Genomic DNA, 252,999 nt, shown 5'->3' with positions numbered 1-252,999 from the left:
CTACTCACACACCACTCCTCACACATCACTCCTCACACATAACTCCTTACATATCTCTACTTACACACCACTCCTCACACATCACTCCTTACACATCACTCCTCACATATCTCTACTCACACACCACTCCTCACACATCACTTCTCACACATAACTCCTCACATATCTCTACTTACACACCACTCCTCACACATCACTCCTCACACATCACTCCTCACATATCTCTACTCACACACCACTCCTCACACATCACTTCTCACACATAACTCCTCACACATCACTTCTCACACATAACTCCTCACATATCTCTACTCACACACCACTCCTCACACATCACTCTTCACACATAACTCTATACACACCCCTACTTGCACATCACTCTTTATATATCACTCCTTACACAACCCTACTCATACATTACTCCTCGCCCATCACTACTCACACATTACTTTTCATACATCACTTTACATATGTCAGTCCTCATAGATGATTACTCAGACATCACTCCTCACACATCTCTACTAACACATCACTCCTCATACATCACTCCTCACATATCTCTACTCACACACCACTCCTCACACATCACTCTATACACACCCCTACTCACACATCACTCTTTATATAACCCTACTCATATATTACTCCTCGCCCATCACTCCTCACACATCACTTTTCATACATCACTTTACACAATTTATACATCACTTCAAATGTCAATCCTCATAAATGACTTCTCACACACACCACTCATTAAACATCACTCCCCACACATCCCTACTAAAACATCACTCCCTGCACATCACTCCTCATGTGTCACTCCTCACACATCACTGCTTGTATTTATTGTATTTATTATTATACAGTATGTATTTATTGTCTTTCACATAAGAAATGTAATCAGTTATACACTGAAGATATCAGGAGACTGGTTAGACACCTTCACACTATCAGTAGTAAGAATTTCTCTCTTTCCAGTGCTAAGACACTTCAGACCGATGGACATAGTATTAATAGCGTATTTTCATTGCTATTTGTTATTGGAGGAATATAGTGGCCTACCTTAAGTAATTATACCCCCATAAACCAAAAACTGAGAAAAAAGGGGGTTTATGTGTTTCATTAATCAGTCTGAGCTCATGTTTTTTGGCACACACACACACACACACACGCACACACGCGCACACACACTCACACACACACACACACACACACGCACACACACACACACACACACACACACACACACACACAAATACACACCTCATATCCACAATTACTAACCCAAAGATTATTGGCCACCCAGATGACTCCTCCCCATCATGTGACCTTGGCGACCTAGGCACCATGGCAACCCTGTGACCCATCCTCTAGTTGCCTGGGAGACGACCTTGGAGCACATCTGACCATAGACCCCCCCCCCCCCCTTTCCCCCTCTGCCAAGAGAAGGCAAGCGATCGATATTCTATCACACAGAACAGTGGAGCGAGAGGGAGAGAGAGAAATGGGGTGCAGAGAGATTACAAGCGGGGGAGGACAGCTGACAAAGGGAGTGGTGTGTGTGTGTGTGTGTGTGTGTGTGTGTGTGTGTTGTGTTGCAAATGTCTATGTGTATGTGTTTGTATACTTCATAATGAGGGAGCACATTTCTGCTGTGAAGCAGTGGCTTAAAGGCATGTTGGTAATTTTGCTTAATAGCTCTGTATAGTGTGTGCGTATGTGTGTTAGTGTTTGTGTGCTTGTGTGTGTGTGTGTGTGTGTGTGTGTGTGTGTGTGTGTGTGTGTGTCTTCATGTGTGAAGCTGATTGCTGCTCAGAAAAAAATGCTGCATTTCTTAAAGCCTAGTGTTCACACTAACCTAACTGACGTATATAAATATGTATATGAATATGTATATAAATATATATATATATATATATATATATATATATATATATATATATATATATATATATATATATATATATATATCAAGCGATACTATCAGGAGGCATGTGATTGGCCCTAAATTTATTCTGCAGCAGGACATTTACCCCAAACATACATTCAATTCAATAAATTTTTATTTGTATAGTACTTTTAACAATGAACATTGTCTCAAAGCAGCTTTACACAGATAATGTGGTGATTAAAAGTAAATATGTTCTTTGTAAGTAAGTTTTTCCCTGATGAGCAACTGTGGCAAGAAAAAACTCCCCGAGATGGCATAAGGAAGAAACCTTGAGAGGAACCAGACTCAAGAGGGAACCCATCCTCATCTGGGTTGCACCGAATGTCCATTTGAAGCAGATATACAATGTTGCGGGGTACAGTGATGGTAATCAGAAGCGAACTGTATTCCTGAGTCAGTGTAGGAGACTGTTGACATTAACTACAGTCCAATCCATCCTCAAAGCGCCCGTTCTTACTCCGGAATTTCATGGAACCACCCAAGGCGTTGATGAGAAACCGTCCCAAGCTGCACAGAGTGACCTCCAGTCGAAGAGAACACTATCCAGAGGCAGGCCTGGACGATGTGGGAAGATACACAGAGGGGAGAGGGGCAGGAACAGTGGTCACTGGAGCCTCAGGAGCATGTTTAACTCGACCGAGAGAAAGAGAGACAAAGAGAGAGAGAGAGAGAGAGAGAGAGAGAGAGAGAGAGAGAGAGAGAGAGAAGAGAGAGAGAGAGAGAGAGAGAGAGAGAGAGAGAGAGAGAGAGAGAGGGGAAGAGAAGGATATGGATTATTAAGTGTCCTTATTGTTGGATGAAAGTTAATGTCACTGTGCAGTTTGAACTCTGGCAAGACTCGCTATGGCAGCATAACTAAAAGGGAGAACCAGAAGGTAAAACAGACATGAGGGATCTCTGGGATAAGAGACGACCCACCACACCACCGTCAACAAACCTGAGTGAACATGTGAATGTTAGGGGATGACAGCATACAAATATCCCAGTTCACTAAACACTCTATATCCATGTTCCCTACAGATCTGATCCTTTTCCTAAGAAAAAAAATCTACTGATCAAGGGCTTGACTAAATAAATAGGTTTTCAACCTCGACTTGAACACTGAGACTGTGTCTGAGTCCCGAACACTGGTTGGAAGGCTGTTCCATAACTGTGGGGCTTTATAAGAGAAAGATCTGCCCCCTGTTGTAGTCTTCATTATTTGAGGAACCAACAGATAGCCTGCACCTTTTGATTTAAGTAGGCGTGGAGGATCATACTGGTACAGAAGTTCACTCAGATACTGCGGTGCGAGACCGTTAAGTGCTTTATACGTCAGTAGTAGTATTTTATAATCAATGCGAGATTTGATTGGGAGCCAGTGTAGACTGATTAATACAGGGGTGATGTGATCATAGTTCCTAGATCTAGTAAGGACTCTTGCTGCTGCATTCTGAACTAACTGAAGCTTATTTATGCACTTAATCGCACACCCAGACAGTAAAGCGTTACTGTAATCTAATCTAAAAGTAACAAAAGCATGAATTAATTTTTCGGCATCCTGTAACGACATCATATTTCTAATTTTAGCAATATTTCTAAGGTGAAAGAAGGAGATCCTGGTTATATCATTAATGTGAGCCTCAAAGGAAAGACTAGGGTCAATAATCACACCAAGGTCTTTGACAGCCGTACACGTTGAAACAGAAACACCATCCAGAGATGCTACGTAATCGGAAAGTTTACTTCTAGCTGCATGTGGTCCTAGTAAAAATACTTCCGTCTTATCTGAGTTGAGCAGAAGAAAGTTATCAAGCATCCACTGTCTAATGTCCTTTACACACTTCTCAACATTGTTAAGCTGATCTTTCTCATCTGGCTTTGCTGAAATATACAACTGTGTATCATCAGCATAGCAATGGAAGTGAATCCCAGGTTTATGAATAATTTCACCAAGAGGCAGCAGATATAAAGAGAAAAGCAGAGGGCCTAAGACAGATCCTTGAGGAAACTTTACCTCATAGAGTGTGGAGAACTCACCATTTACATCAACAAACTGATAGCGATCAGTCAAATAAGACCTGAGCCAAGAGAGAGCTGTTTCCTTTATTCCAACAACGTTTTCAAGTCTAGCAAGTAGTATAGTGTGGTCAATGGTGTCAAAAGCTGCACTAAGGTTGAGCAAAACAAGTAAAGTGACAAAACCCTGATCAGAGGCGAATAACCGGTGATGGGGCAGAAATCCTGACTGATACATTTTAAAAATGTTATTCATAAGTAGGTGTGAGCATAACTTCTGTGCTACAACCTTTTCTAAAATTTTGGATATAAAGGCGAGATTTGATATTGGTCTGTAGTTGGACAGCTGACATGGGTCAAGGTCAGGTTTCTTAATAAGGGGTGGATATCTGCCAGTTTGAAGGATTTTGGTACATAACCAGTGCTAATGGAAGAGTTTATTATTTTTAAAACAGGTTCAATTACCTCTGGAGTTATCTGTTTGAGGAAACTTGTAGGTAAGGGATCAAGAATGCAGTTTGATGATTTTGATGTGGAAATTAATGAAATTAAGTCATTCTCATGAATAGGAGTGAAGCTTTGTAGTTGATTGTCTGCTATAATTATGCTGCTGTCTACAGGGTTACTTGTAAAATAATTTGGATTTATATTAACCGTCTGGATTTCTTGCCTGATGTTTTAAATTTTATTATTAAAAAAGTTCATGAAATCATTACTACCTATTGATGGTGTGGATGTGAGTGCAGTGCTTTTATTCCCTGTTAATTTTGCTACCGTATAAATAAATGAATAAAAAAATCTAGGATTATGCTTGTTATTTTCTATGAGGGTGGAGAAATATGCTGATCTAGCAGCACTAAGATATTTTCTATAATCTAGGAGGCTCTCCTTTCATGCTATTTGAAATACTGTTAATTTAGTTTGACGCCATTTACGTTCCAATTTTCGAGTGGTCTGTTTTAAGGTGCGTGTATGATCATTATACCACTGTGCTAATTTTTTCTCCCTGATCATTTTGGTCTTAAGGGGAGCTACATCATCTAGAGTATAACGTAACGTTGATTCTAAGTATTTAGTGGCCCAGTCGAGCTCTGCGGGGTCTGACGGAGATCTATCTAATATCGTAATTTCTGGAAGATTATTGATAAAACGCGCTGCTGTAGCTGACGTGAAAGTACGCTTAACACGGTAACGTGGTGAGATTAGATAATGGTCTGAAATAGCTTCAGACTGTGGAATTATGACTAAGTTTTTTATTTTTAATCCAAATGTTAACAACAAATCGAGAGTGTGTCCACCACTATGAGTGGGTCCTATAACATTCTAATTAATTCCAAATGACTCTAGAATGGACACAACTGCTGCTCTTAAGGAGTCTTCCTGATTATCAAAATGAATATTAAAGTCACCAATAATTAATGCTTTGTCTAAAAAAGTAGCTAAATTTGTGATGAAATCTGCAAATCAGAGTAGGGCCCTGGGGGTCTATAAATAATAATTAGTGGAATTGACTGACTGGACCTGCTTTTGGACACTGAATATTATATGTTGGTGTAAACAACGTTAAATGTTTTACATTTGTATTTAGTCTTTTGTGTGACGTTTAGATTATTATTATAAATAGCTGCGACTCCGCCTCCTCTGCCATTTAGACGGGGTCGCCTCATTTAATGCTGTTTAATCCACGTTTCTGTCAAACACATAATATTAAACCCCTGGTCGCTAATAATTTCGTTTATAGTAAGCGCTTTTGACGTGAAAGATCTAATATTCAACAATCCTATTTTTAGATCAGAGGTGCTGGCTGTGCGTTCATTCCTATTTAATTTATACATACATCCAATTACACACACACACACACACACACACACACACACACACACACACACACACACACACACACACACAGGTGCATTTCAATGAAATAGAATATCATTAAAAAGTTGATTTATTATCACAGACAGACGATGATGATTTTGGCTTACAGCTAATAAAAACCCAAAATTCAGAATATCAGAAAATTAGAATATTGTGAAAAAGTTCAATATTGGACACTCGTGGTGTCTCACTCTAATCAACTCATTACCTCAAAACAACTGCAAAGGTTTCCTGAGCCTTAAAATGGTGTCTAAGTCTGGTGCAGGCTACACAATCATGGGGGAAGACTGCTGCCTTGACAGTTGTACAGAAGACAATCACTGACACTCTGCACATGGAGGGTAAGACACAAAAGGTCACCGCTAAAGAAACTGTTGTTCACAGAGTGCTGTATCCAAGTACATTAATGGAAAGTTGAATGTAAGGAAATAATGTGGTAAAAAAAAAAGGATAAACGAAGCCCATTCAATAATTTGGTGGAGATTCACAAAGCTGACTGCAGCTGGAGTCAGTGCTTCAAGAGCCTCCACACACAGACGTATCCATGGGCTACAACTGATGCATTCCTTGTGTCAAGCCACTCCTGAACCAGAGACAATGTAAGAGGCCAAAGTTGTCTTTTCAGATAAAAGAAAATTTTGCATTTCATTTAGAATTCGAGGTCCCAGAGTCTGGAGGAAGAGAGGCAGCGAATCCAAGTTGCTTGAGGTCCAGTGTAAAGTTTGCACAGTCAGTGGTGGTTTGGGAGACATGAGTCATGTCATCTGCTGGTGTTGGTCCACTGTGTTTTATCAGGTCCAAGGTCAGCACAACTGTCTACCAGGAAGTTTTAGCGCGCTTCATCCTTCCCTCTGCTGACCAGCTTTATGGAGATGCTGATTTTAATTTCGAACAGGACTTGGCACCTGCCCACACTGACAAAAGTACTAATATTTGTGGTTAGCTCTTCTTAGATTTTGGAACAATCTACATGCTGAGTTCCAATTTACTGCTGTCTTTGCAAATGGTGGTCACACCAAATATTGATTTGATTTGGATTTCAAATCCTAAACCTACACATAACACACATCACATATCATAATCTTGTGCTCCATTACATCTGATCAAATGCATATTATCAACTTGTGCTTGTTACTATTATGAACAACAGCTATGCTAATTCCCCTCCACTGCTTCTCTTTCTCTACCCATCCCGAGCCATCCTGAGGTTGTTCTAGCCCCAGTCACGTCCCACCTCATGAAGATTGTGGACCTTTAAAGAAGTAGATGCCAACCCCGCAAACATCCCGAACCATCTAGAGACGTACCAGTGCCAATTGGATCCCACTTAATGTGGAGTTTGGACACTGGACCTCCTCGGGTATTTAAAAGCTCTGGCATGGAGAAGCTGGTGTTGGATCTATGATGATCGCAAATGTTGAGCTATTATATGAGTTGCTCAGTAGCTCCTAGTTTTATAACCTTAAATGACTGTATAAGACTGTAGAAAGAACATTACTCATAATCTTACATTCCAGGGCTCATGTTAGTTCTCACTCTCCAGTGATCTGTACTGTATCTGTAAGATTTATAATCACACTTTTGATGTCACCCAAATGATGATGGGTTCCTCTTTTAAATCTGGTTCCTCTTAAGGTTTCTTCCTCATGTCATCTAAGAAGGTTTTTTCTTGCCACAGTCACCCTGGCTGCTCATCAGGGATAAATACACACTGTTCACCTTAACTGTTAAATTCTGTTAAGCTGCTTTGAGACAATGTCGCGATAGAAATAAACTTGACTTGACTTAAAATTGACTTGGACTTCTTTTCTGTTCATTCTCGTGATTAATCGCAACTAATACTCTAATCAACATTGGCATGAACAAATATTAATTTTGCTTTATGCAAATGTATGTTTATTATTAGTAAAACCAAACACAACATAGAGCATGAACACAAAACTATTCTTGTGTTCAAAATCTATTCTCTCATCAACACCCAAGGTGTTGATGAGAGACCGTCCCAAGCTGCACAGAAGTGTGAAGTTCCACGGAGGGGAGAGGGGCAGGAACAGTGGTCACTGGAGCCTCAGGAGCATGTTTACCTCGACCGAGAGAGAGAGAGAGAGAGAGAGAGAGAGAGAGAGAGAAGAGGGTGACGGGAAGATAAGGATATGGATTATTAGGTGTCCCTATTGGTGTATGAAAGTTAATGTCACTGTGCAGTTTGGACTCCGGCAAGACTCGCTATGGCAGCATAACTAAAAGGGAGAACCAGAAGGTAACACAGACATGAGGGATCTCTGGGATAAGAGACGACCCACCACACCACCATCAACAAACCTGAGTGAACATGTGAATGTGAGGGGACGACAGCATACAAATATACCGGTTCACCAAACACTCTATACATTCATTAGGTAACAACATTTAAAATTGTTTTGTATTAATATTTTAATTAAGGCCGTCAAAATTCAAACGCAAATTCATTTTAATGTCGCAAAATTTTATTAACGTGCCATCAATGCAGCACGCAGTTTTGTTTGACCATTTTTATAAAAAATATAAATACATAAATAAATTACTAAATATAAAAGAGGCGAAATTTATTTAGTCCTTTTTTTACTCGGATATAAAATAAATAAATAAACTCCAACGAAAAATATTTGTAATCAGTAAACATTCGTTTTACTGATGCGGCGAATCTCAAATCAGCACCAAAATGCGCCATGGGTTACGCGCGGGGGCGTTTTGTGTTTTTGTCCCTCATAACGCCGTAACTTAATGTCATAACTTACTGTCTTTTTTGATCGTACAGATCAGTGCAACACATCATTCGAATCTGTAAAGGGTCTACTTTTATTTGTGCACACTCATAATAACAACAAAACGTTGTGCTTTTGTAAAATAAAGAAAACAGACAGGGGGCGCTCTCTGCCGTCTTTGTCTCCTCTCTTCACAGGCACACACATAAAAAAATTATCTCAGTAAATACTTGCCTCACAGACATAATAAATATATGTATAAAAAGCTCAAAAATGTCTTTTAAATAAACCATCATATGAAAACAAACATTCTCTGATTATGTAATTGGTATGAAAGTTACAAGTGGTACAGTTTCTCCAGTATCACCTCATTAACTGTCTGTGTGGAAACAATTAATTTAAAACATTTACAATAATTTTTTGTCTACATGCTCTATGTTGAGTTTGGTTTCACTAATAATAAACATATATTTGCATAAAGCATCCATATTTCTCCATGTCCATATTGCTTAGAGTATTAAAAACATAAAGTATTCATATATGGTACATTTAGAACAGATAGAAATGATACAGTTTATTTTAATTGATTGACAACCCTAATATTAATATGATGTGCGGTCCAGTTACCAGCGTGACACTACAACGGGTAGTAGTAAATACATACTTACATACGTTAGAGCCCAAACTTCTTAACTTTAACTTGAGTAAAAAAAGTATAGTCAGGACTTCAACTTTTACTAGTATTTTAAAACATGAATATATGTACTTCTATTTAAGTGAAGGATGTTTACTTTTGCCACCTCTCAAAGTTTACACGGAAAATACATTTCAAAACAATCAATTTGATAGTTCTGTATTGAAAAACCATGAACAGTGCCCCCCAGTGGTCAATCTATATTAGTTGCATTATTTGTTAAAAGCTTGCTATTATGCTTGTTAAAAGCTGATTGGCTGAAATTGCTTATCTTTGAAATTAACTATGTTCAATAAAAAATATGCTTTGATGTTTTAGAACCTACAGTGCTTAGATTCAGTATAGCTTTCACAATGGAGATAAAACGTTTATTAAAGGTCTCTCGTGTACAGTAAAAAGATGCAGAAAGCCCGTATATGTCAAATATACATTACAGGCACTGAAATTCTACTTCTTACATATTTCTCTTTGTCAGAGCACAGGGTAATACAGACCTGTAATTACGTGATACAGAAGAAAAGGTCAAGAGCATTGCTCAGCTGCAGTAATGCTAGATCCTGAACCTCTGCTCAACAACCCCAAACCTTAGTCACTAAAATACTAAGTGCAAATTAGACTATTTTCTGTAGTGACTGTTGTTAGTGACAATTTTAGCTACTTGAGTATACCCCCCCCCCCAAAAAAAAATATCCAGTACATTGCGACCAAACAGCACTGTCCATACATAAAAAAATGAGTTTATTTGCAGATAATATGTAAATGATAGTTAAACACTGATGTCTAACAAGTCACCATATGACCATGAACATGAAACAAGTGCAGTCTTATTTCCTTGTAAGACATGGGAAAATTTTTGTGTTTTATTATTATTTGATATCGTTACATAATTTTATTATATGCCCAAAGTTAAAATTTTTAATTTAAAACTTAATTTTTAATTTGAGTTAATACATTTTTGTGACTACAGCTTCAACTAATTCTCACATACACAATCTTTCCCAATTCTTAATTTAGTCCCCTTTCGCTGTTATAAAAACTAACCTTCTTTACTGTCATAAGCATAAGCATACCATGTATATACACACTTTTTTCTCATATATTTTTATATATTTTATATAGTTTATACTTTATCTGCCTTCTTTTTCTTGGTTTATTTTTCTCCCCATCCCTGTCGTACCCTGAATGTATGTGTATGTGACAAATACAATTTTATTTGATTTCTTCCCTTTCAAGATTTTCCACTAGAATTTTTGACTGTGGACATTCATTCAGCCTGTCAGCCAATTATTTAAATCAGGTACTGATGGAGATACAGAGTTCAGGTCAGAGCTCTAAGAAGAAAACCTTGACCCATGTGAACCATATATTCATAGCGCTTGCTTTGTGCACAGAAGCATTTTAACTGTTAAACAAAGTTGGAGGCACACAATTGTATAGGCTGTTTCAGGATATGAAAAAATTACATTTTCCCATCACTTGAACTTGAGTCTACAAGTTCAAGTGATGGGAAAATGTAATTTTTTCATATCCTGAAACAGCCTATACAATTGTGTGCCTCCAACTTTGTTTAACAGTTTTTAGGAAGAACCAAATAAAGCTGGCAAGGTTACTTGTCCATACAGTAATTCCACATATTTATTAATAAGAAAAATGTATTAACTGGGCCAACTCACCTACATTTGCAATCATTTTCTGAACTCAGGGTCATTTAAGTCTTTCGTTCACTATTATGAATAAATTGAAGACATTTTTTAAGCCCAAAAGTGATCTCAAGGTTAAGGTTGATTTAAAATCCGAGCAATTCTTAATGTTTCCATTAAAATTAATAAAATCTTAAGATATTGTGTCTGGTAGCCTCTAGTAGCCTTTTACTACTCCCTTTAAAGAGCAGCTCATCTATACAGTAATATTGTTTTTCCTCAAAAGCAACCAAGAGGCCAACGCTCTACATCATACTACTACCATCACATTTCACTGTGGAAATATAACATCACCCACAGTGAAATGTGGAAATATAACATCACCCACATTTCACTGTGGGTGATGTTATATTTCCACAAAATATTTTTGTGCCAAAGATTGAGATTTTACACATTGGTCCATTTTGTGGTGTGCCAGCTCGTTCAAAAACACACGCCTGTGCTAAGAGGTGCTTCTGTGACTCGTGCTGTACAGACCTGCTCAATAAGTTTAGGTGGATATCCTTAGACATAACCCAGAATAATAATTCCATTTTTAAATAAGTGATATAATGGCAGAACTCAAAAACATACTATGTATACGCCTTTTAAAGAACAAACATGGCAGGTGAACGTCAGACTTTTTAAATATATTTTTTATTTTAATTAAATGTTCTAGCAAATATCTCAACCTTCTGCTGTCATTCTTTTCGGTTGTAAAGGAAAACATTATATGCATTAGAAAGTACACACCTTTACATAAAGAACACCGTAATATTGACACTATCATACCATAATTATCATTATTATTATAATCATGTTGTTCCAGTCCTAATTTACACGTCAACAATAAAAACCGAACGCACCGCATGAACTACACAGACCACCAATTGCTCCTACCTATAACTTCATAGCAATCCATTAAGATCACACACAAAAACAAATCGACACCAAAATGAAAAAAGAGAGTTTCTTCTTTTTTATTTAATTTTTCTTGCTGCTATTTTGCAGGTAAGGTACATAGCCTTATTGATGTTTTTTTTCATCTATTTTCCCCACTTATTTAAAGAATGAAACTGGATTCCTAAAACACACAAAGACTGAATTTTCTTCATTTCTTCAAAGGTAAGAAGGAGAGAAGGAGAGGTGGGAAAAGTACAGCAGTATTCACAAACAGACAGACAGACGGAGGGAGGGAGGGAGAGAGGGACGTTAGGCCAGAGCAGGACAGGAGGGTTAGTTGTTTGAATGGTCTGGAGAGGATGGCAGTGGCAGTATAAGAGTAATAAAACAACAACACAGTGGCAGAAAGAAAAGCCACAGATATATATATATATAGAGAGAGAGAGAGAGAGAGAGAGAGAGAGAGAGAGAGAGAGAGAGAGAGAGAAAGAAATAGAAAGAACAGGTTGGAGGAGACGTATGGGGTATTAGAAAAGAGAAATGGCCCAGAGACAAAGCTGCTGAAGGAGGACAAACCAGGTCTTAGAAGAAAAATAAATGGCAGTGTGTGCGCACAGGACATTTGTGTCCTAAATTGGTCACGACTTAACTTACAACAGGAATCATCAGTGTCACTAGTATTCAGTACAACATTGATAGTGTGGAAAGATATCAATCGACAATGTGGAGAAGAGATCTGATCACAGTATTAAACAAAAAAGTGAATGGAGAGAAAGAAGAACAACCTCATTCTCTTTATCACTGTTGGTTCTCACATCTTATTGGAATGTGTCATTTCTTTTTTTATTTCTTTAAAGAAGGTAAAAAGACAGGATGTTATTATGGTCTGGTTTTGTTCATTCTCTTTTAGTTGGTATGTAGAGAGAGAAAGAAAGAGAGTGACAGCGAGAAACAGAGGGAGGGTAGCTGTGCAGGCAAACAGGGACAGAATGAAAAGTACATGAAAAAAAAAAGTGATAATTTAATAGTAGGTCTCCCTTTCAATCCAACCTGTAAAACACAGACAGAGAGGAAATAAAATGTTTATTATATTTATTATATCAGTGCACATCAATGTGTGTATGTGTGTGTGTGTATGTGTGTGAGTGAGTGTGTCTGTATGTATGAGAATGTGTGTTTGTGTATAGGTGCTTATGTTTTATACCTCCTGGGTTTCTGCGCAAGATGAGTTTTCGAATCTCATCATAAACAAAGATGAGGAAGCTGTAAGGAAATGCACAGAACCACCAACTTGGCCTGAGAAAGACAGAAAAATAGAGGTAAACAAAAAAGACAGAGAGTGAGATAATACAAGAGAAAGATCATACATTTGCAGGATAATTAATTAAATATACATCTTCAGGTCTGTCTTTATTTCACAATACCAGTACTAACAGTAATTCACAATCCCAGTGTAATGTTAGTTTGATTTATTCTGGTGACTCGAATCTTTTTAATTTTCTTCAGCAAAAAAATCATATCATATCATGTTGCAGAAACAAACAATTAGGGAACATTTAGTGAACAAAGCTATGCCATCAGATGAGGTTTTGCTCATAAACGTTTTATAAAAGAAAATACAAATACGATTAATGTGTGTGTGCGTGTGTGTGTGTGTGCCACTAACTTCAGTGGGTACATTCTCAGGGCCACATCCATTCCTGGGCAATAGGAAAGTAATGCAGCCAAAGCTGTCTCCTCAAAAAGGCCAAATATTAGAATCTTATTTCTGTAGAACAAGAATTGAAAATAACATTAAATTGCTTGTTACAGACAAAATACATTAGACTTTAGATGCTTATAGAATTACACATTAGATGCTGATAATTTATTTTTTGGACAGACTGGAGAAAAGATAATAACAGTAATAGGGAGGGAAGAAGAAGATGAAGCACTGACCTCATGCCTTGCTGGAACACAGAGTTGCGACGTGTCTTGCAGATTATGACATCAGCCCACTGCACCACCACAATGCTCACAAAGAAAGCTGTATGACAGGTGAACTCCACGATCTTCCTCTGCTCATAGGTCTGAGACAAAGAGAAAGAAAGAGACCAGGAAAGAAAATAAGCAAGTAGGCAAACTCTAAATACTAAAATGCTACCATCAACTGACCAACTAGCTGAAGAAAAGAGAATCTGATTCTTATAATTTGTATCTTTGAAATGTACTAGTTATTAATCACCAAACCCAATAAATAAACTTCCAAAGAGCGATGTTAATCTATGCGCTTGACTTCTTTAAGGAAAGCATTAGAGTCATTTCCTACTTTAAAAAATAAAAGCTAATGGCTTCTTTTTCTTTATCGGTTAATACGATATAAAAAAAAAAGCCCAGGAAATATCCTGTTCAGTACAGGGCAGGGCTGTATTATAAAGAACAGGTGGTAACAATAAGCACGGCCATCCTGTATAGAAAGTAGTCTACAGCCATGCAATTCATTGTTGTTGCCAGCTAGTTAAATTGTTTTCGCTATGAAAAAGGATGAATGAATGAAAGTTTAATAAAAAAAGTTATTTGGCTTTTTATCTTTCCTATGTTACAGCAAACTTTTATCATCGAAAAACTGATAAGCCCTAATATTAAAACCATCTGGCAAATTTTGTATAAATCCCTATTGTACTGCCATACCAGCTCTAAGCCATTGAGGCTTGGACTCCACAAGGCCTCTGAAGGTATGCAGTGGAACCCCAATCGATTGGACTTGTTTGTTTAGCAAACCTCACAGATGCTTGATCAGATTGAGTTCTGGTGGCAAGTGCAGAGGAGGGACATGGGTTATATCGGTAGGAGAAGGCTGAAAATGGAGCCGCCAGGAAGGAGGAAAAGAGGAAGGCCAAGGAGGAGGTTTATGGATGTGGTGAGGGAAGACATGCAGGTAGGTGGTTTGAAAGAGGCAGATGTAGAGGACAGGGGGGGTATGGAGACGGATGATCCGCTGTGGCGACCTCTAATGGGGGCAGCCGAAACAAGAAGAAGAAGAAGATATTCTATTTCTTTTTTCATGTTTTAATGTTGGATAATGCATTTCACTGCATGTTGTACTCTGTATGTATGTGTATGTGACAAATAAAAATGTTATTTGATATATGGCCCATAGCTAAAGGGGGTTTCCAAAAAGTGACAAAATTCGAAATACTTTCTTAATCCATGGTATGCTATTGTTGACAAAAATGTTACTGCATTAAACAGAATTCCATAACTAATCATTAAAAAAGATTTTCAGACCTTATAATGCAATTTTTGTCCTGTGAATGAATTACTAGACTACTCGTCTCAAATATTCAACCTCATTAACTTTTTACACGAGTTTAGTGTCTTCAGTGTTATATTGATTACAAACCCATTGTTGACCGTAGCTGTCCTCCAGGTCATTGTTGGACCGATCGTCCCAGTTGAGCCGAATTCCCACCAGCACGGATGGCAAGAACCCATTCTCAGCCATGATCACGAAGTATGCAAAGAATCCTCCAAGAGCTTGAATCATCCCTATGCAGTGCAAGTGAGAGAGAATATTGAATCAGCATAAAGTTTCAATACTCTAGAATGGACATCTAAAGCTACATCAATCCTGAAATGGATACATTTGCAAATATGTTTTGTTCTTCCTGTCACACAGAGATAGCATTCCTGTGCAGTGAAAACTTTTCTAAAAAGCTCTTAGTGATCATCTTGCATTTCCTCAACATTGCTGCATGAAATGGCTGAATGAAATAGTATGTACGCACAGTATAAGGAAGTGAGCTTTTCGAGCGTTACTTTTTGTAAAATGTTTAAAATTTTCAATGTAGATGGAGAGGTCTGTAAAAAAAAAACTAAATTTTCAGATCGATCTGGATTAATGTGGGCATAGATATTTATTTATATAAAAGCAGAACAACACCTCTTTTATGTTTTGCATCATTATTTTTAGCAGCTTGATATTTTTAAAAGCAATTGCCATTTCAGTGGCAGAGCCAGGATTACAGCAAGAGTTGATTTAATTATAGGCTGTAATATTGGCTTAGTGAGTGTAGTGTACTGCAGTATAGCCTAGTCGTGTGTGGGGGAGTCTAGCATGATTTAGTGTAGGTAACTATAGTAAAGCTGTGTGTGATGTAGTTGTGTGTGGTGTAGTGTAGTGTAGTGTAGTGTGGCTGTGTGCTAACCAATCTGTCCATAGGCAATGCTGATGAGACGCTCATTAACCAGCTTGTCTCTCAGAGGGTTACGGGGCTGGCGCTTCATGATGTCGCTCTCTGCTGCTTCATAAGCCAGGGAGATGGCAGGAACCTGTAAGAGCACACAGACTGTGATGGTGTGTTGTGTGCAAAGTAAACAAAACTGAACTGGGACTGGGGTGTGCCTGGTGTATTTATTACTATGTGTGTGTGTTTGTGTGTGCACAATAGCATGTGTGTGTAATCACTGTGGATGTATGTGTGTTTCTTACCATGTCAGTACCGAGGTCAATGCAAAGAATGGTGATGGTCCCAAGAGGAAGAGGAATGTTAACCAAAATGAAGAACAGAAAAGGAGTGATTTCCGGAATGTTGCTTGTTAAGGTGTAAGCAATTGATTTCTTTAGGTTGTCAAAGATCAGACGCCCTGCACACATGAAAAACAAATAAAAACACAAACAATTTTATTATTCATATTTTTTAGACTTTCAGGATCAAAGTAAATTTGTATTAAAATTGTATTATCCCCTCTCTCTCCCTTCTTTTTCTTACCCTCTTCCACGCCAGTGACTATAGAGGCAAAGTTGTCATCTAGCAAGATCATGTCAGCTGCCTGTTTGGAAACATCTGAGCCTGAGATCCCCATGGCCACGCCAATGTCTGCCTTCTTCAGAGCAGGAGAGTCATTTACACCATCACCAGTCACAGCCACAATTGCACCCTGAGATATACAGAAATGTGTTGATACACACAGGGAAATCAATGGGCCAGGAAAAATGGAATGCATTTTTTACTGACACTAAAGTGGACTGAAAGTATTAGTTTATTTTATATTAAATTAAGCTTCTTGTTCATATTTATAACTAAAAGCACGTATGAGAATTGTAAAGAATCATGTAAAAACATATGAATATGTAGACTATAATTGAAAATTAGTCTATACTGGAAAGTAATAGGTAGTTTTCTTAATTGACCTGTCTCTGGCAGCCCTCCACAATAATAAGCTTCTGTTGTGGTGAAGTCCTGGCAAACACAATCTCTGTGTGGTTCTTCAGAATATCATCCATCTGCTCTTGGCTCAGATCTTTCAGATCGGTGCCATGGATCACACATGCTTTTGCATCCCTGATAAATAGCAAGGCACAAATCAGAGTCAGTGTATTAGATTGTTGTTTCATGTTTTTTTTTTTATCCAACCTACAAGATTACATAACTTTGCTATCCTCCTAATTCTACTTGCTTATTGACACTGTGAGGAGGATTCTGTTCTATTTGTAGAGACAATGTAAACACATTGGTGTAAGTATATAATGACCTGGGTGTGTTTCAATCAGCTCCATAGTTCAGAAATCATTCAGTAGATTTAAATCGGAAAAACATTTACTCCTTACTGGAAATAATGAGATTTCTGGAGAGTATAAACATCCTAAAGTCTTAAAAGTACTGTTTTTGCTGATCTCAAGTTATCCTGCAATGACTGCAATTTTAATATTTAAGGGTCTATACACAAATTATGAATTTTATTTCTTTAACTACTGTTTTTATTTTTCATGGATTTGTTTCTGCACATATGCCTAAGATTTTTCTGGATCATCCTAACTAAAACTAAATGCTATGAGTAGCTGTTTAGGAACAGACTGATTCCTCGTATGTGTAAAAACACAGAAAACATCTACAGCTATAATGTGAGTCTCTGAGTCTCATTTCTTAGTAAATTTGGTGTACTTTTGTGCATATGCTATACAAACTATGTGAAGTGTACATTACCTGGGGTTAACCTGGCTAACGGGAATATTAAGACGAGCAGCGATATCCTCCACTGTCTCGGTGCCTTCAGAGATGATACCTACTCCCTTGGCAATGGCCTTGGCTGTGATTGGGTGGTCTCCTGTCACCATGATGACCTTGATGCCAGCTGATCTGCATTTGCCCACAGCATCAGGCACTGCAGCACGTGGAGGGTCGATCATAGACATTAGACCCACAAAGCAAAGATTATCTGTCTTGAAGTTCACATCATCTGTGTCAAAAGCGAACCCTTTAGGGTACTCATCCTCAGGCAAAAACAAATGGCAGAAACCTGTACAGGAAACAACAAAAATAAAGACAGAATCTTTTCAGTACGAGGCTATCCCAATGAATCTCTTATCAGGCATGCACTGTTCTAAAGGAACTCAACTGAAGTTAATACATATGTTGAAACCATGGAAAGATTTACACAACAATCAATCAAGACATCATCTAGTACATTTTCAGAGCCCAAATACTTTCAATGTTTAAAATACAATGCTGTATTAGAAAAGGAGATAATATCCATGTGGTGGCAGAGGGTGAGCATCAGAGAGAGATTAAACCAGCAGGCACCAAGCGATTGCTTACATCTGTGTGTTATTACCTGCAACCTATTTACTGTATAGAATTGCTTTTCCTTGTAGTAACAAAACTGAGCTAACACAACACACACACACACACACACACACACACACACACACACACACACACACACACACATACAAAATGTAACTTGAAGTTGTGTTGAATCTGAATGCCAGAAAAGTACCAAATTGCTCTGCCTATTGGTTTTGTCTATTTTTGTTTATGAGGTCTTTCAATAAATAGAAGAAACCGGAATTAAAGTAAAAGTCTAATTTACACGCACGCACACACACACACACACACACACACACACACACACACACACACACACACACACACACACACAAAAAATACAACAAAATAAAATGATACGACTAGCATAAAAACTGGTCTTTTTATAAATATAATAATAAACGTTAATCCACTGTGTTGGTTTTTGGTAATTTTGCTAGCTTGGGGATTTCAATTTAGCGATAATGTATTATGTGTTACCGGCCGGAGCAGCCCCTTTAAGAAGGTAGCGGATGTAGGTTAAGACATGTGACCGAGGCAAACATCTGAACATGAATCAAGAGTGAGTCATAGGCAGATGTGGCGGAGAAAATCCAGTAATTTTCCAAACTAAAACATCGTCCAGAATCAGATAATAAATAAAACGGAAATAATGTAAGTTATGTATTCTTTCTGTGTGGCCTGGTACTAATTGAGCCACGGAACGGTGCTGGTCCGCCGCCTGGGGGTTGGGGACCACTGATTTAGATGCCCCTCAATGTCTCTGTCAGTTAAACTAAAACAATAATTAGTGATCTATTACTGTTTTCTATCACTAAAGAGTAAAACTTTCTCAATTCTCTTTGATTTAGACAAATCATGTCATTCTGAATTGTGGGCTTTTGTATCACTATATAAGTGTTCCTAATACGAATTTTCTTGATGTTCTGATAAATTCTTACTTACCCAGGACTCTCTCTCCTAATCCTCCCAACTCCAAATAGGCATTTTGGAACGACTCCTTCATCTCCTCATCCATGGGCTGCTCTTTACCCTGTACCATGATGGTGGAACAACGTTCCAGAATACGCTCTGGTGCTCCCTTCATCACCAACAGGTAGGGTTTATCATCTGAGTCTTCTGTCTCATGCACTGAAAGCTGGAAAAGGAATAAACATGCATTATAGATATGATTCCCATATATATTGACACCCTCCACACAATTCTCCATATGTTTCTGGGTTTATGGGGTAAAAATATGACAATAGTGGGATTGTCTATCTTTCAGCATCATATATAATGTAAACTTGTGACTGTCCCCTTGAGACTGGGGACAAAATCTATGATAGACTATACATGAACTGGAGAATCCAAATAAAGTCCATCCATCCATCTTCTCCCGCTTATCCGATGTCGGGTCGCGGGGGCAGCAGTCTAAGCAAAGATGCCCAGACTTCCCTCTCCCTAGACACTTCTTCCAGCTCTTCCGGGGGGACACCAAGGCGTTCCCAGGCCAGCCGGGAGACATAGTCTCTCCAGCGTGTCCTAGGTCTTCCCCGGGGTCTCCTCCCAGTGGGACGCGCCCGGAACACCTTCCCAGGAAGGCGTCCAGGAGGCATCCGGAACAGATGCCCGAGCCACCTCAGCTGACCCCTCTCGATGTGGAGGAGCAGCGGATCTACTCCGAGCTCCTCCCGAGTGACTAAGCTTCTCACCCTATCTCTAAGGGATCGCCCAGCCACCCTGCGGAGGAAGCACATTTCGGCCGCCTGTATCCGGGATCTTGTCCTTTCGGTCATGACCCAGAGCTCATGACCATAGGTGAGAGTAGGAACGTAGATTGACCGGTAAATCGAAAGTTTCGCCTTGCGGCTCAGCTCCTTCTTCACCACGACAGACCGGTACATCGACCGCATTACTGCAGAAGCTGCACCGATCCGTCTGTCAATCTCCCGTTCCACCCTTCCCTCACTCGTGAACAAAACCCCAAGATACTTAAACTCCTCCACTTGCGGCAGGAACTCCCCACCAACCTGAAGTGGGCAAGCCACCCTTTTCCGACTGAGGACCATGGCCTCGGATTTGGAGGTGCTGATTCTCATCCCAGCCGCTTCACACTCGGCTGCAAACCGTCCCAGTGCATGCTGAAGGTCCTGGTCTGATGAAGCCAACACGACAACATCATCTGCAAAGAGCAAAGACGAAATCGTGTCGTCACCAAACCGGACACCCTCCGACCCCTGGCTGCGCCTAGAAATTCTGTCCATAAAAATTATGAACAGAACCGGTGACAAAGGGCAGCCCTGCCGGAGTCCAACATGCACCGGGAACAAGTCTGACTTACTGCCGGCAATGCGAACCAAGCTCCTGCTTCGGTCATACAGGGACCGGACAGCCCTTAGTAAAGGGCCCCCGACCCCATACTCCCGGAGCACCCTCCACAGGCCGCCGCGAGGGACACAGTCGAATGCCTTTTCCAAATCCACAAAGCACATGTGGACTGGTTGGGCAAACTCCCATGAACCCTCCAGCACCCTGTAGAGGGTATAGAGCTGGTCCAGTGTTCCACGGCCTGGACGAAAACCACATTGTTCCTCCTGAATCCGAGGTTCTACTATCGGCCGTATTCTCCTCTCCAGTACCCTGGCATAGACTTTCCCAGGTAGGCTGAGAAGTGTGATCCCCCTATAGTTGGAACACACCCTCCGGTCCCCCTTCTTAAAAAGAGGGACCACCACCCCGGTCTGCCATTCCAGAGGCACTGTCCCCGACCGCCACGCGATGCTGCAGAGGCGTGTCAGCCAAGACAGCCCCACAACATCCAGAGACTTGAGGTACTCAGGGCGGATCTCATCCACCCCCGGTGCCCTGCCACCGAGGAGTTTCTTTACTACGCGGTGGCCTGTGGAGGGTGCTCCGGGAGCTTGGGTGATGGACGAGTCCGCCTCTGAGTCCTCAGCCTCTGCTTCCTCAATGGAAGACGTGACGGCGGGATTGAGGAGATCCTCGAAGTATTCCTTCCACCGTCCAACGACATCCCCAGTTGAGGTCAACAGCTCCCCACCTCTACTGTAAACAGCATTGGTGGGGCACTGCTTTCCCCTCCTGAGGCGCCGGACGGTTTGCCAGAATCTCTTCGAGGCCAGCCGATAGTCCTTCTCCATGGCCTCACCGAGCTCCTCCCAGGCCCGAGTTTTTGCCTCGATAACCACCCGGGCTGCAGTTCGCTTGGCCTGCCGGTACCCGTCAGCTGCCTCAGGAGTCCCACAAGCCAACCAGGCCAGGTAGGACTCCTTCTTCAGCTTGACGGCATCCCTTACTTCCGGTTTCCACCACCGGGTTCGGGGATTGCCGCCTCGACAGGCACCGGAGACCTTACTGCCACAGCTCCGAGCGGCCGCTTCGACAATGGAGGTGGAGAACATGGTCCACTCGGACTCAATATCTCCGGCCTCCCTCGGGATCTGGTCAAAGCTCTGCCGGAGGTGGGAGTTGAAGATCTCTCTGACAGGAGGCTCGGCCAAACGTTCCCAGCAGACCCTCACAGTACGCTTGGGTCTGCCGAGTCTGTCCAGCTTCCTCCCCCGCCATCGGATCCAACTCACCACCAGGTGGTGATCAGTTGACAGCTCCGCCCCTCTCTTTACCCGAGTGTCCAAGACATACGGCCGCAGGTCAGATGAAACGACCACAAAGTCGATCATCGACCTGCGGCCTAGGGTGTCCTGGTGCCACGTGTACTGATGGACACCCTTATGCTTGAACATGGTGTTCGTTATGGACAAACTGTAACTAGCACAGAAGTCCAATAACTGAACACCGCTCGGGTTCAGATCAGGGGGGCCGTTCCTCCCAATCACGCCCCTCCAGGTGTCACTGTCGCTGCCCACGTGTGCATTGAAGTCTCCTAGTAGAACGACGGAGTCCCCAGTCGGAGCACTGTCCAGCACCCCTCCCAGAGACCCCAAGAAGGCCGGGTACTCTATACTGCCGTTTGGCCCGTTTGACAGTGAGAGACCTATCCCCGACCCGTAGGCGCAGGGAAACGACCCTCTCGTTCACCGGGGTAAACTCCAACACATGGCGGCTGAGCTGGGGGGCTATAAGCAAACCCACACCAGCCCGACGCCTTTCACCATGGGCAGCTCCAGAGTTGTAAAGAGTCCATCCTCTCTCGAGGAGTGTGGTTCCAGAGCCCAGGCCGTGCGTAGAGGTGATCCCGACTATCTCTAGTCGGAACCTCTCAACCTCACGCACAATCTCAGGCTCCTTCCCCGCCAGCGAGGTGACATTCCACGTCCCTAGAGCTAGCTTCCGTGTCCAGGGATCGGGTTGTCGAGGCCTCCACCTTCGACTGCTGCCCGATCCTCTTAGCACCGGCCCCTTACGGTCCCTCCTGCAGGTGGTGAGCCCACTGGAAGGCGGCCCCACGTCGCTCCTTCGGGCTGAGCCCGGCCGGACCCTGTGGGGGAAGGCCCGGCCACCAGGCGCTCGCATACGAGCCCCAACCCCGGGCCTGGCTCCAGGGTGGGGCCCCGGCTGCGCCATACCGGGCGACGTCACGGTCCCTGATGTAGTATCTCTCATAAGGGGTTTTGAACCGCTCTTAGTCTGACCCGTCGCCCAGGACCTGTTTGCCTTGGGAGACCCTACCAGGGGCATATAGCCCCGGACAACATAGCTCCTAGGGTCATTCGAGTACTCAAACCCCTCCACCACGTTAAGGTGGCAGTTCAAGGAGAGGTCCAAATAAAGTAAAATTTGAAAAAGCTGATTAAAAAAATATTAATAAAAAAAAAAAAAACATTTTGTAAATTTCCCATTTTGTACCTTATATGTGACAAATAAAGACTTCTTTTAAACTTCTAATAGTTTGGCATTGGCATTGCTTCTGCCACCTTCTTGCTCATAACCAGTATGACATTAATGCTTTTAATCTTTTATCAAGATAAAACTAGTGAATAGGGAAAAAATTTCAATATCATACATGTGTCACACTTACTGTAAATTATTCAAAAATGTTAAATTGCTCTATCATCTAATATTTTATATATAGTGTGATGTGATTTAAGTGGAGGGTTTTATATTCTTCAACAAAATGTAATTTATTCTTACAAAGCTATTCATTTAAAGAAATTAAACAATGAGGAATGAGGACAATATACACACAAATATACATTTACGTTCACTGCCTTCAATTAGTAAACTTTTATTGGGGATTGGGGATGAGTTTATGGAATGGCCTCAATCCCCCAAAAATTGGAATGACAGTTAATTTGCATCAAAATGTAATTGACCCTACTTACCTGGTACTTGTTGGTGGAGTTAAAAGGAATCTCAGCCACCTTCTTGTTCTTGTCCCTCATGGCTTTGACTGAGCCGCAGGAAAGCTCGATACACTTTAACAGAGCCGATTCAGAGGCATCACCAGCGACATCCCGCTTAAGAATAGGTAGAGATTCCTGACCTGCCTTAAACACTGCCCTGTTACAGAGCACTGCCACCCGAGCCAGTGACACCCACGTCACAGAGGTCTTATCAAAGGATGTTCCTAAAAAATAATGGTATTCAGATACAAGCCGATATAATAAACTTAATGTGTTGATGTAAAAAAGCAATGTAATCTTCAATGTAATCTCCTATGTATCATGACTACAGTCCTCTGAACAACCTCAGATAAACAACACATAACATATTACGTTGTGTCATTACTTGTTTTTACAAAGATCTAACTGAAATGGACAAACCATTAGTTGAAAAAAGTACAATTTATTAATATCAATTTAAAAGATTTATGATTTAATAGCTTTTAGAACCATTTTTATAAGCTATAACTTTAAGTAATCAATGTGTGCATGACATTATCTGTCTTTTACACAATTGAGGAGGAATTTTAGCTGACTCTACATACAATGTAGACATCTTTACAATGTTGCTTCAGTTCATTGAGGTTTGTGGGCATTTGTTTATGCACAGCTCCCATCACAGCAATTCAAACGGGTAGAGGTCAGGACTTTCACTGAGAAATCACAACACCTTGATTCTTTTCTTTTTCAGCCATTCTGTTGTAGATTTGCTGGTGTGCTTGGGATCATTGTCCTGCTTCATGACTACATTTTGGCCAACCTTTAGCTGTCAGACAGATTTGAATCTGGAATACTTTGATAGACAAAGAAGTTCAAGGTCAGCTCAATGACTGTAAGGTCTCAGCTGCAGCACAAGCCAAATGTATTATAATAGTCATTATAAATTATTTAATCTTCACCACTATATGCTTTGCAGTTGGTATGATGTGTTTCGGCTGATATGCTGTGTTTAGTGTTTGACAAAATTGGCACTATGCATTACTGTCAAACATATCCACTTCGGTGTCTTCTATCCAAAGGAAAAGTCTTGTGGAAAAGTCTTGTGGTTTGTTTAGACACAACCGTGCAACCCAGGCCATGCTGTTGTTTTTAGAGAGAAGAGTCTCTCTTCTGGAAAACCCTTTCAAACCAAGAATACTTGTTCAGGGTTTCTAATTGTACTGTCATAAACTTTAACATTTAAAATGATAACTGAGGCCTGTAGAGTTTGAATTTTTTTTTTCTTTGAGCTTGGCATGGTCTGGCATTGAGAGAAATTTGCTTGGATGTTCACTGTTGGAAAGCTAGGTAATTTTTCCAACAATTCTCACTTTAGATTGATTCATTTAAAATTGCCTTATAAATTCTTCCCAGACTGATGAGCAGCAACTATTGTTGTTCCTGCTGATGTATGTTCTCCCTGAAGTAGTGTTAACATACCTTAATTCACCAAAAAAGCAAACTGCTAAAATTTGGGCTTTTATAGAGGTGATAACACTTGCTGATAATAAATTAATCAAATGCATTTCATTAGTAGCACCATAATATGTCATGTGCTGTTGTTCTTCTGAGGGAGTTATTTACTTGTAAGGATGGTCAAATCACTTCATTATCCCAGACCCTGAGAACTGACATGCAACAAAACAATACAATTTCTAATCTGAGGAGAGGATCTCTTTAATCTCAGGAGAGAAAGCCATCTGTTTAGCTGCCTGCTCACCCATCCTTGAGCCTCCACTTCCTATCCTGGGGAGATGGCCGGGTCATGGAAAGGTGACTTAGAAGTTCCCAGAATTTAAGCTACTATACTTGCATAATGTACTAATTACATTTTAGGAATGTATGCATTTTACCTACACATGTTTGATATCATTTTATAGGTCTAAGTGAGATTGGAAATATGATCTCAGTCCCATATTAGTAGAACAGACCTCAGGTTTGGGGAAATTCTGTCCCAATGACATAAGGATTGCCCCTGAGAATCCTTAACAGGTGTTGGTTTTACACTAGGTGACATTTGTTTTTTTAGGTCACCTCCTGTTCCAAAAAAGGGTTTGCAACGCATTCCCATACAGTCTCGGTGTGTCTCTATTGCCAGGTACAGTGACTCTACAGTTACAATTCTTGTGTAAACTGCAAATCATTTATATCTAGTTGATTATGCAGTCTGGTGTTACCGCAAACCTATGACCAGGATAGTATATACTGAAAACTCATGAACGGATTGAGCATAGAGCACAATGTCTGGGACCATCTGATTTCTGACTATCACTGACTTAGCAAGTTATAACTAAGTGGCTAAATACATTATTCTTTATGCATGAGCAAGCATTGAGCGGCCTACTTAAAGAATATTAGTTTACCGGTATATCCTCTGACTTAGATTTGGACTGGCCAATGTGCCTCTGTGAGCAGTTATTGTTAGCCTAGCACAAGACTCTAAGCGACTCCTATCTATTAAAATTAAGGAGCAAATACAACCAATAAGGTGATCAGCTTGAATTATATATATTAAAGTTAAATCTTTATTGTAAATTGGAGTCAGATTAGAGGTTAAGAATTGGATTCATGCAACAAATTGATATGCATTTTAGTAATCTTTTACAGCAGCGCGGGAAAGACTAACACGCAGCATACCTTCACCCACACCAGTGGATTCCGTCAATGGGCCATTGGTGGGGGCACCCTACATAATTAATTGTAAGACCTGCTCAGGATAAAATTATCTTTTACAATATAAACTAAAACAATAGAATCAAAAGTACACACACACACACACACACACACACACACACACACACACACACACACACACACACACACACACACACACACACACACACACACACACACACATATATATACACTACAGACCAAAAGTTTGGACACACCTTCTCATTCAAAGAGTTTTCTTTATTTTCATGACTATGAAAATTGTAGAGTCACACTGAAGGCATCAAGGGCTATTTGACCAAGAAGGAGAGTGATGGGGTGCTGCGCCAGATGACCTGGCCTCCACAGTCACCGGACCTGAACCCAATCGAGATGGTTTAGGGGTGAGCTGGACCGCAGAGTGAAGGCAAAAGGGCCAACAAGTGCCAAGCATCTCTCAGGGAACTTCTTCAAGACTGTTGGAAGACCATTTCAGGTGACTACCTCTTGAAGCTCATCAAGAGAATGCCAAGAGTGTGCAAAGCAGTAATCAAAGCAAAAGGTGGCTACTTTGAAGAACTTAGAATATGACATTTTTCAGTTGTTTCACACTTTTTTGTTATGTATATAATTCCATATATAATTCCACATGTGTTAATTCATAGTTTTGATGCCTTCAGTGTGAATCTACAATTTTCATAGTCATGAAAATAAAGAAAACTCTTTGAATGAGAAGGTGTGTCCAAACCTTTGGTCTGTACTGTATATATATTTATTAGGGCTGTCAAAATTAACGTGTCAATAACACGTTAACACAAATTCATTTTAACGGCACGGATTTTATTAACGCACTAATGAAATTAAAACCTGCAATGCAACACACATTTATTCACAAGGTAATTTCTTTACTCAGATATATAAAAAAATCAACTCCACCGAAAAATAATTTGGAAATTTTTTTTTTACTAATGCACAAAGTCTCAAATCAAGCACAAAATTGCACCATCAAGCACACATATGGTAAGTAAAACTGCTGGTAAAAGTTTATTTTGCTCGACCTCAGTACAGCTTTTGACATCATTGATCATACTTTTCTGCTTGCTAGACTAGGGAACGTTGTTGGAATAAAGAGAACAGCTCTAACCTGTCTTACAGTGAGGAAAGTAAGTATTTGAACACCCTGCTATTTTGCAAGTTCTCCCACTTAGAAATCATGGAGGGGTCTGAAATTGTCATCGTAGGTGCATGTCCACTGTGAGAGACATAATCTAAAAAAAAAATCCAGAAATCACAATATATGATTTTTAAACTATTTATTTGTATGATACAGCTGCAAATAAGTATTTAAACACCTGTCTATCAGCTATAGTTCTGACCCTCAAAGACCTGTTAGTCTGCCTTTAAAATGTCCACCTCCACTACATTTTTTATCCTAAATTAGATGCACCTGTTTGAGGTCGTTAGCTGCATAAAGACACCTGTCCACCCCATACAATCAGAAAGAATCCAACTACTAACATGGCCAAGACCAAAGAGCTGTCCAAAGACACTAGAGACAAAATTGTACACCTCCACAAGGCTGGAAAGGGCTACGGGGAAATTGCCAAGCAGCTTGGTGAAAAAAGGTCCACTGTTGGAGCAATCATTAGAAAATGGAAGAAGCTAAACATGACTGTCAATCTCCCTCGGACTGGGGCTCCATGCAAGATCTCACCTCTTGGGGTCTCAATGATCCTAAGGAAGGTGAGAAATCAGCCCAGAACTACACGGGAGGAGCTGGTCAATGACCTGAAAAGACCTGGGACCACCGTTTCCAAGGTTACTGTTGGTAATACACTAAGACGTCATGGTTTGAAATCATGCATGGCACGGAAGGTTCCCCTGCTTAAACCAGCACATGTCCAGGCATGTCTTAAGTTTGCCAATGACCATTTGGATGATCCAGAGGAGTCATGGGAGAAAGTCATGTGGTCAGATGAGACCAAAATAGAACCTTTGGGTCATAATTCCACTAAACGTGTTTGGAGGAAGAAGAATGATGAGTACCATCCCAAGAACACCATCCCTTCTGTGAAGCATAGGGGTGGTAGCATCATGCTTTGGGGTGCTTTTCTGCACATGGGACAGGGCGACTGCACTGTATTAAGGAGAGGATGTCCGGGGCCATGTATTGCGAGATTTTGGGGAACAACCTCCTTCCCTCAGTTAGAGCATTGAAGATGGGTCGAGGCTGGGTCTTCCAACATGACAATGACCCGAAGCACACAGCCAGGATAACCAAGGAGTGGCGCTGTAAGAAGCATATCAAGGTTCTGGCATGGCCTAGCCAGTCTCCAGACCTAAACTCAATAGAGAATCTTTGGAGGGAGCTCAAACTCCGTGTTTCTCAGCGACAGGCCAGAAACCTGACTGATCTGGAGAAGATCTGTGTGGAGGAGTGGGCCAAAATCCCTCCTGCAGTGTGTGCAAACCTGGTGAAAAACTACAGGAAAGCTTTGACCTCTGTAATTGCAAACAAAGGCGACTGTACCAAATATTAACATTGACTTTCTCAGGTGTTCAAATACTTATTTGCAGCTGTATCATACAAATAAATAGTTAAAAAATTAAACACTCCGATTTCTGGATTTTTTTTTTTTTAGATTATGTCTCTCACAGTGGACATGCACATACGATGACAATTTCAGACCCCTCCATGATTTCTAAGTGGGAGAACTTGCAAAATAGCACGGTGTTCAAATACTTATTTTCCTCACTGTAGATCTTATTTGACTGATCGCTATCAGTTTGTTGATTTAAATGGTGAGTTCTTCACACTCTCTGAGGTAAAATTTGGTGTTCCACAAACATCTGCGTTAGGCTTTTCTCTTTATATATGCTGCCTCTGGGTGAAATTATAGATAAACATGGTATTCGCTTCCATTGCTTTGCTGATGATACAAATTTTACGATTATGTAGCATCTCTGGATGGTGTTTCTGTCTCATGAAAAAGGGACAACCTGAGCGGGTCCAGTGGACAGAGAGAGCAGAACAGGTGTTCCAGTCCCTGGAGAAGGTGCTGACCAGCACTCAAGTACTACGAAACCCTGACTTCAGCTTGTTGTTCTTGGTCCACACAGAAGTGTCGGAAACGGGACTGGGAGCCTGTCTCCCACAGGACTTTAACGGAAAAGAATACCCGGTTGCTGTCTGCCTCACATCCCGCACGCAGCAACAGGCAAGCGCTCCAAACATAACTGGCAGACAGGTGCTAAATGGACAGCGCGACAACTCTTTACCCTCCTGGAGTCCAGTGAAGAGTATAAAAGGAGCCACGAAGGATGGCGAAGTTGGAGAATGTCTGGCTCCCGACTAGACAGTTTCTCTCTATTTTTCCTTATAGAAAGCAGTGATGGCAGCTGCAGCGGAGAGTGGTACAGCAGCGGCCACAAGCTCCTTATTTGACGAGGTTCCCGAGCACCCACCTGTACAGACAGGACTGGGTCTCAGCCTTCCTCGGCCCAGTCGTGGCACCGATCAACTCAGACCAGGTGTGGCTGGAGCTCCAGCCAGCCCCGATCAGCGGACCAAAAAGAATCCCCTTCCACGGCTTCACTTCTCCCTTTCCTCAATCACTCCTGTACACTATAAATAAATACCATCTAAACTATTTCAATCCGCTCTCCTGGTGCATGTGTTTCACACGTCGTGCGAACAAATCACTACAAACTTTTTTTAAATGAGATATATATACGTGTGTGTGTGTGTGTGTGTGTGTGTATTTTATATATATATATATAAGCATATACCACTCTGTACACTATAATTACAAAGTGAATACAGACTTCTACAAATGTCTGTAAATATAAAACAAATGATAAAAAGAAAAAAAGAAACATCACATGCACATAATTATTTAGACCCTTTCCAAAAACACTTAAAATTTTGCTCAGGTGCCTTCAAAGTATTATGATACACCTTAATTTCAGTATAAATATGAAAAAGCTTATTGATTTGGAAAAGCACACAGATCTCTGCTGAAGGTTTAACAGCTGACAATGCATATCAGAGTAAAAACCAAGAGGTCAAAGGAACTGCTTAAGAGGCAGAATTGTTGCAAGGCACAAATCTAGGAAAGGGTACAAAAAAATTCAGCTGCACTGAAGATTTCTAAGCTCACAGTGGCCTTAATAATTCTGAAATGGAACAAATGTGGCACAACCAGGACTCCTTCAAGAGCTGTTCGCCCGGCCATACTAAGCAATAAGGAAAGAACTGCCTTAGTCAAAGAGGTCACCAGGAACCCGATGTTCATTCTGACTGAGCTCTGTAAATCCTGTGTGAAGATGGGACTAAGTTCCAGAAAGACAATCTGACGAATCCAAGACTTAACTTTTAGGCCTCTAAAGGTAATGTCTGAAAGAAACCAGGCACTTATTACCTACCCATCTCATAAGTAAAGACTTACTCCTGCGGAAGTGTTTTTCCTGCAGCAGGCACTTGGCAACTCTTCTTCTTTCGGCTGCTCCCATTAGGGGTCGCCACAGCAGATCATCCGTCTCCATACCCCCCTGCCTGGGCCTTCAGTGGGGACTTACCCGACTTAATCCATCTCTTGATACCACCACTGTCACACCGCAATTATAGAAACCATCAATACTATACAAAAACGCAATATAACAACGTGTAGCATTAAAGATAGATAGAGGCATTTCACATGTAGAGGGTGAATACAATTTTACTAAAGCAAGAAACCCAGTTAAGACTCCAAACCTCTACACTACAACCACAACTGTGCTACCTACAACATTTGAAGCAGTTCAGAATAAATTTTTTTTAATAACATGACAAAAACATAAAATATTTTAATAAAATACAACCTACTCACCGGAGGTGCATACTCATAATTTGCACCGCTCCTCAGCCAGTGGTACCGCGCATATTCACTGGTCTGGAAGTGGTGAACAAACCCTTTCCCGGGCTGAGACACGCTAGCTAGCTTCGGGGTTAGCCAAACTCTCCTTACGATGTCTAGCTTTCTTGAAAATGTATTTTTAAGATTGTCCGAGACCAAATAAATTTCTCTTCCTTCATAGGCATACAAAAGTCTAACTCAGACGTATTAATATTAATCTACAGATGTGTTTTGCCAGTCAAACTTGGCTGTAACAGTTTCCCTCTGACCAATCAATCAGAGGATGGAAAAATACTGACGAATTTTAAAACTGATTGGTTAAAGAAACAGACCCGTTGATAATATTCTCTATGGTAAAAGAGCCAGCAGTACTGACTTTGAAGGCCCTGTGCAGATTAGTTCGACATGGCAGCACATAGAGGCTGAAATCTGATTAGACAAAAATATCTAACATCCACATACACGTACTGGAAGAAGTGCAACCAAGAGAAACACTATGAAATGAAGAGAATAAACTGTTGGGAATAAATTAATAAAATTTTTTGGAACAAATATTAGAATTTAGGTTGTAACTGTAAGTTAGTGCTTCTTATAGTGTTAAGGCCAGCAGAGAAGGCTTTGCTGGCCCTGACCGCCCGCCACTGCCTCTACATCTGCCTCTTTCAAACCAACTATCTGCATGTCTTCCCTCACCACATCCATAAAGCTCCTCCTTGGCCCCTACTGAAATATTACTGTGTCCTTCAGTTATTTGATAGATCAAAATTAAATTGCTGATCCAAACACCCAAATATTTATAAATGAAAATCATGGACGTTGTCAGGGGTTCCTAAGCTTTTGCATACAACTGTATATATATATATATATATATATATATATATATATATATATATATATATATATATATATATATATATATATATATATACAGTATATATATAATATATATATATTATAGGGCTGGCAGTCGGTTGAAATGAAATGTCATGATTGTCAGCTTTTGATTAATCGCAACTTAATCGCACATTTTTATTTGTTCTAAATCAACATGGGCATGGACAAATATGGATGCTTTATGCAAATGTGTGTTTATTATTACTGAAACCATACTCAACATAGAGCATGAACACAAAATACTCTTGTAAATGTTTTAAAGTAATTATGGTGTTTTAAATTGTGTAAATCATCAGAAAATCAAATGGAACTGCTTGAACATGTACCAATGTAATTCTCGGATATGTGCATCATGCCGGATTTTGGTGCTTGATTTGAGACTTGGCGCATCAGTAAAACAAATGTTTAGTGATTTAAAAAAAATTTTTCAGTGTATTTTATATATATATATATCTTAGTGAAGAAAGGATGTTGTGAATGAATGTTTTTTTTTTTATTTCACCTCTTTTATATTTATTTATATTTGAAATAAAAATGGTCAAACAGAAATGTGCGCCGCATTAACCACGTTAATAAAATCAGTGGCGTTAAAAAGTATAGCTTTCGAAAATAGAAAGTATTTCTCACCGGACTGGTCCTCAGTAGTGTCGGCCTCATGGATCTGATTATCAAACCACATATGAGCAACAGTCATGCGGTTCTGTGTTAGGGTTCCAGTCTTATCTGAGCAGATGGTGGAAGTGGAACCCAAAGTCTCAACAGCTTCGAGGTTCTTTACCAGGCAGTTCTTACGGGCCATGCGTTTAGCTGTGAGGGTCAGACATACCTACACATTGAGAAAGAGAGTGGTACAGGTATAGGATGAAAGAGCAGAGAGTGGTAAAGACAGAAAGTAAAGATTAAAGTAGAAGGACAGACAGTAAAAGGTTTATGGTGTTAAATTGAATGTAGAAAATGAGAGAAAAATGGAGAAAAACACAGAGAATAATAGTTAGTAAAATTCTGTCAGATATTTTGCTGATACAGTGCATTCCAGTTCGCTTGCAGATCATTCAAGATCGAAGCCCCTGAGAAGCAGAGCACTGGTGCAGCACACGTGCAGCTCAAGCACCATGTATATCTGTAGCACAGTCAGCAAGCACAGGCAAATCCGGCACAGCCAAGCCATGCAACAACTCGAGCACGCAACTGCAAAAGTATCAACTCTTTCATAAATCATTGCCATCAGCCTGTTCAAGCAAACTACATTTCCCAAAGTGGAATACTTTTTCAGCTTTTCACACTGGCTGAGGCCTTCAACACTGAGTGTCTGAAAGATGAGGACAAGAGAAAAAGAGAAAACACAAAAAGACAGCGAGAAAGTCACAGTCATCAAAAGTTACAGAAAGAGAGTGATGAAAAGGCTGTAAAGAGCCACAAGAGACAACAAAGAGTTACAGAGCTGTCACAGACACACACTATCACAGACACACTCTGACACAGACACATGCAGGCATAGAAACACACTGTCACAGGATGAAAGACAACTAAAACAGAAACAGAGCATTCACCAACAACAAAAAAAATTAAAAAGCACCAACTGTATGAAAACATTTTAAAAAAGTTGTTAGACACAATTCAAAAGGACCAAAGACGTTAAAAACTCACTCATTAAAATAGAGGGTAGAAAACATGCTTGATACGCGCACGCGCGGACACATGATTACGTAAAGTAAGAATGTTTTCAAAAGTAGGTGTTAATAGTTTATTTTTTATCAATAAACAAAATGAAAAGTAAATGAACAAAAGAGAAATCCAGATCAAATCAATATTTGGTGTGTTCACCCTTTGCCTGCAAATTAGCATGAATTCTTCTATGTGCATATGCACACAATTTGTAATGGAACGTAGCAGGTAGGATGCTGCAAACATCTTGGAGAACTAACCACAGATCTTTTAAGGATGTTGGCTGCCTCAAACCCTTCTATCCCTTCATGTAATCCCTTTCACGTAATTTACGTAAAACTCCTTGTTCATCTCAAAAATTGTAGGTCTTACTAATACTGGCTGTATGTTTAGGGTTGTTATCCTGCTGCAAAATAAATTTGAAGCCAATCAGGCACCGCCCAGCTGGTACTGATGGATAAGTAGTTGCCTGAATTGCTCAGCATTGAGGACATGATTAATCCTGACCAAATATCCAACTCCATTTGCAGAATTGTAGCCCCAAACTGGCAAGGAACCGCCACCATGTTTCACTGTTGCCTGCAGATACGTATTATTGCACTGCTCTAAAGCCCTTTAGTGAACAAACTGCCTCATGCTACAGCCAAATACAGTATTTAAAATCTTTACTCATCAGTCCAGAGCACCTGCTGCGATTTTTCTGCACCCTAGATTCGCATAGACTTGTTTCCATGTCGGAGGTATAGCTTTTGGGCTGCATTTTTCCATGACAATAGATGTGTGTTTGGGTCCCATTTAACTGCCAGTTCACAAATTTGTCTAAATAAAAGATTTTGCTCTGAAAAGGTAGGAAAGCTTAGTTTAGGTATAAAAAGTGTACAAATCCTATGCTAAATGCTAAACTGTAAATGTTGAAACCACTGGACAAAGACCTAAAGACACATACAGACACAGACATAACACACTCGCACTCACATGAACACACAATTATATGGACATAGAGATGTCTGAGGTATCCTGATAAATAAAAAACATTAAGAAAGTCTTACAGTGACAGTGGCAAGGAGCCCTTCAGGCACATTTGCCACAATGATGCCAATAAGAAAGATGACGGCCTCCAGCCAAGAGTAGCCCAAGATGATGGACAGAATGAAGAAGGTGACTCCCAGGAAAACAGCCACGCCTGTGATGATTTGGATAAAGTGCTCAATCTCTTTGGCGATGGGGGTTTTGCCTGTCTCCAGGCCAGAGGTCAGTGTAGCAATGCGACCCATCACAGTTCGATCACCAGTGCACACCACAATGCCACGTGCTGTACCTGTATATAAGACAGAAACATAAAATTCTCCAACTTGTTTCAAGTGTTTTAATGTAACCAAAATTTACAATTGTCAATAACCAGAAATCATCACACAACAATCAATAATCTAAATAATTATTAACGGTAAAGGAAACCACTGAAGCATCAAACTCTTTGAAGATATTTAGACATTTACCCATTTGGGTTTAATTCCAAAATCTAATCGGTTTATCTGCTAGTTAAGGCTATCATTTAATTTACATAATGAATATGCTAAATCTTAATGAAAATATTATTTTAAAACCCCAATATATAAAATAATATATAAATATACATTTTAAATAAATGCAAATAAATAAATCACTAGATAAATCACTTTGTCAGTGAAAAAAAATATTTTTTTGATCAGTCCATATAAACTAGATTGTTCCCTTTAGGCTATTTCTGCTGGTATACATTATGTTTTTTTAATTTGTAGCAATTTGGTTTAATTTAGACAAAGACCGAACACAACACTGTGTCAGCAGCTGTGACACTACTACATGAAGAGGAAATGAGAGAGCTTGTTGCCATGACAACATTTTTCTCATCATCTATTTCACAGCAGAATGAAAACAAAACCGCAGCATGATGCAGAGTTGCTGAAAAGATTAAAGAAAAACATCCAGATGATCAAAGAACAAGGCAGATGCTAGGAAAACTCTACCTTCCACACAGTTGGTTGAGAAGAAGGCAATGTTGCGGGTCTCCAGGGGGTTGTCATGGGTGCAGTCAGGTGACCTGGTTTGAGGCTCTGATTCTCCTGTCAGTGAGGAGTTGTCAACCTAAAATAATATAATATAGAAAATATTAAATATAATGGAACTGACAAAGAACAGCACATGAACAAATGGAAGACAAGAGAATAAAAATGTATCATCAAATTGACATTATAATGAAAATAAAATTATAGTCTAAGTAATAAAATATAGGACATAACTCCATATAGACCATTTTAAATGAATCAACCTGTGTGTATGTGTATGTACCTTGCAGCCATGAGCGGAAATTATTCTTAGGTCAGCAGGGATCCTGTCTCCTCCTTTCACCTCCACCAAATCTCCACCTACCACCTCCTCAGCATTAATCTGCAGCTTCTCACCCTCACGAATCACCAACGCTTGCTAAAGAAATTTACGATAGAACATTTTGTCTGCATTTATCTATACAATAAATCTGTGAATTACTGCAAATCACAGAGAATAAAATTAAAATTTTATTGAAAACAAAATATGATTAATTTAATATGATAATTTATCAATGATCAGTACCTGGGGGACCATGTTCTTGAAGGACTCCATAATCTTTGAGCTCTTAGCCTCCTGGAAGTAGGAGAAGCAGCCGGTAATGATAACCACAGCGGATAGAACGATCCCCAGGTACAACTATTAGAGAGATAAGCAAATATAAATAATTTTTTAGAAATTATTGAATGCATAAGACTATAAATTGAATATTTTGAGGGATTTCTTGTTTTTCTATACATCTTTGCATGAATCTGAGCATGCAGTGGAAACAAGAGAAAGTGGATCCCTAACGCTAACATATTATTTTTGCCCTCATCTATAAATTCACTTAATCTAGTTTAAACTATAGCCTTCCTTAAATGCATCCATGTTCTCTCCTGCCACTAATCTGGGTGCATCCTCACATTGTCTCCAGCTGGTTCGTCTTCTGTGGCTGCCTGGATGGCATAGGCCAGGAAGCAGAGGATAGCTCCAATCCAAAGCAGGATAGAGAAGCCCCCAAAGAGCTGGCGAAAAAATTTAACCCACTCTGGGGTAGTAGGTGGAGGAGTGAGAGCGTTTGGTCCATCCCGAGCCAGATACTCAGCTGCTTTAGCATTGGTTAGACCCTGACAGAAAAAAAAAAAGTGTAAGATGATCATTACCGTGTATCATTCACTAAATTGAAAACAATAAATATCATTCTTTCTCCATAGTTATATTTAAATTAATATTTGACATCTTTCATAACATACTCTTGAATATAGCAATTTTTTACGTTCAAAAGACAAACAGACTCAAATACAAAGGTTTTATTGATTCCAATAGACAGAACCTATTAGATAAAATGTTGTTATTTATGTGTCTGGTTTCTAATTTACATCCTGTCCCCCAAAACATTCCTATTTCCCATTCACACCAAGCGCTCAGCAAGCATAACAATTTTTATTTTTTTCATTCCTGTCATGCCTCCAGGCATTTGTCTTTTCATTGGTTTTCTTCCTTGTATTTCCTGATCACACACACAAGCATTCAGTTTGTCCCTTGAATAGTTAGTATAATTAAAGCCTTGTGTTTCTGTGTTTTGTCTGTAGTGTTTAGTATTTACTAATCGGACATTACTAAGCCTATTGATCCATGTTTAGATTTCATGACTCACCACCTTTTATCCTCTTTAGTGTTCTTAGATCACAACCTTTTTTGCGCCACGGATGTCAGAAAATATTTTCAAGGACCGGCCTTTAAGGTGTGGTGGACAAATACAACAAAATAAAATGATACGGCCGGCATAAACTGGTATTTTCTAAATAGAATAATAAACGTAAATACACTGTGTTGGTTTTTGTTTATTTTGCTCGCTTGGGGGTTTTAATTTAGCAGTAATGTATTATGGGTTAGGTCCACGGCCCGGGGGATGGGGACCACTGTCTTAGATTACCTAATTATTGTTGTTTGTATATTGCTCTGAAGGGAGATGGCCTTCAAAGTCCTGCTGCTTCCTGAGGCCAAGGAGGCCATTCTCTTACTTTAGACAGATGTCACAACATCTCATGTCTCATGTCCTGTTCCTTCTTCAGGTTGACGGCTTTAGTGTTCTTAGATTTCATAACTATTATTGCTTTCATATAACCTGCCCTTTACATGTTTTCTGTTTTTCAATTTGTCTGTCTATTCCTCTATAAAACAGTAAGATATATTTGCATCAGTTACAGGCTCTCAAACATGACTAAGTCACAATGACATGTTTTCAGAGCATGCTACCATATAAGTGGTATGTGTAATGTGTAATGCTATGACACAATCTGTGTGTATCTGTGTATCATTGGAAAATAAATAGATAAAAGAGCATTATTTATATTTAATTATATTTTTGTTTAAACAAAATAGGAAATTAGGTTAGGACCATGTTTTTGTTACTTTTACCAATTTCCTCATATGTTACACAGACTGATTCGATTATAAAATACTATTGTTTCGCTTAAGGGATGTGTGACATCAGACTGAACATGAATTGTGTAACTGCACATGGTGTTTTTGCTGCTGAATAAAATGTTTGGTTTTGCTCCCATATATTACCTGCACAATGTCAGTGTTGTATTTCCGGCAAACTTCCTCAATTGACATCCTATGCTCTGTCTAAAATATAGATAGAGAAAGAAATAATTATTACAGACACAGGTTTGAATGAGAAAGAGAAAAGGGATGTTTAGGAAGGTACTAATTACACCGAGGAACAAACACTATATATCAAAAAGTCTGTGCACAGCAGACCATCACATCTCAATCCAGATTAATTCAACCTGTCTTGATATAATAGGTTCCAATCTTTTCTGGTAAGGTTTGAAGGCTTGGCTATGGGGATAAGTGTTCATTCAGCTACAAGTAAATTAGTGAGATTAAGCACTGATGTTGGATGTTGAAAAGTCTCAAGTTCCAGTTGATCCCAATGGTGTGCAGTGGGGTTGATCTCAGGGCTTATCTCAGTGGTGTTCTGGGGGTTGTAGGTGTCAGCCAAACAACCATATCTAAACCCCAATGTCTACCTGCAACCAATCACTTGTGCATTTTCTACAGTTGCTTATTGCTTTGACCTTTGACTGCCTACAGGAATTTATCACTGTGTCAGTATTTTGGCAATTGTACTGTGAGCATGATTCTCAGTTTTATATTAATACATTCTATTTCAGTTCTACACATAAATATCCTGCCATGTACTAATAAATCTTTGTTACATTAAATAATGATTACTAGTACTAAATTGGAGTTGCCACCAACAGTTTGACAGCAGCCATTGTATATAAATATACTGTGAAGTGCCACTGAGAACCAAGTTTTACCTAATATGTAATAATGTGGAAATGTGTGTGCATGCGTGTGGTTGTCATTTTTAAACAACAAAAACATGTTCTTATTCACATGCAATTCAACACAGATTACACAATGTACTTGAGACCACATGTAATTCTGTTGGTTAATGAAGCTAAGGTTAGAGGTTGATTGTGAATAATTAATTGTGTATGTTTTGGTCTTACCAGTGGCACCTCCTTCTTCAGGTCATCAAGATCTTTCGCTCCCTTCTTTTTGGGCGACTGCTTCTCATCATTATCCTGTGTGGTTGCCACACGGTAGCTGTCTGACCGTCCATACTGAGGGAGAAATAAAGAAAAAGTTCAGTAAGTCCAGTTCATTCAGCAAAATATTATCCAGGACTACCGACCCAACATAGTATAAATTAGAATAGCCTTTATTTGTCACATACACATTACAGCACAGTGAAATCTGCTCTTCACATATCCCAGCTTTCTCAGGAGTTGGGGTCAGAGCTCAGCCATAATACAGCACCCCTGGAGAATAGAGGGTTAAGGGCCTTGCACAAGGGCCTAAGAATGGCAGCTTGGCGATACCGGGGCTTGAACCCCTGACCTGCCGAGTACTATCCCAGCACCTTAACCACTGAGCTACCACTCCCTGCTCAAGCTAACCACCATTCTCAATATGTTTCTGAAAATTAACAGTGTATATAAAATATAATAATAATAAGCTAGTCCTGCACTACATCCTGCTAATCACACAAACCCAAACCTGAGAAAGAAGTGCAATTGTTTTGTGTCTGTGAGCTGTGTAATTACATCAATCAGGAAATATATTTTATTTTTATTTATTGAGACACGGTAATCCAACCTCTTTCCTTGAACCCTGTATACATTTCATTTCCTTTTACACATATACACACGCACACACAAATGGTCGATGATCTCATCTATGGTAATGAATAGAGTAGGCAGGCTTCTGATATATGGGCCCAGCTTTACCATGTGCTGATGATTCATTCTTTCTCACCATAGGAGTTTTTTATTTAAAGTGAGTGGTGTGCTAATTTAATGCAAGAGCTGAGCTAAAATCTGTGAAATGCTTTGGAAACATGTAAAGACAATGTCATTGTGTTAAAGTAAAGAAGAAAATTTGCACTCAATCTGCACATTCCTAATGTGTATAGTCTGTTGAAAGCTGTAAAAGTGGGAGGATCTTTGTTTCTTATGTAAGTTTGCCAAGCAGGTTCTACCTGAAAATATCTGTTCTGTCACATGTGCTGGGAAGTTCAATCCTGTGTCACTTAATGTCTTAATATCAGTCTGAATAAACCTGTTCACCTTTATAGCCCTAATATAAATGTATAAAACTGTATAAAATACTTTTCATGAATTGCTTCAGACAATCTATTCTTGATGTAATATATACTATATCTATACTGTTTCTTAGTTGTTGCTGTTTTATACTAAAGAAACATCTTTAAATACAGGCATAAAACCTTATCTATTAAGCCATGTTTATGGTGGGTGTGTTTGTGTGTGTGTGTGTGTGTGTGTGTGTGTGTGTGTGTGTGTGTGTGTGTGTGTGTGTGTCTGAAACTGTGAAAGAATACAGTTAATCAAATATGCATATTCAATATGTCTTTGTAGCTTCTATTAAAAATTTATTTCTGATGTGTGCATACAGGAATGTACAATTTGGGGTATCTATGCATGAAATAATATAGTTTGTTGTGTGTGTGTGTTTGTGCACATAGACATTGGGGAGTCACCATTGTATGTATAAGAGGGGGGGCCCAAATGAGACACAAATGTTGGGTGAACAATGGATGGATGGAGACTTGGAATGTATAGATAGGATGCATTTGTGGTCCAGGTATAAATAAAGTTGGATTGCGTCTGGAGAGTCATTCGCTTTGTAGACCAGCTTTTGTTGACTGATAATAAAGGCCGATATCTTCTGGAAGCAAAACCCTGTGATTCCGAGTCATTTTCTACAATAAAATCTGACCATCTGTCAAGACTTCCCAGGTATGATTCTAGCTGTAACAGTGGAGTAGCCCTCCAGGGTAAAAACTATTTCAACCCAAATTTGTCTGAAAACTATTGTTGCATTTACCATGAGCATCCAATTTAGTGTTTAGAACACTATATATTTTGAATATTGAATATTTTGCATGTGTTTTTTTTTGCCTCACAATAACGTTTTGGCGATCAAAAAACAGACTGCGACTTTAATACATAATATGCATTTATAATCTGACTAGTGAGAACAATTCAAAATCTCTAAAATTACATTCTGCTCTAATCATTATAAATATAAAATGATGGCAATGTCCAAATAATATTTCATAATGCACTGCACTTGCCTTGAGAATTACATGTATTTGAAGGCACAGGCTATTAAATATGCATACACATGCAGAAAAGTCCATTAAAATGCTTGAGAATGATTAAGACCGCCCTGCCATTAACACTATAACTATACTGTTACATAGTTATTTATAGCTGGTTGGATCGATAGATAGATTGAAAGATTTTAAATTGATATTTGAAAAACATTAATCATAATTAGTGTGCAGATATTTTCAATTTATATTCAAATAGTCAGTAATTAAAAGCAGAAATCTTGAAATGGAGCATTTTACACAATTCAACTTCAGTCATGACATCATTATTATTAGTCAAAATCTCTATTTGTATAGGACATGAGGTAAAATCAATCTGCCATAATTTATTACTATCATGACCACGAACGTGCGAATTTTCCCTGGAGCTGCGTGTCACTGTGCTTCTTAAATATCATCTGTGGCTACGCCCATTGTTTCTGGGAGCTTTCTGATTGGCTACGTCCCCTGCTGTGTCAGAGCCGGAATCTCCTTCCTCACGCTGTCCCTGCACGCTCTATCCTCTGATACCCACAGGGTGAACCTGCCTGAAGGTCACAGCATCTCCATCTTCCCCCCTCCCTTTGCCGCCTCCTTTCTCCTTCGCTTACATTCCCAAAAAAAAAAAGAAAAGAAGATGTGACGCATCTGCTACCCGACCTTCAGCAGTACCAGACACATGCTGTTGTCGGGGTTGAATTAATAAATGAACACTATTTTATGACATACACATACATTCTGGCAGTTAAAAGTCTGGTCCACCCAGTCGATGAAAAAAATAATAAGGCATAAATATTACTGAAGGCCTAATCTGTGTAATAAACCTCCTGAATCATTGGTCCGGATGAATCTGCTGCAGCATCCATCTTGAAGCACCTCCTGCTCATTTATTCGTGCATCGCAAAATCCAGTGCGCATCATCATGTATGAATTAGGACATTCCTCAGAAGAAGGCGCTGTGCTGTGAAACCAAACCTCAGATGTTTCTCTGCAGTTTTTACTGCTCTGTATATCTCTCACAGTACTGCGCCATTTTCCAGAAGAGTCTAGAAGACACATACTGTTGGTCATCTTCATCATGCAAATACACCGTAAACATTCCTCTACACTTATCAAATTTCATGGACCACCCTGTGCCTTTTCTTTACACATACACACCTAGTGAGAAATAAAAGCAAAAAAATAAACATTTTAAATCATGTTTTGTTTTATGCCTAGTTCTAAATAATGCTGGGCTGATATGCGGCTGATGTTTTTGCCTGAGGAAAATGGATAAACTGAAAAAATTGAGGCAAACCGGTGGGCTTCTAGATTTTTTTTTCCCCCTCTTTAACCGCATCACCGCGACGCATCAGAGCAAAGCCGCACATTTGCACGCACAGGATTGACGCAATCAGGCGGAGACCCTCCAGAAATATATCCATTCTTGCTTTTCTTTGTTCTTTGCATGTCACCACAATACAAAAGGGTTTAATTATATTAAATATCGATGTGACCCCCCCAGTGCTGATGTTAAATTGTCTTTGAGATTTTCTGGATTTATTTAAAGAGGTTGCACTTTTCTTTTTTTCCCCCCCGTGCGGTAAGAAAAGGGCGTGGAAGAGCCGACGCATCAGAATAAGATACAGAATAAGATACAGAATAACCTGTAATTCTAGAGAAATAAATACACAAACAAACAAATAATTACGTGCGCGTTTAAACAACGAAAATAGAAAAATAAGACCGAACTAAATCTTACCCCCATTTCAGGCGGTGATCAGGCGTGGGTTTCAGTCGAACAGAAATCAATTTGCTGAGAAAAGGATGTCGTGTCCTGAAGGAGGAGATAAAAAGCCTTCAGAGAGAAGCAGATGTTGAAAAAAAAATCTATCACTTAAATAAATAACCCATTCCTTATATCGAACAGATGAAGCTCATGGAGGGAATGGCGTTACACAAGAGCAGACCGGCTTGTTTGTGTTGTATTAGTGTAAGTGAGAAGAAGAGAAGGTGAAATAAAGAAAGGAAGGGAGAGAAGAGCAGAGAAGAGAAGAGAGCGCTCTGAAACAGGAGCGAGTCCTGCTGAAAATAAAGAGCTTTTGCCGTTTTTGGATCCCTCCGCCTCAGTGCGCCGCGTCACGGCCGCTCACTGCCGTTCCCTCCGCGTCCACAAAGCAGGTCCACCAAACAGCCAGCAACAGCACGAACTTGATATGCACCATATTGCAAAAATTATTCACTCGTCTGCTTTCCCATGCAAATAAACTTGAGTAACATCTGATTCTTAATCCATAGGGTTTAATATGATTTTGGCCCCCCCCTTTGCAGTTATAACAGTTTCAACTCTTCTGGGAAGGCTTTCCACAAGGTTAAGGAGTGTGTTCATGGAAATTTTGGACCATTCTTCCAGAAGTGCATTTGTGAGTTTAGACACTGATGTTAGAGGAAGTTCGGAGGTCTGTAGCTATTGACTCTGCAGAGAGTTGGCAATCTCTGTGCACTATGCTTCTTCGCATCCCCTGACCTGCTCTGTGATTTTGAGTTGCTGTCATTCCCAATCGCTTCCACTTTGTTATAATACCACTTACAATTGACTGTGGAATATTTATTAGCAAGGAAATTTCACGACTGGAATTGCACAGGTGGCATCCTATCACGGTACTACGCTGGAATTCACTGAGCTCTTGAGAGGAACCTATTCTTTCACAAATATTTGTAGAAGCCGTCTGCATGCCCAGGTGCTTAATTTAATACACCTGTAACAATGTAAGTGATTGGAACACCTGAATTAAATTATTTGGATGGGTGAGTGAATACATTTGCCAATATAGTGTATATATCCTAGCTAGGAATCCAATTTAAAAGTGGTTGGCCATGCATTGCACATCTAGACCTTCAGTGGTGTCCTACCTGTGTCAACCCACCTCTTAAAAATGTCATTATGACACCATGGCTATAGAAACCATCAATACAGAAATGCGGTATAAGAGCACTGCATCAAAGACAGGTATGTTATGCACTGAGAATGAATGCCAGTAATAAAGCACGAAACACAATTCAACGTGTCTCCTTTTACTGCAGCCACAGCCGTGCCACATACATACATCATCTCAGCATCAATATCATAAGCATCTATATTAACCTTATAGATATGAACCTTATAACTTACACAACTCTGACCCCAGATGACAGCCCACTTTCACTCTAAACAACAGATGTCTATTTAGCATTTAGCAGAGTGGATGCGCACAAGGCTGATATTTTCAACCTGTCACTAGCCCAAGCCACGGTTCCTACTGAAGACTACAACCATCATACCATTGCCTAAGCATTCAGCTGCAGAATGTCTGAATGATTTTCACCCAGTTGCGCTCACCCCTATTGTTATGAATTGCTTTGAGAACTGGTTCTGGATTACCGCACTGCGAGCCTACCACCTACATTGGACCCACACCAGTTTGCCATAACAGGTTGACATAGGATGTAGTTTCCACAGCTCTTCATATAGCCCTCGCCCACCCAGATGAAAACAATACCGTCATCAGAATGCTGTTCATTGACTTTAGTTCTGCATTCAATACAGTCCTCCTAACTGTACTGATCACTAAGCTCAGTGACCTGGGTATCTGTATCTCTACTTGCAAATGGATTCTGGACTTTCTTACCTCAGTCTGTTAGGTTAGGCAAACATGTTTCCTCAACCCTCATTCTGAACACAGGCATCACACAGGGCTGTGTTCTAAGCTCACTACACTACTCCCTGTTCACCCATGACTGTGCTCCTCTGCAAGTATGCAGATGACACCATCGTGGTCAGCCAGATCAGCAACGACAACGAATCGGCCTACAGGGAAGAGATCCGAAGCCTTACAGCGTGGTGTGCCACCAACAACCTCAACGCCATGAAGACTAAAGAGCTCATTGTGGATTTTCATAAATCTAAAAGAAGAAGACAATTCCCAATCTACATCAATGGAATTGAGGTAGAGAGGGTCTCCAGCTATAAGTTTTTGGGAGTTTACATCTCTGAGGATCTGTCCTGGCACCAGAACACTTCAGCTCTGGTTAGGAAGGCACAACAACGCCTGTACTTCTTGAGGAGTCTTAAGAAAGCTCATCTGTCCCCAGAGAATTCGTTTTTTACCACTGCATCATTGGGAGCATCCTGACCAACTCCATCACTGTATGGTATGGAGTCTCCATTGTGTGTGAACGCAAAGCCCTGCAAAGGGTGGTCAAAATCATCCAACGCATCACTGGCACCTAACTACCTGCCACTGAGCACCTTCACCACAGCAGATGTCTGCGCAGAGCTCACAACATCATCAATGACTCTTTACATTCCACTCACAAACTGTTTAACCTCCTCCCATCAAGAAGGAGATACAGAAACATACGCACCAGAACCAGGAAGTTTAGGGCCAGTTTTTTTCCATCCACCATCACACTACTGAACTCTACACTACACTACACTACACTACACTACACCATATTAGAACACTGTATAAACATTGTATATAACTTCTGTACAGTGGTATATACAATGTAGATATTGCATATTGTAATTTTTATACCCCTCATTCTCTACACAAATTGTGCCTTACAATCTGCACTAGTATTTTATTTATGTCTATCTATATATACCTTACTAAACATCCTGCCTAATATTTCACATTTATGTATACATATTTGTTTATTTAGCTTTTGCACATTCTATCTATCTATCTATTCACTCCGGGTTCCCATGCATTTCTGTGCATTTTTTTTCATGCATTACTGGTATTTAATATTTTTTAATAGTCTTTTTTTTTTGTTGCAAATTTTACAGGAAAGAAATGCAAATAGTGTTAAAAATGTATAAATGGTTTATGAAAAAGATTAACAATTTATTCAAACTGTTTTGGCTGACCTTTTCTCACAATGTCCAGCTTTCTTGGAAAGTCTGTCTTGGAAATGTCCTTGTAAGTGTATTCGCAACCAAATTCATTTCTTCTTTGTCAACCATTTTGGAATGAAATGCTATTAAAGCCACATGAATATATTTGAGCTTGTGCAGTTTGCTACAGATGTGGGTGGCCAGTCTGACTAGTCCACCTTCTGACCATCTAATCAAAGGACATGTTTTAAAGGCCTTAAGCGCCGCTTTAGAGCCCATTCTGCTGGCCTTATGGCAATATGTGATGTCATGGCTGAAATCTGATTGGATAGAAACTCTAATCAATACTTACACTCAACTTACAAACAAAAGTATATTACAGTTTTTCTCAGTTGCTTTGGAGCGTTTTTCAGATCAGAAATTAACCTCAACGTCATTTAGTCGCTTGCGCATATCACAAAAACAATTCTCATTGCTTTGATCAAAATGTAAATGCTTTAGTACATTAATTTAATCAATTATGTATCATTATCTGCTGTTTCCTATATTATCAGTTGTTTATGTCATGTTGGTCAAAATATATTATACGAGTTTCACCTCAATGGTTTTAACCCCAAAAACATCTCAGCATCAGTTCATTGCATAAGTCATTGAATGCAGAATGGTTAAACCAGTTTTATGTCATGCTTAAATTTCTATTATCCTTTTTTTTTTGGTAAATGTTTCTTGAATTGAGAAATTGTACAGATGAATCTTGAATTTCACTAATGAAGGATGAGTGGATGGCATCAGATCAACCAATGTTTAACTAATTCTCTAATACAGGTCAAAGATAAATCTTATGAACCTTCATTTGGCAACAGACAAAATTACAATTTCTGAAAAAGGATGAACAACCAAGAAACAAACAGACACTAATACAGTACAGTAAAAGTGTGAATCCTGTCAGGTCTCTTGCAATCAATATAAATTAAATATGCAATCAAATAAATGAATTTGTGCTGCTGAAATTCATAGATGCCATACAGAAGGAATGCAAATTTTGGGCATTTCTAATTTCTAATGATTGTAATCCAAACTGTGGTTTATATCAAGAAATACTGAAATTGTGCAGGGTCATACTGACAACATGACTAAACATTATGATGATCTTGTTTGTGAACAATGACAGCGGGAGTTTTCATTCTGATGGGAATGAGATGTTCACAACAACTCCTTACTTTTGAGAGATGAACTAAGAATTTTAAGAAAAGTACAGGCTTTTGCAAGAAATCCAATGTGTACACATTGTTTTGAGAATGCACTTACTGGTTTGCAAATATTAAAGATGATTCGAGAAATTCTCCAAAGCAGCTAAGAAAAACGGTAAAACGCAAGTCAGTTATTCTGATACCGTTTAGGCCAGCAGAGAAGGCCTTGCTGGCCCTGACAGGTGCCACAACTATTTACAACTTATGGACAAACATACAGTATCTCACAGAAGTGAGTACACCTCTTATATTTCATGAATCATTTTAGTATATCTTTTTAAGGGACAATACTATATAAATGAAACTCACATATGTTTTAGAGTAGTCAATTTGCAGCTTGTATTATAAAATTTGTAATCTAGCGTACCAGTGTAGATCTTCATCATGTTTAAGTTTTTGCCTGCTTGACAGGACTATTCTAATTTGTATTCATCATGTTCCAGTTTTTGCCTGCTTGACAGGACTATACAAATTTGTGGCTTTGCATGGTTACACATGGTTGTACAGCCTGTTAGCATTTAGGGTGTACTCACTTTTGTTGCCAACTATTTTAACAAAAATGGCTGAATGTTGTCATGGGGTGCTATGATGAACATCCAGTGGTCGTTCAACATAGCACCCCATGGCAAAGAACTCTCTGGGGATTTAACAATGGTGCAAATCCGCACTGCTATACAAGCTTCACATCGACTACTCTAAAATATATCCATGTTTCATTATATAGTATTGTCCCTTAAAAAGATATACTAAAATTTTAGCAGAAATGTGAGGGGTGTACTCACTTTTGTGAGATACTGTATGTGCACCCCTGATCATCACACTCACGTGCATGTTGAACAATTAAATCCAGATTTTTTGCCCATTTGCTGTTAGAGGGACCAGGCATTAATGTTGGGTGAGTAAGGAAGTTCTAGTTCTAGTTCATCCCAAAGGTGTTTAGTGTGGTTGAGGTTAGGGCTCTTTGCAGGACACTCAAGGTCTACCACTTCACACAACAATAAATGTCTTCTTGGTACTCACTTTGTGCCCAGGTTTGTTCCTTTTAATTCTGGTAAATGGAAATTCTGAATACACATACATACTGTGTGTGCTTCAGACTTTGTGGTAACAGTTTAGAGAAGTAACAAATATAGGTGTGGTGGTCAGGTGTTGTGCATACTTTTGGTAATAGAGTGTAATAAAGGCACTTGTTTCAAGCTAACATTAACTAGCCTACAGGTTCTTGTGTATTTAATGTAATACCTATTTTCCTATCTGATACATAATATACAATACAAAGCGCATGCATCGAGGAGCAGGTAAATACCCATGTATTTTGTCAGGATTTGTTTTATTTGTTACAATACTGAAAATCACAATCCGACATTATAATTATTAGTCTATTATTGACATATTTTAATAACATTTATAAAATAAGTGTGAGTGTCTGTGAAAAGAAAATCTGTATATGTAAGAAATGCTGCTTTAGCTTAAATGTAATAATTGGAACACACAAACTAGTGCATAACCCAAACAACTACAGCAATGACTATTCAGGCATAAAAACAACAAATCACAATAAATTGTGTAATAACAATTTAAATATTGGTTGTTCAAAGTCAAAGTTTTATACATCATAAAATTCACATTCAAATAACCCTTAAACCTAACCTACAGTAGCATAAGATTGAATATAAATTCTATCTACATAGGCTTGATAATATGTCAAGAAAAATGGTATACTAAGATACAAAGCAGTTAGCTTTGTTGCCAGGGTCCTAGGCTCAATCTACCATAACTCTGACAAGGAAAAACAGTTACTTAGTATGATTTAGTAAATGAGTGAATAAGTAAGTGAATGAATAAACATACTAAGTAAGCATTTCATCAATCAGAGATAAAAGCATTTGGGTCTGTGCTTTACAACATAGGTTACAGTATTGTAAAGGTCACAATTGTAAAGATCACATTTATGAAGCCTTACCATTTATTTTAAAAAGAACAATGCTCCAAGATCAGACCAGGCCAGGCAATGTGTAAATAACACACTGTTTTCTGGGAAAATTTAATCAGATTGAATATTTAAAGAAACAAATATTGACATATATTTGAATTAGCCAACAGCAAAGCTTTGGTCGTTCACATTGGTTTTGAAAAAGATGAAGCAGAAACTAATTGCAGTTGTCAGCCTGCAGTTCAAAGCCCTGTGCTCTAGTGCTAAAAATCTATAAGTGTAGCTGACGGCATGGATCTGTGCAGTGTGTGTAGAAATTCATATCCACCCAATCTTCTCCTCCTACAAACATGGCTACTATGTAGACTACCAACAATTTTTTCTAAATTGTTTGTGAACATAGTGTAATGCTGCAACAAACTAGCCAGTACCTTGTAGCCACAACATATACTAATGACCAAAGTGTCACTGTAGCAGCATAACTAAACAGGAAACATCTGTTTTGCATAGGTTTTGTAAAGGGCTTGCTTATATTGATTAACCTCAGGGATATTTCAGTGTGAGTTTAATGCAAAAACAACCACCATTGATGAACAGATATAAGGGAAGAGATAATACAATTCATCATAAAGACTCAAATATAATGTTCAAAAAGGCTGTATAATCTAAGATTAGGACCCATTACTGGAGCCAGCCTTATACCTTTACTATACCTTATATACCCTGTATATGGTTTGGGTCCTGTGATTAGCATACCTCTTCAAAGTTGCATAGAGGTTTGATGGTAATGCCTTTGGAGTGTAACACTAGGACAAGGGTCCTCTATTTGTTTTTTGAATGTGTTTAATCTATATATATATATATATATTATAAAGCTCAAATACCACTGACTGACTCACTCATCACGAAATCTCAAAAACCACTGAACGGATTGCAGTGAAATTTGGAACATACCTTCCTCTTGGGTCTTAGGTGCTCACTAAGAAAGGGTTTTGAAAAATTCGCCCTGGATCGCGGCTAACTCGCAAAAAAAGCGATTTCTCACGCATTGTAAATTCTTCGCAATAACATTACGGATCCTAATGAAACTTAGTACATTGTTTCTTATTAGATGTTAGATGCACGATAAAAATTATTTTCAAAGTAGTTTGCCCTGTATCGGTACTACAAAGGGGTAGTACGTTATTTGTTGACGTTACGTTCTGATCTCTGATCATCCAGTCCTGCTCAGTGCTTACTGCTTATTGCCATATTGCTTAGCATTCTGCCTTCCGTAGCGAAGCACGGGTACTTTCAGCTAGTTATTTATAAATTACACACCTTACCCCCAGAGAAAATGTTATGCCAAGGATTTGAAGAAGAGGCTGCATCTCATAGTTAAACCAGGATTCATGATGAACAATGCACTTTTAGTCTATATGTATTTTGTGGATTTTATATTGTCTGCATGAGGTAATCTTCAAGATTCAGTCTCTGCATAAATGATGAGTGCTGCCTGCACATTCTTGGCATTGACTCAAAACTGTTTAAGGTGTCATTAAGAGGTTATCAAGAAACAGACAATGATAGTCCAGTATAGGGATTAGAGGTAACATTTTTATTTATTTGCTTGTTTGTTTGTTTGTTTGTTTGTTTTTACATCTCATGTTATTACAATGCTGAATATGTTTATCATAGATGAGTATCCGTTTGTGGTCCCAACCCCCTGTCCATGTAACAGTATTGAGTTTTACACAATTTGCATATCTCAGTTATGACACTTCATACAGGATCATATTTCCTAATATTCTATATAAGCAATTTGTTGTTGTATCTACTATTACAAGATTTTGCCTTGCTCTAAGTATATGTTATAATAAAGAGGGAGAGTAGAGGTCATGCTTTTGAAAGATGCTTGAAAGGCCATAAATATAGAACACTAGGTACAGAAGATAATGTACAATGAGCAACACACCGAACACTGAATGTTTTCAGCATTAAATATTATTTAGGATGATGGAGCTCCAGTGATCACATGATCACTGAAACTAAACCACGACATGAAATAACTGTTTTAAAGTATCTGTTTTAAAGTGTCATGATTTCTGACACAGAATGCAGATGGAAAGAATAGATATCCCCTATGGAAAGCTAATATATGTCCATATATGAACACACACACACACACACACACACACACACACACACACACACACACACACACACACACACACACACATATATATATATATATACACTTCCTGCAATACTGATTTGTCCAGATTTGGATGAAAAGATGTGGAGATTTTACAAGGTAAGATATTTTCTATAATTGTAAATAATTTAAACTTGGACATCAACTGTTTTTATGATTTATTCGGTCTTGATTTAACAAATATCTTAGTTTGCCATGATTGCAGTTATAGGCAATTAACTATTTGCCACCTTCTATATAAAATAAAAAAAAATAAAATAAAAAAATTTGTTAATTACAAGATGTCCTGTCGCCTCACTATGCATGTAGTGAGGCGTAAGTACACCTTATAATGTACAAAATGTTTTACAGATGTTTTACAGATTACAAAGTTTATGTTTTTTTTTAAACAGCTTTACCATCTCGATGTACATTTTACTTTGCTATTCTGCTAACTCTCAAACAAACATACGAATGTTCTTTAAATGTAAATATTTATAGGATTTCTTATCTGTTCATTGAAATATATATAGTCGCCTTTATGCATCAAATTTAAACAAATATGTGTCTATAATTTGTTATCTTACTTACTTTATTTTACTTTAATAAATATTAATTGCAAATATGACAATAGGTTGCACAAACACGCTTAGTCAACTGAAAGTTCTTCACATTTAAAGGTTTGATTTTAAATTAAAACAAATTGGGTACATTAAGTGAAACATTTTTAATTACAAAAATATCTACCTATTACCTAGTTTACTACTTCGGAGACCTCATTAGTGTTACATTATTCCACATTTTTGCATTTTTGATTCCAGTTTGGGACAGCTTTTTTTTTAATTGAACAACTTTACTTGTGTAAATTTCTCTGTTAAATGGTTGATGTCTATTGTTTTCTCTCTCTCTTTTTACTTTTAGATATGTGAATTTTGGAAGTGACTTAATATTTTTAACTCCAGTTTGGGACAATCACTCAAATGCAGTGTTTCAAGTTCAAGGAGATAATTAGGAGATGCAAATTGATTATTATACCATGCAATGATATAACAATTTAACTTTGAAAATGTGAAAAGTAATGTTTTCTTACATTAGGTTAAATGTTAGATTTGGTTCTTTGTTAATCCCTGTTACTTGTTGGCAAACAAGTTTTTAACAATTGCTTTAAATTAAGTACTGTGTTATGTCCTGCTGCTTTATTTTATTTATTTATTTATTTTTACTTCTCCGTAAGCAATTGTAAACCAACAATAAATGTTTGAAAATGAAACAATTGGAAATGTTTTTTGACCATTCATTTAATAGAATTAAAGAAATGTAAGGTGGTTATATAAAGTAAGTAATAATAATAATACGTTTTTGGAAAAGTGTCTGGTATATATATATATATATATATATATATATATATATATATATATATATATATATATATATATATATATATATATATATATATACAGTGAGAAAAATAAGTATTTAAACACCCTGCTATTTTGCAAGTTCTCCCACTTAGAAATCATGGAGGGGTCTGAGATTGTCATCGTAGGTGCATGTCCACTGTGAGAGACATAATCTAAAAAAAAAAATCCAGAAATCACAATATATGATTTTTTAAAACTATTTATTTGTATGATACAGCTGCAAATAAGTATTTGAACACCTGTCTATCAGCTAGAATTCTGACCCTGTTAGTCTGCCTTTAAAATGTCCACCTCCACTACATTTATTATCCTAAATTAGATGCACCTGTTTGAGGTCATTAGCTGCATAAAGACACCTGTCCACCCCATACAATCAGTAAGAATCCAACTACTAACATGGCCAAGACCAAAGAGCTGTCCAAAGACACTAGAAACAAAAAAGAAAATGAGAAATCAGCCCAGAACTACACGGGAGGAGCTGGTCAATGACCTGAAAAGAGCTGGGACCACCGTTTCCAAGGTTACTGTTGGTAATACACTAAGAAGTCATGGTTTGAAATCATGCATGGCATGGAAGGTTCCCCTGCTTAAACCAGCACATGTCCAGGCACGTCTTAAGTTTGCCAATGACCATTTGGATGATCCAGAGGAGTCATGGGAGAAAGTCATGTGGTCAGATGAGACCAAAATAGAACTTTTGGGTCATAATTCCATTAAATGTGTTTGGAGGAAGAAGAATGATGAGTACCATCCCTAGAACACCATCCCTACTGTGAAGCATGGGGGTGGTAGCATCATGCTTTGGGGGTGTTTTTCTGCACATGGGACAGGGCGACTGCACTGTATTAAGGAGAGGATGTCCGGGGCCATGTATTGCGAGATTTTGGGGAACAACCTCCTTCCCATAGTTAGAGCATTGAAGATGGGTCGAGGCTCGGTCTTCCAAGATGAAAATGACCTGAAGCACACAGCCAGGATAACCAAGGAGTGGCTCTGTAAAAAGCATATCAAGGTTCTGGCGTGGCCTAGCCAGTCTCCAGACCTAAACCCAATAGAGAATCTATGGAGGGAGCTCAAACTCCATGTTTCTCTGAGCGACAGGCCAGAAACCTAACTGATCTAGAGAAGATCTGTGTGGAGGAGTGGGCCAAAATTCCTCCTGCAGTGTGTGCAAACCTGGTGAAAAACTACAGGAAACGTTTGACCTCTGTAATTGTAAACAAAGGCTACTGTACCAAATATTAACCTTGACTTTCTCAGGTGTTTAAATACTTATTTGCAGCTGTATCATACAAATAAATAGTTTTTAAAATCATACAAAAATCATACATATTGTGATTTCTGGATTTTTTTTTTAGATTATGTCTCTCACAGTGGACATGCACCTACGATGACAATTTCAGACCCCTCCATGATTTCTAAATAGGAGAACTTGCAAAATAGCAGGGTGTTAAAATACTTATTTTCCTCACTGTATATATATATATATATATGTATATATATAAAATGTGTCCGGTATATATAACATATATATATGTGTTTGTGTGTGTGTGTGTGTGTGTATACAAGGTACAAGTATTTGACATATATTACTTTAATTATGAAATCCAAACATGATCTGTGTATGGGATTGACAAAGACGTCAATAATTTTTTAGAACCTATCACTCAATGACGTGTACATGATTTGAATACTTGCTTATAGTAATGCAGTATTTTATATATTTATGTTCACCCAGCCTATTCTATTCTCAGCCTATACTATAACTAATCAGTTAAGGGAACAAAATGGCTGACAACATCCAAGGTTCTACCATTGTAGCATTATTAACTCTCTCTGTTTCTCTCTCTTGCACATACTCTCTCTCTCTCTCTCTCTCTCTCTCTCTCTCTCTCTCTCTCTCTCTCTCTCTCTCTCTCTCTCTCTCTCTCTCTTTCTTTCTCTCTGTGTCCCTTAGGTCACCATGGTAACAGGATCTAAGTAACCTTTCTCTGTAATCATGAAGCAGGCAGTAATATATTGAGAAACTGAGAGAGAGATTTATAAAGAACAAACCTTTGTAAAGTAGGGAGGTAAAAGGGAAGTAGGAAACTTTATATAACTAATGGAAATATCAGGCACTAATGTTTTTAATAGATTGTGATCATGACCTCACATGTGTAGTACACAAAGTCCCTCAGGCCACCTCAGGTCCTGACCAAAGTGACTATTTGCAAAGACAAACACAACATGAATTCCATTTGTATATGAAATTAAAAAGCCAACAACTTGGAGGAGATATTGAATTTACAACCACTATCGATAAAACCCCACTCAAACTAACAAACTGCATCCACAGTCTTCACTGCAACTGACTAGACAAAGAATTTCTGTTAGGTACCTATATATTACCATGAGAGTATCAAATGGCTTTTATTAAATCACATTATGAGTTTAGAGATAAAAAAATTTAGTACAAAGCATTCAGTTAAATAGTATGTAAGTATTATGAACTGCCAGTAAATGTTTTTCCTTTCCAAAACTGTAATACCTAACATATAAATCCAAATGAAGAGTGACATTATCAAGGATTTAACAATTATTTTTTTGTAAATTAAAAAAGACTTATATTCAGTGATTACAGAACTCTAGTCATGCTTGGAAGGTTTGTCAGGGATGTATATCTGTATATCTGTCATATAAATGTATATCTGCCATAACTGCACTTGTTGTAGCCTCGTGTTCCTATGCTTGGCTGATATAAGTGAAACCCAGTCCTTGCTTAACAGGTAATTCTTTATTAATTACATAAAGTAATAATTAGCATCTTCTGAAAACTTTATTGCATGTATTTGCATCAGCAGTTAATTTAATAGATTATAAAAAAGGCAAACATTTTAAATATACAAATTAAACAAACTATTTACAAAAAAAATATTACTGTCTATTTAAAATGTTTTTATCAACAATTGACAATTAAAAAAATAGTAAATGTGGTGTAACCATGATTTTCCCTCAAAATAACATGCACATTTTTTTAAGATGCTAAGTCTAAAGGTATTTCAGGTAAATTACTTTCGTTGTTTATGGATTTCTTTAAGCATTAAAATTATATTTAAGTTCTTATGGTCTCTCTGTTTGTGCACTTTACATTCCTGACTTTGGAAGACAAGATGTCATGAACTTCATTTGCAAGAAAACCGTTTTGATACACCCTTGAGCTAAGGTGTAGTGCAAAACAGGTAAGCACAGTATCTTATGAAGACTTGTGTAAACATGCTGTCAAATACAACAGAAGCAGGTTTGTTATTGTTCAGGTGAGTGAAAGCAGTGTATTGTCATCACTAGACTAGAGGTTGGTGTGGATCAGTGGTGGAGCATACATTTGCAATAGGCATTTATTTATGAGTTTGATTCCTGGAGAAATAAATATAATCAATCTGTGAGGTACCAATAGTTCTAATTCTGTCCTACTCAGTCCTGAGTGTTAGACAAGTGTTGGAATTTAATGAGAGGAAGGTGTTTGGGATGCCAGGTGATTTAACAGTTGACCTTCAAAGCAACAAACACATTGTATTGTACATCAACATACATTTTCAGTTTGAGGCAATCAGAAAGGCACATTTGGTAAAAGTAGGGTTTTTGTATGCAGTTACTATTGGTCCCATTCTGAAGAATCTCCAGGGTTAAACACAGAGTTGAGATGGTGGCTATATCCTTTCTCTTTAGATCACTTAACTATTTAGCAGGGGTTTGGAAAAATGTTGGAAAATATGATTGTGGGTAGGTTCTGAAAATATGTAATTCAGGTAGGATGTGTGCATCACAGCTGTGGAGGCAGTGCCAGAAATGTCATTGAGGGGATTTCCCCTTTCAACAGATTTTTAAGTCTTATTTTCACAACTATTATTAAGTCTACAAACAGATAGCCTGGTTGAGTGTTTAAATCAAACAATAAAAAACATCATGTCTACATTTGCCCAGACCACTGGGCTTCTTCAATCACCGTCAGACTTCTCAACTACTCCCACATCAAATGAAGCCTTGAATTCATCCTTAGCTACATTACTCTGGTAGGATAAAAACAGGGTTGGCTCGGGATGTCTTAATATGTTGTTCTATGATGTTTTTTTTTATGAATGGTAGAGCTAAAAGCATTTAGCTCTTTTGAGATACACCATTGTAGCATGGCAACCTGGGCTCTGTGGAACAGGGAAAGATGGTCTCCACAAAGCACAGGATAGAATGAGGCAATGTGTTTTTAAGCGCACCTCATGTCTCTGCATCTCTTACTCTTTTTGGAACCATTGTTGCCAGTGAAAATAAATGCTAGCCCAAAACTCTTTTGAGATACACCCTGATGGCACCTAACTGCACAGTTCTACAGTATTTATATTAATATACTTTGTGTTCTTGCTACAACTGGTATTTTACTATTTTATGCTATTATTACCACCTATTTAGCAAATGGAGAGAGAAAAAAACTCATTCTAGTTAATGAAAAATTTTAATGTTACACTTGGAGTTTTTGGCAAAGCTCATGTGGAGCAAGAAGTTGTTGAACAGCAACTAGTTAATGTTCTCACATAGTGTCCAGTTATTTATGTTAAAATGGTCAGCAAGTGTTCAATATTATCAGTGGAACTAATAAGAAACGAATGCAGGCAGGAGGGTTTCAAGGATTAAGTTAGTTCAAATGAATAAAGAGTTCTGTATTTGTGGATCTGTGTATTTCACAAAGATGAATGTTATGCTCTATTCTTCAGTACTGCCCCCTGTAGCCATTTACTGAATCTGAGGCTCCACCATTAGGATCCAATAACACAAGCATGCATTTATCTGCCAGAGTTATTGATCTTGTGTGACCACAGTGCTATCCACTATCAGATCTCTGACCTAAACTCCAATCTATTTATTCTTTCCTGAGGCCTTTTTGTTGTTTATTTATTTCCTTCTTGGCAGAGGGGTTAAAGATAGATTTGTGTCTCCCTTTTTCTATCCTAACCTGTTTTTACATCTGTCTTTCTGCTCTTTCTTCTTTTTCTCCATTTTCCTTTTTCTCCCTCTCTCTTTTCCACACTGTTGTATGTGTAGTCCTTTGTTGCTGGATGATCATGTCAAATATTTGTAGCTTCCATTTTGAATAAATAAACCAGTCCCAATATTTACCCCAAATAATCATGCCCTGTTACTTGTTAAAAGGTCAAGAGAAGCCAAGAGAAGCAAACATGGCAGAAAGCTTACTGTCTCTTTAAGACTCAGCTGATTGTGGCAGCCAATCAGCAAAAAAGATGGTTTGCTATGATGACATTGGTAATGACCTTGTTAGAGTGGAAAATGAGAGGATGCATAGAAGAAGGTAGGATGCAAAGCAGATAGATTAAAAGGCATAAAAAAAGTTTTAAATTAAGATGTGTAGGTCTAAAATGCTGTTGCTATATGCAGAACTGAATGATAGGAGGAGAAGAACAGATGAACTGAATGATGTGTATGAGGGTATCCACATCCTTTATCCTTCTATTTATCTCTTTTTCTCCTCATTTTATTATTCACACTAATATTACCAAACACACACACACACACACACACACACACACACACACACACACACACACACACACACACACACACACACTTGCTAACATAGATAACCTAGTTTAGGAGAGAGAGAGAGAGAGAGAGAGAGAGAGAGAGAGAGAGAGAGAGAGAGAGATAATATATATATATTCCTATCTCAATTCTTTTTCTAAATTGAATTGCAGTATTTTTTTTCAATATGTCAGAAGGAATAAGGTTTTACTATATACCAAATGGATAAAAGATGAAAGATGTAAAGAGTAGTTAAATTTTGTCATTTAAAAGGGTTAACTCATATCCACCAACAGGTTTGGTGTAACTTCAGCTCCAACTTATGAGTATGAGACTCAACAATGTCACACTAAATAAGAATTTGAGGAGATTCCATTACTAACTGATGTTTTTTGCTTAAAATAATATTCTATATTTAGTGCTTTATTAAATAATATTAACCAGAGCTACATTCTAAAATTTGCATTACAATGCATTGTAACTTGTATGTCTAGAAGTTCTTTCATCACTGCTTGCTCATCAGTTTTACCATAAATGAACCTCACAATAGCAGAGCGTAAGTTTGTGGTAGACACTTACACAGAAAGAGAGGCAATGGTTTAATTTTAGAAAACATACCATCCAATCAGATGCCCATCAGACCTAAAAATAACTTCATTACACCGGATCACTCTGTCACACCTACATACACCCGGTGATGGAAAGAACCAGCTGTAGAAAGGATGGAGGGGGAAGTAAAGTGAGGTTCACATGGAGGGGGCGGTTGCTAGGATACTACAGCCTGTGAAGCTAATCATGTGACTGCAGATAACTGACAAAGAATGCAGTAGCACTCTTAACAAAAAAAGGTTGTACAAAATTACAAAAGAAGGTATACATGTACTAAACACTAATCATCACTTATCAATAATAAGATTTACTCCACTCAGAATAAAGTGTTACAGGTAGACATACTTACAGCCAGATTTGCGCTGATATTACAGTTTGGCACAGTGTCATTAATAAAGCATGCACAGTTACACAACATCTGCAACAATGAAGCTGAACAAACATAACCCAATGGAATCATTTACACAACATAATGTTCTTTTATTTAAAAGTCATGTTTAACAGTGATTTTTTAATAATGAAAACATTTTTTTTAACTAAACTCCAAGTTAGATCAGTTAGATTCTTATTACTAATAAATATTTTGAGGTGAAACTGGTATTGACTTGAAGGAATAATGGTATAGTCCTTGTGGCATGAACTGAGTGCTTCTGAGTTAAAAGCTTTTGCTGATATAACAGCAGCTGTGAGCAGTTCTACTGGGAATAGTGTATTGTTTCCTAGATGCCAGTTAGAGTGTTAGCCTGACATTTTCCAGTCTCTCTCAGGGATGAAGCACACAGTGACACAGTGACACATGTTCAACTTTAGAGCATTACAGCTAGATCTTTATTTAATCAGAAAAACACTGGTGGCAATTTTTATCTAGTAATTGTTGTGCGGAATCTTTTTATAAAAATGCTGACATTTTCTAACATGGCTTCTCTTCTATAATGGCTGGATTTGTGAAGAACTGATAATGTTGATGAGTTTGCCACAAGTTCCCCTATTTCAACCAAGCCTAGAGCTTCAGAGTTGTAGCTGGCCTCTTAGACACGTTTCTGACAACTACATTTCTTGCCCCCAACACTGGCCCAATCTTAGTAGTGCTTTGGTTTTTCAATTTCTTTTTCCTTTTTATAAATGTGGACTGCTTCTAAGAAGGTTAAGACCTTTGCTCTATGTAATTAAACATTTTTTTTTATCTAACAATCATATCATAGCTTCACAGACAGTTCCTTGGACTTATTTACAGCAGGACTGATAAGAATTATTTGATGAACATCTTATTAAATACTTAATTAGATTAATGAAATACTTAAAAAAAATACTTAAATGTATCTAGACAACTGAGATCTATGAGGGTGAATCGATTAGGAGTGTAGACTTTTTAGTTGATTAAATCTTAACAACATCTAATCATACATTTTATTGAAAAGTCCTCACACCTTAATGAAATTGAAAAATAGATTTTTGAAATATAAATACAGAACTTACAACAACACAGTTTCTTTGTTAACTCTTTGTGTGATCTTTATCTGGTTTTAATCAGAATCACATTAATTGATGGCAGGTTTATTCCAATTACATACAGGCTTTCTTTTGAATGTGACTCTGAGGACAGTTAGAGCCCCCAAATATGAAATGGTGTGCAGACTTATGCAATCAGGATGTTGTAGGATTTTTTACTGGATTTTTGTTTGTTGAAATATATGTAAAAAGTCTGGGTGTGTAGACTTTCATTTTGTTTGTGTGTGTAGTAAATAAATAATCATTTGACAAGTTATAAATCTACCAAAGAAACTAAAGGACAGTAAGAAGTACCCAAACACCCTCATTGCTGCAAACTTTTGTTATGCTGTTTCTCTGGAAATTGTTTTTTGATGATGAAGATTATAATGATGAAGACGATAATGATGATTACCATGTATGCATGTTCTCTAGAGTTTACTTAGGTAATTTTCTTGTTGGTTCTGTATGAATGATCCTTTTTGGTTCCCAAATTCCTTATATATGCATTTTATATATACATATATTAGAATTTTTCTATTTACACACTTCTTATACACCGACCAGGCATAACTTTATGACCACCTGCCTAATATTGTGTCGGCCCCCTTTTTGCTGCCAAAACAGTTCTAACCTATCAAGCATTAACAGCATTAACTTCTTCAGCAAGTCTGAAGCTTGTTTGTTGGATCGAACCACACAGGCCAGCCTTTGCTCCCCACGTGCACCAGTAAGCCTTGGCTGCCCTTGACCCGGTCACCAGTTCACCACTGTTCCTTCCTTGGACCACTCTTGATAGATTTTGACCACTGCAGAATGGGAACACCTCACAAGAGCTGCAGTTTTGGAGATTCTCTGACCCAGTCATCTAGCCATCACAATTTGGCCCTAGCCAAACTCGCTCATATCCTTACGCTTGCATATTTTTCCTTCTTTTAACACATTATCTTTGAGGACAAAATGTTCGCTTGCTGCCTAAAAAATCCCACCCATGAACAGGTGCTATGATGAAGAGATCTTAAGTGTTATTCACTCACTGGACATAATGTTATAAGGTCATAATGTTTTGCCTGGTCGGTGTATTTAAATACACACATTGGAAAGTATGAATATTAAACTTTTCAGTAGTCTTAACAACACATCGTTAATCAGAAAAATAGCAAGAATTAAACTAATCTGTAGAACATGATTAATCTCTGACATCAATTAGTTTATGCTCTTGAGTTGCATCAAAAGATATTTTGGGAAAATGTTGTACACTTAGACATTTGAATTTAACATCAATCTTATTACCTTTGTAAACAAAAATCCAACTAAAGTCGGTTTCGTTGTTTGTAGCTTTTCCTAAATTGGTTCACTGCAGCATAGGTGAAAGTAAATTTAGGCAAAAATGGTGCATTTGTTTAACCAGAATAATGATTCATAGTTGAAACAATTACAAGCTAAATATTGTAGCAATTTGATCTTTACCTATATTTGCAGCTAATCTGTTAAACTAAAAGGTGATGAGGAAAATGATGCATATGAAAAAAGACAAAAATTATTGCAGAGATCACAAACACAACTGGTATGTGACCAGATCCTAAATAATATCCAAATCAAATTAACAAATCAAATTGTTCAGGACTAGGGGTGAAGAAAGTATTGATACACAGGAGTATTGATTCTCAAAAATGCAATATCGATATGTTAAATAAAAATAGTACAAGATTCATGGCAGTTGTTTCTTTTTAAATTTATATCACGATTGCTAGATAGATAACATTCTTTTAATCTTTGAACTTGAGCAGTGACCGGAAGTACTAGCATAATGGTACGCCACAAAAAAAAAAAAAAAACATTATGTAGATTTGTAAATAATTACCATGTTTGATGCATTGATACTTATTGTGTTCATGTATTGCAAAACATTTTATGCCATAGAGGTGTGATACATGTAAGGCTGGCACAGGTTTCATGGTATGGGTAGGTTTAAGGGGTTATGGTTAGTAGTGTAATTTCAGATGTAATGAATGTAAATGTAGATAAAACTGAGTTCTGGTTAAATATATTTCTTTTCGCTAAGGTCTGCATATTGTGCTGTGTTCTTAATGACAGCTTTCCTAAAATTATATTCTATTCCTAAAAAAAAGAAATATCCCAATATATAACCTTGCTTACAGTATCGCAATGTATCGCAACATATCCTATCATAACCCCTGACAGCCCTATTCAGAACTCACATTCTGCAGGCAACACTAAAGCTTCATACCAGTGTTCACATTAGTATATGGGGTAAATGAAAAAGAGGATTCCCTCTGGTGGCCTGGAAAGGAAATGTCCAGGCTATAGGTTGAAGATAATACAGTCATGTTAATAAATAGATGGTTCATTATATTGTATAAATGTGGTTAATCTTTATAAACATATGGATTAAGAAAATTTTTTTTTGGCCTTGATGGAACCTAAATTTGAAGAATTTAAAAAGCACTTTAAATGAGCAAGGTTTGTAATGCCAGGAAACAATGCTGCACTCAGCAATACTTGTCACTGATTTGAATGTGCTATTTATAGTGGGTACTTAATCAGGTGTAGAAGGCGTGTGAATGTGTGTAGAGTCTAAATATTATGCATTTACAATAGTTTCTTTGAACTGATGGTCAGTGTTGGGCAACGTTACTTTTAAAAGTAATGCATTATAATATTGAGTTACTCCCCAAAAAAGTAACTAATTACGTTACTTAGTTACTTTTTATGGAAAGTAATGCGTTATATTACTTTTGCGTTACTTGTATCTCTTTCACGCCTTACAGGTGTAACAGGTGTAATATAGATAATTGCCATTAAGAAATGTTATATTAGAGCAAAATACCTTTCTTAAACATTTAAAATGCTTAATAACTTTTTAGAGAACAATAAGATGATCGACTAAATTTTGACCACAAGGCTGAACACTTTCCAGTCGCTCTTCTGTACACTGCTTTGCAATCTGCCCTCGCCGTCAGGAATGTAACTATCGTTCCCCTTCAGGAACTCGAGCTGCATCAAAACGCTATGGGAACGCCCCTGCGTGACCACGCTCTGAACCACGTGTGAAATCTAGCCAATAGGCAAGCCGTGACGTCATAGACAGGTGACGTCGCGTAAACCAGGAAGCTACAAGATGGCTGTGCGGTGGTAGCGACATTACCGCACGCAGCCGATGTGTTGTTTGCTTAGCTTAGGAGCGTGCTTAGTCGGCTCTCGAGGGTATCGGTTGTTAGCATTTTAGCCGTGCGGCTATGCGCTCCCGGCTGCGAGGCGAGCTCCTGTTCCCCGGGGATTGCGCTCGTTTTGCGGTTCCTTCTCCGGTGCGTGTGACGCTGTGCTCCGTATTCTTCCTCCGAGGTGGGGGAGTTTTGGGGAGCGATCTCCGAGGTGAGCGCTCTTCCTCGCGGCTTCGGCTCCTGATGGTATCGGCTGTTAGCATTTTAGCCGTGTGGCTATGCGCTCCCGGCTACTAGCCGAGCTCCCGTCCCCCGGGGATTGCGCTCGTTTGGAAACGGTTCTTTTCCCGGTGCGTGTAACGCGGTGCTCTGTATTCTTCCTCCGAGGTGGGAGAATTTCGGAGAGCGCTCTCCGAGGTGGGCGCTCTCCCTCGAGGCTTCGGCCCTCGATGGTATCGGCTGTTGGCATTAGCCGTGTGACTATGCGCTCTCGGCTGCTAGCCGAGCTCCCGTTCCCCGTTCCTCCGAGGTGGATGAAATTTCGGGGAATTAGGGGAAGCATGCCTGGCGGCTGCTTCTTCTCCCGGTGCGGGCGGCGCAGCATTGCATGTCTCTCTCTCCAAGGAGGATGAGATGATGGATGCTAGCGAGCCTGCAGACTCCTCACAGCCTGTGCTGTATTTGGGGCTCCTTGAGGTCGTGGCGCGGGCCGGATTTAGCTTGGATTTAGCTTGGCCGGTCGTGCGGCAGATGCAGCGCGCACCCAGTGAGCTGGTTGTGCATTTCCTGCGCCCTGTGTCACAGCCTCAGCGCCTTCCCTGATCTGCGCACCGAGGTGTCTGGGTCCTGGGAGGCCCGTGTGCGCACGTGCTTTTCCGATGTTCTTTCGCTGTGCGCAAATGTTGTTGGAGCGAAGTGGCGTGGGTACGGAACGATGCCGCTTGTGGTAGAGACGCTAGCTAGCTATCTCTCCCCGAGTGTTGCGTCTGTGACGGCTATCAGTTTGCCTACGTAGAGCCGCTTGGCTCTGGTGGGTAGGGCTACGCGGCAGGTCAGGCTACGGGTTGCTTCCACACGATGGGTGTGTTGCAGGCATACCGGGCTGGCCTGCTATGGGGGATGATGCGAGCTTACTTCTGAGCGCCATGGTGTCCCCTCCTGGCCTGACCTGGTAACGCTGTAGGTGAGGGCGATTGCTGGCGGGTTCAGGAGACCGCGGTGGCGTTTCAGTGGTAGTTCCTCGCTGCTCCGATGGGGCTGCTCGGCAGCAGCCTTGCCCTGGTACGTCCATGCACAGCGAAATAGCCCGGTGAGAGTGTTGCCACCCGATTCCCGCGGGGAGGTCCTGGGGGCCCATGGCGACACTCTGAGCCTGAGGAGGGGCTGGACGGCCTGAGGGTCGTCCCCGCCTCTAGTGAACGGGCTGTGGTGCGTAGGCCTGATAGCTTGTATCTTGGAGGGCGGTGCGCACCTCAAGCTACGCGCTCGTCCCTCCCTGGCACCACCGGGAGGCCGGTCTGTCGGCCCTGCCACAGGGTGTTCAGGATGCTGCCTCCCTTTTGCGGTTAACTCCCTTATTTCCGCCCGGAGGTTCGTTGCGGATGGGGGTCATCCGCTGCCTCTCAGGGGGCTTCAACGGCGCAGTGCGCTGCTCCTGCCGTTCGGGTTCAGGAGGACTGTCTGCTAGCCCTGCCACGGGTCGTGTTCAGGGCTCAGCATTCTCCAGCGGTTTGCTCCCCGTATTCCACCCGTATGGTCGCTGCGGATGGGGGGGGGGATCCGCCGCCTCTCAGGAGGTGTAGTCGGCTGCAGTGCACCGCTCCAGCCGCTCTGAGTGGGTCAGGGGCCAGCCCCGAGGGGTTGGTTCTCCCTGTGGAGACTTTCTGTCAGTCTGGAGGGCTGCCTGGAGTCTCTCGGGGGTCCTGCGTACTGTGGAGAAGTGCTGTGCGATTTGGTTCGCGTCTTCTCCTCCCCGGTTCAACGGGGTGTGTCCCACCCTGGTGGGACCCGTGCAGGCTCTGGTCCTGGGACAGGTGGTGCGTGCTCTCCTGAGGAAACGGGCCGTCGAGGTGGTTCCCTCCTCCTTGTTCAGAGAGTCAGGCTGCTACAGCCCATGCTTCGTTGTTCCGAAGAAGGACGGTGGGTTGCATCCCATTCTGGATCTCCACTCCTTGAACGACTTACTTTTGAGGCTCGGGTTCAGGTTTCTCGTTTAGAGAGGTCGTGTCTCAGGTCGAGTCCGAGGACTGATTTGTCATACGTTAGATCTGGAGGTTGCATGCTCCCATGCAGCCGTCCTTCACCGCACACGGGAGGTTCCTGAGGTTGCTTTCGGGGCAAAGATTACCAATATTGGTCCTTCCGTTCGGCCTAGCGCTCTCACCCCGTGCCTTCACAGAGTGCGTTAACGCGGCACTGACCCCGCTGCGGCTTCAGGGCATCCGCATTTTGTATTATATCGACGATTGGTTGATGTTGGCTCGTTAGAGCGCCAGGCGGTTCGGCATTGAGATGCTGTTCTCGCCTGCATGAAGGTACTGGAGTTCAGACTGAAACGCCGGGTAAAGTGTACTTTTCCCCAGCGCGGAGAACCACTTTCTCAGCGTAGTGTGGGACTCCGCCGGGTTACGGGCCGGTCTCCCGCCCGGTTTGTAGTCATCCTCACTGCAGTCAGGAGGGTAGGAGCAGGCCAGCCATTCACTGTAAGACAGTTCCAGAGGCTGCTGGGTCTCATGTCGGCAGCGTCCAGTGTTTTTCCACTCTGCCTTCTCCGCATGTGGCCCCTCCAGTGGTGGCTCCGGGGCAGGAGTGTTCTCCCCCTGAGGGAGTCTGTATCGTACCATCAAGGTCTCACGGTGTGCCCTTTGAGCCTTGGTTGCATGGTAGGACCCTACGTTCTGTCCCGAGGCCCCGTTTTAGGGACTCCTTGTCGTCGCGTAATGCTAACGACGGACGCTTCCCTCACGGGGTGGGGGGGGGGGCGGTCATGAGTGACCGACCGCCCCCCCCCCCACCCCGTGAGGGGGGGGGGGGGGGGGCGGTCATGAGTGACCACTCCGCCCGGGGTCTGTGGAGCGGCCCACGTCTCTTGTGGCACATAGGTTGCCGGGAGATGCTGGCAGTGTTGTTGGGGTTACAACACTTCCTCCCAGTCCTTAGAGATCGCTATGTGTTGGTCCGCGCGGACAATACTGCGGTGGTTTCGTACATCTACCACCAGGGGGGCCTCCGGTCTCGCCCTTGCAAACAGCTGGCGCAGGGGGTCCTCTTGTGGTCCCAGGACGAACTCCTCTCATTTAGAGCCGTTTACGTCCTGGGACGGTTGGATGTCTGAGCAGACGCCCTGTCGAGACAGTGGCTGCCATGGGACGGTCTTGGCCGAGGCTACGCCTGTACGCCTTTCCCCCCAGTCGCGCTGCTCTCGGGAGTTCTGGTATGAGTTCGCTGGGAGGAAGTCTTCTCCTCCTGGTGGCACCTCGATGGCGGGCGGAACCCTGGTTCACCCCCGCCTGGGGTTGTGGAGGCTGTGGCCCCTAAGGGGGCACAGTTCATAGCGGCTGTTCTCTCTACCGTGGTAGTAGAGGCCCTTCTCCACTCCAGAGCTCCCTCCACGAGGAGGTCGTACGCCGCACGATGGCGACTGTTCGCGTCACGGTGTGAGCACCATGACTTGGACCCAGTTAACTGCCCGGTCGGTTCAGTTCTGGTGTTTTTGCTGGTACAGTTTGCCGCAGGATTAACCCCTTTGACCCTGAGGGTTTCCGTGTTCACTGGGTAGGTCCCATTGGTGACACGTTTCCTCCGCAGCACCCGGAGGCTGTGGCCCGGGACGTGACTCAGGGTGCCTGTCTGGGTCTTGGCAGTTGCCTCGTCCCGCCTGGAGTTTCCTTACACGCTGGGTGCTCCCACACGATGTGTCGTGTTACAGGCATTCTGTTCTCCTCTGTTTATAGCCCCCGACCAGGGGTTACGAGACCCGGCTGTGTCCAGTGCGAGCACTGGGTGCTTATCTCCACAGGATGAGTCCTTGGAGGTGGTGGGTGCAGTTGTTTGGCTGCGAGTCCTGGTCCCCGCTCCGATCGCGGTCAGGGCTCGCTCCGCCAGAGTGTGGCGGCCTCTGCGGCCGGATCCACTGGAGTGTCACTCCGGGACGTCTGTGACGCTGCGGGTTGGTCCACCCCGCTGACCTTTGTCTGGTTTTATGGCTTTGACCTCAGAGCCACCCCGGGCTCCTCTGTTCTGCGTGCTGGTGCCGAGGCCCTCACTCTTTCGGCAGGGTCTGGTCAGTGTGGCGTGATTGGACACTCGTTCCCATAGCGTTTTGACGCAGCTCGAGTTCCTGAAGGGGAACGTCTCTAGGTTACGAACGTAACCCTAGTTCCCCGAGGGAACGAGACGCTGCGTCTCTGTGCCACACTGCCTGCATCCCTGCGGCGCTTACCTTCTCTCTTTGCAGAAGCTAATGTCGCTACCACCGCACAGCCATCTTGTAGCTTCCTGGTTTACGCGACGTCGCCTGTCTATGACGTCACGGCTTGCCTATCGGCTAGATTTCACACGTGATTCAGAGCGTGGTCACACAGGGGCGTTCCCATAGCGTTTCGACGCAGCGTCTCGTTCCCTCGGGGAACTAGGGTTACGTTCGTAACCTAGAGACATTCGTGTATATAAGGTTAAGGGTGTGGGCTGCACACCCGTGATGTGGAGGGAGAACATACCTTTTGCTGTCATCTTGTAAAACATTGTGCAATTCCGTAAATATGACCTCGTCCTCATCATTCTCTGCTTCATCATCAGCTTGAAACATTCTGAATGCTTTTTACAAAGTTCAAGCTATTATCAGTGACCGTGGCAGTTTATCTTCCCACAAAGAGCAAATGAGCTGTGAATTTGCTCTCTATCTCCGCTGCGATGGCATCGTACATGTGTCTCCCACATACGATGTTTGAAGTGGTATTTTTTGCAGTTGACAAGAGCTTTTCACCAACACATAATCTACACTTAACCATTATTCCTTTCTCCTTTTCCTCGACTATTTCAAAATAATAAGAATACTTCCATCACAGTAATGTAATTCTCTGGTCTGCCATCTCCGCTTCTGACCAGCTTCTGTTCCCGCGGCTCGCACGTATGAGTGCGCGATTCTACGTGACTACATTCATTTTAATTCAGTATTGATTTTTTTATGCAAAATAATTTACCTGAAAAGTAACTCGCATTACTTTTTAAAAAAAGTAACTCAGATAGTAATGTGTAAATTTATAAAGTAACGCGTTACTTTACTCGTTACTCCAGAAAAGTAATATTATTACGTAAAGCACGTTACTTTTAACGCGTTACCCCCAACACTGCTGATAGTTACAATAAACATTTTTCCTTTTTCTTTGTATGTTCTCTTAAAAAAATATACTTATGGACAGTAGATTCAACACCAGTAGGCAGCAAAGAACACTACTGCCTCTTGCTTCAGCAAGGCTACTCGTGATCCAGTTCCGATTTTCAATGAATGCATTTTTGAGCCACTTGAGATGGCTTCTGGTTTTGTAAATACAGTCTGAGACTGTAGTGCATAGTCTAAATAAAATAAAATAAAATAAAGTATTTAAAAGAAGACTTTTCTTTTCTTAGTTCTGGTTATTTTTCTAATTCCAACTTTTTTCCTAATTCCAACTTTAGGCTAATATCAAACTATTACCAAGAAGATTGCAGAACAGCAGGTATGCTTATATCTACAAAGGAATAAAATAAAATATGAAATATATAAGTCATGGCACCATCAAAGCAATATACAGTACATAACATGCTGGTTAAAGTAGAAAATGGTCTACTACTAACTTAATCAGGGTTATGTCTATTTTCTTGTGTTGCTTGAACTACATATTTTGTCACCACTGATCATACCATTGTTGATAGACTGGAAAATCTTGTAATTAAAACTCAGGTTGGCTCAGGTCTTATTTGACAGCTCATTATCAGTGAGTAAATGTGAGCTAAGAAAGAAAGAAAGAAAGAAAGAAAGAAAGAAAGAAAGAAAGAAAGAAAGAAAGAAAGAAAGAAAGAAAGAAAGAAAGAAAGAAAGAAAGAAAGAAAGAAAGAAAGAAAGAAAGAAAGAAAGAAAGAAAGAAAGAAAGAAAGAAAGAAAGAAAGAAAGAAAGATGCTTTATACTTGTCACATGTCCATTTTTTTGTACAGTGAAATTCGTTCCTCGTTTATATACCAGTGATGCTAGGAGCTGGGGTTAAAACGCAGGGTCTTCTTCCTTGAGAAGACTTATTCAACTGGTTGCTGAAATGTGAGGGGTGTACTCACTTTTGTGAGATACTGTACAAATACATGTTATATTTTTTATCAAATCCATTAACAGTGTTTGAGGACATGAGGCGTGTAGTCCCTATTTTGGTAAATTTCTCTTGCCAAAACCTTGTCTGCCATTCTTCTTATTTTAAATACAATAAAAATTACGTAAAAAATTACGTCCAATATGTTCTACTAACCATGTTTTTGTTGTTGTGGTTTTAAACTTCTTTTTTTGCAGCGTTTTTGTCTCTGTGTTATTATTCACATCACACTAATTAAAACCAGTGGCTGTCACAGAGAGAATATATGGACGAGGACTATGTTGGAAAATGTTTATAGGCCGTTTCCTGACATCAGCTGGGACCTCAATATCATTGGCGTCAAAATAATCCTTTTTACAAAGACTTCAAAAAAGCATGGACAGCCAGAGCAAAATAGAATTTATTGTAGTTACGTAGAGTAAACCAGGAAGCTACAAAATGGGTGAGTGATGGTAGCGACATTAGCTTCTAATGTCCATGAGCTTTAAATGCAAGCAGAATTTTGACTGCGTGTTTCTTTTTGCCCCGCTTCATTCAGGGGTGGATACACGCAACCAATGTGTTGTTTGCTTAGCTTAGGAGCATGCTTAGTCGGCTCTCGAGGGAGTTAACTGTTAGGATTTTCAGCCGTGTGCCTCAGAGGAGAGCGCTCTTCCTTGTGGCTCAGGTCCTGCTCTCGCCGAGGCGAGCAGCGCCGTAGGTCACGGGCCTCACAGGTCGACCTAGCAGAAGGCATGGAGACGGATTAGTCCCCTCCAGCCGCTCCTGCTGGCCGAGCTCCCATTTCTCGGGGAAAGCACTCGCTTCGGCGGTTCCATCTTCCGGCGCGTGTAACGAGGAGCACCGTATTTCTTCCTCTGAGGAGGGAAATAGTTTGGATGCTAGTGAGCCCACGGACTCCTCAAAGCCTGTGCTGTTCGAGGAGCTCCTGGAGGTAGTGAAGCAGACCACCGCTAAGCTAGAGATAGCTTGGCCCGATGAGAAGCGGAAGCAACGCGTTTCCAGCAATCTGGATGAGCATTTTCTGCATCCCGCGAAAACAAAAGCCACTTCGGCTCTAGTAGGTAGGGCTTACACGGCGTCAGGTCAGGCCAGGGGTTGCCACACCATGATGAGTGTGTTGCAGGCATACCAGGCTGACCTGTTATGAGAGATGCACGAGGGATTTAGCTCTGGGGCTGACGATTTAAAATCAAATTAAACAAAAATTTTTTGTCACATACACATACACACAGAGTATGACATGCAGTGAAATGCTTTTTACGATGGTCCGGCATGAGGAAATAGAATTAAGAGAAAAATAAACCAGGAAAAAAAAGGAAGGTAGATAAATAAAAAATTTACACTCTTTTCTTTACTTCTCTAACACACTCTCCATTACTTTGCACTGTTGACCTCAGGTACTGAACTCCTCCACCTTCTCCACCTCTTCTCCCTGCAACCACACCACTCCACTGCCCTCCCTCTCATTCACACACATGTACTCTGTCTTACTCCTACTGACTTTCATTCCCCTTCTCTCCAGCGCATATCTCCACCTCTCCAGGCTCTTAACCTGCTCACTACTCTCACCACAAATCACAATATCATCCGCAAACATCATAGTCCAGGGAGACTCCTGTCTGACCTCGTCCGTCAACCTGTCCATCACCACTGCAAACAGGAAAGGGCTCAGGGCCAATCATTGATGTAGTCCAACCCTCACACTGAACCAGTCCGTCGTTCCTACTGCACACTTCACTGCTGTCACACTGTCTTCATACATGTCCTGCACCACCCTCACATACTTCTCTAACACACCTGACTTCCTCATACAGTACCACAACTCCTCTCCTGGCACCCTATCGTATGCTTTCTCTAAATCCACAAATACACAATGCAATTCCTTCTGTCCTTCCTTATACTTCTCCATCAACATCCTTAAAGCAAATAAGGCATCTGTGGTGCTCTTCCTTGGCATGAAACCATACTGTTGCTCACAGATGGTCACCTCTTCTCTCAGCCTGGCTTCCACTACTCTTTCCCATAACTTCATGGTGTGACTGATCAACTTAATTCCCCTGTAGTTACTGCACATCTCCCTTATGCTTAAAGATCGTTACCAGCACACTCCTTCTCCAGTCCTCAGGCATCCTTTCACCTTCCAGAATCTTGTTAAACAATCTGGTTAAAAACTTCACTGCCATCTCTCCTAAAAATCTCCATGCTTCTACAGGTATGTCATCTGGTCCAACCGACTTTCCACTCTTCATCCTCTTAATCGCTGTTCTCACTTCCTCCCTACTAATCCTATCTACATCCTGCGTTACCGACTCCACATCATCCAACCTTCTCTCTCTCTGATTTTCCTCATTCATCAGCTGCTTAAAATACTCCCTTCACCTTCTCAACACACTCTCCTCACTAGTCAACACATTTCCCTTTCCATCCTTTATTGCTCTAACTTGCAGCACATCCTTCCCAGCTTGGTCCCTCTGCCTGGCCATTCGGTATAAATCCTTTTCTGCTTCCTTAGTGTCCAACCTCTCATACACCTTCTGTCTTCTACCCATTGCCACTGTCTCTAATCCATACAACATCGCAGGTCTCACCACAGTCCTATAAACTTTCCCTTTCATTCTTGCAGATACCCCACTATCACAAATCACTCCTGTCACTCTTCTCCACCCACTCCACCCTGCCTGCAATCTTTTCTTTACTTCTCTAACACACTCTCCATTACTTTGCACTGTTGACCCCAGGTACCTGAACTCCTCCACCTTCTCCACCTTTTCTCCCTGCAACCGCACCACTCCACTGCCCTCCCTCTCATTCACACACATGTACTCTGTCTTACTCCTACTCCATCCTTTATTGTTCTAACAGCAAATCCTTCCCAGCTCGGTCCCTCTGCCTGGCCATTCGGTTTAAATCCTTTTCTGCTTCCTTAGTGTCCAACCTCTCATACAGCTCCTCATATGCCTTTTCCTTGGCTTTCGCCACATCCCTCTTTACCTGCTGCCGCATCTCCTCGTACTCCTGCCTACTTTTCTCATCACTCTGTCTATCCCACTTCTGTTTTGCCAACCTCTTTCTCCTTATGCTCTTCTGCACTTCCTCATTCCACCACCACGTCTCCTTGTCTTCCTTTTTATTTCCAGATGTCATACCAAGTACTTTTTTAGCTGCCTCCCTCATCACTCCTGCAGTAGTTTTCCAATCACCCAACACCTCTTCACCACCACCGAGCCCCTGTCTGACCTCTTCCCTGAACCTCACACTACACTCTTCCTCCTTCAGTTTCCACCATCTTATTCTTCTTTCAGTCCTCACTCTCCTTCTCTTCTTCTTCGCCTCCAAAACCATCTTAAGATAAGATAAACCTTTATTCGTCCCACAGTGGGAAAATTTCCAACAGACCATTATCCGATGCTGTCTAGCTACACTGTCCCCTGCCAACACCTTACAGTCTCCAATCTCCTTCAGGTTGGATCTCCTGCATCAAACATAGTCCACCTGTGTGCACCTTCCTCCACTCTTATACGTCACCCTATGATCCTCCTTCTTCTTAAAATAAGTGTTCACCACTGCCATTTCCATCCTTCTAGCAAAATCTACCACCATCTGCCCTTCCACATTTCTCTCCTTAAGGCCATACCTACCCATCACCTCCTTATCACCTCTGTTCCCTTCACCAACCGCCCATTAAAGTCTGCCCCAATCACCAATCATTCTTTCCTAGGTACACCATCAACCACTTCATCTAATTCACTCCAGAATCTTTCCTTCTCCATCTCACAGCCAACTTGTGGAGCATAGGCACTGATGACATTTATCATCATCCCTTTAACTTCCAGCTTCACATTCATCACCCTATCAGAAACTCTCTTCACCTCCACTACACTCTTACTGTACTCTTCCCTCAGAATCACCCCTACACAATTTCTCTTTCCAACCACACCATGATAGAACAGTTTAAACCCACCTCCAATGTTCCTGGCCTTACTCCCTTCCCACTTGGTCTCCTGAACACACAACATATCTACCTTTCTCCTCTCCAACATATCAGCTATCTCTCTCCCTTTACCCGTCATAGTACCAACATTTAAAGTACCAACCCGAACCTCCACTCTCCTACACTGCTCCTTTTTCTGCCGTCTTTGTAGACGTCTTCCTCCTCTCCTTCTCCTCCTTCGGCGTATGACAGTAAACAGTAAAATTTAAGGTGATTGACGTGATTGTCCTTAAAGTGACCATGTGCGGCATGGTGTGGTATAAAGTGCACTGTGTTGTGCAAGTCCAGAGTTAAAGTGACAGTCCAGAGATTAAAGTGATTAAAGTGTCATAGTGCAAAAAAGTAAAAAAAAATAATAAAAAAAAATAAAAAAATTGTGCAGACATATTGTGAACTTTGAGAGAGTGGACCAGTTCTTAATCCAGGGTGTTTGCTGGTTTAAACTCTGAATGGCCTGCAGGAAGAAGCTCCTCCTTATTCTCTCTGTGTTTGCTTTCAAGGAGTGGAAGCGCGTCCCTGAACACAACAAAAAAAATAATCTATTGTTCTTCATAAACTTGGTTAAGGTCCTTCACAATCTTCCTGGCACTGGTCCGGCACTGCGTGCTGTAGATGTCCTGCTTGGTGTGGAATGTACGTTCAGCTGAATGCACCACCCTCTGGAGGGCTTGCCTGTTCTGCATCGTGTTGTTCCCGAACCAGGAAGTGATGCTACCTGTCAGATCGCTTTCAATAGTGCAGGTGTAGAAAGTCCTGAGAGGAAAGTTTAAAGTCGCTTAAGCGTCTCAGATGGTAAAGACGCTGCTGGGCCTAGCCTCGAGAGGCTTGTTCCCCTGAGATATTTCCTGGCAGCTTGGGAAGGCCTGCCATACATATCTCGGTGGGTCCTGCACACAGTAGAGAGGGGCTACTTGATTAAGTTCGGGTCCTCTCCTTCCCGGTTCAATGGGTTGTGTCCTACCATGGTGGGACTCAAGCAGGCCCTGGTCATGGAACAGAAAGTGCACACCCTCCTAAGCAAAGGGGCCATCTAGATAGATTCAGGCTACTACAGCCAGTACTTCGTTGTTCCAAAGAAGGATGTCGGAATGCGGCCGATCCTAGATCTGCGCTCCTTGAACCGTTTACTCGTGAGGCTCAGGTTCAGGATGCTAACTCTCAGGGAGATCGTGTTTCAGATCAAGTCCGAGGACTGGTTTGTCACGATAGATCTAAGGGATGCCTATTTTCACATAGCCATCCTTCCTACTCACAGGAGGTTTCTAAAGTTTGCTTTTGGGGGCGAAGCTTTCCAATATTGGGTCATTCCATTCGGCCTAGCAATCTCACCCCGCACCTTCACCAAGTGCATGAATGTGGCTCTAGCCCCGCTACGGCTTCAGGGCATCTGCATTTTACGATGATTCTACGGTTGGTATTAGCTCGATCAGAGCTTCTGGTGATCCGGCATTGAGATGTTGTTCTCGCCCACATGAAGGAATGCAGAGAAGAGTGTGCTTTCTCCAGTACAGAGAACCACCTTCTTGGGCATAGTGTGGAACTCAACTGTGTTGCAGGCACAATTGTCTCCTGCCCAGATCAAAGTCATCCTCACTGCAGTCAAGAGAGTAAAAGCAGGCCAGTCCCTTACTGTGAAGTAGTTCCAGAGGCTGCTCGGTCTTCTGGCAGCAGTGTCCAGTGTGATCCCACTTGGCCTTCTCCATTTGAGACCCCTCTAGTGGCGGTTTAGAGACATAGGCTTCTGCCGAAAGGGCAATCTGTTCCGTACTATCAAGGTCTCGCGGCAAGCCCTTCGAGCCTTAGAAGTTTGAAAAGAACCTAACGATGGATGCATGGGAGCTGACATCATGGGACAGGGCACCTCTCTCATGGCACATAAACTGCCTGGAGATGATGGCCGTGTCCTTGGCACTGGAACACTTCCTCTGATACATAAGAGGTCGCCACGTGTTGGTCCGTATGGACAACATGTCGGTGGTCTTGTACACCAGGGAGGTCTCCGGTCTCACCCCCTGTACAGGCTGGTGCAGCAGATCCTCCTATGGTCCCAGGGAAAACTCCTCTCTTTAAGAGCAGTTTAATTCCCGGGCCAGTTAAATTGGAGAGCAGATGCCTTTTTGAGGCAAGGGCCGAGGCCTGGGAAAGGGAGGCTCCACCCTGAGGTGGTGGAGCAGATATGGCGGAGATATTACAGAGCCAAGGTGAATCTGTTTGAGACTCAGGAGACTTCGCACTGTCCCCAATGGGGCTGGACGGCATGGTGCAAATGTGGCTGAGGCTACGTCTGTACACCTTTCCCCCTATCATGCTGCTCCCCAGAGGGAGAGAATCCGCCAGGAAGGAGCTTGTCTCTTCCTGGTGGCACCTCATTTCCCGGGCAGACCGTGGGTTACGGACCTGCTGTCCCTCCTCGAGGGACCTCCTTGGGAATTCCTCCCAGGAGGGATCTTCTCTCACAAGCAGGGGAACCCTGTTTCACCCTCAGCCAGAGTTATAGAAGCTGTGGCTGTGGCCCCTGAGGGGGTGCAGTTAATAGCAGCTGGTCTCTCTACTTAGGTAGTAGAAACCATCCTTCATTCCAGAGCTCCCTCCACAAGGAGGTTGTATGTCGCTTAATGGCATCTGTTCACCACGTGGTGTGAGCACCACCAGTTGGACACAGTCAACTGCCTGGTTGGTTCAGTTCTGGAGTTCTTGCAGGAACAGTTTGCCACAGGATTGGCTCCGTCAACCCTGAAGGTTTACGTGTCCGCTATCGCGGCTTATTGTACCTCCCGCTAGGGGGGCAGTCGCTGGGGAATAACCCCCTCGTGACTCTTTGGAAGAGTCGAGGACCTACAGGCTCTTTCCATGGCCCTGTCTCTCCTGGAGTTTGCACCTGGCATGGCCAGTGTTTTTCTCTACCCTAAATCGGGGTATGTGCCTAAGGGGCCTGCGGTCGTTTAGCAGGCATTCTGCCCTCCTCCTTTCCTAGCCCCCAACCAGGAAAAGCAAACAACTGCTCGAGTCCATGGAGGGTTCTCCACTCCCTTCGGAGTCAAGGCTCATTCCACCCGGGGTATGGCGGCCTCTACCGCCTGGTCAGTTGGAGTTTCTCTTCAGGACATTGTAACGCTGCGTGCTGGTCCACCCCGCTGACCTTTGTCGGGTTCTATGACCTCGACATCAGAGCTACTCTTGGCTCTTTTGTCCTGCATACCGGTTGCGCTCAGACACACTACATTTACATTTACATTTGTGGCATTTGGCAGACGCCCTTATCCAGAGCGATGTACAAAAGTGCTTTGAGTCTCTAGTAATGAATAAATCTACACACTAGGCAGGGACTGGTCAGTATGGCATGATTGGACACTCGTTCCACGCAGCTCGGGTTCCTGAAAGGGAACATCACTATGTTATGTATGTAACCCTAGTTCCCTGAGGGAACGAGAGCTGTGTCAATGGGCTACTTTTACTTATGTACGTGGGCGCTGATTTTTCACTGTTTTTAGAATCGTTGATGTCTTCTACACCTGCTCCTAACCCACGAATGTGGCCATCACATCATCTTGTATGTGTTCCCCAAGTTTCTGATGCTTCTACCGAAACAGACATTTGTCACTCTTATCCTACCTCTCCACTGGAGTGTGATACGATCAGTGTGGGTGATAGTGACATCGTTGTTTCCTGTGTTAGTGTGGGTGGTCATGATTATGCGCCTACTTTACCTGTCTGTGAGCAGGGCAGTGATAACTCAGTTGGGGATTCAAACCCTGTTATATCAGCCTAGGTGTTATTCTGTGTTGTGATATAAAATAAACTTTTCAGAACCTTGTGTCGTGTGATGTGTATAATTTGTTTACTTGAACTATTCATTCATTCATTTTCTCCCGCTTATCCGTAATTCGGGTCGCGGGGGCAGCAGTCTAAGCAGGTCCCCGCCTTCGACTGCTGCCCAATCCTCACAGCACCGTCCCTTACGGTCCCTCCTGCAGGTGGTGAGCCCACGGGAAGGCGGCCCCACGTCACTCCGACGTCACGGACCTTGATATTTCCCTCGTAAGGGTACTTGAACTATTCATTTCCTAAATATAAATATTTTTAATTTAGCCAGTACTAGATTAATTTCATTCTACATTCCCCCTTTATGGCTCTAAAGCCATACCAGCAAACAAAGCAAGTTTACTAACTGAACACAAAATTAGAACAAAATAGCCTACATTCCCTTCTTAAACTCTTAATTAAAAATCATAGGAGTGTACAAAAACAGCGTGACAGACCAGGAAGTAGGGGTTGAGGTCATCAACGTGGTTATCCAGACAAACTTTGCAGGCCTGGGAATTTGACGATATGACGTGACGAACACAAAAAGGGACAAACAGTATAGTGCCTGCTGCACCCTTCAGGAAAAATTCACATCCAAGTTTCTGTTTTCACAAAGAGCAGAAGAAGGGTAGATGCGGGGAAGCGAGGACAACCATCTCCATGTCCGAGTGTCCATGGAAGTCTATAGCAGGAGCTCTTTAACCCAAACACAGCCGTCCGAGCAGGAAAAGGATTGCAGTACATTGTCTGTGACAAGAAACGCGTGTTGTGAGCATAGATTGTAGGGCTTAGCAAGAGTCAGAGAGCGGAAACAGTCATTCATGAAGGCTATGAAGCAAAGCTTGGGTACGGTGTCCATGCATTCGATTTTTAGGTAAATGGAGTGCAACCAGGTGTCCCAGAATAGAGGTGTGGTGCAGCAGGATGTGCGTAGGGTAGACGGTGTCACATTGGATGGCCCAGAAGAACAGCGCTTGACGTGCAGTGTCAGCCGGGGTGACAGCTGATCAGAAGTGCATCATCCATGCAGGTGAATATCATCAACACCACAAAGCATACGGGGCACAGGGAATTGTTGAACTTAAACGTGTCAGTCGGACCATAATAATTGACACAGGCACAGACTGACAGGGAGCATCCTTTACGCCAGCGTTGGAGGGGGCATGGTTCCAAATCTGCACATAAAGCTTGAGAGCGACAGGAAACACAAGCATGCTGGCAGGAACAATTATAAACAGGACACGAGTCATAACAACATCATGGAATTGGCTGTTTAGAAGGTCTAGTAAGGAACCCATTAATTAGGGTTACACAAGCCAGTGCACTCTAAGTGCCGTTCCCAAGACTGGAAAAATAAGGAGGGTTGCGTTAGGAAGGGCATCCAGCGAAATCACACCTCAGACTGTATCACGCTGTCTGAGATCCTCCAGCACTGCTCGACTTGTACCACAAAATCAAGTAGTATGATTTATTTTAAGTTTGTAATCCAGTGTACCATTGTAGATTTATTTATTGCTACAGACTCAAAGCAAAACAAAATAACTTTTGTACGTTGGACAAGAGCGTCTGCTAAATTCCACAAATGTAAATGTAATTGTAAATGTTAAACATGTGCCAAATCAAATATTTGGACCACAAACTAGAATTTCATACCGGATCGGTCCAGGGCAGATGGTGGTAGATTTTGCTAGAAGGATTGAAATGGCAGTGGTGAATAGATATTTTGACAAGAAGGAGAAGCATAGGGTCTTATATGTTATAAGAGTGGAGGAAGGTGCACACAGGTGGACTACAGTATGTTCTATGTAGGAGATGCAACCTGAAGGAGATTGGTGACTGTAAGGTGTTGGCTGGGGATAGTGTAGCTATACAGCATCGGATGGTGGTCTGTAGGATGGCTTTGGAGGTAAAGAAGAAGAGGACGAGAGTAAGGACTAAAAGAAGAATAGAATGGTGGAAACTGAAGGCGGAAGACTGTAGTGTAAGTTAAGGGAAGAGGTCAGACAGGGCAACTACTGCAGAAGTGATAAGGGAGATAGCTAGAAAGGTACTTGGTGTGACATCTGGAAATAAAAAAGAGGACAAAGAGACATGTTGGTGGAATAAGGAAGTACAGGAAACCATAAGGAGAAAGAAGTTGGTGAAACAGGATTGGGATTGGCAGAGAGATGAGAAAATCTGGCAGCAGGTGAAGAGGGATGTAGCAAAATCCAAGGAAAAGGCATACGAGGAGCTGTATGAGAAGATGTAGAGCAAGGAGGGAGAAAATTATTTGTACCAATTGGATGGCAGAGGGACCTAGCTGGGAAGGATGTGCAAAAAAGAGCAATAAAGGATGCAAGCGAGGAGAGTTTGTTAAGAAGGTGGAGGGAATATTTTGAGCAGCTGGTGAATGAGGAAAATGAGACAGAGAGAAGATTGGATGTTGTGGAGATGATGAAGCAGGACATAGATAGGATTAATTAAGGATAAAGTTGCAAGAAGTACAGGTAGTTGTATTGCATAGGAAGAAGAATGCTAAGAGGAGCTAAGTATAGCTACAAGTCATGCAATGTATGCAGGGCATTGTTACGGGAGGACATTTTTCCATGTAGCAATGCCGTAAATGACCAGTTGGCCAGCGTGGTCATGGCAGTAGCATGAGCATTAGCAGTGTCTAATGTAAGTACGACGGTGGAGTGGTCAGAGTATGTCGCATAGTACTGGGAACGCCATGAGCATGTATGCTTAGGCAGGTGGAGGGTGCTAGCTAGTGCAAGGGCACAGGTTATGTGGATAGTTCTCTGGCACATAAAGTACATTACCAGTAGAGGTCAGTCTTGTTTTATTCTCACTTATAGTGTTTACTGAAACCAATAATATGCAGGTGCATATTGATAGCAAGCAACAGAGCTCATAAGCGCATGAGGACAACAGTTTTAAGCATATTGTGTACAGCACAAATAGAGATAAATTATGAATGATTTAGTTATTGATGGTTTTTACATGCTTGCCATCGGTGTTTAAATATTACTGTAAATGTAATATAACTGTATATTACTACTGAATATTACTGTAAATATTACTTTTCCTCACACAACAACTTCAACCCGTCAGCTCCCCCTCCACAGCAGGGACTGAGGCCTCTACACAACCGAACAACTTAACACCCCATTTGCTCTCCCCACCCAACACAACAATGACTCTCTTCATCTACAGAGAGTACTGTGCTGATCAGCTTTCTCCAGTGTATACACATATCTTCAACACCTCACTGGAGATATGCCATGTGCGAGCCTGTTTAAAAACCTTCATTATCATTCCTTTTCCCAAAAAAACAAGAATTAGAGAAACAAGAATGGCTTCAGACACATCACTGACCTGTAATAATTAAGTTTTTTAACAACTTGTGAAACTGTAATGTCTTCATCTTTATTTATAATATATTTTTATTATTATTATTTTTTTTATAGTTTTCATATTTGTATAGCACCAGCACACCATGACAAATTTCTTGACCCATGATACTTGGCAATAAAGATGATTCTAAATCTAATTTATTTTATATATAACTTGTGTTAGAGAAGAAATACAAAGGAAAAGCCTTGTTCTTTTGCCACTTAAATGTACAATCGGTTCATTCCAAACAGAATTATTATTTTAACATTTCTGTTCCTTCTGCATTATGAACATTCTGAAAATGGTTTAATTTTGTTTCTGTTCCTTTTTTTTGTGTTTCTGATTTTCGTTCTTTGAACTGGTTCAGAGACCTGATTTTTACACATTAACACTATGCTGAAATATAGGCTACAGTATGTTTGCATACTGGATTAAAAGGGACAGTTTACAGTGTGCTGTAAACTGTCTTTTCGACAGTAGCTTGTAGCTACTTTTCGAATGTAGTATTTTGGAGCATGCAACACCATCTCAATAGGATTCATGTCAGGGGATTCTGCTGGAGTCTTTACCCAGTTAATATCCTCTGAAGCAATACCTTTTCTTGCAGCAGTGTTTTGGATCATTGTCCTGGAAAAAAACGATGATGAACTCCAAAGTTTTCCCTAATGTATGGAGCAGCAGTTTCTCTTATAATAGTGACTTCGAAGAAAGACCTGTCAATTATAACTTCAAAGATGGCGGTCAGACCTAGTCCGAGTCTGGAAATAGCTCCCCAAACATGAACTTTCACTTGACTTGGGTTTGAACACTTGTCTTCCTGTTTTATAAAATAGCATTGTGGCAAAAAAAATATAGTCTTTTCATTGATCCATTTTTGAGCTTGTTGGAGTTGGAGATTTATTTATCTATTTATTTATGCCTCGGATCATGGGACAATGATGAGTTTTCCGATACCTCCAGCCAAGTTTTTGCCCGATCCTCCGAATTTATCTTTCACTGATGCCTACTACTTTGTCACACAAAAGCTGTGTTTTTTTTTTACAGAGTTTCGTCATTCTGGGTAGTGATGTCTTCTATGGCTGCAACAACATCCCTTTAAAAACAAGTGGAAAACATAAACTAAACATTTGACATTTAAAGCATAACAAACACGTGATGTACAATTTGTAATCAGTGTAAGTAACCTATTGAGCAATTTTGCAAGGATTGCGTTTGTGTGATAAGTTCTTTGTAATGTCTTCTGATGATGCTCAAGGTTGCATTTACACCAATACATTTTAGATGGGGGTGTATTTCTCGAGTGGAACTTCCAGCAGACCTCATCATTCTGATGTCTTGGGAATGAATTATTGATCTTCATAATTTTGAAATGCCTTTACTGTACATGTGGACAGACTGTATTTATCTATACAGATGTCATGGCGTTATTGGGGGTGTAAAAAATAAGTGAGAATGGATTGTGGATAATCTAGATTCATGCATGGCCTATTAACAAGTCATCAAATAAATAAAAAAGTCAGCAATAGGGTATAAAATAAGGTAAATCATTACCATTCATCATTATAATTACAAACCTGATTCCAAAAAAGTTGGGACACTGTACAAATTGTGAATAAAAACATAATGCAATGATGTGGAAGTTTCAAATTTCAATATTTTATCCAGAATACAACATAGATGACATATCAAATGTTTAAACGGAGAAAATGTATATTTTAAGGGAAAATTAAGTTGTCATGTCATGGCATCAACACACATTAACAACACAAGTTGGGACAAGGCAATCCTCTCTTCTTTTTATAACAGTCTGCAAACGTCTTGACCCTTACACACAGAGATTGTTTTAGATTCTCTGAATCTTTGGATGATATTATGCACTGTAGATGATGATAACTTCAAACTCTTTGCAATTTTTCTCTGAGAAGCTCTTTTCTGATATTGATCCACTATTTTTTGAAACAGCATTATATATTTAGTGTCAGATGGTGAGAAACAGGTTGAGAAAGTGAGTAGTTACTGCCTAAGTTAACTAGTTCTTTGTAAATATGTGAGTTTTCTAAAATCTATAAGCATTGTATTTTTTTTGGCTAGGTTAGCTTGTTTCTGTTAGCTAACATTGATTATTCAAACACAAACGGAGACTAAGGGGACATAAGCAACCTGTTAGCAACATTAGCAACAGCTTTTAATTTTCAAAAGTCACATTTTTTTTAATAAATGCCAGATGTAATATAGCATTTCAAGGCTGTGGTAACTTTGTTGTCTTCAGCCATTGCTCTTAATATGTGTGAGGTGGATAACTTTAAAAAAATAAAAATAAACCGAGCCTATGTTGATTCGGTCATTTTCAGTTCTGTGAAGTGATACACAAAAGTCAAAACGTCTTAATACCAAGTTTTTCACATATGTTCTAGTGATTACCACATACTGTGGAAATGTAAATTGTGTGAATTTGCTAGTGCCTTAAAAACACAGCTGTTAAGACAATACAGGCTCAATCATGGACAGAATTCCACAATCTCAGCATTACCTTTACTGTATAATAATTGCATGTGCACATTTAGTACTTATAATTCATTTATGATACATTTGTCTAGAATACATTCAGAGAAAATGTGGTACTTGAAGGCGTCAGAATTTGGCAGTTATTTACGCATTTCATTGCCCCATGTGTGATTTTAAGCAGCTATTTGTGGAGAGGGACATGTTTATTCATTTAAGGGGGCATTTAAGAAGGAAAGAAACAGTACCATGTTCGTTCATCCATTGTGGTGCAGAATGTCTCAAATACAATCCAGTTTTAGTGACATTGAACATCATGCAATGCAACATTCAGGTGAAAATGAAAGTGCCCCAGTAGCAGATAGTAGCAGTGAGGGATTAGAAAAGAAGTTACAGTACAATTCGGCTGCATTCATCTTGAAAATGCAAACTATTTTCCATGTGTCACAGAGGGCAACAGAGGAAATCATTGAGCATATTGACTAGTTGTTTTTACTGTCAGAACATCTTGTAAGCCAATCTGTAATCAATACACTGAAAACATAAATTTCCACATACTGAACAACTTATAAGTGAAATTGTACAGGCAGTGTCAGATACTAATATTTTGCATAAGTCTGTGACATCTGAGGGGCCACTGTCAACAACTAAAAGGAGAAAATCCTTTTATTAGGAAATGTTTTTATTTGTTAAACCTATAGAGTACATTAATGAGTCATCACAGTCTAACTTTATGTATGTGCCAATTCTTTCATCTTTGCAGTTATTGCTTAAAAAACAAGATGTATTTGAGAAAATTCAAGCAACCACTTCACAGTCACCTGGACAGTATTTATCATACAGTGATGGCTCATACTACCAGGAAAATTTGCTGTTATCAGTTAAGGGTCATAAATTAGCAATAATTCTTAATGTTGATGACTTTGAAATTACAAATCCCCTGGGGACATCCAAAAGAATACACAAAGTCTGTGCGGTTTATTGGATATTGGCTAACCTGCCAGTAAAATATCGTTCAGATAAAATATCTACTCAGCTGGCTCTTTTGTGCAATTCAAATGTTGTTCTTGCACCTCTCCTGAATGACTTAAAAACTCTTGAAGCAGTGGGTGTTTACATTGGAACATCTGGTGACTGTCTTAAAGGCACAGTTTATTCTGCTGTAGCTGATAACCTTGCTGCTCATGGACTAGCTGGTTACAGTAAGAGTTTAAAATCTAATTATTTCTCTCTTGCCACCCAAACAGAAATGCAAAAGTCAGATGCAATTGCTGCAAAGTTTTGAAATATGAACAAAAGATGAGAATGATTAACTTTTGATTAACAAAACAATGACAGTGATTGTAATTATGGTGTAAAACACAGTTTTGTTCTGTCTGACCATCTATAAAATTTTCACCCTGTCACAGGATTTTCACCTGATATCTTACATGACCTGCTGGAAGGCGTTGTTCCTGTGGAGTTGGCACATTGTTTAAAAGGTTTAATTAAAAAAAATAATATTTCCCTTTAGAAGAGCTCAATATGGCAATACTGTTTTTTGCCTTCCAACATTCAGATAAGTTTGACCATCCTCACCCAAGTCCACAAAGTTTTGTCCGTCGTAGAACAATTGGAGGGAATGGGCATAAGAATCACACTCTTCTTAGACTGCTGCCTGTTCTTATTGGGTCCAAATTCCCAGAAGGAAAAAAACTTTGGGAAGTACTAATGGTTTTGAAAGATATAATAGAACTTGCTGCGTCTCATACTTTCACAGATGAAACTATTTAGTACATTGCTTATAAGATTTCATATCATAGGCAGCTACTTCAAGAAGTCTTGCCCAGCTTACGATTACGGCCAAAGCATCATTATATTTAGCATTATCCCCATCTCATAAAGTGCTTTGGTCCTTTGGTGCATCTCTGTACAATGCGATTTAAGGGGAAACAAAGTCTTCAAGACAATTGTTTATGATACTCATGACTACAAAAATGTGTTGAAAACTTTGGCAGAGAGACATAAAAACATGACATTCAATTTGTCATCTACAAGATTTTTCAAGCCACCAGTACAGACTTCAAAAGTGGAGAATGTCTTTGTTGAGTCATTGCCCACTGATACACATGCAGTAATATCGAGCATCACTGACAGCAACCATGTGTATAGCACAAAACAGGCAACCATTGAAGACACATCTTTTGTGGCTGGCATGTTTGTTTGTACTGGTGTTCATGGTGCCTTACTTGAGTTTGAAGAGATCAAAAACACATTACTCATTAAAGACAATATCTTCTTTTAACTCAAAGACTATGAAACATTGTATGTTGAGCATTTAAGATCATATGAGCTCATAGAGCATAAAAACAAAGGGCATACAGTGAAGTCCAGTGTCTGAATGAAAAAGCAGCACCATAACAAGCTCTGTCCTCTACCTTTTTTTTTCGCAGGCAACTGATAGACGATGAGCATCTTTTTGGACCATTTGGTAAAATCTAGTAATCACCTTCCTGGACACAAGGAAAAACATAGTGGTAGGTAATGTGTATTTCACACTGATTTATACACATTGATGGTATGTTTTGTGAAGGTTTTTTGTTTCTGTATATTATTTCAATGTAAGAGTACATTCTTACATATATGCACAGTGTTTTAAAAAGTTAAGTTTACATTAAGTTGACCTTAAAGGAATATTGTGATATGTTTAAGTTTATTTTTCCCTGATCGAAGCTGACCGATTGCTGCTTTTTATATTTACTGTAAAGCCATGAAAATGCAGTTAAATTCCCCAGAATGGCAAACATTTTCCTAAATGCTATGGCTTATTTGTCAGCTTTGTGAAATACTTTAACATGAGAACTGGGTATGCATTAATGAAAATTATGAGTAATTGTATATATATATATATATATATATATATATATATATATATATATATATATATATATATATATATATATATATATATATATATATACAGTGAGGAAAATAAGTATTTGAACACCCTGCTATTTTGCAAGTTCTCCCACTTAGAAATCATGGAGGGGTCTGAAATTGTCATCGTAGGTGCATGTCCACTGTGAGAGACATAATCTAAAAAAAAAAATCCAGAAATGACAATGTATGATTTTTTTAACTATTTATTTGTATGATACAGCTGCAAATAAGTATTTGAACACCTGAGAAAGTCAATGTTAATATTTGGTACAGTAGCCTTTGTTTGCAATTACAGAGGTCAAACATTTCCTGTAGTTTTTCACCAGGTTTGCACACACTGCAGGAGGGATTTTGGCCCCCTCCTCCACACAGATCTTCTGTAGATCAGTCAGGTTTCTGGCCTGTCGCTGAGAAACACGGAGTTTGATCTCCCTCCAAAGATTCTCTATTGGGTTTAGGTCTGGAGACTGGCTAGGCCATGCCAGAACCTTTATATGCTTCTTACAGAGCCACTCCTTGGTTATCCTGGCTGTGTGCTTTGGGTCATTGTCATGTTGGAAGACCCAGCCTCGACCCATCTTCAATGCTCTAACTGAGGAAAGGAGGTTGTTTCCCAAAATCTCGCAATACATGGCCCCGGTCATCCTCTCCTTAATACAGTGCAGTCGCGCTGTCCCATGTGCAGAAAAACACCCCCAAAGCATGATGCTACCACCCCCATGCTTCACAGTAGGGATGGTGTTCTTGGGATGGTACTCATCAATCTTCTTCCTCCAAATACGTTTAGTGGAATTATGACCCAAAAGTTCTATTTTGGTCTCATCTGACCACATGACTTTCTCCAATGACTCCTCTGGATCATCCAAATGGTCATTGGCAAATTTAAGACGTGCCTGGACATGTGCTGGTTTAAGCAGGGGAACCTTCCGTGCCATGCATGATTTCAAACCATGACGTCTTAGTGTTTTACCAACAGTAACCTTGAAAACGGTGGTCCCAGGTCTTTTAAGGTCATTGACCAGCTTCTCCCATGTAGTTCTGGGCTGATTTCTCACCTTTCTTAGGATCATTGAGACCCCACGAGGTGAGATCTTGCATGGAGCCCCAGTCCGAGGGAGATTGACAGTCATGTTTAGCTTCTTCCATTTTCTAATGATTGCTCCAACAGTGGACCTTTTTTCACCAAGCTGCTTGGCAATTTCCCTGTAGCCCTTTCCAGCCTTGTGGAGGTGTACAATTTTGTCTCTAGTGTCTTTGGACAGTTCTTTGTTCTTGGCCATGTTAGTAGTTGGATTCTTACTGATTGTATAGGGTGGACAGGTGTCTTTATGCAGCTAACGACCTCAAACAGGTGCATCTAATTTAGGATAATAAATGTAGTGGAGGTGGACATTTTAAAGGCAGACTAACAGGGTCAGAATTCTAGCTGATAGACAGGTGTTCAAATACTTATTTGCAGCTGTATCATACAAATAAATAGTTAAAAAAATCATATATTGTGATTTCTGGATTTTTTTTTTTTAGATTATGTCTCTCACAGTGGACATGCACCTACGATGACAATTTCAGACCCCTCCATGATTTCTAAGTGGGAGAACTTGCAAAATAGCAGGGTGTTCAAATACTTATTTTCCTCACTGTGTATATATATATATATATATATATATATATATATATATATATATATATATATATATATATATATATATTGATATTTAAGAGTCATGTAGGCATTTGGTGCATCTTGACTCTTGAAATTACTTTTTGTATTTCATGTTACAGTTTTCCCTAATACAGTACAATGGAAGTGACTGATGCACTGCAACTGAGGGTCATCCTAGATCAGGGGTGTCAAACTCAAATTCACAGTGAGCCAAAATTAAAAACTGGGATGAAGTCGCGGGCCAAACTCAATTTTTTTTTTTTTTTTTGACTGCAATTGTACATGTTTTCCCTACTCTCCAGATGAGTAAGGTAAAAAATTTTCAAATGGAAACAAACTTTAGTTTTGCATAAACATTGAATCTGGAACAACCAAAGTTGTCTCTCTTTCTCTATAGCCTTTTAAATTCCTTTTTAATGTAAATATTTTTTCACAGGCCAACAACAAATTAACCAAAAATAATAATAATTTCCTTTGATTAAAAAAGCAATCTTTCAACTATTAACAGTCCATGCCTTGGAGTAGAAATAGTGCATAAAGACAACATTCAATCAAGCTCAGTAGCTACACTCTGATTTACTCTGATGCACATTGGTTCAAACCAGATAGCTGGCATCTCTTCTTAGATGCAAGTGTCTTCTTAGATGCAATGTCTGGGTTTAGGCTCTGAGCTGAGGAAATCCTCAGGATTGAGTGAAAGTGTTCATCAGTGAGACTCTTGAGTGGATTGAGTAAATTTGACTGACCCGCCCGCGCACTAACAAAGCATTCTGGGATTTGTAGTATTAGCGGTGTATGCATGGCCGCAGGAAGTGGGGGTGCTGGGGGTGCTGCAGCACCCCCTATTGGCGAGAGAGAGATTTTTTTTAAATGTAGGCCTATTAAAAATATTTTGTACAATTTATAAATTCCTTATGAATATTTTAGGAAATGATTTTGACACATGTAGGCTATTAAGTGTATTTTGGATTTGAATTTAATTATTTTGATTATTTTAATTATATTGATTTTTCAAGTTCATTTGTAAAGCGCGTTTCACACGCGCGGGTGATTTTAGTTTGGCTTTCTCTGGCTGCGCGCAAAAATAGCCTAAATGCCTTGCCCTTGTGGAAGATAAAATTAGCTCTTCGTACCTTTTACAAAAACATGAAGATATCAGAAAAAGAGATCGGTGGTCTCTTTCCTGCTCGTGTTCCACATCCCTCTCAAAGCGCAGAGCGGTAGGCTATAACGCGTCTTTGTGTGGAAATATAAAACTGTTTTTTTTTTTTTTTTTTTTTTTTTTTTTTTATGGATTCAACTTTATTATATTATGTAAGTTACCAGTATTTACTGATATTTATTTCAATGCTTTACAGGCTTTAGTGTGTTGTTTCTTTGGGTTTTAAAAAAAAAATTATTTCAAAACAACCCCCCAACCACCGCAACACCGCCGGTATTTGGTCCACCACCACCGCGGTGGTAAAAAAAAAAAGTGCCATCGTCACAGCCCTATGTTATTTTTTAAAATGTATTCTAAATAGGCCCATAGGCTCATAGGTTTTTTTGTAAAAAAAAAATTAAATAAAAAATTCACAGCACCCCCTGTTCAAAATTACTTCCAGCGGCCCTGGGTGTATGTGCTATATACTGGCGGGCCAGCTCTAATACACATTTGATATGATCTCACGGCCCAAATATAATTACACCGCGGGCCAGTGTTTGACACCCCTGTCCTAGATGATGACAACGCTGAGAAGCTGATTTTGCCCACTCGTCCTAAGAATGTACATGGCCTCATTGTTGAAGTTAAAGATAAGTTGAACTTGAATTTTGACTTTCGGCTTCAGTTTGAAGACCCAGAGATTGACAATGCACTATGCAATTTAGTTGATATCGAGGACCTAGCCTTCAGAGTGACTGTTAGAGTAGTTAAACTGGTTGAAACAGATCTGAGTTCTTCCAGTTCAGATGACACCGTGCTACTGTCTTTAGATTCACCAGAGTGCCTTAGCCATTGGCTAGAGGTCTTTGTTGTTCCCCCATTCTCAAACGAGGTGGAGTACACTCTAAGAGAAGGCAACGCTGCATTTTTGACAGAGGGAAAAACTTTAAAGTTGACAAGGGATCAAAAACACAACATAGTAGATGCGATGGCTGTTGAAATGTGTAAGCATAAATCCTATCCCAGTTCCAAACAGATTGGCAAGGCTGCAGAGGCTCTAGTATTCAAGCACCCCTGTCTAAAAGAAAAAGGTTCCAAAACAGGTTATGAGGGTTGAAAGAACAGCCTATGCTACAAAATGGGCAACTACAGAACCAAACTAACCAGGGCTGGCATAAAGGATGTGGCTGTGAATGCAGGAAAGCAAAGCAGGACAAATCCAGAAGGTTCAGCATCCAGGGCCAGCATAAAAATACCCAGAAGAGGGGAAATCAATTTCCTTCTCAATTATCCCTGTGGACAGACTAAGGACATTTTGGAAACCGAGATGCTTGAGATGGTGGACAAGTTCAAGAAGGCTGTAGCAGAAAGAGACATGACTCTCATCCATCAGCATATGCAACACACCTTTGCTCTCAGGCATAAAGAAATTGTGAATTCAGCTCCTTCAATTTCTGAACTAAAAGATAGATGGCCTGCACTGTTTTGTGAAGCTCAAGTAAGTAAAAAAAAACGGCTTTTACTAGGACCACATAGTGTCACTTATCTTTGCAGCACTGCTTGATCTGGAAAAAGTCTTAGTTTTATATGGATTGTCTATTTGTCTGTCCTTTTGTTTCTAATGCAGCTTTATAGCGAATTTCACAGGATCTTCTTCTTCTTTCGGCTGCTCCCATTAGGGGTCGCCACAGCGGATCATCCGTCTCCATACCACTCTGTCCTCTACATCTGCCTCTTTCACATCAACTACCTGCATGTCTTCCCTCACCACATCCATGAACCTCCTCCTTGGCCTTCCTCTTTTCCTCCTACCTGGTGGCTCCATCCTCAGCATTCTTCTACCAGTATAATTCATGTCCCTCCTCTGCACATGTCCAAACCATCTCAATCTCACCTCCCTCACCTTGTCACCAAAACATCCTACATGGGCTGTCCCTCTAATAAACTAATTTCTAATCTTGTCCATCCTCGTTACTCCCAACGAAAACCTTAACATCTTCAGCTCTGCTACCTAAAGCTCCACCTCCTGTTTTCTACTCAATGCCACAGTCTCTAATCCATACAACATCGCAGGTCTCACCACAGTCCTATAAACTTTCCCTTTCATTCTTACAGATACCCTACTATCACAAATCACTCCTGTCACTCTTCTTCACTCACTCCACCCTGCCTGCACTCTTTTCTTTATTTCTCTAACATACTCTCCATTACTTTGCACTGTTGACCCCAGGTACCTGAACTCCTCCACCTTCTCCACCTCTCCTCCCTGCAACCGCACCACTCCACTGCCCTCCCTTTCATTCACACACATGTACTCTGTCTTACTCCTACTGACTTTCATTCCCCTTCTCTCCAGCACATATCTCCACCTCTCCAGGCTCTTCTCAACCTGCTCCCTACTGTCACCACAAATCACAATATCATCCGCAAACATCATAGTCCAGGGAGACTCCTGTCTGACCTCATCCGTCAACCTGTCCATCACCACTGCAAACAGGAAAGGGCTCAGGGCCGATCCTTGATGTAGTCCAACCCTTACCCTAAACCAGTCTGTCGTTCCTACTGCACACTTCACTGCTGTCACACTGTCCTCATACATGTCCTGCACCACCCTCACATACTTCTCTGACACACCTGACTTCCTCATACAGTACCACAGCTCCTCTCTCGGCACCCTGTCATATGCTTTCTCTAAATCCACAAATACACAAAGCAATTCCTTCTGTCCTTCTCTATACTTCTCCATCAACATCCTCAAAGCAAATAAGGCATCTGGGGTGCTCTTCCTCGGCATGAAACCATACTGTTGCTCACAGATGGTCACCTCTTCTCTCAGCCTGAATTTCACAGGATAACAAATCAATATCTGCCATTTTCATTCTATGCTGCTTTTGACAAATATACACCTCAAGTGCTGAAACTGTGCAAAAAGAAGAAAATAGGATATTTTGGTAAGAAGATGGAAGAGGTTTTGAAGGCATATGAAGAACAAGTAAATATATTTTAGTGCATTGCATTACATAATAGTAAATGTGAACACTGGACCCGGAAATCTTTATGCAATGTATTTGTTTCTGCAAAAGGACAAGAATGACATCACTGTATTCAGAACAGCAGCCCTGGCAGGCCTTTCACTTTACCTAAAGAAGGACTCCTTACAGATCTTCAAACTTTGCAAGGTATTGTTATTGTCTTTTTACATATCTGCAAGTACAATGACCTTATGACATATTCTGAGGTAAGCATTGTTATAAACAGTGGTAAAAACAGTCAGACTACAGTTGCACCCCATTATACAGAAAAACAAACAATTATACATAATACAATACAATAATAAAGAGCAATAATACATACCATAAATTCGTCATATTAATTTAAAATGTTGAAAATACTACATTGCAAAATGCCAGTTGTGACAATATGATTCAGAATTTTATATCTGAAAATTATCTTGTTGATATTATTCTATGTAAAACCATGGATGGTATAATAGAAAAAATATTTGTTTTACATAATTTGTTATTCCAAGCGGCAGATGTAATTCAGGATGAGTGAAAGGCCCAGGAGGGAGCCGTGGCTCTGGTGTCAGTGGTGAATGAATATGTGGTGCCTAAAGGAGTTTCCTTTAACACTCACCATGTATTAATCATCTTTGAGGATCAGGTTGTAATGTCCCATAGATTTTAGACTGATTCACTTGTAATTTTGTGCCTTTTTTGAATTCATCCAGGTTGTCTTCTTAAATCTTGATAATGGAAGGAAGCAGCTCAAATCAAAGTTACAGGCTCTGAGAAATGAGCTGTAGTGAATTATTGATAGGTAGTAGTTTTTTTGGTTCAACATGGTTAACTAACTACTGTAAGAATAATCACACAATACTATTTGAAATCATAGGTCATTTTGGGTAAACTAATTAGTTCTTTTTACCCAACCCCCTCAGGTCGGATTTTTGTAAATTCAATTACATGTTTAAATAATAAAAAAATTGCAATTATGTAAACATTTTCAGAGTTACAGTAGTTTAAGATATGTGGAAGTAGGTTGAAATTAGCCTCTTCAGACTTTTATGTATCATATACAGTACCAGTTAAAAGTTTGGACACACCTTCTCATTCAGTGTTTTTCTTGATTTTTTTGTTATTTTTAATACTGTACATTAATACTGAATAATCCAAAATATTAAAGAACATGTATAGAGTTTTTTATTAAACAAAAACATGCAAAAAATACCTTTGATTATGTTTTATTAAAATTCTGTTTTTCAAAATAAATACATTTTGCTTTGATTACAGCTTTGTTGGAAAGATTGTTTGAAAACCATTTCAGGTGAGAATGACTGAGATAATGCCAAAAGTGTGCCAAGCTGTCATCAAAGCTAAATGTAGTTACTTTTGATAATCTAAAATAAAAAATAAAAATTCTTGTTAGGGATCCCCCTGCCACGCCTCCCTCGGCCGCTGTCAGGGATTCCCCTGCCACGCCTCCCTCAGCCGCTGTCAGAGATTCACCCAGCCACGCCCCCCTCGGTAGCTGTCACACTGCCTCTTATCCCCTGCCAGCCATGATTACCGACAGCTGTGGCTCGTTATGGACTAGACTATATAAACTCACGTTCTCGAGTCACAGGCTGTCGGTTCTTGAATTGTCATGCTGGTCATCTCACGTTCCCGCAACCGCCAGCCTGCCCGCTGGTTTTCTATGGGCAGATTACTCTTTGACGTTGCAGCTTTGCTTTCGTTTTCGGACTCTAAGTTTCGATTTGGATTACTCGTCTCGAGCGGATATTCTTTGGTTGTTTTCTTGCCACACCAACTGTGAGTGTTTCTTTTGTTAAACTGATCGAATAAACTATGATTGAGTTATTTCCGCTTCCGCGTCCTGTCCATCAGCCTGACAGAAGAACCGACCTAAACTGAAAGTGGATACGTCCAACCGCGATGCCAACCGCGATGGATCGGCAGCCGAACCCGGCTTCGGATTTTCCCTGGAAGCTCAGTGCCGCTCCTCGCGGTTCGGAACCACTGACGCTGGATCATGCTTGTCACGCTGGATCATGCCGTCACGCTCCTCCGCGAGTGCAAAGGGATTCCCGGCTCATTTTTCCGGAGAGAGCAGCGAACTGGGCAGACTCCTGAGGAGCATCGGCGAGTATGCGGAGGAAATTTTTTCTCGGTTTCCCTCCGAACGAGCCAAGATCGCCTTCTGTGTTTCCCTCCTGTCTGGTGACGCTCTCTCTAAAACCAGCATATTATGGAGTGCCAAAGGGGGAAATTTTGGCTCACTCGCCGAATTCAGCGAGCTTCTTCTGGGGATGTGTGGGATAGAGGTGGCAGATCTCCACGACAGTCCCCTCGTGGAGGACAATGCTTCGTTCCAAGGTCCTGCTGAGCACGTGACTTCGTCTCAAGGTCCTTCAAGGCAAGCAGCTCTGGTTCAGGTTTTTTCAAGGTTTTCCCTGTCCCAAGGTTCTTCAGAGCACGTGACTCAATCTCAAGGTTCTTCAGGGCACATGATTTAAACCCAGGGAGTGCTCTGTTTCAGGATTCTCCACGGTGTTTGGCAGCGGTCCAATGTGCTTCAGAGCGCGCAGCTCCATTCCAGGATTCTCCCAGGTTCTCGGTTCCATCCCTGTGCATCCAAGAACGCGAGGCTCAGTTCCAAAGCTTCTACGGACACACGGCTCTGCCCCTGGGTCTGTACAAGCGCGCTGCTGTGTTCTGGGGTTCTTGTGGACGCTCTGCACCATCTCCGAGCATCTGCGAGCGCGCCATGGCATCCCAGCATTCCCACGAGCTGTCCGTGCCGCCTCAGAAAATCTACAAGCGCGCTGCCCTGTTTCGAGGTTCCTCTCCGCCACAGACCCGTCACGAGCGCGCCTCTCCGCCACAGACCCGTCACGAGCGCGCCAAGCCGCCACAGACCCGTCACGAACGCGCCGAGCCACCACAGACCCGTCACGAGCGCGACGAGCCGCCACTGACCCTTCACGAGCCCGCCGAACCACCACGGACCATTCATGGGTGTGCCGCTCAGCCTCAGAGTTCCGCCGAGGGTGCCGCTCAGCCACAGAGTTCCGCCGAGGGTGCCGCTCAGCCACAGAGTTCCGTCGAGGGTGCCGCTCAGCCACAGAGTTCCGCCGAGGGTGCTGCTCAGCCACAGAGTTCTGCCGAGGGTGGCGCTCAGTTCCAGAGTCCCCAAGAGAGCTCAGCCCCGTTCCAAAGTCCCCAAGAGAGCTCAGCCCTGTTCCAGAGTCCCCAACAGAGCTCAACCCCGCCAGAGAGTCCCCAAGAGAGCCCAGCCGGGTTCAAAGGCAGTGAAGAGGACGTCGTACCGCAGTTTGGCCGCGACGAGATCGTCGTACCGCCTCCTGGCCGTAAAGAGATCGCCGTACCGCCCCCGGGCTCCACAGAGGGCGAAGGCTCTCCCCCAAGTCCTCCTCAGGGCAAAGGCTCGCCCCCAAGTGCTCCTCAGGGCGAAGGCTCGCACCCAAGTTCTCCTCAGGGCGAAGACTCGCCCCCAAGTTTTCCCCAGGGCAAAGGCTCGCCTCCAGGCTCGCCTTAAGGTTTCCCGCCGGGCGATGGCTCGCCTCCAGGTTTTCCTCAGGGCGACGGCTCGCCACCAGGTTCCCCACAGGGCGACGGCTCGCCACCAGGTTCCCCGCAGGGTGAAGTCTGGCCTTCAGGTTCCCCGCAGGGTGAAGTCTGGCCTCCAGGTTCCCCGCAGGGCAAAGTCGGGCCTCCAGGTTTCCCGCAGGACGAAGTCGGGCCTCCAGGTCCCTTCGAGGACGACGTCGGGCCTTCAGGTTTCCCGCATGGCGAAGTCGGTCCTCCAGGTCCCTCCGAGGACGACGTCGGGCCTCCAGGTTACCCTTATGGCGATGTCGGGCCTCCAGGTCCCTCTGACGACGGCAAAGCTCTCCAGAGTCTCTCCGAGGGTGTCGTTACGGCCCAACGTTCTGCCAAAAGTGCCCCTGTGTTCCCGGTCTCCGCCGTGGACGTCGCTCGGCCTCCGTTCTCCGCCGTGGACGTCGCTCGGCCTCCGAGTTGTTTAACTTGTTTTTGATTACTACATAATTCCATACATGTTCTTTCATAGTTTGGATTTCTCAGTGTTAATGTACAATGTTGACAATAATAAAATATTACGAATAAAATAAAGAAAAAGGTGTCCAAAGGTTTTACTGGCACTATCCAGTATATATTTTTGGATCACATATTTTTATTCAATTATATTAACTTAAATATAAATATGTATAGCATTACATTAATAGCCACACTTAAAGATGTTGTAAGTTAAGTACTTTAAGTGAAAATTTTAACACATTTTTATCCCAAACTGTTTGAGTTGTTTCAGGTTGTCTGTGTCTTATATTGTGTTACTAGCACTTGACATATGGTTTAAAGCAATCAATTTCCTCAAATAAATTGACTTGAAACACCAAAGGAATTAGTTGGTGCAATTAGAATGTAGTAATTGTTTGTAGTGGAAAGGAATAAGTACATTCAACTTAAGTGGTAACATTGCAATGAAGAAAATTAATTCAATTTAGTCTTACTTAATAAAAAAAAATACTTCAACACATCTTAATTTAGTTAACATAAAAACACAAATAGCTGTATATTACTTAATACAAACCCGATTCCAAAAAAGTTGGGACACTGTACAAATGGTGAATAAAAATAAATGCAATCATTTACAAATCTCATAAACCTATATTTTATTCACAATAGAATATAGATAACATATCGAATGTTGAAAGTGAGACATTTTGAAATGTCATGCCAAATATTGGCTAATTTTAAATTCCATAAGAGCTTCATATTCCAAAAAGGTTGGGACAGGTAGCAATACAAGGCCTGAAAAGTTAAATGTACATATAAGAAACAACTGGGGGACCAATTTGCAACTTATTAGGTCAATTGGCAACATGATTGGGTATAAAAAGAGCCTCTCAGAGTGGCATTGTTTCTAAGAAGTCAAGATGGGCAGAGGATCACCAATGCCCCAATGCTTAAATAGTGGAGCAATATCAGAAAGGAGTTTCACAGAGAAAAATTGCGAAGAGTTTGAAGTTATCATCATCTACAGTGCGTAATATTATCCAAAGATTAACAGAGCCTGGAACAATCTCTGTGTGTAAGGGTCAAAACCCAAAAACCCTACTGGATGCCCGTGATCTTTGGGGCCTTAGATGGTACTGCGTCACATACAGGAATGCTACTGTAATGGAAATCACAACATGGGCTCAGGAATACTTCCAGAAAACATTGTCGGTGAACACAATCCACTGTGCTATTCGCCGTTGCCGGCTAAAAATCTATAGGTCAAAAAAGAAGCCATATCTAAACATGATCCAGAAGCGCAGGCTGAGGTGAAGGCCTCTCCAACCGATCAGGGTCAAAGGAGGCCCCGTGAGCATCGCCGCGGAACAGGGGAAGACCGGGAAGAGCCCAAGGCGAAGCGGCATCCTCGGTCACGATCAGGAACGGAACAACTCCCTTCGAAAAGACCGGAGGCTGAGCGAAGTCCATGCGGAGATCAGCGGCGGCGTGACCTCCACCATGGGGAACCGGAACTGTACGCCATCCACGACGAAGGCCGGAGGCTTAGCGAGAGGCTGAGCGACGTCCACGGCGGAGACTAGAGACCGAGCGACGTCTACGGCAGAGACCAGAGGCCGAGCGATGTCCATGGCGGAGACCAGAGGCCGAGCGATGTCCACGACGGAGACCAGAGGCCGAGCGACGTCCACGCCGGAGACCAGAGGCCGAGCGACGTCCACGCCGGAGACCAGAAACACAGGGACACTTTCGGCAGGACGTTGGGCCATAACGACACCCTCGGAGAGACTCTGGAGAGCCTTGCCATCATCAGAGGGACCTGGAGGACCGACGTCGTCATCAGAGGGACCTGGAGGACCGACGTCGTCATCAGAGGGACCTGGAGGACCGACTTCGCCATGCGGGGAACCTGGAGGACCGACGACATCATCAGAGGGACCTGGAGGCCCAACGTCACCCTGCGGGGAACCTGGAGGCCCGACGTCGCCCTGCGGGGAACCTGGAGATATTGTGTATATTCATAAATTATTTACACTTAAATGTCAATAATTTTTATGAATGAATCAGTCTTGATTGTCTACATTATGGGTGAATTAACTATTTATAAATAAATAATTAGATTTACTTTGTACATTTTAAGATGTACTGTCAACTGAATACATTTATCATGCTCTATAGATGAAGTGTTTAAAAGCAGCTTTGTCATCTCAGCCCTCAAACAAACATGAATGTTCTCTAAATGTAAACATTTACATTTCTCATCTGTTAGCAAATATTTGTAACTTGAATCATTGTAAATATACATTTATTCAATCACATTAAGTGTGTATGATTTGTCATCTTGACATTCATTTTACTTTGCTAGAAATATCCTTTGCAAATATGTCAAGTCAAGTTAAGTTTATTTCTATAGCGCTTTTTACAACAGACATTGTCTCAAAGCAGCTTTACAGAAATCAACAGTGAAGGTGAACAGTGTGCATTTATTTTATGAGCAAGCCGTGGCGACTGTGGCAAGGAAAAACTCCCTTAGATGTAATGAGGAAGAAACCTCAAAAGGGGAACCAAATTCAATTGTCAATTGATTGTCATTGTCATTGTCAAAACGACAATGACACTCTTTGTTGACTGTATATGTCAGGGTGTGGACCAGGGGTCTCGGGCTCTATCATGTTTATTGACATTCATACAGCACAATACAACACCAGTCAGAGAGCGTATGAACCGTGATGCATGAGGAGTCCTGAACGGGAAGGAAAGTAATCCACATAAGGGAAAGTAATCCACGGGAAGGAAAGTAATCCACGGAAGGAGAGTAATCTGGAGACTAATGCTGGCAGTCTTAAGCCAGGTCGGTGTCCGTAGCCATTGAGTAGGTCTGACACATTATATGGGAAATCGGTAGCGAGACACCTGTCTCTCGTTAATGCTGGGAGCGACAGAACGAGGCAGCGTGACAGCTACCGAGGGGAGCGTGGCAGGTGGATCCCTGGCATTACCCCCCCCCAGGCCCCCCTCCAGGGGCGGCACCTGACGCCCCAAAACCACCCACACCAGGTGGGCCAGGGCACTCCGAGGAAGGCACAACACATGACACAATGTTCTGGAAAGTTTATTATCAGGTTTGGTAGAGGCATTAGAAATTTGAGGGATACGATGGCTAGTGCTAATGCTAAGGAGGCACTCTGTGTACTCTATAGGACCATTAGCAAACTACAGAACACACACAAGACTGATTGTTTTTTTGTCACCGGAGAATTCAACCATTTCATCTCAGGAATGTGCTCCTTAAATTTCATCAGAATGCGGGCAACCGGAGGAGAAAACACGCTGGATGTTATTAACACAAACATCCCGGGCGCATACCGGGTGAAGCCCTGCACCCCACCTCAGCCATCTTACAACAAGCGTTCAAGACCAGCTCGAAAGCAGGTGAAAACCTGGCCATCAGGACCCATGTCTGCTCTTCAGGACTGCTTTGAATGCACTGGCTGGGACATGTTTAGGAGGCTGCAACCAATGGGGATTTCATAAACTTTGAGGAGTACACATCATCAGTGAACAGCTACATGGCAAATGCATTGATGACGTGACCCAAGACCATCGTTGATCTCCAAGACCATCACCATGCACTCCAACCAGAAGCCATGGATGACCGCTAAGGTGCGTGTGCTGCTAAAAACCTAGAGTCTCTGCCTTCAGAGCAGTAAATCCACAGTCCCTTCCAGGACAGCAGAGACACCTGGCGCATGTGGCAGGGCATCCAATTAATCATGAACTACAAGACAATTTCACCTGCTGTGACCTTTATGCGTTGAATGACTTCTACGCCCGGTTTGAGGTGCAGAACAACGTGGCAGTGAGGAAGACCACCACTCCTCCCAGTGACCAGGTGCTCTGTCCATCTACGACTTGAAGTGAAGAAAATTCTATGCAAAGTTAACCCACAGAAGTCAAAAGAAGAATGTGCAGAACAGCAAGCAGATGTCTTCACTGACATCTTCAACATCTCCCTGAGCAGAGCCGATGTTCCTACGTGCCTCAAGAAAACTTCCATTGTCGGTGTGCCGAAGAAGATTGATTCAAGTGGCATAAAATGATTTAATTCCTTTAATGTTATGTTTATTTAAATTCCTTTTATGCCATTTTTTTCATTTTATTCCATTTAAGCAGCTGGTCACAGTCATTACACCATTATCTATGCTGTCTGAAGGCAATGACTCCGATGCCCATTAGTGCCCACTGGCATTACTACCAAGAGCGTTTAGACTGAATTTTAGAGTCAGCAGAAAATATCTATGGCCAGATACACTTTTTCTCTACAAGATGTCAGTAAAAAAGCTAAAGATTTTGCAGATCTTCTTTCTGCGACTGTCACTGGTTTTAATGTGTGTCAAAAGCTGCAAAGAAAGAAGTACAAAAACACAACAAAACATGGTTAGTAGACTTGTACTTAAAAGTAAAAGTTTATGATGTGAATTGTGGCAGTTTCATTACTAGTGTTTTTAAATTAATCTTCTGAGAAGAACGGCAGACGATGTTGCAATATTTGGCAAAGGAAATTATCCAGAAAAAGACCTACAAACCTCATGGCGTCGAACAGTGTTAATGGATTTACTGCTTTGACAGAAATGTAGTATCTTACATGTATATGGTCACTATTGACACGGGTTGCTTTTAAACACTTTGTGCCAAGGGCTGCAAAAGCCTAATTAAAATAAGCTCTTGTTAACATTCCAATTTGCTAGCTCATTTACACACATCAGCCTGCGTTCCACCTTCGATAGCTCAGTTGTTAGAGCGGAGGACTGTAGAGGTTGTACAGTAGCCATCCTTAGGTTGCTGGTTCGAATCCGGCTCGAAGGAGAATTTTTCCTTTATTCTAATGTTAGTTTATTCTTGTTTCTACAAGGAGAGCCTAATTCAAATGAGCATAAAATAATTTAATTCCCTGACCGGGAATCGAACCCGGGCCGCGGCGGTGAGAGCGCCGAATCCTATCCACTAGACCACCAGGGAGCTGCTGAACTTGATAATCCTCTAGCGGCTGGTCGCAGTCATTACCACATTATCTATGCGGACTGAGGGCAATGACTCTTATGCCCATTGGTGCCTAGACAATGACAATGTACATGGTCACTATTGACACGGGTTGCTTTTCAACACTTTGTGCCAATTGCTGCAATAGCCTAATTAGAATAAACTCTTGTTAACATTCCCATTTGCTAGCTCATTCACACACATCAGCCTGCGCTCCGCCTTTGATAGCTCAGTTGGTAGTGCGGAGGACTGTAGAGGTTGTACAGTAGCCATCCTTAGGTCTCTGGCTCGAATCCGGCTCGAAGGAGAATTTTCCCTTTATTCTAATGTTAGTTTATTCTTGTTTCTACAAGGGGAGCCTGAATCAAATGAGCATAAAAGAATTTAATTCCCTGACCAGGAATCGAACCCAGGCCGCGGCGGTGAAAGCGGGAATCCTAGTCACTAGACCGCCAGGGAGCTGCTGAACTTAATAATCCTCTAGCGGATGGTCACAGTCATTACCGCATTATCTATGCGGACTGAGGGCAATTACTCTTATGCCCATTGGTGCCTAGACAATGACAATGTATATCTTCACTATTGACACGGGTTGCTTTTAAACACACTGTGCCAATTGCTCCAATAGCCTAATTAGAATAAACTCTTGTTAACATTCCAATTTGCTAGCTCATTCACACAATCACCCCGTGTTCCACCTTCAATAGCTCAGTTGGTAGAGCGGAGGACTGTAGAGGTTGTACAGTAGCTATCCTTAGGTCGCTGGCTCGAAGGAGAATTTTTTCCTTCATTCTAATGTTAGTTTATTATTTTTTCCACAAGGGGAGCCTGATTCAAATATACAAAGAGGGATTTAATTCTCTGACCGAGAATGGAACCCGGGCCGCTGCGGTGAGAGCGCCGAATCCTAGCCACTAGACCACCTGGTCACTATTGACACAGGTTGCTTTTAAACACTTTGTGGCAAAGGCTGCAAAATCCTAATTTAAAAAAACTCTTGTTAACATTCCAATTTGCTAGCTCATTCACACAAATTAGCCTGCTTTCCACCTTCGATAGCTCATTTAGTAGAGCGGAGGACTGTATAGGTCAGGAGTCTTCTATCTTTTCCAGGAAAGGGCCAGTGTGGGTGCAGGTTTTCATTCCAACCAATCAATGGTCACACCTGATAGTCATTGAAAATGAAGATCATTAGATTTGAACAGGTAGAATTTGGTGTGGACTTGCTTGGTTGGAATAAAAACCTGCACCCACACTGGCCCTTTCTGGAAAAGATTGGAGACCCCTGGTATAGGTTGTACAGTAGCTATTCTTAGGTTGCTGGTTCGACTCCGGATTGAAGGAGAATTTTTCCTTTATTCTAATGTTAGTTTATTCTTGTTTCCACAATGGGAGCCTGATTCAAATGAGCATAAATGGATTTAATTCCCTGACCGGGAATTGAACCAGGGCCGTGGCGGTGAGAGCGCCGAATCCTAGCCACTAGACCACCATGGAGCTGCTGAACTTGATAATCCTCTAGCGGCTGGTCGCAGTCATTACCATATTATCTATGCGGACTGAGGGCAATGACTCTTATGCCCATTGGTGCCTAGACAATGACAATGTATATGGTCACTATTGACACGGGTTGCTTTTAAACACTTTGTGCCAATTGCTGCAATAGCCTAATTAGAATAAACTCTTGTTAACATTCCCATTTGCTAGCTCATTCACACACGTCAGCCTGCGCTCCACCTTCGATAGCTCAGCTAGTAGAGCGGAGGACTGTAGAGGTTGTACAGTAGCCATCCTTAGATCGCTGGTTCGAATCCGGCTTGAACGACAATTTTTCCTTCATTCTAAGAGCGCCAAATCCTAGCCACTAGACCACCAGGAAGCTGCTGAACTTGATAATCCTCTAGCGGCTGGTCGCAGTCATTACCACATTATCTATGCGGACTGAGGGCAATGACTCTTATGCCCATTGGTGCCTAGACAATGACAATGTATATGGTCACTATTGACACGGGTTGCTTTTAAACACTTTGTGCCAATTGCTGCAATAGCCTAATTAGAATAAACTCTTGTTAACATTCCCATTTGCTAGCTCATTCACACACCTCAGCCTGCGCTCCACCTTCGATAGCTCAGCTGGTAGAGCGGATGACTGTAGAGGTTGTACAGTAGCCATCCTTAGGTTGCTGGTTCGAATCCGGCTCGAAGGAGAATTTTTCCTTTATTCTAATCTTAGTTTATTCTTGTTTCTACAAGGGGAGCCTGATTCAAATGAGCATAAAAGAATTTAATTCCCTGACCGGGAATCGAACCCGGGCCGCGGCGGTGAGAGCGCCGAATCCTAGCCACTAGACCGCCAGTGAGCTGCTGACCTTGATAATCCTCTAGCGGCTGGTCGCAGTCATTACCGCATAATCTATGCGAACTGAGGGCAATTACTCTTATGCCCATTGGTGCCTAGACAATGACAATGTACATGGTCACTATTGACACGGGATGCTTTTAAACACTTTGTGCCAATTGCTCCAATAGCCTAATTAGAATAAACTCTTGTTAACATTCCAATTTGCTAGCTCATTCACACAAATCACCCTGCGTTCCACCTTCGATAGCTCAGTTGGTAGAGAGGAGGACTGTAGAGGTTGTACAGTAGCCTTCCTTAGCTTGCGGGTTCGAATCCGGCTCGAAGGAGATCTTTTCCTTTATTTTAATGTTAGTTTATTCTTGTTTCCACAAGGGGAGCCTGATTCAAATGAGCAAAGAAGGATTTAATTCCCTGACCGGGAATGGAACCCGGGCTGGGGCGGTGAGAGCGCCGAATCCTAGCCACTAGACCACCAGGGAGCTGCTGAACTGGACAATCCTCTAGCGGCTGGTCGCACTCATTACCACATCATCTATGCGGACTGAGGGCAATGACTCTGATTGCCCATTGGTGCCTAGACAATGACAGTGTATATGGTCACTATTGACACGGGTTGCTTTTAAACACTTTGTGCCAATTGCTGCAATAGCCTAATTAGAATAAACTCTTGTTAACATTCCCATTTGCTAGCTCATTCACACACATCAGCCTGCGCTCCACCTTCGATAGCTCAGCTGGTAGAGCGGAGGACTGTAGAGGTTGTACAGTAGCCATCCTTCGGTCGCTGGTTCGAATCCGGCTCGAAGGAGAATTTTTCCTCCATTCTAATGTTAGTTTATATTTGTTTCTACAAGGGGAGCCTGATTCAAATGAGCATAAAATAATTAAATTCCCTGACCGGGATTTGAACACAGGCCGCGGCGGTGAAAGCGGGGAATCCTAGCCACTAGACCGCCAGGGAGCTGCTGAACTTGATAATCCTCTAGCGGCTGGTTGCAGTCATTACCGCATTATCTATGTGGACTGAGGGCAAATACTCCTATGCCCATTGGTGCCTAGACAATTTTTTGCTCATCGGCCCAAAAAATAGTACACAGAAGCTCCAGCATCTCAGCCTGCATTTAGACGGTTGTTCTGTAACTACTAGTTCAACGGTAAAAGACCTGGGAGTTATTTTAGACAGCAACTTATCTTTCAAAAATCACATCAATCAAGTTACAAAAACAGCCTTCTTTCACCTTAGAAATATTTCTAAGCTAAGAAATATGTTATCTATATCTGATGCAGAGAAGCTCGTCCATGCGTTTATAACCTCTAGAATAGACTACTGTAATGCATTACTAGGTGGATGTCCTGCATCATTAATAAACAAGCTTCAGTTAGTTCAGAATGCCGCAGCAAGAGTTCTTACTAGGTCAAGAAAATACGATCATATAACCCCAATCTTATCGTACCTACATTGGCTTCCTATTAAGTTTCGAATAGACTACAAACTACTGCTACTCACTCATAAAGCACTAAATGGTTTGGCTCCCATGTATCTATCCAGTCTCTTAACACGCTACAATCCGTCACGCTCCCTGAGATCTCAAAACTCTGGGCTTCTAGTAGTTCCTAGAATAGCAAAGTCCACTAAAGGCGGTAGAGCATTTTCACATTTAGCTCCTAAACTCTGGAACAGTCTTCCTGACAGTGTTCGGGGTTCAGATACACTCTCCCAGTTTAAGTGTAGATTAAAAACATATCTTTTTAGCAAAGCCTACACATAACACACATCACACACATCACATCACAACCTTGTGCTCCAGAATATATGATTACATGCACATTATCAACTTGTGCTGTTAATATCATGAACAGCAGCTACGCTAATTCCTCTCCACTGCTTCTCTTTCTCTCCCCATCCCGAGGCATCCTGAGGTTTGGCCAGCTCCAGTCACGTCCCACCTCGTGAAGATTATGGACCTATGGATGATCATGGAGAAGTAGATGCCGAGTGTTTAAAGGCCCTGGCATGGAGAAGCTGATGCTGGATCTATGATGATCACAAATTGTTCTGTATTGTTGAAAGATTTATGACCAAACTCTTGATGTCACCCATATGAGGATGGGTTCCCCTTTGAGTCTGGTTCCTCTCAAGGTTTCTTCCTCATATCATCTAAGGGAGTTTTTCCTTGCCACTGTCGCCACGGCTTGCTCATCAGGGACAAACGCACACCATTCACCTTCACTGTTGTTTTCTGTAAAGCTGCTTTGAGACAATGTCTGTTGTGAAAAGCGCTATACAAATAAACTTGACTTGACTTGACTTGACTAGACAATGACAATGTATATGGTCACTATTGACACGGGATGCTTTTAAACACTTTGTGCCAATTGCTCCAATAGCCTAATTAGAATAAACTTTTGTTAACATTCCAATTTGCTAGCTCATTCACACAAATCACCCTGCTTTCCACCTTCGATAGCTCAGTTGGTAGAGCAGAGGACTGTAGAGGTTGTACAGTAGCCTTCCTTAGGTTGCTGTTTCGAATCTCGCTCGAAGGAGAGCTTTTCCTTTATTTTAATGTTAGTTTATTCTTGTTTCCACAAGGGGAGCCTGATTCAAATGAGCAAAGAAGGATTTAATTCCCTGACCGGGAATGGAACCCGGGCTGGGGCGGTGAGAGCGCCGAATCCTAGCCACTAGACCACCAGGGAGCTGCTGAACTGGACAATCCTCTAGCGGCTGGTCGCACTCATTACCACATCATCTATGCGGACTGAGGGCAATGACTCTGATTGCCCATTGGTGCCTAGACAATGACAATGTATATGGTCACTATTGACATGGGTTGCTTTTAAACACTTTGTGCCAATTGCTGCAATAGCCTAATTAGAATAAACTCTTGTTAACATTCCCATTTGCTAGCTCATTCACACACATCAGCCTTCGCTCCACCTTCGATAGCTCAGCTGGTAGAGCGGAGGACTGTAGAGGTTGTACAGTAGCCATCCTTCGGTCGCTGGTTCGAATCCGGCTCGAAGGAGAATTTTTCCTCCATTCTAATGTTAGTTTATATTTGTTTCTACAAGGGGAGCCTGATTCAAATGAGCATAAAATAATTAAATTCCCTGACCGGGATTTGAACACAGGCCGCGGCGGTGAAAGCGGGGAATCCTAGCCACTAGACCGCCAGGGAGCTGCTGAACTTGATAATCCTCTAGCGGCTGGTCGCAGTCATTACCGCATTATCTATGTGGACTGAGGGCAAATACTCCTATGCCCATTGGTGCCTAGACAATTTTTTGCTCATCGGCCCAAAAAATAGTACACAGAAGCTCCAGCATCTCAGCCTGCATTTAGACGGTTGTTCTGTAACTACTAGTTCAACGGTAAAAGACCTGGGAGTTATTTTAGACAGCAACTTATCTTTCAAAAATCACATCAATCAAGTTACAAAAACAGCCTTCTTTCACCTTAGAAATATTTCTAAGCTAAGAAATATGTTATCTATATCTGATGCAGAGAAGCTTGTCCATGCGTTTATGACCTCTAGAATAGACTACTGTAATGCATTACTAGGTGGATGTCCTGCATCATTAATAAACAAGCTTCAGTTAGTTCAGAATGCCGCAGCAAGAGTTCTTACTAGGTCAAGAAAATACGATCATATAACCCCAATCTTATCGTCCCTACATTGGCTTCCTATTAAGTTTCGAATAGACTACAAACTACTGCTACTCACTTATAAAGCACTAAATGGTTTGGCTCCCATGTATCTATCCAGTCTCTTAACACGCTACAATCCGTCACGCTCCCTGAGATCTCAAAACTCTGGGCTTCTAGTAGTTCCTAGAATAGCAAAGTCCACTAAAGGCGGTAGAGCATTTTCACATTTAGCTCCTAAACTCTGGAACAGTCTTCCTGACAGTGTTCGGGGTTCAGATACACTCTCCCAGTTTAAGTGTAGATTAAAAACATATCTTTTTAGCAAAGCCTACACATAACACACATCACACACATCACATCACAACCTTGTGCTCCAGAATATATGATTACATGCACATTATCAACTTGTGCTGTTAATATCATGAACAGCAGCTACGCTAATTCCTCTCCACTGCTTCTCTTTCTCTCCCCATCCCGAGGCATCCTGAGGTTTGGCCAGCTCCAGTCACGTCCCACCTCGTGAAGATTATGGACCTATGGATGATCATGGAGAAGTAGATGCCGAGTGTTTAAAGGCCCTGGCATGGAGAAGCTGATGCTGGATCTATGATGATCACAAATTGTTCTGTATTGTTGAAAGATTTATGACCAAACTCTTGATGTCACCCATATGAGGATGGGTTCCCCTTTGAGTCTGGTTCCTCTCAAGGTTTCTTCCTCATATCATCTAAGGGAGTTTTTTCTTGCCACTGTCGCCACGGCTTGCTCATCAGGGACAAACGCACACCATTCACCTTCACTGTTGTTTTCTGTAAAGCTGCTTTGAGACAATGTCTGTTGTGAAAAGCGCTATACAAATAAACTTGACTTGACTTGACTTGACTAGACAATGACAATGTATATGGTCACTATTGACACGGGATGCTTTTAAACACTTTGTGCCAATTGCTCCAATAGCCTAATTAGAATAAACTTTTGTTAACATTCCAATTTGCTAGCTCATTCACACAAATCACCCTGCGTTCCACCTTCGATAGCTCAGTTGGTAGAGCAGAGGACTGTAGAGGTTGTACAGTAGCCTTCCTTAGGTTGCTGTTTCGAATCTCGCTCGAAGGAGAGCTTTTCCTTTATTCTAATGTTAGTTTATTATTTTTTCCACAAGGGGAGCCTGATTCAAATGAGTAAAGAAGGATTTAATTCCCTGACTGGGAATGGAACCCGGGCCGCGGCGGTGAGAGCGCCGAATCCTAGCCACTAGACCACCAGGGAGCTGCTAAACTGGACAATCCTCTAGCGGCTGGTCGCACTCATTACCGCATGAACTATGCGGACTGAGGGCAATGACTCTGATTGCCCATTGGTGCCAAGACACGGAACCTACAGCCCTTCTGGCAGATGCACTCAGTTACTTTCAAGAGCGTTTAGACTGAATTTTAGAGTCAGCAGAAAATATCTATAGCCAGATACACTTTTTCTCTACAAGATGTCAGTAAAATAGCTAAAGATTTTGCAGATCTTCTCTCTGTGACTGTCACTGGTTTTAATGTGTGTCAAAAGCTGCAAAGAAAGAAGTACAAAAACACAACAAAACATGGTTAGTAGACTTGTACTTAAAAGTAAAAGTTTATAATGTGAATTGTGGCAGTTTCATTTTTAGTGTTTTTAAATTAATCTTCTGAGAAGAACGGCAGACGAGGTTGCAATATTTGGCAAAAGAAATTATCCAGAAAAAGGACTACAAACCTCATGGCGACGAACACTGTTAATGGATTTACTGCTTTGACAGAAATTTACTATCTTACATGTACATAGTCACTATTGACACGGGTTGCTTTTAAACACTTTGTGCCAATTGCTCCAATAGCCTAATTAGAATAAACTTTTGTTAACGTTCCAATTTGCTAGCTCATTCACACAAATCACCCTGCGTTCCACCTTCGATAGCGCAGTTGGTAGAGAAGAGGACTGTAGAGGTTGTACAGTAGCCTTCCTTAGGTTGCTGGTTCGAATCTGGCTCGAAGGAGAACTTTTCCTTTATTCTAATGTTAGTTTATTATTTTTTCCACAAGGGGAGCCTGATTCAAATGAGCAAAGAAGGATTTAATTCCCTGACTGGGAATGGAACCCAGGCCGCGGCGGTGAGAGCGCCGAATCCTAGCCACTAGACCACCAGGGAGCTGCTGAACTGGACAATCCTCTAGCGGCTGGTCGCACTCATTACCACATTATCTATGCGGACCGAGGGCAACGACTCTGATTGCCAATTGGTGCCTAGACACGGAACCTACAGCCCTTCTAGCAGATGAGCTCATTACTTTGAAGAGCGTTTAGACTGAATTTTAGAGTCAGCAGAAAATATCTATGGCCAGATACACTTTTTCTCTACAATATGTCAGTAAAATAGCTAAAGATTTTGCAGATCTTCTCTCTGTGACTGTCACTGGTTTTAATGTGTGTCAAAAGCTGCAAAGAAAGAAGTACAAAACACAACAAAACATGGTTAGTAGACTTGTACTTAAAAGTAAAAGTTTATGATGTGAATTGTGGCAGTTTCATTTTTAGTGTTTTTAAATTAATCTTCTGAGAAGAACGGCAGACGAGGTTGCAATATTTGGCAAAAGAAATTATCCAGAAAAAGGACTACAAACCTCATGGCGACGAACACTGTTAATTGATTTACTGCTTTGACAGAAATTTACTATCTTACATGTACATGCTCACTATTGACACGGGTTGCTTTTAAACACTTTGTGCCAAGGGCTGCAAAAGCCTAATTTGAAAAAGCTCTTGTTAACATTCCAATTTGCTAGCTCATTCACACAAATCAGCCTGCATTCCACCTTCGATAGCTCATTTGGTAGCGCGGAGGACTGTAGAGGTTGTACAATAGCCATCCTTAGGTCGGTGGTTCGAATCCGGCTTGAACGAGAATTTTTCCTTCATTCTAATGTTAGTTTATTCTTGTTTTCACAATGGGAGCCTGATTCAAATGAGCATAAAAGGATTTAATTCCCTCACCGGGAATCGACCACGGGCCGCGGCGGTGAGAGCACCGAATCCTAGCCACTAGACCACCAGGGAGCTGCTGAACTTGATAATCCTCTAGCGGCTGGTCGCAGTCATTACCACATTATCTATGCGGACTGAGGGCAATGACTCTTATGCCCATTGGTGCCTAGACAATGACAATGTATATGGTCACTATTGACACGGGTTGCTTTTAAACACTTCGTGCCAATTGCTGCAATAGCCTAATTAGAATAAACTCTTGTTAACATTCCCATTTGCTAGCTCATTCACACACCTCAGCCTCCGCTCCACCTTCGATAGCTCAGCTGGTAGAGCCGAGGACTGTAGAGGTTGTACAGTAGCCTTCGTTAGGTCGCTGGTTCGAATCCGGCTCGAAGGAGAACTTTTCCTTTATTCTAATGTTAGTTTATTATTTTTTCCACAAGGGGAGCCTGATTCAAATAAGCAAAGAAAGATTTAATTCCCTGACCGGGAATGGAACCCGGGCCGCGGCGGTGAGAGCGCCGAATCCTAGCCACTAGACCACCAGGAAACTGCTGAACTGGACAATCCTCTAGCGGCTGGTCGCACTCATTACCACATTATCTATGTGGACTGAGGGCAATGACTCTGATTTCCAATTGGTGCCTAGACACGGAACCTACAGCCCTTCTAGCAGATGAGCTCATTACTTTGAAGAGCGTTTAGACTGAATTTTAGAGTCAGCAGAAAATATCTATGGCCAGATACACTTTTTCTCTACAAGATGTCAGTAAAATAGCTAAAGATTTTGCAGATCTTCTCTCTGTGACTGTCACTGGTTTTAATGTGTGTCAAAAGCTGCAAAGAAAGAAGTACAAAACACAACAAAACATGGTTAGTAGACTTGTACTTAAAAGTAAAAGTTTATGATGTGAATTGTGGCAGTTTCATTTTTAGTGTTTTTAAATTAATCTTCTGAGAAGAACGGCAGACGAGGTTGCAATATTTGGCAAAAGAAATTATCCAGAAAAAGGACTACAAACCTCATGGCGACGAACACTGTTAATTGATTTACTGCTTTGACAGAAATTTACTATCTTACATGTACATGGTCACTATTGACACGGGTTGCTTTTAAACACTTTGTGCCAAGGGCTGCAAAAGCCTAATTTGAAAAAGCTCTTGTTAACATTCCAATTTGCTAGCTCATTCACACAAATTAGCCTGCGTTCCACCATCGATAGCTCATGTGGTAGAGCGGAGGACTGTATAGGTTGTACAGCAGCTATCCTTAGGTCGCTGGTTTGAATCCGGCTTGAAGGAGAATTTTCCCTTCATTCTAATGTTAGTTTATTCTTGTTTCTACAAGGGGAGCCTGATTCAAATGAGCATAAAAGAATTTAATTCCCTGACCGGGAATCGAATACAGGCCGCGGCGGTGAGAGCGCCGAATCCTAGCCACTAGACCACCAGGGAGCTGCTAAACTGGACAATCCTCTAGCGGCTGGTCGCACTCATTACCGCATTATCTATGTGGACTGAGGGCAATGACTCTTATGCCCATTGGTGCCTAGACACGGAACCTACAGCCCTTCTAGCAGATGAGTTCATTACTTTCAAGAGCGTTTAGACTGAATTTCAGAGTCAGCAGAAAATATATATGGCCAGATACACTTTTTCTCTACAAGATGTCAGTAAAATAGCTAAAGATTTTGCAGATCTTCTTTCTGTGACTGTCACTGGTTTTAATGTGTGTCAAAAGCTGCAAAGAAAGATTTACAAAAACACAACAAAACATGGTTGGTAGACTTGTATTTAAAAGTAAAAGTTTATGATGTGAATTGTGGCAGTTTCATTTTTAGTGTATTTAAAATAATCTTCTGAGAAAAACGGCAGACAATGTTGCAAAATTTGACAAGAGAAATTATCCAGAAAAGGGACTACAAACCTCATGGCGTGGAACACTGTTAATGGATTTACTGCTTTGACAGAAATTTACTATCTTACATGTACAGTGAGGAAAATAAGTATTTGAACACCCTGCTATTTTGCAAGTTCTCCCACTTAGAAATCATGGAGGGGTCTGAAATTGTCATCGTAGGTGCATGTCCACTGTGAGAGACATAATCTAAAAAAAAAAATCCAGAAATCACAATGTATGATTTTTTAATTATTTATTTGTATGATACAGCTGCAAATAAGTATTTGAACACCTGAGAAAGTCAATGTTAATATTTGGTACAGTAGCCTTTGTTTGCAATTACAGAGGTCAAACGTTTCCTGTAGTTTTTCACCAGGTTTGCACACACTGCAGGAGGGATTTTGGCCCACTCCTCCACACAGATCTTCTCTAGATCAGTCAGGTTTCTGGCCTGTCGCTGAGAAACACGGAGTTTGAGCTCCCTCCAAAGATTCTCTATTGGGTTTAGGTCTGGAGACTGGCTAGGCCACGCCAGAACCTTAATATGCTTCTTACAGAGCCACTCCTTGGTTATCCTGGCTGTGTGCTTTGGGTCATTGTCATGTTGGAAGACCCAGCCTCGACCCATCTTCAATGCTCTAACTGAGGGAAGGAGGTTGTTCCCCAAAATCTAGCAATACATGGCCCCGGTCATCCTCTCCTTAATACAGTGCTGTCGCCCTGTCCCATGTGCAGAAAAACACCCCCAAAGCATGATGCTACCACCCCCATGCTTCACAGTAGGGATGGTGTTCTTGGGATGGTACTCATCAGTCTTCTTCCTCCAAACACGTTTAGTGGAATTATGACCCAAAAGTTCTATTTTGGTCTCATCTGACCACATGACTTTCTCCCATGACTCCTCTGGATCATCCAAATGGTCATTGGCAAACTTAAGACGTGCCTGGACATGTGCTGGTTTAAGCAGGGGAACCTTCCTTGCCATGCATGATTTCAAACCATGACGTCTTAGTGTATTCCCAAAAGTAACCTTGGAAACGGTGGTCCCAGCTCTTTTCAGGTCATTGACCAGCTCCTCCCGTGTAGTTCTGGCTGATTTCTCACCTTTCTTAGGATCATTGAGACCCCACGAGGTGAGATCTTGCATGGAGCCCCAGTCCGAGGGAGATTGACAGTCATGTTTAGCTTCTTCCATTTTCTAATGATTGCTCCAACAGTGGACCTTTTTTCACCAAGCTGCTTGGCAATTTCCCCGTAGCCCTTTCCAGCCTTGTGGAGGTGTACAATCTTGTCTCTAGTGTCTTTGGACAGCTCTTTGGTCTTGGCCATGTTAGTAGTTGGATTCTTACTGATTGTATGGGTGGACAGGTGTCTTTATGCAGCTAACGACCTCAAACAGGTGCATCTAATTTAGGATAATAAATGTAGTGGAGGTGGACATTTTAAAGGCAGACTAACAGGTCTTTGAGGGTCAGAATTCTATCTGATAGGCAGGTGTTCAAATACTTATTTGCAGCTGTATCATACAAATAAATAGTTAAAAAATCATACATTGTGATTTCTGGATTTTCTTTTTTAGATTATGTCTCTCACAGTGGACATGCACCTACGATGACAATTTCAGACCCCTCCATGATTTCTAAGTGGGAGAACTTGCAAAATAGCAGGGTGTTCAAATACTTATTTTCCTCACTGTATATGGTCACTATTGACACGGGTTGCTTTTAAACACTTTGTGCCAAGGGCTGCAAAAGCCTAATTAAAAAAAGCTCTTGTTAACATTCCCATTTGCTAGCTCATTCACACAAATTAGCCTGCGTTTCACCTTCGATAGCTCAGTTGGTAGAGCGGAGGACTGTAGAGGTTGTTGTAGCAGACATATCTGAATATTTTCTTTATTTAATTTAATTTGTTAAGTAATATTTTGGCAGGTTCTGAGTTTTTGAAGTTATATTAAATTGTTTACCTTTTTGTACAAATGTTAGACTCTTATTGCAGCGCGCAAGGCATTACGGTCATGGATTACGGTTGTGTGTATGCATCATCGCACGGTTCATCAAGGGCCATCCTTATAGTTTATTCTTGTTTCCACAAGGGGAGCCTGATTCAAATGAGCATAAAAGGATTTAATTCCCTGACCGGGAATCGAACCCGGGCCACGGCGGTGAGAGCGCCGAATCCTAGACATTCCAGACAGGGGCTCATGGTGCTGAAGAGATGCTGGATGAATGGGCAACTACTGTTAGAAGTGATAAGGGAGACAACTATTAAGGTACTTGGTGTAACATCTGGAAATAGAAAGCAATGAGGCAGTGCAATAGAGCATAAGGAAAAAAAAGGTTGGCAAAACAGAATTGGGATTGTATATATAAATACATGAAATCAGTCCTGGAACAATCCAGAAAATATTTCTTTTTACTGTTATTATCATTATGTATAATTGTAACTGCATTGCACTTTGGCATCATTAAAATATTTCCATCACTTTAAAATCCACATTTTTCCTTATTAGAATTGTAACTCGTGTCCGCCATCGTGGCATATATCACCCCACCTGCAGGGCAGTCGCTGGGTAGGCACCCTCTGGTGACACGTTTCCTCCGTGGCTCCCGGAGGCTGAGGCCTAGGACATGACCCAGAGTGCCTGTCTGGGACTTGGCAGTTGTGTTGACACTTTAAAGTCAAAGTGCCGAAGTGGCCCTTAGGTACCTGTCGGTCAAGACCGCCTTCATCTTGGTGATTTTCTCCCTGAAGAGGATCGGGGATCTGCAGGCTCTGTCCGTGGCCCCGTCCTGCCTGGAATTTTCCCCTGGCATGGCCAGAGTGTTGTCTGTACACGAGACCTGGGTACGTACCAAAGGTGCCTACGGCTCCCACATGACCTGTCGTGTTACAGGCATTTTGCCCTCCTCCGTTCATAGCCCCCGACCAGGAGCGACAGAACCGACGAGTCCATGGAAGAAGTCGGGGCAGCTGTTCGTCTGCTATGGCCCTAATAGGAAAGGTTACCTGTCTAATAAGCAGACGTTAAGCAGGTGGATGCTATTGTGTTGGCTTACGAGTCCTCTGGTGTCCCCACTCCGCTCAGGGTCAGGGCTCACTCCACCGGAGTGTGACGGACTCTACGGCCTGGTCTGCTGGAGTGTCACTCCAGGACATTGCGACGCTGTGGGCTGGTCCACTCTGCTGGCCTTTGTTGGGTTATGGCCTCGACCTAAGAGCCTGTCCTGCATGTAGGTGCCAAGGCCCTCACACATTGGCAGGGTCTGGCCAGTGTGGCGTGATTAAACACTATTAGCTAAAGTTTTACTTATAATCTTTGATTCAGAAGGAATAAGAGAAATCGGATGATAAGACAACCTCTGCAACTTATCTTTTCCAAACTTTGGAATTAATATTATACTTACTAAATACATTGATGGTGGAAAATGTATTATGTGCAGTTGCACTTTTAATCAAATGATGCATCATTAGTGTAAGATTATTCTTAATTTTGTTTTTATATATAAAATTCACGTAAGCATTCAGGGTTGAAGGGTTTAACCCTGTGGCAAACTCCTCCTGTAAGAACTCCAGAACTGAACCAACCGGCATGAACAGCAGCCACCATGCGGCGTTTGACCTCCTTGTGGAGGGAGCTCTTGAATGGAGTAGGGTCTCTACTACCTCAGTAGAAAGAGACCAGCTGCTACAAACTGTGCCCCCTCGGGGGCCACAGCCATAGCTTTCACAACTCCTGGCGGGGGTGAACCAGGGTTCCGCCCGCCTGCGAGAGGAGATCCCTCCTGGGAGAAATTTCCCAGGGAGGGCCCTCAAATAGGGACACCAGGTCCGCAAACCATGGCTTGCCCGGCCATTGAGGTGCTACCTGGAGAAGACAGACTCCTTCCCGGTGAACTCTCTCCAGAACTTCCGAGAGCAGCTTGATCAGGGGAAAGGCGTACAGGCGTAGCCTCAGCCACGACTGTACCATGGCATTCAGCCCTAACGAGGCTGGGCGAGAGAGAGAGAACCAGAGGGTACTGTGGGTTCTGTAGAACCTCTGCCATACCTGCTCCACTTCCTCGAGGTGGAGTCGCCATTCCCCAGGCCTCGGCGATTGCCTTGACAGGGCGTCTGCTCTGACACTCAACCGTCCCAGGATGTAAATGGCTCTCAGTGAGAGGAGTTTGTCCAGGGAACACAGAAGGACCTCTCGCATCAGCTTGTACAAGGGGCGAGACCAGAGACCCCCCTGGTGGTTGACGTACGAGACCACCGCTGTATTGTCCAAGCGGACCAACACATGGTGGCCCCTTAGGTCCGGGAGGAAGTGTTTTAACCCCGAAAACACCGCCATCACCTCCAGGCAATTTATGTGCCACGAGAGATGTGGGTCGCTCCACAGACCTTGGGCGGAGTGGCTACTCATGACCGCTCCCCACCCCGTGAGGGAAGCGTTCATCGTAAGCGTTACGCAATGACCAGGAGTCCCTAAGATGGGGCCTCGGGACAGAAATGTCGGGTCCTTTCATACATCCAAGGCTCGAAGGGCACGCAGCGAGACCTTGATGGTAAGATACGGATTCCCTCTGGGGGAGAACCCCCTGCCCGTGGGCCACCACTGGAGAGGTCTCATGTGGAGGAGGTCCACATGTATATGTGGACCTAACATATACAACATATACAATCCCATTGTATAACATATACAATAACAACTATTTTCTTTTTCTTAAAACAGCAGGAAAATGTATTCCAGAATAAACATTTTAAATTATTACAGTCTTTACCAGAAGGCAGTATTCTATGCTCTTAATGGCATGTGGTTAATCAAGGAAATACAAGGAGAAAAAAGTAATTTTAGCGATTATAGCGACATTTAATTATTAATGCAAAAGTGACATTTTAAGTATCATTGCTCAAATAATTACTGGTATAGTAAAAAACATACCATAATTACAATACAGTATACAAACAAAAGGTTAATCAAGGAAATACAAAGAGAAAAAAGTTTGTCGCGATTAATGCAAAAGTGACATTTTAAGTACTCACTACTTAAATAATTACTGGTATAGTAACAAACGTACCATAAGTACAAACATACCATAAGAACAAAGTAGTATATTGGTAAAATATAAATTTCTAAGAGGACAGCTCACACATTTTCAAAATTCTCAAGTCATTTTCAACATTCAAAGCATCTTCCAGTATAAATTTGAAAAGCATCGTCACTGCCAACATTATCCTCAGACATCTGTCAAATAAGTTTTGTCCAACCTTAGTCTGTTCTCCATTCGTTATCAGCAAGGTCTGCTATGAGTGTAAGGACTCTGGGATTCACTAGAAGCTGTTTTTTTTTTTTTTTCTTGACTCAACTTTGGTTCCCTTCTCTGGATTTATGCTAAAGAAGCACCTACAAAAGAGAATGTAATCACTCATTTTGTTGATCACAAATACAGATAGAAAAGTTCACCAAATTACTTCACTTAAAAAAAAAAAAAACTTTTTTTTTTACATATAGTACAAGTACATATTAAGTTAACAGTACAAATCTTAATTCATTAATGATGAAAATATCTAACATGAGCAAACAATAAAATACTTTATTTTTCTAACTGAAACAATGTACAAAGAACTGTTACAAATGTTTTCCCATTGTCAGTTAATTTTAGTGAATATATTACCTTATGTTAACAAATGAGAAATTACTGTGAAGTGCAATTACGTGTTAAAAATAGTTTAATGCCTACCTTTGTATACATTCCAGAGTAGAACCAAGTTCCAAAGGGTAATGAATGTTAAAACTGCGACGAATGTAGAAATGTGTGGAGTTGAAATCTTCTGGTCGATGCTCAGCATGAAAAGCTTTGATGTGTAGCATGAGGTGCCTACAGACAAAAAGAAACAATTAAATGCCGTTGGTTTTGCCTTGGAATGACATGATAATGAGTAATTATTGTCATTTTTTACTCACCAGAAAGTAAAACAAAACCTGTATAATTTTTTTTTTCTTTCTAAACACAGAGAAAGAAAATTTGTAGAATGTTTGTAACCACACAGTTTTGGGGCGCCACTGATTTCCACAGTATTTTGCCTAATAAAGTCAATATCTGCCCACAACTGTTCGGTTAGAAGCCTTCTTCAAAATAATGGTGGAACAAAAAATCTATACAGGTTTTGAACAAATTTAATTTGAGTAAATTACAGAATTATAACATTGAACTATCCTTTAAATTGTAAAAAACAATTTTATTAATTCAAACTCACCACAGACAGTGATGCAGAGTGTTGCTAGTAAGTTGTCTACATCCACATCTTCCACAAGGCAAGACTCTTTCACATAATGAAACATCACTTCTTCCTTTTTGTCAAAGTAGGCAAGCAGAAGAAGCACCACATCTTTTAAATCCTCACTGCATCCTTCAGGTTGACACCTCAAAACATCTAGTTTTGCAGCAGTCTGCAGAACTTTGGGTTTCTTTTCTGCACCAACTGTTTTAAGAAAGTTCAGGAGCCGCTGTCCTTTTTTATCCAAGCTTATAAGAAACATCTGGTTCAGATCAATTCCAGTAAGCTGCTTGAAGTGTGTACACATACCAACCTCTTGAAATAGAAATGGCCAGTTCTCACAACGCTGGTGTATGCTTGCTCCATTGTTTATGTCTTTGCGCTGTGTGTAGTATGTTGCTTTCAGGAGGTTGCTAACTTCTTCCAAATCAAAATTTGTTTCTTTAGACTTCATCTTCATAATTTCTTATTTTTCCAGCTGGCTCTCTTTAGTCTCATTCAATGGCATAAATTTTACATTCCAATTTACACAGCCTTGAAGCGCTGCCTTTCTTTCAGCAGAAATCTCCTCTGTGTCAGAGTCTTCTGTTCTGCTGCGTTTTCAAATTTTCGGAACATTGGTCCTTTTCACATTTTTTATCCGATTCTGGATCTGCTTAAGTAGTGAGTGATATCCTGCACCAACTATATCACCATCTATAACATCCTGCAAGGATGCAGGGTATTTGGCCACCATCTTTTTGGCAATGGCTGTAGAGTTTTGCTTACTTGGAGACTTGCATATCTTCATTATTTCGGACACGACAATTTTCACCATATCTCGTCGCAATCTTGGGGTTGGTCTTTTCTGCCTTTATAAACATTGCATCAATGCTTCTGGCAACTTCTCCCTTGGTATTTTAAAATTGTCAGCCCAGTCAGAAGCAACCGTGGAAGCCTTGCTAAATGTTGGGGATGGTGATGAGCATGAAGAAGACTGTGTGCCACTGCAGCTGTCTCTAGAACTTAGCAAGCTATCTGAACTTTCTTCTAAGAGGACAAAGGTAAAAATGATAACTTATGAAACCAATTAAAGAAGATTTTTACATCTTTATATTTAATAATAAAAATTAAATGTACTTACTGATCTGGCTCAAGGCAGACACAAGTTTTTGTTGCTGAATGGGTCGTAATACGGGCAAGAGATCTGCTTCCTGAACATATCGGAAATCTTCAGGTGAAGATACTCCAAGTGAGTTCAGTGTCTCCACCACTGACTGTTGCACCGATGATGAAATATCTTTGAGAATCTCAGCAATTGCAGTGGTTACACAGCTTTGCTCCAATTCATTCATGACTAAAAAAGAGAAAAATAATTAATTTGATGACTCTAAAATTATTTAAAAGGTATAATTGGCCCATTTGAGCACAATTAAACTGTTTCAATTCAAACCTGTATGAGTATCTTTCTTCCTTTGAACATAAAATATATTTTCCAATAAAAATAAAATATAACCAAAGACTAAGTTTTTTTTTTTTTTACATTCTGATATACATTTTTGAAAGTGTTTTCTTTTATGTTCAATAGAAGAAAAAAACTTGTAACAGATTGATGTCAAAACTGTATCAGAAATTTCATACGTTAGGTGTGTTGAGCTGTGCAAACAACAGAAAGTAAAATATGATGCAAAAATATCAGTTTCAATAGCACTATTTTAGTTAACAACTAGTTTAGTTTTATCAATACAATCCAATGTTCCAACTATGCAAGCTTGTATTGATCTAATGAGACACTATGCTGTATTTCAGTGGATCTACCCTACAACATTGCAAAATGTAAGATGACAGTGGGTAATAATCAGGCAAGTGGTCAATGTTCAGACACTGAACCCTTTCACTGGTGTTTCTTAGGGAATACAAATGATACTCAGGAAGAAACTCTATGAACACCCTGGTCAGCAAATCAACATGCTCCTCTGTGATGAACATGAGCATAAGTTCAGCAAACTCCACTATCTCCTCATTACTAATGACAAACAGTTGGCCCTTTTTGAACACAGTTCCTTTATACTGTATTTCTGAATAAACCCTTGTTTGTGTTTCACTAAATCTGAATAGACTGACTGCATCTTTGAAAGTTTCACTGTAAAGCTCTGAATAAAACAGAGACCTATCTTTCAGTTATAAGAATGGGGGACAAGATCCAGATGCCAAATAGGCCTGAAACAACTGATGCCTTTCAGAAGGGGTGCGACACACATTTTTAAAATTCTTGAGATGTCTGGTACATCTTTTGAAGTAACTTTGTTTACTTTCAAATCTAATTGTCCATATTTGGATCAATGGACCAAATTTGAGTATCAGACCTGGATAGTGTCGAAGGTAGTGATGTTTTGGTTTTAGATTCACTTCTGCAAAGGCTGCTTTTCTAGACTCCAGGTATTCTTGGATAAGAACATCCAAATATGCAACCTGTGACACTGAAATCTTCTGAGCGCAAATCAGTTCAACAATGTCCTTCAGTTGAAGAGTTAATTGCCAAACCTCATCTGCAGGATCCACAACTCTATCACCAAGTATTACAGGTAGAAGACATAAGAAATTCCAATTTTAGCTAGCTAAATGAGAATTTAACTCACAAGGTTTTGTGAATGCATCAGAACCATTGTATTTGAACTGCCTGATTCGACGGTTAAGAATTAGGTACGTGAACCACTTCTTTTTAACAAAATATTTGATGTAAAGAGCAACACACCTTCAAAAATGTCGTGACCAAGGCATGGTGGCAAGCCAGGTTGGCAAACTTTAAAGTTCTTCAAAGAGTTGAAAACTGAATCAAACTTAATGCCTTTAACTGTTTCATTTTCGGTCTGAAATTGGTTAACAACAGCACTGTAGTTTTCAACAGTGCACAGCGGACCACAAAAATTTGGGTCAACACCCTGAAATTCTTCTTTAGTAATTAGTACCTGCAAAAATAGCTTGACTGACTAAAATTTTCAGTGAATCCACCAATGCAGTGGGATCCCAAATTGTTTCCAGAAATGCAGTAAAGTGTGCCTTTTATAATAGATTGATCTGACAAAGCAATTTCATTCAACGTCTCCTCAATGTCTTTCAGGTCTGTTACTAGCTCTGAGAAAACACTTTCATGGCCAAAGTCTTTAAAGTCTTTTTCTCTGCACAGCATAACCAACTGCATATGTTCTCTGTTTGACCTGAGATGAACTGGGAAATTGACAGGAGAAAGGTATACAGCCAAAATTTTGTGGTTTTTTTGTGCAGACCCTAAAGAGTTAACCATCTCAAAAGCATCCTGATAGAGCAGTGGCTGGAGGTTGGGATGTCTTGAGAGAAATTCCTGCACTTCAGTATTTGACCATTTGAGCAATCACAAAGTACATCAGCAAAGTTTTTTTCAGGCAAGTGCATTGAAATGCACTTCCTCCCGAAATCTGAATTCAGCAGACACTTCAATGTGTCTTTCAAAGGTACATAGTATGCAAATTGCTCTGTCTGATTCTCATCTCTACCTAAAAGTATTCTTTTTGGTTCAATATATTTAAACACTTTTTTAAAGGTCTGACTCCTTAAATACTCTGTTCACATTGGTCCTTTATGACACACAGAAAACAAGTCTGATTCCTTCACAGTAGCAAATATTTGAGAAATAGTCTCATTAGGTAATGTCAAATTCTGCAAAAGTGAATGTAGCTTACTAAAAAGTATATGTCTGTCCCAATTCATGTATATTTAGCATTTCATCTACAATACCTTTTATTGTAGAAGCTGGAAGAAGAAACAGTCCTTGTAATTTCATATAAAATAGGCTCACATTTCTTAAATACAAATCATCAAAATTTTGAAATGAGCCCATTTCACTTACTTCAGACTCACCTGTATTTGAATGCAGGTCAGCAGGACACTGCTCTGATGTCACTGACAGTATATCTGATGCAGAAGGCCGATGTGAATCAGTAATGCTGTTAACTGAACAGTTCCTGTGCTTCCTAGACATATGAGAAGTAAAAGGGGACATTATGTGAAAAACACTTTTGCACCCTCTTACTGGACAGTAAACTACACGACCTTCCTTAATATGGTTCTTCAAGTGAGCAACAAGACTAGCCACATCCTGGCACTGATAACTACATAGTGAAACACTACAAATCAAATTTGTATCTACCACTGCATGTGCAGTAACAGCAGCAGTAGAGCAGTTATGGTGCCAATAAAAATGGCTCTTAAATGTTACGTATTTAGAAAACGACTGTTTGCAGTCACTAGCGACACATTTGAAAATGGCGCGAGGTTCGTTGCGATGCAGTCTGCAGTGCAGAACATATTCCCTCAGACTTTGCACCGTTAAACTACAAAAACAGCAAGTGTACATTTTAATGTATTTAAATCTCACTCGTCGTGAACTTAAGTGATAATTGAGGCGAGATATCGTGTAAACATGTTTTACTTCACCATAGTTGGAACGGCAGACTGCTAAACTGTTTCACAATCATTTTAAATCGAAGCGAATTCGTTCATTTCTAATGACTTAAATGAATGACTGTATATTAAAAAAGATAAAACTTTACCATCAATACAGCCAAGAAGCTGACGTCATGTGAGATTAGACGCTAAAGATAAGAAAATAACACTTTTTACCTCACAAAAGCTGTAGCTGAAATGAAAGTTTACAGAATGAGAAACACCGCCAGTTGAAAATCTCAAAATGCAACGTCATGACTGCTGTGATTGGACAAGTCAAACGCCATTAGCCAATGACTTTAAAACACAAAATGCTTATTAAATATATGGTTTCTTTTTATTATGCAACGTAATTGCATTGCATTGTATTGTACATATATTGAGCCACTGAAAAATCGAAACAATTTAAGACTAAGGTTCCAAAAAATAAAAAATAAATTTAATTATAAAAATTTTTTATATATATATATACACACACACACACACACACACACACACACACACACACACACACAGAGAGAGAGAGAGAGAGAGAGAGAGAGAGAGAGAGAGAGAGAGAGAGAGAGAGAGAGAGAGATCAATAACACTATACTCTGAATAGGCGTCATTGAAAACCATGTCATGTATTGTCAGTTTCTAATATTTTATTTTCATAGAGGTACAAAAATTGGCAATATGCATCTGAGGCAAACATTAATTAGCTAAATAGCTAAATTTATTTTTGGGTACTTCACTGTTGTTTTAAGGGATTTAACTGAGGTTTAAAAAAATAAATAATGCAAAAATAATATATTTTCTCGTATTTACATTAAAAGTATTTAACTGTTCATTCCATGGTAATTTTATATTTTACAGTTTACAGTTTTTTACCGTTGCTGCTTTACAATCATTCACCTTGAATCTACTGCCATTTATTTAATTGTTTTAGTGTACGTTACTGTTGTTTTAATTGGTTTTTAATGCAGTTTTTACAAAGTAAGAATGTAGAATTAACAGTTTTCTTGTATTTACATTAACAGTATTTAACTATTAATTCAACGGTAATTTCACATTTCATAATTTAAATTTTTTTCCTGTTGCTACTTTACAGTTTTAACTTAGTTACAGGTTTGGTCATTACATCAGCAATCATGTTATCAGTAGAACAATACATCAAAGTTACTCTTCCATGTGGGTAACGCCATGTATTCTGCTTCGCATGTGGAAAGCGCCACAGTTGGCTGCTTTCTAGTCTTCCATGATACTAGAGAGCTGTTTTGGCTTAAACTTTGAGATACCGAAACACATGTTTTACAGTGACCCATTGTTCTTCTGTAGGTTCAGCAAAATACTGTGATAATCTGCTCACAACAAAACTCAAATCTGGTCTGGAACGAACAGTCAGGTATATAAGACTTCCCACAGCTTCTCTGTACATTTTTACATCTTTCATCTTTATTGCATTTTCAGTATACTCTAATTTCTGTTCACATGGTGTTTCTCTGACCCTACAATCTTGCATATTAAACGCTGTAGTATCTTGTTAGTGTATTTTTCCTGTGTCATTTCTATACACCCATCTGACAAATTAAAATCAATACCCAGAAAATGTTTCAGTTTACCCAGATCTTTCATTTTAAACATTTCTGCAAGCATCTCTTTCACTTCTTTCAGTCTCTCTTGGTTGCTTGCAGCAATAATTAAATCTTTAACCCATGTAATTATGATCTTTTTCTTCTTTTGACTCTTTGGCATAAACACAGTGGTCGGCTGGGTTTTGTGTAAAATCCATTCTCAGAAAGACAGTTGTGTAAAATCTTATTCCAGTATCCCCCGGATTGTTTCAAACCGTAAAGTGATTTTTCTAGTTTGTAAACTATACCCTTGTAAGAAAAAATGATGAGGACAACGAAGATCGTAATGAAGAAGTTTATAACAGAGTAGCTGTGACAAAATACATGAAGCACTTTGGGTTCAACGGAGTCAGAAAGAACCCAGAGCAAACTCTGCCCACTTATTTTATATTGTTCTTCCCTTTGAAGTATAGACCGGAGTTATCCTTTCAATGTAAATTAGATGTAGGACATGCATGTGGGGACAAAAGGCTGGGGGATACCACTCTCAGGGCAGAGCTCAGCAGGTGGTAATCACCGGTATTCACACCTTTACTGGCACCGGCCCCCAGCAGGTCAGGATGCATGGTCTCAGATACCTTTTAGTTAGAGATAGTTCTTGATGGCTTGCTGCCTCTCCCAGACTGATTCAATTAAGTCTATGATTAAGATTGATTCAACTGAAATTCTACATCAAACTACATAACTACTTTTTATCCATTTTAAGCCGTTTTGAGGATGAGCTGAATTTGATATAGCGTGGGGTGGAATCTGGATTGAGGCAGTCTGTAATTCTTACACCCTCTTTCACTTGGTAATCCTCTGGTGGATTGATGTAGATCTCATAGTTTATGGGAGCATGCAAGTATGCGGCTTTCACGTCCATTTGATGCAGGAGTACATTTTCTTGTGCAGCTTTGTGTAGCACCACCCTTACACTTGTCAAGTCCGCAGTGGGCGAAAATGTCTCTCCATAGTCTATTCCCATTCTCCTGTTGTAACCTTTGGCCACAAACCTGGCTTTGTATTTGTCTTTTCCATCTACATCAGTCTTTATAGAGTAGACCCATCTACCCCCCACTGTTTTCTTGCATATTGGCAGTGTTGTCGGGGTAAACGTTTTGTTCTCATTTAGAGACTGGATTTCTTCATCCATGGCTTTTATCCATTCTTTTGAGTTAGTTGACCTCATTGCTCCCTCAAAAGTCTGTGGAATGCCACACACTGCTCTGCAGGAATAATCTTCTTCTTCTTCTTTCGGCTGCTCCCATTAGGGGTAGCCACAGCGGATCATCTGTCTCCATACCACTCTGTCCTCTACATCTGCCTCTTTTACACCAACTACCTGCATGTCTTCCCTCACCACATCCATGAACCTCCTCCTTAGCCTTCCTCTTTTTCTCCTACCTGGTGGCTCCATCCTCAGAATTCTTCTACCAATATAATTCATGTCCCTCCTCTGCACATGTCCAAACCATCTCAATCTCGCCTCTCTCACCTTGTCACCAAAACATCCTACATGCGCTGTCCCTCTAATAAACTCATTTCTAATCTTATCCATCCTCGTCACTCCCAACGAAAACCTCAACATCTTCAGCTCTGCTACCTCCAGCTCCACCTCCTGTCTTTTACTCAATGCCACTATCTCTAATCTATACAACATCGCAGGTCTCACCACAGACCTATAAACTTTCCCTTTCATTTTTGCAGATACCCTACTATCACACATCACTCCTGTCACTCTTCTCCACCCACTCCACCCTGCCTACACTCTTTTCTTCACTTCTCTAACACACTCTCCATTACTTTGCACTGTTGACCCCAGGTACCTGAATTCCTCCACCTTCTCCAGCTCTTCTCCCTGCAACTGCACAACTCCACTGCCCTCCCTCTCATTCACACACATGTATTCTGTCTTACTCCTACTGAGTTTCATTCCCCTTCTCTCCAGCGCATATCTCCACCTCTCCAGGCTCTTCTCAACCTGCTCCCTACTCTCACAACAAATCACAATATCATGCGCAAACATCATAGTCCAGGGAGACTCCTGTCTGACCTCATCCGTCAACCTGTCCATCACCACTGCAAACAGTAAAGGGCTCAGGGCCGATCCTTGATGCAGTCCAACCTTCAACATTATTGCTCTGCAGCAATAATCTATTGTGAAATTCACCTAATCATTATCACTGTCTTCAGTTACGAAGTCATCCAAGTAACTCGGTGCTTTTCTCTCTCTGGTCGGATATCTCCTACTCTCGGGTTCACGATTTGTCACATTTTGTGACTGATTGCGGTCACTAGATCTGGTTGCTTCATTTAGACTATCACTATCTGTACTTCTACTCTGTACACTTGGCTCTGGAGCATTTTCTGTACTCCTACTCTGTGTAATCTCACCAGTATTGGGTTTAACTCCGACATAAACATCACATAGACCTTGCTCACCCGTCTGTGTCTGTTTTTCCGCAGCCGCTTTGCTCACAAATTTTACTAGTCTGTGTTTTTGTACTTTGTTTGTATCTGGATGATACACCAAATACGCTGGGCTTTTCTTGTCATAGCCTATGAAACGATTTGGTCACATCTGGAATCAAATTTTCCTTTTTTCTGTTTGTATGTGTAGCATACAGATCCAAACTTTTGCATTTTTGACACATTAGGCTTCTTGTCTGTTATCGAGTCATAAGGAGTCTGTCCCTTACGCTTGTTAAAACACCTGTTGCGTACCACTGCTGCTGTTTGTATTGTGTAGTGCCATAGTTGCTTTGGTAATGCACTTTCAACTAACATGCACATACCCATCTCAAAAAGAGTACGCCAATTCCTCTCCGCAGTTCCGTTTTCGTGTGGGAAATACGTAGCTGACGTTTCATGTCTGATTTTATTTTTCCTCAACAATGCTTAAAATTCATTGCACGTAAACTCAGTTCCGATGTCGGATCTTATGCACCTCACTTTCCCGTAAGGGGATACATCCGCTAGAAATTTTTCAGTAGCCTGTACGGTGTCACTTTTCCTCTTTAGGAAGTATATGAACACTGCGTTTGAATAGTCGTCAGTGAATGACTGCACATATTTGTAACCGTCCATCGATTCTGTGGCTACTGGACCTGCAAGATCTGTGTGTACCATCTGTAAGGGTGCCTTTGCTCTGACATCAGGGTCCCTATTTCTGGTTTGGGCAAACTTTCCCTGAATACACACCTTACACTCTTGTTCGGGTCTGCCAGTTTTACCTTTGATCTGCATACCTTCAACAATACCCTGCAACTTAATAACATTTTATAGTTACAGTGACCTAAGATCTCGTGCCATGTTTGTATGTCATGGCAGGCATTACACTTATCATTAGATTCTGTTCCAGTATGCAAATAATATAACGTATACATGTATGTTAAATCTGGTACCATCTCTGGTTATCAGGGTGTCTTTATTTTCTTTGAAAACAACCGTAGCCCCTTTTGCGGTCGCTGCCATCACTGAAAAGATGCTTTGGGGGTATGATGGTACAAACAAAGTGTCTTTTAGCACTGCCTTGCGTTGCTGTCCTTCGCTGTCGATGAGGAAAACCTCAGCATTTCCCTTCCGCTGAGCGACTCCGTTGCATCGAGTGCCATCTGCCAGCTCGACACTGTGCTTTTCAGGCCTGAATGTGCTGTCGAATCTCTTGAACATAGTTATGTCCGTGATGATATGAGAGGTAGCCCCCGTGTCCACCATTAGACCATTTTCCTTAATGCTGCACGTTGGCTGCCGCTGGATACCGGTCTCTCTGTCTCTCATCTTCAACGCGTAGTCCTCGACATCTTCTGAGGCTTTACTCACACCATCTTTTTTGTCTTTAATGTCCTTACGCCTACACGTTGCGTCTTTGTGTGTGTCTCTTCTGCAGATACTACACCACACTTTCTGTCGACATGCTCTAGCTCTATGGCCTTTGATACCACACTTAAAACACACTATCTCAGCATCGTCTTTGCTCCACTCACGTGCGTTCGTCTTTGCGGGTCGCCGTCCAGCTTTCCCATGAGTTTTCATCACACTGTCGCTCAACTCAGCTGATTTTATCTTTTCTGTTTCTTCAAAATTGTGTAGTTTAGTCTTAAACTCAGAAAACATGATTTCATCATCTGTATGCGCCACATGTATTGCGAATGGCTTAAAACTCTCAGGCAATCCTTTTAAAACCATAGCCACTAACAGACCGTCTCACCTAACGTTTCACCTGCGTTACGCAGTGCTGTGAAGGCGATCTCTGCTCTGATTATATAGTCCATTACACTTTCATCGTTTGCTTTTTGAAGCGATGTCAACATAGTGTATAAACTTATTATACGGGGCTTTCCCTTCTCCGCATAATATCCTCTCAGTATTTCCAGAGCTTTTCTTCCGTCGTGGGGCGCATCCCTCATAACTAATGAGAGGCTTTTATCATCTAACAGCAAAATCAGTACAGCATATGCGTCAGCATTTTTCTTTGCATCCGCTGCTATCTCAGCTTCTGACTGCGGCCCTTTTAACACCGTGTCTTTTAGTCCTGATAAATGAAAATGTCCCAGCATTTTAGTTTCCCAAAGCTCATACTTAGACTCATCTCCGTCGAACATCAGTCAAGGCAAACAGTACGTCCTCCGTTGTTCCGCCATGTTAGCACGCTGTCTGTCGCGACTTTCTAAACAGTGGAAAACAACAAACTTATCCTCCGAAGAACTCCTGGGCCCATAACCTGTTGAGTTGTGCTACACTACTGTTGCAGCTAGCGATGCCTCCGGAAGATAAATTGAAGATGGAGATTAATCATCTTTAGCCATTTTAGGCATATTTATTAAACTGCTGTCAGTTTAATCAGTCTCACGGTCAGAGCAGTTCACACACACACACACTGAGAAGACCCCGAAAAAAAACGCTTTTCACAATAGTTAACACTTTAGTGCCCCCTAGTGGCTGACTCATATTCAATTCAATTCAATTCAATTCATTTTTATTTGTATAGCGCTTTTAACAATAAGCATTGTCTCAAAGCAGCTTTACACAGATAATGTGGTGATTAAACGTAAATATGTTCTTTGTAAGTATGTTTGTCCCTGACTGTGGCAAGGAAAAAACTCCCCGAGATGGCATAAGGAAGAAACCTTGAGAGGAACCAGACTCAAGAGGGAACCCATCCTCATCTGGGCCGCACCAAATGTCCATTTGAAGCAGATATACAATGTTGCGGGGTACAGCGACGACGACCAGAAGCAAACCGCACTCCCGAGCCAGCGCAGCAGACTGCCAACACCAACCACAGTCCAATCCACCCCCAAAGCACCCGCTCCACTCCGGAACCACATGGAACCACCCAAGGCGCCGATGAGAGACCGTCCCAAGCCGCACAGAAGTGTGAAGATCCACGGAGGGGAGAGGGGCGGGAACAGTGGTCACTAGAGCCTCAGGAGCATGTTTAACTCGACAGAGAGAAAGAGAGAGAGAGAGAGAGAGAGAGAGAGAGAGAGAGAGAGAGAGAGAGAGAGAGAGAGAAGAGGGTGACGGAAAGATAAGGATATGAATTATTAAGTGTCCCTATTGGTGTATGAAAGTTAATGTCACTGTGCAGTTTGGACTCCGGCAAGACTCGCTATGGCAGCATAACTAAAATGGAGAACCAGAAGGTAACACAGACATGAGGGATCTCTGGGATAAGAGACGACCCACCACACCACCATCAACAAAATATGCACAACACAGAACTATACAGCATTACATTACATACAACTGAGCACATTATAAACATATTTTACCAAGATGAGTAATGAGTTTGTGTTAAGTTCAGGTTGAACAGTTCGGTAACACACATTTGTGTGTATGTGTGTGTGTGTGTGTGTGTTTGTGTGTGTGTGTGTGCGTGTGTTTGTGTGTCCTTTTCAGTTCTGTGTATTGAGGAACCTGATGGCTTGCGGGAAAAAACTGTTGTACAGTCTGTATGTGACGGCCCGAATGCTTCGGAACCGCTTTCCTGATGGCAGAAGGGTAAAGAGTGTGTGTGACGGGTGTGTGTGGTTTTCCACAATGCTTTTGACTTCTCAGCTGTCCTCACTATCCTCTGTAGGGTCTTTTGATCCGAGACGGAGCAGTTTCCAAACCAGGCAGTGAGGTAGCTGCTCAGGATGCTCTCAATGGTCTCTCTGTAGAACATGGTCAGGATGGGGGGAAGGAGATGAGCTTTCCTCAGCCTACTTAGAAAGTCGAGACGCTGCTGGGCTTTCTTGGTGATGGAGCTGGTGTTGAGTGACCAGGTGAGGTTGTCCGCCAGATCTCCACTGAGGATCCATCGATAATCAGTGGAGAATGGCCACTCTGTGCTCTCCTAAAGTCCAGAACAATCTCTTTGGTTTTGTCAATGTTCAGAGAGAGATTGTTTGCTCCACATCAGGCTGTTAACTGTTGCACCTTCTCTTTGTATGCTGACTCATTGTTTTTGCTGATTAGACCCACCACGGTCGTGTCATCGGCAAACTTGATGATGTGGTTCGAGCTGTGCATTGCTACACAGTCATGAGCAGTGTTGGGCAATAACGCGTTACTGTAACACAGTTACTTTTGACAGTAACTATTACTCTAAAACATTAATAAATTAACTCAGTTACCATTACAATATTGTGCGTTGTCCGTTACTTTTTTAAATGTATTCATTTTGGCTGAAGTGTAGACTACAGCCTAACCTGTTTACCGCAGTGACGCATTGTAGGATTGGTGGATGCCAACCACTGTAAACACGAAGAAGACGCATTGTGGGCGTGTTTCTGTTTATTCAAGTATGTGCAGCAGTAATGGCGAGTCAAGGCGAGATCAAGATGAGTTTCTTAAAGTGGAAATATGCTCATTATTTCACTTTAGTTGAGCATGAAGACAAAAACCTTTGTCAAATGTAAGCTGTGTCTTTCTGTTTCGAAGGTCGTATCTTCTGCAATAAACAGCAACTCCAATCTGTCGAAGCACCTGCAGAAACTACATGCCTCGACGAAGCTAGAAGCTAACCCGGTGATGGTGGACACACTCGAAGTGAGTCCAGCCCCTCTAGACTAAACTTGATAGTTTTCATACTTAAGCTGTGAAAGGAACATTTTTAAGGGCTCAACAAAACAGCTTTTATGATGCAGAAGCCACTTTAGTTTTTGATTTTGAATATATTAATCAGCTTGTTTTGTTATTTATTTCAGAAATCCTTGTGATATATTCAGTTTGTGCTGGTCTGACTTAAATAAAATAGTGTTTAAAAATTACTTTGTGTTTAAGTCAGTTTTGTGTTTGTATAGACTATAACGCATAAAAGGGCATTAATGGGAACATTAAAGAACGTTCTTTAAAAAAGTAACTAAAAAGTTATTTTTAACAGTAATGCAATACTTTTTGGTGTAAGTAATCAACAAAGTAATTGAGTTACTTTTTGAATGAAGTAACTAGTTTCTGTAACCAGTTATTATTTCTTAGTAACTAGCACAACACTGGTTGTGAGTCAGCAGAGTGAACAGCAGGGGCCCCAGTGCTCAGTGTGGGGGTAGTGGAGATGCTGTTCCTGATCCGGACTGACTGAGGTCCAGGATCCAGTTACAGAGGGAGGTGTTCAGGCCCAGTAGGCTTAACTCTGAAGTCTGGTCAAGAGTCCTCCAGTACAAGTCACAGAACAAGAGACCAAGTAGAACTGAAGTAAAAATGGAGATGTCTGCAGAGGCCATAATTCTGAAACAGTGGTTGAAAATCAATGTGGGCCAAGATGGTGTTCTGTGGCATAGAACATCTTAAGTTTATTATTAGCTGGTCTGGAGTTGCACCAGGACATAGGTCACTTGGGGGTTGAAAGAACACTTGATCTGATTTCAGAAAGGTTCTACTGGTCACAGATAAGTAAAGATGTGGAACATTTTGTCAAGAGTGTGTGAATGTCTCAAAAAGAAGAAGCCGAATAGACAGACCTGGGCACCTCTGATACTGATCCAGACCACTTTTCTGTTCCAGCTTGTCTCCATAATTTTTTTTCTGCATCTGGATAAATGTAAGCACAGATATAAGTATACAGTATACCAGTGGTCATGGACCATTTCACAAGGTTTGCGTGAACCTATGCAACGAAGAACAAAGCAGCCAAAACTGTAGCTGACAAGGTTTCCAATGACTTTGCTCTTAAGTTTTGTTTCTCAAGCAGATTACATCATGATATAAGTAAAGAGTTTGAGAACAAACTGATGGCTCCCTTGGAGAGACTTTCTGACATCCAGGGCTCACACACGACACCATACCACACCCAAGGTAATGGCAAGGTGAAGATGGTTAACCACAACTGGTTGTCCATACTGCACACCCTGGAGGACAAATGTCCACACATACAACTGCACATAGAATAAGGCACCAGGTTATGGACCCTATTACATTATTACATTGCCCAAAGCAATCAGTCCATATTGAGTAAAATGCAGGCTTAAATAGCTGAAGGTGAGTTGCAATCAAGTTGGACATTTGTGAGATTTTTTTTGGGGTGGCTCTCCATCTCTGAAAGTTAGTGCATCAAAATTTGTGATTACAGGTGGCATCTCTGCTACTCAGAATGCAAAGCTTTTCTTTGATTCCAGCAAGGACTCATCTATTGGCTGGGATGTTTCAACTGGTTTACATAATCTTAAATGAGGTTGGTAAAGGCATGACTGGGGTCAAAGACAATTGGGTGCTTAGTTGCCATGACGAGTACCATGGCTCATCAAAGTCTTCCCCCTACTTTAACAGATTTCTTATTTTAGGGCCTGACAAAGTGAGAATGTTTACCTTGTTTCATGCATTGAAATTCATAAAAGAAACAATCAAACTGAGATGCTCTCCACTGAAGAATTATTGCTTGTATAAAATCTTCAGCTGTTAGTGGCTCTCCGCTGGCCTATGAACACAACATGCAATAGCTTCCAGTAATTCTCTGTAGGTTGTAAACTGGCTGGCATCAGGGATTACAGCATTGGAGATCATAATATTTAATGTGCAAAAAAAAATCTTTCAGCGAGCTGTCAGAAGGACTCTGGCCAGAGTTACTTGTTACTAAGAGTATCAGTGGAGCATCCTGTGGATTTCTTCTCTACAACATCCAAAGGATTAGACTATTTCTATCCACACAGGCTGCCCAGTTGCTTGTTCAGTCTCTTGTCATTTCAGGTCATTTTTATAACCCGACTCTGTGTTGTCAAGACCATCAATACCATCAAATGGTCTTCAACGTGCAGTTGAAAACCAGTCGATTTTTTTCATTGTGGGTGACTATATAATGTGATATGTAACATACTCGAGGCCTTCTGGTGTTTTTACCTGGATCCAATTTGGCCACATTCTACCAATTTCTTGACTTCTGCAAAATATGTCACTGTTCTTTCTGGGTCTTTCAAGAGATGCCTTTCAGTTCTATAAAGGTGTGGAATTACTTTTTGGGGAGCATTAGGACCAGCCATGCTGGATTTATGCAACAGGAGGGTAACAAGAAGAATGTCCAGTTCCTATAATTTTTCAACATTTTTAGCAGCTCAGATGTTGGACAGTTTCTGGAAGGCAGCAAATAAGATGGTATGTTCGGATCCATCATCATGGTTAGCATAAGTGTTTGAATATTACCCACCACTGCACTAGTCTGACACCATGATTCAGCTTGCAACCATTTGGAATCTTCTGGGCATGTGAAGCTTGAGGTTTGTTTTTAGCACCATTTGTCTCCTGAAAGCAGCTCTTAACTCAGGTGGCAGCTTGGGCAAACTACTTGAGAGCTGCACCTCAGATTGGCATCCCCATCTGGTCCCAGACATTTCAGTAGTCTGACAAGGGCTTGAATTTGTAATGCTTTCAAAAGCTTAAGGATCTCCTGGATGGACATCTGGTGCAACCATTACTCGAGCAATCTTACTCAACCCAAAAATTTTCTGTCAAGGTAGCCATGGTCACAGTATAAGGATATAGAGAGTTGAAAAAAGGAATCTGAAATCAGTCTAGCCCCGAATCGACCACAATTTGGTATTTGAACAACTCTGACACATCTTCAGGTAGCAGATTGTGAAGCACAAGCTTCAGATGAGCACCTGGTAAGGTGCTTTGGACCATGATATTCTGCAGCTGGCTCCTTTAGCTAAATGGAAGGCTGCTCCGACCAAGAAGGCTTCAGTCTTTGAATAGGTAGTGGTATTGGGTGGTGGTACATATCGATCTTTGAACTAGGTGTAGGCTCATAGTGGTTCTGGAATCTGTCATATGGCCCATAAGCTTGGTCAGCTGCATGCTGAGGTGGGTCTGGGCTGTTGGTCCGAGTTTTCATAATGCACAGGAGGTGGATATTTATTAGGTTATAGTGCACTGGCTGTGATCGGATTTTTCGGTCAATCAAAGCCATAATGCTGTGAAGCTCAGACAGGGAAAGTCTCTGCTGCAGAGGTGAATATTTTGGGTCAATTGTGGCTCTCACCACTGAAGGAAATGTATTGAATACTAACTCATTGTGAATAAAGATAAGGCAGAATGATATTTGAAAGAGCAGCACGCAAGTGAGGCACTTTTTTTTTTGTAGATGGTGCACTGGTATTTTTTTGGGCAAAACACTTGCAAAACATTACCAATCTCCTCATGGAAGGGAGTGGAAGCTTCAGGTTGATTTCTAGTAGCAATCCAATTCTGGGAGGTTGCAAAAGACTGAGCCCTTAAACCTGGAAGACAGAAATATGATAAAGATAAGATTCTGATGATGTTTTTGAGTCTCAGGTTATAATGTGTATAATGTTACGGTACATGTTATGGTACATTTTACATTTTTCGCTCATTTGCATTGTCCAGTCAATTATTATATCATGTCACAGTGAATAAACCTGGTCGGTACTCGGAGTGTGCAGCCACAGCTGGAGAACTTCCCTCACTCATACACTCTTAGAAAGAAGGGGTGGGGTATCAGTAAGGAGAGCTGAATTCAAATAAAAATTTGGAAACATGGATTGTAGTTAAACAGCACTTATTGATTTGGTTACCTTAAATTGAGGTGATGTCATGAAGATATTCTGTGATTGTACTGAAAATGTCCTAAACTGAGTTCAGTAGAGGGAATCTCCAATGCAGCTTAAAAGGCTAATTTAAAAAACATATAACGATATAGATGTTGTATGGATCTTATGGCTACAATTAGCCAAGGAGTTTTATGGTTCTTGTTTCTGAGAGTTTGATAAACTGTGCACAATGGTGATATTTATACATGAATGGAAGCTCTCGGGAAATGTATCCCAATTTGTTTGCTGCTCTGAGAATATGTTTTACTCATCCAGAAGCAGAGAGGAGCTTTTCAAAGCTAAAACTAATCAATGGGAGAGACAATGGATCATGGCGTGGTTCGCCCAGGGAGTCATTCAAGCTAAAACCGCCATTGCATTGTTGAAAAGCATGCAGAACATTTAAAGAGAATTAAATGATGGAAGAATCTCCTGACTCCAACTTGCCACAAGACCTGTGACATTTCTTGCGTGATTTCTTGAAAAGAAGGGTTTGGGCTCATGCTAATTTATTAGATATAAATCAGTGTTTGACTCATTAATATAATTCTATTAATCGATTGGTGTGTGAAGAGTAACATTAGTCTTTACATAAACTGAGTTGATAAAAATGATAATAGGAACATTACAGCCATAATAAATCATTATTATTTGAATACTTAAGTAGATCTGAAGGTAAATACTTTTGTACTTTTACTCAAGTAAAAGATTAAAGGGAGCACTTTTACTGGAGTAATATTTTAACTACTGTATCTCTACTTTTATCATGTACATGCTTTGTATACTTGATCCACTACTGCTGTGAGGAGAGATGACAGAGACAGCAGAGAGCGCACCCTGTCTGTTTTTTTTTAAGTGTGTGTAAAATTTTTATTTATGTAAAACAAACAAACAAATAAATGAATAGCCATTTCGCAAAGCCAACACTTTCTTCAGGCCATACCACTCTTAGAACACCTGATCTAATCTGATCTCGCCTCTTTAGCACTTGGATGGGAAACTATAACTAGGAATACCATATGCTGTAAACTTTGGTGCTAGGACTTCATTTGCTTTCATGCTTAATTTTTTGTTTGACACCTGTGGTTGACAAAATATATATATTTTGAAAGAACCTGTCTGCCTAAAGTACTAAATATAATAAAAAATTTATATATACAGTATAGGCCATCAGTGGTTTCCTACCTGAATCAATCAACCTCTCAATATCATCATTATGATGCCATGGCTATAGAAACCTTAAATATATTATATATATAGTACTGTTTATAGACACTACTTTTAGCAGTGCACCTGAGAAAAAAAAGCTATAAAATAGACTACTGGGAAGAATTTAATACATAATCATGGCCAAAATATATATTAAAACATAAGTCAGTGATTTTGACAGAGTTTCTGGCTATTTCAGTTACTGGCAGCACAAAGAGAAACATAAGTGAACTGCCAGCTATTAGCCACAGGTAAGAATCATAACATTTAACATACTTGTTCAACCTGCCGTCTCAATCATCTTCTACAGTAAACTTGGTTGTTCTATGTTTTTAAATGCATCAGTCAAGGTTTATGGAAGGAGGGAATGTGCAAAAAGATGATACTGTGGATTCTGAATTTTTTTTTTTTTTGTGAATTTCATTCCTTATAAAACCTTTTTATCCAAGTCTAGTATGATATGGCTTCATCCTGGCAACACAGCACATTCAAAAAGTCATTTTCCTAGACTGCATCTAGTCTGAAATAGTTTCAGACTATCAAAAGTACATATGGCCAGCTTTTTCTACTGTCTGCCATGCTGTTTTTCCCCTCTGTTCCAATTAGCCACCATCCCCACACCAGTGACCAATGAACTTATAAGTCTACTCATCTCAAAAACCCTATCTAAACTTTGATTCCAAAAAAATAACAACCTAGTTTCACAGTTCTGTATTTAAAAGTTATTCAACAGTTGTAGCATGTGATAACCAATGCATAGATATGTTTTAACACCTTTGGCACAACATTAGGACTGCAAGGCTTCAAAGGTAAATGAGTTCAGCAAATGTTTTACCCATTTATTTTAATTACCAGATAGTGTGGAAGCATATTTCATGATGCAAAATAAGGTGTGAATTATTCTACACTTCATCTCCACAAAAATGTTTTGTTGCATAAGCAAATTCTAGCTTGTTGACCTAAGGTGTTAACAGGAAATGCCCTGATGCCAAGATGCCCTGATGGATAAATGCTTATTGTATTGTTCCAATGTAGTTATTGTAGTACATATTGTACATTTCTTTATCTGTTACTTACTACTTACGTGGATTTATGAGATAAGTTTGTCTGACAGACACAATACACCTTCTATGAAAAAGTAGGTAGGTGCATAATGTAGCTGTCATTTTTTTACACAGCTAAATTACAAAACGGCTTATTGTGTAATAATTAATCATGCAAACACCAGCTAACCCTATCTTACAAGAGCACAAATCATTGCCAGAACTTATGGTTCAACTAAGTGCAGTACAAGTGAATTACAAGACTTCAGTACATATATTGGATAAGGTTACCATAACATTAACTTAATCTATAACTACACATTTGGTGAAAAACGTGTTTCACAAATAAACAAGATTACAGTGCACCCACAATCATATTATTATTATTATTATTATTATTATTATCATCTGAAGAGTCTTTGTTTTTACGGAGATGTGGCTCAGCGACAGAGTCATCCAGCTAGAAGGGCTAGACGCGTTTGTGCCGACAGAAATGCAGCTCTGTGCCGTAAGACTCGCGATGGTGGCGTGTGGGTTTATATCAACACGGAATGGTGCAAGAACTCTGTGCATTTGTCTCCAGTTATTGCTCATCGCTAGTGGAGTAAAGGACAGTAACATGCCGCCATTTTATCTACCACAGAAATTCACCTCTGTTTTAATGATGAATTGTACATTCCCCCAGTGTTAATGTGAACTCTGTGAACTCTACTGGGCTATTAGCGACCTGCAGAATGTTATTATCGCTGGAGATTTCAACCTTGCAAATTTTAAGACTGTGCTCTTTAAACTCCATCAGCATGTAGACTTTGCAACGAGAGGGGAAAACATGCTGGATCTTGTTTACACAAACATCCCCGGTGCGTATCATGCAGAGCCCCGCCCCCACCTCTGCTAACCAGACCAAATCGCTGTTATTTCTGTTATTAATTCCAGCATACAGACTGCTCATCAGATGTTCTAAACTGGTTCTGAAACAGGAAAAACCTGGTCAGCAGGAGCCATCTCTACTCTTCAGGACTGTTTTAAGTGTACTGACTGGGACATGTTTAGGAATGCTGCAAGCAATGGTGACTTCACCGAATTGGAGGAGTACACATCAGTGACCAGATTCTTTAACAATTGCATCAATGACGTGACAATCTCCGAAACCATCACTACACGCTCCAACCAGTAGCCGTGGATGACCACAAAAGTGTGTGTGGTGCTAAAATTTAGAGAATCCACTTTCAGAGCAGGGGACAGGACAGCCTTAAGTACAGCACTGGCCAAACTGTCCCATGCCATCAGAGAGACGATCCAAGAGAATCCACAGTCACTTCTTGGTCAGCAGAGACACCCAGAGCATGTGGCAGGGCATCCAGGCAATCACAAACTACAAGGCATCTTCACCCGTGTGCGACTGTGATGCCTCCCTCCCAGAACAACTTCTACACCCAGTTTGAGGTGCAGAACAATGTGGATGCAAGGAAGTCCACCCCTTCTCCCAGTGACCAGGTGCTCTGTCTAACCACAGCTAAAGTGAGGAAAACTCTAAACAGAGTAAACCCACGGAAGTCTGCTGGACCAGACAATGTTCCTGGCAGAGTGCTCAGGGAATGTGCAGAACAGCTAGCAGATGTTTTCTCAAACATCTTCAACTTCTCCCTGAGCAGCACCGCTGTTCCTATGTGTCTGAAGACAACAAAAGTCCCCGTGCCCCCTGCCTCAATGACTATCGTCCTGTCGCACTTACACCTACCGTATTGAAGTGCTTAGAGAGGCTCGTCATGAGGCACATCAAGACCCAGCTTCCACCCTCACTGGACCCTATGTAGTTTGCATGTCGTCATTTTCACGACCCTTCATCTGGCCCTCCATCTGGCCCTTATCTGGACAATAAGGACACTTGTGTATGAATGCTGTTCATAGACTTCAGTTCAGCATTCAATACAATCATCTCTCAGCTCCTGATTGAGAAGCTGAGTCTACTGGGTCTAAACACCTGCCTCTGCAACTTTTTACCGGACTTCCTGACTGGGAGATCTCCGTCAGTCTGAATCGCAGAGGTTGAACCTAACGAAGTACAAATACTTTGTTACTGTACTTAAGTAGATTTTTCTGGTATCAGTACTTTCTCCACTATTTATTTTTCAGACTTTTTACTTTTACTCATTACATTTTTACACAAATATCTGTACTTTTTACTTCTTACATTTTTAAAACCGGCTCGTTACTTTAGTTTTAATCCATTGATTTGGTGAAATATAACTTTTTTTTTTTCACTGCGCACCGATTTCAGCAGAACAACCGATTTCCTGTTACTGCGCATCTTTTTCAATCCGCTGGTGTATAAAGTCCTGACTCTCACTCTTTACGAAGATAAGAATCAGCAGGCAGAAGGCAGTAAGAAGTTTGGGTTAACGTGGATGAGACAGAGGGAGTCAGTGATGTAAACATGACTGAGAACAGACACATTCATGATGATCAGCATTTTTTCTTTGCTTGTGGTCTATATGTGGATGTTCAGACTGGACACATTCATTAGGTAACAACATTTTTAATTCGTTTTGTATTTATATATATATATATATATATATATATATATATATATATATATATATATATATATATATATATATATATATATATATATATATATATATTTGGCTGTCAAAATTAAAATTATTGTAAACGGCACTAGATGTTATTAACGCTATCATTTCTGTTTTTATCATTTTTATAAAAAGTATAAATACATAAATAAATAACTAAATATAAAAGAGGCGAAATTAAAACCTCCAGCAAAACATACACTTATTCACGACGTCGCTTCTTTACTTAGATATACAATAATTTAAAAAACTCCACCGAAAAATAATTTTAATCAGTAAACTTTTGTTTTATTTTTGCACAAAGTCTCAAATCAAAAACCAAATCCGCCATGTTTTACACAATTAACCCTCTGGGTGGCGTTTTGTGTTTTTTTTCCCTCATAATGGCGACACGAACATAAATTACTGTTTTATTGATCGTACAGATAAAAACAATACATCATTCAAATCTGTAAAATGTCTATGATTTTATATATATTGTCATCGTAGGTGCATGTCCACTGTGAGAGACATAATTTAAAAAAAAAAAATCCAGAAATCACAAAATATGAATTTTAAACTATTTATTTGTATGATACAGCTGCAAATAAGTATTTGAACACCTGTCTATCAGCTAGAATTCTGACCCTCAAAGACCTGTTATTCTGCCTTATAAAATGTCCACCTCCACTACATTTATTATCCTAAATTAGATGCACCTGTTTGAGGTCGTTAGCTGCATAAAGACACCTGTCCACCCCATACAATTAGTAACTACTAACATGGCCAAGACCAAAGAGCTGTCCAAAATTGTACACCTCCACAAGGCTGGAAAGGGCTACAGGGAAATTGCCAAGCAGCTTGGTGAAAAAAGGTCCACTGTTGGAGCAATCATTAGAAAATGGAAGAAGCTAAACATGACTGTCAATCTCCCTCGGACTGGGGCTCCATGCAAGATCTCACCTCGTGGGGTCTCAATGATCCTAAGGAAGGTGAGAAATCACTGGAAGAGCTGGTCAATGACCTGAAAAGAGCTGGGACCACCGTTTCCAAGCTTACTGTTGGTAATACACTAAGACGTCATGGTTTGAAATCATGCATGGCATGGAAGGTTCCCCTGCTTAAACCAGCACATGTCCAAGCACGTTTTAAGTTTGCCAATGACCATTTGGATGATCCAGAGGAGTCATGGGAGAAAGTCATGTGGTCAGATGAAACCAAAATAGAACTTTTGGGTCATAATTCCACTAAACGTGTTTGGAGGAAGAAGAATGATGAGTACCATCCCAAGAATACCATTCCTACTGTGAAGCATGAGGGTGGTAGCATCATGCTTTGGGGGTGTTTTTCTGCACATGGGACAGGGCGACTGCACTGTATTAAGGAGAGGATGACTGGGGCCATGTATTGCGAGATTTTGGGGAACAACCTCCTTCCCTCAGTTAGAGCATTGAAGATGGGTCGAGGCTGGGTCTTCCAGCATGACAATGACCCGAAGCACACAGCCAGGATAACCAAGGAGTGGCTCTGTAAGAAGCATATCAAGGTTCTGGTGTGGCCTAGCCAGTCTCCAGACCTAAACCCAATAGAGAATCTTTGGAGGGAGCTCAAACTCCGTGTTTCTCAGTGACTGGCCAGAAACCTGACTAATCTAGAGAAGATCTGTGTGGAGGAGTGGGACAAAATCCCTCCTGCAGTGTGTGCAAACCAATTTCAGACCCCTCCATGATTTCTAAGTGGGAGAACTTGCAAAATAGCAGGGTGTTCAAATACTTATTTTCCTCACTGTATATAAAAGCTTCTTGACTTGAAGAGGTGCAGTTTCTCCGGTATCACCTCGTTAGCTGTCCGTGTGGAAACATAGCAAAGGCTCTTAATGATCTCCACACATCTCTGCACTGTTATAGCCTTTATATTTAATTACTGTACATATGCTTACATATATATCACATGCTGTAAATATGCTACATATTTATCTGCACTATTTGCACGATTGCTTCCGGTATTGCTTCTTTGACATCTACTTCTGGTAGATGCCAAACTGCATTTCGTTGCTGTGTACCTGTACAATGCAATGACAATGTTCTATCTATCTATCTATCTATCTATCTATCTATCTATCTATCTATCTATCTATCTATCTATCTATCTATCTATCTATCTATCTATCTATCTATCTATCTGTCTGTCTGTCTGTCTGTCTGTCTGTCTGTCTGTCATTAATATGATGTGAGGTCCAATTAACAGCTAAAATGGGTAGAAGTAATAACTACTTTTTACTTAAGTACATGTCAGAGCCAAGACTTCTTTACTTTCACTTAAGTAAAAAGGTATAATCAGTACTTCAACTTTTACCCGAGTATTTTAAAACATGAGTATCTGTACTTCTACTTAAGTAATGGATGTGTGTACTTTTGACACCTCTGCTGAATCGGGAACAGCATTTCCATTAAATGAGCACTGGTGTTCACTCTCCTGACTTATGACTGTGTAGCTATGCACAGTTCGAAATCACATCATTAGGTTCGCCAATGACACAACAGTGGTGGTCTTATCAGCAAGAACTACGAGTCAGCATACAGAGAGGGCGTAAAGTCTTGTGTTGTCCTGTCTGCACTGTTTTTTGTCTGCACTGATTGCACTTTTGCACACGATGCACTTTATTTGGCAAGGACATTTACTTTAGTCCTTGCTCTGCATTCTGTTATGTAACATAATGTTGTGTGCTGTAGCGCTATGTTGTTTAATGTAGCACCTGGTTTCTGGAGGAACATTGTTTCATTTCACTGTGTACTGCATCAGCTATATATGGTAAAAATGACAATAAAAGCTTCTTGACTTAACTCGAAGAGTCTTTAGTTTTATCTGATTTATAAAATAAAGATATAGCTTTATGCTTCTCTCTGAAAACAACTGAGCCCCTGGAGGTGTGCCATGGGTGGAGCATGTGCAGCTTTTGCATAGCAATTGACTGCAAGCTGTGACATCACTATAAATAATACAGGAACAAAAACATGATAGAACTTAATTTAATAATAATTTAATAATAAAATATGGCTAACAATCAGATCCAGCCATACATATTTGATCCAGAATCGGATCTTAAAATTTAACATCACGAAAAACAGCAGCATCAACCACTACTGCAGGACATGTCTACATGGTAAGTGAGCAAGGTTCTTTCACTTTCTGCAAAAAACACTTTCTACATGAAAAACACGTTCTACATGAAGCCAAAAGGAGTGTATTTGGCACAGAACAGAAATACTCCATCATATGTCCAAATAGTTTTTTGGAGCTGATCCATTTTTAACACTAGCATCATGCACATACAAACGCCCCACTAATCTCTACACTCACTTATCTACTTAGGGAAAAATAACTATGGTCACTTTAGTGAAAAATAGATCAGCAGACATATTGGAGATGCAGGTAGGGCAGAGCCACACAATCAGCCATAGAACAAATGTTAATCAGCACAAACGTTTTTATTTACAACTAATACATTTCAAATTCTGATTAAATACTTTTCATATTTTGAGTGACTACAGATATGTAAATGATAAGCCACATCTAAATCAAATATCCATAGTAGATTTACCTTATCAGTACTGGCAATTATCCATGGAATAAGTGTGATAATCCACAGCTATGTTTAAACCACCACAGTAAGAAAATATGTGCAGTGCAAATTTTGATTCAAAGGATAGAAATAACAGTTACATTTTGTTAGTTACTTTAAGTTGTTATATATGTACATTTACAAGGTGACTTATACATTTAGAATGATGATTAAACCTTCCTGAACTACAAATTAGAATCATTATCAAAGTATTCAGACAAGGCCATGATATAAAAGCATTTGAATGTTCCTTTGCTTTGCTTATTTTTCATGGCACAATTATAAGGCAGCAGTTTTCTCACTTAGCAAGAAACATGTACAGTTATATAGTTACAGCTATAAGTGCACTTGTTTGTCAAAATGGTAAAAAAAAATAAAATAGCACATTGTTGCCACAGAAATCACCCTTCCATATGCAGGGGGTAAGACAGTTAGACTGATTGAAGATGTCTAAAATACCTCAAAAACCACCAAGATAATATTTGAGTTAAATCCGGTACACGTCTTCTAAATAACAAAATGTAAGCATTGGCATTGGGTCTACAAAGTAAATAATTATTATTCTTAATTCTTAATTATTATTAGTAAAGATTTCCTTAAACCTAGAAAAAAAATAAGTAAAATATCTATCTTATTCAGTAACCAGTATGTTTTAGGTTAGTTTCAACTCTTTTTTTCTGAATGTTGCAATAAAACTAGAGTGGAAAATTTCCTGAAACCCTAGTTTATGATATTACTTTGAAAATAGTTAAACATAGTAGATCTATATTTATAATATAAATATTTATAAAGAGCTGCTAGGCTGTACAAGGTATGACTGTATGCTGTAGACTCCAGTGGTGGATGAAGTACACAAACCATCTACTTGAGGTAAAATATTACTCCAGGTAAAGTAAAAGTGCTCCCTTTAAATGTTTACTTGAGAAAAAGTACAAAAGTATTTGCATTCAAATATGTTTAAGCATCCAAAGTACTGTGATTTATTATGGCTATATTTCTTAGATTGGAAGGAGAATTCTTGTAAGAAGGAATCGTACAAGGACTAATTTTTCTTTTGAACTACTACCACAAGAAATGCGCAAATGGAGTCAGGAGATTCCTCCATCATTTATTACTCTCAAAATGTTATGCTTGCTGTTGAACTGATGCTAAACTGTTCGTGCTAAGTAGACATCACCAAAACTTAACTTGACCAGTTAAGTTTTTATTCACTCATTAATATAGTTAATATAGTTTATTAAAAAGTAAGATATTTGACTTTGAAATGTGGTGAAATAAGATAAAAGATAAAATAAGATAAAAAAAATACTTCAGTAAAGTACAGATGTGCAAAAAAAAAGCTACTTAATTACAGTAACAAATTACATTTACTTTGTTACTGTCCACCATTGTTAGACTCTCATCTGCTCATTGCTATCATAATCAGCCTCTGTTTCATCACAAGTGTCATTTAACTGTTACATCACTTGCCACCACAGCTTGATCAATTTATGACATTCAATCTGTGAGAAAATCACTCTTAGCTAGAAAGGATTTATAACTCTTCAGGCTTTTTACCCAAAACACTATCGATGCAGGAGAATTTTACACATATGATTAGAAAGTTAATAAAAACATTAAGTAATTTTAGCAAAAAAAAAAACAGGAAATAAGACTTTCAGATGTTTTTTTTTAATCTTCATCTCTCCAGTCTTGGTGAACCTGGAGCCACTCTTTCCTTTTTTCTCTGAAGCAATGGAATCCCTTATAATGTTGTTTGGGCTAAGATTTATACTTATACACTGATCTGTAGCAATTGTTCCTGTTTTTATTTTATATCATCAAATATATAAAATCAGTGTTCACATATGCTCTTTTATATACAGTATATTGCCACACCTAAAAGTTATACATGCACTGCACGTGATATTTATCAAATGATTGTTAGGGTAACAGTACAGTTTGTTCTCACGCACAGAAATAGTGAACATGTTGGATTAGTTGTGGAACCTTTCACGTGTACAATGATAGATGTGCACATGCAGTGTTACTCCTTAGCTTTGATTGGTCCCTGATTCAGTCAACCCGGACAATATAAGGCGACAGCACCTAAACCCTAACCGACTGCAAGAAAAAAGCAGGTCCGGTATGTACCATTAACTTGTTTAACACATACTGATATTTTTTAATGCATTGATAACTATGTGAGTGCAAAATAGTTAGTTTGTTTTTAATGTTTTTTATTTAGTTTACCACCAAACCGAGGAATCGCTTCGTCACAGGCTTAAAGATGAAAGCAGCTCTTTGTACCATCGCTTTTCTGCTTGTCTTTGGTAAGTCCTGATTTTTGCGACCAGAAAAAATAATACTGTTAAATAATAAAATTCTAAGTAGAATTCCCATGTAGTAATCCACATCTCAGTCAGCTTCCAAGACCAAGCATATGCAGTGGTGGACAGTAACGAAGTAATTGTCAGTTGTTAAGTACGTTTTTCATGTATCTGTATTTAATTAAGTATTTCCATTAGGGGAGACTTTTACTTTAACTTTGCTACATTTTAAAGACAAATATCTTTTTCTTTATGAGTGGATAAAAACTTATGGCATGAACATACAGTTTAGCATCAGTTCAACAGAAAACAGAACATTTTAAGAGGAATAAATGATGGAAGAAACTCCTGACTCTAACTTGCCACAACACCTGTGGTCTTATTTGCATGATTTCTTGGAAGGAAGGTTTTGGGTTAATGATAATTGTAATAGATATCAATCAGCGTTTGACTCATTAATATCATTCTATTAATAGATTGGTGTGTTAAGTGTAACATTAGAGTCGTTTCACATAAACTGAAATGATTAAGCAAAGAGACTTGTAACAAAAATGATAATAGGAACATTATAAGCATAATAAATCATAGTCCTTTGGATACTTAAGTATATATATATGAAGACAAATACTTTTGTAAAAAGTGAAAGTTAAAAGGGGGCACTTTTACACTTACTGGAGTAATATTTGACTGAGTGTATCTCTAGTTCAACTCAAATACATGGTTTGTGTACTTTGTCCACCACTGAATATAAAGATGGGTTATATAGGGTTATTTTTTATATTTTTGTTTGTTTTTAGAATTCTGTAACAGCATCAGTGTCTCATGTCAAGGAGAAGATTGTCAAATGAATGATCTTAACTTAGATGCCCAAAATGCACCAGCTGCTCCAGTGGGTACCTGTTTGGTTATGGGTGACCCACATTACAGCACGTTTGATGGAAGTTACTATACTTTCATGGGAAACTGTACCTACATTATTGCCAAAAACTGTCACATAGATGATGACCATCCAGAATTTCAGATTAACACTAAGAATGAACGCAATGGCAACACACAAAATACGCTAATTTCCGTGGTCACAATTTTGGTGTATGGGAACACAATCACCTTTAACAAGCATGAGAATGGGCTTGTAAAGGTATGAGTCATTATTTAAAAATATATATATATATACAACCAAACTTTCATAATAAAATTTTACTATTTATCCATGCTAAAATTCCATTTCATCTATTTCAGATTAATGGTTCACTTTGGAACTTTCCAATATCTTTGAACAATGGTCGTTTGAAACTTAAAGCAAGCAGCCTCTCAGTTACCATGCACACAGATTTTGGTTTGTCAGTTCAGTATGACTGGGATCAATATCTGGTAATTACTGTCCCCGGGAGCTTTCAGGGAAAGATGTGTGGTATGTGTGGGAACTTCAATGGGAAGAAAGAGGATGACCTCACTACTCCCATTGGACATGTAGCAAACACCATTCCAGAACTGGGAAAGAGCTGGAGAGTGCCAGGTTTACCAGGAGAAGCGCTCTGTCAAGATGAGTGTCCAGGGCAGTGTCTGGGTTGTGAGGGTGTGTCATGGTTCACACGCTTGAATGCAAAATTTAGCTGTAGTGTTGTTACCCTTCTCACAAAAGGACCTTTGCATGTCTGCAAAAGTGTCATTGACCCCAATGTGTTCTATGACAACTGCCTATTTGACTACTGCAGTGGCAAAGATGTCAGCAATTTCTTATGTCAAACTGCTCAGATATACACAGATGCCTGTAAGCAAGCTGGTGTACATATTTATGACTGGAGAGGCCTCTTAAAGTGCTGTAAGTATCCGAAAATTTTACCTGTAAATATGTTGTATAAAAGCCCTGAAATGTGAAAATGTACATCCTACGAAATGATTGACATCCTATTAAATGATTAAATTGTTAATATCTTATTGTTAACTTCTTGTGGAATTCGGAAATGCCTTCAGTTTAAGTCTTAAAAGTTAAAGCACTGACCATACATGACCAAATATACATGACATCTTACTTATCTGAGAAACAGCAAAAGGAGTTCTAATGTAATACACACTATGATGGATTACAGTGCTTTCCCAGTGGCTGACTGATAAATAAAAAGAACAAGTGAAGATAATAAAATATATACATTTTTACAACTTTAGGGCTTTTGCTATTGTTCTCATGTTTCATAATATTTTAATTCCATTGTATATAAGCAAAAGATAAAATATTGATTTGTCACTTAGAATATTTAAATATTAACTAACTATGCCTCCTGTAACATATGTATTCTTTTTCTTTTTCTACTTCTTTATAGCTAACCCTAGTTGCCCACCATACAGTCACTTTGAGTCCTGTGCCTGTCCTGCTACCTGTGAGAATCCCACTCCTTCTGCTGAATGTAAAGCAAACTGTGTAGAGGCTTGCACTTGTGACGATGGATACTTGTGGAGTGGAGACAAGTGTGTCCCTAAGAATCAGTGTGGCTGCATGTACAAAAATGGAGGTGAGGAGCGTTACTTACAGGCTGGAGAAACCATCTGGGCTGATGACACCTGCAGCAAAAAATGTACCTGCAATTCGAATAATGGTGAGGTCATATGTGAACACACAAGCTGTCCAATTGGAACTGCGTGCAATGTTGTTAAAGGAATCAGAGACTGCCACCAAGTACCAAATGCATCTTGTAATATTTATGGAGATCCACACTACAACACATTTGACAACACCACCTATGACTTCATGGGCACCTGTACTTACACTGCAGCTCAGAGCTGCCATTCAGAGGGAACACAACTCACCCCATTTACAGTTGTAGTAGAGAATGAGGAATGGACTGAAATCCAAATAACTCCAAATGTCTCTATGGCCAAGGTGGTCGCTGTGGAGGTCTATGGCATGACTATAATACTCAGAAGAAATCAGCTACATCAGGTCATGGTTAGTATATTCTTAATAACAATTTTATTATATAAATGCTTAGATGATGCCAGTTGACAGCTTGTTTGCTAAGGAACAAAATGGTTATTTACAGTATTAAATGTTAAATATTTAAAGAAAGCTAATGAGTAGATCATGATGTATTTCAACCTGCTTTTTCAGGTTAATGGTATCTTAACCAACATTCCTGTAAATCTCAATGATGGGCAAGTGATAGTCCAGCAAGAGGGCTATCATAATGTAATCATTACAAACTTTGGTCTAAAAGTGGCCTATGATATGGTTTATCAAGTTATCATCACAGTCCCTGGCACATATGCAGGAAGGACCTGTGGCATGTGTGGAAACTTTAATGGTAATAAGAATGACGATTTCTTGCTGCCAGACGGGAAAGAAACCAAAGATAAAAAGATTTTTGGAGCAGCATGGAAAGTAGCAGTCCCTGGTGTTGTGTGTGATGATGGATGCAGTGGTGATTTCTGTCCAAAGTGCCCTCAAAATGAGAAAGTTGTGTTTGAGAAGGACTGTAGTATCATTACCAACACTGAAGGTCCATTTGCTGCATGTCACAGTATAATTAACCCCGAATCCTACTTCAAAGATTGTGTTTATGACGTCTGCATGAGTGAGGGAGATGAACATATGCTGTGCCACAGTGTCGCTGCCTACATGTCCGACTGCCAGACTTTTGGAGTCATGGTTGAAAACTGGAGAACACCTACATTCTGTCGTAAGAACAAAACTCATTTTATACCGCTTTTAACTGCAACGGTATTCTCATTTCCAGTTAATCTAAGTTGATATCTTTTTTTTTGCAGCGTTAACATGTCCTCCCAACACTGTCTATGAAATCTGTGCAAAAGCATGTGACACACCATGTCCTGGCCTTTCTGGTGTGATAAAGTGTAATATTCAGACCTGTGCTGAGGGTTGCATGTGTAAACCTGGATTTTTTAACAATGGGACTGGCTGTGTTACAGCAGATCAATGTGGCTGCTATGAGAATGGACACACCTATAAGGTAGGACTTACGCAAAAAATAAGATGAAGTATATAATTAACTTATGCTAACCTTATACTTAACTGAGACATTCACAAAGTCACATTGCAAAGTATTTCAATTATAAACATGTTTACATTTGTAGATTGGTGAGTCTATCATCACAGAGAACTGTCAAGAACGTTTAACCTGTCTTCCATCTGGACATTTAAAAAAAGAAAGTATAATTTGTGGAAGTAATGAGGTATGCGGAATTAGGAATGGTGTTCGTGGATGCTACCCAAGGCAGTGCCGTTTGGAGGCTAGTGGCTCCTTTAGCCTTTTCAGTGGAGAAACCTGGGGCATCACATCTGTAGGAGCCTATGAGCTAGTGAAAGTTTGTGATGGTGCTCTTGAAGCTGAATGGTTCAGAGTAGTGGTTGAGTTAGGACCTTCTGGAAGCGAAAGCAGTGTTCTGGCTGTGTATGTCTACTTTAAAGACATCTTTATTACTGTCACCAGCAAGCAGGACACTTGGGTATGTATCCTAAATGCAATTCTAAAGCACTCATTATATATATATATATATATATATATATATATATATATATATATATATATATATATATATATATATATATATATATATATATATATATATATATATAAAAAAAAAACAATGTATATACAATAAAGCTAAAATGAGGCATAATGCCAGTTCTAATCCAGGTGTAGTTTAAGTTGCAACTTCCCTAGCTTCTTCAAAGTGTCTAAAAGATAATTTAAAACTGTAGGATTATGATTCTGCAAAAATTGACATGGAATGTGAAAACATAAAAAAACTGTGTCTGCAAACAAGATACATTTTACAAAAGTTGTTTTGTATTTGTGAGTTGTGTTAATCATAAAATAAATATACATTGAACAGAAAGATTGAACTCTAACCCTATTTTTTTTTTTTCCAAAAGAAAATAAGAAATTAACTGATTTAGACAAATGTTGCAAAAGCAAAATAAAATATACCTTAAAACAATATATGCACAAACATTTTGTTTTGCAAAAGTTTAATTTAGTTAAAGTAAAAGAAATTAAAATTTAAAATTATTAACTTATCAATAATTCTGACAAATTTTATATTATATTATAATTTACATCATAATTATATAATTGTATTATATATAATTATATAATTTATATTATATTATAATTGGGGGAGTGGTGGCTCCAGTGGTTAAGGCGCTGGATTACTGATCGGAAGGTCGGGGGTTCAAGCCTCGGTATTGCCAAGCTGCCACTCTTGGGCCCTTGAGCAAGGCCCTTAACCCTCTGTGTGCTCCAGGGGCGCCGTATCATGGCCGACCCTGTGCTCTGACCCCAGCTTCCAAGCAAGCTGGGATATGTGAAGAACAACATTTCACTGTGCTGTAATGTATATGTGACAAATAAAGGCTATTCTATTCTGGCTATTCTATCATATATAAAGTATTTGTTTTGTTTTGTTTTTCAGATCAATGGAAAACTTGTCACTCTGCCACAGCAGCTGAACAATGAAGTGACGGTTCAGTTAACTAAAGAAACACTCACAATTGAAAAGAAGGATAGCTTGAGAGTGTCTTTTAGTCTTTCACTTGGCCTTGAATTGAGCTTGAGTTATGAAATGTCGCAAAAGGTGTGTGGTGCCTGTGGAAGTGACAACAAAATGTTAAATGTCCAGCATCAAGGCTTCAATGAATATTTTGCTTTATGGAGCGCATCTGACTTTCCAAGTGCCTTTTGTTAAATTCCCTGTGTGACATGATAACAAGATCCTATATGCTTTGCTCTAATTTTACATTGGATTATATAAATAAAAGATATTAGCATCTAACTAATGTGTAAGACAATTTTTACACCAGCTATACATTGTATTGTGTATGTGCAGCTGAGACAGATAGCTATTCAAACATGGCCTTGTGTTTCAAGTGTATCTTCACAGACCGCATGTTATCAGATTTTAAAATTAATGAGGGTTGGAACAAGATCCAGCAGCCTAATCTAAAAAAGATAACATATACATAAGAAGATATATCAAACTCAATAGACACTAATGTCCTGATTAAATTCAAGACTGCATGGCATTCCAAAACTCTAATAAACTCTAATAAACTCTATAATGACTTTTTATAATTAGAAATACATCTCTATAATTACTTATTTTCAAGACTGGAAACTTTCCATGGGAATTAAAGGAAATATATGGGAATTAATGAGAATAAAATGTAAATCTACAAAAATGCAGATTAGTCAATAACAGGAAACTACATTTTTTAAAACAACCAGATTTAATGCAATTTCACTTGGATTTTTACCCTGCACATTCATCAATCACAAGCACACAGCACATTTACTGCAGGGCTATTAAGGCTTATATTACATGAAGTCTAGTAGGTTAGACCTGTGCACGTGCACATTTAGAGTTCGTTCTTTGTTGTCTAGAGTGTTCGTAGTGTTTTGATTCGTCACTGTCGAAAACACTGTTGTTCAATGTGTTTACTGAATGTCTGAATTCTAAATCTTCACAATGTAATCAGTTACATTATAACACAAGTTTTTCTTTGCTGCAAAAGTGTATAACTTGCATTAAGTTTTTCCCTAATGAGCAAGCCGGTGGCGACTGTGGCAAGAAAAATCTTACTGAGATGGCATAAGGAGGAAACCTTATGAGAGAAAGGGGGGGGTGACAGGAAGAGAAGGATATGGATTATTATGTGTCCTTATTGTTGTATAAAAGTTAAAGCAGTTGGCAGTTAAGACACTGTGCAGTTGGAGACTCCGGAAAGACTCTATTATTGATAAAACCCGCTGCTGTAGCTGACGAGGTACTAATGGCAGATTGTACCTCTGCCAGACGTTTAGATTTTGGCAAATCTGCCAAAGACTGTGGCAGATTTTATAAGAGATAAGGTAATGATCTGAAATAGCTTCAGACTGTGGAATTATGACAAAAAAATTTATTTTTAATCCAAATGTTAATAACAAATCAAGAGTGTGTCCACCACTATGAGTGGGTCCTATAACATTCTGATTAATTCCCACTGAATCTAGAATGGAAACAACAGCTGCTCTTGAAGAGTCTTCCTAATTATCAAAATGAATATTAAAGTCACCAACAATGAAAGCTTTGTCTAAAGAAGTAGCAAAATTTATGACAAAATCTGCAAATTGTATGAGAAAATCAGAGTAGTGCCCTGGGGGTCCATTAATAATAATTAATGGAATTGACCGAAAAGACCTACTTTTGGACACTAAATATTATATGTTGGTGTAAAGAACTTCAAATGTTTTACATTTGTGTTTATTTTTTTGTGTGACGTTTAGATTATTATTATAAATAGCGGCGACTCCACCTCCTTTGTCATTTAGACGGGGCTGGTGTATGTAACTATACCCAGGAGGACTCGCTTCATTTGATGCTACATATTCATTCTGTTTAATCCACGTTTCTGTCAAACACATTATTTTAAACTCCTGGTCGTTTTGTTTATAGTCAGCGCTTTTGACATGAGACATCTAATATTCAACAATCTTTAGATCAGAGGAGCTGGCTGTGCATTCAGTCCTATTTAATTTAAAGTTAATCAGGTACTTAAACATACTTTTTGAGAATTTCTACATTTTGGTTTCACTCGGGGGACAGACACAGTCTCAATATGGTGGATCCTGAGTGACAACTTTGTGCAGCTAGCAGACGGTCGGTTTAGCCTGTCTGTCTGCTCCCTGGCCTTGGCTCTGGACAGTCCCTTGTTAACTAATGCTGTTCTGAGACTATGACCTATACTAAAAGAAATAAGAGCAGCCCCTTCCCGAGTGGGAGGTATACCGTCCCGCCCTAACAGGCCAGCCTTGCCCTCAAAATTGCTTCAATTACCTATGAAGCCCACATTGTTTTTGGAGCACCACTCAGATATCCAACAGTTCAGCGACCATACCATGCTGTAAGCTACATCGCCACACCGCATTGGGACGGGGCCAGAGCATGTTACTACATTGGACATTGCCTTCGCTAATTTACACACCGTTATAATATTACTCTTAGTAACCTCTGACTGTCGAAAGCGTATATCATTAGCTCCTATGTGAAAAACTATCTTAGAGAACCTGTGCTTTCCTGAAACCTAAGCTGACCTGCTATGTCCGGTGCCCTGGCTCCTGGTATACACCTGACCTGTGCTGCTGCTGCCCCTAAAGTTCTAGCTAATTTCATGTGCCTCAGAATAGAGTCTCCTATAACCAGAGCTCTTTGAAGTTTCTCAGTCTTTCTTCATTGATGAGAGCAAACCTGTTAAACACGTGAAGCCTAGAGAAATAGTGCTCCCATGGGTTAGCCTTAGCATTAGCTTTGGCTTTGCAAGTATGCCGCTGAGTCGTCACCCACTCGCCCTGCTGCGAGGGCTCTAATGCGGGGGTCGGGGGAATGCTAACTCCACCTAGGGCATCCAGACTTTCCAGACTGCTCTTGCACTCACTAATTCTCTCTAGACTTTTGATGCACTCCTCTAATGATAAGATATTCTCTGTCAAAGAGCCAACTAACTGAGCTGGATGCTTTCCATAGCAGAGAAATTACGAATCTTAAATGTGGTTACTGTAGTGTGTTCTTAATTTTGATGGGAATGGCCTCCACTCACTGCTTTTAAACCCTCAAACAGGGAATAAAGCGCTCTTCCAAAAGAAAAAAGAGAAGAAACAGAGCCAATGGAAATTAGAGAATACAGGAAATCAAAGTGATATTTTGAGATTTTTAAGCAATGAGAGAGGAAAAAAATCAAACTGTAAAAATGTAACCACTCGGATACTATTCATTATGCATGAGAGATACTGTTATCTCAGATACTATTTGTGAGATACTGCCATGCATGTGCACATTCTACACAATGGTGCACAATTAGCAATGTTCAAGTCAGGGGAATGCAGTGGTTATTACAAACACTTGAGCTTGCATTCATGGTAGTTCTTTTTGGATTTTTCACGAGGATCACAGACAAAGAAACAAACACAAACCCGGACACACTTTCAAAAGTTATTTTATTTTTGAAAGAGGACCTGTGATCTTTAATAAATAGATAAATGGATGGATGCATAGATGGATGGATGGATGCATGGATGGATAAAACAAGAACATCATATTATATTGCAAGTGTTTTATTTATTTTGATTTATAATTTCATAGAATATTATTATTATATTAATTCATTTAGAATTGCAGAGAATCATGCAGGAAATTATGTCATATATTATCCAATATTTTTGCTTGGTTGATGTTCTCAGCCTCGAAATTCCCATCACATGGTGCTAAAATACAAAAAAATGAGATATTATAGTTTGGCTTGCAAGCATTTGTCACTTTAATTAATTCTAATTAAATGATTATATACTATTTTATGATGCAGTTTGTACTACACATGCATATGTGACCTTTTATATACATTACACAAATCTATTACTAAAAAAACAGCACAACTGGTTAAAAAGATCTGATTAAACTATGCTATCATTCACATCTCCAATATAAAGAATTTTCCACTTGTTATACATATACAATATTTTAAATAGAATGTGTTCTTTTTTACATTTTTATTTTGCAGGTACAGTATACTCACCAGGTGGGAAAATCAGGAGCTCTGTATTGATCCATATAGAGCATTATGCTTTCACCTGAAATAGATCCAGTAAATTTCCCACAAGCGCCACAAACTTTATCAGCAATTCCATTGTTCACTGTGATTATGACACCCTGTGAAAGGCTGTAGGACAATCTAATGGCATTTGTCTTCTCAATGATCACCGTCTGATCGATGACCTTAACAGTTACCCCATTGCTTTCCATAATAGGTAAAGTCATCTTTCTACCGTTGAACTAAATTTGTAAAAAAAAAAAAAAAAGAAAGAAAAAGAAAGAAAAAAAAACATCAGATTAGTTAAAGGAAGTAATATTTCTGCAACATTTCAATGTTTAATTTTATTCTGAAGGGAACATATTGGTTTGCAAAATGATACAAAGAGTACTTTCTTACCCAAATCTCATTTTGGCTGGTTACAGTAACAAGAACATTTTCAAAGAATATGTTTACAGCTGTAGTTGAGAGGACCCCATTTCTCTCTTGCAACACCGCCACCACACGGAACCATATGCCCATAACACTATCGTCACATACTTTCACCAAGTCAAAGGCCCCTATAGATGGTACGTTCCATGTTGTTCCATTGAAAAGGGTGATGGAGCCTGCATTTCCCAGCATGCACTGTTTGGGGTAGCATCCTCGAACACCATTCTCAACCAGGCATGCTTCATCAGTGTTACATTTCATGCTTTCATATTTCATTATACCAGAGTTTTGACATATAATTTTTTCTTGACAGTCATCAGTGACAACAACCTCACCAATCTGTAAAAGATAATAAATAAATTATGAATTTAACAGATATTCATGATCTGTTATCTAAATTATAAATTGTATCACCTATCATCAATAGATGCACTGTCTACAAAACTGAGGCAATTTATTTTCTTTATTAGAATGCGTACAATCTTGCCATTTATATGTCATTTTGTTATCCTTTCCCTCTAACATTTAAAAATTTTGCTACTTTGCATCATTTATGCTACTTTATTGTATTATCTTTAACACAAAAGGCGACGGGTGTTCTTTAAAACAAAAAAAAAACATTGTTTAAATAAAGCATTTTCACATTTTCTGCCACGAGTTTTCTTTGTACGTTATCAAAGTATTGCAATATTAGGCTCCCTATACATATGTGTATATTTACTAATATGGATATTAATTGGAATCATAAAGTTTGCTTTCTGAATACTGAAATTTAAAAGATGGACAGAGAGCATTACAGTCTAGTTGATATTATTCAAAGATTATTTCAATTATGTTAGAAGTGCCCAAAATATCCCCTACCAACCAGCAAGATTTCTGACTCCCAAACACCCAAATGAATCCTGTCTCTTTACGAAAGAACTCCTGATATTAACTCATTATGTGTATAAAAGACACCCGTCACAGAATCATCCTCTTCCATTCAAACCTCTCCACCACCATGAGTGAGACCAAATAGCAGTCAAAGGATGTCAGGAAGAAGATTTTAGACCTGCACAAGGCTGGAATGGGCTACAAGACCATCAGCAAAACACTTGGTTAGAAAGAGACCAGTGTTGGCGCGATAATTCGACAACGGAAGAAATACAAGATAAGTCAATCACCCTTGTTCTGGGGCTCCATGCAAAATCTCTGAATGCTGAAATGCTGAATATGACCCCAAGAACACCATCCCCACTGTCAAACATGGAGAAGGAAACATTCTGCTTTGGGGCTATTTTTCTACTAAGGGTACAGAAAGACTTTACCACATGAATGGGGCCATGCACTATAGAATCTTGGATGAGAACCTCTTGGCCTTAGCCAGAACACTTAGATGGGTGGTGGATGGGTCTTCTAGCATTACATTGACCCAAAACCTATGGCCAAGGCAACAATCTGATAGTCTGGTAGCCCATTCCAGCCTTGTGCAGGTCTACAATATTGTCCCTGACGTTCTTTAACAGCTCTTTGGTCTTTCCCATAGTAGTGTAAAGGTTTGAATGAAAGAGGGTGATTCTGTGACTGGTGTCTTTTATACACATAAGTTGATATTTGGAGTATTTTCCTAAAGCAACAGGACCAATTTAGGTGTGTGTGAGTTCTTGTGTCAAGAGAATTCTTGCGGGTTGGACTAAGAAGTTTTTATTATATTAAGAGATCAAACTTTCACTACTGAGTGCATTAATCATAATTATGCTTCTTGGACCTGCTGGTCTTTAAGAAATGTCAATAAATATTGGAAACTCACTGCATTGTAAATATATTTTGAGTGTTTTTCTTTCATACATTTTTTGTTGTCATATATACAAAGTGACCTGTAGATGCACAACAAAGTTAATCATATGAGCAAATGCAGGCAATTTACTTAAATTACTTAAATGTGACTTTGCTTAAGATTTACTTAAAAAAGTAAAAGAGGTAACTTACCTTTAAGGTTTTGCCATTCGCATAACAGCTACACTGATCCTCTTTAACGCAGCCTGTTCCATTGTTGAAGAATCCAGGTTTACACCTACAGCCTTCAACACAGGTCTGAACATTGCATTTGATGACATCAGAGAGGCCAGGGCAAGGTGTGTCACATGCCGTTGCACAAATTTCATAGGCACTGTTGTCAGGGCACTTCAGAGCTACAGAGAACAAGGATAAAGGTTTGGTTTGAGAAATCTTTTCAATGTATTAAACCATTAAAAACAAGTTAAAAATAAAGTAATTGATTGGTGAAACTTCAGTTAAATAGGAAAAAATTTCACTTTATCTAACACATTTGATTGTATTTACAAATGGTGTGGGTAATTTTGGTAACTTTTAGTAGGCTAAGTTGCATAAATATGATGCTGGTAAGTTTAGTTTTTTGTTAAATATTAATAAATTATCTAAAGTTTCTTCTTTTACTTTTAGTTTATATGCATTTTTTTTACTCACATCTTTTTCAGCTCATTGTTGTTACCTCTTATATACCTAATTATTACATATTCACTTACGGCAAAATGTTGGTGTTCTCCAGCTCTTAATGGAAACTTTATAGTCCTGACAGGCAGTCATGTATGCAGTGACACTGTGGCACAGCATATGTTGATCACTTTCACCCATGCAGACGTCATAAACACAATCTCTAAAGTAGGATTCAGGGTTAATTATACTGTGACAGGCAGCAAATGGACCTTCAGGGTTGGTAATAATGCCACAGTCCTTTTCAAATACAAGTTTCTTATCTTCAGGGCACTTTGGACAGAAATCCCCACTGCAGCCATCATCGCACACAACACCAGGAACTGCCACTTTCCATGCCGCTCCAAATGTTTTTATATCTTTGGTTTCTATGCCATCTGGCAGCAGGAAATCGTCGTTCTTATTTCCGTTATAGTTTCCACACATACCACAGGTCTTTCCAAGATAAGTGCTGGGGACTGTGATAATAACATGGTAAATCATGTCATAGGCCACTTTCAGTCCAAAATTTGTAATGATCACATTATTGTTGCCCTCCTGCTGGACTATCACTTCACCATTATTGAGGCTTAAAGGGATATTAGTTAGGACACCATTAATCTGAAAGAAAAGTAGTTTCAGATAATGCTTTGGTAAATTATATTTATATTAACAAAATTCTACAAATAAAGGTTGGTCAAAAACATTCTAGAACACTTTAGAATACTAAACCAGATAAGAAATATGTTTACACAACTCAATACAGGTAATCCCTGAATTCCATTGTAGCTTGAAATTACCATTAGTAAAAAATGACCTAGCCTACACAGGAGTCTTAAAGACTGTTGATTAGGTAGTATATTGTAATTTGCTAATTATTTTTACAAATTACACTACAAACATAATGAAAACAGAGCAATTTATATTACATTATTGTATAAACCTTACATCATATATGTATGTTGCATACATACATATATGTAAAACTGTTATTAAGAATATACTAACCATGACCTGATGTATCTGATTTCTTCTCAGGACTAATATCATACCATAGACCTCCACAGCAACCACCTTGGCCATAGACACATTTGGAGTAGCTTGGATTTCATTCCATTCCTCATTCTCTACTACAACTGTAAATGGGGTAAGTTGCGTTCCATCTAGGTGGCATCCCTGAGCGGCAGTGTAAGTGCAGGTGCCCATGAAGTCATAGGTGGTGTTGTCAAATGTGTTGTAATGAGGATCTCCATAAATATTACAGCTGGCATGAGAGAGTGGTTGGCAGGCTCTGATTCCATTATTAATATTGCAAGCTGTTCCAACTGGGCACTGAGCATTTTCACAAATAATTTTACCATTTGTCGGGTTGCAAGTGCAGTTGTTAGTGCAACTGTTATCAGCCCAGATGGATTCTCCAGCCTGTAAGTAACGCTCCTCACCGCCATTTTTGTACACACAGCCACACTGATTCTTAGGGACACACTTGTTTCCACTCCACAAGTATCCATAATCGCAGGTGCAAGCCTCTAGACAGTTTGTTTTACAATCGGCAGAAGGAGTGGGATTCTCACATGTAGCAGGGCAGGCACAGGTCTCAAAGTGACTGTTTGCTGGACATTTAGGCGTTGCTGGATAAAAAATATTTTCAGTAAATCCATACATTCTTGTTCAAAAGAAGTTTACAGATATCTACAAGAAACTGCTTTAGTAATATACATAGAAATTCACCCATCTTCACCTAAAAAATAGCTCATAATATTGAAGCGCCCCCTCTATATAAATCTATATATTAAGCAAAATGCTTTATATTTTTTGCGATTAAAAAAAAATTATTGTGCAAAAATGCTTTACATTTTTGGCAAATAAAAATTGTAATGAAGCATTTTGGTGCTATTTGGTGGTAGTGGTAGCATCATATCATAGGAATGCTTGAGTTTAAACAAATCCTTCAAGAAAAATGGGCAAACATTTTGCAGAATTACAAAGCTGCAAAGGATCATGTCATAGAAAACTTGCAGATGTTGCAGCCTAGGGTGGTGCTCTTGGGGTGAATACTTAATGCAGCCAATAAATAAAACATATATTACTGTTTAATTAACCTTTGTATCTCTATAAACAGTATATATATTTATATCGAGAGTCATATACTGTGTAAGCCAGTATAGTACAAATACAATTGAGAACTGAAAAAGTTTACCAAAATTTTATATCCTTAAGTAACACTTCATATTCTATGACCAAAATAACAAGTTTCATAAAACTTACGACAACCAATGATGTGTCTCCAGTCGTGCACATGAATGCCAGCTCGCTGACAAGCATCTGTATAAATCTCTGATGTTTTACATAGAAAATTCTTGAATCCTTTTCCCATGCAGTAATCCAGAAGACAGTTTTCATAGAAAACCTTGGGGTCAATGAGAGCACTGCAATCACGTAAAGGACCATCAGTAAGTATGGTAGCCAAGTGACAGAATGACTCTGCTGCTAGATGTTTAAACCATGATACTTCCTGGCAACTCTCACACTGGCCCACACAATCATCTGTACAGTAGGCTTCACCCACAGAACCTGGTACTCTCCAGCTCTTCCCCAGTTGTGGAATGCTGCCTGCTTCACTGCCACTGGAAGTGGCAAGGTCATCGCCCTTAATTCCATTGAAGTTCCCACACATGCCACACATCCTTCCCATAAATCTAACTGGTATTTTCACCACCAAATACTGATCCCAGTCATACTGGACTGACAATCCAAAGTCTGTCTCGATTATTACTGAGAGACCACTTTGCTGAAGTGTTACTTTGCCATTGTCCAAAGAGATTGGAAGGTACCAAAGCGAATCACTAATCTGAAATATATTAGAACATGAACATTAAAACAATCAAATCTTTTTTAAATTTCCAATTGCTATTAACAGGGTAATGCTTAACCAAATACTGAAACTCACTCTGACAAGCCCATTCTCTTGTTGGACAATGGTGATGGTTTGGCCATAAACTTGAATGATGACTCCACTGACACTCGTGCCTTTCGAGCTTCCAGTGCGTTTATTGATGGCCTGTACTTCAAATGCTGGGTAATCATTGTCTACATGGCAGTTTTTAGCCATGATGTAAGTACAGTTACCCATGAAGTTGTAGTATTCACCATCGAAGGTACGATAATGTGGATCTCCCATGACCCAACAGATACCTGGTGAAGCTAGGGGAATAGTTATGAAATATGTTTTAATATATGATAATGATGAAATGTAAATTATTTAAAATAATGACTTGGAAATGATTATCCTGACTAATAAACATTCCACAATAAATCAAAATTTTTACTACAGATATTAACCTTCTGGTATTTTTGTGATCAGAACTTATGTCTACACTGATGTGGGTGGTTTGGCACAACATGGAGTGTGAATTTTTAAACTAGTGTAGCAGTATTTTTAGCAGAAACCAAAAATGTGCTTGCTGCTTGTGCAAACATAATACCATATATATGTACCATATAATATATATATTACATTCACTATTCTTTACTTATGGCTTTGGAACTGGGTATTAACTTCATAGTTTGAACAGTTGCTTATTTTTTTATTATTATTTTGGACTTTATTCTGTTTGCACTGCAAAATTAAAACCCTTACTTGAATTTCATTGTCTATATTTAATTTAGCAATGTGGTCTCCACCCTCATTATTTCTTAACCTATAAAATAGCGATTATTACAGCACAACCAATTTTTTTTGCCAGTTATGCGCACAGCTTTAAAAAACCCACAAGATACGAAACCCGTGACATTACTGTTCAGGTTTTACTCACCATTAGGTTTTGGATAGCAGCCACGAACACCATTCTTTATTTCACAGTCCTCAAGTGAACTACATTCTTTTGTTCTATGACTTACTTTTCCAGAAGGAAGACAGGTCAAGCTTTCTTTGCAAGATTCTGTGATGATAGTCTCATTAATCTGTAAGAGGGGTTTAAAACATCATCACTGCCACTGTTATCATCTTATAGTTGTGTCTACCTATGAGAGGCTAATGGAATACTACCAGAGACTATATGAAATAGCAATAAACAATGTTAGCAATATGAATGGAGTAGCATGTAACACTCAGCACTGACACTGTCCAAAACAATAGTGGCTAAATGTATAGACCTGCTATTCAATAAAAAGATTATTGAGGGTTCTAAAGTACTAGTGAGACAAAGAAAAAAAGTCAGGACTACCAGATTCCTATACTGATATATGTGCATATATATATATGCAGTACATCACCACTATCTCTGCAGCAATCTTTAAATTCATTTATTTATTTATTAAAGACACATTATGTTTTAGTTTTCATGCTAAAACCAGTAGTCAAGATTTATAGCCATGTCGACTCAATATGATAAAGATAAAGAGCATATACAAATGGTTGTGGACTACACTGGCGCTTTCTTCTTTTCTTATATCAGAGCAGCCTGAGGCCTCCTCACCCATTTTCAGTGAATAATCTTACTAATAATGCTCTTGTGGCTGAATGGGCAAATCCTCACAGCCAAGCTCCAATATCTACTGTAAAGTAAAACCTTCCCAGAAGAGTGGAGTCATTATATAGGCAGGTCTCTACAAACTTTTGGACATACAGTATATCTTTTCTAAGATAATACAATTCATATTCATATTTGTGTGGTTCGTGGGTCTTGTTCAAGATTAAATGACATACCAGGAGTGTTATTATACTGAATTGAGTAGATAGCAAGGGCATACTCAATCATGGACTATGAATAAGAGGCACTACTCTGAATTAGCAGGGAATTATAACGTTTCTACACTTGTTAGTGTAATTATTTGGAAGTAATATTTTTCTTGCATTAAATTAAAGAGCTGGTTTGGTTTGAGTTTGCTCAAATTATTTCTGTTTTGTTCTCTTTTCATTTTACTTGAGTATCAAAAAAAGACTACAAAAAGTTCTATAACCACCAGCATCCTCAAATCTATTACATCTATTACATACTATAGATGTGACATACCTGATAGGTGATTCCATTCTCATAACAGCTACAATGATCTGCTGTAACACAGCCAGTTCCGTTGTTAAAGAATCCAGGTTTACACATGCAGCCTTCAGAACAGGTCTGAATATTGCATATCATTATATCAGAAAGACCAGGACATGGTGCGTCACATACTTTTGTACACATGTCGTAGACACTGTTGGCAGGACAGGTGTAAGCTGCAAGGAATAGTCACGAAAAAGGTTTAGAAGTTTATAATGTCTTATTGTTCTTAATTGCTTTCTACATGTTTGCTTAATACTTACGACAAAATGTTGGCGTTCTCCAATTTAGAACAGTAACGCCTGCATCCTGACAAGCAATCATGTATGCAGCAATGTCTTGACAGACCATATTCTGATTTCCGTCACCCATGCAGACATCATAGGCACAATCTTTGAGGTAGGAATCAGGGTTAATTACACTGTGACAGGCAGCAAATGGACCTTCGGGGTTGGTAATAATACTACAGTCTTTTTCAAATGCAGTTTTCTTATCTTCAGGACACTTTGGACAGAAATCACCATTGCAGCCTTCATCACACACAAGACCAGGCATGGGCACTTTCCATGCAGATGTAAATGTTTTCATATCTTTGGTTTCCTTGCCTTCTGGCAACAGGTAATCATCATTCTTATTGCCATTAAAGTTTCCGCACAAGCCACAGGTCTTTCCTACGTAGCTGCTTGGGACTGTAATGGTGACATGATAAATCATATTGAAGGCAACTCTTAGGCCAAAGTCTGTTAATATTACGTTTTGATCGCCCTCTTGCTGAATCCTTACTTTTCCATTATCCAAACTTGCAGGAATGTTCATTAGTAATTCATTAATCTAAAACATAGAATAAAATAAGTTATTGTTTTCATATTTGGTTACAACATTACCCACTCCAAAAGATGGCATGTGATATACTAAAATGCAACTTTTGCAATGGTGCTCTTTAGAAAGTACAGCTATCTAGACATATATGTTACCTTAGTCAATAAAACTAAACGTTCCAGAACTGCAAAAAATGAACACGAGTAGGCAGGCATAGTTTTTGCCAGACCTCTAGGTTGCATATTAACTACTTTTTTTTTTACACCATTTTCCACTAACTGACATTTTATAACAAGTAACATAATAATAATAATAATAATAATAAGCGAATATGTTAGTAAGCCAAACCACTCAAAATTCTATCCACCTACTTAGGAATGCATCTGGATTTAAGCCTCTTTTAGTTTTCCAGACATAAGCAAAATATTTAGTTCTGTCATACTTCTCAACAGCAATTTTTCTTTAATCTTCATGTTGCTATTTAATAGTTTCTGTTAAATATGTATTATCTAAATAAAACTAAGTTAATTGTAAAAGGAACAACAACTTAAAAATGTGAGACCCTGTGATTACTCAGTGTTATTGTTAAATACTTATAGGCTACAAGATATACAGTATAGAAATATAGTTGACAGTGTATAGCACACAGATTGTACTAACCGTTAACTGATATAATTGATTCCTTTGCAGCACTAATGTCATGCCATACACTTGGACGATTACCACCTTGGCCATCGAGACATTTGGAAAGGCTTGAATCTCATTCCACTCTGCATTCTCTACTATAACTGTAAATGGAATCAGTTGGGTACCCTCCAGGTGGCAGCCCTGAGCAGCAATGTAAGCACAAGTGCCCTGAAAGGCATAGCTGCTGTTGTCAAATGTGTTATAATGAGGATCTCCATAAATCGAACAGGTGGCATGATGTACTGGATGGCAGCCTCTGATCCCTTTGACTACACTGCATTCCGTTCCGGCTGAGCAACCACTGTTTTCACATATGATTTCAGCGTTTCCTGGATTGCAGGTGCATTTGGTGTTGCAGTTCTCATCAGCCCAGATGGATTCTCCAGCCTGTAAGTAGCGCTCATTGTTTCCATTTTTATACATGCAGCCACACTGAGTCTTGGGGACACACTTGTTTCCACTCCACAAGTATCCATCATCACAAGTGCAAGCTTCTACACAGTTTGCTTTACATTCAGCAGAAGGAGTGGGATTCTCACAGGTGGCAGGACAGGCACAGGAATCAAAGTGACTGTTTGCTGGGCAGCTAGGGTTAGCTGAGGAAATATATGTTTTTAGTTTCATAGGTTTGGTAGATGATTTCTGACTGCAGAAATTTGTATTCTATTATTATTATTATTATTATTATTATTATTATTGTATTAGTTGCTTTAAAAAAGCTTAGAAAATAAATATTATTTTGAACATATCTTCTGTAGAACAAACTTAAAGTTTCATCCTTTCTCTCGTCACACTAACTCCACAAATGTATCTATTACAAATTTAAGACATTTTTCATTAAACATAAATAAACTGCTCAATTTTAGATAATAGCATATCCATGTAAACTGATATATTACTAAAAAAAGAGAAACATATATTCAACATGTATTCATTCTATAATCTATAATACAATCTATACTTACAACAGCCAATAGTGTGTCTCCAGTTATGCACATGGACACCAGCTCGTTGACAAGCGTCAGTATAAATTTCTGCTGTTTTACATAGGAAGTTTTTGTATCCTTTCCCCATGCAGTAGTCGAATAAGCAATTTTCATACAAAACCTTTGGATCAATGACAGAGCTGCAGTCTCGGAATGGACCATCGCTGAGAATCGTGGCTAAGTGACAGAAGGCCTTTGCAGCCAAACGTTCAAACCATGATTCTCCCTGACAACTCTTACATTGCCCTCCACAATCATCATTGCAGTAGGCTTCTCCTGGTAAACCTGGTACTCTCCAGCTCTTTCCCAGTTGTTGAATACTGTCTGTTACACTGCCAGCGGGAGTGGTTAGGTCATCCTCTTTCTTCCCATTGTAGTTTCCACACATGCCACACATCCTTCCCATGAAGCTCCCTGGTATTTTTACCACCATATATTGATCCCAGTCATACTGTACTGACAGTCCAAAATCTGTCTTGATTATAACCGACAGACCACTTTGCTGAAGCGTTACTCTGCCATTGTCCAAGGAGATTGGAAGGTACCAAAGCGAATCACTAATCTGAACAAAGTAAGCAAACAAAATTTATTATGTGAACTAGTAGTATAGTTAAACTTTCCATTTGAGAAAATAATCACAACCCACCCTCTGTGTAACATTTTTATTATGAATACTTACTCGTACAATTCCAGTCTCATGACGGACAATTGTGATGATTGTGCCATAGACACTGACGGTGATTTTGTTGACACTGGTGGATTTTGCACTGCCAAGGCGTTCGTTCTCAGTTTGGACTTCAAAAGCAGGGTGAAAACTGTCCACGTGGCAGTTTTTGGCCATGATATATGTACAATTGCCCATAAAGTTGTAGTAACTGCCATCAAATGTGCGGTAATGTGGATCTCCCATCACCCAGCAGACACCAACTGTAGCTGAAATGAATTTGGAAAATTAGTTAATTCAGTGTTGTTTCTCTACAACCTTTTGTACTCATCTTTTTTATATACCTAGGGCTAGTTGCACTCCGGTAGACTAACTTCCTAATATGTTAAACTAATTTAAAAATGTAATCTGCATTAGAACAATGGGATGTGATTTTTACAGTACACTTGTTACTGAGTCTACACTGACTAGGTTAAGCCAGTGCTCTGTTTAAACCTCTGCTAATTTATTTCTTAACACTTATTATTACTACTCACCTCAGTTCAAGCCTGGCTTGATCTTGTAATTCAATTTAACTGTCAATAAACATTTATGGGTCACATGATCTAACTCATACTTGACAAATACTGGACAAGTATTATATTTATATTTCCGTACCTGGAGGATTACTAGGGGCAGGTGATCCATATCCATTGTATTTTGATGCACCAAAACTGTACAGAGCAAAAGGTGAATCTGGGTGTGAAACTTGATGAAATCCAGGGCCTTCATTATAACTGATTTGTGTCCATGAGTATTCACTTTCCCCTACTTGAGACCACTGAAGGTCATTCGGTAATGGATTTTCATCTAGTGTCAGCTTTCCCAAGTCTTTGGCCTGAGCTATGATAATAGCTTCATTGGTAAAGTTAAGTTGACTTTCCATTGTGTATGAGGTACTGAAGCGGTCAGTCGAAAGGACAGTAACGAGGAAGGGGTCATTTGTTTGTCCATTTTGGTTGATTCCACCATTGAACTCATAAAGCACTTGTACACCTTTATCAGCAGATAAATACAGAGAGTTAGGATATGGAAGATTGATATAGAGTGTTTCTCCAGGCACCAATTCTTTTGAATTTGTTCCATCTCGAGAAGTGATTTGAATTTCAGTGTTTTCTGAGGCCTGAATGATTATTGAATCAAATCTGTTGACTGGGTTTGAGTATGCAAGAGTTGCAACTACAAACTCCTTTCCCCAGCTACTTACAGGAAGAAGTTGTTCATACACATGATTAGCATCTGTAAAATACCAGGTACAGCTGTGTCCTGTGAAGACTGCCACTGGCTGCTTGGCTGACACTTTGGAGCCAGTCAGATCTTCTTTGCTTTGGATTAGGGCACTTTCAAATGGCTTCAAATCAATGACAAGTTTGCTACCTTGTGGATATTGCTGGCCTTCAAATATCACCATACCATTTAATTGAATCTCCACAGTGTTTTGCACACCTTGATTGGTAATGGAGAACTCTTTGTATTGATCAGGTGGACCCATCTGTGGAGTATAGATGTAATACTCTGTCCCCCATTCCTGGACAGGGTAGATCACAGACGTATCTGCTGTGTAGGGCTTATAGTTTAGTGTAAGCACCAGAATGTCCTGATCGGCTTCTACCCAGACTGTCTGTTTGTTTTTTGCACTTCCAATCATCTCCACCTCATCAGGAAGCTGGAAAGTCTCACCACTTCCTGGCTGAAGAGTCGTCTCAAAGACTTTTCCCAGGGCCGTCACCTTCACCTTTGTGCCTAATAGAGAACTTGGGGGGCTGGAGACCTCTACGATGAAGCGTGCTGGACCTCCTGGTTTGTAATTCTGCATAAAAGACATCCCAAACTCTTTTCCTGCAGGTCCAGCAGCCCCGAACCCTAAAATAATTAAATTAAACGTTTTGATACATAAAAAGAAAGAATTTGTGAGTATCTATTGTGTGAATAGTTTTAAGTTTGTTGTCTACTTTAGACAATACGACAATAACCGTACATTTCTATATATGTCATATTATGGAGTCTTACCACAGAGCAGGGTAGCGACAAAAATGTGAATTGTTTTCAACTCCATTACTAAAAAACAGTGCAAAATTCAAAAAAGTTAGTCTCAAAAACAACTCATATTTTACATATACATATAATATACATACACACACACAATTTACACAATTTGTATTTCCAATCGAATCAACTTTGTCTTTAATAGTATTGCATCTTACCTGTGTCAGGACTGTGACACTTAGTCCAAGTTGAACTAGAATTCTGTGTATTAAATTCTCTTCCCCACCTCTACATCAGCCAATCAGTGCTGCTTTGCTGCAGCATAAGGGTTTATGAATTTAGCTAATCCTAGTTTATTTAGTTAATAAAGTGTTTGTAGACCACACAATGGTCCGTTAAAAAAGTAACCAATCAAAATAACTCATTGTAATTCTGGCAGAAAGCCTAAGATAACACAGGCGGTGGCTACACTGAGGACACCTGTGCAATCTCGTACCTCTGTAGCGAAAATAAAGTGAGGATTAATTTTGGCATGTTGCAATAAAGGAGTGTTACTGCGTGGCCAGTGTCAATATTTGAATATGATATGATAAGGTCATAAATACAATTAAAACAACAATCTTGCCACACATGTTTTTTTTCTCAAGCTCACCACTTCATTTAATACAGTCTATTAAAATCGCTTACTGATGTGAATCAGCCTCAAGTATACTTGAAAGCCTAAAACTACTGATTGCAAAATTATGAGGCATTTAACACAGATGTACATGATTAAGGGCAATTATTGTTATTATTATTATTATTATTATTATTATTATTATTATTATTATTATTATTATCATCATCATTATTATTATGCAGACATTTTTTTATCATCTCATTTTTGTAGGATTTTGTAGGATTGAAATTTCTCACCTGATAACAAATGCAAATTAAATGCATGATTTTACAAGCCATTCAAAGTGCTCTTACAATAAATCTGTACAAAATGGAAACGGTGATGGAAATGTGCTTGCCCTACATTATATTCCTTAAAATGTTATAAAAATTTAAATATGCATGAGGCCATGATAATGTACTCATTTGCCAGATATTTAGTATAATAAATCTTGTTGATCTATACAAAATGCAAGAAGTAAATAGAGCACAGTTTCTGAATACATTCCTAAAAGACATGCATAACCATACATGTATTGTTGTTATTAGGTGTCTGTCCTTTTACGAGGATCAGTAAGTGGTTAAAAAGTGATTTGATGCCAACATTCCACAAAGCTTTTCATTTTCTCTTGGTCTCTTTCCTAGGACTTTTCTCATAAAAGGTCTTAGCTTTATAGTGTTTGATGGTTTTAAAGACCGCGCTTGGAGATACATTCAGAGTTCTTCAGATTTTAAAATGACCAAGTAATGATGGACTGTCTTTTTTTTGTTACTCAAATGAGTTTCTTACCATCTCTTATGTTTCTTATGTTTCTTATGTTTTTGTACCGTAGCTGTTATAGCAATAATAGGGCTGTCGACTGCAGTGTTGGGGGTTACGCGTTACAAGTAACGTGCGTTACGTAATAATATTACTTTTCTGGAGTAACGAGTAAAGTATCGCGTTACTTTATAAATTTACACATTAATATCTGAGTTACTTTTTTAAAAAAGTAATGCAAGTTACTTTTCAGTTAAATTATTTTGCATAAAAAAATCATTACTGAATTAAAATTAACGTAGTCACGTAGAATCGCGCACTCATACGTGCGAGCCACGGGAACAGAAGCTGGTCAGAAGCAGAGATGGCAAACCGGAGCATTACATTACTGCAATGGAAGTATTCTTATTATTTTGAAATAGTCGAGGAAAATGAGAAAGGAATAATGGTTAAGTGTAGATTATGTGTTGGTGAAAAGCTCTTGTCAACTGCAAAAAATACCACTTAAAAAAAAAAAAACCATCTGCATGCAAAGCACAGCACTACTGCCAAGGTCACTGATAATAGCGCGAACTTTGTAAAAGCCTTCAGAATGTTTCAAGCTGATGATGAAGCAGAGAATGATGTAGACGAGGACGAGGTCATATTTACGGTATTGCACAATATTTTATGAGATGACAGCGAAAGGTATGTTCTCCCTCCACATCACCGGTGTGCAGCCCACACATGTCTTTTGCCCTAATATAACTTATTTCTTAATGGCAACTATCTATATTACACCTGTTACACCTGTAAGGCGTGAAAGAGATACAAGTAATGCAAAAGTAACGCAAAAGTAATAACCTTTGCCAGGTGGGCCAGGGCACTCCGAGGAAGGCCTCGCAACCCATCCAGAGTGGGTGGAGGGGGTCTGGAGGAGAGAAGTCTTGGACAGGCATGCAAAATCTGGGGCATGAGGAAGTTTGGGTGGCAGCGGTGGACACCGCGGAACTTGCTGCGAACTGCCACTGGGTGGAACACCTTTGAGGCCAAAAAAGGTCTGAGCAGGAGCGACGCCCTCTGCGGATTTCTGAGGCAGAGCAACGCCCTGTGCGGCGGTCTGGGGCTGAGCGTGACCCTCGGCTGAGGTCTGTGGCGGAGCGGCGCCCTTGGCGGAGGTCTCTGGCAAAGAGCCGCTCTCGGCGGAGGTTTGGGGGGGACAGACGCCCTCGGCTGAGGTCGGGGGGAGCGACGCCTTTGGCAGAGGTCAGGGCAGAGCAACGCCCTCTGCGGAGATCTGGGGCGAAGCGACGCCCTCGGTGGGACTCTGAAGTGCGGTGACACCTTTTGCGGGACTCTGGGGTGAAGCGGTGTCTCTGTGGGACTCTGGAGCGGACTCTGAGGCGATGAGGTGCCCTTGGCGGAGGTCTGGGGCGGAGCAGTGCCCTTGGTCAGGACTCTCGAGCGGAGCGGCGCCCTCGGTGGACTGGAGTCTAAAGACTATATGCAAGGAAGAATATTCACAACCATCGTTAGAGTGTCTGTGTGGTAACATCAGTTAATGCTAATTTTTCTTCCTTTTTTTTACGTTTATTTTGAAAATGTCTCCTTCAAATAAGTCATATATGCTTCATATCACTTGTTATGTAATGGTCAGAAATGTTTTGAAAAATAAAAATATTTTGCACAGTAAAGTCTTTATGTGTCAGTGCTTCCATATGTACATATACATTTTGGGAATCATGGAAATGTTAAAGTGTATTTTTCTCTGTGCTATTGAGAATAAAATCTTAATTATAAAATATTAATTTCTTAATTTTATGATTGTTTTTATTTACTTGTCTATGAACCCAGTAGCATGTGTTCTATGAATATTTTTTTCTCAAATTATATATACATTTCTGTGCATATATCATTCACCACCCATACTTAACCATAGGATTATTTATCCTCATAGTCTCCTCCCTTAAACTACCAGGATATAAATTGTTAAGTGGTATTTGGTCGATTGCAGTATCCGTGTATGAAACTATAATCTTCTTTTTTGAATTATTCACACACCCACTTCAAAAACATTATGACTATATAATATGTACTGTGATATATTTATCTTGAATTGTAATCTAGCGTACCTGCGATTTTACATTGATAGAGACTAAAAGCACTTTTGTATGTCGCTCTTGACAAGGGCGTCTGCTAAATGCAGCAAATGCAAATGCAAATGCAAATATTGCTGTCAGGGCAAGCCTGTACAAAAGCTTGTCACGCAACTGGATTAGATGACTTTATCAGCAATTATTAATACATGTAACCCCATAAATAGTAGCATGTATTCTATTTTAGATTGTATTTTTCTCACCAATCTATAGTGATCATTTACTAAACACTAAGATCTAAAAAAAATCCTTCATGCTAAAAGAATTAAAAACCTCAGAGTTATTCTTATCAGGTGTGGGAAGGGATAAAAATTCCAATCCACCCAGGTTCCAAAACAATGGCCAAAGCACAATCTAAAGATATTGATAAAGTTCAAGGGTGGCTTTAGAAGCCAAAGGTAAAAGTGAACCTGGAAGCTTGCTAAAAAAAAAAAGCTGGAGCTGTGAACTTTCCTATAGTTATTTATATGTTTTTATTGTGGAACATTTATAAAGACATACGAAAGCAATGTTGCACTAATAACAGTAACTAGTCCAAAGAGCAAGAAACATCTTACATTGCCTTACGAACAGCCTGCATGAAATGACTGAGTTAGACATATATTATCAGCTTCTATAAAAAATTATCACTACCTTTATTTTGCATCAAATAAAGTTTGTTATGTGATATGTGTTTTTTCTTGGCTTAAATATTTAGGGGAGGAATTGCTAATGTAGTGAAATTCAGCAATGTGACCTTGTTAAAGTTTTTTTTATTGTTATGGATTTTCTTTTTTTACGCAGGGACCGTGTTTAAGGGAATAACCCTTATATTGGCGTTTGAGGTAACAGATGTGACCCTGAATGTACAGTTTTCATATTTTGTTAAACCATACATCACTTACTGGTCTACTAGTGTTGGGAAGATCAAATTATTTTAGTGACTTGGTTCTTTGAATCTTGTTCATCAAAATTAAAAAATCTTTTATTGAGTCATTTAGTTTATTTTGTTTGTTTGATCAGAAATGTAAAAAAAAAAATCTCAACACGTCTACATACACGCACTTTGACTACAGTTCCAATAATGAAAATATGACAATGCAGCTAAAGACAAATCATGATAAACAGAATAAGAAGCTCACCTCTCATATCTTCTGATCCATATCGTTAGTTCTTTTGTCATGTGAATTGCATAATTATTGTAACAATAATGTCAAGATTCTGACAAATAAACCGTATCTATACATTGTGTAGTATCTATAGGAGTTGGGTGACAAAAGAATGAATGACCAGACCAGAGTACTTATGAGATGTACTACTCAACTCTGTTATCTGAACATAACCTATGAAGATGCTCATGCATGTCCAGTAGAAAATGAACAAATCAACCTGAGATGACTCGTTCTTCTAAAACACTTTAAAGACTTGTTCAAAATGAACAGCAGTCCCCAGGTGAAGACGAAATAAATAGAACCATATCATAACTGCTGCAGACAATGCAATGCAAAACAATTATAAACAAAAAGTTATAAATTACTAACATACAAATACAATAGAAATCACAATAGCGCCACCCAGTGGTGCAACTATCTTACATATGCATTACCCAATAAATTGTTCTTTTCTATTCTTTTAAGGTCAAATAAAACATTTTTTAGGAGAGGGGCCAAAATGGCTCTTTTGGTCACAAAGGTTGCAGACCTTGTTTAGAAAAAAAATATTCTTAATTTTGTAACATACCCCATGTCTGTCTTTCAGTTGGTATAGAAATATTTCATTGACACAAGCATAACTTTGTATTTTGTGGTATTTCCTGAAGTCTACTGGACATTCCGTGCCACTCAGATTAGGATGGGTCATGCTCAAGGTGTAGGATTATAAACACAGTGTGGCAGTGCTATGTTTGAGAAATGCTGAGCCAGTTATCACTATGATTGCATCTTTTATGCTTATTTGTGCAGCCTGATGTCTTCTGTAGAGAGGATTATGTAAGAGAGGGCAAGTCTTAAAGTAATGCAAAAAAGGGTTGTGAATTCAAAGATTTTTTTAATATTTACAATTTACTTTAACACAATGAAGCATTGCATAAAGTTATTATGCATATAAGTACACTGTTAGTTTATTGCCATTAGTTTTTCATTAAAATGGAGAAGGATCTAGAAATCAGATTTTATCAGTAAATTGAAACTTGAAATTTTGTTTAAGATGTACGCACATTACAACCACATTGGTATGCTAACAGTATCATAACCACCAAAATATGTCCTGGGAACACACACAGGTGTCAGGATCTGAGGGATCCTGCTAGATTTCTAGATTTGTGTTGTTTTCTTTTCTTTTCTTTCCTCGTGTTTCCCGTTTTCCCCCACCCGATGTCGCCATTTCGTCATCGTGTCCCTAACTATACTTGACAAAATTATAAACGCCATCATGAGCTGAACTAAGATCTAAGACTTTTTCTATGTACACAAAAGGCCTATTTCTCTCCTATTTCTCTCAAATATTGTTCACAAATCTGTCTAAATCTGTGTTAGTGAGCACTTCTCCTTTGCCGAGATAATCCATCCACCTCACAGGTGTGGCATATCATGATGCAAAGTCGACAGCAGTTTTATCACACAGCACAACAGATGTCGCAAGTTTTAAGGGAACGTGCAATTGGCATGCTGACTGCAGAAACGTCCACCAGAGATGTTGCCCGTGAATTGAATGTTAATTTCTCTACCATTAACCGTCTCCAAAGGCGTTTCAGAAAATTTGGCAGTACATCCAAATTAGCCTTTTGTGTACATCGAAAACGTCTTCGATCCTTGAGTTCAGCTCATGAAAAATGGGGGGCAAAAACAAAAGAGTTGCGTTTATAATTTTGTCAAGTATAGTTAGGGACACGATGACGAAATGGCGATGTTTAAGGAACGTTTAAGGGAATAACCCTTATATTTGCGTTTGAGGTAACAGATGTGACACCGAATGTACAGTTTTCATATTTTGTTAAACCATACATCACTTACTGTCTACTAGTGTTGGGAAGATCGACTTATTTTGGTGACTTGGTTCTTTGAATCTTGTTTATCAAAATAAACAAATCTTTTATCGAGTCATTTAGTTCATTTTGTTCGTTTGATCAGAAATGTAAAAAAAAATCTCAACACGCACTTTGACTATAGTTCCAAAAATGAAAATATGACAATGCAGCTAAAGACAAATTATGATGAACAGAATATGAAGCTCACCTCTCATATCTTCTGATCTATATCGTTAGTTCTTTTGTCATGTGAATTGCATAATTATTGTAACAATAATGTCAAGATTCTGACAAATAAACCTTATCTATACATTGTGTAGTATCTATAGGAGTTGGGTGACAAAAGAATGAATGACCAGACCAGAGTACTTATGAAATGTACTACTCAACTCTGTTATCTGAACATAACCTATGAAGATGCTCATGCATGTCCAGTAGAAAATGCGTTTATAATTTTGTCAAGTATAGTTAGGGACAACATTCCTGGCAGAGTGCTCAGGGAATGTGCACAACAGCTAGCAGATGTCCTCACTGACATCTTCAACATCTCCCTGAGCAGCGCCACTGTTCCTACGTGCCTCAAGACGACGACCATCATTCCTGTGCCGAAAAAGTCTTCTGTCTCCTGCCTCAATGACTATCGTCCCGTTGCACTCACACCCATCATGATGAAGTGCTTCGAGAGGCTCATCATGAGGCACATAAAGACCCAGCTTCCACCCGCACTGGACCCCATGCAGTTCGCATATCGTCCAAACCGCTCCACGGACGATGCTATCTCCACAACCCTTCATCTGGCCCTCACCCATCTGGATAACAAGGACTCTTATGTAAGGATGCTGTTCATTGACTTCAGTTCAGCATTCAACACAATCATTCCTCAGCACCTGATCGAGAAGCTGAGCCTACTGGGCCTGAACACCTCCCTCTGCAACTGGATCCTGGACTTCCTGACTGGAAGACCTCAGTCAGTCGGGATCGGAAACAGCATCTCCAGCACCACCACACTGAGCACTGGGGCCCCCCAGGGCTGTGTGCTCAGTCCACTGCTGTTCACTCTGCTGACTCACGACTGTGCACCAATGCACAGCTCGAATCACATCATCAAGTTTGCCGATGACACGACCGTGGTGGGTCTAATCAGCAAGAACGACGAGTCAGCATACAGAGAGGAGGTTCAGCGGTTAACAGCCTGGTGTGGAGCCAACAACCTGTCTCTAAACGTCGACAAAACTAAAGAGATGGTTGTTGACTTCAGGAGAACACAGAGTGACCATTCTCCACTGATCATCGCTGGATCCTCAGTGGAGATCGTCAAGAGCACCAAATTCCTTGGTGTTCATCTGGCGGACAAGCTCACCTGGTCACTTAACACCAGCTCCATCACCAAGAAAGCCCAGCAGCGTCTCTACTTCCTGAGAAGGCTGAGGAAAGCTCATCTCCCTCCCCCCATCCTGACCATGTTTTACAGAGGGACCATCGAGAGCATCTTGAGCAGCTGCATCACTGCCTGGTTTGGGAACTGCACCGTCTCGGATCGCAAGACCCTACAGAGGATAGTGAGGACAGCTGAGAAGATCATCGGAATCTCTCTCCCCTCTATCATGGACATCTACACTACACGCTGCATCCGCAAAGCACACAGCATTGTGGATGACCACACACACCCGTCACACACACTTTTCGCACTCCTACCATCAGGGAAACGGTTCCGAAGCATTCGGGCCGCCACATCCAGACTGTGCAACAGTTTTTTCCCGCAAGCCATCAGGCTCCTCAACAAAGAACTGAACTGAACTCTCTCTCTCACACACACACACACACACACACACACACACACACACACACACACACACACACACTTACACACAACTGTGTGACTGATCTGCACAAACCGGACTCAACACCCATCATACACTTCGCTCACCCAGGTTTCAATACCAATCACACTTTTCACTATCGCAAAATGTTTACATGCCGTCTGTTGCTGATTCCGGGACTTGTTATTTTGCACAATATTCTGTCCAAATCCTTTGGTCACTGTTCACTTTATTTTTGATTGCTGCTACTGCTGAATTGCACAAATTCTGTTTACATCTTTCTGTTTACACTGCACCTTATTCTGTTACGACAGGTTTTACTGGCGGAGCTATTTCCATTTTTATTTTTATATTCTGTGTATTGTGTATTGTCCTGCACTGTCCTGTGTTGTCGCAAAAAATGCATTTAAAAACAGTTGAGTTCCACCCTTTTCCTTCCTCACAGTGGTTTGACCCAGTGCCTGCTTTCCCAGTTCATCTCACCTACTCTACACACATGAGTCAGGTGTGTGTCTGCGTCTCAATTAATGTTCAACTCCATTAACTAGGATATTTTATTCACTTTAAATAAAGCGATTCTCTTTAATGTAGTTGATGCAGACTCATTAACAAATTATTTGCAGCAAAAATGCTGATTAGTGATGTAATTTTTCATGAATCTGCTATTTTAGCGATTAAAATATGACTTATCTAGTTAACGTTAGCTTGTTTACAATAGCTTGTAGCATAGTGCACTGACACTAACACGCCAAAGCCGTTTCCCATGCAGTGTTTTATTTGGGACGACTTGGTATAATGTTAACTTAACATTAACGGCCACAATTAGCATATTGTTTAGCTGTGCATTTACTAAATGAGCACTGTGCTATGTCCGAAATGACCCCACTGTATTTTTTTGTATTATCAATTTCTATTCTGTTCTTAAGTGTCTTAATTAATTTTAAATATCATTTTAAACCTTTTTTTAATTCCTTGTTTTGCTTTGTCATTGAACCTGAGAAAAACTGAAAATAACCATAATGACACAGTCTCCATGCTACAATAATAATGATAAAAGCAAAGTTTTTCACTGTGGGGACACTGGGTCTTTATAAGTACAATTTAACTGTATTATTTGTGTCTCCTTCAAAAATTGCTCATGATAAATTTTATATTTATTGTCTCCCCCCTACTGTTAAATTAAATGTACGCCCACGCTCCCCCGTCACTTTGCTAACTAGACAAAATGGGCCTTGAAGTGAAAGTGCCTCAAGCAGCCATGTTTGTGTAGCGCTGCAATTACACTGAGCAACCGCTATGTGGTGCACCTCAGCTTTTAATACGCAAAACCGCCAGGCTTTGAAGGATGTTATTAGAAAAGGAAAGGAAATGGATGCCAGTGAAAATATGCGTTGCAGTTCGGAGAAACACGGCGACTTAGGGGTGTCATTTTGAAAGAGAAGACGAAAAAGACTTGGAGGAGTGTGTAACAAGCAACCAAAACAACTTCACCCGGGGAATAAAAACATTCGGCTGCCTCGGAGGAGTCAACAAGTAAAGAGCGACCCATCAGCAGGAGAAAACAAGAGGTAAGGCGACTTGCCAGGAAGGTCGTGTGTTTAAAAACTTTTTCCAAAACATATTTAACTTCATTTAATGACCAATAATTTACGTATAAACCAAATGGGTAGGTGTTTTATGCAGCGAAATCGTTCCAAGTGTTGACTGTTTTGTTAGCAAGCTAAGAGTTTCAGTAGTAATCCAACCAGTTAGATTACATGTACATTCGTTGTGGAAAATGGTGTATGAGTCAGTATATCCTGCTGAATAACTACAATAACACACAAACACAAAAATAATTCGAACTACAACACATCCGTGGTCTAGCCTCTTTTATGAAGCTTTACTTTTCGCAGTAGAAGTTGCTCACTGTTTTCAGGGGGAAGTATGTAGAGCATGCTAGAAGTCGCTTGATGACGTCATTAAGTCGTATGCAGATCACTGTGTTCATCGTTACTATTTGAAAATCGCTCGGTCGATCAGATGTATAGAATAGAGTCGTCTTGTACAGACCTTTTTCTCTCTCAATATTTACAAAAGTACTATATAAGGATTAAAACCCTATATTTTATATTCTTGTATATTGCAGTGAAAGTGAGTCTAGTTCCTCGCTGTTATTACCTCCAAGCAAGAGGTATTCAGGTTACATTAAGGGAGGTGGTAGCTCAAGCTTCAAGCCCTGGTCTCATCAAGCTGCCACTCTTGGGGACCCTGAACAAGGCCCTTAAACCTCTGTACTCCAGAGGTGCTGTATCATGGCTGACCCTGTGCTCTAACTCCAACTTCCTAACAATGTTGAAATATGTGAAGAAAGCAGTTTACTGTGCTGTAAAGCCTAAATCCATATTAAAGACCAGATAGTCTCAGTTTAAGCAGTGCACGTGTGGCGTGTGTGGTCACTTGACTTGTGGACATGTGTGTGGAAACGCTACCTTTGTTGTATGGCGATATTTAAGCTTTAAGATCACCAACACTGAGCAGAGAGAGGAACTGTGCAAGATTTGCTAAATTGAAGTTGCTACATCATGTGGCATTATGACAAATCTGTAACAGATCTCACTGGTTCCGAGGTGGAAGAAAGAGGCGACAATTTAAGACAGTTTTCTTTTATTTTTCATTCCCTTTTGCCCCAAAGCTTTTTTTTCCCTCGTACTCACTCCGGGACACACACACACACACACACACACACTTGCGGTAAAGTCTATCTTTCCTCGACACCAAACTCATAACTCGCATATTGTCATGCTTTCACCTGGCATCCTCCTTTTACCCACACACATCCCTAAACACGCCGTCAGCTCCGCCTGGTACCCCCCCCCCTTCCGGGGACTATTACATCCTGCGTATACAGGGCCGTTTCTAGCCTTTAGTCCCCCCCCCCCATGTCTCTGCCCTCCCACCAAAATGCTTCACTCCCACACCATACAAAGAAATAGCAATCTTCTATAAAAATAAGGATAAACACATTGTAATAATAATAATGATTGCAAAATTGGCTGAATTCAAGTATGCAGGACATTCCTCTTTTTTTTTTTTTTTTTGAACAAAATGTTTCAAATATTTTATTTCTGTGAAGATTTACATGTTTTTATTTATTGTTCTATTTAATTCAGCTGTTTACTTTCATGCAAATGTTTATTTCACTTTGTTCAAAATGATTCGTCTTGAAAACCTTTATAGTTTTACAAATACACATTTCAGCATGAACACTAATCTATGTGGACTCGTGAAACCATTTATTGTATCGCATATCGCAATATTGACCACAATAATCGCAACGTGATGTTTTTCACCAAACCGTGCAGCCCTAAATATAAGATAACCAAAAAGGATGTGTATGCGTTTCTAATAAAGTGGTCAGTGAAAAAACACGATGAATCTACACAAATCGCACAAGACTGTAACACTGTAGGAATATGCCGCTGCCATCAGAATCCACATATTTAGGTGAATGGATTTCCCCTGTGTGTTACATGGTTTCAGTATTCTTGGAATAGAGTTTGTTAGCAAACATAACCAACATCCTCATATTGACCAAGCACTATTAAAACAAGTTATGTGACTTCTAATGACAAGTTGTTGTACCAGAACTATATTTATGCAAGTCATTGTATGTAAACAAATAAAACCTTTCTGTTTTTGATTCTAGACTCTGTAAGTGGAAGTGACTTATGAAACTTCCTCCAGAGAATGGCTACAGCTGGTCCAGTCTCCACCGAGGGAGGGAACCCCAGTAGTAAGTGTTCAAACTGAAAAGAATAAATCAAAGATGTAGATTTTGATCTTTTATGTGCAGACACTGGGTTTAAAAAATGTACATCCCCAGCTGTATTTTTCACTTCACCTTTTCAATTTAATGATCTGGATTTGTCTGCAAGTTTCTTTCTTACCCGTTAGGGTTTCCTTTAATGGGGGAGTTATCGTTCTGAGTGTTTCTAATGGGGTTTCTGGCTGTTAAGTCTTGCAAAGTGGCAGCACTGAGCCAAATAGCTGATACAGTTCTGTAAAAACTTACCAGATTAGTAAAACTTTATTTTCTAACATAAGCCTTGGTTAAATCAGCAACGTTTAGGCTGATCTTCACAAGCACACAGTGTCTGGCTGCTATGTAAAATATTTTTTTATATAGTCTTGTAGGGCTGTAGCTATCGATTATTTTAGTAATCCTGTATTCTACCGATTATTCCAACGATTAATTAAGTAATCGGGTAAGGCATACCTTTTCTTTTTTATTTTATTAAAGAGCAATACTAAACATACAAGAGAAACTAAGACACTTCTCTTTAAATGAACAAGACATTTGTTTACTTTATTAGTGCTAAAATTACACACAAAAATATCTGTGAAAACCAGTGGGCCGTGCATTTGGTACCTGGGCCTACAGTGGTGACTTACCCGACTTAATCCTCCACTTAATACCACCACTTTCCTTCGGCTTCTCCCATTAGGGGGTCGCCAAAGCGGATCATCCGTATTCATGATCCGCATGTTCGATTTGGCACATGTTTTTATGCTGGATGCCCTACCTAACGCAACCCTCCCCATTTAAACGGGCTTGGGACCGGCACTAAGAGTGCACTGGCTTGTGCAACCCTAATGGCTGGGGATCGAATTCGGGCCGCAGCGGTGAAAGCGCCGTATCCTAACCACTAGACCACCAGGGAACCTACCACTTAATACCACCACTATCATGTCACAATCATAGAAACCATCAATACTGTACAACGCGTGGCATCACAGAAAGAGAGGCATTTCACATATAGAGGGCCATTTTACTAAAGCAAGAAACCCAGTTAAAACTCTAAACCTCTACACTACAACCGCAACTGTGCACCTACATCATTTGGAGCAGTTCAGAATCAATATTTGTCTAATAACATGACAAAAACATTTAAAAATGTAAATAAAATACAACCTACTTACCAGAGATGCAGACTCATAATTTTCACCGCTCCTCAGAGGCTGTAAGCCAGTGGTACCGCTCGTATTCACTGGTCTGGAAGTGGTGAACAAACCCTTTCCCGGGCTGAGACGAGACCAAATAAATTTCTCTTAAAACGGCATAAAAAAAAGTCTAACTCTAATGTATTAATGTGTGCAGCGTGCCACACACGTGTTTTGCTAGTCAAGCTTGGCTGTAACAGTTTACCTCTGACTAAACAATCAGAGGATGGAAAAATGATGTTTTTCTGGGACAGCTAGCTGCCCTGATTTGTTAAAGAAACAGATACAATGCTAATAGAGACTACGGTCAAAAGGCCAGCAGTTCAGACTTTGCAGGCCCTGGGCAGATTAGATTGACATGGCAGCACATAAAAGCTGAAATCTGATTGGACAAAAAAATCTAACATACACGTACTGGAAGTAGTGTAGCCAAGAGAACAAGAGAAACTAATGAACTTTACACAGGCTTTAACGAAACACAGTGCCTGTTACACGGCTTGTATCTAAACAGTAGCCTACTAAGAAAGTCATTGTTCACTGTCTTCCTCCTTCCTTTTACAACTATTTCTCTCGGGAGTTTATCTTTTAGCATCGTCGTGCGTTTAAAAATCACCATCGGTGAAGCTTTTCTCCCGATGCCGTGCAGCTCAGAACACAGGTGAAGTGAGTTTTTTTCATGCCCGGTTGTTTTCAGCGTGACGAATGATTCGCATTTCCTGTAGACAGTCCGAGTGAGCGGCAGGTCAAACATCAGAGGAACCTCATCCATATTTATGATGTGGTGCGGCCCGATTCAGTGGGAGCTCATCTGATTTAATATAAAGAGTTTCATTGGTTCACCTGAACCCTTTCAACAATTGAATTGGTCTAATGTTATGGGGCTCAGTGTTTTGGCTTGAAGCTTGTTAAACCGGGAAAAACCCAGGAAAATCCATAAATTAGCCTCTTTATTGTTTAAGCCGCGGTTCCAAGCGTGGGAAAAAAGTAGCGTCTTATAGTCCGGAAAATACGGTAAATAAATTTTAGATTACTAAAAAAAAATTATAAAAGAATTGTTAACTTACTATATGGTGTTTTTTCTTTATATTTTAGTTTGAAAACTTTGCCCTGAAAAAGTTTGCTTAATTCCAACAATTTCTCGCAATTCCGACTTTATTTCTCATAGTCATCCAACATTTCTGGTGCATCCACCGGTAACCATGTTGTGAAGTTTGAAGCTGTTGGTGTATGAACGAGGCTCCTCTGCTTGATCTGTGGAATCGGAGGCTCAGTTTGATACAATGCAATTCTATTGATCTCCATTTTATTTTCAATGTGTAAAGCTTTCTGCCACTACACTCAACCAAATGAGGATGGGTTCCCCTTTTGAGTCTGGTTCCTCTCATAACATCTAAGGGAGTTTTTCCTTGCCACAGTTGCCATGGCTTGCTCATCAGGGATAAATGCACACCATTCACCTTAACTGTTGATTTCTTTAAAGCAGCTTTGAGACAATATCTGTTGTGAAAAGTGCTATATAAATAAACTTGACTTGACTTGACAGAGGGGGTGCTCGATTGAAATTGCGAGAAATAAATTCGCAGTTGCAGGGGGGGGGGGGACTCGCAAGGAGCAGAATAAAGTTGGAATTGCAAGAAGGGTCTTTTTCCCTGCCATTGTCACCACTGGCTTGTTCATCAGGGATAAACTTAAAAGGGTTAAACTTATAGGCACAACATATAAATATAAACAAATATAAATAAAAATGAGTATAGGTACATTATAATATAATTATCTCTGTGAAGCTGCTTCAGGACAATGTCCATTGTTCAGAAATAAAAGAATAGAAATAAATATATATTTTATTGAATATATATGAGACATAATGAATTTTGATATCACATACTATACTTTGGTGCATCATGATACGACTCCTTAATCTCCTCCACCATCTTCTAGTGGTTTTCTCGTTCTGACTTGTCTGGTTACAGTAAAACCTCTAATGTTTGCATTTGTTTTCAGTACAGTTTAAAAAAGAACTTCTAAAATTGTCACAATAAATGCTTACAATGCTTCTAGGATCAATGCTGCATATACTACAGCTCAAAACCTAGAATTTTTATCCTTGCGCTAGACAAAAAAAAAAGAAACACAGAAAACAGCCCCTCTACTTGGAATTTTGGGAATTTTAGTTTCTATCTGCATCGGAGTTCAGCACAGCAGCTCCGACTGTCAGCATTAAATAATGCATTACTTCATTACACTGCAAGTGCTATTTGTAGTATTTGTTAGATTGATCGCAGTAGATACTTTGTTGGTTAAATTTGTAACCCAGACCATATAGCGATACCTTTTTTTTTTTTTTTTTTTTTTTTTTTTTGAAAAGGGAAATGCATCATAAGCTGATGAACATTAATAGTTGCTTGGCAGCTTTATGCTTACAGTAAAAAGGAGCAATTATTGCATTTTCACCATTTTTTCCAGTATGGCCAAGGTTTGTTCCAGAGTTATGTTGAACGCAGCATTACTTATAGTCTTCTTTATGACTTGCTTTTGTAAAAAAATTTCAGGTTTGTCTATAAATATGCAATTTGTAGCAATTTACTCACATTACTTCAGAGCTGTTGTATGACCACTAAAAATCCTATTATGACTAGTGATATATTTGTCCTTCAGATGCAGTTTCTATGTTTTGGAGGATGAGATTGTTTCCTCAGAGAGGTACAAGCGCATGGGTGTGTGTCAATGCCTGCGTTGATGTTTAAGTCTTATTTTGCTTGTGGTACTGCAGATACTTTTAGTGTGTGCAGATGTTTTGTAGTGTCTGTGTGTGTGTGTGTGTGTGGGGGGGGGGTGTTTGTACAGGGCAGGTGTTTGTGCACTGTGTGCCTTATCTGCCAGTGTGACACTTTAACCAGACGGAATCAGTGTGTGTATGTGTTCACCTCTCAATGATTGTTCAGAGGAAATATGTAACATCCTTAGCAAATTGGTTTCGATTGTACAGGTAGGTCAGAACAATTTCGTGACTGTCCTGTTCAAAACATATTCCAAAAGAGCAAAATTGTTTGAAACTCAGTTCATCCGATTCCTGTTTTTAGCTGACAGAGTTGGAACTCGATTTAGAAATGCATATCTGCTCACCGCAGTTGTAAATAGTGGTTATTTGAGCTGTTGCATCCATCCTGTCAACTAAGTCAGAACTCCTAAACCACTTCCTTTTTTTTTTTTTTTTTTTTTTTTTTTTGGTATGAAAAATCCCAGGAGATCAGTCACCAGCTTGCCAAAAGTCACTGAAATCACTATTTTCCTGTATCTGTGTAATATTATGCATTGTGCAGCTGCTACGTAGGCTAGCTGCATGCATAAGCAGGCATTCAGGTCCTAGAAGCCTGTACTTATTAATGAAATTTATCTCTACACAAATGCAGGACCTGCTGGACCTCTTAGGATGGCGTCTGTTGAAGTAAGAATCCTTTCTCCTTTGCATTACTTTCACAATATCATTGTCATTTAAAGTGTCAAATTGTATTCTTGAGACAGTGTAAGATATTTTGCGTCTGTAACTAATAATTCACAGGGCCAGGCCTCTCTGAGTGCGTCACAGACCAATAAGAGAACTATCGGCCATCGTGGGATTGACCCTACCGGGGAGACTACATACAAAAAGGCAAGAACGTTAATTGAGGATGTGTATAACCATACACAGTGTTTCAATTGCTGTACTAACTCTAAACTAAGTTCCTTTTTTTTCTGGTTAATTGTTAAACGTAGCTGGTTTTGATTTACAGTTTAGAAATTGGAAAACTGAATTTTACCAAAAACTATAGACACACAAGTTTAAAGGAGTGTTTTACGTACATATGCCTTTCGGGCAAATTCCCTTCCGTAGTGAAAGCAGAATTTAGACATTGCAAAACAATACAAGTTAATTGTGTAACAATGTGCAGTGCCAATTCTCCAGTGCTTTGTAACCTTTCATTAACACCTGTTATTGTTACTAAAGGCTTTGAATTGATGGTTTAGGTTATTAAAGGTGCATCATCAAGTGTCTTTTTCATCTATCTTATCTTGTTAGACAACCTCATCTGCTCTGAAAGGTGCAATCCAGCTGGGCATAGCACACACAGTGGGCAGCTTGAGCCAGAAGCCAGAGAGAGATGTTCTTATGCAGGACTTTGAAGAAGTGGAGAGCATTTTCTTTCCCAGGTGTGTTCTTAAAAGTGAAGATGACAACTAGGTGTAAATGCACTGTGCAAATAGCTTTACCACAATATGTACAGTCCTAATTGCACATTTGTTCCCTAAAACTGCTAACAGTTCCTTTTTTTGTTTTCTCTCTCTTCCTCTCTTTCTCTCTCTCTGTCATTTTCTTTCACAAAAAGCGAGGGCAGTAATTTAACTCCTGGCCACCACCATGGCGACTTCAGGTTTAAAACCTATGCTCCAGTTGCCTTCCGCTACTTCAGAGAGATGTTTGGGATTCGGCCTGATGACTACCTTGTTTGTTCTTCACTTACTTATACTTATTCTACTTATAGGCAGATCTGCCTGTACAATACAGATTGAATTGTTTGTTGGTGTGCTTGTGTGTTTTGCAGTATTCTCTGTGCAACGATCCTCTGATCGAGCTTTCAAACCCTGGGGCCAGTGGATCTGTGTTTTATGTTTCAAGTGATGATGAGTTCATCATTAAAACTGTCCAGCACAAGGAGGCAGAGTTCCTGCAAAAATTACTTCCTGGATACTTTATGGTAAGAAAAATGTGCCACTATTAAACTTCCATGTACTTATCATTTAAATTGTCACAGCAATCTAAGTATTTATAAAAAACATCAGTTTCAAAATTTTTACTGCAAAAGAAAAACAATTGTATTGCCATCATTAAAATGACTACATATAAAGCAAGTGTACCCCTTAATATTTATTTAACTGTAATTCCAAATGGGACAGACTTTATTGTGAGAGCACCAGGTTACGTAGTTATAGTGAGGCTATTTACAAATGTAACACTATTATGCATATTTAGAAATTTGGGTATGCATATGATTTGGATCACATCCAGTTGACACATACCTATGCATTTTATTTTGGAAGTTATTTTTATGATTCACGAACCTTTTCTCTCAGAACCTGAACCAGAACAAGCGTACCCTTCTTCCAAAGTTCTATGGACTGTACTGCATTCAAGCCGGAGGGAAGAACATCCGCATCGTAGCAATGAACAACCTACTGCCACGCGCCGTGCCCATGCGCCTCAAATACGACCTGAAGGGTTCCACATATAAGCGTCGTGCCTCCCCTAAGGAGAGAATGAAGAGTCTTCCTACCTATAAAGACTTAGACTTCATGCAGGACCTGCCCGATGGCCTTCTACTAGAGACGGATCACTACAACGCACTATGCAAGACCATCCAACGAGACTGCCTGGTATTTATAATTAAATATAATTAAATAATAGATCAAATCGGTAAACATAGAAAAAAGAATAACTTGAGGATAGATATACTGGAGTTAATGAAACAAAGAAGAATGTAGCTGTAGAATATCAGCATGATGCAGTGGAAAACAACGTATCTATTTTTGATACCTGAATGTGAATGAACTACATGTTCTGCTTTCAAAGTGCAACAACCCCCCCCCCCCCCCGCCCCCACTGGGTTTGGCATGATGCTTTCTAGTTTTACATGTGGCTTCAGTGTTAAAATACAATTTAAGAACTCTGTATATCAATTAAATGTAATGTACAGTAATTTCCTATTTTACCGCAGTATGAATCTCAGTTCCTGTAATCTCGGAATCCCCCGCTTTATCGCAGAATTGCAACTAATTTGTTTTCCCATATAGGGAGTTTCTTTTATGGAGTTTTATGTTGAAATAATGAAATGTATTCATTCATTCATTCATCTTCTCCCGCTTATCCGTAATTCGGGTCGCGGGGGCAGCAGTCTAAGCAGATTCCCCAGACACTTCTCCGTGTCCAGGGATCGGGCTGTTAAGGCCCCCGCCTTCGACTGCTGCCCAATCCTCTCAGCACCGGTCTCTTACGGTCCCTCCTGCAGGTGGTGAGCCCACGGGAAGTGAAATGTATTAATAAAAATATAATTATTCATTATAAAATGAAGTAAAATGGTAATACAGTACCGTATACATAAATAGCATTTTTGGTGTGGCGTCCGTTTATTCTCGGGGGGCGGTTTTGGAACGCAACCACTGCGATAAACGGGGGATTACTGTATATCAGTTATCAGCTATTCCATTATGTAAATTGGACATTCTCTATTAAGTTTAACACGTCTTGATTTTTGCATTGTGTCTACATTTTAGCTGCTGCAGAGCTTCAAGATCATGGACTACAGTCTACTGTTGGGGATTCACAATGTGGACCTGGCTGAAGAAGAAGGTTCTATGCCAGTGCAGAAAAGGAATCAGGGCCAGAAGCCCCTCTACTGCACAACTATGGAGGCGATCCAAGGCGAGGTCAAGGGCAAGGCTACACCACAGTACAGTGAGAGGTTAGACACAGCCATTGTAAAAAAAAGCTTTTAAAAGTTTTGGACAACCAAACATTTGTAGAAAGTAGTTTAATGTTTGACCTCAGCACCACTGCTCTTTCTCATTGCTTTATGTGTATATGTTTATAGGTTTATTTAGACTTTCTATCAGTATCCATGATCATATTTTTTTTTTGTTTCCTTATCACCACAGCACGGGAGGAGTGCCAGCACATAACTCAAAGGGGGAAAGGTTGCTGATCTTTATTGGTATTATTGACATCCTTCAGTCTTACAGGTACCAGGCTTTAATAAATGTACATTCTTGACACGGGTTACTTGCAAGTAATGTCCATTCTTTGTGACCAATATGAAATTTGACACTTTTTTATATATGTTCAGGTTGGTGAAAAAATTGGAGCACTCCTGGAAAGCCCTGGTTCATGATGGGGTATGTCTTTTGTTAACAGCTATACAGTAACGTTTCATTTTTAATTGTTATAACAGCATTCTTGAATTCTCAAATCTAATTGGTCCAAACATGTTGATTCATTTTTAAGTAGTAATAGTAGTTTGTATAGTATCGGTGATATAAAAAAAATCCCACATACTAAAAAGAAACTTTGCATTTATTGACAATATTGTGTACCATATAGTATTTCTTAATTAATAAAGTTGTTTTTAATTGTTATGTATGTTGAGCATCCACCATTCCAAGTTCTTGTGCATTAACTGTATATAGAAACAATAACATAATAAAGTGCATTCATTTAAACCTATCTGAGCTATTGTCTGAGCTGTGCTGTCGTATAAAGATGATGCACACCTTCTGACCAATCATATTCAAGAATTCAACTGTGCTGTATACATTTTATGTATATCAATGTGCTTATTTTACATTGTTCTAATATGCCATGGTTTTACAGCTATAACTAATTCACAATTAACATGACGGGTGAACACCTAGGAAAATTCATAAGTCTGATTTTTTTTCCAATTAATTTTTTGTTATTTTTGCATTGTGCATATGAAAATGCTCTTGCATTCAATATTAAACATTGCTGTTAGTTCTGCTCTTGTTTTTCAATGATCTGATTTCACCAACTATCAAGTGATTATTAAAGATTTCTTTTTCTTGGCTTCACCATTGTCCTGCCAAGTTTTCATAATGCGTTGGACATTTATTACCCTAATTTTAGTAATTTCAGCAGTGTTCTCAGTTATTTTTTTTGCTTGATAAAAGCCAATTTTATCTTTCTGAGAAAGAGTGACAATCTTTTTTTATACATACACAGGATATATTTTCCCATATGGTTATTTAAGAGAAACTAGAAGCTACTCACTGCATCATTTAGAGATTTATAACTTTTTGCAGTTTAAACCTATAAATCACTGCAGTAATTATCTAGTGGAAGGCTCTTATCTATTTGCTTACTTAAATTGACGTGTTGAAAATTTGTATTTGTTTTTTCTTCTTGGACAGGCAGTGTATTTTATTTTCATATTTCCTACACTTGTCTTCTATAGGATACAGTGTCTGTACACAGGCCTGGCTTCTATGCAGACCGCTTCCAGAAGTTCATGTGCAATACAGTTTTTAGGAAATCATCGTGTAAGTCCAAGTTATGTCATGTCTCCAGGTGTCTGTTAATGTCAAAGTCATCCAAGGTTAAATGTTTTTGTCTGGTAGCAAGGTGACTGTAATTATTATTATTATTATTATAATATGTATTTATTGATTGTGAAATGCCTTCATGAAAGCTGATTGGCTGACAGTGTATACTTGTATACTTGTGTATATACAATCATTATCAAAAATCCACCTACAGATTTGCACATGATTCAGTACACCAAATCTTCTTCTTATTGTTCCTGAGAAACTTTTTTAAACTTAGTTCTACTCTTTATATATAGACAAAACCTTTCATCTTTTTCATCTAATATAGGACAAACAGTAAGTGCTTACATCTCGCTTGCTTGCGTGGCAGGAAGGAGTATGACTTACTGACCAAATTTCTAGTCTGCAGACCCCACAAAAAAAGAGGAAATTCTTTACTTCCTCTTCCCTAGTAAAAACATCCCCTTCTAAGAAGGTGCGAGGACCCATTGCAGGGCAACGCAAGGCAAACAGTGCAGTGGGTGGACAAAGCCAGCCTGGTCAGCTGTCAGTTATGGTAGCACAAGGCAACTCGGAACAAACTCAGTCAGACGAGGAGTCGACTCCCGTACTTGGTGACAGTGCTGTATCTCCCACCTCAGACACACCAGGAAGTGGAGGTAAAGGGGTGGAGGGATAGGATGGTGGCATCTTTTTTTAATGCAAATAACACTGTTTTTGTATGCAGGGAAATGAATCAGGGAATGTTATATATTGTGAGAAATATATCATATATACACACAGGTGAATCTCAATAAATTTGTATGTTGTGGAAAAGTTAATTTATTTCAGTGATTTAACTCAAATTGTGAATTAAATGCACACTGACTGAAGTAGTTCAAGTCTTTGGTTCTTTTAATTGTGACGATTTGGGCTCACATTTAACAAAAACCTACCAATTCGCTATCTCAAAATTGTAATACTTCTTTAATCCAATAGAAAAAAATAATTTTTAGTGAATTGTTGGCCTTCTGGAAAGCATGTTCATTTACTGTATATGTACTCAATACATGGTAGAGGCTCCTTTTGCTTTAATTACTGCCTCAATTCGGAGTGGCATGGAGGTGATTAGTCTGTGGCACTGCTGAGGTGGGATGGAAGCCGAGGTTTCTTTGGCAGTGGCCTCCAGCTCAGCATTTTTGATTCTCTTGTTTCTTATTTTCCTCTTGACAATTCAGGTCTGGTGAGTTTGCTTGCCAGTCAAGCACACCAACACTATGGTCATTTAACCAAAATTTGGTGCTTTTGGCAGTGTGAGCAGGTGCCAAATCCTGCTGGAAAATTAAATCGGCATCTTTAAAAAGCTGGTCAGCAGAAGAAAGCATTAAGTGCGCTAAAGTTTCTTGGTAAACATGTGCAGTGACTTTGGTTTTCAAAAAACACAGTGGACCAACACCAGCAGATGACATGACTCCCCAAATCATCACAGACTGTGGAAACCTAACATTGGACTTCAAGGAAACTTGGGCTATGAGCTTCTCCACTCCTCCTCCAGACTCCCAAGACCTTGGTTTTCAAATTAAATACAAAACTTCTCATCTGAAAAGAGTTCTTTGGACCACTGGGCAACAGTCCAGTTTTTCTTCTCTTTAGCCCAGGTAAGATACCTCAGACATTGTCTGTGGTTCAGGAGTGGCTTAACAAGAGGGATACGACAACTGTAGCCAAATTCCTTGACACGTCTGTGCGGTGGCTCTTGATGCCTTGACCCCAGCCTCAGTCTGTTCCTTGGCAATTAACGTTTTTGGCTTCCCCTCCTTGTGAAGGGTGTCAATGATTGTCTTCTGGACAAGTGTTAGATCAGCAGTCTTCCCTATGATTGTGTAGCCTAGTGAACTAAACTGAGAGACCATTGTGAAGGCTTAGGAAACCTTTGCAGGTGCTTCGAGTTGATTAGCTGATTGGCATGTCACCATATTCTCATTTTTTTTGAAATAGTGAATTGGTGGTTTTTTGTTAAATGTGAGACAAAATAGTCACAATTAAAAGAACCAAAGACTCAAACTACTATTGTCAGTCTGTGTGCATTTAATTTATTTTATACACCAGTTTCACAATTTAAGTTAAATTACTGAAATAAATTTTTCCATGACATTCTAATTTATTAATATGCACCTCTATGTATTTATTTATATCTATGTATTATAGATAATATATAATGACTATACAGTGTTCCTTATTTTTGTGCATGTTTGTCACACTAATGTTTCAGCTCTTTAAACTAATTTAAATATTGGTAAAAGATAACACAAATGAACACAAAATGCAGTTGTTAATTGAAGGTTTTTTTTATTGAGGTAAAAAAAAAATCCCAAACTACATGGCCCTGTGTGAAAGTGTTTGCACCCATGTTAAAACTGTGGTTTATCACACCTGAGTTGAATTTCTCTAGACACACCCAGGCCTGATTACTGCCACACCTGTTCGCAATCAAGAAATCTATTCAATAGGACCTGCCTGACAAATTGAAGTAGACCAAAAGAGCCTTAAACGCTAGACATCATGCCGAGATCCAAAGAAATTCAGAAATAAATGAGTAAGAAAGTAATTGAGATCTATCAGTCTGGAAAAGGTTATAAAGCCAAAGCTTTAGAACTGGCAAAAACATGGAACAGTGAAGAACCTTCCCATGAGTGGCCGGCCGACTAAAATTACCCCAAGAGCGACTACTCCAGGAGGTCACAAAAGACCCCACAGTAACATCCAAAGATCTGCAGGCCTCACTTGCCTCAGATAAGGTCAGTGTTTATGACTCCACCATAAGAAAAAGACTGTCCACCTCTGAATGGCTGAGAAAAAACAAAATGAAGACTTTGGAGTGGCCTAGTCAAAGTCCTAACCTGAATCCTATTGAGATGCTGTGGCATGACCTTAAAAAGGCGGTTCATGCTCGAAAACTCTCCAATGTGGCTGAATTACAACAATTCTGCATAGATGAGTGGAGCAAAATTCCTCCACAGCACTGTAACAGACTCATCGCAAGTTATCGCAAACACTTGATTGTAGCAGTTGTTGCTGCTAAGAGTGGCCCAACCAGTTATTAGGTTTAGGGGTCAAACATTTTTTCACATGGGGCCATGTAGTTTTGGATTTTGTTTTCCCTCAATAATGAAAACCTTAATTTTAAAACTGCATTGTTAATTTGTGTTATATTTTACTAATATTTAGGTTAGTTTGATGATCTGAAACAAAGTGTGAAATCAGGGCCAACACTTTTTCACACCACTGCATGTATGTATGTATGTGTATATATATGTGTATACACAGTGTGTATGTATGTGTGTGTGTGTGTGTGTGTGTGTGTGTGTGTGTGTGTGTGTGTGTGTATATATATATATATATATATATATATATATATATATATATATATATACATACACACACACATATGTATATATATATATGTGTGTGTGTGTGTGTGTGTGTGTGTGTATATATACATATATATATATATATATATATTAGTATACTGTGTGTATATAATCGTGCATATTCCTGCATAATCACTTAGTCTGCCTACATGAATATTTCTTTGAAATGCCATTCATTTTAACAGAGAACGAGCCTCACCCTGACTTCTCTGCTACTCCTCTTGCAAGAGACATGGCAGATACAACACTCTAAAGGTGGGTACATTTACGTGCAGTTTTCTTTAATAATACATATTTTCTGTATGCAGTCGACCTTGTAATGTTAGATCTGTGAGCAGTGTCGTGCACATGATGCCTCACTGATGACTCCTTACTTGCATGGAGGGTCTGCAGCAAATGATTATGTTCTAGTAATGATCTACCTGAAGTGGATGTTAGATTTGTTAGTTAATTCAAATTTCCTTTTAATCTACCAGCAAACACTACATATTTTCTAATGGAAGGAGAAGTACTGCCAAAAATGTGTCAAAAGCTTAATTTAATATTCACATCTAACAGCAGAATGAGGAAAATGTGATCCGATGTACAACTGAGGCATGTTTTTTTGTGGGTGTGCCAAATGGGTTGGTTGAATATTTCAGTCACACAGGTTGGCATGAATAGTGTGGAAACAAAAAACATCCAGTGTGGGTGGAAATGCCTTGGTTAAGCGGAGTCAGAGGAGAATGGCCAGACTGGTGTGGTAACCTGCAGGTTACCTTAAACTTTGTAGGCATTCACCTCAATTTCCATGTGTTGTGAACTCCGACTTACCACAGTTGTACAGAGTGGTTATAAGGTACCACAGCCTTTACTGTAGGCTGCTGATTCTCCTCCAGTCCTCTTTCATCAACAAAGTGTGTCTGCTTTGAGCATTGCCATGCCTACTGCAACATGCTCCAGTGTGTGTGTGTGTATGCAGTGTGTACGACAGAAGAGTTTTGTGTTTAACTGTTTGCCTGTAAGTTGTCTCAAAGCTGTTGTTTAAATGTAGGCCTAAAATATGAGCTAATACTATGATGCAAGGCTTTTAGAAATTGTTTTGAGTTGAATATTTTGGATAATCTGATGCAAGCAAAAAAAAAAAAAACCTTTGGATTTTTTTTCTGGAATGATTTTGCACGTGGCAACAGCACCACCAAGCGGCATGGTTTAGTTTGTTTGTTTGTTTGTTTATTTATTGATTTATTTATTTAATATAAAGCAAGATGCACATAGGTCCTAAGAGAGTATAGAAAAGGTCAGAAGGAGTTGCATTGTGTGTTGTGGATTAAGAGAAAGCATACGACAGGGTGCCGAGAGAGGAGTTGTGGTATTGTATGAGGAAGTCAGGTGTATCAGAAGTATGTGAAGGGAGGGCAGTGGAGTGATGCGGTTGCAGTGGGAAAAGTTGGAGAAGGTGGATGAGTTGATGAAGGTGGAAGAAAGATGGGAGGTGGAGCTGGAGGTAGCAGAGCTAAAGATGTTTAGGTTTGCGTGGGGAGTGATGACGATGGACAAGATTAGAAACTAGTTTATTAGAGGGACAGCGCATTTAGGACATTTTGGAGACAAGGTGAGGTAGGTGAGATTGAGATGGTTTGGCCATGTGCAGAGGAGGGATATGGGGTATATCGGTAGGTAAATGCTGAAGATGGAGCCACCAGGAAGGAGGACAAGAGGAGGCTTATGGCTGTGGTGAGGGAAGACATGTAGGTAGTTGGGTTGAAAGAGGCAGATGTAAAGGACAGGGGGGGTATGGAGACAGATGATGGGCTGTGGCATCCCCTAATGGAAGAAGCCGAGCGAAGTAGTAGTACGTAGGTCCTTAAAGAGGCCACGCATTATAATTTTCTTTCTTTCTTGTTTTCTCGTGATCTTGACTTATTTTTCTTAAAATAAATGTTGTTTTTCCATTATCACAACTTAGTTTAAATGGTATCTTTTATGCGTCATTTGGTACCCATGCAGACGTCCCTTTCCCTCAAGTTGGGTACAGGGTTACTATATTGTCTTTGATGATAAAGTTGCAGACCTCACAGCCTCCTTCTCAAGTGTCGGACACTTATGTGTAAGTCATCAGTCACTGACAGACACAGAGCTGTTTCAGTTTGAATGAGTCCCTGATCAGAGGAAAAGCAAATGAGATCATCCATGATGCTGCAATGATGATTCTTTGAGAACATGCTTTTACTCCAGTTGCACATAAGTTAAGTACTGATCACAAAGAAACAACTTTCATGTTGAGATCATGAGAATTTTATATATATATATATATATATATATATATATATATATATATATATATATATATATATACACACACACACACACACAATTATAATGCATGGCCTCTTAGGACTTCCATAAAGATATGATTATTGTCTACCCATTAACTTTCAAATGTTAGTATTTGCATTAGATATTTGCACATTAAAATCTACCTACGAAATAAAACCAAAAGCAATATTTTTCCTCGTACGCATAAATGTAGAGGTGATAAACGGAGATACAGAGTTTTAACATTTTACTGTTTGCCTTGTGTGGTGGTTTTATTATTTATTTTGTTTGTTAAAGAACTGTAACATATTCTTGCTAATGAGAATGAAAAAAGAGGCAAAATCATAAAGACGATCACTTTTTGTGTTATTTCCTCTTAGGAACGGTGATATACTGCATTAAAGAAGACAGCCAGAGGTTTTAATGGATGGACATCAGCAGACAGTAATGAGAAGGTGCAAAGAGAAAGTACTTTACACTGCAGCAAGGCACACATAAGCTGTTAAAAGTGTTCCCTGGGTGTCCTCTGCATCCAGGGTTGCTGCTAAAGGACATTGTGTTAGCAATCCCACAACCACATGCCAAATATGAATTCTTTAAAATACTTAAGTAAAATTAACGGTTCCTTTTATTATTATTTTTTCCTCTTTCCCACCTTCCTGTGAAATGCATGAAGATTCACATGGAAGGTTTTTTTATTTTATTATTATTTGAACATGTTTAACACTGAGCCATTAATGGTCCCTTGCTTGGGTAAGCAGTTCGAAATGGACTGCTTTGTTTTATTGGTGGAGCAGGAAATGTTTTTTTTTTTTTTTTTAAGCAAATAATTAAAAATATACAGAGGGTGGAAATACAGACTGGTTTTAAATACAAAAAAATGGCGAGGCACATTTGCCAACGTGACCAATATTTAGTCAACTCAATGAGTAAATGGTTAGGAGAGGTGCAGTATTAAGGGTACAGCACAATACGGAGCTCTGGAGAGAAGGGAGTAGGGTGAAATATTTAAATTCACGGTTTCTGATCTTTGATCTTTATGATGAGAGAAACTGCACACACAGAAATATATGCATTTTAAAAACGGTGTACATACATAATTAGTGGTTGTAGTGATCATCATATTATTCAGCCCTACTGCAGAACTTATGCAAACGTGATTAAAGCCAGAAAACTGTCAGTTGAGCTATAGAAATATGATGTCTCCTTTACCATCCTGTATTATATTGTTCCGATTCTTGCCGGATAAAAAGTTTACTCAACTTGCAGTAATGGCACTTCTACTATAAGACACATTGCTTTGCTTGCATTCTTCAGGTTTATTTTTTTTTCTTCTTAGTATTAATGTATGCAAATTTATATTTTCATAGTTTCTTTCTATTAATTTCTCTATGTTCATTTCGTTCTAAATGGGGTGTTTGATTTTTGTCTCTCTTATGTTTCATGCTTCCAGCGGCCTGTGCACTTGCCCTTTTATAAAGTTGACAAAATGCAAACATGCTGTGTCAGGAACATGCTTTGCACTTTACAGGTGATCAAAACGTGTGTAAAGCTGGCAGACAGTTCTTGTTCGGTTTGGGTTACACAAGAATTTACAGGCTTGATGTTCTAATTAAATATAGGGGTGTAACGGTACATATATGCGTACCAAAGTTTTTCGGTACAGGGCTTTCGGATCGTAACGGTTACAATCTGTGTTCCCTCAGGAAAATAAGCGGTGGACCACAAGTTTTAGTCTCCACCTCAAACTTTAAGCACGTTTGTTTCATTACTTTGATTCTTCAATACATACACAACAATACCAGGGGTATACAAAAAAAAACTATAGTTAGCGCAGTGTCACTGTGGCTAACCAGGAAGTGGCTAGCGGCTAACGCTAGCACTGTGGTTTTAGCTTTTTATGTTTAGCTTCAAGAATTTCTCTTTAAAAGTAAAAAATCCTGACAATTTCACAAATCAAGGGAGTGAATGAAGACTGAAGTTTGCTGAAATAAGTAGAATTGTTAAGTAAATCATATCTTGAGAAAATAAAATATTAAATGTAAAACACACACACACACACACCTTTATTACTCAAATGGGGTCTTACCCAGTTTAATCAACATAATAAAGTCTATTGCGTTAATTTTATTTATTCCATTTTATAAAAACAAAATGATTTTATATATTATTTAACCGAGCAGACAATTTATTTAAAGTTATTATAAAAAAATGTCAACTGTTCAAATGTTGATTATCACATATAATAACAATAATAGTAATAATAAACTGTTAGTTATAAATGACAAGCAATTTGGTTTTGCATTTCTTCCCTCTAAATGTACCAAAACTGAGCTGTGACTTAAGAACCAAGGTTTGTACCGAACCGCGAATTTTGTGCACGTTACACCCCTATTTAATAATATACATTTTTTAAATAAGTGCACCTATTTGTTTCAGCTTTTTCTTATTGTTTCCCAACTAAGCCTTGTGACATGTTTATCTAAACGGTGCTGTCTGGATTTTTTTTTATTATTATTATTTTTATTGTATTTTTCCTTAATGTGATGCAGCATTTTAATTTTGGGATATGTCTCAGTTTTATTTGGACTGAATTGGATTTTTAAGAGCCTTTCTTGCCCAGTATGTGGTGATTACTGTTTTTGCACAAAAAAATATGCATTTGCTCTGAAAAGTTAACATATTTTTACAGTGCCTTACATATTCATATTAGATTAATCATAAATTAAGATTTATAAACATCAAAATAAAAAAGGTATTGTAGATTTGAATTTCTGTCGTAGACGTGATTTTCAGCAAATGATCAGAGTTTATTGTGCTAATGAAAACCATTTTAGGATACAAGCATTGAAAAATAAGTATTTATTTATATATATTTTATTCCTTGTGTTGTAAAAAAAATAAAAACCCTAATGTAATAAGTACTTCCTTTTGGTTTATGCAGTACAGTAAAAAAAAAAAAAAAAAAAAAATGCTGATCTGTTTCCTAGTTTCTATAAAACTGCATGTTACAGATTTTTATTGTTTTTAGGTGAATCTTCATTTTATACTCTTGGCTGTGCTGAAAGTGCCTGACTGGGTTTATAACAAGGTTGTTTCATTATTAATAGTATCTCCGGATGTCTTAAAGGAATTTATGCATATCATGTTCTTCTTTTTTTATTTTTTTTTATTACTGTATGTATGATTTGAGATGAGTTTTTTTTTAATGAGGTGCTCAAAGCCTTACTAAGACACTTTATACTGTTTTGTTTATCTTTCATTTGCCACCTTTCTGTAGCTCCTTAAAATGAGGTCAATAAAAGCAACTTGACAAATCAACAGTTAAGTAAATCTAACATACTTAGTCTCTGTCTGCAAATCCTTTTAATTCATTCGACAATTAATGTGTTTCATATTCACAGAATTCCACCTGCTGCCTGATGAGATTTGGCTCATGACTTTTTTTTTTAACCTGGTGTCATGGTTTCTGTTTTTATTTTTATATATATACAGTGAGGAAAATAAGTATTTGAACACCCTTCTATTTTGCAAGTTCTCCCACTTAGAAATCATGAAGGGGTCTGAAATGGTCATTGTAGGTGCATGTCCACTGTGAGAGACATAATCTAAAAAAAAAAATCCAGAAATCACAATATATGATTTTTAAACTATTTATTTGTATGACACGGCTGCAAATAAGTATTTGAACACCTGTCTATCAGCTAGAATTCTGACACTTAAAGACCTGTTAGTCCGCCTTTAAAATGTCCACCTCCACTACATTTATTATCCTAATTTACATGCACCTGTTTGAGGTCGTTAGCTGCATAAAGACCCCTGTCCACCCCATACAATCAGTAAGAATCCAACTACTAACATGGCCAAGACCAAAGAGCTGTCCAAAGGCACTAGAGACAAAATTGTACACCTCCACAAGGCTGGAAAGGGCTACGGGGAAATTGCCAAGCAGCTTGGTGAAAAAAGGTCCACTGTTGGAGCAATAATTAGAAAATGGAAGAAGCTAAACATGACTGTCCATCTCCCTCGGACTGGGGCTCCATGCAAGATCGCACCTCGTGGGGTCTCAGTGATCCTAAGGAAGGTGAGAAATCAGCCCAGAACTACACGGGAGGAGCTGGTCAATGACCTGAAAAGAGCTGGGACCACCATTTCCAAGGTTACTGTTGGTAATACACTAAGACGTCATGGTTTGAAATCATGCATGGCACGGAAGGTTCCCCTGCTTAAACCAGCACATGTCCAGGCACGTCTTAAGTTTGCCAATGACCATTTGGATGATCCAGAGGAGTCATGGGAGAAAGTCATGTGGTCAGATGAGACCAAAATAGAACTTTTGGGTCATAATTCCACTAAACGTGTTTGGAGGAAGAAGAATGATGAGTACCATCCCAAGAACACCATCCCTACTGTGAAGCATGGGGGTGGTAGCATCATGCTTTGGGGTGTTTTTCTGCACATGGGACAGGGCGACTGCACTGTATTAAGGAGAGGATGACCGGGGCCATGTATTGTGAGATTTTGGGGAACAACCTCCTTCCCTCAGTTAGAGCATTGAAGATGGGTCAAGGCTGGGTCTTCCAACATGACAATGACCTGAAGCACACAGCCAGGATAACCAAGGCGTGGCCCTGTAAGAAGCATATCAAGGTTCTGGCATGGCCTAGCCAGTCTCCAGACCTAAACCTAATAGAGAATCTTTGGAGGGAGCTCAAACTCCGTGTTTCTCAGCGACAGGCCAGAAACCTGACTGATCTAGAGAAGATCTGTGTGGAGGAGTGGGCCAAAATCCCTCCTACAGTGTGTGCAAACCTGGTGAAAAACTACAGGAAACGTTTGACCTCTGTAATTGCAAACAAAGGCTCCTGTACCAAATATTAACATTGACTTTCTCAGGTGTTCAAATACTTATTTGCAGCTGTATCATACAAATAAATAGTTTAAAAATCATTTATTGTGATTTCTGGATTTTTTTTTTTTAGATTATGTCTCTTACAGTGGACATGCACCTACGATGACAATTTCAGACCCCTCCATGATTTCTAAGTGGGAGAACTTGCAAAATAGCAGGGTGTTCAAATACTTATTTTCCTCACTGTATATATATATATATAATGCGCATACACACACAGTGGACATGCACCTACGATGACAATTTCAGATGACTCCATGATTTCTAAGTGGGAGAACTTGCAAGTGTAGCAGGGTGTTCAATACTTATTTTCCTCACTGTGTATATATATATATATATATATATATATATATATATATATATATATATATATATGTATGTGTATATATATGTATGTATATATATATATGTATATGTATGTGTATATATATATATATATATATATGTTTACTGATGTGTGACCATGTTTTTTATTAAAATAATCCATATATCCATGATTATAAGTATAAATGACCGGTGGAAAGGTAAAATAATGACTGGTAAAACTCAATTCCACTGTCTCAAAACTATACAACAACGCAGGTCTCACCACAGTCCTATAAACTTTCCCTTTCACTCCTGCGATCACTTTTCTCCACCCTGCCTGCACTCTTTTCTTCACTTCTCTAAAACACTCTGCACTGTTGACCCCAGGTACCTGAACTCCTCCACCTTCTCCAACTCTTTTCCCTGCAAGCGCACCCCTCCACTGCCCTCCCTCTCATTCACACACATGTACTCTGTCTTACTCCTACTGACTTTCATTCCCCTTCTCTCCAGCGTGTACCTCCAGTTCTCCAGGCTCTTCTCCACCTGCTCCCTACTCTCACTACAAATAACAATATCATCCGCAGACATCATAGTCCATGAAGATTCCTGTCTGACCTCATCCGTCAACTTCTCCATCACCACTGCAAACAGTAAAGGGTTCAGTACCGATCCTTGATGCAGTCCAACCTCCACCTTGATCCAGTCTGTCGTTCCTAATGCAACACTTCACTGCTGTCACACTGTCCTCATACATGTCCTGCACCACCCTCATACTTCTCTGACACACCTGACTTCCTTATACAATACCACAATACCTGTCGTACGCATTCTCTAAATCCACAAACACACAATGCAACTCCTTTCAACCTTCTCAAAACTTATCCATTAACATTATCAACATTCTCAAGCAAATAATGCATCTGTGGTGCTCTTCTTTGGCATAAAAGCATACTTTTGCTCACAGATGGTCACCTCTTCTCGCAGCCTGGTTTCCACTACTCTTTCCCATAACTTCATGGTGTGACTGATCAACCTAATTCCCCTGTAGTTACTGCAGGTCTGCACATCTCCCTTATGCTTACAGATCAGTACCAGCACACTCCTTCTCCATTCCTCAGGCATCTTCTCGACTTTTATAATCTTGTTAAACAAACTGGTTAAAAACTCTACTGCCATCTCTCCTAAACATCATGTTTTAACCGGTATGTCATCTGGTCCAACCGACTTGCCACTCTTCATCCTCTTAATCGCTGCTCTCACTTCCTCCTTACTAATCCTATCCACTTCCTGTTTCACCAACTCCACACCATCCAACCTTCTCTCTCTCTCTCATTTACCTCGTTCATCAGCTGCTCAAAATACTCCCTCCACCTTCTCAACACACTCTCCTCACTTTTCCATCTCCATCCTTTATTGCTCTAACTTGCAGCACATCTTTCCCAGCTCGGTCCCTCTGCCTGGCCAATCGGTATAAATCCTTTTTTCCTTCCTTAGTGTCCAACTTCTTATACAGCTCCTCATATGCCTTTTCCTTGGCTTTCGCCACATCCCTCTTCACCTGCTGCCCATCTCCTTGTACTCCTGCCTACTTTTCTCATCTCTCTGTCGATCCCAATTCTGTTTCACCAACCTCTTTCTCCTTATGCTGTCCTGCACTTCCTCATTTCACCACCAGTCTCTTTGTCTTCCTTTCTATTTCCAGATGTCACACCAAGTACCTTTCTAGCTGTCTCCCTTATCACTTCTGCAGTAGTTGCCCAATCATCCAGCACCTCTTCACCACCACCGAGCCCCTGTCTGACCTCTTCCCTGAATCTCACACTATAGTCTTCCTCCTTCAATTTCCACCATCTTATTCTTCTTTCAGTCTTTACTCTCCTCCTCTTCTTCACCTCCAAAACCATCCTACAGACCACCATCCAATGCTGTATGCATAGCTTCACTGTCCCCTGCCAACAATTTACAGTCTCCAATCTCCTTCAGGTTGCATCTCCTACATAAGAACATACCTGTGTGCATCTTCCTCTGCTCTTATCAAGTCAAGAGGCTTTTTATTGTCATTTCTACTATACACAGTGGTACACAGTACACAGTAAAAACGAGACAACGTTCCTCCGGGTTAAGTGTTCAGTCCAGGTTGTACAGTTCGGTACACACATTGAGTGAGTGTGTGTGTGTGTTCCGTTTCAGTTCTGTGTATTCAGAAGCCAGATGACTTGGGGAAAGAAACTATTGCACAGTCTTGTTGTGGCAGCCCGAATGCTTCGGAACCGTTTTCCTGATGGCAGGAGTGTAAAGTGTGACGGGTGTGTGTGGTCGTCCACAATGCTGTGTGCTTTGCGGATGCAGCGTGTGGTGTAAATGTCCATGATAGAGAGGAGAGAGACTCCGATGATCTTCTCAGCTGTTCTCACTATCCTCTGTAGGGTCTAGCAATCCGAGACGGTGCAATTCCCAAACCAGGCAGTGATGCAGCTGCTCAAGATGCTCTCAATGGTCCCTCTGTATAACATGGACAGGATGGGGGGAGGGGGAGTTTTCCTCAGCCTTCTCAGAAAGTAGAGACGCTGCTGGGCTTTCTTCGTGATGGAGCTGGTGTTAAGTGACCAGGTAAGGTTGTCTGCCAGATGAACACCAAGGAATTTGGTGCTCTTGACGATCTCCACTGAGGATCCATCAATAATCAGTGGAGATTGGTCGCTCTGTCCTCTCCTGAAGTCAACAACCATCTCTTTCGTTTTGTCAACGTTCAGAGACAGGTTGTTTGTTCCACACCAGGCAGTTAACCGTTGCACCTCCTCTCTGTATGCTGACTCGTCGTTCTTGCTGATTAGACCCACCACGGTCATGTCATCGGCAAACTTGACGAAGTGATTCGAGCTGTGCGTTGCTACACAGTCGTGAGTCAGCAGAGTGAACAGCAGTGGGCTGAGCACACAGCCCTGAGGGGCCCCAGTGTGGTGGTGCTGGAGATGCTGTTCCCGATCCGGACTGACTGGGGTCTCCCAGTCAGGAAGTCCAGGATCCAGTTGCAGAGGGAGGTGTTCAGGCCCAGTAGGCTCAACTTCTCGATTAGGTGCTGAGGAATGATTCTGTTGAATGCTGAGCTGAAGTCAATAAACAGCATTCGAACATATGAGTCCTTGTTATCCAGGTGGGTGAGGGCCAATGGAGAGTTGTGGAGATGGCATCGTCCGTGGAACGGTTAGGACGATACGCAAACTGCATGGGGTCCAGGGAGGGTGGAAGCTGTGTCTTAATGTGCCTCATGACAAGACTCTCGAAGCACTTCATCACGAAGGGTGTGAGTGCGATCACTGATGTGTACTCCTCCAAGTTGATGGAATCGCTGTTGGTTGCAGCCTCTCTAAACATGTCCCAGTCAGTAAACTCGAAACAGTCCTGAAGAGCAGAAGTAGCTCCTTCTGGCCAGGTTTTCACCTGTTTCAGAACCGGTTTAGAGCGTCTGATAAACGGTCTGTATGCTGGAATTAACATAACAGAGCAGTGGTCTGAGTATCCGAGATGGGGGCGGGGCTCCGCACGATATGCACCGGGGATGTTTGTGTAAACAAGATCCAGCGTGTTTGCTCCTCTCGTTGCAAAGTCCACATGCTGATGGAGTTTAGGAAGTACAGTCCTGAGATTCACATGGTTGAAATCTCCGGCGATAATAAACAATCCGTCGGGGTGAGCATTCTGCAGGTCGCTAATAGCGCCATGGAGTTCACTAAGTGCCTCCGTAGCATTTGCACTGAGAGGAATGTACACTCCGACAATGTAAACAGTTGTGAATTTCCGTGGCAGATAAAATGGTCTACATCTAACAGTCACAAACTCCACTAGCGATGAGCAGTAGCATGAAACAAGCACAGAGTTCTTACACCATTATACCTCACCCTGTGCTCCTCCTTCTTCTTAAAATAAGTATTTACCACTGCCATTTCCATCGTTTTAGTAACATCTACCACAGTCTGCCCTTCCACATTCCTCTCCTTAAAGCCATACCTACCATCACCTTCTCATCACCTCTGTTCCCTTCACCTACATGGCCATTGAAATCTGCCCCAATCACCAATCTTTCTTTTTTGGGTATACCTTCTACCAATTCATCTAACTCGCTCCAGAATTTTTCCTTCTCCATTTTACAACATACTTGTGGAGCATAAGCACTGATGACATTTATCATCTGTGATGATGATGATTTATTATATTTGAAAAAAGATTCACTTTTATCTGTATTATCTACACTGACCAGGCATAACTGGTAAAGTAAATAACACTTATTTTGTCTTCAAAGTTGACGTGTTGAAAGCAGGAAAAATCGGCAGGCATGAGGATTTGAGCGAGTTTGACGAGGGCTAAACTCTGATGGCTGAGTCAAAACATCTCCAGAACTGCCATGGGTGGCCGAGGATAATTAATTCAGGTAGAGAGCATACTTTATATATATATATATATATATATATATATATATATATATATATATATACACACACAGTGAGTAAACTAAGTATTTAAACACCCTGCTATTTTGCAAGTTCTCCCTCTTAGAAATCATGGAGGGGTCTGAAATTGTCATTGTAGGTGCATGTCCACTGTGAGAGACATAATCTAAAAAAAAAAATCCAGAAATCACAATGTATGATTTTTTTAACTATTTATTTGTATGATACAGCTGCAAATAAGTATTTGAACACCTGAGAAAGTCAATGTTAATATTTGGTACAGTAGACTTTGTTTGCAATTACAAAGGTCAAACGTTTCCTGTAGTTTTTCACCAGGTTTGCACACACTGCAGGAGGGATTTTGGCCCACTCCTCCACACAGATCTTCTCTAGATCAGTCAGGTTTCTGGCCTGTCGCTGAGAAACATGGAGTTTGAGCTTCCTCCAAAGATTCTCTATTGGGTTTAGGTCTGGAGACTGGCTAGGCCAATATGCTTCTTACAGAGCCACTCCTTGGTTATCCTGGCTGTGTGCTTCGGGTCATTGTCATGTTGGAAGACCCAGCCTCGACCCATCTTTAATGCTCTAACTGAGGGAAGGAGGTTGTTCCCCAAAATCTTGCAATACATGGCCCCGGTCATCCTCTCCTTAATACAGTGCGCAGTCGTCCTGTCACATGTGCAGGAAAACACCCCCAAAGCATGATGCTACCACCCCTATGCTTCACAGTAGGGATGGTGTTCTTGGGATGGTACTCATCATTCTTCTTTCTCCAAACACGTTTAGTGGAATTATGACCCAAAAGTTCTATTTTGGTCTCATCTGACCACATGACTTTCTCCCATGACTCCTCTGGATCATCCAAATGGTCATTGGCAAACTTAAGACATGCCTGGACATGCGCTGGTTTACGCAGGGGAACCTTCCGTGCCATGCATGATTTCAAACCATGACGTCTTAGTGTATTACCAACAGTAACCTTGGAAACGGTAGTCCCATCTCTTTTCAGGTCATTGACCAGCTCCTCCCGTGTAGTTCTGGGCTTATTTCTCACCTTCCTTAGGATCATTGAGACCCCACGAGGTGAGATCTTGCATGGAGCCCCAGTCCGAGGGAGATTGACAGTCATGTTTAGCTTCTTCCATTTTCTAATGATTGCTCCAACAGTGGACCTTTTTTCACCAAGCTGCTTGGCAATTTCCCCGTAGCCCTTTCCAGCCTTGTGGAGGTGTACAATTTTGTCTCTAGTGTCTTTGGACAGCTCTTTGGTCTTGGCCATGTTAGTAGTTGGATTCTTAATGATTGTATGGGGTGGACAGGTGTCTTTATGCAGCTAAAGACCTTAAACAGGTGCATCTAATTTAGGATAATAAATGTAGTGAAGGTGGACATTTTAAAGGCAGACTAACAGGTCTTTGAGGGTCAGAATTCTAGCTGATAGACAGGTGTTCAAATACTTATTTGCAGCTGTATCATACAAATAAATAGTTTAAAAATCATACATTGTGATTTCTGGATTTTTTTTTTAGATTATGTCTCTTACAGTGGACATGCACCTACGATGTCAATTTCATGTCAATTTTCACCCCTCCATGATTTCTAAGTGGGAGAACTTGCAAAATAGCAGGGTGTTCAAATACTTATTTTCCTCACTGTATGTATATATATATGTATATGTATATGTATATACGTGTATATGTATATGTATGATCGACATACATCGTTTAAAATATAATTGTGAATATTAATATATATATATAATATAATATATTAATGAGTGAGTTGTGTTAGCAATTCTCTTGTAAAACAGAAATACACCGATAGGAGGCGTTAGTAAAGATACCGAAAAACTCTCAGCCAATCAGCTGCGTCGTTATGAAAAGAGTGAATTGGACCAATCAGCATCCGCTTTGTTAGTGAGTAGAAACGTTCCAAGATGGTGCTCGAAAGCACTATGGTCTGGTAAGAAATAATATAATTTGCTTTCTTTTGGGTTTACATGAGCGGTTCGGATGCTCGGGGTTTGATGTTTAGAGTTTTAAAGGTGTAATACATGTTTTAAATGAATGACTCGGGAAACGGGATCGAATTGAATCGTTCAAGTGATCTCGGTATTCTCCTGAGTCATTATCGGTCTTAGCTGCTAGCTAACGCGTTCACCGTCTGGTTAAAGATGCGTTTTATCACAATTATCCTTTTAATGTAGAATAATTACGATAAATAAAATGTTTATCAATAATAGTTTGGTGTAAATGGCGGAGTGCGCTTCATTGTTTCACAGCAGTGACCGGATCAAGGCAGCTGAATAGGATAGTAGGATAAACCTGGATTCATTATTCTTTCTTATTCGTGTTATTTCTCTACTGTACTTACCTCCTTCTTTATGTTCTTTTTAAATTATTTATACAAATAATTAATCACTTCATTACTAGGTCGTCTCAGAGGCATTATTGACACGTTATCAACCTGGCTATTGTTTTCCGTTGTTTTTTGTCACTATGATGCTGAAATGTGCTAGCTTATTTAAAGGTGCAGTAGTCAATAAATACACGAATAGAAATATATATATTTACTTAAAAAAATTTTTTATAATTGGCCTTGAGATGTGAACAATTATAAAAATCGATGTTTAATCCCTGGCCTTAGCACAAGCACCGGTTTGGAAAACTGACTTCCGGGCCGGAATGCTTGCTTGTTATTGGATGCGTTTCCTGTCAATCAATATACCGGCCGCCGTGGATCCTGGGGGCGGAGCTTCGTGTACATAGTGAGGTTGGGGAGTAAAGGGAATACAATGTTTACATCAATAATTACATTAATTTATTTTTAATTCAGTTTGATAGTGCTTTTAACAATGGACATTGTCCCAAAGCAGCTTTTTGGAGATAGTTATAAAATGAAAAGAAAAAGTTTATTAAAAATTTTTTACATCAATTAAAAAATAAACTCCCAGAGATGATCTGAGGATAAATCTCAAGAGGAACCCATCCTCATCTGGGTGTCCATGAAGCCACTGAAGACTAATAAAAAATAGTAAGTTGATCAGGGTGATTTTTCCTCAATTGTGTGTCTCCACAATCACACTTCAAAATCTAGTGGAACATCTCAGAATAGTGCAGGTTATTATAACAGCAAATGTGAAATGTGATGCTCAAAAAATATTATGGGGGTCCACAAACTTCTAACATGGCCCCTTTGTTGGCAGACCAACTTAATACTAGTGAGCTCTTTTTTCCTCTAGTTTTCTCATTAGAAGGTGAAATTGACGTTTCTCTTTGTTCTGGCAGTGTGTTTTGAATAACTGTCTTGCTTCATGAAGAGTTTCTCCTATTTTTTCTGTAAATTGAAATAGTGTGCTCCAGTAGACTTCTGAATCCATTTAGCTTATTCCATTAAATAAAGCGGGTGATTGGATCAGAAGTACTTTTCCTTTTTATAGCGCAATACTATATATACTAAAGAAAATGAGACGTCTCTTAAAATGAACAAGTAATCTGTTTCCTTTTTAGAAAAGTTTAAAAATGTTATCACTGAAATGGCATACAAGAACATCTGTGAAAACTAAACCCATTTAATGCATTTAATTGGCATATTACATCAAAATACAAATGTATAAAGAAAAAATATGAACAATTTCAAATTGCTTCAAAAATGGTAAATGCACTGAACAGCGTTTTGGTATGAAATTATCCCAAACTTTGGAAACTTTCTGTCGTTTTCCTCGGCATGAATCTTCTCCTCACTCCTCGCTGTTTTCTCCCTGTTTTCTCATCCATTCTTTCATTTCGCAGGGTCTCCTGTGTTTCCCTGTCAGCGCTCGCCAAAGTTTAGCGGGTGGTGCATCTGTAATAATGGTCTGTGGGGAAACGTAGTGCTGTGTGTAGTTAAATGAAGTAATGAGGCAAATAATTTGCCTCAATGCTTTTTTTGTATTTGTTATTCGATCGAAGAATCGTTTTATCCTTAGAGGGCCTGTCAAAAGTTTGGAAACACCTTGTCTATCATTTTTAAGGAACAAATGCATGTTCCTTGTGATACTAGTATTGGTTTCAGACCAGTTGTTGCTTACCTCTGTATTTGTTTGTGAATTTTAATCCGGCCTTTAAATTCATACAGATGTCAATGTCTTCTTTGTAGGATATTTCAATGCTTTAACAATGATCGGTTTTCTTGCTTTTCGTGTTTTTTTTTTTTTTAAGCTATCATGCTTGCTTTTCTCCCATAGACAGCTCTTGGGTCTTCATGTTGGTTTATCCTTTATTAACAACAAATGCAGTCTTTACACGTGAAACCCAGGGCTGAAACCAAAAGTATAAGTTCAGATAAAAATAACTGCAAATGAAAGCTGAAATTCTGATCCATTCTCACATGTCTTTCCATACAGCAAAAAAAACATGAATTGGTCTTTCCATTCCAAAATGTTTGTAGGGGAACGCATGATATAGCGTTCTCTCTCTCTCTCTCTCTCTCTCTCTCTCTTACAAACAAAAGTTTCACATGTGCATTTTATTGTTTGTTTAAAAAAAAGTTTTTTGGTTGATTAAAAAGCTATTTTGCTTGTTATATATTCCAGGGAAGCTTTCACCAGCTCAAAAAATACGTGTTATGAAAAATATGGCAGTTTTCCAAAAGAAATGAGATCATACTTTGCACTCGGATCAGGTCTCAAACTAAAACTGGAAATTCCCTAGCCATGTTTATTTTTGTTTCCTTGTTTCTCTTCTACATAACATTAATTGTTTTTGTTCTTTATAGATTTGTACATTTGTCATGAGTGATACATTTTGATGCCACTGAATTCAGCACAGATGTAGATCCTATATGGACATGAGGTGCTTTTGCTTTCAGGAAAGTGTAGAAATACTGTTGCATGTAGCAATAGTCTAAAGTGGGAATCTTTTTTTTCTATAGGGGAGGCTGCTCTCATTTCGCTTACATATTTACAGTTAAAGACAACAAACTTTATCATTATTTAGTACAAGGGAAATCGGGCAATACCCAAGCAAACAACTGGGTTGGCATAGCAACAGCATAGTACAAATACATATAGTTATAACGTAAACTTACCACACTAGTATCTTACTGACGAAGCCTGATCTCTGCTATGGTTTATTCTCTACGTTTTAATGTAATGCCGAACTTTATCTAAACAATGCCCACAATCTCTATACTCATTCATTTTCACTTTCTTTTTTTTTTTTTGCTTTCCAGTGTAGACAACAGTGAGTACATGAGAAATGGTGACTTCCTGCCCACGCGACTACAGGCACAGCAGGACGCTGTCAATATCGTTTGTCACTCAAAGACACGCAGCAATCCTGAAAACAATGTCGGGCTCATCACTATGGCCAAGTGAGTACACAAAGAGGGTTGCTGTGATTCGTATTTAAGTAGGTGTCATCTTCTGATCGATCAGGAATTGTGGATAAAAAAAAGCAGGACAAGCAGTCAAGACAATAAAGGAAAGTACACAATACTTACGTAATTCGCTGTACATTTTCATTCAATGACTGATGCTTTCATGCTGTGCTTCGATGACAGCCAGGTACAGCTTGGAGCTGTCGATGGACTGGGATTGCATGGCATGTGGATACTACAGTGCGCTGATAAATGAATGAATTCGGTATGAAATTTTTTAAAGCGATCGTCACGGAACAGATGTTCACACTGCACCAGTGTGGAAAGTTAAATTATGCCACTATGTCACCTGTGAAAATGTCGCTCTGGGTGCGTAGTTCTAGACCCTTGTAAATCAGATTTGATTACTGTTGTCACTGTCCGATTAGTGCCAATTTAATTTAAATTAATAAACGCATAAATCGAAATGTATGCTGCGTGGACAAAAAAGTGTGAGGACACCTGATCATCATACACCGTTCTTTCCAAAGTTGAAAGCGTACAGTTGCATAGAATGTCTGCGTACTGTAGTTCCATCGTCACCATGCCCCCATGCACAAAGCGACGTCATCTGTGATGACACGGTGTGTTAAAATTGGAGTGGAAGAACTCCAGTGTCCTGCACAGAGCCCTGAGCCCACTGAAAAGCTTTGGGATGAAACGCAGATTGCACCTCAGCTCTCCCCACTGGCCTCACTAACAGAGCAGCAGGTGAAAAGCTATGGTCAGGTGTCCATAAACAGGTGGCCATGTAGTGTATATTGCATCATGACAATGGTCCGAATACATTTTCTGAACATGACCTCTGATTGCATAGTGGCACATGTACACTGGAGCATCATTTATTCCAGTACGCCGTGCTGAACGATTCGCAAGAGATTTAGAGTTTTAACTGGAAACTACTTCTGAGTGAGGTGTTATCAAACACAAATATCTAGTGATTTCCGTTAGTGGTCCGATTGACAATGTAGGTAGTGTATGACAACCTTTTGTATGAAGGTAAACCCGTGGTGTTTTCAGAGATGCAAATATAATTTCAGTAAGTGTAGCTACATTTTATAGTGTGCTTTAATTGTGTGCATCTTATTTCAATTCGAACAGCCTTCATCATCTCCCTAAGGAAAAAAAAAAAAATAAATAGACTGGGTAAATGAGTGGACTTAGTTAAAATAACACACAGTATAAAAAAAACCCTTTAATTAACCTTACGTGTGTGTGTGTGTGTGTGTGTGTGTGTGTGTGTGTGTGTGTGTGTGTGTGTGTGCCGTATTTTCTGGACTATAAGCCGCTACTTTTTTCCTACTCTTTGAACCCTGCGGCTTAAACAACGAAGCGGATTTATGGATTTTTCTGGGGTTTTTCCCGGTTTCACGAACTTCAAGCCAAAAACTGAGCCCCATAACATTAGACCAATGAAATTGCCGAACGGGTTGAGGTGAACCAATGAAACTCTTTATATTAAATCGGATGCGCTCCCACTGAATCGGGCCGCACCACATCATAAATATGGATGATGTTCCTCTGATGTTTGACCTGCCGCTCACTCGGACTGTCAACAGGAAATGCGAATCATTCGTCACACTGAAAACAACCAGGCATGAAAAAACTCACTTCACCTGTGTTCTGAGCTGCACGGCATCAGGAGAAAAGCTTCACCGATGGTGATTTTTAAACGCACGACGATGCCAAAAGAAAAACTCCTGAGAGAAATTGTTGTGAAAGGAAGGAGGAAGACAGTGAACAATGACTTTCTTGGTAGGCTACTGTTTAGATACAAGCCGTGTAACAGACACTGTCTTTCATTAAAGTCTGTGTAAAGTTCATTAATTTCAATGTAGACACCTGCGGCTTATAGACAGGTGCGGCTTATATTTGGGTGCGCTTAATAGTCCGGAAATTACTGTGTGTGTGTGTGTGTGTGTGTATATGTATGTATGTATATATGTATATGTGTATATATATATATAATTTTATTTATTTATTTTATATACAAACACTCACACACCTGATTACCTGATTTGTGCTGTAGTATATGATTGTGTGGGGTTGTGTTTGCAGTAACTGTGAGGTCCTGACTACTCTAACGCCAGACACGGGGCGCATCCTCTCCAAACTGCACGCCGTTCAACCCCGCGGCAAGATAAGCTTTTGTACTGGAATCAGAGTAGCCCATGTGAGTCCTCTTCTGTTGTTCAATACACTGACCTCTACATGTGTCCTGCCGAGACATGCTTTTATCTGTGTTTGTGTTTATAGCTGGCACTGAAGCACAGACAGGGAAAGAACCACAAGATGAGGATCATCGCTTTCGTGGGCAGCCCAGTGGAGGACAATGAGAAAGATGTAAGCATGTGTGGGATAAGTGTTCAGACCTTTTGATTTAAAACTGTTGGTGACTAGGAATCTAAATTGAAATAATTTCTTTTTCACAGCTGGTGAAACTGGCTAAGCGTCTGAAGAAAGAGAAAGTCAATGTGGATGTGATCAATTTTGGAGAGGAGGTGACTGGTTCTGGTTCTATTGGTTAATTAGAAGAACTTATGAATTTATTTTTTTTCTGTAGTGTGTGAATCAATACTATTTCAAAAATTTCTTCTTTTCCAAAACATCCATCACCATGGTACATGTTTGCTAGGGGGTTTGGCCACTGCAAGTTACCTGCTTTCTAGTAAATCTGTTTATTTTTCAACCATGTGAGCAGCAATGAGTAATGGAATTAGCTTTCATGTTAGGAGTGGACAATAAAACATAAGCTACTTTAGACCTGCTGAGACTGGGTGTGGATATGCCATGGTTTTCATCACTGTTTTATCGTTTCACCCTTTTTTTTTGTTGTTGTTTCTGTAGGAGGTGAACACTGAAAAGTTGACCGCGTTTGTAAACACCCTGAACGGAAAGGAAGGAACGGGTTCTCACCTGGTTACTGTGCCTCCCGGCCCAAGCTTGGCAGATGCTTTGCTTTCCTCTCCTATTCTGGCAGGCGAGGGTGGCACCATGATGGGTCTGGGAGCCAGTGACTTCGAGTTCGGGGTGGATCCCAGTGCTGACCCTGAGCTCGCTCTGGTAAGATTGCAGTACTGGGAAACAAACTTTCAGATTTGGAGACGGTTTTTGTCCACCCTCATCCTGGTCAAACACTGATGATAAGCATAGTGTTCTGGTTTCTTCAATTGCGCTATTTGATTTCCTTCTTTGATTTTATTTCTTTATTTCTTAGTCTCTATGATGGGACTCAAGTAAAATATACACACAAAGATGAATCTTTAAAGAGAAGGCTTTTATATTTTTTTCAAAATATATACTAAAAAGAATATAATTGATATTGTATTTCTGAAAAGTCAGATTCGCTGTGTCTGCTGATGAGGCCGCTAACCTTGCTGTCTATTTGTTTGGTGCGCCTCCTCTCAGTCTTTTGTCTATTTTATACAGGGCGCATAAGATCCTGGGGCTTCATTAGCACAGACTAATCTTAATAAACTAATGCAGCTTGAAAGATGCCAAATTTAGAGTATTGAGTGGAATTTGTACTATTTTTCGAGTTGTCCGTGTGCTGCAATTGTATTTGTAGAACGTGTGGTTGAGTGTTTGTAGGATTTATATGACGGTAGTTTTTATTATCAGCAGATGAACTGATTAGATTATTAAATCAATTCAAACAGGATTCACACAGCAAGCTCAAATGTCTTAAATGGTTTTTCTTCAATAGCTTCCTTAATGGTTGAAGTATATTTTAGGAGCAGTTCTGGCATACAATGAGTAATAAGAAAAAGTAAAACTTGACACCAACTGCATCAAAATGAGTGACTCAACAGCCTAATCTAGTTTGTTGTAAATCCAGAAAACTGAAGATTCTGTTTAGAATAGCCATTTGTAGTTGAGTAGCTTTTAAACCAAGGACACTGACTGAGGGTTGGTACCAGGCTGTGGATAATTTAGTACTGGGTTGCACAGATATAACTTTTATTTGATTTTTAAAAAATTTTTACTTTTAATGGTCTGCAATGTGTGATTAAACAAAAAAAGTATATTTTTATTGTAGCATTTATACAAAATATTTTGTGTATGTATATATTTATATATACATTATTTATATATATATATATATATATATATACACACACACACACACACACATTATTTATATATGTGTATGTGTATGTATGTATGTGTGTATGTGTATGTGTGTATATATATATATATATAAAAAAAATAGTAATGTGCATGTTATTGCACGCTGCAATGTAAATACGCCCCGCCCCGTCCTGGTTCATGAAAAAAATAGCGCAAAACTTGTACGGGTTGCAAAAAAAGTTAGGATTAATACGATTAGAGCGTTAAACATCTCATGTATGTCCTCACTCTCCCCATCAGGCTCTGCGTGTGTCCATGGAGGAGCAGAGGCAGCGGCAGGAGGAGGAGGCTCGGAGAGCGGCTGCCCAATCAGCTGCTGAAGCAGGAATTACCACTCCAACTGCTGATGGTAGGGATAACATCAAGATTATAAACGTACACCTTTTGACTCGAAAGGAATCTCAGGCAGTGACTGTGGTGTAGCACATTGTTTCACTGAAATGTTTGTAATTAGTATTTTAGTACTCATAAAGGTTTTCATTGTCATAGTGAGCAGCATGGTGTTTAAAACGAACCTTATTCAGTAAGTATAATTACAACGTGCAACTCAAGAAGAACGAGTATGGAATTGGACTGTAATTATTATAAATAGTCTTCAACAATGGCTTAGAATTGCAAGTTGCATGAGTAGTTCTGCATTAAAAGACTAATGATTAAACTGTAATAAATGGACATTAGGTGTAAAGTAAACTGAATTGAATTGTGTGATTTGTTAGACTTTACAAAAGTCATCTTTGTATCTTCAGAATCAGAGGAGGCTCTACTGAAGATGTCGGTTTCTCAGCCCGAGTCTGGTGTGACATCACTGCCGGACTTCAGCAGCATGACTGAGGAGGAGCAGGTTGCCTACGCCATGCAGATGTCCCTGGCTGGAGGGGGTTTGTTGGATTCTTTTTTTTATTTTTTATTTTTATGGAAAAACCAGATTTTCCCAGCAAGTGATTTAAAAATCCAGGCTTATTTAAAAAAAGCCACTGAATTAGACAAACAGGTCACTCCAGGCTTGGTATCTTTTCAAACAATGCTAGGTCCTATTTTCTATATTATCTAGTAATGAGGACCGATTCTAGGCGGTGAAATACCAGATGAAAACTGCATTCTTTCATGTAGAATTGTGGCTTAAAATCTTTCAAAAACATTGTATATAAAGGGTTTCATATAATAGTTAAAACAAGTAAACCAGCTTATAGGATTTATATAAAACCAAAAGCTGAATATTTATAGAGGTGTGCAACAGTTAAATATAAATATTCTTTCTACTTTGCAGAATTTGGTGAATCGAAGGACACAGAAGCTCCAATGGACACTGCCGAATCAGCAAAGGTAGAGGCACCCAAAACCTACTGCATACGAGACGCGCAGTCTTTGAAAAGGCTGAGTGTGTGTGGTCCAGTGCAACTATAAGCCTATATGTGATGTTTTCAGCAGACTAATCTGTTCTCTGATGATGATCTCTGATCATCAGTTGATCGTAACCATGACAGTGGTGGAAAGTTACAATTGAAGATCTGGAAAGAAAGAGCAAGAAAGAAGGCTACAACAAAGTATACACTCAGTTTTTAAATGATTTCGAATGGACAGAACAGTGATGAAGACTGTTACTGTTCTGGTCACTGCTCAGATGCATTGAAACTGTAAACAGCAGGAAAAATTCCCACATGCAATATGTTACCTGTGTCGTACATATACACGATATGACTAAATGAATGTGGACACTTGATCGTCACACCTATATGTGGTTTGTATACAAACTTTGAAGCACACAAGAGAACAGAATCTTTGTATGCTGTTGCATTACAGTTCCCCATTTACTGAATCTTAAAAAAAAGTACAAACATGTTCAAGCATGAATATTCCCCTGCCCAAAAAAGAACTCATGGCGAAGACATGGTGTGTTTAGGTTGGAGTGTTAGATCTTGAGATTCTTGCACATTTCCTTACTTCAGCACCACTGAACACATTGGAGTTAAACTGGAATACTGACTGAACCCCATGCAGCTAACTTCAATACCAGGCTTCACTAATGCCCCCTTGTGTGGCTGAATGATTACAAATACCCACAGCTACACTTAAATCTGGTAAAAAAAAAAAAAAAAAAGCCTTACGTTTATTATAACTAGAGGTCAACCGATTCATCGTGTTTGCTGATTAATCTGCACCTATAGTTGATTGCCGAAACTATCTGCAAAGCCCTGATAGTTTCTCCAGCATCCAGTCTGCTTTTAAGAGAGCGGCCTCTAGAGGCGAATCACTAACTCTGCGTGCTGTTGGGTCAAAAAACAGAGACAGCACTCTGCACAGTGTGATTTATTTTGAATTAATAATTTTTTATATTATATAATGTTCAGATTTATTTAATTTAGCAAATTTCCATGATTCAGTACTATTTTATTTTAAAAGGATAAATGTTGGTCATTTGCCTTCACTATAGCTTTGGAAAATTAACAAAACTGGACTTGTGACTTGATTGTATGTGACTAAAGTTAAAGGGTAAAGTTAGATTTCTTTCAAGATTATTGGCAATAAAATATTTGTCAGCATGTCCTAAATCTCTATATATTTACTTGACAATTGCTTATTTTGTGTTCCCTGTGTGTTTCTTGCTTCTTGACATCATTCTCTGTTTTAGAGGTGACCAAAAGATTGTAAGATGCATTACTGGTGAAACCTCCACTGTTGTATTTAGTCACCATATACTTTCTCATTTACAACAGGAGGAAGATGACTACGATGTAATGCAGGACCCAGAATTCCTCCAAAGCGTACTAGAGAACTTGCCGGGTGTGGATCCCAACAATGAGGCTATCCGCAATGCCATGGGCTCCTTAGCTTCTCAGAGTGGAAGCAAGCCAGATGGCAAAAAGGATGAGGAGGAGGAGGATGAGAAGAAGAAATGATCGCTGTAGAAAATATCATAACCGGATCGACAATTCCTTTGAATAAGATTGGGGGGGAACAAAAAAAAAAAAAAAAGAAAGTGAGACAGATGCATATATATACATCCGAGATTCTGTAGTCCAATGTGTATGAATGAATGAATGGTGGGTAATGACACATTTTGCAGCATTGGATGCGTACTAATTTGCTGAGATACTCCTGGGCAAAGCCAGTACCTCAATTTCACACCGCTTGCATATTATGTTTCTCTTGTGGTTGCTTGCCTCTCATGTCCATACCTATTTCTTTTTCTCTTTCCATTAAAACAAGTTTGTTTAAGAATCCTTCAAATTCTGCCCTTTTTTTTGTTTCTTTTCACTTCTCCACTTAAAATGAATTATCCAAAGTTTTTCTTATGCATTTATCAGACATTTCTAGGGGTGCAGTGAGCTATAATTAATCCATTCTGCTCATGTCTAATCATTTTTCTTTCTTGTTTTTAACCACCACCACACAGTACATCCTGTAAGTAGTTTTATTAAAGATTTTTTTAAAGGGTCAATGTAAATGGCTCTAGAGGACTTAACAAAACGTGCATGGAAATATATTCAGCATAATGAACCAATTAGCTTGCATTCATGCATCTTTAAAAAGTCACTTTTTTTTTTTACTGATACAGTAAAGAAATGCATAAAAAACATCAAATACATTTTTTCTAATACAATTTCCAGTGTAGGTCTATATATCATTGAATAACCATAGTTCTAGCATACAGGATGACCTACATACATTTGTAAACAATCTATCACTTCATGACTTAGATTCCCATAAATATCAAAATGGTTACTGCAAAAGGAGAAGGCACGAAATTGATATGAAAATAAGGCACAGGAGGGAAGGGAGAAAAGGCAGAGGGAAATATTTTCTTGTATCTGTAACCGTGTCTGATGAGTACATAATAAAATAGCCTTTTGCAATACTATTACGTGACTCTTGGTGGATGAAGCACCTGTAACATTCACATTCTTTCATAATACTAGAACTATTTACCAAAAAAAAAAAAAGCAGCTGACAAAGGTTGTAGGAGTCATTCAGAGAAATCTCTAAAGGTGTGTATTCCCTAACGCATGCAGAAAGTAGTGTTCGAATAATTCTCTATGACTGCCTAATTTTTCAGAGCAATCTGCACATTCAAAGATCTCACCCTGTATTTCATTTTCAGCAGTGTTCACAGTGGCGGCTGGACCCTCCAATAATACACTTGTTTCAGCGAACTGGGTCGGACTATTTTGACTAGGCGTGTCCTGAAAGTTCTCAGACCATCCTTGGCTTTCCAAAACCTGGGGTTGGTTTTTGAATTTGTTTTCTGAATTTTCTTGAGAAATCTTGGGACATTCTTGTTCAGAAGGTCCAATGCTGCCTTCTTGTGAAAGGTCCTCGTCAGCCGAAACTAGATTAATGACCGGGACCCTTTTTGATGTAATTGAAAGATGAGATGGTATATAAAGTTTATCTGGGTGGGGGTATTTAAAAAGGCTCTTCTTTGGAATGGCATCGAGGTCAAGAGTTGATAGCAGAGACCTGTTTGTAGAAGATCTTGTGCCTCCAAGGGCCCCTGAGGTAGATTCATGGCTTTGGGTGGACTGCACTTGTTTTTTTAATTTTCTGGTATGACATATCTGATGAGCAAACAGTAGATCCCCGGTTGAAAAGCTGCTCTTACATCTATTGCAGTTGTGTAGAAATGTGAAAGGCTCTGATGGGAGCGGAGGGAGGAGGCTGACGCAAGAACTATGAGTGTTTAAATGTTCGTGTAGACTTTTGTTATTTGGAAAGGACAGATTGCATTGAAGGCACTGGTGAGAAATGGCACCATTGTGAAGGAGATTGTGCTTAAGCAAGTTTGTCGAATTACTAAAGGTCCTGGAACAAACATCGCATTTTAATTTTCTTGATGGCTGCTGAAGACTGCACTGGTGAACATGCAAGTCTAATTCGCGGGCAAAGGTTTGGCAGCAAAGGGGGCAAGTGTAGGGTCTTTCCTCAGAATGGTTTAGCATGTGCATTCTATACGAGCTAAAGAAGTGAAATAGGACGTTGCACTGTAAACAAGTATAACCTTGGCCTTTCCGGCGATGAATTTTCTGGTGCAACCAGAGTTTGTTCCACCTTTCAAAAGAGTGGCCACAAGGCCCGCAAACGTATTTAAAAGTGGGGGCATGTGTCTGCATGTGTAGGCATAAAGCCCTATATCGCTTGTACCTCTGACCACAGCGTGGACATTTAAATCTCCAGAGTCTTGGTGATATTATAACACATTCCTGAGACTCATTCAAGGAGACACAAGTCATCACAGAAGGTGTGGGTGATGAGGGTAGGTGACTATCATGAGACACATTTCCCGACAATGTTGAAGCCTGTATAAGCTGAGAGGACTCGGGCATAAGGTCCCTCTGCAGATTGCTTGGAGTTTGGGAATTCTTGTGCAACTGGCCAGCACTTGACAAAGAATTGCCATTGGGAGCCTCTACAGTATAAAGGTCAGCTGGTGGACTATCCTTCAAAGAAGTGCATTTCCTGGAGTCGCTATGCAAGCTTTCCGAAAGTAAAGAACCACAAGCCACCTCCTCCCCACTTGTCTGACAACATACTCTACAGTGTACATCGACTACAGAATCCTTTTCATAGCTCTGTCCACAAGCAAAGCACAGATAGGATGGAGATTTTGTGTGTGTTTGAAGGTGAAGAGTATACTGACACCACTTCTGATAGTGTCCTTTACATATTTGGCACTTGAAGAACATTGGCGTATTTACACGACTATCGACTCCATTTGAGATTAGAAAGCCCTCAAGATCACAATAGTCTCCATTTAAAGGCGGTTTCAGATTGCATAGTTTGGACAGTTGATGCAGCTGCAGTGCAGGAAGATCACCAAATGCACGAAGACAGTGAGAACAGGAGAAAGACCTATCCCCTGTGTGTCTCTCAGAATGCTTTTTCAGAGCCTTGAGACGATCAAAACCTTTAGCGCAAATGGAGCAGGCATAAGGTTTAACTGGCCAGTGGGTCTTTTTATGGGCTACTAGCTGGGAAGATGTCTGAAATTTTTGTCCGCACGTCTTACAGGACATGAGCTTATCGCAAGCATGTTTATCAAATTTCCTCAAGTAGCCAGTGGGAAATTTGTTGTCATAAACGTTGCAAATTATTCTCTTGCTATGTGTAGGGCCCATTATTGGGGCGTCAGGTTTGTTGCCTTCTTGGCTTGGTTCGTTATTCCATTTTGATGCCTTTACATGAGTCATAAAATGGGCCATCAAATCCCTTTTTTCTGAGAGTTCTTTCCCACAGCATGGGCATGGCAAAAGAACAGACCGGAAATGGCCTTTTCTATGGGATTTGAGTTTGGACAGCTGAGCAAAGTTCTTCCCACAACATTCGCACCTGTAAGGTTTTTCGCCTGTGTGAATACGCTGGTGAAGGGTATATGCAGAGATATGACGGAAGGATCGGCAACAGTACTTACAGCTGATATAATTCTTGGTTACTTTAGTACTCTTGACAGCATGAGCCACTGTACGTGTGTCGTTATTTAAAGCAGTCACATAGTCCTCGACGCTGTACTGTGTAGATCTGTCTATTTTCCGAATGGAAGAAAGTGCATTTGTTTCACATACTGGATTCTCACTGCCAACATCCTTATCAGATAACTCCCCTGGATGTTGATCAGATGCTTTCAAACTTACATCCATCTTTCTTGACCTTCTGTTCTTTACCGTTTTGCTAAACGCATTGGTAATGCGAGAACGGAATCCTGTTCTGTTAACAGTAGACTGCAGAGACAATTCAAAAGAATCATCACTGTTTATCTCAGTGCTTAGACATTTCATTTTGTTCTGTTTTTCACACGATATTTGTTTCCTGCTTTGTGTCAAGTCTGCATCGTTGTGTTGTGACTCCGAAGGCATTTTCAGTAGTGTATTACTAGGATTTGAATCCAAATCTTTAATGCTGCTTCGAGGACCGTTTTCATGCTCCTCATTATGTTCTTCGGTCTTTAACGCCTTCTGAATATGATTTGCTTGTGAACCTGAAGAAGCACTGAATACCTGGCCAATGTGGTTTTTGTTTGATTTTCTGCGCTTTTCTACTAAAGATGGTGACTGCTGTTTTTTCGCTTTCACGAGGATCTTTTTAAAATCTCTGGAAATTTTCCGAAAACGATGCTCCTGCAAACCTTGAGCGGTTTCCAAAGTTTTCCGACTTGTTGAAAACGCGTTGGCCATTTTCAGTAGTTTTCTCTTTTTAAAGGAAAGGCCAACTCTTTTTTTTATTTGAACAGAAGTACTGACATTGCTAAGATTCGCCAAGGAAGACTTGAAATCAGGATCAATTTTACATTCAGGCTGCACAAAGAGAGTGGAAAAGTTTTTACAGGGTTCAACATGGTCTGTTTCTGTCTCAAGGAAATCGGTGGGTGTTTGTGGAGTCCCAAAGTTTACCTCAGACGTGATCATCTTACTTGTGTTTTCTAAGCTAGAAACACTGTTCACTTTTGCGTCAGGGTTTGAGCTATCAGTCAAAGACTGTGATTGCCCTTGGGAAACATAATGAGCAGGAGTATCATCGCTGACTGTTCCAACATTCATAATATTCAGAGTAATTATTTGTCCTGTATCGGTTTCATTGTCAGTGTTACTTGTCATCAGTGAGGTATTGTTTGCATCTGATGATGCAGGTTCAAAAGAACAGTGATTTTGACTACAGGTAAGTTTATCATTAGGCATAAATGACTCTCCAGTTTCTTTTTTTTCCACCACCTTGCAAGAATTTTGACCAGATGACAGATTAGACTCTTCACTCTCTATACAATTGTTCGAAATTTCCACTGGAGTTGGGGAACCCAAAGAGTTAATGGTTGGAACGTTCCGATTTTGAAGGTTACACACAAGTCTTTGTTCTTTGTGAGAGGTAGATGCAGAATTTGGTTCGGTGTCAACCTTCAAATGTTGACCAGGTAAACATTTGGGAAGAGTTGTGTTATTGTCTGTACAGTTCTTAGTTTGGATTTTCATACATTTCCCAGTGCTGACGATTTTACATGACTGAGCAGGTTCGCTCGATGTTCTATGAGAACTATGTTGAACAACTTGTCTCAACACTGATTCATCATTCCCACTACTGTTTGACATGGTTAAAGAAGCACAGGAGATGTATCCGTTGCACTGCTCGTGCATGTTAGATCTGATTGGATTAATGGTAGAATATGAATCCTGTGTCAAAGAGCAAACCTCAGTGGCATCATGAAGTCCCACCGATGAGCTGTCTTTATGCATCCCGCAACTGGTCTCACTGAGCACCTTGACATTTAGTGATAAGCCATCAATCAGGGGATCCACAAATTCCATAACTGTCTACAAAAAAATACAAATAAAAAAAACCCAGCAAATAATTGTGATTTTTATAATTTTTTAAATGAATGCAATTAGTTAGGATTTTACTAAAAATCAAAACCCACCTTCTGTTGGAAATCTTGATTTGGCACAAAAGAACACTTCTTAGTGTCATCTGATAAAATAATAACCGCTGACTCTTGTGCTTCAGTCGTCTGTCTTCTTTCTTTCTCGTGGATCTCGTTATCTACGGGATCATAACTCTTAGCAAAATCCACTGCTCTTAACTCAGCTGAGGGATCATCAATCAGTGGTGATTCATACACGTCCACCAGTAGATCTTGCACCAGTTCCATCTCGTTATTCATCTCGAAGGTCTCTTTGGTCACAGGGTTGTCACTGTTCACGTTCTGAATGAAATGGAATGAAATGAAAAACAAGCTGGACTGTAAACGAAGGTTTTTATGTAGTTATACACTAGTTATTTTAACAGGAACACATGTAACCCTGGACAGGCTTGCATTTGCTAAATTCAATTTGGTAGAGAGCTTTTAACAATGGATATTATACCAAAGCAGCATTACAGAGATTAAAAGGTTATAACATTTGAATTTCTATATTAGTGCTTATAAGTTTATTCTTCATTAGTGTAACAGTAGCAACAAAAAACCTGAGATGGTGTGTGGAAGAAACCTTGAGAGAAACAAGAATCAAAACGAAACCCATCCTCATCTGGATTGCACCAAATGTCCATTTCAAGTGTACTGTTCAGTGATGGGAGGCTTAAATGCAGAAGTACTCATGCAAATTGCACTTCTAAGCCGTTGTAGCAAATTGTTTATATTATTTACATTCCAAATCTATCCACCCAATCTTCTGTTATTCAAAAACAACACTTGTCACAACTGCATAAGCAGAAAAGCATCTTAGAACACGTGATCCTGAGGTTTAAGGATTGAAACAGATTTAGACATCAGGTTCACTCCCGTCAGCTAAGAGGTCTGTACATTGTACATGTATTACTCACTTAGCTGGCTCTCATGACGCCGTTTCAATCATCCCAACAATCCAATCTTTCAAATCAGGGGTTTGGGGCATTTTTAATTGAGTAAGATCATCCTGGCAGCTGTGATACAACCAATCTCAATGAGGGTAAATGCATTTTTGTTATTTTGGGTACCATTGATTTGTCTCCAAGAAGGCATAATCGTGGTTCCAAAGGTTCCAAGCCAAGCCACTCAAGTACTCTGAGAATTCTAAACCAGAATGGCCCAACTAGAGAACATTCCCAGATCATATGTAAATAAGTTACATTTCCAGCATAGATCATTTTCAGCTATCCCCATTCTGTATCTGCAGTTACACCAAGCATTCATTTATAACATACAGAAGCAGTCTGCCCTTCACATGGTGACCTAAGATAAGCATACACAGGGTTATCACTTGAATTTGTTGTTGACTGTGTCTGATCTGCAGATATTTCCAAACCCACAATATTTTTTCACCAATTTAGAATGTGACATTCTAATTCCATTCTCATATAAAATAGCCAATTATAGATATTCCTATTTAAGGTCCCCTAAAATACTTAGATGCGGAGATCGGGATCTGCTATTCAAGGCATCTTTTTATTCCATGAGTATTTAGCCTCAACAGGAACGTTAGTTGTAATAAAATTGCAGATTGAATATGCTTGAATAATTAAAAAAAAATGTGTGGGCCTACTGGGCTACAAAACTATGTTGCCATAGCATTTTATTGTTGATTTGAGCAGAGACTGTTAGTTTCTTTAAACTTAATCTTTTCAACCTGCAATTCTTTGCGATCCTGCCATTTCATTCATGTCTCTGATGTAGTTAGAGATGTATGAAGTACGGGTCCCAGAAATGTCAGGCTACTGCAGTACTTTGTCAATAGTCAACTGTGCACTTTCAGCAAGCCTGTGCCCACTGTTGCTCTAAATTCCCTTGTTTTTGGCTAAGAAGGGTGGACTCTGGTGACATTTGTTGCTTTGCTGAACACCAAGTTTGTAACAAGTGGTTACAACAATTTGAGTTGTTTCCTGTCAGCTTGAACCCATCAGGCCATACATTTATGGGCTATGTTTGATTGTTTTTCAAACCATTGTCTAAACTCTAGAAAAACCCAACATATTAGCACTTTCTAAAATACTTAAACAAACCTATCTGGCAAGAACCAAATACCATAAAATGTATTTATCAAATAATTATCAAACTCCGTTCCAACATGAACTAAAATTTTTGTCCTGTATGTGCATGACCTGATGAATTACATTGTTTCCACATGACTAGCCTAAGCTGCATGAACGAGCAACCATACAGATATTCCTAATAAAATGGCTGACATTTTCGTATATGCATAATGTTTATTTACCTCTTTTTGTGCAGCAGGTGGCTGGTCATTCACAGAATTATAGATGTTAGTCACTGATTCTTTTCTCCCAATATAACCTTCTGGAATGTCTCTCAAATCTTCCATGCTAGGATGCTGGTATGCTGGAAAATTGGATTTCTTGATTGGTTCAGGTGTTGTTTCAGACGGAATTTGCTGAGAATCTGGAGGATAAGCCATTGAGGCATAAGAAGTAGATGAAGGTGATGACAAAGATGCAACTTCAGGAAGGATTTCTTGCATCCTTGCAACTGCCCCCTAAAACAGTATGTAAAGTTTAAAAAATATTTATATTATACCCAAAGCTTGACATATTTAGTAATCATAAAATAAACATCCTAAATGGATACCTGACAATGTAGTGATTCTGGAGATGCATTAGCAACATCTCCATCCCACTTTTTGCTATAATTCTCCTCAGAGACCATTTTTCCACAGGCAGAGGAAATATCATTGGTATTATCCAACACATGGTGTTCACAATGTGTATTTTCTGCTACTCCATAGCTCTGCTCACTACTGGCACTCAAAGATGGGAATTTGCCATCCATACTTTCGGTAAAAATGGCTTAACTCTGTTTTTTCATCTGCATGGCATAAAAATATAAAACGTTAAAGCATTAATCAAACTACAAAATGATTCAGCAATTAGCGTGCTTCTAGAATGAAATATTAGAGTAAAATACTGCTTGACATGCAAAATGTAATTACACAGATAATACAACAGCTGGAAGGCCTAAATTCTTTGTTGACGTAAACTCAACTTAGTTATGATAAATCAGTGAAAAGGTTTTAGAAATTGTTTGAAAAAGTTTGGAAATGCCTAGTATTTAATGGTTTTTGAGACACGTATGCTCCATCTGTTCACATGCAACAAAATAGGTGAAAGGCAAAAACACAGCGAGTGAAAGTTCTGTGGTCCGATTTTTTTCCTCTAACAGAAGAATTATATGTAAGAGTCAATGAAAAGATGTTAGCAGACTGCCTCACCCCTACAGGTAAACATGGAGGTGGAAGCTTAATGGTTTGGGGTTGTTTTGAAGCAGGCAAGGTTGGAGACTTATTCCAGGTAAAGGGAATACTGAACCAACATGGCTACCAATCCATAAATCATCACTATGCAATTCTGTCTGAGCTGCAGGTTAATTGGACTCAACTTAGCTGAACTGTCCATACAATGAGCCAAACTCTAAGTGTTATTTAGAGATCAAACAGTCAGCTGGATTATTATCATTCATGGAATGACCTGCCCAGTCACCACACCTAAATCCAACTGAACTGCTCTGGGATGAACTGGATCGCAAGGCCAAAAAGAAATCTCTAACTAGTGTAGAAGCTTGGTAAGTTTTAAAAGAACCATGGCAAAGTATTTCAGCTGATTTTCCAATAAAAATAAGTTAAACATCTGTACTTACTTTATATGTTTATTTAATCAAAGAACAAAATCTTTAATCTGTTAACCTACGGTAGTTTGTTTCATATAAACGGAAGAACCATGTACGTGTCTGAAAAACTTTAAAAAGACTAGGTGTTTCCAGACTTTTGACAGCTGTTGTACTACTATTTTATTAATTTTTTTAATGGAGTTATACTCAGTTAAACTGAGATTAAGAATAATTTAAAAAAAATCTTGCCTCTCAAACAGTATGAAACATTTTGTATATATTATATAGAAAAACAAATAAGATTTATTTTCGGTTACTTCTGTGTACTGACTCGTTCTCGTTCTCTTAACGCTCACCCAGGGGAAGAAAAATCTGAGTGTCTCAGCAGCTGTGTAGGAGCAACAAGAATAGTTGAGCCTGAATAAGAGCTGTGCTGTTTCTGAATGAACTGTTGTGAAATGTTTCTGAATGGGTTAGGCATGCTATGAATAGAATGGAGACTTTTTTTTTTTATCTACACTTTTTTTTTATCCAAAATTAGCAGACCTGGGGTGCAGTAATTATCTTAAAGGTGGTCAATTTTTCACTCCAGCTCAAGTAACACATATCTTAATGGTTCTAGCTTTGTGTACTTTGTGGTTGTTCAGGTAGGAACAGGTTCAGGTCTCCTAGCTGAAGTGAGGGGAAAAGTTCATGCTACTGCATCCCATGACATCTGGTACAATTGTGTGTCTCTGAGTTTGTGGTAACAGTTTGGGGTTCACGTAGACCAAAATAAAAAAATAAAAAACACCCCGAGTTGAATATTTTCAATTAAAAGCATGTCCCCCATAGTGATTCGTTCTTCCTCCACTACAGCAGTTTGCCAATTATTATTTTTTTTAATACATGAATGAAAAGGGGTTTTATTACTTACTTTTATAGCTTCATATTTTAATGATTTATATTACCATGCTGCAGTTTAGGGATTACCAATAGCTATATGGCCATTCTCTTTTGAAAATGAATGAATTTGCAATGATTGATGTTTCATCAGTAAACAGAACTTCTTTTCTCAAGCTATTCTCAAGATTTTAAATGTATCCACAAGTGCAATCTCCAGAACTATCAAACGCTATGATGAAACAGGCTTTCATGTAGACCGTCCTAGGCAAGGAAGACCAGGAGCTACCTCTGCTGCACAGGATAAGTTTATTAGAATTTCCAGCCTCAGAAACTGACAATTTACATAAATCCTTCTCGGAGTACAAGTGGCAGACCATGGTGGACAAAGTACACAAAGCATGTACTTGAGTAGCAGAGATATAGTAGGTAAAATATTTCTCCAGTAAATGTTGTGCCTTTAAACTTTTAATTGAGTAAAAGTACAATCGTATTTGCCTTTAAATGTACTTAAGTGTCCAAGTACTATTTATTATGGCTATATGACTATTTGCTTAATTAACATAGTTTATGTGAAAAGACTCTAATGTTACTCTTAACACACCAATCTTTTAATAGAATAATATTTATTACTGATATCTGAGAAATATTATTAGCCCAAAACCTTCTTTTCAACGACTTGCTGTTTAACTCACACTGTGCTGTATTGTTTGTGCTAAGTAGATACCACCAACCGGCAACAGCAGTTTTAGCTTGAATGATGCCCTGAGTAAACCACGGCGTGACCCAACGTCTCCAAGATAGTTAGTTTCAACTTTAAAAAGCTCCTCTCTGCTTCAGCTACAGTCACTGGATGAGTAAAATCGATTCTCAGATCAGTCCACAAATTTGGACACATTTCTGAGAGCTTTCATTCATGTATAAATATCTCTACATTTGCATTAATTGCACAAATAAATACACGTCACTGAGCGCAATTTATAAAACTGTCAAAAAACAAGAACCATAGAACTCATTGGCTAATTGTAGCTATAAGATACATACAACATCTATATCCTGACAATATATTTCTTTTAAATTAGCATTTTAAGATAGTACTGGAAATTCCCCTTAGTATTCAGTACAATCGCAGAAAACCTTTATGACATCACCTCAATTAAAAGGAAACCAAATCAATAAATGATGTTTAACTACAATCTAAATGTGAAAAATTGTTTTGTAGCCAAGCTACACACATTATAATTTATAGTATGTAGTTTACCATAATGTTATGCAAGCTAAATAGAAATATTGTTGCTCTAGGTGTAAAAGCATAGCAGGCAATACAGTGTAACCTAAATGATATACAGTTATTAGCCTATTACATTAAATGCATTAACCTTTACTATTCTAAGAACGACATGAATGACAGAACTGCATACACACCTTTCAGCCTACTTTTTTAAATTGGGCTCCTGAGAGTTTAGACCTTTTTTTCTATCCATAATAATCACAAGACACAATAATTGATGACCGAGCTCCACCGTGATTGGTAGCTTGCTGCATGTTTGACCAGTGAAGTTTTTATCCACTTATTAATAAAAAGGAACGACTAATTTTGCAAAATGTAGTTAAGTCATATGTACTGGAGTTAAGTACATATATGAGAAAAAACTACTTAAGTGCAGTAACATATTACATTTACTTCGTTACTGCCCACCACATAATTCAACATCCACTGTTAAGAAGAGACTGCATGAGTCAGGCCTTAATGGTCGAAGTGCAGCAAATAAACCTTTACTTTAGAAGAGCAACGTGCAGATGAGACTTGCTTGGGACAAGAAACACAAGGAATGGACATTAGTTCAGTGGAAAACTGAACTACCTGCCATTGGATGGTGACGTCTTCGATTGAGCTGGCGATGGTTTCTCATCAACAGCCTGGGATCCATGAAATTACAGAGTAAGAACAGGAGCTTTGAGGATGTATTTGGACTGTAGTTAATGTCAACAGTCTGCTACACTACACTCGGGACTACAGATTGCATCTGATCACCATCACTACACACCTCAACATTGTCCATCTGTAATAAATGGACATTCGGTGCCACCCAGATGAGGATGGGGTTCACTCTCGAGTCTGGTTCCTCTCAAGGTTTCTTCTTTATGCCATCTTTGGGAGATTTTCCTTGCCACAGTCGTCACCGGCTTGCTTATCAGGTACAAACTTAGACTTATAAAGACCATCTTATTTATTCTTCATCACCGCACTATGCTCTGAGATTTATTAGATGTAGAGGGGTAAACAGATTGTTCCTGAATGAATGGTTCCCACTGTGAAGTATGGTGCAGTTGTGATGGTGTGAGGGTCGTGCATTTATGGTTGATGACAATCAAAATTGTGGGCACAATTAACAAGCATTGCTACCACAGACTTTTGCAACGCCATGCCATCCCAACCTGGTTTGCACTTAATGGGACCGTCACTTTTTTCCAGCAGGACAATGACCTCAGAGTGAAGAAAAAGCAGCCAACCAGCACTTAACACCTCTGGGAACTTCTCAAGATTATTAGAAAACCATTCCACATGACCTCATGAGGCTGATGTAGAGAATACCAACTGCTGATCATCAAAGCAAAAAGTGGTGAAGAATCGAAAATTGAGAAAATAGATTCTGGGTTGTTTAACACTTTTTTTTTAAACTACATAATTCAAAACATTCTGCCATAGTTTGGATATGTTCAGTATTAATGAACAATGTTGAAAACAAAACAAAAAAACAATGAATAAGTAGGTGTGTCGAAACTTTTGACCGGCGCTGTACACAGTAAAGTTCATTACTGCATTAATAAGTTATGCCTTTTTTAATATGAAAACTATCGACGGCACCGTTGAAAAGTTACTTTAAAACTTCATGTAAACAATCTGCATTCATTCACATGAAACTACACCGACATGCCATCCGACTTTCTTCCAGGAACCAGTCTCAATTCTCCAAAAAAGCACGTAATGCTCCACAAACCCCTCTCAGATACACTCACCTCAACTGGTTCTCAAGTCACAACGCATCACAGTCGTCAAAAATCTAGGAGAAACTTGAACAACTTCTTTTTTCCATACTGACGCGAGTTTCTGCCTTCCCGTTGGCGGCGTGTTCCCCAAGCACAACATCCGCCCCAAAACCGGAAGTTAGTGACTTTCAAAGAAACCGCGTACTCTAGGATATTACGCCACCTCAGGTGAAGGTGGGTGATATACCAGACTGCTCACAAAATTCTAAAGTAGAAATAAACTAGGTAAAATATTATGCAACTGAAAAAAAGTGCTCCCTTGAAAATCTCACTGGAGTAAAAGTACAAAATTTGCCTTAAAATGTACTTAAGTATCCAGAGTACTAAGGTTTGTTATGGCTACAGTGTCCTATCATAACTTTTGTCACAAGACTTTTGCTTAAGCAACTGAAAAGACTGTTACTCTTAGCGCACCAATCTATGAATAGATTTTTCTTTCTTTCAAAATGTTCTGTTTGCTGTTGAACTGATGCTAAACTGTATGTTGGTGATAAGTGCATGCCACCAAGCTGCAATCAAAACAAGTTCAAAACAGAGCACGCTCTACACTGATTGGTGGCTTGCTGTAACAATGCACAAAGTTGGATAAACTGGTGTTTGTCCAGTTTTTATCTGCTAATAAATAAAATAAAATAAAACTGATTTTGCAAAATGTAGTTGAGTAAAAAAGTAAGATTTGACTTGGAAATACTTCAGTAAAGTACAGATACATGAAAAAGTTACTTAAATACAGTAATAAATAATATTTACTTTGTTACTGACCACCAATGGTCTTTAGTGAATTTCTTAAAATCTCTCTTTGCAATGTGTAATTCAAGGCCATCACTATGTATTTTATTCTACCAGGCGCCCCGCAGTGCTGATTTCTGAACGCCTTATGGCAGTTTCCTCTGACCCTGGCAACATGTGATTTGATGGCTGAAATCTGTTTGGAAACTCCAACATTAAACAGACACTCGTAGCAGCAGCCTACTCGATAGAAAAGCTATGAAATTTAGACAATAGACTATCGGGATTTATTGCATTCATATTCATGGACAAAAATGTATTCAAACATAAGTCAGTGATTCTAATAGGCCATCACAGAAAGCCTTGCTGACCCTGTCAGCCCACCACTGTTGTCCTGCCTCAATAACTGATTTTGTCGCATTTGTCACATCACCATGAAGTGCTTCAGTGGAACAGGTTTGGAACAGGTATGGGTGTCTTAGTTCCAGTGAACATAAATTGGACATTCTATAAAACTGTGTGCTTCCAACTTTTTAGTTTACAGAACTACCACATATGGGTGTGATGGTCTGTGTCCATAAACTTTTGGTCTATGTTTGACTAGAGTTTCTGCCTTCCGCCTTCTGCGCTCCAAAACTGGAAGTTAGTGACTTTCAAAGAAACCGCGTTCTCGAGGATATTACTCCACCTCAGGTGAAGGTGGGTGATTTAACAGACTGCTCAGAGAATGTGCAGCTCATCGGCAGATGTCTTCACCTCACTAGTGCTGGAATTAGTACATAAACCATTCTAAAGTAGAACTAAACTAGGTTAAATATCACACAACTGAAAAAAAGTGCTCCCTTGAAACTTTCACTTGAGTAAAAGTACAAAGTATTTGCCTTCAAATGTACTTAATAAACTTTTGGTCTATGTTTGACTAGAGTTTGTAATTGGAGTTCTGCCCATCAGGAAAGCCCAGAAAATACCAGCTCAGTTTGAAATGCCCACTCAGAAACTAAGGAAAAAAAGAAAGTTGGGTAGAAAGTTATGAAAAGAGTAGGTGGTAGTTTAGTAGGAAAGGCATTGTACTTTGGATACAAAGATCTTGAGTACAAATCACAGCCACACCAATCTGCTACTCTTGGGCCTCTGAGCAAGGCCCTCAAAGGCCCTAGTTGTATTAACGAGATAAATGTAAGTCTCTCTGGATAAGGGCGTTTGACAAATGCTGTCAATGTATGAAGAGGGTAGTGTTTCCAACTGCTTTCTCCAAAGTTTTACTTCCTACCTGTAAATAAGCTGTTTCTAATACAGTTTCTTGTTTTAAGAATGAAATTAGAAACCCTTCATATAGCTTGCTTTTTGCTTACACTTAACAAATATTGATTTGCTTTTTATAATAACCGACACTCCTCTAAAAAGATGTTCCACTAGATTTTTGAGTGTGGCTGATTTTGAGATTTGTTCTAATTCAGACAAACGGGTATGAAGAGGCCTGGGGTGCAGTCACATTCCAGTTCATCCTAAAGGAGTTCAATAGGATTTAGTTCAGAGCTCTATAGCAGACCATTCATGAACTTTCACTCTAAATCATGTAAAGCCTACGTTCCTGGAGCTTCCTTTGTGCATTTTGTGTCATGCTGGAACAGGTTTGAGTCTCCTAGTTCAAGTAAAAGAAAAATGTCATGCTACCACATTCAAAGAGGCCTTATACAGACATGTACCTTTTTTTGTGGTAACAGTTTGAGGAAGAATCACATATCGCTAGAAAAGCTAGGTGTACTAATTATTATAATATTAAAATGATAATATATTATACACCATATAGTGTATTTCAGAAATAAAGTACGCAAAGTTGAATATTTTCACATAAAAGCATGTCCCATAGTGATTTATTCTAATTTCAGCACAACTTGATTAATTAGTTTTGTTTTGTTTTTTTATTCGTGAAAATGAACAGAAATGTTCTTTTTTTTGTTTTTTTGTTTTTTTTATGGTTTTATGTTTTGTTAGTTGTTTTTAATGATTTACATTGCCACCCTGTCTATTAATTTTTAATAACAATATGGTCTGAAATGGTTTATTCCTCATATAAAAGATATTTGACAATATTAACCGGGGGAAAGTTTACTTACCATTAAACATGTAGAGACCCAACACTCCTTCCATAAATGTTAAATAATATGGAAAATATTTTCTGATAACAACACCTTCTTAAAAATCCACTATTATTATCTTATAGAGCATCGACTATACATTTAAATCTCACTCCCAATAACAGAACTATATTTTAATTCATATTGAAATATACTCAGATCTGTTGTGACTGCTGCTGTTGTAAAACTAAAAAATCTATATACATTCTGACCATATTTTCTGATCTGATATGAAAACTTTGTGTAAATACACTTAATACAATTGCTGCTAAAAACAATAAATTTATATATACATAATTTTTTATATACTGACTCACACATCTTTAATGTCAATTTATATCGAGACACAACTTGCTGCATATGTATATTTAAAAAGGTTTATTTGTTTTGTCAATTGATGGCAGGGAAAAAAACATATCATAGTGGGAGGAAAATATATATATATTGCACAGTATTTTTGTTTTTACTTTATTGAAACTGACAGTTATCTGCCTACAACATATATTAGTACAAATTGGTAAAAAAATAACAACCAAATTACTGAATTGTTTGTAACATTTTATGGTCTTAGCATTACGTGCTAGCTTTATCTCTTCTCATTGACATTTTTTTAAATTGCTTAGAACAGAGATTCTTTGAAAAGTCATAGACATTTTGTAGATCCAATACTGAGGACAATAGTTTAAGCAAAACAAATAGATCCAATTGCCTTCCAAGTACTAATTTAACGTTAATACTGAAAAAGCAGTCATAGCACCTTCAATAAAGATTCATTATATTTCTAATAAAATACACTGGTAGGCCAAAGTATTTATTGATGTATTTATTTTCCATAACCTGAGCATAATGTTAAAGCGACCCCGTGGCTTTTTTCAGCCACTTGATGTTTTTATTCGCTGATAACTTTACGTGTGTTTCACGTAAAGTAAAAAAAAATTTTTTTTTTAAATGATGCATCAGCAGTTTTCAATGTAGGATGAATACACCACTTCATGATGATCGGGCTGAAAAAAAGCCACTAAGTTTAAGTGCTGTAAAAATATATCAGATCAATATTTCTTTCCACTTTTTTCACCTAAGTCTGTTAATCAAACTCAGTTCTGATCAAAACTACAAAAACATTTTTTTAATCCAGGATTTTTTTTTTATTACCAATTAAATTAGTGACGTCACAGAAATGGGAAAAACCACACAAACATTTTATATAAAAAGTAATTGTAAACTGGATTTTTTTTAACCATTTATCACAGGGTTGGATGTGTCAAAGATAGGGAAAAAACTGACTTTTATGCATGGTTAGTTTTTTTGCAGCATCAGTTTGATGATTTTTCCCCCATTGACTCCCATTATAACGAAATGTTTTTTTTAATTGCTCCACCATGAAATTTTATATGCATGCATTTTTAAAAATCATTTTTGCCACTCTTTTTAAACAAGTTTTATTTGCGTTTTTTACTGTTGACAGGCAGGTTTCGCCAAAAGGCTGTGGAAAGAAATTTTAGTTTCCGCAATTTCCGCACACACACACAAACACACACACACGCACACACACACATGCACAAACACGCACGCGGAACACACGTGCAAACTCATAAAAACACACCCAACACACTAACACTAGAAAATTGCAAACGAAAACAGAAAATAGGAAAATGAATGGAAATCGCCATAGGACGCGAATCGTCAATGCGGAAACTAAAATTTCTTTCCACAGCTCTATTTCATGGTCTCTTGGCGAAACCTGCCTGTCAACAGTAAAAAACGCAAATATAACTTGTTTAAAAAGAGGGGCAAAAATGATTTAAAAAAAAAATGCATGCATATAAAATGTAATTTTGGAGCAATTAAAAAAATGTCGTTATAATGGGAGTCAATGGGGAAAAATCATCAAAATAATTTAAACTGATGCTGCAAAAAAACTAACCATGCATAAAATTCAATTTTTTCCCAATCTTTAACAAAATCCTAGCCTGTGATGAATGGTAAAAAAAAAATCCAGTTTACAATTACTTTTTATATAAAATATTTGTGTTTTTCATATTTTTGTGACGTCACTAATTTAATTGTCAATTAAAAATTTAAATTCCTGGATACAAAATGTTTTTTTGTAGTTTTGATCAGAACTGAGTTTGATTAACAGACTTAAGTGAAAAAAGTGTAAAAAAATATTGATCTGCTATATTTTTACAGCACTTAAACTTAGTGACTTTTTTTCAGCCCAACGGTGGATTCTGTATGGCTGGATAAGGGTTAATTAAACCATTGGTCGAACCAGTTTTTTGCCTCCTCCATTTTGTTCTGGAATGGAGTGAGCAGACTCTTTTTTACCTCCTCAGCCTGATTTTTGAGTTCCTCCCATTTATTCGCAATTTGTTCAGCTTGATCTTTCAGCATATCTTTCAGGGCAGTAAATTTCTCCTCAGCGTTTTGGCGTACTACGTCGAAGTAAGATGTCAGGCGTTCATTTATGTCATCCGCATGCTGAGTAGCACGAGCTTGGACCTCCTCGAAGTATGTTTCAATTTTCCTTTAGAGAAACAAATTAGCATAACTAAGCATAAGTAAAGAAGAAATTATAATTTATGATGTTTGCTTTTTACACATTTGACATGAGATCTTAACAAAACATACCTAAATTTGGCATGCATAAATATAATTGTTCAAATAATAACCAATACCTATATTATATGTTACATATTTTAATTAACATTAATTTGATATTATATGGGTTCTAAAAACGTACTTCTTAATTTCCTGGGTGTCCTTGTTGAGACGTTTCTTTAGTTTACGGACATATGCGTTGAGTTTGTTCTTGAGCTCATCTGTGTTCTGCTCCACCATGGTCTGGAGCTCCTGGCTATATTCTGTAATGCGATCCTTTGCGTCCTCCATATGCGCACGTAGCTTGTTCGACAGCAGCTGAAGATCATCTTGCACTTTTTGAATTGAGTCCTCTGCGAAGGGGGCCAGCTTCGACTTCACATCATCCGTGTACATCTGCAGCTCGGCCATGCTATCACTGATCAGTGTGCTAGATAATAGATAAATACATTGAGTGTATGCAGCAGGCTATGTACATTTGGCTGTGTGGATTGTTGACAGCTTTGCTATACTCACTCAAGCTCTCTTCCAAGTTGGGTGTTCTGTAAGTTCTTCTTCATATCTTCAACCTTGGAGTTCACATCATTTACATACTCCCAGAACTTATCCACCATCTCCTCCCAATGAGTTTTAGGTTCATCCTGAAACAGGAATCTTCCCTGGCAGCCTAAATATTAAAAGCAGAAGGTTTTTTCTAGTCAGGAAAATCCACACAAAATCAATATAGATTGCGCAAATAAAAAATAAAGAAACTGCACAGTAAATAAAAGCACTTAATCTTTGCATGACAATAGCCACAAAGCTCTTTAAAAACCCCAATGATCATTAAATCCATGGCATAATATCATACCTGAGATGACTGACAGGGCAAAGATTACAGCAACCAATTTCATGATTCTTCCTCAGAGAGCACACCTGCAGAAAACACAAGAGTCTTGAGACCAAGAACACACTGACTATGACAACTGAATCCAGCGAAAAACGACTGTCGACTGAATCCAGCGAAAATCAATTAAAGATGTTTACCACTATTGTGTTGCGTTCTTTGGCTGTGGCTCAAATCACTGCAGCAAGCCTTTGGAATGGGTTGGATTTTATATAGCTTGGATCTAGTCACGTGATCCCTAAAAGACATTTAGATGTCATTAAATAAGGCCCCTCTGGCCAAAGTTCCTGTCCCAGCATGCTCTGCCAATCATTTTTAATTGCCATATTCCATTCCACGTTGCAACAGAGAGGTTCCAAAAGTCAAATGTGCAGGAATGAAAACACATAGGCTTCAATACAGGTGGGGTGCTGATAAGGATGTTTTTTTCCACTACCAAACTGATTTTAAAAGGGTGTGATCACTAGGAATAAACTCAAATTATATTGAAAAACTAAAGATTCAGTAAAATTGGGTCAAATTGTTGAAAAATATGGACCTATGATTGAAGCACTAATCTTTCCAAATGAAGTGTGTCAGCATGATTTAATCAAATCAAATTAAGGATTAGTGTGCCCTTCACCTTTGTACATTTTAAGCCCATACAGACATTTTATTTTATTTTATATAATTAAAAGAGATAAACACATTCTGACCTATGGACTAAGATTTATCAAAATCATCATAATTAAATATAAGGTTTGGTATTTCTTTTCCTGTAAAGCATTTCATAGATCCGTTGGCAATGAAATTATGATGAAAGACAAATAATTAGTCCAATTTAACTGATAATTTCATTTCTAAATTAATTTATTTGACTGATTCACCAAAATCACGTGGTTGATATGTTCCTGCTATGTAGCACGTCTATGTTTTATCTCCATTTTGACTTCATCATAACTATGAAATTAGGGCAAGGGGAAAGTATCTGGAGGGGAAATAGGTATTCATGTGGATACTTGTGCTGTGCTGGAATATTGAAGTCATTTCTGTAGTAGGTCTGGGCTTTTTTTTTAACTAGGTATATGACAACATGGAAATCAGTCACTGGAAAGGATTTTGGTAAAGCAATCTAAAATCAATATTTAAGAAGGGAAGAGGTATATATATATTGTTTTATGTGCTCATTTTATAATTATATTCAAGTTCAAAGGTACACAAGCCTCTTCATAACAGCATGATCTTAACCCACAAAGTGAACTAACAGCATGTTTATTTATTCATTTGTAATTTATATTTATTCCTGTTTTTACCATAATGCTGTTAAATTCTCAAATAAGTAGTCCTACTGCAGCTCTAGCAATAGTAAGAACTATAACATTGATAATAACTTTAATACTTGTATGTTTTATTGAACATATTTCTGTTGTATAGTACAGAAATGACTAAATGTTTTCCCTATTAAAGGCCAAAAAAAGACTGAGGAAAAAATATTTCATTGTATTTTGTGGAACTAATGCAGTTTTATTTTATAGTTCAGTGAAACTTATATTACAATTAAAAAACTCCTATTTATAGCACAATAGAGTTTAATGTCTAATTCACCTATTCAATCTATTAGCAATACAACCATATGGTTGTAATATAAGTATTTTTGAAAAGTTTTTCTAAATATTCCAAATTGGGTTGTGTCAAATTCACTTATGTTCTTTAGTATATTTTGTGCATCTTACAAAAAAAAAATATGTTAAATTAGAAATTCATAACACTGTCAATGGCATTTTGAATCTTCTCAGATATGACTTGACATATCAATGGTCACCGTGGGTCAACCTCGGCCTAGTTTGGGCATCTCTGTTATAGTATATGCTTTTCCACATAATACATTTTTTAATAAACTGTTGTTCTTTTTTTGAAAGTTATTTATTTAGCATTTATGGAAGGCATTTCCAGTGTCAGCCAGTTGAAGAAATCAGTTTATAGCTTCTACAACATGACTGATAACAAAACTAAACTGCCTCACAGACATTTCATTAAATGTGACTGTAATACTTTAATTTAGTTCAACTGTAATGCAATTTAATTTACTAGTAAAACTGTGGAATTCCTTACATATTCACTTTTGCACATTTTATATATATATTTGTATTTGATTGCATGTTAGATGCTAACCTAATTTTATTTTGCACATACAATAGCAATAAATCTAGATTTGTATTTTATATAAAATAGAAATTATTCTTTTTTGTTCTAAATTAACTCATACTAAAGGAGCCATTTGCAGCAGGAAATTTAGACAGTAGACATGCAGACTGTAAACTCAAAGCAGTATTTGCTCAGAAGGCAAACCAGTGAAATGGTGACATATTTATTACAGTTTAGTTGTAATTTACTGTCTCTGTCACTGTTCAGATATATTACAGTTTAACTGATGCTTTCGTGAACTATGTGAGGGAAAGGAATTTTGCCTTGTTTGTTTAGAAAGTTACCAAGACAGTGCAAGCATAAAGTTATGAGACTGCAATGTTTTGGCAGCATTAGCATGGCATGGGGAAAAAAGCTGAGGTATTACCAGGGCGCTAATTCAATCCTGAGACTTTTTATGTGTTATCCATCCTCGGTTAGCTTTGGGTTCTCTGATTTGTTTGGATTCTATTGAGTGAAGTAATTTGCATTTAGGAGTAAAATTGGTTTTGAATTTTATGGTATATTTTCATATATATTAAGTCTGATTCAAACAATAAAACAAATGTTATATTTTTTAACGATAAGTGTTTTATCTCTCATTTTGCTGCCTTTGCATATTTGCAGTATTGCGCAATGCTATTTGGAATATCATTCTTCTGCTTACCATCTTTTGTAAGCTAATGTGCAGTCAAATCCAGAATTATTGGCACCATCTTAAAAAAAATAAGCAAAAATAATTCTAAAAAGCATAATTAATACACTCGATTCGTTCCTTTTGTGGATCAAGGGCTCATTGTGGTGAACTGTATTTGTGTACTTTTATTGGTCGTCAGAGCTGTCTCACTAGGACAGTAATGCTCCTAGACCCAGCCTAATGAATGTACCATCTACCTTATTTAATGAATTTGCTGGCCACTTTATGTGCAAGGGTGCTCTCTTATCTGTATTACCTTTTGACTCTCCCTTTTAGTTATGCTGTCAGAACTAGAGCTGGAGTCAGCTGGAGTTCCTGTTTGCACTCTGCACACAATACACATTGTCCGTATCCATTACGTGACAGTATAAGCATACATACAGTAGTAATCTGGTTTTCTCGCTCCTTTCTCTATCTCTCTCTCTCTATCTTTCTCACTCGCTCTCTTAATCTCTTACCCTTTCTTTTTTACTGTTAAGTGAAACATATGCCTACTGAGACACCTGATCTATTCTGATGCTCAACTTGTGGATTGAGTTCTCATCACTTGGAAATCACTCATTGCGACCATTAACATGACTTTTGCAATTAAAACACTGCATCTAAGTACAATTTGCCACAATTTTACACTCAGTTGATACAGTAGATAACTTTTAATTCAAAATGTATATCCTTAATATATGTATTTCCATAAAGCAGATTTTTGACTCTCTTAAATGTTCTGTGCAAAAAACAATTACCAGACTGTTGGACTGGGAACTGTTTTGGAAAAGTAGATGTTTTTTGCTGACAGAAGAAAGAACCCGAGTTAGCATGTGAGATAAAACAATATAGACCAGATATATTGTAGGCAGTCTGTGTAGCACACATACAGTGAGGAAAATAAGTATTTGAACACGCTGCTATTTTGCAAGTTCTCCCACTTAGAAATCATGGAGGGGTCTGAAATTGTCATCGTAGGTGCATGTCCACTGTGAGAGACATAATCTACTAAAAAAATCCAGAAATCACAATGTATGATTTTTAAACTATTTATTTGTATGATACAGCTGCAAATAAGTATTTGAACACCTGTCTATCAGCTAGAATTCTGACCCTCAAAGACCTGTTAGTCTGCCTTTAAAATGTCCACCTCCACTACATTTATTATCCTAAATTACATGCACCTGTTTGAGGTCGTTAGCTGCATAAAGACACCTGTCCACCCCATACAATCAGTAAGAATCCAACTACTAACATGGTCAAGACCAAAGAGCTGTCCAAAGACACTAGAGACAAAATTGTACACCTCCACAAGGCTGGAAAGGGCTACGGGGAAATTGCCAAGCAGCTTGGTGAAAAAAGGTCCACTGTTGGAGCAATCATTAGAAAATGGAAGAAGCTAAACATGACTGTCAATCTCCCTCGGACTGGGGCTCCATGCAAGATCTCACCTCGTGGGGTCTCAATGATCCTAAGGAAGGTGAGAAATCAGCCCAGAACTACACGGGAGGAGCTGGTCAATGACCTGAAAAGAGCTGGGACCACCGTTTCCAAGGTTACTGTTGGTAATACACTAAGACGTCATGGTTTGAAATCACGCATGGCACGGAAGGTTCCCCTGCTTAAACCAGCACATGTCCAGGCACGTCTTAAGTTTGCCAATGACCATTTGGATGATCCAGAGGTGTCATGGGAGAAAGTCATGTGGTCAGATGAGACCAAAATAGAACTTTTGGGTCATAATTCCACTAAACGTGTTTGGAGAAAGAAGAATGATGAGTACCATCCCAAGAACACCATCCCTACTGTGAAGCATGGGGGTGGTAGCATCATGCTTTGGGGGTGTTTTTCTGCACATGGGACAGGGCGACTGCACTGTATTAAGGAGAGGATGACTGGGGCCATGTATTGCGAGATTTTGGGGAACAACCTCCTTCCCTCAGTTAGAGCATTGAAGATGGGTCGAGGCTGGGTCTTCCAACATGACAATGACCCGAAGCACACAGCCAGGATAACCAAGGAGTGGCTCTGTAAGAAGCATATCAAGGTTCTGGCATGGCCTAGCCAGTCTCCAGACCTAAACCCAATAGAGAATCTTTGGAGGGAGCTCAAACTCCGTGTTTCTCAGCGACAGGCCAGAAACCTGACTGATCTAGAGAAGATCTGTGTGGTGGAGTGGGCCAAAATCCCTCCTGCAGTGTGTGCAAACCTGGTGAAAAACTACAGGAAACGTTTGACCTCTGTAATTGCAAACAAAGACCACTGTACCAAATATTAACATTGACTTTCTCAGGTGTTCAAATACTTATTTGCAGCTGTATCATACAAATAAATAGTTTAAAAATCATATATTGTGATTTCTGGATTTTTTTTTTTTAGATTATGTCTCTCACAGTGGACATGCACCTACGATGACAATTTCAGACCCCTCCATGATTTCTAAGTGGGAGAACTTCCAAAATAGCAGCGTGTTCAAATACTTATTTTCCTATAAGTATATAAGAAATATAATACTTATGTGGGTATTGGGTCCCAAATGAAGTCAGGTTAAAGTCAGCATATAGACCATATCAAGAAAGTAAAACAATAACAAAAGCATGGTTCCAAAGCATTTCCGGTGGTGCTGTTTTTAAAGGAGCTGTTAAAACAAAATGACTAACACACTTTTTAAGAGTGATGAGATGCAATCTTTATTCTGCTGTGGCAAATGTAAAAGTTTCACCTCCCAATTTTTAATGAACCAAGTGTTCTCCATCAAAACTTATTGCATACATAATTATTTCATACGTTTTGAAATGTTTGTGGTTATCGCTGTGTATAAGCTGTCTCGTGTCAATATTTTGAATGGCTTAGTTAACTGGAAACGTCCAAGGACCAAAGACGTCACTCTCTTACATGAACGAATGGCAATTTAAATACACTATAAACTAAATTGCTAATCAGAGTGCTCTGCCTTAATTAAAGGTTTACAAAAAATGCTTAAGGTCATTCTTCCTACTGAATCCAAAGTAATCTTGGGGACTTTAGTGTTCATGCATAAAATGATAGACATATTATATATTAATTGTATTATAATATGTTCCTAAAGTTAAACTCAATGTGATGAAATGTAAAAGTGCAAGACATAAACAGCCACTTGATACCATTGGACCTTGAGACAAAGGTCAATGATTGATTTTGTGATTGCATCGTCCGACCTGAGGCCACAGGTTTTGTACAATCAGGTAAAGAGGGGTCAGAGGTGTCAATTGATTGGTAATGCCTTAAGTTTGTCTTACAAAACACTGTACAAATTTGAAGGATAACCCAGAACAGCCTTCCAAGTTATTTGAAAGTGCCTAGCAGAAGCTTCGGTGAGAGTAAATTTATCTTGCACCTCTAAAATGCATTTAGTGGGATCATTGAGTCTGAATGGACCTTGTTTAAATCCTCTATTATACAGTGCATCCAGGAAAGTATTCACAGTGCTTCACTTTTTTCACATTTTGTTATGTTAAAACCTTATTCCAAAATCGATTAAATTCATTATTTTCCTCAAAATTCTACAAACAATACCCCATAATGACGATGTGATAGAAGTGTGTTTGAAATCTTTGCAAATTTATTACGAATAAAAAACAAAGAAAAGCACATGTACATAAGTATTCCCAGCCTTTGCTCAATACTGTGCTAAAGCACCTTTGGCACCAATTACAGCCTCAAGTTTTTTGGAGTATGATGCTACATGCTTGGCACACTTATTTTTGGGTAGTTTCTCCAAGTCTTCTTTGCAGAACTTCTCAAGCTCCATCAAGTTGTATGGGGAGCATCGGTGCACAGCCATTTTCAGATCTCTCCAGAGATGTATAATCGGGATAAAGTCTGCGCTCCTGCTGGGTCACTCAAGGACATTCACAGAGTCGTCCTGTAGCCACTCCTTTGTTATCTTGACTGTGTGCTTAGGGTCGTTGTCCTGTTGGAAGATGAACCTTCGACACAGCCTGAGGTCCAGAGCGCTCTAGAGCAGGTTTTCATCAAGGATGTTTCTGTACATTGCTGCATTAATCTTTCCTTCGATCCTGACTAGTCTTCCATTTCCTGTCTCTAAAAAACATTACCACAGCATGATGCTTAGACCACCATCCTTCACTGTAGAGGTGGTATTGGCGATGGGAGAGGTGCTTGGTTTTCTCCAGACATGATGCTTGGCATTCAGGCCAAAGAGTTAAACTTTGTTCCTCGTTGGTCTGAGAGTCCTTTATGTGCCTTTAGGCAAACTCTAGGCGGGCTGTCATGTGCCATTTACTGGGGAGTGGCTTCCGTCTAGCCACTCTACAATACAGGCCTGATTGGTTAAAAAGTGCTGCAGGGATGGTTGTTCTTCTGGAAGGTTCTTCTCTCCACAGAGAAATGCTGGAGCTCTTTCAGAATGACCATTGGGTTCTTGGTCACCCCTAAGGCTCTTCTCTCCAATCACTTAGTTTGGCCAGACGGCCCACTATTGAAAGAATCTTGGTGGTTCCAAACTTCTTACATTTACGGATGATGGAGGCCACTGTGCTCATTGGGACCTTCATTGCTGCAGACATTTTTCAGTACACTTTTTAAGATCTTTGCCTGGAGGTCTACAGACAATTCCTTGACTTCATGGCTTGGTTTTGCTCTGACATGCACTGTTAACTGTTGAACCTTATATAGACAGGCGTGTGCATTTCCAAATCATGGCCAATCAACTGAATTTACTACAGGTGGACTTCAATCAAGTTGTAGAAACATCTTAAGTATGAACAGTGAAAACAGGATGCACCTGAGCTCAATTCTGAGTGTCATGGCAAAGACTGTGAATACTTATGTACAAATGATTATTTCCATTTTGTATTATTATTAAATTTTCAAAGATTTCAAACAAAATTCTTTCATGTTGTCATCAGGGGGAATTGTTTGCAGAATTCAGAGAAAAAATAATTAATTTAATTCATTTTGGAATAAGGCTGTAACATAAAATGTGGAAAAAGTGATGTGCTGTGAATAGTTTTGGATGCACTGTAGAAGCAGCTGCAGAAGTCTGTCTGTGTCTGTCATGGTTGTAGCCGCAGGGCGTGCTGGTGGACATCAGTGGTAAGGAAAGCCTTCAAGTGGTATAGTCTGTCCGAATAATATTTGTGATGGACTCTCCTGGTTCAATTTAGAGGCAAATATGGAGGTAGCAGAAGCAGTTACACTAAGTGAATGAACAGTTTTTCACTTGAGCACTTATAACTCCACACCTCAACAATGATGGACCTATAGTGAATGGACATTCAGTGCCACCCAGATAAGGATGGTTTCCCTTTTGATTCTAGTCGCCACTGGCTTGCTTATAAGGGATACATTTAAATTACAGTATAAGAAACAGAATTAAACTAAACTTATACACTCTTTTACAGAACTGCTTCAAGACTATGTAAATTGTTAAAGGTGCTATAAAAATTAATTTTATTTAATTTAATGTTTATGCAGGTGAGGATTTTGAAGATGCTTTGGGTTGCCCCAATGACATTTGATTTAAAACGCTACAAATTAGAGACTTTAGACCTTGCTAATGTTTAAGTTAGCAAAGGCAGGGGAATGATGGCCTCTACTGAGGATATTGCTGAGTGAAAAACCCAGCAGACAAACCCTCACTTTAGGAGCCAGTGTCAAATATCTCTGGTGTTTTGGTTTTGGCAACATCACCCTTCTTGCAGAGCAAAAATAAAATATGCTTTTTTTGTTTGTGTTTGTAGTTGCCTTGAAAAAATGAACAGTTCTATTTTTAACTATACATTTATGAGAATTAAAAAAATATTTAAATGGAATATTTATCTTTTTGTATATATCTTGACCAAATGTTTAGCCCTCCCTAGGGGGACAAGGGTAAATCCTACCTGTCTTCTTATGGAAAAACAATGCCACAGCTATAGCTTACATAATGTTATATAACTCTATAGTATATAGTAATTAGTATAGTATATTCAATTCACTTTCAGAAAAAAAAATGCTCTAAAGTCAACTTCTCTTTGTCCCCGAAAGCAATCTTGACATCAGGGATTAACAGACATCAGCAGTTTTAGTTTGCCTTTTAGAATCTGAAGTCATTTATGTACTTTGAACTGAATTAAGTAACCACAGAGGCATGATAAAGACGTTATTAAAAAATCCTTTGTCATAGGTGTGTTTGGTGCTTAAACATGACAAGTAAGACAGACTGTCATGATATAAAGCTACTCCGAGATGTTTTTTGGTAAATTCTCATGGAACCTGCTATTGTATGTGGCTATGATGCAGTTTAGTATTTTGTTACTATTGTTACTATTTAAAAAGTTATGAACAGAGACTAATTAATCCAAGTAGAAATTTCCCAGTGACATGTGCCCCTCTTCTGAATGAAAAACCTTAATGAAGATTGAGTGCAATATTTGTGGATTTGAAATTTGCCATTAATTCGTTTTGTTTTTTTATTCCAAGGAAACCTCTAGGAATATTGTTTTCTTCTGAAATAGTATATTTTATTGCATTGAGGTTAAATACAAACATAAATGATAAAAAGAAAAAAGAAAAGCTGCTAAATCAGCCATTGTTTACACCTTTTAGAGTTTTTTTTCTACTGAAACATTGTAAATATGAAAATATCAAATCAAATCTGATTACTGAAAGTTTTTGGTGAATGACTCCCACAGTGAAGTGAGTTGGGTCTTTAGGTCTTCAGCATATGGATCCAATGTCTGGGGCACCTTCTTACTGTTCTGCACAAACAGAGCGATGTTTTCCTGGAAGTCTTGGAGATGTTTTTCCAGCTGCTCGGTTTGGGGTCCCAACTTGGCCTGAAGCTCACTCGTGCTCTTCTCCAGATTCATTTTCAGCTCCTGGGTCTTCATGAGCAAAGCAGCTCTTAGAGCCTCAGGTTGCTGAACATCCGTATAAGGAGCCACGTCCTTCTTCCACTGTTCCATCTGCTGCTGGATATCTGAGGCCAGCTCCTCAATGTACGGTTCCAGCTCAGTCTTGACAGAGCCAAAGTCTTGCTGAAGACGTGCCTTTAGCTGCTCTGCCTCCTGGGACATCTTAGCCAGCAGCTCCTGAGTTAAAGGTGTCACTTGATGTTTAACAGCCACAGCATACTGGTTGATAGCATCTCCACTTTCAGAGATCCTAGTGCTAAACAGAAAAGCATATATTTTACTCTGATAACACATACATCATAGAAATGAGAGGATTTTTAATAACATTTATGTTATGCCACACACTTGACTTCTTGCCCCATGTCAGACTCCTTAATCTTCTGCAGGATGTCTTCTGTTGTTAGCGTTGCTTTGGACACATAATCCCAGAATGCATCTTTTACCATCTCAAAGCTGGGTTTGGCCTCATCCTGCCATATAACACTGGCTTGGCAGCCTTTTGGAAGAAAACAAAACATTTTGCTTGCTATCTTGTATCTCTTCGGCTGTGTGAATAACAATACTCACCATTAAATACCACTATAGCAATGACTGCAAGGATCTTCATGCCTGGATTGATGTCCAAAGAATTCTGAAAAATAAAGATAAAAAAAGTTTAACATATTGGTTATACCTACATATATATTTTTTTACTTAAACTTTTGATAACCCTACATCTTAGGCACTGTTTATCCTTGATGAGTGTGTTTTTTAGCAATCAGTTCACTATATATACACAGTGAAGAACTGTGATGTAAAAGGCAAAGTCCAAAATTCTGCTGTGCTGTCAGTTATGCCACATCACTCACTCCAACACAACTCTTATGGAATCCATCAGTATGTGGTATATGGTTCAACTATGTATATACACGTAATAGTGTAAACAACCATTTTTATTGCAGTTCCAAAATTCAAAATGATTGCACAAGCAGTTTTCTTCAGATATCAGTGATGGATATGTTACTTATAAATAGACATATAGAATTGTGATACATGGACATTACTCAAATAACTCAAAGTTACAAAATTGGTTATGAGCAATACTAACCATCCAGGCAATAGAAAATGGAATTCAGTGAATTCAATCAAATTGTTTGTTATCAGCTTTTCTTTTTCCTCTCTAATACATGAAATGTGTAAAACAAAAAAAATATATATAGTTGAGAAACAGCAAAGCCCTTCAATACACACATACCCTCCATTACACACATACCCTCCATTACACACATTTATATTATATATGCCTGTTATATTTTATATATATATTCTTTGGAATCTCTTAAAAAACATTTTAGAGTCTCTGGGTTTTCTAAATTAGCCTGCAGAATTACTGTTTCAGCAATTGTTTGGTCCATCCTTCTTTTATACAATTCTAACATGCTAATTTTTCTTCCTTGGGGCAAACAACTAACTCCTTTTTGGCTGCTTGAATATTATTTTATGGTCATGGATTATGATCTATGATGGTGCAGTCCTAGCTACTACCTAGCTACTACTACTATATATATATAGTAGTAGTAGCTAGGTAGAGTTCATTTGTTTAAGTGTTCTAGTACAGTTCATTTAAAAGCTTTAGTTACTCTGAGTTTTAGTTAATCAACACAAAACCTGGTCAACCACTCCACATTCCAGTGCTGTAAGCAATCTGTACTTTGAAACAACATTGTAACGGATAGGACAACAATTACCATATTAATGTAAAGACTAACCGTAGTTCTCTACCTAAAGATCTGACTGGGTAAAAACCAATTCAATTCATTTTTATTTGTATAGCATTTTTAACAATGAACATTGTCTCAATACAGCTTCACACAGGTAATGTGGTGATAAAAAAAATGTACATGTTCTTTATAATTAAGTTTGTCCGCCGGTGGCGACTGTGGCAAGAAAAAACTTCCCGAGATGGCATAAAGAAGAAACCTTGAGAGGAACCAGACTCAAGAGGGAACATAAATGTTGTACTATTATTAAACCTGTCAACATTGACATAATCAGTCCGAAGACATATTTCAAAGATCATGATAACAACAGATTACAATGTTTACATTTACAGCATTTTGCAGACGTAAATTATGTAAATTATGTGGCTATGATATGTAGTGTGTTGTCTTTTTAAGTATGTAAAACATGGGATATTTCAGATAAATGTGCATTGTAATAAATATTATTTCAAAATAGCTAATATTGTGAAATATGCAATAATTGGTGTGTGAAACATAGTTTACAGCTCATAAGATTGACGATCATCAAATACACGACATGTAAATAAACCAGCTTCAGTTATACACCAATTCTTCTGATTCTATACACAAGTTTTGGTGTGCTGAGCTTTTACTTTTTTACCTGTGAAGGAATGTGTTTTTTATTTATCTATGTTTCCCAAAGTGTTTACCTTCAGCAATTTTACCTGACAAATGTCTTTTACTATAAAATAAAGGTATTAAATGTTGATAATAATAATGCTGTCAGATTTGTTGTTGGAAAAGATATTTGAAACCAGCTGATGCCTTGTGGACTTGTGGCTATATTCAATCAGTTCTGTCAGAATGTGTGATGTGGCACAATGACATCTTTGTATGCATTTAGCTGAGTTTTGGACTTTGAGAGGCTGATTACTATATTTTTTTTAAATAAGATTTTTGCACTATAAAAAAAATGCTATAGATGCTATATGATTTTTCTTTTGATTTACAGAAATCATTGTGCAATAGACATGAAGAGCTTCATAGTTTTTGCTCTTGTTTTAATTTGTGAGTATTTTTACCCATGTTTTGGTTGCGGGTAAAAATGACTAATTATAATTTGTTGAATTTTGTATTTGTTTTAAAGGCTGCCAGGCTAATGTGGTTTGGCGGGACCAGGCCAAAATAAGTATGGAAACAGTAAAAGATGCATTCTGGGATTATGTGGCTAAAGCAACTCAAACAACTGAAGATACTGTATTCTGCAGAAAATTAAGGAGTCGGAAATGGGACAAGAAATCGAGTGAGCAATAAAGAATAAAGACTTTTACCAGCTTTATGACTGGGATTGTGGTATTTATTTATACAGCAGTAGATACTTTCATTTTCTTATGAATATTTTTCATACTGTCATAGCAAAATTACGTATTAATCAAATCATTAAATTATTATTGCAACTTTCTTTCCTCTTAGTGCTAATATTTCTGAGGGTGCAGAAGCCATCAGTAAGTACACAGAGGCCATTCCTGACCAGGTATCTCCTCTGACTCAGGAGCTGCTGGCTAAGATGTCCCAGGAGGCTGAGCAGCTGAAGGCACGTCTAAGCTCCATGAAAAGCCAGCTTCAGCCATATGTTGAGGAGCTGACATTGAATATGCAGCAGCAGGTGGAACAGTGGAAGAAAGAAGTGACTTCCTACAATAATGTTTGTATAGCGCTTTGTCTCTTCTCCTGAAAAGTGAAGAGCTGAAGATGAGTCTGGAGAAGAAAATGAGTGAGCTTCAGGCCAAGATGGAACCCCAAGCTGAGGAGCTGAAGCAGGAACTGGAGCAACTCCTGCGGAACTTCCAGAAAAACATGGTCCCATTCTTTCAAAGCTTTCAAAGCCAGTTGTCCAGAGCAGCCAGGCGATGCAGCACAAGATAGATCCTTATGCTCAAGACCTAAAGGCCCAAATCACTGCTCTCTGGGAGTCTTTTGAAAAGATTATTCAATAAATCAAATATTTTATGACTTTGATGTTTTCACCAAAAGGATTTACAGCATGTCGCTTACACTTATTTTTGTTAGGTAGTCAGATGCTTCTATCCAAAAAGACTTTCAAGTGAAACAAAACAAAATTTAATTATATGTCTGCTACACATATTCAGGCATTAATGTGGACAGAAATCAGTCATTGTACTGTATTGTAATACATTTTTCCACAAAGGGACTGCATGAAGAAAAAGAAAAACATCACTGAAAAACATCTCTTTGTGTCTCTGTGCTTACAATTTTGATTGGATTCTGTAAAAACCACAAGACAGACAGAGTTCCAGGGAATCTAATGAAATAGCAATCATCTCTCTTTAGAAAATAAGACAAAACTAAAACATTTTCTTTAAATTCCATAGAAATGAAAATGGACAATAAACCTATAAAACCCTACATGAGCATTTTAAGTATATTGCAGAGATTACATTTTTAATTATGACAACATTATTGATATATAAAACTGAAATAATGGCAGGGGTTGAGGTATTTGAAGTTCCTGTCTCGGGTCATATTTAACTGATTGTTATCACTTTAAATATTAGTTGTGAAATTAATATTTGGAATTGCACAAGGCTTTATTCTAAGTCAAGTACTCTGATTCCTATACCGGAAACAATTATTTGTACACCTGACATTGGTTTTCAATTACATGCTGATGACACACACATGCAGTACTGTACAAATGGCACAACAACTTTTAGTTTTTTATATGTATATTTTATGTCTTGTATTTTGTGTGTGAGCAATCTTTTTTTAAACAGTTGTTTCTTTTATAAAAAATAGATAATGTCATTAAAACTATTAGAATTTTTAGTAACAGGTCATTTTTTAATTACAAATAACCTTATAAGATGTCTTATATAGGAGCAAAAAGTGTATGTCTGGATAAACTGACAGATTCTTCATAAAGCTCAAAAATATTTATAGTCTAAAGAATTTATTATATGAAAAATTACACGGTATAAAAATGGTTGTTTTTTTTTTTTTTTTTTTACCTTAACTGCTCATTGTAGTCTATATTTATAAGTAGAAAGATTTGGTTTCAGATATCTTTACTTCTTTTATGTGTCAATTTTCGTAATGGATTTCACACTTTATAT

The 252,999-nt window shown here is 39.4% G+C and overlaps 8 protein-coding genes, 2 long non-coding RNA genes and 1 pseudogene across 16 annotated transcripts; 5 read left to right on the top strand and 6 right to left on the bottom strand.

Moving 5' to 3' along the window:
• Window positions 1-11,908: 11,908 nt before the first annotated feature.
• atp1a3a (ATPase Na+/K+ transporting subunit alpha 3a) lies at window positions 11,909-43,797 on the bottom strand. Its single transcript, XM_083544269.1, has 21 exons — window positions 43,368-43,797; window positions 39,462-39,575; window positions 38,506-38,565; window positions 36,855-37,058; window positions 36,475-36,588; window positions 36,193-36,327; window positions 35,871-35,988; window positions 34,914-35,182; window positions 32,827-33,025; window positions 23,720-23,964; window positions 19,380-19,572; window positions 17,814-18,126; window positions 17,021-17,171; window positions 16,599-16,767; window positions 16,319-16,473; window positions 16,035-16,158; window positions 15,230-15,375; window positions 13,786-13,916; window positions 13,514-13,615; window positions 13,052-13,143; window positions 11,909-12,897 (listed from the first exon to the last, which is right to left on the bottom strand). The coding sequence occupies exons 1-21, from the start codon at window positions 43,371-43,373 to the stop codon at window positions 12,869-12,871; spliced, it is 3,069 nt and encodes a 1,022-aa protein (XP_083400395.1). The 5' UTR covers window positions 43,374-43,797; the 3' UTR covers window positions 11,909-12,868.
• On the top strand, window positions 17,913-26,550 carry LOC310727715. The gene is made up of 3 exons (XR_014534080.1): window positions 17,913-19,792; window positions 23,169-25,046; window positions 25,095-26,550. It is a non-coding gene; the product is annotated as an uncharacterized lncRNA (long non-coding RNA).
• A 7,279-nt stretch (window positions 43,798-51,076) lies between the features above and the next one.
• Window positions 51,077-152,690, top strand: LOC310727722 (zonadhesin-like; the record flags this gene model as incomplete). Its single annotated transcript, XM_083544469.1, has 9 exons — window positions 51,077-51,255; window positions 146,636-146,990; window positions 147,785-148,125; window positions 148,227-148,809; window positions 149,309-149,931; window positions 150,094-150,661; window positions 150,750-150,952; window positions 151,077-151,448; window positions 152,418-152,690. Exons 2-9 carry the CDS (start codon window positions 146,948-146,950, stop codon window positions 152,688-152,690), a joined length of 3,006 nt encoding a protein of 1,001 aa, XP_083400595.1. The 5' UTR covers window positions 51,077-51,255; window positions 146,636-146,947.
• Window positions 152,691-156,088: 3,398 nt separating this feature from the next.
• Window positions 156,089-167,399, bottom strand: LOC310727721 (IgGFc-binding protein-like; the record flags this gene model as incomplete). Its single annotated transcript, XM_083544468.1, has 13 exons — window positions 156,089-156,241; window positions 156,550-156,806; window positions 156,964-157,335; window positions 158,965-159,167; window positions 159,522-160,089; window positions 160,477-161,099; window positions 161,737-162,319; window positions 162,419-162,672; window positions 163,284-163,431; window positions 164,484-164,686; window positions 164,774-165,341; window positions 165,990-166,612; window positions 167,243-167,399. The coding sequence occupies 13 exons, from the start codon at window positions 167,397-167,399 to the stop codon at window positions 156,232-156,234; spliced, it is 4,569 nt and encodes a 1,522-aa protein (XP_083400594.1). The 3' UTR covers window positions 156,089-156,231.
• An 11,960-nt stretch (window positions 167,400-179,359) lies between these two features.
• On the top strand, window positions 179,360-200,191 carry pip5k1aa (phosphatidylinositol-4-phosphate 5-kinase, type I, alpha, a). Of its 4 annotated transcripts, none has more exons than XM_083544330.1 (16): window positions 179,360-179,635; window positions 181,756-181,842; window positions 185,706-185,750; window positions 186,461-186,495; window positions 186,610-186,699; window positions 187,108-187,238; window positions 187,415-187,532; window positions 187,631-187,783; window positions 188,160-188,459; window positions 189,357-189,544; window positions 189,738-189,821; window positions 189,926-189,974; window positions 191,051-191,135; window positions 191,594-191,800; window positions 194,737-194,806; window positions 197,230-200,191. In XM_083544330.1, exons 2-15 carry the CDS (start codon window positions 181,797-181,799, stop codon window positions 194,802-194,804), a joined length of 1,599 nt encoding a protein of 532 aa, XP_083400456.1. In that variant the 5' UTR covers window positions 179,360-179,635; window positions 181,756-181,796; the 3' UTR covers window positions 194,805-194,806; window positions 197,230-200,191. The 4 variants fall into 4 exon arrangements, with proteins under 4 accessions (XP_083400456.1, XP_083400458.1, XP_083400457.1 ...); XM_083544331.1 differs by having other exon boundaries at window positions 179,377-179,656; XM_083544332.1 differs by lacking the exon at window positions 185,706-185,750.
• Window positions 200,192-208,361: 8,170 nt separating this feature from the next.
• On the top strand, window positions 208,362-219,274 carry psmd4a (proteasome 26S subunit ubiquitin receptor, non-ATPase 4a). The gene is made up of 10 exons (XM_083544386.1): window positions 208,362-208,480; window positions 211,730-211,870; window positions 213,974-214,088; window positions 214,172-214,258; window positions 214,348-214,416; window positions 214,763-214,978; window positions 216,287-216,395; window positions 216,793-216,924; window positions 217,314-217,369; window positions 218,761-219,274. Exons 1-10 carry the CDS (start codon window positions 208,455-208,457, stop codon window positions 218,941-218,943), a joined length of 1,134 nt encoding a protein of 377 aa, XP_083400512.1. The 5' UTR covers window positions 208,362-208,454; the 3' UTR covers window positions 218,944-219,274.
• LOC310727712 lies at window positions 210,184-211,711 on the bottom strand. The gene is made up of 3 exons (XR_014534077.1): window positions 211,586-211,711; window positions 210,588-210,816; window positions 210,184-210,374 (listed from the first exon to the last, which is right to left on the bottom strand). It is a non-coding gene; the product is annotated as an uncharacterized lncRNA (long non-coding RNA).
• Window positions 219,275-219,444: 170 nt separating the features above from the next.
• On the bottom strand, window positions 219,445-232,180 carry LOC310727609 (uncharacterized protein). Of its 3 annotated transcripts, none has more exons than XM_083544237.1 (5): window positions 232,020-232,180; window positions 227,082-227,318; window positions 226,714-226,989; window positions 224,445-224,729; window positions 219,445-224,336 (listed from the first exon to the last, which is right to left on the bottom strand). In XM_083544237.1, exons 2-5 carry the CDS (start codon window positions 227,280-227,282, stop codon window positions 224,313-224,315), a joined length of 786 nt encoding a protein of 261 aa, XP_083400363.1. In that variant the 5' UTR covers window positions 227,283-227,318; window positions 232,020-232,180; the 3' UTR covers window positions 219,445-224,312. The 3 variants fall into 3 exon arrangements, with proteins under 3 accessions (XP_083400363.1, XP_083400361.1, XP_083400362.1); XM_083544235.1 differs by having other exon boundaries at window positions 219,445-224,340; window positions 232,020-232,179; XM_083544236.1 differs by lacking the exons at window positions 226,714-226,989; window positions 227,082-227,318; window positions 232,020-232,180 and having other exon boundaries at window positions 224,445-224,563.
• A 4,959-nt stretch (window positions 232,181-237,139) lies between these two features.
• On the bottom strand, window positions 237,140-238,627 carry apoea (apolipoprotein Ea). The gene is made up of 5 exons (XM_083545389.1): window positions 238,544-238,627; window positions 238,368-238,432; window positions 238,034-238,184; window positions 237,660-237,947; window positions 237,140-237,443 (listed from the first exon to the last, which is right to left on the bottom strand). The coding sequence occupies exons 2-5, from the start codon at window positions 238,408-238,410 to the stop codon at window positions 237,167-237,169; spliced, it is 759 nt and encodes a 252-aa protein (XP_083401515.1). The 5' UTR covers window positions 238,411-238,432; window positions 238,544-238,627; the 3' UTR covers window positions 237,140-237,166.
• Window positions 238,628-247,729: 9,102 nt separating this feature from the next.
• On the bottom strand, window positions 247,730-248,850 carry LOC310728197 (uncharacterized protein). Its single transcript, XM_083545393.1, has 3 exons — window positions 248,712-248,850; window positions 248,490-248,640; window positions 247,730-248,400 (listed from the first exon to the last, which is right to left on the bottom strand). The coding sequence occupies exons 1-3, from the start codon at window positions 248,749-248,751 to the stop codon at window positions 247,890-247,892; spliced, it is 702 nt and encodes a 233-aa protein (XP_083401519.1). The 5' UTR covers window positions 248,752-248,850; the 3' UTR covers window positions 247,730-247,889.
• A 2,301-nt stretch (window positions 248,851-251,151) lies between these two features.
• On the top strand, window positions 251,152-251,862 carry LOC310727742 (annotated as a pseudogene). The gene is made up of 2 exons: window positions 251,152-251,168; window positions 251,339-251,862. The product of its transcript is annotated as an uncharacterized misc_RNA (transcript).
• The last annotated feature ends 1,137 nt before the right edge of the window (window positions 251,863-252,999 follow it).

Source organism: Silurus aristotelis (genome assembly GCF_946808225.1).
Source record: "Silurus aristotelis genome assembly, chromosome: 6".
Taxonomy (NCBI): Eukaryota; Metazoa; Chordata; class Actinopteri; order Siluriformes; family Siluridae; genus Silurus; species Silurus aristotelis.
Note: the sequence above shows the minus strand (reverse complement) of the source record. Positions and strands in the feature narration are given on the sequence as shown.

What these genes read in the sequence shown, in the direction of transcription:
- pip5k1aa (XM_083544330.1), top strand. Translation starts at nt 181,797, where the DNA reads ATGGCTACAGCTGGTCCAGTCTCCACCGAGGGAGGGAACCCCAGTA. An exon ending in TTAGGATGGCGTCTGTTGAA is followed by an intron (nt 186,496 to 186,609) that starts GTAAGAATCCTT and finishes AATAATTCACAG; the next exon opens with GGCCAGGCCTCTCTGAGTGC. An exon ending in TTCGGCCTGATGACTACCTT is followed by an intron (nt 187,533 to 187,630) that starts GTTTGTTCTTCA and finishes TGTGTTTTGCAG; the next exon opens with TATTCTCTGTGCAACGATCC.
- apoea (XM_083545389.1), bottom strand. Translation starts at nt 238,410, where the DNA reads ATGAAATTGGTTGCTGTAATCTTTGCCCTGTCAGTCATCTCAG. An exon ending in TGCCCTGTCAGTCATCTCAG is followed by an intron (nt 238,185 to 238,367) that starts GTATGATATTAT and finishes TTTAATATTTAG; the next exon opens with GCTGCCAGGGAAGATTCCTG. An exon ending in GACACCCAGGAAATTAAGAA is followed by an intron (nt 237,444 to 237,659) that starts GTACGTTTTTAG and finishes GTTTCTCTAAAG; the next exon opens with GAAAATTGAAACATACTTCG.
- LOC310728197 (XM_083545393.1), bottom strand. Translation starts at nt 248,751, where the DNA reads ATGAAGATCCTTGCAGTCATTGCTATAGTGGTATTTAATG. An exon ending in TGCTATAGTGGTATTTAATG is followed by an intron (nt 248,641 to 248,711) that starts GTGAGTATTGTT and finishes TTCTTCCAAAAG; the next exon opens with GCTGCCAAGCCAGTGTTATA. An exon ending in GACATGGGGCAAGAAGTCAA is followed by an intron (nt 248,401 to 248,489) that starts GTGTGTGGCATA and finishes TTTTCTGTTTAG; the next exon opens with CACTAGGATCTCTGAAAGTG.
- psmd4a (XM_083544386.1), top strand. Translation starts at nt 208,455, where the DNA reads ATGGTGCTCGAAAGCACTATGGTCTG. An exon ending in GATGTCCCTGGCTGGAGGGG is followed by an intron (nt 216,925 to 217,313) that starts GTTTGTTGGATT and finishes TCTACTTTGCAG; the next exon opens with AATTTGGTGAATCGAAGGAC. An exon ending in ACACTGCCGAATCAGCAAAG is followed by an intron (nt 217,370 to 218,760) that starts GTAGAGGCACCC and finishes CATTTACAACAG; the next exon opens with GAGGAAGATGACTACGATGT.
- LOC310727609 (XM_083544235.1), bottom strand. Translation starts at nt 227,282, where the DNA reads ATGGATGGCAAATTCCCATCTTTGAGTGCCAGTAGTGAGCAGAGCTAT. An exon ending in CAGAATCACTACATTGTCAG is followed by an intron (nt 226,990 to 227,081) that starts GTATCCATTTAG and finishes ATACTGTTTTAG; the next exon opens with GGGGCAGTTGCAAGGATGCA. An exon ending in CACCTGCTGCACAAAAAGAG is followed by an intron (nt 224,730 to 226,713) that starts GTAAATAAACAT and finishes CATTTCATTCAG; the next exon opens with AACGTGAACAGTGACAACCC.
- atp1a3a (XM_083544269.1), bottom strand. An exon ending in ACTCCACCAACAAGTACCAG is followed by an intron (nt 19,573 to 23,719) that starts GTAAGTAGGGTC and finishes TTCCTTTTCCAG; the next exon opens with CTTTCAGTGCATGAGACAGA. An exon ending in TTGACCTCGGTACTGACATG is followed by an intron (nt 16,159 to 16,318) that starts GTAAGAAACACA and finishes GTGCTCTTACAG; the next exon opens with GTTCCTGCCATCTCCCTGGC.